Here is a 278061-nt window from a genome sequence, read left to right as displayed (position 1 = left end):
GTTACACAAAATCGAGATGTTCCAAACCAACTCACCATATGTGTAATTTTAACGCAATGTGAATCGTACTCAATGTTATGTAACTCCGTTTAAGCGTGTACTATTACACTCTATGTAACCCAATGGAGTAAATGCTACATAAACTTTCCAATACGTAGTATAAGATAATTGATAACTAAAATCAAGATAGCACTGATAGAAACATACAAATCTTTGTTAATCAAATACTTGCTCAGGATATGATCTCAGGAGTATCATCTTTAATTGGAAATATGAATATGACAATGAATATTATGTACCCCACTGTAGAGATAATTGTTTAATTTAAAATTTAATCGTAATTAAAAACCATTTCAAAAAATCAGTCAACTTGAATGCCACCGAAGTTGGGAGTCACTGCTAGTAATTCTCTTCGGTGGATTGCTTGAAAAGTTCTCTTACGCATGTTTGCATGGATAAAAAGCTCAACAAGTATGCCGCTAGTGTAAGGTAGATTCTCTCAAAGAGCTTCATTCTCTCGACGCCAAAGAAGTAAATGCTCGGAGAAAGCGATGAGAGCATATTACACAAAATCAACCAGCGATCTGTCGGTTACCTGATAAGCTCCACACCCCCTACACAGCTGGGCTGGGATATTGCGATAAATGTTCGATTTTTTATTTGTTGGTACCAACCGTTCAACAATGCTGATTATATATAGTCATCACCTGGTTCAACTGACTAAATTTAGCGTAATTCATGCGATAATTAACTACTGCGAATAAGTAACGATTCAGCAAAAGACGAGTTAGAGTATAAAAATTAAGTTTTTGAAAGTACCGTCGTTGGGGTGAGAATGGGTCAAAAAGGGATATGTAAGATTTATTTATTGAATAACTATCGCAATTTAACTCCAACTTTAAATTTGGTTTGTATGTACTTTGATGGTACATCAACAACTGTTCAAAAAATTAAAGAAAAATATTTATTCACAGCGGTACCACAAGTGAATGAAAAATGACCCAATCTCACCCCATAGAGGGGGTGACATTGGGTCACTGAAATTGAAATAAATGTTTTTGAGAATATGATTGCCAAACCATTCACAGCTGAAAGATATTGATGAAATACGATCCAAACAAGACGAAAAGATATCTAGAATGTTTCACAAGTATGATAAACCCACTTAAAAGAACGATTATACCAATCAATTGAAAAGCTATAAAATAAAATAAAAAATATGTAATCCCAACATTTATCGTCAAGTTTACATAAATTTTCTTGTTTTTTCCCTCAAATTGTCTTAAAAGTCTAATCCTCATTGCCATAAAGCCTATTCAGTTTCCCCAAAGGTGCACTGAAACAGTGTTTATTTTAAACCCTCGCAAATAGTTAAATTTCGACGTGACATTCCACGATCAATACATTTCAGGCAGATGTTGACGTCATGATCTCGGTGTTTCAGCGATCCAACTTTTTTGTACTTCCATGAGATGTTTCTATAATATGAAAAAACTTATAAATAAATAATTAATTTCTAAGAAAAACAATCCATTTGATAAAATTTTACAATGTTGCTGCGCACAAAATACAGTTGCTGATTTGAGAAGTTGTCAAAATGCGTTGCATTGTTATTCAATGCACGGAATCCTCAAGTGAACTTATTTAATGTTTCAGAAATGCTGTATTTAGAAAGAATAAACACATCTTAATGAAAACAGAGAACACCCGGCACCGTAAAAAGTCAAAAAAGTGGACTTGCAATTTCATTTACTATCGTTCTTGCTTGACCCAATCTCACCCACATTTTCAATGTTTTAGACACCGTACCGAAAAAAAAAGAAATTTTTGTGGAAAAATCAAATAGATTCCGGAAAATACGTGTAAAGTGTGATGAAAAGATTTTCAACCTTCTACTAATATAACGCTAGAGGTTCAATTACATGCGTAATACTTTGCTCAGGAGAAATTTAATGTTGTAATTTTTATCTAGTTTCGACATACAAGTGTATTGATATAGTAAACAAAAACTACTATTTTTAAAAATGTATATTGTGATGAATTATGTGTTATGATATATTCCCTAACATATGAATTATAAATTTAAGTAATATCAGCGTTATTAGCTGAAATATTTCATAAATCATATTTTTTAGTTTTGACCCAATCTCACCCCCTAGACCCATTGTCACCCCCATCGACGGTACGTTACGATTAAGCAAAATCAATGCGCTGTGAAACAATATCGCTTACAAATGAAACCATAGTTGGGGTTACCATCCATCCTGATTTAGCAGGACATGTCCTGATTTTAAGATGCTACTGAGATTCCTGATTTAATTTTCATATTTCAAGTTTTGTCCTGCTTTTTTTTCTACTTGCCGAAAACATTTCACGTTCAAGATAATTCGAATTTGTAAAAGCTATTACTCTATCGCTATCGATCTCCAAAACTTCGATTACCTGAAGCTAGCACAAATGGTAGCAATCGTGGAGACTATCCTATCGTCATGAATAGCGTTTCCAATCCCGGGAAGATTTCCCGGGAAATCAGATTTGGCATCAAAGGATAAATATGCTAAATACGTATTTTATTTACTAGGTGTTCCGTTTAACAGTTCGAATATTTAATCTCATTATTACTTTTGATCTTCTTCTTTCTGGCGTTACGTCCGCACTGGGACAAAGCCTGCTTCTCAGATTAGTGTTCTTATGAGCACTTCCACAGTTATTAACTGAGAGCTTTCTTTGCCGATTGACCATTTTTGCATGTGTATATCGTGTGGCAGGTACGAAGATACTTCTATGCCCTGGGAATCGAGAAAATTTCCTTTACGAAAAAATCCTCGACCAGTGGGATTCGAACCCACGACCCTCAGCATGGTCATGCTGAATAGTTGCGCGTTTACCACTACGGCTATCTGGGCCCCAATATAACTTTTGATGTGATTCCAACTAATGTTTCACCAGAACACTATAGTTATATTTCAATGTCAGTTGTGGTTCGTAATAAATAGTTATTGATAAAATGCATATATTTACAGCCGTATTTTTTAAGATAATTTATATACAACACAAATCTTTCAAGATATCTGTTTATAAACTAAGTTATTTATGGATTCTGTTCAATGTAACAGTCACAATTTCAATATAAAACTCTAGTTGGTTCTTATTCTGGTGCTTGTGCATTTATTCAATGTTGGCAAATATGATTCTAACGTTATATAATTAGCTAACAATAAGCTTCACTATTAACATTATTGCATGAACTTTATTTATTCATTTATTTTTCTTAACTTATTTAAGGGCAAGAGATTTTTGGAGAAACATAAATAAAATACTTAGAAAAAAAAAGTAAGTGTATAATTAGATGAAAAACCGAATTTAGTACTCTACCATTTAATTCCACTAGAGTATCTTTTGACAGATATGCATATTTCAACCTCAACTGTAAGGCCGTCTTCAGCGTCGTGTACTAGACACTGAAGACGGCCTAACAGTTTAGGTCGAAATACGCAATGGTGGCTATTGGCATAGTAAGCTCTCAGTTAATAACTGTGGAAGTGCTCATAAGAACACTAAGCTGAGAAGCAGGCTCTGTCCCAGTGCGGACGTAACGCCAGAAAGAAGAAGAACACAAAACATCTAAATGATATTGAAGCTTTAGAAAAAGCAAGACTTATGTTCGATATCCGTGTGCCATGGGAAAATTTCCAAAAACCTGGAGGGCATTTTCAAAACCCCACTCAGTGCCGTCGGTGCCAAAAGTGGGGTCATGGTACAAAAAATTGTCGCATGGATAATAAATGCATGATTTGCGGAGGTTCTTCTCACGCCAAGGATGTCTGTCCAGTGAAGGAAGATACCACCAAGTTTACATGCGCCAATTGTGGGTGCAATCATAAGTCAACTTTTTGGACTTGCCCTTCGCGTAGGCGAGTTGTCGAGGCTCGTGCCAGGCAGATTAACAGTAATATCTGTTACGATAACGATCGTTTCCGGAATAAGCCTGGCAACAATGCTCATTTTCAGTTAACGATCGCTTGATCAAGAATCATACCCATCAGGAAGATCATAATTATGCTCATTCACAAACTAATTTTAATCCGTCGGGTAACCGTTCAAATCTTTTAATTTCGAATGTATCTATTCAAGGAAAATCCTTTGCCGATTTCGTAGCAGGTAATTTCAACTCTCCTTTTTTAATATCACGAGTACCCATTCTAATTGTTTCAAATCAAATGCAAAAAAGAAATCCTGGCGCCACAGGTAACATCTACTCCGCCTCTTCGTCTTCCGAAAATTCTAACGGAAAATCTTCACATAATGTACCCACTTCAAGTGATATGTCTACCTCTGATTTTAATTTTCTAACTGAACAATTGAATCTAATGATTGATACGATGTTCAAAGCCACCACTATGACTGAAGCAGTCCAAGTTGGTGTAAAATTTACTAATCAAATTACACGTTTTTGTCTCCAGCACCAAAATACCGCTATTCACTTAATTAAGGGTTGCTGAATCCATTACCGTTTTCAGAAATATCATAGTACTCCAGTTTTTGAGATATTGACTGTTGAAAATGCAAAAAAATGACTATTTCAGCCAACTTGCAGGGCCAGCTTGTAAGGTAATATATTGGCTTAATTTGCCACTGAATTCAAACTTTATGTTTATAACAATACTTATCATCAAAGTTTGTATTATTTTCGATACGGAAAAGTTATTTTTTGATGGTTCAGAGCAGTGATTGCCAAAGTGGGCGAATTCGCCCCCCTGGGGGCGATTTTCAGGCTCAAGGGGGCGAAAATTTGTAAAACAGAATTTGGGGGGCGAAAAATCCAAAAAGGGGGCGAAAAAGGTAAAATGGAAGCATTTGAAAATAGTTACTCATTACCATTGGAGGACGCATACACGCTTATACTAATGTATATGAAGGATAATCAATTCTAAACTTAACTATTTACCGAATAATTTTACCTTAGATCATTGTATCGCTAAGCATCGTCATTTAAAAAAAAATATAGACAACACTTGATAGTTGTCAAATACTAAATTTTCGGATTTTTTAATATCATGTGAGTTAAAAAAAATGGTCGGTATTTGAGATTTTCTTAAGGTCGGAATGATTAGCCACAGATAACATTTAAAAAATATAACAAATTTTGGATGTACAAAACATGTAAACATCTGAGAATTTAAAAATAAGAAATATTAGTACCCATTTTGATGTTTCGATTTCACTTTCTTATGGAGACTTCACCCAGAGGCATTTCGGTTGCACTTATTCTTGAAAAATTTACCAGACAAAAATCTAGTTCCATTAATCATTCACAATTTCTGAAAATTATAGCAGTAGTTTTAGAAATAGCAGATCACAATTATCGAATCATATCACATATGTTCATACGCACCAACTTGTAACGTAGTTAGGGAGCGAGATCTTTCAAAAACCCAGAATTGCAAACAAAATCGATGCAGTTCACCTCAGTTGGACAGTGGATAGAAGTGTATTTGCTCGGAAAACATTGCCTTTGCTTCAGTTTTGGGGAGCTTCGCCACCCAACTAGACCAGTTGGCACCCATGCATATATTTTGTTTAAATAGTTGAAAGTGGGCCGAACTTGTATCGAAAATTGATTAAGTAGCCTGTAATACACGCAAGATTTACCTTTCTAAGCGTATAAATTCGTTTCAAAAGCACATTTGTTTGATATTTTTAACAATTTTTAAAATTTGATCGAATTTTGGTAAGCTGATCTGTAAAACGCCCACCTAAAAAAAAAATATCAGGGGGGCGATTTCAGATAAATATTGGCCTCAAGGGGGCGAAAGTTAAAAAAGTTTGGGAAGCACTGGTTTAGAGAATTGTTGTATTTTGCCATATAGAAGAAACGAAGAATTTTGTATGAAGACTGCAAGCATGTTGAAAAAATCGGTTTAATCGAAATTTTATCGCGCAATTTCAATCAAATTATGTCTGAAATGAAACTTCAAGTTCTATTTTGCATGTTTGGTGGATTAAATTACAAAAAAAGTATGATAAATTGTTCTTTAAATTTCATGTAAACAATAATAAAAGCATTGTTTTGTACAACTTTGGCGACCTGTAGCTAAAAATTGTGACGTGCTGGAACATTTCTGAGAACGGCATCAGATTCAGCAGCCCCAAATCTACTAGAGACACATAATTTGGTTCTTGAGACACGCAAACATGTCATTTTTGTTACGCTGTGTTATTATTGGATTACGTTTTTCTAATGGATCCAATAAATAATAATTTAAATATTTTAAATTGGAATGCTCGATCCTTGAATGGTAAAGAAGACGAACTGTTTAATTTTCTAGCAGCAAATAACGTCCATATAGCAGTTATTACTGAAACGTATTTGAAACCTGGATCCAAACTAAAAAAAGACACTAACTTTTTTCTTTATCGTAATGATCGACATTTCGGCATTTGGGGGAGTTGCAATCATCATTCATAGGCGTTACAATCGTCATTCAACTGTTTTCGTCATTTGAAACTATTTTTTTTGAAACTTTAGGGGTTTCTGTTGAAACACAGCTTAGTAAATATACATTCATAGCTGCCTACTTGCCTTTTCAATGCTCTGGACAGCAAGTTAATTTGCTCCAAACTGACTTGCGAAAATTGACTCGCAATAAGTTAAAAAATTTTTGTCATTGGTGACTTTAATGCCAAACATCGGTCATGGAATAAATCTCAAAGTAATTCCAACGGCACAATTTTATTTGATGAGTGTTTTTCAGGATATTTCTCAATTCAAAACCCTGATAGCCCTACGTGCTTTTCCTTTTCTAGAAATCCATCTTCTCTTCTCCTTGGAATTAACGTCCTCACTGGGACAGAGCCTGCGTTCTTATGAGCACTTCCACAGTTATTCACTGAGAGCTTTCTATGCCAAAGTTGCCATTTTCGCATTCGTATATCGTATTTTGACTCTAATGTTGATGTTAACATTATTTTACAAACAAAACTTGATATTGACAATGCTCTTGAAACTTTAACAAATTCCATTGTTGAAGCCAGGAGCATTGCAATTCCAAAATGTGAAGTGCGGACTTACTTGAGTTACTTCAGGGATGTCAAAAATCCTTGTATACGGATGACACGTCCTCACTGGGACAGAGAATGCTTCTCAGCTTAGTGTTCTTATGAGCACTTCCACAGTTATTAACTGAGAGCTTTCTTTGCTAAAGTTGCCATTTGCGCAAGAACGATGATACTCTATGCCCAGGGAAGTCAAGGAAATTTCCATCACGAAAAGATCCTGGACCGTCCGGGAATCGAACCCAGACACCTTCAGTATGGCTTTGCTTTGTAGCCACGGACTCTAACCACTCGGCTAAGAAAGGCCCCATTATGTACACATATTGCGCAATATGATCCTTCTAAACCCTTCCCATAGAATCCCGTCGCATGACACTGTCTGACGTCTCACGTGTCAACGGGGTCAACACGTGCCCACGCGCATGTAGCCAAGTGAGCCTAGATAGAACAAAAGACTCTACTCGAGTAGAAGCTTGATCGTGGGGCACTTTAATTGCATTTCAATGCCTACTCCCGGAAAAATGCCAACTATCATTATTCAAATGAATGGTAACAGTGCGAAAGACTGACCCCGTGCACCAAACAAGTGAAACACGTTGCCCAACCAATGCACAGCAAATCATTTTTGAAAAATTGCGTCAGAATTTAAAGGTTCATGCCAATTTTATAAATCAAACGTTACCTAAAAACTACCTACAGGGGATAAGCGAAATTTTGCCTAAATTCAAATGCCTATAACTTTAAAAACTGGATGAAATTAGATGCATTCGGAAACTTCAAGATGATGCTGTCGGGACCATTAGATGCTCTGACCATTCTATAGTAGGTTCTTGGTGCCCTGGGAGAAGTGGCCAATTAGGAACATGTGATGTGTGTTTTGAAACGTGTAGAAAAATGCACAGAAAACCAAGAACCAAAACAACGGCAACGATTAGTACTTAAATGGGTGTTATATTAGTGCATTTTAATTATTCGGGAGATATTTTACATTTTGACCACTACACTAAACCAATAAACCCTTTATGACAGGTAAAACGTGTGAAAAGATGTTTACAGCTCATTCACAGATTGATTCTACTTCAGATTGTCGGTGCGCTAAAAGTGGGTAATCTACCCACTACCCATTAATTGAGAACAAAACGCTAAACCCGTGCAAGTATTGCTCACGGTATGGACATGGTTCACAGAAAGAGAGGTTGAGAAACGTGAAGTCTCGTGTGATCATTGTTTTCCTCATGTGATCGCAGAATTGACAAGGCACATGGTGTAATTATTTCGTTTGACGATTTGTAAACATTTTTTTTTAATATCCACCATAATGGGCAAATGACTTGGATCACAGGCACGAGATCAACGAGCTCGTAAGACGGCAGGCGACGTTGCTTATTTTGGTTGGGACATATGGAATACATAATTAGAAATTCCAAAACATCTCTTCAATGCAATTACTAGTCCAAATTTTTAGTTTTCTTTCACATATTTCTAATGCAAGTAGCTCAACTGAGTACACACTAGCAAAATTATGTTAGAAGTAGCTCAAACTAAGGAAGAATTATAAATTTCTATTTTTGAAGCTACATTTAGGGCCTTGAGCTCATATTGACCTGGAAATCAAATCACGATATCTTCACGAAATTTTGATGAATTTTATTATTGACACATATATTGAGAGGTTCCAATACGCATGGTTTTAAAAATAATTGACTTATTACGCGTGGTAAAGATGAAAAAATTATAAACAAAAAACTCTAGAAAAAATGCTAGACGACTGCTTTACCAACTGAGCTACCGAGTCAAGTGGCTCTCTAGTTATCTTTTATATACTACTGGATGTTTTGAAACAGAGAGTTAAGATCAAATGTATCAATTTGGAGATTCCTTCGACTTTGAGAACTGTTGGGTTGTTTAAGCTTAAATATGTGTTCAAATCCAAAGCCAGCTTGTACTGTAAGCAGATATAATAATTTCATGAAATAATGAAATATATTTTTTCCACTAATTTTAAATTAAAAGCACTCATATATTTGCCCAAAAAATATTAATCGCGTAATTAAAACAAAACCGTAGAATAATGAGAAAATCTCCAAAACACCAAAATATACCTTCTTGAAGTTTTGACATACGTTTCATCAAGTATTGTTCTATATAGCCTGAAAACTTGAGCTTGGAATTTTTGCATTTTTGGATAGATTGAGATTTAAAACTTGCTGCTGCTTCCAATTTTTTCATTTTTTTTTCTCGGTTCTTATGCGTCGTATTTTTTTTTTTAATTTTCCACCAGGGTTGATGTTTGTTACATTTTCATCAGTAAAAAATATTTTATGGTATAGTTCTTAACAGAAATGTCAAACTTGATGTAAAAAAAGTTTTTTTTTAACTAATTTGGTCTTATTTCGCCAATAATTCGAAAGCTGTTGGCTGTGGAATTTTCACATCTTCGAGAGATTTATTTATTTTATCAAAATGAACAACTTTGCCGAACGTGCCAAGTCTCTAGAATGTCACAGTAAAAAGTTAGATTGTGGCGCCACCTATACGGACGATTTACGAACTATCCATTTATGTCAGTAGATGGTCCTTGTTACAAACAATTTTGCCGAAGACACCAAATGACGGAAACGCTTCGTTATCGGGTTATAAATTTTGTCCCGCCAGATTGCGTTCCTGGCCCATAGTGCGTTGGAAATAATCGTCAAATTTGAAAATTAGATTTCCTAGTCAAATTCGTCCAAATTAAGATTTTTCATCCAATCAAAAAAAAGGCTAGGGAAAGTGTACCAATTATGGCTATAGTGGTTCCATATTTGGCCATATGTGTTTTCTCGAAAACTTTCACATTTTGAATATTTTTGAAGGTTTGAATATCAAGATTTATTTGATATGAAATTACTAAACACACAGAATGAATAAAAATTTTAAAAATAATCAAATTATCACGTATGGCGAAACAGGGAATCATTTCGTACATAAATGGTACATCTACCCTAATTCACATAAGTTTTTATTGTAATGCAAAAAATGCGAATAAACCTAAACAAGATATACAAATTCAACTTTCTTTTAATAATTTCAATAAAATTTCTAACGTGTTATGAAACAGTATGCAGATTTGAATGTTTAAATAGGTAAATTATAATGAAAAATTAAAATGAAATTTTCACTTTTAGGGGCAAGAAAAACTATTGTCTGTTTGAAAGTTTGAATCATCCTTCGCTTAATAATGGGTGACTCATTATCCCGAAACATTTCACATAAAATGGACAGAACTTTTAGAACAAGCCAAAATCTTGAAGCAAGATGTTAAAAAACCATTTCTTGTTACAATTCACAAGTTAACATTAAATTAAAAATTAAACAGTTATCTTCAAATCGAAGGTTCAAGACTATGTTTTCAAAAGAAGCCTAAGGTTTTGTCCGGCCATGCTCCACTGTGCGTAGTCATCATGATTTGGAAAATTGACCAAACAATACATATCCCTTCAATTATTTATTTCACTTTAATTTAATTCACTAAAATTAAAGTAAACTTTATTTAGTGAGCTGTGATAGCAGAAGCGCTTGCTACCTTTAGTATTTTAATAGCAACTCACAAGTAACATTTCGTTGTCCAGAACAATCAATTAAAGATTTCTGGAAATTAAATTTATTGATCCATGAAGATAAATAAAGCTACATTATTGAATAAATAGTGTAATTGCTAATAAGAACACTAAGCGGCCGTCCATTAATTACGTAATGGGTTCTGGGGAGAGGAAGAAGTTTGAGATTGCTTACGCACCATACACGTTATTTTTGATAAACAAACAAAAAATATCATACCATGGGGAGAATTGAAGATTGAAAAAGCTTCAAAATTGTCAGACGTAATTTATGGTCCGCCTCAAATTGATAAACAACCGTTGGGTTAGTTACAACAAAACTCAAGAAAACTGATAACTCCAAGGATTCGTTCACGAATTATCTAAGTTATTTTAGGTTCATCCCTCAAGACTAATCTGAGGATTTCTTTCTGGTATTCATCTGAGAATTTTGCGACAGTACCTTAGATAGCAAATACTTCTCAGGCCATCTTTAATGCTTTCCAGGCCTAAGACCTTCTTGAATTCGTTTTAGTCATGGTATAAGAATGTATTTTTCTCTGCATATATATATATATATATATATATATATATATATATATATATATATATATATATATATATATATATATATATATATATATATATATATATATATATATATATATATATATATATATATGATCTGAATCTCAGCTTCTAGAGGACCGATTGATCTGAAATTTTCACCACAGCCTAGATATAATAAAGATTTTACTCAATTGAAATATCACTGTATTTGAAACACAATCTTTTAAATTGTTGAAAATCTCTCAATTTACGAAAAATTGCATAATTTTATTTTGAGAATATTTTGAAAACAATCTGTTTTACCGAAAAATGATGTTCTGCAAACTTGTGTGTCTTATCAAATTGCATTTTTTTTGCAGAAGGACATATTTCTCTAAATATTACCGTTTAAAAATTATTTCTTTTTCAAAATTTTGTCATTTTTATCAAAATTTGAGATTTGCGATAACTAAAAGTTTGTTTTTGAAAAACTATGAATTTATAGCCTAGCAAATTTGAGGTTACTTTCAAGCTGCGGTGAAAATTTCAGGTCAATCGGACATCTAGAAACCGAGATATAAGCCTCCAAACTTGACCATTTTGTATGGAAAAACGGTCAGTGCGTACTTTATTCTGTCCAGTACTGTATATATATATATATATATATATATATATATATATATATATATATATATATATATATTTACTTTTTTTATATGTTTTCTATGGGTTTCGCTAAGTGTTCCTCATATAATAATTTCAAATATTCAATCAAGCATTTTGTTTTGATTGTGTCCTAGAATTGGATATATATCACAACAATGATTTTTTACGTGATCTGCTATAAGAATTTCAAAAATTTGTTTTGCGATTTTACCTGATATTTTACAATGAATCGTTTGTTTTTCACGAGTCTTCCAAAAGTCCACCTAGAAATTAGTGTCAGCATACTCCTAAAAATCATTCCATGTATTCTTCTTCAAGATTTTCAGTTTACCCAAGATTACTCACAAAGATCCATAAAATAAACATCGAACAATTGCACAGTTCAACAAAAAAAAAACGATCTGACAAACACACAAAGACACAAAGGCACAAAGACGGGACACGCCGGGTGAAATTATAAAATAAAAAAACAAAAATCATGGCGTCTTCCGTATGTTCGTGTCTGTCCCAGGACATTTCTAATTTACTTGAACATTTTGCATTTTTTATTTAAATATCAAATCTAATCAATAACCCGACACAGTTTTTTTTCCGGACCAGCAGAATTAATGTACAATATTATGCTCTAAGCTTGAAATTCAATATGAAAAATTGTACTAAGATTTGCATAGACCCCCCCTTTTTGATACCTCCCCATTTTTAAAGTACCGCAAATGATGGAATATTTAAAAAAAATGGTTGAAATAATCGATTTCAGTGATACTACAATCCACCAGCTATTTCTCCAGAAATATCGTGGTTTATGAACAACCCCTTGACCATACAATTGTTTCCTGTATTCTTTTTTAATTTCTCTCCAGAAAAAAAAACTTCCTGACGGAAATACTTTCTACGCGCATATATGGGTGAATTTTAAGCAACAGAATATTTTTCACTTTTAAGTTTCTAAATATTCGTCCAAATGCTAAACATTTGAGAACAATGTTGCAGGTACACGAGATTTCGGTAATGAAATCCATGTAAACCTGTGGCCCCCTAAATTTATCTCCGCACCGGGCCCCCAAAACTCTAGCTACGCCAGTGCATACTGCAGCAAGGGGTCCGGCAAAAATTATCCGCCTCTTTCTGGAGAAAAAACGCTGCCTACAGAAGACGGAGTGCGAGGCGATAGAACAGCTGTGACGTTGTCAAGAATCGTTCTATCAGAAGCACAACGCATCCGGCAATGGTTTCGAGCCGCGAGCCGACATGTGTAGGAACAAGGAAGCATCATGACGGATGCACATGGTGCGATCGAAAGATGGAAGCTCCGAGGAACACATGAATGGAACTGAGAGCGCAGGCAATGAAGTTCGAGACAACGGAGGAAATGCTTTCGACAGTGTTGCGAACAATGTTGATAAACTCATAATTAAATCGCAATCAATAAGTGCTCCTGTGAGAGCAAACACATTAGAAATCTGTTTCATGACACCTTCAAGCGCAATATTGAACAACAGGCACGAAAGTCCGTCGCCCTGTCGTAGTCCCCGCCGAGACTCGAACGAACTGGATTGTTCGCCCGAGATCTTCACGCAATTTTGTACACCGTCCATCGTTGCTCTAATCAATCTTGTGAGCTGCCCAGGAAAGCTGTTCTCGCCCATGATCTTCCATAGCTCTACAGGTCAATACTGTCGTATGCCACCTTGAAATCGATGAACAAATGGTGCGTGAGGACCTGGTACTCACGACATTTCTTAAGGATTTGCCGCACGGAAGAGATATGGTCCGTAGTCGAGCGGCCGTCGATAATTGCACGATAATTTTCACACTCCAGTTTGTCACCCTTTTTGTAGATAGGGCATATAACGCCTTGCTTCCACTCCTCCGATAGCTGTTCCGTTTCCCATATTCTGACTATCAGCCAAAGCAGACAAGCGGCATACCTGTTCGGGCCCATCTTGATGATTTTGGCTCCGATAGTTTGACTCTGCCTCATGATACTGCGTGTATGCATTAACGACATCCGGTAGTTTCTGCCGCGCTAGATTGTACCGAGGTGGGCGTTGGTACCATATATCGTTTTTTTTTTTTTTAATTTCTTTATTAGTATCATTCCAAACATTAAATTCATTTCTTATATCTAGGTGTTCTGTGTTATTTGACAACACTATCATCCTAATTTGGTAAAACAAATTTAAGATTTTATTAACATTTTGTTAACAACATATTACATTTCATTTGCCGTAGCAGTTCAGTTTTTTTACAGGTGAGTTGATTTCACCTGCTTATAAGAGAAAAAAAAACGTTTTTAATATACTTAACCTAACTTAACCTAAACATATAACGCATTAATCGTGGCAATAGAAGATTGTAACGATTTTTGCCTGAAATTATTAATGATTGTATTTGACATTTGTTCCAATGTTTCAACATTGGATATTCTATGTAACTCATTGGTACTATACCAGGGAGGAAGCTTCAGAATCATTTTCAAAATTTTATTTTGAATTCTCTGCAGAGCTTTCTTCCTGGTATTACAACAGCTAGTCCATATTGGTACAGCATACAACATGGCTGGCCTGAAAATTTGTTTGAATATCAACAGTTTGTTCTTAAGACAAAGTTTTGATTTTCTATTAATAAGGGGATAGAGACATTTTACTAGACGGGGTTGGTGGTCTGATGGCTACCGCTTCTGCTTCATATGCAGAAGGTCATGGGTTCAATCCCAGGCCCGTCCCTTTCCTCGTACTTTGTAGTTGTATATCTCTCACTTGCTTCTATCTTCCATTCTAAATATATCACACTCAAAAACTATTCGTTCATAGCAAACGCTAGAACCAGAGACGGACAAGAAACCGTTTCCCTAACGCTTCCTACTTCCACGCGCACGCCTTTCTTACGCCTGATACATAGGCAGTCTGCTAACCACAAAAGCAAACCTCTCTGCCATGCCTTTCCCCCAATCCATACACTCCCGCATGAACTGACGTGGATGCAGTGGAATATACGGTCTACGTGGGAGTCAGTTCAATGCATCATCAATTCCTCCCCCTTCCCCTCATTGGTCAGCATTCTGACGTGGCAGGTGCCATTGTTGCCTAAAAATAGAAGATCACCAGCACTTATACACTGAGGATGCCTGTTAGTCCCAAGCAGTCATTCGGTTGGTTCCTTGTGTAAGTGCAGCTGATCTGGCGATACTGGAGTGCATCCACGGGCGGCCAATCCAAGCTCAAGCTCAATAAGGGGATAGAGACATTTTACATATTTATTACATTTGGCTTGAATGCCCTCAATGTGATTTTTGAAAGTTAAATTCTTATCTAGCATGAGCCCTAGATACTTAACTTCATCTGACCAATTTATTGGAACCCCTCTCATCGTGACAACATGTCTACTTGAAGGTTTCAAATAAAGAGCTTTTGGTTTATGTGGGAATATTATTAGTTGAGTTTTGGAAGCATTAGGAGAAATCTTCCATTTTTGTAAGTATGAAGAAAAAATATCCAAACTTTTTTGCAATCGACTACAGATGACACGCAGGCTTCGTCCTTTGGCGGAGAGGCCTGTGTCATCCGCAAACAAAGATTTTTGACATCCCTGAGGTAGCTCAGGTAAGTCAGATGTGAAAATATTGTATAATATTGGTCCCAAAATGCTGCCTTGAGGAACACCAGCTCTTACAGGAAGTCTTTCAGATCTGGAGTTCTGATAATTAACCTGAAGTGTACGATTTGACAGATAAATTTGAATTATTCTAACAATGTATGTTGGAAAATTAAAGTTTTTTAATTTTACAATCAAACCTTCATGCCAAACACTGTCGAATGCTTTTTCTATATCTAGAAGAGCAAGACCAGTAGAATAGCCTTCAGATTTGTTGGAACGGATCAAATTTGTTACACGTAAAAGTTGATGAGTGGTCGAATGTCCATGGCGGAATCCGAACTGTTCATTGGCAAAAATTGAATTTTCGTTGATGTGGGCCATCATTCTGTTCAAAATAACCTTTTCAAAAAGTTTACTGATGGAGGAAAGCAAACTGATTGGACGATAGCTAGAAGCTTCTGCAGGATTGTTGTCTGGTTTTAAAATTGGAACAACCTTAGCATTTTTCCATTTGTCAGGAAAATATGCTAATTGAAAACATTTGTTAAATATATCAACTAAAAATGATAATCTACTTTCTGGAAGTTTCTTGATGAGGATGTAGAAAATTCCATCATCGCCAGGAGCTTTCATGTTTTTGAATTTTTTAATAATAGTTCTCACTTCTTCCAAATCAGTCTCCCAGGCATTTTCGAAAACGTTCTCTTGATTGAGAATATTTTCGAACTCCTGAGTAACTTGATTTTCAATTGGACTAGTAAGTCCTAAATTAAAATTGTGCGCACTTTCAAACTGCATAGCAAGTTTTTGAGCTTTTTCGCAATTAGTTAGTAACAATTTGTTTTCCTCTTTCAATGCCGGTATTGGCTTCTGAGGTTTTCTTCAAGATTTTCGATAATTTCCAAAAGGGCTTAGAGAAATTTTATTTTCAAAATTTTTGTTTCTTAATTGAGCAAAACGTATCTTGATTTCTTTCTGCAAATCCTGCCATATAATTTTCATAGCAGGATCGCGAGTGCGTTGAAATTGCCTTCTCCTCACGTTTTTAAGACGGATCAAGAGTTTAAGATCATCGTCTATAATCACGGATTCAAATTTTACTTCACATTTTGGAATTGCAATGCTCCGGGCTTCAACAATGGAATTTGTTAAAGTTTCAAGAGCATTGTCAATATCAAGTTTAGTTTCTAAAGAAATGTTAACATCAAGATTGGAGTCAACATACGTTTTATATATATTCCAGTCGGCTCGTAAATAATTGAAAGTGGAGCTGATAGGATTGAGAATCGCTTCTTGGGATATTTGAAATGTAACAGGGACATGATCAGAATCAAAATCAGCATGAGTAATCAGTTGGCTACAAAGATGACTAGAGTCGGTTAAGACCAAATCAATCGTAGATGGATTTCTAGAAGAGGAAAAACATGTGGGGCTATCAGGGTATTGAATTGAGAAATATCCTGAAGAGCACTCATCAAATAAAATTCTGCCGTTGGAATTACTTTGATAATTATTCCATGACCGATGTTTGGCATTAAAGTCACCAATGACAAAATTTTTTGACTTATTGCGAGTCAATTTACGCAAATCAGTTTGGAGCAAATTAACTTGCTGTCCAGAGCATTGAAAAGGCAAATAGGCAGCTATGAAAGTATATTTACCAAACTGTGTTTCAACAGAAACACCTAAAGTTTCAAAAACTTTAGTTTCAAATGATGAAAACAGTTGATGTTTTATACGCCTGTGAATGATGATTGCAACTCCCCCACATGCCCCATCAAGTCGATCATTACGATAAACAAAAAAGTTAGGATCTCTTTTGAGTTTAGATCCAGGTTTTAAATACGTTTCGGTAATAACTGCTATATGCACGTTATTAACCGTAAGAAAATTAAACAGCTCGTCCTCTTTACCATTCAGAGAACGAGCATTCCAATTTAAAATATTTAAATTATTATTTGGATCCATTAGAAAAACGTAATCCAATAACAATTTGATTTGTAAATTTTACACCTACTTGGACTGCTTCAGTCATAGTGGTGGCTTTGAACATTGCATCAATCACTAGATTCAATTGTTCAGTTAGAAAATTAAAATCAGAGGCAGACATGTCATGTGATTTCCCATTGGAATTTCCGGTAGACGAAGAAGCGGAGTTACCTGTGGCGGTAGGGTTTTTTCCATTTGATTTGAAACAAGTAGAATGGGTACCCATGGATCGAACAGGGGAGGAGTTCGAATTTCCTGCTACGATATCGGCAAAGGATTTACCGTGGGTAGATACATTCGAAATAGAAAGATTCGAACGGCTACCCGACGGATTAAAATTAGTTTGTGAATGAGCATGATTATGATCTTCCTGATGGATATGATTCATGATCAAGCGATCGTTAACTGAAAAATGAGCATTGTTCGATACTCTACCAGGCAAATTCCGGAAACGACCGTTATCGTAACGGATATTATCTTTCATCTGCCTGGCACGAGCCTCAATGACCTTTTTGCGTGAAGGACAATTCCAAAAATTGGACTTATGGTTAGCCCCGCAATTACAACATATGAATTTGGTGGTATCTTCCTTCACTGGACATACGTCTTTGGCGTGAGAAGAACCTCCGCAAATCATGCATTTAGCATCCATGCGACAATTTTTTGTACCATGACCCCACTTTTGGCACCGACGGCACTGAGTGGGGTTCTGGTAATTTCCTCCAGGTTTCTGGAAATGTTCCCATGTCACACGGACATCAAACAAAAGTTTTGCTTTTTCTAAAGCTTTAATATTATTTAGTTCTTTTTTGTTAAAGTGAACTAAATAAAATTCTTGAGAAAGCCCTTTCCGAACAATGCCAGATTGGGTTCTCTTTTTCATAATGATTACTTGGACTGGGGAAAATCCAAGTAAATCATTTATTCCATTTTTGATCTCTTCAGGTGATTTATAGTCACTTGAGAGACCTTTCAAGACAACTTTGAACAAACGTTCAGTTTTGTCGTCATAAGTAAAAAATTTGTGCTTCTTCTCTTCAAGATGTCTGAGAAAAAGCTCACGATCTTTAAGAGTTTCCGGCAAAACGCGACAGTCTCCTTTTTTTGCGATTTGGAAGGAAACCTTGATTCCCCTAATGGAGTTCAAGATCTCCTGCCTAAATCCCCCAAATTCGGAACAACTGACCACGATAGGCGGCACTCTTTGCTTCCTCACTTGAATCAAAGAGCCTGGGCTAGAGGCTGCTTCGATTTGGTGTTCGGAAAATTTGTCTAGAGCATCGAACTGATTGCTCATTTCGATACAATTATTCATTTCACCCTTGGAAGAAAGTTCGCATTTCGGGGAAGCGTCCTTTCTTCCATTCTTGCCACGTGTAGTGACAGTTTTAAAACCCACTTTTTTTGGAAGTAGTGAATTCAGAGATTCACCCTTCCTTTTGTTTGTTGTTGATACCATGTTTAATTAATAAACGAAAGAAGACGTGACCTTCGAAAGGTTTTTTCCCAAGACGGTGTCCAAGAAGGATTACCACCGCTAGCTTTCGCCAACGGGTCCAACGAAATTCGAAGGCACGGGTCCAAACAAGGATCGTAAAGGGATCAATAGTAGAAAAAATAGTACTGAAAAGTACTGTTTTAGTAGCACTGAAAAGTACCGTTTTTAATTTTAGCACTGAAAAGTACTGTTTTTGTAGCACTGAAAAGTACTGTTTTATCGCTTTAGGTAGTTTTTAAGAAAACTTCCAAGAGCAGAGAGAATTCGTGTACGCACAGCACGAAGGTACGATGCGCACTGGACCATATATCGTTGATAACGAATAGTTTTGGGCGTAGTTTCAACATCAACAGGTAGTGGTCGGAGTCAATGTTAGCGCCACGATAGGTTCTGGCGTCGGTTATGTCGGAGAAGTGCCGTCCATCGATCAAAACGTGGTCGATTCTGTCTGCTGAGGTGATCGCCTGGTGTACCGATACGGGAGGCTGTGCTTGAAATAGGTGCTACGAATAGCCATATTCTTGAAGGTGGCATAATCTATCAATCATAGGCCGATTACGATCGTCATCCGGTGGGCCCTGAAATTTCCAATCGTCGGTCTGTACTCCTCCTCCTGGTCAACCTGAGCGTTCAAATCTCCTATAAGGATCTTGACGTCATCGCTTGGTCTGCGGTCGTAGTGCGCGTTCGAGGTGCGCGTAAAAAGTGCCCTTGCCATTATCAGTGCTTCCGGAGTGTGGGCTGTGTACGTTGATAATGCTGAAGCTAAAGAATCGTCCATTGATTTTTAACTTGCATATTCTCTCAATGGTCGGCCACCATCCGATCACGCGCCTTTGCGTATCACCCAATACTATAAATGCTGTATTCAGCTCACGTGTGTTGCCGCAGATCTGGTAGATGGTACGATTACTTCTACACGCCTGCACCATCGCTCCTGTCTAGCACACCTCCTGCAGTCGAAACCGCGGACCTTTAGTACATCGGAGAGTATGCGAGTACTACAATATAAGGCAAACTATGAGACTAGCGTTGGGAGAATTCGTCTATAACATCGATGTTACTGAATCGATTCACATTTGAACTGCCGAATCGATTCACCGATTTAATCGAATCCTTTGAATCGATGTTTTTGAATCGATTCGAATCGAACTCGAATTGATTTTTTTAGTTTGAAACGATACAAAATGCATTTTTATTTGATTCGAACATCCATAAATTAAATCAGTTTTGAATTTCAATTGAACAGTTTTACTACTTCAAGATAGATCAAAATAGGGATTCATTTCTATCAGTTCATTGAGAAACATTCATCAAGTTCAACAAAATAAATCGAATCAAAAAATCGAATGGAGAAAATTGATTCACCCGATTTCAGATACCCCAAAATCGCCCAACGCTACATGAGACAGCTGAGATTAGCTGTTATTTTGTTTACCATGAGCTTTTGACGTTTCGCGATCAGAGTGACCGTTCGAAAACAAAGGAAAATGTTAAGCCCTGATGTAACGTGAGAATACAACCAGGTCCGTCCCACTCGGGCTCAGATTGGGTACCACTTCTAGTTTCACATTTGGTCCCTCGGTAATGCAAAAGGTACCCAAGTTTGACAGATCGCAGTACACTTTTCACAGCATTCTAGATTATCTTATGAGCCATAAAATTTTGGGCAGTTGCAAGGGACATGGAGGTCTCTATTTGTCTCTGATACAACGAAATGTTTTTTAGAAAGAATCCTGGTGATTGAGCTCGTGATAGCAATCTGATGTTTTAGGAATGCAAGAATGAATGCGAAATTAAGCGAAATGGTATAAAACACATTTTAGTAAACTTGCAGTTTTATGAACTATACCGTTTTATTACAAACGTTGAGTTTTTTTTTTGTTGAGTTGGGCTTCTATAGAGATGGCAAATACTCTCTGGACTCTGATAGGGAAGGCAGAGCTTCTGAAACTTTGGATTTCGATAGAGAAGGCTAAATACCATAAAAATATCTAGGCCTCTGAAAGAGAAGGCAGAGTTGCTTTTAGATTGGACTTCGATAGAGAAGGCGAAGTACCAAAATACCTGGGAGGGAGGCACAGATACTACACACGAAATTAGATACAACATTTTTCCAAATTGCAAGATAACTCCAGCTTGCCAACGACAAAACGGCTTAGTGAAAAACGCTAGTTTTCATTTGTTGTGTACCTTCGATCTTTCTGGACAAACATTGAAAAAGGGCCACAGTTTTGTATGCGTTTAATTTTCAGTTTTAATGAAAACAGTAAAAATAGCCTCAATCCAATACGTTATATTCAATTAGAATAAACTGTGCTCTCGTAACGTTACTTTTGAATGTGCATAAATTGATTCTAATTTGATTTTTGCTACTTTTGATGAAATGCAAAAATATGCTTTGGCTAATTACGCGCTTTTTTATTGTGTGTCTATTGTTTAAGACACGGGCTAACATTGACAGTTCGTGACAGCAAAATCTCGGCTCACTGTGACGTAGAGAAATTTTGTATTGGTTTCTCCCTCCCAGCAAAATACCACTGAAGGCTCTGATTGAGAAGGCAGAGGTTTGTTTTGGTTGGATACCAGCATAGAAAGCGCATAAAGTTGCATAAAAGGTCTCTGACAGAGAAAGCAAAGCAACCATCAATAAACTATTGATTGGGATGGTTCACTCACTTGGAGAACCACCAGTCACAACAACTATGACGCTAAATGTCAATTATAATTAGTGAATGAAAACAAACTCAGTACAATCAAACTCAGCGTTTTATTTATCTTGCTGGGAGATCGGTGATTCTGCCTTGTTTTCAACAACACTCGCATGTTTTGATTATGCTTCCGTTTCGGTTGCATGCACACTTTTAGCTGTCAGTCCTATCGCTGAAATTCATGGATTCATGGATATTCCACAGAGATAGCCTATTGTATATTGGTTGGTTTGGAATCATCAACATTTGATAATTAGTACCTATTGATGTAATTTTAGGCTCGGAGTTCTTGAGGTGTTTCAATGAGGTGATTATCGTTATGATATGATGTTAAATCTCATAGTTGAAGGTTTCAAGGGTTACAATCTTTTATGAATATATTTTCAGAAATACAATACAAATTTTCAAAAATATTGGTCCTGCTCATGTTTTTTTTATGATGTTCCTTTTAGTGCAGATATAACCATTTCCTTTTCGTGTAGATATAACCATTTTCATCATATTTTGCTAACAATAGAAATATGTAAAAAGTTTGCTATTTTTAATCTGAATTCGCTGCTTTAGATGACATTCCTATTTTTGATGTTGTGCGAAAGAAATACACAAGTTCATCGTTTTGTCATTAGAAATAAGATGATATTTAAGGTGTACATTTTACTACCACTTCACCTACTCTAGAAAATATTTTTTCGCGATTTTCAAGAAGTATCTATTGAAGCAAATCTACTGAAACCCAGAATGTAATCGTTATTTTTCACGATATTTGAAAAAAAAAAATCATGCGCAAAAACAAACTCGCGGCAAGGCTTAAAAAATATTGACCCAAGAACACATATAAAAGGTTGAAATAATTCACAGTAGTATTAATTGGAGCTATGGCGAAAACCAGTACATTCAGCTCATGTAAAGTTTTCAAAAAGTATCTATTAAAGGGAATCTGCTGAAGAAACTATTAAACCCAGTAGGGTAGGTGTACCAGCTATGGCCATAGTGGTTCTCTATTTCGCCAAACGAGATAACTTGAATGTCTCCACATTTTGAAAAGTTTTGTGTGTTTTTTTAGTAAGATATAGGATATATGGCCATAACTGGTACACTTTCCCTATATGTTCGCAAAAGTTCATTGCATTCATTCTCCGCTAAATGATATATCAATCAACAGCAGCTTTCATCCTTCCGAGAACGAAGATGTTAATTAAACGTTCATTCTTACATTCCTACCGGAGTCATCAATTTTTCCTACTGTTCGTCGTTGGCAGTTGAATCTATGATGTTAGACAAACTTGACCTCTTGTAGAGCCGCTCCAAGCAACATCAGTAACACTGAAGTATCTCCCGTGTGGTGATCACAGTGATCGTCATCATTACGATGACTTGATAACAGCATTCCCCTTTTCGCTACCGTATAAAGGAGTGAAATTAGTAATGAGCTAGTCGTTTTCGTTTTCAAAAGTTGTATAACAATTCTAAGCCATTATTAGTTTCGAAAACATGAACGCTGCAATTACCAAAGAATTATTTAAGGACGATCGAAGCCACGACCAATGCTACTCCGTTTTGAGGTACTTCTCGTAAATTCCACGTTTATGAATGTAGACGTCAAGCGGTCATTTTGATCTGTATCAACAGTGACAGAAAAACGGGTCATAACTTTAAGTACTCCGTTCTACAGTTCAACGTTTTTGTCAATGTGTCTGATGACGACAGATGACTGTAGCGCGCAAACGTTTTTCCCAAAGTATTCCATTGCAATGATCTGATCATATTGTGGTATATGTGTAGATGTCGTTGGGAGTCCTATATCAGTTGACCTTCTTCCCAGAACCTGTCACCGGACGTCAGCTGAGGGAAACGCGGTTCCCAAGCAATGGGACGATAAGCACTCACTTGATTCAAAAGTCAAGAACTGATTACAAGGTATTAGAGGCGCTTTGAATGCAGTCATGAGCTGCGGTAAGATGTAAACCCAGAAAAGCACACATTGTATCCTACTTGTTCCAGCGTCTTGTATAGTTCTCTATAAAAACTAATAAAAAATTATAAAAATCAACGCGGTTCTGTGATTTTTGGAAATAACTGTTTTAAATTAAATCTTGAAAAAAAAATAAAAATATTAAACAAATATTATTTGAAATTTTCAACTTGCAAAGATATGTCCTATGAAGAATATAAGAAATATGTCTTCTCCTTGTTTCTGGCGTTACGTCTCAACAGGGACAGAGCCTGCTTCTGAGCTCTCAGCAACAATTATTAACTAAAAGCTTTCTTTGGCAATTTATCATTTTAGCATTCGTATTTCGTGTGTCAAATAAGAAGGTAGGAACAGGAGAGTAAACAAAATTTTCTTTACGAAAAGATTCACGACCGGTGGGAATCGAACTCATGACCCTCAGCTTAGTCTTGACGAAGATACGCGTATTCTCTTGAAATTACATGTCAATCTGAGCGGTAGTAACAGTGCTAATCTTCTTACTCATCAGTTATCTCAATCACTTGTTACTGCCAAAGCTGCACTAGTGTATGGATCAAGGAAATAACTTTGCATCGCTAATGACCACCTATTTGCTACCGTTGCCGAGCTCTGATTAGTGTTATGTTTTACCCGCTCGACTGTGGGCTTTTATCGTAGTCAATCAAGTGCACTTTACGAGACTTAACCTTAGCGTCGTATATACGTCAGAGCAAGCTTCGTCACCGAAGTGAACATGTCCTCTAAAAAGAGATTTGATTGAATTCTGTATCATTTTTACTAGGAATCGATAATATCTAATGGTTGAAGAATAAATTAGTACAGTTATATAAACCATAATATCTCATTATCTTCTTCTAGCTATAGCTGTAATATGTATAATAAACATTATTGACACTGAAAAAAACTAGAACGATAGTTGAGCATCAACATAAAAGCAATATTCCGCAGAATGTGCAATTAGTTGCGGAATACTGTATTAACCCTTAAAAGGCGTGGATGACCAATTCTCAAAATTTTAACAGTATTGGGGATTAGTTGCACTTTCAAATGCATTCACAAAGATATGGATGCAGTATCCAATCCGGATACACGGCCCGAGATGTAATGTACAACTCTTGTTCTACCAGTGATTCTTGAAAGTTTATGTTTATAGTATATGTCAAGTCGACTCTATGACACTACCCCGAATGCCATTACTCCGAATGGGTCTTTACCCCGAACGCCACTACCCCGAATGAGCCATTACCCCGAATAGTATGAGATACAATGCAGTACCTATCTTGTTTTGCGTTTAAAAATGATGACCATACTGTTATACAGGTTTGACCATTCATGCTTGCGTCTCTAATGTAAACAGGTAATCAATGATGCGTAAAATTCATCGGTAAAATGTTCATCATACATTTTCCCTTCTTTCATACGCTATTCTTTCTAAATATTTTGTTGGCAACTATCTTCTTCTTTTTCTTTCTGGGACAGTGTCTGTTTCTCAGTTCAGTGGACCTTTCGCAGTTCAAAGGTTCATTCATAAATTTGGCATTTTTGACAATTTTGTATGGAAATTATACAAATTGTGTATGAGGTGCAACATTTAGAAGACAACCCCCCACAAGCCCCTTCAGCGTTATGATATCTGTGAATGAGCTTTCATCAAGAACTTTCCTTGCCAATTTACTATTCTTGTACATGTGCCTTTAAGCCCAGGAATGTCAAAGAACGTTTCAATGCAATAAGATTGACCATAGGAGAAATTCGAACCCATACTCTCAATATGGTCTTGCTGAACAGCTGCGTGCTCACAGGTATTTGGACTTCTTGGTAATGTTAATATTTCAATTTTGTTTTTAACAAAGATTTTCCTTTCTTCCAGGGTGTGCGATATCATCATGTTGTTACGGTGATTATTCACGTCGAAGCTGCAATTATTCCACTACAAATTTGCCCTTTTTTGAGAAATAGGCTGTTCTTGTGAATTTTCGTTGGATATGCTAGGCACAAATAGTTCCATATGGATCAGCTCAATTTTTTGAAAGCAAGATATCCTTAAGGCATTCGTTCATGTTAATCCTGCTAATTCTAATCAGAAATTTCCTGTTCTCTTATGGTCAGATCTCTTATGGAACTGTTCACCACTTTATTGCCATCATCATTTATTCATTGTATTGAATCAAACACAAATATTTTTGTGATTATCATATTGAAATTCAGCTGAATCATGAAATGGGTAACAGCGTCCACAACGAAACATTACTACATCCTTATTTTGTGTATATTATAGCTATCCTTATCATAATAAATTCACCCTTCTTTTCGAAATAGGCTGTTCTTCAAAGCATATCAAGCTATTATCACAACTCATCAAAATTAGAGGACAAACCTAAACGAAACTTAGTATGTAAAAGTTGTTTTATGAAAATCTAGTTCCTTTTTATCATCCAGTATTTAAAACAGGGGCCCAGATAGCCGTAGCGGTAAACGCGCAGCTATTCAGCATGACCATGCTGAGGGTCGTGGGTTCAAATCCCGCTGGTCGAGGATCTTTTCGAAAAGGAAATTTTCTCGATTCCCAGGGCATAGAGTATCTTTGTACCTGCCACACGATATACACATGCAAAAATGGTCAATCGGCAAAGAAAGCTCTCAGTTAATAACTGTGGAAGGGCTCATAAGAACACTAATCTGAGAAGCAGGCCTTGTCCCAGTGGGGACGTAACGCCAGAAAGAAGAAAGAAGAAGAAGATTTAAAACAATTATTGTTAACCCACACTTATTTAATACTCTTAAGGAATCGTACAATTTTCTCCTCACCTTCTTATTAGAATTTGTCTCAAAATATTATGAATTCGGGGTAATGACTTTCGGAGTAATGGCGTTCAGGGTAATGGCATCCGGGGTAGTGGCGTTCGGAGTAGTGTCGTAGAGTCGCTGAAGCTCTGGTTGGTAGATGCTGGGCATGGCGTACTATTGGTGCTTCGCGTACCTGAGGGGATAAAATAGACCAATGTGTGTAGTCCTTAGCCTCCTGCCCAGCAGCTCCTATTCCTACCTCCTCGCGGTACTGCCCGGGGTACGAGCAACCTTAGGGAAGATCTTCCGGTGGGAACTTTGGTCGTATACTGACAGGGAAGGGGGGCTTGCTTCTGCATACCTGGAGCTTCTGTACTTCATGTTAGAAGCGGTAGCGTCTCTTCCCCATGTCATGGGCGGCTGATCATCGTCCGAGTACCAGAGAAGGCTCTAAGCTAAACATTGCACTATAGCTCTTCGAACATTTAGGGGTAATGGTTCTCTGGAAATCTAGGGAATTAGTGTCAGGCCCTGCAAGCCAATTGTAAAAATACATCAGCACAGGAACGTCAACAAGAAAATACGGACCAGAACAATGGGCAAAGACCACAGTGACGGAAATTGACTGGCGATTGGAAGCTCGTTAAGTGGAACTGTAAGTCTCTCAACTACATCGGGAGCACACACATACTCGCCGATGTGCTGAAGGACCGCGGATTCGGTTTAGAGGTAACCATACCATCTACCAGAGCTGCGGCAACACAAACGAGCTGGTTCGGGTGATTGCCGATCAATGAGAGAATGTGCAAGTTGAGGATCAAAGGCCGGTTCTTCAACTTCAGCATAATGAACGTGCACAGTCCTCACTCTGAAAGCGTGCAGCTCGAACGCAAATACGACCGCTGCCGAAGCCACGACGTCAAAATCATCATAGGAAATCTAAACGCTCATTTTTTTTTTCCCCTCTGTTCGGACGCTCATGTTAGCCAGGAGGAGGAATTCAGACCGACTATTGAAAAATTCAGCGCCTACCGACTGACAACGAAAACGGCTTACGACTAATCGACCACGTTCTGATTGATTGACGGCACTTCTCCGACATTATCGACGTCAGGACCTATCGTGGCGCAAACATCGACACTGACCACTATATGGTGATGGTTAAACTGCGCTCAAAATTCTCCGTCGTTCACAACGTACGGTACCGACGGCCGCTCCGGTATGACCTAGAGCGGCTATGCAGCAAAGGACCCGGCAGAACATGGAGCGTTATACACGGAAACGGCAATAGCAGACCACGCAGAAAAACGATGCCTGGAAGAGACGGAGTGCGAGTTGGAACAGCTGAGCTGGTATCAACAAACACGTAAGTTCTATCAGAAGCTCAACGCATCCCGCAAAGGCTTCGTGCCGGGATAAGGATGGGACTACCAGGCCCCGTAAAGCTTACAAGACTGATAAGAGCAACGATGGAAGGTGTGCAAAATTGTTTGAAGGTTTCAGACGAACATTCCATAATTCAAAAGTTGGCCAAAGCTGGAAGGATACGAGGCGGCATCCACAAATTACGTAACGCTCTAGGGGGAGGGGGAGTAGGCTACAGCGTTACGGCTCATACAAAAATTTGAAATTTTTCATACAAAAAGCGTTACGGAGGGGGGGGTCAAGAATTTCCAATTTTAGCGTTACGTAATAAATGGATGCCGCCCGATGAGCAGGGCATGTTGTAAAAATGCCGGACGGCAACCCTGCAAAGATGGCGTTCGCTTCGGATCCGGTTGGTATCAATTGCGTATCGATTTGGCGAGCGTGGGGTAGAACCGAGGATGGAGAGAACCGGCCACAAACCGAGTATTGTGGCGTGAAATTGGTGATTTAGTATTATTTCTTCAGATGTTAACTAAATTTTATGAATGCTGGAACTCAGGTTTAGTTACAAAGTCCCAATGAATTATTTTTGAAATTGCGAATCTTTGAAGAAAGGATGAGAATAGTAGGAAGTTTCGTATGAATCCTCTCAGGGATCTCTCGAACCCTTCTCAGGGATCTCTTAGAAACCTCACAGAATGGTCATTAGGATTCTTATTGGATTCCTCGCGGGATTCTCATCAGAACCTATTTAAATTCTAATCAAAATCATCGCAGGATACATATCAGATTCCAAACAGGATTATCATCAAAATTCTCTCAGTATCAGGGTTGGTAACCATCGGTTTCGTCACTGACCGATGACGAAAAATTGAAAAAAATATTCAGTGCGTAAAAGATCGTCATTTTCTTTGGCGCAAAAAGTCCACGAGTAATATTTTCCGTCACTCTCCCCATCACCCCTCCGCAATGAAACCAACATGAGCTTCTAATCGTCACCGAGTGCACAATTGCAGACAAAGAGAGTCTGAGCTACGAACTACTAGTCAGCAAGGTGTCTTGTGTTACCAATTTGGCAATGTGCTTAGCACGGTAGCCCTGCCGGTAGGCGCATGCTAAACTCTGGAAGCGCGCTGATTTTTTTTTTGCGAGTTCCTTTTTTGGTCGGCTTTTCAATTGGCACCGATCAGTTGTCTGCCTTCCCATTCAAGCTGAACATGTTCAACGAAAACACAGACAGAGAGAAACGGCAAAGATTTTTCGTCACGACGAGGTGCTTGGTTGCTGGTAGTTGGGCGTCGTAGGTTGCGCTGAGCTGAGGTAGTGACGAAAACTTTTTATTTTTCGTCACCGTCACTGACAGTCTGTCGAATCCGGCGACTTATAACAACCCTGCTCAGGATTATCATCAGAATTCTCTTCATAATCCTCCCAGAATTTTCATCGGAATCCTCTCAGAATTCTCGTCAGAGATCATTTCCCGAAATACTTATCAGAATTTTCGTAGAAATCAGAAATCTTCGAGAATCCTGCGATGTACTCAATTCAATGTACTTAGCAGAATCCTCTTACGATTCTCATCAGATTCCTCAGGATTTCATTAGCATCAATGCCGAATTCTCATCAGAATATTTCCAAGAATTTTATCAGAATCGTTCCAGGATTCTCATTAAAATCCTTCCAGGATACTCATCAGAATAGTTTTCCAGCATTTTCATCAGAATCTCTACAGTATTCTCATATGAATCCTTTCATGATTCTCATCGAAGCCATTTTTTTTTTTTCAGAATAATTCCTGGATTCTAATCAGAATCCTTCCAAGAAAATATTCGCAACAGAATCCTTCAACAATTTGTATTTAAATCCTTCTAGTATTATGATTCGAAACCTTCCTTGATTCTCATCAGAAATGTTTTTGAATTTTCAATCGAATTATTCCAGGATTTTGTTACGGGCGGGTGCCATTGCGATATGTTTGCTCCTTTTTTGTGTGGAATTAGGGAATTTAAATTGTTAAGCAGACAACGGTGGATTTGATCACGTGAAGTTGGCTGAGATGACCACGGAAACAAGGAAATCGAAGGACAGGCAGCCCCGAAAGAAGCTCCATTCCGGGTGAGTCCACCATCACCGTAAGGGGCTGTCCATTAATTATGTAAGGGTTTATGGGGGGGGGGGGTTAAGATTTCTTACGCGCCATACAATTTATTTTTAATTTTCATACAAAATATCTTACCATGGGGGGAGGGGGGGTTGAAAAACCCCGAAAATTGTCTTACGTAATTAATGGATCGCCCCTTAGCGACAAAAATTCATCCGCTACACCAGCCAGCATATCGCGGCAGCACGCAGGGCCGCTCCCACCGGCAGTTCGCATCATCAAGGGCCAAGGGACGTACTCATCTCGTCACACCAGTCGGGGGCCCGCAATAACAACCCGTCGCATCTCTTCTGCAGTATCGTCCCCCATATCCTCGACTGTCCGTGGTCCAATACGATTGTCATCAAACGCACGAATAAATATAATTGATAAGTATTCCACAAACGCTCCAAACATCCGAATCCTTCCCAAGCCAAAAACGCGCTGAGACCCGGAATCAAAAGAGGTTTTAGGTACCCACCTCAATAGGCTGCCGTGGCTAAGACCAGTAGTCTGGGGCTTATGCTGGCTCCCTTCTGGAGCTAAGTGGTTCCAGGGCCACTAAATTTAAGAGTCTTATAATTTTCAGCATAACTCTTTCAGGAATTACATTCAATCTGTCCACGATTCTTTCCAAACTTTCTAGGATTCTCATCGGATACATTGCAGAGCTTCATTAGAAATTCCGGGATTCTCAAAGAGATTTTTCCAGAATTCTCATTATAATATATCCAGGATTCTCATCAGAATCCTACAACGATTTTCATCAGAAACCATCAAGTATTATCACCAGGAACTGTTCAGGATTTTTATTAGGAACCTCAAGAGAGATTTCATCAGAAATCTTACAGTGAACTTATCAGAAACCTTTCGGGGATTTAATTAGAAGCCTTCTATGATTCTTATCAGATTCCATTCAGGATTCTCATCTGCTTTCTATAAGATGGTTATTAGAATCATTTCAGAATTCTTATTGAAATCCATTAAACTATAGTTTCGATATAATGTTCGACCGTATCCTAAATATTTAGCTTCCGATAGATGTAACTTCCCGAAACAGTTGTATTTTTTTTTATTTTCCATGATGAGAGCATCCTTCAAATTTGCATTTTTGTACCACAAGATTCCAACATAATTAGTTCCATTTTTTATACAGTGTTATTTGATGTTTCGCATAATGGGTGTTTTCTAATGATAAACATTGGTATTTTGGAACCGAAAACAGGGTTCCAAAAGTGGACTTAAATAGGTAAGCTGTATTTAAAATGACCGGCAAGGCTTCCAATGGCCTATTTTGTCGAATTAATATGATCCTATTTGGCACAGTGAAGAAATCGACATTTGATTTTGATTGGTTCCCTGGAAGATACTTCCTGTCTCTTTTATCAGAACGATACATGTGGCCAAGTTATTAATGTGGTTCAAAAAAGTTTCCCCATGAGCTAGCAAGACCTGATATATACTAAACTTGGAGGCCCAACCTTTAAATCGTATCTATGGATGTTACAATCAATTTTTTTAAGGGGAAAACTCTAAGAAGTGACGTTTAGAGGTTGCCCCATCAAGATTTTTGACAAAAAGTCCGATGTTTGTGAGTAATGTCAAACAAACATTTTTAGTTCAGCAAAATTTCATCAAACCCACAGTTTTTATATTTTTTGCAAATCCATTGTGGTCCAAGATATTTTGGGAAAATAATTATGTATGTTTTGTTTGATTTGCACGAAAATTTCGCACGCTTATTTTTTTCTATCTTTCTATCATGTGTTCCAACCACTACACTACGTCCGTCCCCTACACTGATTTTTAGAATGTCCAAAAATCATGATTTTGTCAGTTCATTTTTATTTTATATCGTCAAAAGTTGGTGTCAAACAAGACGCATATGTTATTTTTTAAAAGATTGGAAATATTGTAAAGAAAAACAAAGATACCTTTTTGTCTCAAATTTCGAACAGACTCATATTCCAAACACTCGGTTTTTGTATGGCGGTTTGATTGAAATGTTTCGCTGAATATGTCATCAATTTACATGCAAATAGCAGTAAATTTTATACAATTTTAACGCTTTCCAATTTATTTTATACCTCGGGAGTAGTTATGATTCTCTTGTTGAAGACCAGTAGAACCGAATCAGATAAATATATTTGCGAAATTATTCATTTGACTACGATTTATTCGTGCTGTTCGGAATTTGAATCAAGGTGTTCGGAATATGAGACAGAATGAACACAGTGTTCGGCATTTGAATCAAAATGTTGTTCTTTACTTTTACGTAAAAATAATACTAAACAAGTTTATATATACAATTTTATCTGCAAACCCAACAGCTAACAGTTAGACTTAGTGAAGAAATTAAAATTTTCACAAATATCAGCTAATTTGTGCCTATCAGATGCATTTGAAGTCACTGTTGGCCTTAAGTGTTCAGAATATGAGTCAAAACGGTAAATAGCTAGGGGTGGGAACTGGATACCAACAAGCAGCCAGGCTGCTGTCAAGCTAAAATTTTCATCAAAATGATCCGAGTATGCCTAGGAATGCGTAGCCACGCTAAAAACTGGTATGCATTTTATGTGACACAAAAACTATCAACTGTTTGATAAACGTTTACTTGGTCTTATTAATGCCCAAGTTTTTCAGAACTTTTGTGATATATATTTTTAACTAACATATAGTCAGAAACTATCTGATTCAACTGATATATTGGACTTATTGCCTGCATCAAACTGCAGAAGCTTTGTGTGAGGTATTTTAAGTGTGCATCTTAAAAATAGTTTCCTGAGAGACAAGCAAACAAACAACGGTTAGCACTGGTAGAAAAATTTGTGTTCAAATTTAATGACCAAAATATTCGAGACCGCACCCCTCAGCTAAAGAGTATAGAAACAAAGTTTTACGTTTGGTGTGACTATCGTCGAGAGCAGCAAATGTATCAGTAGCAAAAGTATCAGCCATTTGACCAAAAATCTACACGCTTATAAAAGAATTCCGGAAAACATGAACTGTCAAAAATACACCGTGAACTACCGTCACGTTATCATAAACATTCACGGAACCAAGCAACACATTCATCTTAACGTGATCGAGTTCACGGTGCATTTTTGCTTGTTCTCGTGCTTATGACAGCTGTTCACGAACGCGAGAACGGATTTTTGTTTGTGTATATGGGATTAGCAAAATTTTGTTATTCAATGCAATGGACGTTTTTCGTTCAGGCATGCTCTGCAATTCGAGATACGCTGATCTTAAATGGAAGCTTGTCGCCTTAGTAAACTCGTCTCCCTTTACTCGATACATAGAAATAGCAAAATTTTCATTTTTAATAATTCAAAGCTTCTACTGCAAATTCTGTTATTCACCCGAGGTCATCAACACTGCCACCAAAGCCATATATTTGCTTGAGGAATTTTATTAAGCTGGAAGCCACAATAAGCCAATTGGCCATAAGTAGTGTTACCCACACCTAACATTCACTTCGCCATAATGATTTTCCTTAAAGCAAATTTTTCCTGTCGTTTTAATTCGGATTTCCGCATACAAAAATCTTACCAACGTCCATAAGCTGCAAAACCCGGAATTCAAAGAAAGATCCCAAGCAGTCGCTCCGAATGCTCCCATCAGATGAATATCAGAAGTTAATTACGAAGAACGATGAATAATAAAAAAATAATAAAAACTTGATGTTCACATAGTAGAGTAATAAAATAACTTGCTAAAGCAGTTTTTCAAATAATTATGATATTTTCAAAGAATAATTAATTAACTAAAGCCAAATATTTCAGTTAATGTAAGGAAATCCTACTTTTAAAAAGTTCATATGAAAAATCATCGAAGTCCTTGATTTTGGCATAATTTTAAATGGAAAATGAAAAGATGTATGAAAAATAAAAGTAAGACTATATGAAATGTCCCATTTTTATCCAACTCCAAAAAACTATCAAAGTTACTCTATTTTACCGTATACTTTTTAATGCGAAAATTATTTTATTTGATACACTTACACTTTAATATATGGAAAATTTACAATTTAAAAAAGCAACTAATGCATGAAAAATGTTTGCTATGTTAAAACAGGTTGATCTTAAAACAGGATATTAACTTTCGCGATGAACTAGAAATTATGCATATATTCAGCTAACAGTTAACTAAGTGTGTATGGCACTTTGATTGCAATGCGGTGGCACTTAGCGTGAATCTGAAGAGCTTAATTTGTCAGGAAGTTATATAAGCATTCTATTTTCAGAGATTCATAGTTCCAATGGTTTTATGTACTTGGGGTCAATCTTAGTGAAGTTTTATTGCTACACATGTACATGTACAACCATTAGAAGAAGACTACTATTTTTAATATGAAGCAAAAATGTGTTGAAGGTATCTGTGCTAAAATCTCAAAATCTTTACGGGCTGAAAATCCCCCTGTCTGATGTTTTAGCACCTACAGTAAAACGAGAAAATCCTTGATAAAAACAGATTTTCAATATATCTTGGATATCTGATACATGTGATGTAAGCAAAACGAAGTGACATACCCCACCCGGTGATATGACTAGTCCGAAAAACTACGTAACGCTTTAGAGGGAGACAGGGGTTAGGCTAAAACCAAAAATGGTTAGAAGGAAAGGTTTCCTTCTAACCATCTTTGCTACAACGTCACGGTTCACCAAACAGAAGGCAATATTGTTACACTTCATATATTCTTATTGTACTTATCTCAATTTGTTCGAGGTTTTCCAACACCTAATTTTTAAATTCCCGTGATTTGAATATATTTCCAAACAATCACTGATCTGTGTTATAAGAAGTTTCAATTGCTCTATCAAGTTTGAATGTTCTAATATACCGCAGCATTCTCCTAATGTTAGGAAGCAAACAGATTGTAATACTTACATGCTTAGCAGCGTTGGTTGCTATTTAATATATAAAAACCGGTCGTACTTCGAGTGACTTTGATCTTCAAAAGTTCGGCGCTTAGTCCCCGCTACCGACTTCGCCCGTTGCTCGAGTTCAATCAAGTCTAGTCTGACTCAGCTCTTGATTGTACCCTGCCGTTCACGGTCTAGTACTGCACTCGATGCCAGAGCTCTAAGATGAGGATCGGAAACAGTCAGCGAAACCGTTTAATTATGCAATATCAATTCAGATTTAATCGGTTGACCCACACGGCTGTACCGAGCTTCGTTACCCCCACCGACTGATGTTTATTGAATAATAATCGTAAGATCACGCCGAGATGAAGTAATTATAATTTATTGTAATGCGCGTATTTACTCTTGTTACTTGCTCAAGATTCTCGTGGCGGTATGTAACGTCACTCCGTACAGTTCGCTGTCGTTTTGCAGTCTCTCGTGATAAATATGTATGCACAGTGTGAATAACCTTGCAACAAGCTGCTCACGCGATATTCCAACGTTTTCAACGGACATTCATCAGTCACTGTCGTCTCGACACGTGTTTCGAAGTGTTCCGCTAGTCACCAAAGCATGTCGCTCCAGTCATCACGGAGAACGTTATGAACATGCGCGTTCGCTCATAATATTTTAGCAAAGCTGTCGGTTCTATGAATGAAATCGCTGCCTGCAGTTTTATTTATTCTGTCGTGTTATGGATTACCATTGATATACAATTGCCATATAGCTAGTTGCGTTCTCGCTTTCTACCGGATGTATGCAGACAAATGCGACCATGTTAATAAGTCGTCAAGCATTTGATTTGCATTCGTTTATCACTAAGCAATCAGATTATTTATACGTAAGGCAAAGCAAATCATAGGTAGTCGTACAATTAATTAAAACTTATCGGATCTTATCAGCAGTAATCGATTATGCCGTGCACAAACAACGTGGGGTATCCAATGTTCCAGTGATTAGAGGAGTTGAGCTTCTTGCGATAAACAATTCCCGTATTGACGTAGTAAACGGTATTTTATATGGTTTTCCAGTAAAGACTGAATATTGCCATCCATCTCAGTGTTTTTAATTTTGAGTTGACTTGAGTTATACATTCAGATTATATTATTTGTAAACATTGGCAACATATTTGTTTCTTCATCTTTGTCCTTAATTTGTACAATCTGAATGTAACTACTTATTTCGATTTCTTCCCCAATAGAATCGTACTTTATACAGTTGATTTAAATATGTTGTACAGAAAGCTCTGTGAAAGAGATTTCGAAATTGTTCTACAACTTACGGTCAAACACGTGTTCTTTCCTCATCCACTTATGGTAAATTCGGTGTCCATTTAGAGTGCGTTGATCTGATCGGTTTTGCCTGTCAAAATTTTCGACCGAAGCATCACAGACCTACATGAAGATTAAGTGATGAAAACTCCATGTTTTCCTAAAGTCTGGGGCGAATGTACTTTATTAGTATCACTTCAAACATTACATTCATTTCTTATATATATGTGTTCTGTGTTAGACAACACTATCATGCTAAATTAGTAAAACTAAATTAAGCTTTCATTAACATTTTGTTTACAACATATTACACTTTATTTGCCGTAGCAGTTCAGAACCTTATAGATGAGTTTATTTCACCTGCTTATAAAAGAAAAAACGCTTTCAATTAACTTTTTTTTTTTCAATTAATCGAAGAATTTTGCAAACTTTGTCAGCATTTCAATAGATTTTTTTTTTAATTTCTTTATTAGTACAGTACTGACCCGATTTTGTCAGCCCCCGATTTTGTCTGCCCCCGATTTTGTCTGCCCCCGATTTTGTCTGCCCCCGATTTTGTCAGCTTTTTGACCCGATTTTGTCAGCCTATTTTAAATTCGTCAAAAAAATTTTATCGTCATGTTTTACCACGTTTACATTAAAATTGAAGATGACGTTTGATGTCATGCACGCATGGGCATAGCCAAAGGGGCAATGGCAATGCCTTTTATTAAGTGTTAAAAATCGATATTACCAATATAAGGGAGGGGGAGCCCTGGATAAAAAAAAAACTGACTACGCCCATGTGCATTGCCCTCTTAAAAGTCCATGTAACATATCAAAATTTGAAAAACAGAAACAAAATAAAATGACCCGATTTTGTCAGGTACCCCATTTTGTCAGCCTAAAGTTAATCGAGGGGCTGACAAAATCGGGTCCTTACTGTATCATTCCAAACATAAATTATTTTATTCGACATTTGTTCCAATGTTTAAACATTGGATATTCTATGTAACTCATTGGTACTAGGAAACTTCAGAATCATTTTCAAAATTTTATTTTGAATTCTCTGCAGAGCTTTCTTCCTGGTATTAGAACAGCTAGTCCATATTTGTACAGCATACAACATGGCTGTTCGGTTCTTCACATTTGTGCTCTTGAATATTTGAGGTTTGGCCTCGATTCATCTTCACCTTAATTGTGCAAAACGTTTTTTGATTTCTTTCTGCAAATCCTGCCATATAAATTTCATAGCAGGATCGCGAGTGCGTTGAAATTGACTTCTCCTCACGTTTTTAAGACGGATCAAGAGTTTAAGATCATCGTCTATAATCACGGATTCAAATTTTACTTCACATTTTGGAATTGCAATGCTCCTGGTTTCAACAATGGAATTTGTTAAAGTTTCAAGAGCATTGTCAATACCAATTTTAGTTTGTAAAGAAATGTTAACATCAAGATTAGAGTCAATATACGTTTCCAGTCGGCTCGAAAATAATTGAAAGTGGAGCTGATAGGATTGAGAATCGCTTCATGGGATATTTTAAATGTAACAGGGACATGATCAGAATCAAAATCAGCATGAGTAATCAGTTAGCTACAAAGATGCCTAGAGTTGGTTAAGACCAAATTAATCGTAGATGGATTTCTAGAAGAGGAAAAACATGTAGGGCTATCAGGGTATTGAATTGAGAAATATCCTGAAGAACACTCATCAAATAAAATTCTGCCGTTGGAATTACTTTGAGAATTGTTCCATGACCGATGTTTGGCATTAAAGACACCAATGACAAAAAAAATTCGACTTATTGCGAGTCAATTTTCGCAAGTCAGTTTGGAGCAAATTAACTTGCTGTCCAGAGCATTTTAAAGGCAAATAGGCAGCTATGAAAGTATATTTACCAGACTGTGTTTCAACAGAAACACCCAAAATTTCAAAAACTTTAGTTTCAAATGACGAAAACAGTTGAAGTTTTATATGCCTATGAATGATGATTGCAACTCCCCCACATGCCCCATCAAGTCGATCATTACGATGAACAAAAAAGTTAGGATCTCTTTTGAATTTAGATCCAGGTTTCAAATACGTTTCAGTAATAACTGCTATATGCACGTATGGATCCATTAGAAAAACGTAATCCAATAACAATTTGACTTGTAAATTTTACACCTACTTGGACTGCTTCGGTCATAGTGGTGGCTTTGAGCATTGCATCAATCATTAGATTCAATTGTTCAGTTAGAAAATTAAAGTCAGAGGCAGACATATCATTTGAACTGGGTACATCTGATGATTTCCCATTAAAATTTTCGGTAGACGAAGAGGCGGAGTAGATGTTACCTGTGGCGGTAGGGGTTTTTCCACTTGATTTGAAACAAGTAGAATGGGTACTCATAGAACGAATAGGGAGGAGTTCAAATAACCTGCTACGATATCGGCAAAGGATTTTCCGTGGGTAGATACATTCGAAATTGAAAGATTCGAACGGCTACCCGACGGATTAAAATTTGTTTGTGAATGAGCATGATTATAATCTTCCTGATGGGTATGATTCCTAATCAAGCGATCGTTAACTGAAAAATGAGTATTGTTCGATACTCTACCAGGCAAATTCCGGAAACGACCGTTATCGTAACGGACATTATCTTTCATCTGCCTGGCACGAGCCTCAATGACTCTCTTGCATGAAGGGCAATTCCAAAAATTTGGCCCCGCAATAAGAGCATATGAACTTGGTGGTATCTTCCTTCACTGGACAGACGTCCATGGAGTGAGAAGAACCTTCGCAAATCAGTACCATGACCCCACTTTTGGCACCGACGGCACTGAGTGAGGTTCTGGTAATTTCCACCAGGTTTCCCATGTCACACGAACATCGAACAAAAGTTTTGCTTTTTCTAAAGCTTTAATATTATTTAGTTCTTTTTTGTTAAAGTGAACTAAATAATATTCTTGAGAAAGCCCTTTCCGAACAATGTCAGATTGGGTTCTCTTTTTCATAATGATTACTTGGACTGGGGAAAATCCAAGTAAATCATTATTCCATTTTTGATCTCTTCTGGTGACTTATAGTCACTTGAGAGACCTTTCAAGGCAACTTTGAACAAACGTTCAGTTTTGTCGTCATAAGTAAAACAATTTGTGCTTCTTGTCTTCAAGATGTTTGAGAACCCGAGCAATACACATGTTATAATTGTGTATTATCAACTTATATATGACTTGTTTTGGTCATATATCAGTTGATAATACACAATCATAACACGTGTGTTCCTGGGGAAGAAGTTCGCGATCTTTAAGAGTTTCCGCAAAACGCGACAGTCTTCTTTCTTTGCGATTTGGAAGGAAATCTTCCTTTTGTTTGTTGTTGATACCATGTTCAATGAATAAACGAAAGAAGACGTGACCTTCGAGAGGTTTTTTCCCAAGACGGTGTCCAAAAAGAATTACCACCGCTAGCTTTCGCCGACGGGTTCAACGAAAAATCGAAGGAACGGGTCCAAACAAGGATCGTAGAGGGATCAATAGTAGAAAAATAGTACTGTTTTAGTAGCACTGAAAAGTACCGTTTTTAATTTTAGCACTGAAAAGTACTGTTTATGTAGCACTGAATAGTAATGTTTTATTGCTTTAGGTAGTTTTTTAAGAAAACTTCCAAGAGCAGAGAGAATTCGTGTACGCACAGCAAGAAGGTACGATGCGCACTGCTTCCAATTAACTTAATCTAACGATTTTTGAGTTGTAATCTGTTTGCAACTCTGCAGAGTTTTCTAGTATTACAGCAGCTAGTCTATATTGGTACGGTATACAACATATTCAGCCTGAAAATTTGTTTGAGGATCAAAAGCTTCCCAGACAACCAGAAGTCAAATAAAAGTTCACGCAATAACTCGTTCATTCAAACAAATTACATCGAACCCGCAAAACACGATGGCTAAAATCGTCAGATTGGTGAGTTTCCTCGGATAAAACGCTTTTTTTCTGAGTTCATTTGCATATTTTGTTTCATTCCGTACACTCGTACAAAGTAAGTCGAATCAATCCGTAGCAGCTGTCAAATCAACATTTGTTATCATATGTTAAGTCGCAAAAGATCACAGGTTAGTTCGATAGAAAATTTATACACTCGCATTGTATGCTATTATTCATCACATAATATAAGCACGTATATCGCCTCCACTTTTGAACGTAGAAGGCCTTTTCGCGACATCTCATAAGTGAGATTTTGTACATTCAAAGTCTTCAGGTGATTTCGTCATATGATCATTTTGGTTGTCTAGCTTGTTCATAATACAAAGTTTTGAATATTTGTTAATAAGTGGATACTGACATTTCATATATTTGTTACATTTGGCTTGAATGCTCTCAATGTGATTTTTGTTAGTTAAATGTTTATCTATCGTGAGCCCTATATGCTTAACATCATCTGACCAATTTATTGGAACCCCTCTTATCGTGAAAACATGTGTACTTGGAGGCTTCACATAAAAAAACTTTTGGTACATGTAGGATTTTTTTGATGAAAATTTAGTAAGTATGTATTTTTTTGCAAACATAGGTTTACGACTGGTACATTTGCTTGTCATAAAAATGTAGATATTTTGTGTTTTGGTCAACGATCTTTTGCCCCACACTTGATTCGAGCTCTTACCCACTGGTGGTGCAAAAGTTTGTTTAAGACAATGAATTTTAAAACTGTTATAAATAAAAATGAGTTAATATTTGGATCGTAGCAATTTTTATGATGTATCAAATTATTGATGTTGACGAACGTGTTTCCAGGAAACCAAAAAAAGGTTACAAAATAAATAATATTTTAGGTTTAGGTTAATTCCTTTCTCTATATTATACTTTAGTTCTTATTTATTTTAGGTGCATTAAACAGAATCATAAACAAATAAGCTAATAACATGAGTTAGAGCTTTGTTCCAGAAACAATAAACGCTATCAGAATGATCCATTGAGTCAACAATGATTAAAGGAGTGAAATGTAATTTAGGATTTACATTTCACTCCTTTGACTCAATGGATAATTCTGATAGCGTTTATTGTTTCTGCGACAAATCTCTAACTCAGGTAACCAGCTTATTTTTTTATAATTCTGTTTGATGCACCTAAATTGGGATGGATGGCAGGTTGTTCGTTATCCATAATTTCGTACAGGGACTGGTGGTTCCATCGTTACTTATAGTGCTTAAAAGTAATATTTATCAAGGGGTTTTATGGGAATATAACTGGACTCGGAAAATAACTTTCCTGATTTGCTTTAGTTTATTCAAGAGCAAATGATTGTTAAATAAAGTGTCATTTTTGTATCAATTGACTCCAAAACAAGCCTGATATCGTTAGTGGGATTCAACAGAAATGTAGAAACGAATGTCATCTTAAGAAATCCTTGGTTTCAGACTCATTATGCCAAACGACTATTATGCCAAACGACCATTATGCGACGGCTTTAGGACATTTCGTCGAATAGCATTTAGTCGAATTACATTTGGTCGAACGTACATTTGGTCGTAGGGACTTTTGGTCCAATGGACATTTGGACGTATAGATAAAAATTGGTTGAAAGCTTATTTTAAAACAGTTTATTGGAATATCATTTGGTAAAATTGATTGTTGTTGTCTAAGTTTTGCAAAATTGGTAAGACAACGTATTCTTTTTAATAATCTGAACTATTAACTGTTTTTTGAATGTAACATAAAATATCCTTTATGTTGTCATATTTTGAAATTTCATACATATATTTGTTTGTGTTTTGATATTATGTTATCTAGAATTTCGATGATTATTTAAGGTGAAGATGAATCGAAGCCAAAGCTCAAATTTTCAAGAGCACGGATCTGGAGAACCAAACATCCGTTTAAGCTGAAAACCTAATCGATTGGTCACTAGCTGGTTGTGACCAATCGATTAGGTTTTTAGCTCAAACGGATGTTTGGTTCTCCAGATCCGTGCTCTTGAAAATTTGAACTTTGGCTTCGATTCATCTTCACCTTAAATGAACTTTTTAGAAGTAGCGTGTTTGTGCATTGACTGAAATATTCAACTTAAGGTATTTTTTTATTCTTTTAAAATGCCATCTTTCTTTGAAAAAAGGCTCAACTAGTTTTTTTATTATTCAACGATGTAAACATGATAATTTTTGCATTTATTATTCTTGTGAAATGTCATCGGTTTTCGTAATTAGCTGCTCATCTTCATCTGATGGAAGTCTTCGGAGAAACTGCCCAGGATCTTTCTGTGAATTCCGGGTCTTGCAGTTTACGGACGTGGGTAATATTTTTGAATACAACGGCAAGAAAAAAATGCTTTAAAGAAAACCTTTTTGTCGGTAACTCTACTTATGTTCAATTGGCTTATTGTGAGTTTCAGCTTAATGACATTCCTCAAGCAAATATATGGCTTTGTTGACGGGGTTGATGACCTCGGTGGATAACAGAGTTTGCGGTTGAAGCTTTGAAAAATTGAACTAGAACGTTGTGCTCATTATATATCGGGTAGGGTAGTTGAATGAGATGACAAAAGTCGGCTTGCTTCCATTTAAGATCAGCTTAGGGGCGATTCATTAATTACGTAAGACAATTTTCGGGGTTTGTCAACCCCCCCCCCCCTCCCCCATGGTAAGATTTTTTGTATGAAAATAAAAAAAAATGTATGGCGCGTAAGAAATCTCAAACCCCCCTCCCCCCATAAACTTTTACATAATTGATGGATAGCCCCTTATCTCGATTGGCAGAACATGTCTGAACAAAAGAGCAGCATGAAACGTCAAAATGCAAAAGGTTGATCAATATGTTGGAAAAGTAGGCTCCATCAAATTTAATAACATATTTAGTTCTGCTAACAGCGTATAGATGGCTGATACTTTTTCAATTGTTCGATTCTTCTGTTTATAATCGATAAAATGTTACTTTCGACGATAATTGGACTAAACGTAAAACGTTGTTTCCTTACTATTTATATTCGACCACATGTCCTTTCCATGAATTGTCAGTTCTACCAAAAGTCATATGCTTTCTATTGCATATTGGTCGTCTTTAGTATCGTGTACTAGACTCGACTTCGAAGTCGTGCACGACACTGAAGACGGCCTTACAGTTGAGGTCGAAATACGCGTGTCTGTCAAAGGATACAAACTCTAGAGGAATTAAATGGTATAACTAGAGTTACATATTTCTCAGGAGCACATGAATGTACGGACGAGTCTCCAAAAAAAACCGTTTCCCAGCTCATCGGAATCCTAGTGTGCTGCGCTAGCCGGAGTCTCACAACAATTCTGAAAGCGCGCTAGGTGATGTGCACTCGGGGAGACTCGTATCATGCGCTGATCGGGGCTACGGCTCGTCTTCTCATAAGTTTTCCACTAAACAGCTCGAAGACTTACTATCAGCAATTTTTTGCTAAATTTTGATGAGCATAATTTTTCATCACTTTTTTGCTGACATTTAAGTTTAGTTTTATGGATTTTTTTATTCAGAAAATCTGCTATCAACCAGCTCACGGCGTGTCTGGTAGAACAATATTATCACAAAAAAATAGGCATCGCTAAATCTTTCACCATTCGAAAATGAAGGTTTTTAGCTTTCATTTGACGTGTTCCCAAAAAAAAATCCACCGAGGGATCTCGAACATTTTTTTTTATTTTAAATTTTTGTTCCTTAAAGTACAATGTAAATAAGTAATCATGGTAAAAGGCAGATTTTTTTTTCTCTCAAGCTCGATGCTAGCCTAAATTTCAAATGGAAGTTGATAGAACAAAGATATTACTGTTTGCATTTGAGGTGCAAATCTTAACTAAATGTCTTTCAAATGCGGTAACACAAACCAATCAAAGGACTCCTAGCAACGATTATCTAAATCACCGCTGACCCAGATAGAAAAACCTATTTCTGACATCGCATTTCTTGTGGAAAATCTTACCGCGTTTGGTGTTCCCGCATTTGATATTTGCGTTTCAAATGCACACAGCAATATATAAGGTTATATATTGTAATGGACAAAACTGTCCTATGTGATATTGTGAATTAAATAAGCTATAGGACACTTATTCGTAAGTGGAAGTACACAATCAGTTGAGTTTGGCTAATTTTCATTTTTTACCAAGATTCGCACAACCGAGTGGTCAGCAAACGAACCTCAAGTAATATGTCAAAAAAAAATCAAGTTGATTTGAAGCTACACCTTTGGGTGCCGTTGACTTCAAATGTCACTTTTGCTTAGATGTCAGCAAACGACCTTCAACCAAGATTTGCACAGAGAGACGCATCGGCTTTCTGATTTAAGTGTGTATTTGCTTCTAGCGTTTAACTGTTTCTTTTCATGGTTAGAATACATGACTTTCTTCTTCTTCTATCTGGAATTACACCCTTATTGGGACAAAGCCAGCATAGCAAGTCGAGTCTAGTACACGACACTGAAGACGGCCTTACAGTTGAGGTCTAAATACACGTATCAAAGGATACAACTCTAGTGGAATTAAATGGTAGAGTACTAAATTCGGTTTTTTCATCTTCTTATTAGCTAGTTCTGCGGATACTTATTCACTGAGAATTTATTATGAGAATTTGCTTCGCCAATCGTTCATTAATGTATTTGTATATTGTATGTAAGAAAAATGTTCTCGATCGATGAGATCGAACCTACCATCCTGAAATAAATTATGTAATTCATAACAATTTCACGTAGCTTTTCCTTCAATTGCATATATTAGTGATAAATTCCGTACAAATGCAAGCTGAAAACGATTGATACGAATTATAGCTCTTGTAAACCATTTTAACACATCAATAAAACTTGCTGCTGTGTTCATATGTTCAACTTTTTCACGATTAATATGATACACGAAGATGCTTGATTAACTTATTTGGTAGTGAAAAAATAAGTGATAAGAAATAAATCCTTCAGTCTGTTGAAAACTGTGTTTTTTTGGTAGTAGATAATAGCCCGGAGCAAGAGGAACATATAAGTAAGTAATTCAGATACATTTCCCAATAAAATTTGCAATTCCAAATATAATATTTTTAATATGTAATGGATCAATCACCTTGTGATAGCATATTTGCCGATGGGTGCACGAACGGGAAGGTATCTTTTCGAGATATTGAAACTCTTGGAAGAAAATTTAAAAATCAACTTCAACTTGCAGTAACCCTACTCTGTTGGGCAAGTCGGATACGTGGATTTTAACATGTTCATCTACCTTATAACACTTACCGTTAATCACATAATTAACCATGTTTTTAAGCTGCCTACGTTTTTTTTATTACTGCAGTAATTGTGAAGGTTGTGTTATTGATGTTTATGCTTGTCAAAAAAAACACTTTCATGGTGGAATTATTTTTAAAGTTTGGTTGAATAGAAAATATCTTCCACTACATTCTTGTTAAATTTTGAAATGCTATGTTAAAAACATCAAAATAATTTAAATGCTATTAGTAAAGTCCTCGGATTGCCACTTGCTTCGGGGTGCCTCAATAATATAATCAATGAGGATATTTGAGGCTTTTTGCTAAGGCTTGAGGAATAGGGCATTTAGCATATTTCGTTTCCTTTCGCAGGCTGTTGTAATATTGATGATCCTCATAATAAACCAATACAGACAGTGATTTGCGGAAGGAAAAAACCTTTCTTATTGACACTATCGTTTTAAGTCTTTCTGAGGCATCTATGAGTTTTATCGCGCAGTGTATAAGACGATTGCGGGAGAATTCGCAGATAACTCATTCAAGCACAACAATAACCTAACAAGATCGTACTCATAGACCGCACGATCAAATGGTTGACTGTTTCTATACACGATATACAAATGCACTAACGGTTGATTAGCAAAGAAAACACTCAAATAATAACTAAGTGCTCAACGAACTCTAAGCTAGGAAGCAGGCTATGTCCCAGCAGAGGTGTAATGCCAGACAGAAAAAGAAGAATGAATTTAATGTATTCTAACCATGAAAGGAAGCAGTGTTCAGATCCATATACTTCCACAGTACTAATAAGTGAATAACAGTCGAATTTTCAACATATATAATCGAATAAGTGTCCAATGGATCATAACATCCTCAAAATCACATAGGACAGTTTTATTGTTTACAAAATAAAACTCAATATATATTTATTTTATGAACTTTCATTTGGAATTGAAGCTAAAGAGCAATGAAACTGTCATTCACAATGATTACATTTAAAAATAATTTATTCTAAAAAACAAAAATTTAAAATAAAAAAAAATGTTTGGGATCCCTCTGTGGACGTCATATGAAAGCGAAAAAACCTATATTTTCAAATGGTGAAAGATTTAGCGATGCCTATTTTTTGTGATAAACCTTTCCCATATACACGCCGTGAGCAAGGTTTTGTTGAAATTTCGGCAATTTAGTTTGCTGACGGCTTCAGCTCGGCAAATTTTAGCAGAACATTGCTGAATGGGTTTGGTGTGAAGGCATTGGTGGCAGCAAGCCAGATATAATTAATATCCAATCAGCCATGTTGTATGCTGTACCAATATCGACAAGCTGTTGTAATACCTGAAAGAAGGCTGTGCAGAGGATACTAAATAAAATTTTGAAAATGTAAAAAAAACTGAACTGCATGACGTAATGTTTACATCGCATAAATGAAGTTTACCTGACCTGTTTGTTAACCATATGTTAATTAAAGCTTAATTTTGTTTTACCAATTTAGGATGATCGATGATCAACTTTGCCGAAGACCACATTTCGATAAGACGTATGGATACATTGCTATTCATAATCATAAAGTTGGTTTGCATTTTGCATGCTTAACCAACTGCTCGGCAGGCAACAGTGGTGCTCTTGGCGGGTAGAATAGATCAAAGTAATCCAGGCTACTATGTTCTACAGCAAAAAAGTAGTCTTGCTCTGAATGTAATTGAATGATCATCTCAGCATAATTTAGACTTGGTTATCAATGAAAACAAATTATCCTTACGTCCAATCAAAATGTGGTCTTCGGCAAAGTTGTAGCCAAGAATAATTCACATGAAATGAGTATGTTCACTTCTCCATACAATATTATTACGAGCAGTAAAAGGACTGAACACAAAATGTTTGCTTTTTCCATAGGAATTTCCATATAAACTTGAAATGGCGTGTACACAACCAAATTTCTTCCAAACCACTTCAAATTTTGGGAGAATGATTTTTATCATAATTGGGTCCTAAAATGTTTAATGAATTCTCGTTTTTATTCAATAATACGAAAGAGCATGTTCTTGCAACTACTTTAGCAAGTTTTCCCGCTCAAATAACGGCTATATCATTTTTTAACTTCATTTTTAAAAATGGTTCCAAATATCAACCTTGACACTTGTGATCTTGTTTGACATTCACTTTTTCGACAAAAATGCCACAGGGCATATAGTTTTATCACTGGGGTTGTTCCTATCTGACATTTCGGAAGCGACACGGAAAACAAAATGTACCCAAAATTCGAGTTTAAACTAAGGGGTGTGACAAAATCTCAAAAATCATAAAAAAATGTTTTTTGTACTTAAACTAATGAAAATCATTTAAAAATTGAGTAAACATGTGTTTCTGCCCTAAACTTAAGCGTTTGGTAATAAAAATGAGACAGGGCTTTAGGACCCTATTGATATCGTTTAAGCATAGGGGAACAGAAACTTCAAAATTTGTATCAGTCTAATGTAGGTATTTAGCTTGTTGATAAGCTTCTCGAAACACGAAAATAATTACCTGGGCACCTTCATAATTCACTTCGACAAAAGGATTTTTTAGTCGAATGGTTTGAAGCTTTGCAATCAAAAGCATTTCAATACGACGCATATTGTGGAAAAATATGAGCACCAAAGCTTTAAAAAAATCACCAAAGTGAATTGAAAGTGACAATTGAATATTGGTCATTGGCATTATTAGCTGATACACCGCGTGACAATGTGCTATTAGCATTAAATCTTTTCCATTTTTTTTAAATTTCACGGCACTGTTTGAAATTGTGATTGACTATGTAAGTGAGGTATTTTTAAGTGTATATGAGGTATTTTAACGCCTTTTATTTGGCAAACTCAACTCACAAACTTTTTTACGCACCAACCCAAAAACGTCATCCTCAAACAAGCTCAAACAATATTTAGTACTGCGCCTAAAAATCACGTACTCTATCGACAATCTTGTCTCTTCTGCATGGTAAGTAAACCTGCCCACTCGAATTCACAACGCCCATCGATTGGGAAACCGATTTAATTAATTTTTAATCTGATCGATTTGTACAAAGCAATATTATGCCGATACTTATGCCTTATATTGCACCCCTTGATATTTTCCTGTAATCACAGTGGTCACATTTGGTGAATTTGGATCAAAAACATTGTATTATAGTTGACCTGAAACCAAGCTAATAAAGTATGCAAGTATAAGTATGATTAAATGATTCAAATTGTAATAGATTGACTACTTATCTTTGAAATCTGTGATAAGTTCGGACTGTATTTTTTATTATAAAAAAATGTCTGTTGTTCCATAATATGATGATATTTGTTCGATCAAATTATTGTGTTTTATGCTCAATTACCATACAATAAACATAAACTCCTCCAAAATATTTTTGAACTTTTGAAGTTCTGATTGTTTATCAGCTCAATCAGAAACTCAGACAACGATTTTGCAATTTGTCAATTCGAAAAGTATAAAAATTGCTAATATTTTCAAATTTTTTTTCTCAAATTCACTGTGCGTAACGAGAGAAACGTGATAGTTTGATTAACACCCAGACGAGTGCCTCTTCACCCAGTCTTTCTGTTGAACTCTTCTTACTTTTCCCAAATAGATGTTCATTCTCTCTTCATCCTTAATAACATCTTCGATTGCAGCGGATTAGGTATGAAAGTTGATCTACTTACTCAAATCTTTTCGCTGCTCCCTCACTCCGCCAAAAACAGGGATGATCCCTTACGTCTTGTTCCGCCACTTGTTATATGGAGTTTTCATCAATGAGGAAAAAACGCGCGCAATCGTGGAAGCCGTCCTCCTGGCCGTTGGAGAGATGACGCCAATCGAGCCGGTGTTATCATTGTATTTTTTCCTTTACTTTTTCCCATACTGCTGACTGTTCGGGCAGCGTGTCACAGAATGGGAAAACTCTTCACGTAAGTGAAAAACTTGTATAAAAGCACAACGAGGAACCATGGCAGACGACAGTCCTAAAACGTACCAGATTTCGAGTGGAAGTAGCCCTTCAGGTGCGATTCAAAGTTATTTTTTTCTGTGCTGTTCTGTTGTAAAAAGTGTGATGATGTATCAGCAAAAGAGTATTGTTGTAGTTATAGTATTAAACTTGCAACAAGTGGTACTCTGTTTTGAGCAATAGTGAGAGTTATTGGCGATTTGTACCTTTTTATTGACTCGGCGGATATGTGCAAGGCTACAAAAAAATACAATGATTATCGGTTGGCTAGCAAATACAATAATACTGATTTTTGTGTGCAGTTAGAATCTACCTTTAACTTATGTATCTTGTTCATCCGAATCCTTCGGAGAGTTGCAGCGAAGTATGGAAAGTGAATGCAACTTGTTGCAGGATACCTGTGATTTGAGATTGCCTTACCAGTTAAGCACAAAAGTGTTTAACGTACCGTAAATTCGGGTGAAATTGATCAGTGGGGTGAAATTGATCATCGTATCACTAGATTTTATTTCTTCCTTATGGAGCACAAATATCAATTTAACTTGCAGTGAATGAGCATTGTTTGTCGTAACTATTGTCGAATTGTGTGTTGTGAAGTTTTTTTGCGTTAACGAATGTCAATTACTATGAAAATAATGCAAAATATCAAAATCATGTACAGTGCAGTATTGACAAACATCCATAAACTTCTAGTTATAAACAAGGATTCGAACATGGTATAAACCTGAAATTTTGAGAGGATGATTGAGATATGTCCCCAAACCAGATTTCATCACAAAACTCGTAACAATTTGCTCATTTGGTTGAAATAATTGAATTTCTGATAGATATCAGGGAATTCCTTAGGAAATTGCATACATTTAGGCGTTTTCCGCTTAATTTTTGAAATTTACCTGTTCAATATTTATATGAATATTGTATTGTTAAGAATTTAACAAGCATATTCGGATTCAGGGAGCTCGAATTTATTAAGAAGAATTGTTTTGGAAACTAACAGTAATCGCATTGACAAGTGATCAATTTCACCCCGAAATGAGATCCCCCGATTTTTTATTTTAGAGCTATTTGTTAGCACTAAAACGACATTTGTTAGAAAATTTCGGTACGTGAGCCGATGAGGGTCACCTTTGTACTTGTTTTCCTGTATTTAGTTGTTTTCCATTGTACACATTATAGAAAACAGACGAGAAAAACCGTGAAAAGTGATCAATTTCACCCGAAATTACGGTACTGGGAAACTAAATCTGTGTTCTCTGGAATTTGTGTCTGAAAATACGATTAAAAATAGCAGTTTTTTGGCTTCAATAGTATACGCAAAAAACACATCCATGGTAAAGTTTAGGTAACCCTCTTAAAACATAAAAAGTGTTATCAAAAAAATTATCCTCTTATTAAAATCGAAACTTTGGCTTTAGCACAAGCTTTTGGTCTTCAAGCGAACTTTCAGGCCGGCAATGCTGTTTGCTGTACCAATATGGATAACAGAGTGATGCAAATTTTGTTATTTTGGCTCCCCAATGCTTAAACGATTTTAATTATGGCAGATAGCATCCCCCAAAAGTTTGCAATGATTCGGAAGAAATTTGACTGTGCACACGCCATTTGAAGTTTATATAGAGATAACAATGGAAAACGCCATTTTTTTGTGTTCAGCCCTCTATCTCATCGTCAACATCTTCTTCTTCTTCTTCTTCTTGGTCTTACGTCCTCACTGGAACAAAGCCTGCTTCTCAGCTTAGTGTTCTTATGAGCACTTTCACAGTTATTAACTGAGAGCTTTCTTTGCCAAAGTTGCCATTTTCGCATTCGTATATCATGTGACAGGTACGATTATACTCTATGCCCAGGGAAGTCAAGGAAATTTCCATTACTAAAAGATCCTGGACCGACCGGGAATCGAACCCAGACACCTTTAGCATGGCTTTGCTTTGTAGCCGCGGATGCTAACCACTCGGCTAAGGAAGGCCCCGTCATCGTCAACATATTTTATGAAAACGTGAACAAACTCTTTTCATGTGAAATTTTTAAAGCGACAACTTTGCCGATAACCACATTTTGATTGTAAGTCAGGATAAATTGTTATCGATCATCATAAAATGGGTTTGCATTTAGCATGTTTCATCAACTGCTCGGCAGGCAACAATGCACACTGGTCCAGGAAGCTAATTCAGGCGGACATGAGGTTTTTGTCAAGATTTATTGATTTTAGAGCCATAGTTTATTCTGAGAATATGTTCAGAATTTTCAGTACTACAAAATGTACGGAACAAAAATTTTTTACGGTGATCGCAAGAGTGACGCATACGCCAACTTTTTTATTTTAACGAATCGTAAGTTGGTATGTTCAGCAAAGTTGTAGCAAATGATGATAGAAACAACTTTGCCGAACAAACTTTTTCTCGGTTTTGCTTCAGAGCCGAGATAATTAAGTATTTTTAATAAAAAATCGTTTTTTGCTCTTAAGTGTTTTGTTTTTTAGTTTTATTGGCCTACTATGTTCTACAAACTTTTTATACTTATCATTTGCTACAACTTTGCTGAACATACCAAAGTTGTATTTCTTATGGTTTTCATGTTATTTGAGTTTTTAATCTTAAAATTAGCTATTTTGTATGCCTTGTATCTCAACTATGAGCACCTCAAAAAAATATATCTTTCCACCAAATGATTTTGCAGTCTTTCAAGTACCTGTGAGCAAAATTTGGAGAAGATGATATTATTCTATCTCGTTTAAAATCGATTTTACTAATAGACGATATGAGATAAATCCATATTTATTGAATATTCATACATGTTTAAAACATACTCTAATAATCCCTCCCAAAGTTTAATATAAAAAAGTGTAGTGATTCATACATGTTCAACTCACAAAAGTCATGGCTACCTAAGCATATCAAACCAAAGGTAACACGTGTATTTATATAGAAATATAAAGTGCATCGTTTTTCAGTTGTTTTCGATTAACTTGGAAGCTACTGCAAGAAATTCATCGTCTTTTCCTCTACCTGTATTTAATCTATTCCTAAGCAAGATCACCGGGTTGGAAGTCAACATAAGCCGTATAAAATACATATACAAAATTTACAGTCCGATTGAATTCTGTGGCATGATTTTCCCAGAATCTTCTGATGGATTCCACGTTTCATGTTTTTCTTTGGTAATGCTGTATGCCGGACAACACCACTTCCGTGCAATAGTTGTAGACGTATCAGTAAGTGTAACAGCATTCTAAAGGATCGCCACGAAAAACCCTCGAAGGAAGGTTAGGGCTGAGACTGTACGAACCTCTTCCAGCTGGTAGGAACTCAAATGGTCGTAACACGGCATGCCGGACAGCTCATAAAAATCATAAAAAGAGAAGTCAAATAATCGATTGAAATTGCCCAACCACTAAACAGACGTCTAAGACAGTTGGGCATTGTATATTTCCATAGATATTTATGAAAAATACTTATTAAAACAAGCTTCGAAAGTGCGAACTTTTGATAGGCAAAAATTGAAACATTTCGGGTGAAATGTTTCCCATACAAAGAAGAGTGTCCGGAATTAAAAGCTGTCCGTAATATGAATCAAAACGGTAAATAAAAATGGATTGGTGTTTGTATGTCACGAAATGGCTTGAAAACGGGCTATCGGATTTTGAAAATTCTTACATAGTTATGTTCCTGAGGTGTTCCGACGTGTTTGTGCATATAAAAAGTAAAGGATATTTAACGGGAAAGTTGAAAAAACTGGAGTGAACGGAACTTCAATTTTGCACAGGACGTTTCATGGCGTTTTTTAACAGCCTACTTGATGGCAAGACGAAGTTTGCCGGGACCACTAGTATTCAATAAATATGGATTTATCTCATATCGTCTATTAGTAAAATCGATTTTAAACGAGATAGAATAATATCATCTTCTCCAAATTTTGCTCACAGGTACTTGAAAGACTGTAAAATCATTTGGTTGAAAGATATATTTTTTTGATGTGCTCATAGTTGAGATACAAGGCATACAAAATAGCTAATTTTAAGATGAAAAACTCAAATAACATGAAAACCATAAGCAATACAACTTTGGTATGTTCAGCAAAGTTGTAGCAAATGATAAGTATAAAAACATTGTGGAACATAGTAGGCCAATAAAACTAAAAAACAAAACACTTAAGAGCAAAAAACGATTTTTTATTAAAAATACTTAATTATCTCGGCTCTGAAGCAAAACCGAGAAAAAGTTTGTTCGGCAAAGTTGTTTCTATGATCATTTGCTACAACTTTGCTCAACTTACGATTCGTTAAAATATAAAAGTTGGCGTATGCGTCACTCTTGCGATCACCGTAAAAAAATTTTTGTTCCGTACATTTTGTAGTACTGAAAATTCTGAACATATTCTCAGAATAAACTATGGCTCTAAAATCAATAAATCTTGACGAAAACCTCATGTCCGCTTAAATTAGCTTCCTGGACCAGTGTGCAATGGTGCTCCTGTAGGGGAGAATAGATCAAAGTAATCCAGGCTACTATGTTCTACAACAAAAAAAGCAGTGTTGCTCTGAAAGTAATTGAATGATCATCCCAGCATGATTTAGATTTTGTTACCAATAATAGTAAATTATCCTTACGTTCAATCAAAATGTGGTCTTTGGCTGAAGCTGGGAAGATTTCACATAAGAAGAGTTTGTTCACTTTTCCATAGATTATTGTGACGAGTAATTTCCACATAAACTTCAAATGTCGTGTGCACAACCAAATGTCTTCCTAATCACTTCAAATTTTGGGAGAATGATTTTCGTCATCATTGACACCGTTTAAATTTCAAAATCTGCACATCCAATGGATAAGTTGTTGTTATACCAGGAAGAAAGCTCTGCAGAGGGTTCAAAATAAAATTTTGAAAATGATCCTGAAGCTCTCTCCCTGATATAGTATTAATTAGTTACATAGAATATTCAATGTTGAAACATGGGAGCAAATGTGGAATAGAATTAATTACAATTTTAGACAAAAAGCGTTTTATATCTAGGTTGAGTAGGTTAAGTAAATTGAACTCAAAACAACTTGAAATGCTTATGTGATGTGAATTGAAAGCTGATGTGACTATTCGCAGCCGTGAGATTAAGCTCCACAACCATACACCCATAATCCAATAAACACAATGAGCGAGCAAACGCATGTGATGAATAATGATGCACTGCGATGTGTTTTAGAGCCTGCTTCAGCCGTCCCCTAAATCCATATTAAAAATTTTGGCTTGTGGTTTGGATTCACACTTATCACGGGTTATTGAAGAAATATATCATTCATCCATGATTCATATCTGATTAGCATGTTTGCCTGATAATATATTGTCGTGCCTAGAGACAGTTCCTCACTGGCTTTAGCAATCCCAGTCACATTTGAAATTAGACGCAATGAACGTCTTAAAAATAGTAACATTAAACATTAAAATTCATCATAAGCTGACAACTGAATCAAAGGTGTCATAAAACAAGTAGTGGAATGAAAAATAAAAAAAAATAGTGCCGTCTAACATAGAACACCTACATAGATATAAGAAATGAATATTATATTTAAATTTAAAATAAAAGGTTTGTTGACCCGTTTACGCTCAGCGTCCTATTTTGAGGACAGTGATTTGCGCAAATAACTTGAAAATGACTCAAAATATAATGATGTTATGTTTGGAGAACTTGTTCATAGACCTGATATATTCCACTCAGTGGTATTTATGTTTTAGAATTAACTCACCACGTTGCACCACAGCATGATCAAATTTAATAATTTTCATCTGCACATCTAACCCTCTGAAAAAATCGGACATTCAACTTTGACAATATTTGTTGTTGTTGAAGGAATTGCGAAAACTCTTTCAGCAATGAAACCGAGCATCAGCAACGTCAATTTTGATGGATTGTTAATAAATGCGTCTATCCAAAGTCATTTAGCAACAGACATTTCCTAACATTTTGGAAAATACATAACAATAAAACGAAATTCAAAGCGATGACATATAGTTTTTGTAGAAGTGCAATGAAATAGTTTTAGCAGAAATAGTTTTTTGATTACACTAAAAATTGATTGAACAAAAATATAATAACAAATACCGTAATACGGGGTATCTTTGGTAATGCGGGTAAAACAAAAATAATGCAAAACTTTAGAATATTGGTAAAACACTTCATGTTGAGCTGTTTTGTTTTCATTTGAATCGCGACATTTTTATACGAATATTAAAAATTGATACGATTTTAGCATTTTCGAAACGCTTACGAACAATCTGTTCTACGATCACTATTTTACGTAGTTTTGAATAGTTGGTCACTTATTTTTGACAACCTACTTATCATATAACTTGAATATGGTATCAAATCTCTTAGCGAAAAGCATTTTCACAAACTAGGACAATTTTTGTAATCTAGGTCAGAAATTTCCATATAACGTTAAACGCCTAGCCCTATAAATGTTACGTAATTCATTCAATTTTGTTCGATTTATACTCCATTATCATGGTAACCCCAAAACAGAAAACCGACTTTCGATTATATGAAAAGTTATATATCCATTCAATTTTTTTGGCAATCTATCAACTGCAATCGATAGTTAGGATTCCAGTACTTGTTTCAAAAATATAAATTATAATTTTTTGAAACAGCATGCATAAACAGTCAAGTTTTTTTTCAAAAAATCTATCAAAGTTACCCAGTTTTATGGTACTCTTTATTTGAAACTGTTTGTTTATAAACCAAAATTCAAAACGATGACATGTGATTATATTGACATCAATTTGACAATTTGATATCTTGCTGTTTGTGCTAGTGAATAAATGTATATCCCTGCCCTCAATGTATGTGTATGTATAAGAATACAAATAAAATAATAATACATTGCAATCGTGATAACTCAATTTACAAACAACGAAAAATAATGTATGTTTATTCAATTTAAGGAATAAAGACTACGTAAAGCAAGATTTTAGTGCATATCTTTTATCTTCCTTTCTTATACATATCAAATAAACTTTCAGTAAATCTATGCACTAAAACACAATGCAACGAAGTAGCTTCGTGAGAGCTCATATTATTATAGGTGGGTTATTCGCAATCTTCTTGTCACAATTCACAAGACACTCTCCATCAATAAAGATTCATCTCACCTCAACAGCAGTAAAATGAAACCATAATGGCAAAATGAAATTTTCTATCGCTCTTGAACCGCTGTCCTCTTCCGCAACTTTGCCACTGGTACATTTATCGATATCGAAATTATTTTGTGTACCTATTATCCGTGATAGCGTAAATGCACAAACATAACTTTCTGATGAAACCATGCTGAATTTCCTTCATTTCGCTCCCTGATTACTCAGCCTTTGCAGATATTAAAAATAGAAGAACAATTGTGGGGTGAGTGCAAAAGCAACAGTTGCCGAAATCAGTGATAAGCCACGTTTCCGTACCTTGGGTGTCTTTTTCCAGCAAGGCTAGCGATTGGTGTGGGCTCAAGGCAAAACTATTAACAAATGGGTAAAAGGCTTTGCTAGAGGAAAAAAAGAAGATAACTAATTTGCATGCCGCTTCAATTGTTCATTCTAGCTTATATTGAGGGTACGATGGGAATCTGCATACTGATTATGATGGCATCGGAGTAGTAAATTATGGTATTGAAAAAAACTTGAATAAATCGGAACCAAAGCTAAATTGATATTGCTAACATCAAACGATTTGAAATTTATAGATTTAAAATAATCAAATATTTTATTTGGAAAACAATTCTTATGAAAATTGCGTGTCCAACCTAAGCTTTTCTATCTTTCTTCATTTATAGAGGTAGAGAATATCATATAGAATAACATGTATGTTCCGTTTTTATTATATTTCGATTTTGTCAAGCTACGGTTTTGTGACGTTCCGACTTCTTCGATAAATAACTCCGTTTTATCATCATAAAACAACTCATTTTTTTAACGCATTGTATATGAACTAAAGACCAATTGAAGCAAGTCAAATGTTAGAGTTTTAAAACTTATCTTGAGATGTACGACGAGATTGACATATCTTTTAGTTGTCGATAGTTTTCCTGGCCACGTCCTAAACAGTGCTAAAAAGTGGAATTAGGGGTCGTCCATAAACTGGGGAGTGGTTTGGCTAAAGACTACGGTCCATACAAATTTTGAAATGTTTGTATAAAAAATACCACGAAGAGGAGGGTGCACAGTGGTTCCATTTGTTCTACGAACCGGTCATAAATCATTTTACTCAATATCCGATGGTAAATACCATCAGAAATTGCCAAAATAATTATTTTTGACTTTTAAAACTCCATCGAGGTTGATGCCATTATTGATATCACTTCAAAAATTCTAAATAGGATGCGGTGATCATATTGCGAATGCTCTGTTATATGAACAAAAAACTGACTTGCATTTGTCTCTCTTTTCGTGTCCAAGATTAACAATAGTATTTAATATTTTATTGATAAGTACCATTAAATCTATAGATTGAAAGCAATATATAAGGATTATTAATGTCGAACTTGAGAAGATTCCCCTCACAGAGTTACTTCACATGCTCAAAAGCCTACTTTTTGGTATGTGGATGTAAAAAGCTAATGAACACTTTTCTAAGTGCCGAAGATGTACATACCAAATAAATACTTGAATTATTTATTAATTGATAATGCCAATTTCACATCAAATCTCTACAAAACCCAAATAACGAACATATCACTTAATGTAATTAACTTTAAGTTTCAAATGTTTACAACTGAGAAATAACAAGTGAATTATTTGGTACTATTTTGTTGCTTCTAAATACTTTTTATTCCCACAATTTTATTTTGTTAGCACTGTATATATAGATGCTGAAATGTCGTTGAATATCTTGTTTTGATGCTCAAAATAAGTACAACAACAATTTCATGTCACTCCTCCCACACTTTGGGAAGTCATGTCATACATATTAGAATGGCTGTTGTATCAATACTTATATAATAGGATTTTATTGTCTCTCTCTACTAAACTACTCTTAAATCAATATACAATGTTGCAAGTGCATTCATATCGAATTGAAGCATGAGTAGTGAAAATTACATTATTTTGTATATTCATTCCAGTTAGCAACAAATATACTGGTATGTAATCAATTCTATAAATATTCTTACCATTGCCTTTATTGGTAAAACTCACAACTTTGAAGACACGCTGCTAACATATTTGCAAATATTTGCAGCTAGAACCTTCACAGGTTCATTTTCCTACTCAAACATGATCATTTGGTGGCAGAAGTTTGATTAAATGTGATTAAGAACATATTTAAAAACGTACTTCAAATAAAGTGATGTAGTTACGAAGTGAGTATATTTCTATCCTCATTACTCACACCAATACTGACTCCCAGATGTCAAAAAAACACTCTAAAACGTATCGAAAGTGATAGATATACATCTGTACTAATGTTCTGTAATCTTAACTGATTGAAAAATCATTTGATTCTGATTTGCGAAGACAATAAACAAAGTGCTGAAATCGCTTAATTTTTAACGTATTGTTCACATATGAAAAATACACTCAATCATTCACAGCCTTACTATGCATATCATACAGGAACGTCTATAACGTTTCTGTTTTTACATTCTTGAGATCATAATTGATCCATGAAAAGGTAAACGAATGGCAACCAAGACATTTTGGTTTTTGATACATACCACACACTGTACCCTAGCATATGTATTATTTGATTAAGAAATATCAGCGTTATTGGTCGGAATATTTCATAAATCATATATTCCCGTTTTCACCCAATTTCACCTCCTAGACCTATTGTCACCATCGACGGTATTTTTAAAAATGCTAGTCTGCAAAACTCAAAATTATCCATCTTGGCCTTGCCTTAAACAACTAAAACTGTTGAATGTTTCTTTTTTTTGCTCTCAATACTTAAGATGTATGTTAGCAATCATTATAAATTTCATTTAATTCTCTTGTTTGGTCGTTGTCATTGGCATAAACGTGGATCTATAGATTAGCTTATAAGTAGTATGTCAAAAATAGCACTTTCTTCAATTTTTTTTACTGAAATAACATACAAATGCATTCATTCTTGCTACATTTCGTCATATGGTTGGAAACAGTTTTTTGAATATATAATGTACTAAAAAAATCAGCCATCTTTGCACAGCTTTTCCAATTTTTATCTTTTTGAGCTGTGTGCATTTTTTTAAGACACACGCATATTATTTTGAAAAAGGCTTCAGTTTTAAGTAATTACGGCATCATTACACCTTTGGAGAAACTAAATATGGCAATGAGGATACGACTTTGAGGATAGCTTGAAGGAAAACAAAACAAGAAAATTTACATCGACACATCCATTGGTAATCCAATCCGCATGGGTAATAAATTAATTAACTCATTAAGCGTTGTGAAGATAGTTAAATAACAGATGAAATTATAAAAAAAAATCCAAGTGCTCAGCTGGGATTTGAACCCAGGACTCTTGTATATTAGACAAGTGCTTTACCAACTAAGCTACCAAGGCTAGTTGGTAAACTAAGCTACTAATAAAACTAAGTAAGATTGATTCAATTTGTATGGGACAGTTGAAAATGTTACTAATTATTTTTCAATAGAGTCCGTAAGATGGAGAATAACTTTCATAGAATAAGGGTTTGTCCGAAATTCATGTGAAATTATTAAGAGAATCTCAAACTTCTTTCAAACTCATACTCATTTTCCATAAAATATTAAAAAAAAAAGTTGTTGGGATAATAGATTTTAATTAAACCTCTTACTCCTCTTCACATAAAATGATCCATTAATTCTCAGACAACCAGAAATCGCATAAAAGTAAACGTTATAACTCGTTTATTCATACTAATTACATCAAACTCGCAAAACACCGTAGATCAAATCGTCAGATTGATGAGTTTCCTCGTATAAAACGCTTTTTTTCTGAGTTCATTTGTACATTTTATTTCTTCCCGTACACTCGTACAAAGTAAGTCGAATCAATCCTTAGCAGCTGTCAAATCAACATTTGTTATCATAAGTTAAGTAGCATAAGATCGCAGGTTAGTTCGGTAGAATGTTTATACACTCGCATTGTATGTTATTATTTATCACATAATATATGCACGTATATCGCCTCCACTTTTGTACGTAGAAGGCCTTTTCGCGACATCTTATAAGTGAAATTTGTACATACAAAGCCTCCAGGTAATTTCATTGTACGTACATTTTGGTTGTCTGGGTTACGTCACGCAAAATTAGACTACCCTACCTCCCTTCATATTACATTTATATGGAAACTCCGAAATGTTTGTATGGATCATCACATGACGCTCCCGAGCTATGCGCCTGTTTTTACAATAATTTTACTGAAACTATACACGAAAGATTTTATAAACAACAAGCTCTCATTTTGGCTGATTTAATAATGCTTGTAGTGGAGTTTGTTCATTAGAGTGATGCAAATTTTTAAATTTTGACTCCCTTATGCTTAAACGATTTTAATTATGGTAAATAGCATCCTCCCAAAGTCTGAAGTGATTCGGAAGAAATTTGATTTGATTTGAAATTTTGGGGGGATCATTTTCATCATAATTGACATCCTAAAGCATAGGGGAGCAAAAACTTCAAAATTTGCATAAGTCTATTGTTCATCTTTTTGTTTTCGATCTACCTTTTCATTCATGCAAGAAGAGTTTTTGACAAAGAAACTTAATTTAATGAGGCTTTACGCAAGTCTAACTGTTTCTATTTTCATCTAAGTCAACGCATCTTTTACAATCGGTTGTGTATTCAGTAAAATTATTAAAAAGTTGTATGTAAAAAAGGATAAATTAGAAATCAAGCTCTTCAAAATTTTGCTATCATATGGATGACATACTTGACGGCATTTTCGATAGTTTCCACGTTGTCTCACGACCCAATCAATGTGCCGATTCTGTTAGGTGTTCCAAAATGTATTAGCAAAATTTCATCCTGACCATGCAGTATCGGGCAATGACCCAGACAACCAAAATGTACGTATAACGAAATCATCTGGAGGCTTTGTATGTGCAAAATTTCAATTATAAGATGTCGCGAAAAGGCCTTCTACGTACAAAAGTGGAGGCGATATACGTGCATATATTATGTGATGAACGATAGCATACAATGCGAGTGTATTAATTTTCTACCGAAATAACCTGTAATATTATGCGACTTAACGTATGATAACAAATGTTGGTTTGACAGCTGCTACGAATTGATTCGACTTTCTTTGTACGAGTGTGCGGGACAAAACAAAATGTACAAATGAACTCAGAAAATAGCGTTTTATGCGAGGAAACTCATCAATCTGACGATTTTATTTGCCGTGTTTTGCGGATTTGATGTGATTTGCATGAATAAACGAGTTATTACGTGAATATTTTTGCGACTTCTGGTTGTCTGGGGATTGACAATAAGCGAAGATTTTGCTTGACAAACGACAAAGACGATCTGAAACGATATTTGAAATAACATTTTGCGTTAAAAAACCTAACCACCGGACATTCGTGTTCCTGCTAATGATTTGGACCTCGTTAAGTTGACATTTTCAAGTTTTTTTTCACAGTTCAATCAGTAACTAACTGTACAAAAGCTGGAATTATGTTGATCTCATATTGTTTGTTAACCTACGACATATATGAACAGGGATCTTAAATGACGTATAATTTATGTTTTCATGATATGAGTGCATTATTGTAGATCCTGCTTCATGATTTCAAGACCGGAATTGCCCCATTTTGTATCAATAATAGGAATCATTAATGACAGATAACTAAATCCATGAATAGTGCTTATGTCTTCATCGATATTATTCATGATTTCACCATACAAACCTCATGATTTGGTTATAAAAATTTAAATTTTTCTTCGTTAAAGATTGGAAACGTAAAGTACAGCTACATGCATTACGATAAAATGATTCACTTGGTCATGGAGTTCTTTCATAATATGAAAATACAACTTCCTCCCCCACTAGACCACTACTTATATTAGTATATTTCAATGATTAGTTATTGTATTTTGTAATCAAATAGTTATTCGCCTTTCGGATGTCACGTGAGTTTTTGTAACGTGAGTAGTCGCGCTTTGTACTTAGTGAAACACCCTTGGTTTTTCATGTTAACATGAAATGCTTCGCGATCTAGATTAATTATAGAAAAACTATCTTGGACAGAGTTGTTAAGGAGATCAAGGGCTGACATACGATTAAAGTCAGTCAGATACGGAATTCCACCACCAGGTGGCACTTGTGTGCATGAAAGTTTTGTTTCGTATATATCTCAGAAACATGACCACTCAGAATGACGGCGTTTTCAGCAAAGTTGTTTAATAAGCCAAGGACAACACTTCGGAACACGTTTTTGTCTCCAGCATCAAAATACCTCTATTTACTCAATTAAGGGTTGCTGAATCTATTGCCGTTTACAGAAATATCATAGCACGTCTAGTTTTTGAGATATTGCTTGTTGAAAATGCAAAAATTGACTATTTCAGCCAACTTGCATGCAAGCTTTCCAGCTTGTAAGGCAATTTATTTGCTTAGTTTGCCACAGAATTCAAACTTTATGTGTACAACAATACTTATCATCAAAGTTTATAATATTTTTGATGCGGAAAACTTATTTTTTGATGATTTAGAAAAGTATTGTATTTTGCCATATAAGAGAAACGAAGAATTTTGTGTATATACTGCAAGCATGTTAAAAAAGATCGATTTGATCTAACTTTAATCGTGAAATTTCAACCAAAATACAGGGTGTTTGGTTCCGGACTTTAAGAATTTTGAGGGTAGATAGATCTCCACGAGTTATGAAAAAGTGCCCAAGGAACATAGGGTCGCAAGTCACTGCTAAGTGAATTAATCACAATTTAAAATTTTTAAATTTTCTCATCTTTGACGCTCCATATCTAAATAACTATTAGTCGTACATTCAATCTCTGCGCACGAATCGAAAGCTTATGACCTCATCTTTCTTAGCTTCTTCGACATGAGTTTTGTAGAAAATGGTTAACATGCATAAATAATGAAAAGTTTACAAAAAGTGACGAAAAAATCAGCATTTTTTCAGGTATTTTCATGAAATTTAATATGATAATGAAAGTTCCTTTAAAAAAGTTCTTCTACAAAATACGCATTACCTTGTTAGCTACCAAAGTTGCTTTGAGAGCATCATTGTATGTTTTGTAGATTCGTCATAATATCACTTTGAATGTTGTGCACCAAACAGTAATAAATCAATCAAATAATTGCTGGTAACCCTATTCGTTCGTGTGTTCGTTGATTGCTGCCTTCGCGTGGGAATGAAGTGGACGGTGACGACGGATGTTGGTCGTGCCGAAGCGGAGGGAAAATGAATTCGCTTTGCAATTTGCACCATGTCATCTTCGCTGCGGCGTTTGGTTTGTAAACAGTTTCACAAACAGATTCAATGCGTGCGCCGCATGACTGTCGTAGTAGCGAAGGTGTATTTATAACGAATGATCCCTTTAAATTCTTCGCACTAGTAGCTGAGCTACGGTGCAGAGCGGATGGGGGGGCGCGTGCGCGTGCTGCGAGAACTCAATTTGTGCATTTCTCGTGTACGACGTTGCACTTTTAATGCATTATTATGCTATTATGGGTCATTTATACTTGAATTACATGTGGGATATAGAGATTCATAATCTTGACCCATATTGTAAGCGATGTACATAAAGATGGGCGAGGGAGTCTCACAGGGCGAGAGGTCGGTTTTTGAATAACCATATAGGGGGAAGAGAGGTGTGGCCAATGAACACGGTACAAACAAATTTTATTTTATGTTTTTGTACAAATCACGTGATTCATGGACAACCTTTTTTCACGCAATACGCGCGTCGTTGTAATGTTGTACTTGTAATGTAACCTCGTAAACCTCGCTCGTGATACACAGCACAAGCGATGTGAAGTCTTAGGTCAATTTCTCAATGCGGTGGAAATTTGAGAAAATGTCTAACCCTAAACGACCTTCAATTGGCGGGATTCGAACCCACGATCAACAGCATGGTTCGCGGAATTACCGGTACGGCTGGCATATGATATGATATGTAGGAATATTATAATCTCGTAGAACATAGTTTTGCATAATGTACCTTGCTAGAAAAACCTGCTCCTCAGCTAAGTGTAAGTACTTCCACTGTTATTAACTGAGTGGTTTTCTTTCCAATTGATCATTTTGTGCATTCTTGAGTCGTAAAGGTTCCTTTCAAAATCACAAGCAGCATTTCCAGAACTTTCAATAGAGATTGTTAAAGAAATTTCTCTCCTCTTTTTCACGAATTAAATTACAAGGAATTATACTGGAGATAACTCAAAACAACGACGTAGTAATTCGTTTGAGGATTGCTTCAGGAATGATTTCAAGAATTATTCAAGGAACTTCAACGAAGGTTTTTTCAAAAATTAATCTGGGAGTTTCTTGATCTCCCAATTTTTATGCATGGAATGCTAGAGATAGTTGGGTCTCGGGTTTCCAACCCGACGGGATCGCGTTTAAAAAAAAATTGAGTTCAGGTTGCTTTCAACCTTCAGTTCAAAAGATTTAGGTCGGGGTTTGGCTTGGTAAATGTCATGTTTCGGTCGAGTTTGAGTCGTCTTTGGTGATCATTATGAACAGAGCAACAATCGCCAACGAACATTTCTGCTAAACAAGAATTGAAAAAAACACTCTCAAGCGTACTCCAACGTATGTATGTCAGAAAAGTTTAATTTCCTAGTAATTTCAAAATGGGGTTTAAGAAGGATTTTCTCAAAAATTGCTTTCGGGTTTATAATCAGAAAATTTTGGGTTTGAGTTTGGAAATGAATTATTATTTCGGGTTTAGGTCGGGCCTGGGCTTAAAAAATAAAATATGTCGGGTACGGGTCGGGTTTGGTTTTATCAAATGTGAATTCTGACCAAACCTACCTTCTGTAGTTTTTCCAAAAGTTACATTTGAAATACTTGACAGAAAATTTGTCTGGAAATCATCAACAAAAAAAATATTTTTATTTCTCTAGAACACACTTTTGTATTTTCCAAGGAATTGTTTAGGTATTTCCACATTAAGTGGTTCTGAAATTATTGCAAAAGTTCTATTGGAAACTTTTCAATTTGTTCCTTTTGGAATTCTTAAAGAAGTTCATGATTTCTTCAGGCATAATTTTTTGAAATGCTAGATGAGTTCTTTCTGGATTTTTTTTCCTCCAGAAGTGTACCTTCAGGAAGTGATGATGATGAAAAAAATCCTGGAACTCTGCATGAAAACCTTTGGATATTCCAAGTGACACCTCTGGGGTTTTATGCAATATTCTTTTTGGAATTCCTTTATGGAAATTTGACTACAAATTGATACAGCCAGCAAGCATTCCTTAAAAAAATTTCTCCAGGATTTTCTAAGAAACACCCGTGTTTTTATTTTTCATCTGTTCTCTCAAGAACATTAACCTTATTTTTATTATTTTTTCTCCGTTTCATACACAATAATAAAGGGTGCTTTAAACATTTGCAAGATTAATTGAATAACTTGTTTTTATTTTCAGTGGTTTCCAGGTTTTTCCTCCAAAATTTTGCAAGTACCCTTCTGGATTAAATTTCTGATGCCTCATTGATTCCAAATATTGGTTGATTAAATGCTGAGAAAATTTGACTTGTTTTTTCCAGTTTAGTTTTTGACATGTGTCACAAACTCAAGTAAAAGTTTGGTAAACAATATTCAAATGTTTGGTCCAAATTCCTATAAAGTAAGATTTATTCATTCGACACGTCAATTAATCAAAAACTTATGTATATTTTTTCAGGTGGTGACCCTAAACTATTGAACGCGAGTTTACATTAACTTAAACAAACTTAAACCACAAATGTAATCATAACGAATCAAACTATGTGTCTTTAAACTATAAACTAAACAAATTTCCTATAGTGGTTTTCCCAAGAATGTATCACAGGCTCTTTTTAGGTATTCTACTAGGATTTTTTTAAATTTTTTGTCCATGAAATTTTCAAAATAATCATCCAAGAATTCTTCTATCAATTTTCTGAGGTACCGGAACTCCTTTTGCTTTGAATTAGAACATTTAAACTTTTGAACGCGAGTTTACATTAAGGATGCCTCTAGGAGATTGGACTGGAACTCCTACAAAAGTTACATTAGAAATTTATCATGATGAATTTGAATCAATGATTCTTTCAATACTTTCAGAGGTTTCTTCAAAGAATACCTAAAAATCTCTTAGGAATCATTCAAAAGTTTTTAATAATACCATAATAACTCCTGGAGCCTTTCGAAACAAAAATTGTTGATGAATTCTCCATTAATTTCATTGGGAAATTCTATAGCAGTTACCCATGAAATACTCTCAATTAATTTAACACATGACGAATTCCATCCAGAATGATTTGAAAAAAAAAAATGGAAACCGTGCTCGATAATCGTTGATTATGATTTCATTCTACACATGTTTTAGTAACCACCATCTGTTTTTTTCTGAATTGCTGCGCGTTTACCGCTACAGCTACCTGTGCCCCATATTTCGTGTATAAATCCCTTAGCTTTCGGCAGGAATATGTGACGAATTCCATGTCAAATTGACCAATCACAGAACTCGAACATCGTCGATTTGCAGTGAATTTTGCACATGTTTTTGATATGGTAGAATAAGTGTTTTCCATAGATCAATTTGACATGGATCATTTCGACTCAAGAATAGCCCATGACCTATGAGTTTTTGCGTGCAATTTATTTAAAAAAAATATAGTTCTGAAACTGTTGATTTCAGAGAAAAAATGTTCCACGGAAAATTCAAAAATAAAACATGAATTTTAAATAACACAAATATTATATTTCAAATATTTTTATATTTTCACCGTGAAATCTTGATGGCAAACAGTTATTTGGGACAGTGTTTCATGATGAAGAAATTTTAAGTAAAAAAGTTTTTCTAAGAACCACTTTTGGTCGATTTTTAAAATTATTCTAAATCATAATAATATTCACAATCACCTCTCTAGAGACCCTTTTCGAGTTATTTCAAGCCAAATGCCAAAATATATCATTTTAATAATTAAATAGGTCATTTCCATTAGTTATAGGGGAAGTTGTACAAAGCAAAGCTATGCTGAAGGTGTCTGGGTTCGATTCCCGATCGGTCCAGGATGTTTTCGTAATGGAAATTTCCTTGACTTCTCTGGGCACACGATATACGAATGCGAAAATGGCAACCTTGGCAAAAGAATCTCTCAGTTAATAACTGTGGAAGTGCTCATAAGAACACTAAGCTGAGAAGCAGGATCTGTCACAATGAGGAGGTAATGCCAAGAAGAAGAAAAAGAAGACGGAGGACAATTGAAGTAAAAATATCAATGAAAACTAAAATTTCAGAAAACTACTTTTGAAAATGAGAACTGACGTATTTTTTTAGCTGGGGAGTCTTGAGGTTTTTCAGTGAGATGAACATCGTTATGATATGAAGTCAAACCTGACACCTTTAGACTACCACCAACAACTGTTCATCTGAAAATATACCAAAAGTACTTTTTAGAAAAACTTTTGCATCAAAAGTTTCTCCATCTTGAAACAGAGCTCCAAAACAAATGTTCACAATCAAGATTCAATGGTGGAAATTTAAAACAATATTGAAAATGGGGTTCTGAGTAATTTAAAATTTTGTTTAATTTTCATGATAAAATTTATATATTTTTTCAGTGCATATTGTTTTCTTTAAAATTGGAACATTTAATTTCATCTAGAACTAGAATTTTTCGAATAAATTGCACGCAAAACTTCGTTGGCCATTTTCAAAAGTTATTATTGAGTAAAAATGATCGATTTATCTATCAAAAACACTTATTCCACCATACCGAAAACATGTGCAAAATTCACTGCAAATCGAAGATGGTCGAGATTTGTGACTGATCGATTTGACATGGAATTCGTCACATGTTCTGTCGGAAATTAGAAAAATTATACACGAATTTTATACACGCAGCCATTTAGCAAGACGCAGTTAGGGGAAAAATTTTCTTGACCTTCCAGGACATAGAGTATCTTTGTACCTGCCATACGATATACAAATGCACAAATGGTCATTCGACAAAGTAGGCTCTAAGTAAATAACTGTGGAAGTGTTCATAATAACACTTATCTGAAAAGCAGGATTTGTCCCATTTGGGACGTAGTGCCCATTAGAAAGAAAAATCCACGAGTTTTTAGACTTATTCATCTATGGAGTTCGCCAAAATTTATCGAGAGAACACTTTAAGGAACTCTAAGAGGTTCTCCAGGAATACCTCCAGGGATTCCCCTTAAACAATCCAAGTTTTCTTGAACTTATTTATCCTGAAACTTCTAAAGGGAATTAAAAACTAAAAGCACAAACGTGGTAATTGCAAAAAAACCTAGACAAAAAAATTATAAACAATATCATAAACAAGTTAACACTAAAGATGAAAAAGAAAAAGATATCTGTATCATCAACAGTTGCAACATGTGCTGTAATATACAATAACTTGAAATTAATTACTTTCTTAAGTCAAAAACTAACGAATTTTCAGAAATTAACAGGGCTCGTACGCAGCCCAAGTAACAATTTTAGTTTTACGAATTATTTCCAGGGTGCTATAAATAAACGCCCATAAATCCACTGTTGCCTTAACGCTCCCCACAAAACCTCTTGTAGATTAGAACGTGACCAGTTGGTCCACTCTGAAAGAGGCTATGAAGTGTATAATTATGTCACACGAATGAAGCAAAATAGCATGTATGGTAGCTATTTTGAGGCCATCTGTTCTGGATGAATGTCGCGTCATTTTGAAAATGATTTTATCATAACGTCGATCGGATTTATTAATTGTTAATGTTAATGACATAAGTAGTGACGTTATATTGGTGTGGTAAATATTAAATTTGCAATGTTAACCCCTCTACCGGCAGCTTCATTTTTTACTGTCAAAAAATATTCAAATCACGATAACTTTTTTGTTTCTCGATATTTTTGCACCATTTTTTCACAAAATCTCAAAAAAACTTTTTTAGTTTAAGAAGCTGAGTCGATATTAATCATTGGTTATCTGGTTTTAAAGATTTTCCGATGTTCCTTGGGGGACCGACATTGTCCATATAAAATATCTTTGGCGGCCATTTTGTTTTTGGTCAATTTATCAAAAAATAAAATGTGTGTTATACATAATAGGTAAAAAGGAGCTACTCTGAAAAAATCATACAAATCAGTTCAGTATTCTTGGAGAAATCTAAAAATTACGATTTGAGGTTTTTTAGAGTTATCAAGATCTTTATTTGTCCAGGGTGGTACCAGAAACATAAATGCTCATAAATTAAAGACAGCTGCTCCAAATTGCTTATTTTTTTCACAACATGCTAGCATTAATATATCGTTTCGAGTAGTGAATGTGTGAATACGATAAAAATTCTGTAGCCTGAGATGTTTACGTTGGTTATGGCTACGCGTCGGTCCCCCAAGGAATGTTGGAATATCTCCGAATCCAGATGTCCCATTATCAATATCGACACACTTTCGAAAACTAGAAGAGTTTTTTGAGAACTTGTGAAAGAATGGTGCAAAAATATCGAGAAACAAAAAAACTATCGCGATTTGAATATTTTTTGACGGTAAAAAATGAAGCTGCCGGTAGAGGGGTTAACATTGCAAATTTAATACTTACCACACCAATATAACGTCACTACTTATGTCATTAACATTAACAATTAATAAATCCGATCGACGTTATGATAAAATCATTTGCAAGATGACGCGACATTCATCCAGAACAGATGGCCTCAAAATAGCTACCATACATGATATTTTGCTTCATTCGTGTGACATAATTATACACTTCATAGCCTCTTTCAGAGTGGACCAACTGGTCACGTTCTAATCTACAAGAGGTTTTGTGGGGAGCGATGAAGGCAACAGTGGTTTTATGGGCGTTTATTTATAGCACCCTGGAAGTAATTCGTAAAACTAAAATTGCTACTTGGGCTGCGTACGAGCCCTATTAATTTCTGAAAATTCGTTCGTTTTTGACTTAAGAAAGTAATTAATTTCAAGTTATTGTATATTACAGCACATGTTGCAACTGTTGATGATACAGATATCTTTTTCTTTTTCATCTTTAGTGTTAACTTATTTATGATATTGTTTATAATTTTTTTGTCTAGGTTTTTTTTTGCAATTACCACGTTTGTGCTTTTAGTTTTTGATTCCCTTTAGAAGTTTAAGGATAAATAAGTTCAAGAAAACTTGGATTGTTCAAGGGGAATCCCTGGAGGTATTCCTGGAGAACCTCTTAGAGTTCCTTAAAGTGTTCTCTTGATAAATTCTGGCGAACTCCGTAGATGAATATCAGGTATCAGAAGGCCGGCTCCAAAGGCACGTTCCCCACCAGTTGGGAGATTTGTGCCATCGCCATATTTGAGCCTATTTCATCATCTACCCGATGGGAGAGGAAAGGGAAGGGAAAGATGGGAGGAAATAGGAGTGGGGTCCCTTGAAGAGGGAAAATCGCATAAGCGAAATGAGAGCATGTAGCTCCATACCACAATGGGTTCGAACAGCGCCCTAAAAAGGACACTGCAAAACGCATGAGCGTAGAGAGCCTATAGCTCATTACCACAGCGGGTTAAGAATAACAGAATGTCCTGAAGATTCAGGCTTCTGAATTCAGTTTCACTCAATAAGTGTTTACCAAGTAATTGGAATCGCATTTGCGAAAAAACTGGACAGTTACATATCAGGTGATACGAAGTTCCATAATCGGAGTCACAACTATCACACACAAATGAGTCAGCACGCTGAATATTTGCCATGTGATAGTTGAGTCGGCAGTGGCCTGTCAACGCTCTGACCAAGAGACTGCAATTCTGCTTTGACAGATTTGTTGAATACTTTGCCACCCTTGGAGATGGCTCAGTAATGTACAATTTTGTTTGACGACATGACTCCAAACTATTCCAATATTGCTTGTGCTGAGTTGCCGCCCAAGAGTTTATCTGAAGCTTCACCCAGCACTTCGAAATTGGCATAGCCGGCTCAGGGCCAATGAAGTCATGCGATGCTCCATCGCGAGCTAGCTCATCAGCCAATTCATTTCCAGCGATGGAAGAATGGCCAGGTACCCATACAAGGTTTACAGAGTTGACTGAATTCAGTTCCTCAATTTGAGTTCGACATGCGATAACAAGCTTCGACCTTGAGTTGGCCGAAGCGAGAGCTTTTATAGCAGCTTGACTATCTGAACAGAAGTATATGACTTTACCCATTACGCGCTGTTGAAGTGCTGATTGCACTCCACACATAAGAGCAAATATTTCCGCCTGAAAAACGGTGCAGTTTCTACCAAGTGAGTAAAACTGATTCAGTCTTAGCTCACGAGAATATACTCCTGCACCAGCTCTACCTTCAAGAAGGGAGCCATCAGTGTAACATACTATATTGTTTGATATACTTCTTTCCAAATAGCCAGACGTCCACTCTTCCCGTGAAGGGAATTGTGTGGTAAATGTCCTGTAAGGAAAGTGACAAGCAATTGTGAGATCACTTGGAGCAAGGACAATTTTGTCCCAATTCACCAAAAGTGGAAACAACGAAGTGTGTGTAGATCTACGATTCACTGGATTTTTCTCCAGTAGATCCAGTACCCATAAACGGTAAGAGCAAAAAAGTGCTTCTTGTTGAGGATATATGTGTAGTGGCGCAACGTCGAAAATGGCCTCAAGCGCTGCTGTGGGAGTTGTAGAGAACGCACCAGACATCGCCATCAAGCACATCCTCTGGAGATGGCTGGATTGTTCTCACTTCGCCCTTTTGCCACCACACAAGACATCCATATGCCAATATTGGTCGAACAACTGTTGTGTAAATCCATTTGATATATTTGGGTTTGAGGCCCCAAGTTTTACCAAAGGTTCGCCGGCATTGACCGAAGGCCATGCAAGCTTTTTTGACTCTGAAATCAATGTGAGGTGTCCATGAAAGTTTGGAATCTAGAATGACTCCGACATACTTTACTTGATCAGTCACATTAATCTCAGTGCCAAAAAGACGTAAAGGTCGAATTCCATCGCGGTTTCGTCTTTCCGTAAAAAGAACAATAGATGTTTTATTCGGATTAATCGAAAGGCCATATTGGCGACACCAACTCTCGACTACCTGAAGAGCACTTTGCATCAGGTCGAATAGGGTGCTTATGCACATACCAACTATCAGAGCTAGATAGTCGTCGGCAAATCCATAAGTTGGAAAACCGCAATTATTGAGTTGCCTCAATAGCGTATCTGCTACGAGATTCCACAAAAGTGGTGACAAGACTCCCCCTTGGGGGCATCCGCAAACACTCAATTTTCGAATCGCTGCTTGACGCAATGTCGAGAAGAGATGTCGATTTTTGAGCATTTGATGAATCCAATTGGTAATCATTGTAGGTAGCCCATGGTTTCGTGCGGCTTCCAATATGGCATCGAAAGGCACCCTCAATATCCAAGAAAACACCCAAGCAGGATTGCTTCTGAGCGAATGCTTTCTCGATATCGTGTACAACTTTGTGTAAAAGAGTCACTGTGGAGTTTCCAGATTGGTAAGCATGTTGATTCACATGAAGAGGCATGTTTGCCAAATAAACATCACGGATGTGATGATCGATAATGCGTTCCAGACATTTCAGAAGAAAAGAGGTCAGACTGATTGGTCTAAAACTCTTCGCTTTTTCATACGACGCACGTCCTCCTTTCGGGATAAACTTTACAGTAATATCACGCCAGGATTTGGGAATATACCCGGTAGCAAAACTGCTTACAAGTAGCTTTTTCAAAACATGTTTGATAAACTCAAACCCCTTTTGGAGCAGAACAGGGTAAATCCCATCCGCTCCTGGAGATTTGAAAGGAGCAAAACTATTAAGTGCCCATTGAATCGATTCAGTAGTTACGATACTGCGAGCCGAGGCCAGAGACTCGTAACTACATGAAAAGACATTTGGTTCATTCATAAACATTCTAAAACTTCTTCATCGGAAGAAGTAAAGTCACCATTAGGTAAGCGAATTTCGTTCACTTGGAAATCCTTAGACTTTGCAAGGATTTTGTTCAGCCGACTGACTTCACTCAAACTGGAAACATTTGTAAAAAGGTTTTTCCAGCCGGATCGTTCAGCAGAACGAAGAGCCTTCTTGTAAGCCTTGCGAGCCGACTTGAACGACTCTGATCCAGCTGAACGGCGTCTGTTCCAACTCCTTCTACATTGTATTCTGAGTCTAGTCAGATCGGAATTCCACCATGGGGTCCCTCTTGTAGTCTTTACAGACCGCAGAGGACATGCTTCTTCAAAAGCTTCCATAATGTAGGATGTTGTAGTATCAACGGCATCATCCAGATCACTTGGATTTTCAATGGACGGAGAATATCCATGAAATTTGGTCGCAACCAATTCAATATAGAGTTCCCAGTTTGTTGACCGGGGATTCCTAAAACGCAAAGTCTGCGCAGTTACATTTGAATGTTCAAAGAAGATGTAGCGATGATCAGATAATGATTCCTCATCGGATACATGCCAATTCATCAACTCGTGACTGATTCTATTCGAGCAGAGCGTTATGTCTAACACTTCTTCTCTATTAGAAACCATGAAGGTTGGGCGATTGCCTATGTTAAGTAATCCAAGGTCTGTACTACTTAAGTATTCCATCAGACTGGAGCCTCTCAAATTGATATCCGAGCTGCCCCAGATGATGTGATGAGCATTGGCATCACTGCCCACAATCAGTGGAAGACCTTTTGTTACGCAGTGTACGATAACTCGTTTGAAGTCATCCGTTGGGGATGGTTCATCATGTGGTAAATATACTGAACAATAGACGTATTTCCTGTTGAGGTCACCAACAGAAACATCGATTGTGACAGCACATACATCTCTGGTAGTTAACTCAGAAATGAGTGTAGCAACGATTGCTTTATTAACGAGCACGCATGCGCGGGGCATGGAGCGCGAGTTTGCCGTTTCAAGTTTGCTGAAAGTAGCAAAAACTGGGTCCACAAGGTTACCTAGATAGAAGTTCCCTCTACGAAAGTAGGGTTCTTGAACTAGCGCCACTTGGGCTGCACCATTTTGCATGAGTCTGCAAAGATTGATAGTTGCTGTTCTTCTATGCTGAAGATTGATCTGAGCTAACCTAACCGTAGCCACTACCCAAACTAGGCAGGATTAAGCTTTTTGCAATCTCAGCACGAAAAAGACCAGCAACGAAAAAACCAGATCGGTATCTATTTAAAGTCGCCAAAGGCGAAAGAGCACAGAATACACTGTGTAAAACGCATAATGCGAATCCATATAGGTGATAATTTAAATTAAATGTCAACATATTCATAATCCCACCCTTATTAAGACTGAAGAAGGGCAGCCGATTATCTCGGAGAAACACAAGGTCACCTGCACCATTGCTCCGGGTAGCACAGGAAGGGCATAATACTGTGGAGGGCGCCCTGGTACCCCACAGGCTCCGTTAGCGGTTAGGTTTTATTTAGACCCCCCTAACCATTCATTTCTAGGCACGGTACGCATCACACCATAAATTAGGGGTCACCTGTGAGGTGGACTTTTACCACCGGAACAGGCAATCCGTAATGTTAATTCTTAGCCAGTTGAAACAACCGCTACCGACACTACGCGGCTATCTAGGCTGCTCGGGAAAAGGAGGTTAATATTGATGATTAACTCCTGACGTGCCCAAGCAGCCGACAATTGTTTATAATTTTTTTGTCTAGGTTTTTTTGCAATTATCACGTTTGTGCTTTTAGTTTTTGATTCCCTTTAGAAGTTTCAGGATAAATAAGTTCAAGAAAACTTGGATTGTTTAAGGGGAATCCCTGGAGGTATTCCTGGAGAACCTCTTAGAGTTCCTTAAAGTGTTCTCTTGATAAATTTTGGCGAACTCCATAGATGAATAAGTCTAAAAACTCGTGGATTTTTCTTTCTAATGGGCACTACGTCCCAAATGGGACAAATCCTGCTTTTCAGATAAGTGTTATTATGAACACTTCCACAGTTATTTACTTAGAGCCTACTTTGTCGAATGACCATTTGTGCATTTGTATATCGTATGGCAGGTACAAAGATACTCTATGTCCTGGAAGGTCAAGAAAATTTTTCCCCTAACTGCGTCTTGCTAAATGGCTGCGTGTATAAAATTCGTGTATAATTTTTCTAATTTCCGACAGAACATGTGACGAATTCCATGTCAAATCGATCAGTCACAAATCTCGACCATCTTCGATTTGCAGTGAATTTTGCACATGTTTTCGGTATGGTGGAATAAGTGTTTTTGATAGATAAATCGATCATTTTTACTCAATAATAACTTTTGAAAATGGCCAACGAAGTTTTGCGTGCAATTTATTCGAAAAATTCTAGTTCTAGATGAAATTAAATGTTCCAATTTTAAAGAAAACAATATGCACTGAAAAAATATATAAATTTTATCATGAAAATTAAACAAAATTTTAAATTACTCAGAACCCCATTTTCAATATTGTTTTAAATTTCCACCATTGAATCTTGATTGTGAACATTTGTTTTGGAGCTCTGTTTCAAGATGGAGAAACTTTTGATGCAAAAGTTTTTCTAAAAAGTACTTTTGGTATATTTTCAGATGAACAGTTGTTGGTGGTAGTCTAAAGGTGTCAGGTTTGACTTCATATCATAACGATGTTCATCTCACTGAAAAACCTCAAGACTCCCCAGCTAAAAAAATACGTCAGTTCTCATTTTCAAAAGTAGTTTTCTGAAATTTTAGTTTTCATTGATATTTTTACTTCAATTGTCCTCCGTCTTCTTTTTCTTCTTCTTGGCATTACCTCCTCATTGTGACAGATCCTGCTTCTCAGCTTAGTGTTCTTATGAGCACTTCCACAGTTATTAACTGAGAGATTCTTTTGCCAAGGTTGCCATTTTCGCATTCGTATATCGTGTGCCCAGAGAAGTCAAGGAAATTTCCATTACGAAAACATCCTGGACCGATCGGGAATCGAACCCAGACACCTTCAGCATAGCTTTGCTTTGTACAACTTCCCCTATAACTAATGGAAATGACCTATTTAATTATTAAAATGATATATTTTGGCATTTGGCTTGAAATAACTCGAAAAGGGTCTCTAGAGAGGTGATTGTGAATATTATTATGATTTAGAATAATTTTAAAAATCGACCAAAAGTGGTTCTTAGAAAAACTTTTTTACTTAAAATTTCTTCATCATGAAACACTGTCCCAAATAACTGTTTGCCATCAAGATTTCACGGTGAAAATATAAAAATATTTGAAATATAATATTTGTGTTATTTAAAATTCATGTTTTATTTTTGAATTTTCCGTGGAACATTTTTTCTCTGAAATCAACAGTTTCAGAACTATATTTTTTTTAAATAAATTGCACGCAAAAACTCATAGGTCATGGGCTATTCTTGAGTCGAAATGATCCATGTCAAATTGATCTATGGAAAACACTTATTCTACCATATCAAAAACATGTGCAAAATTCACTGCAAATCGACGATGTTCGAGTTCTGTGATTGGTCAATTTGACATGGAATTCGTCACATATTCCTGCCGAAAGCTAAGGGATTTATACACGAAATATGGGGCACAGGTAGCTGTAGCGGTAAACGCGCAGCAATTCAGAAAAAAACAGATGGTGGTTACTAAAACATGTGTAGAATGAAATCATAATCAACGATTATCGAGCACGGTTTCCATTTTTTTTTTTCAAATCATTCTGGATGGAATTCGTCATGTGTTAAATTAATTGAGAGTATTTCATGGGTAACTGCTATAGAATTTCCCAATGAAATTAATGGAGAATTCATCAACAATTTTTGTTTCGAAAGGCTCCAGGAGTTATTATGGTATTATTAAAAACTTTTGAATGATTCCTAAGAGATTTTTAGGTATTCTTTGAAGAAACCTCTGAAAGTATTGAAAGAATCATTGATTCAAATTCATCATGATAAATTTCTAATGTAACTTTTGTAGGAGTTCCAGTCCAATCTCCTAGAGGCATCCTTAATGTAAACTCGCGTTCAAAAGTTTAAATGTTCTAATTCAAAGCAAAAGGAGTTCCGGTACCTCAGAAAATTGATAGAAGAATTCTTGGATGATTATTTTGAAAATTTCATGGACAAAAAATTTAAAAAAATCCTAGTAGAATACCTAAAAAGAGCCTGTGATACATTCTTGGGAAAACCACTATAGGAAATTTGTTTAGTTTATAGTTTAAAGACACATAGTTTGATTCGTTATGATTACATTTGTGGTTTAAGTTTGTTTAAGTTAATGTAAACTCGCGTTCAATAGTTTAGGGTCACCACCTGAAAAAATATACATAAGTTTTTGATTAATTGACGTGTCGAATGAATAAATCTTACTTTATAGGAATTTGGACCAAACATTTGAATATTGTTTACCAAACTTTTACTTGAGTTTGTGACACATGTCAAAAACTAAACTGGAAAAAACAAGTCAAATTTTCTCAGCATTTAATCAACCAATATTTGGAATCAATGAGGCATCAGAAATTTAATCCAGAAGGGTACTTGCAAAATTTTGGAGGAAAAACCTGGAAACCACTGAAAATAAAAACAAGTTATTCAATTAATCTTGCAAATGTTTAAAGCACCCTTTATTATTGTGTATGAAACGGAGAAAAAATAATAAAAATAAGGTTAATGTTCTTGAGAGAACAGATGAAAAATAAAAACACGGGTGTTTCTTAGAAAATCCTGGAGAAATTTTTTTAAGGAATGCTTGCTGGCTGTATCAATTTGTAGTCAAATTTCCATAAAGGAATTCCAAAAAGAATATTGCATAAAACCCCAGAGGTGTCACTTGGAATATCCAAAGGTTTTCATGCAGAGTTCCAGGATTTTTTTCATCATCATCACTTCCTGAAGGTACACTTCTGGAGGAAAAAAAATCCAGAAAGAACTCATCTAGCATTTCAAAAAATTATGCCTGAAGAAATCATGAACTTCTTTAAGAATTCCAAAAGGAACAAATTGAAAAGTTTCCAATAGAACTTTTGCAATAATTTCAGAACCACTTAATGTGGAAATACCTAAACAATTCCTTGGAAAATACAAAAGTGTGTTCTAGAGAAATAAAAATATTTTTTTTGTTGATGATTTCCAGACAAATTTTCTGTCAAGTATTTCAAATGTAACTTTTGGAAAAACTACAGAAGGTAGGTTTGGTCAGAATTCACATTTGATAAAACCAAACCCGACCCGTACCCGACATATTTTATTTTTTAAGCCCAGGCCCGACCTAAACCCGAAATAATAATTCATTTCCAAACTCAAACCCAAAATTTTCTGATTATAAACCCGAAAGCAATTTTTGAGAAAATCCTTCTTAAACCCCATTTTGAAATTACTAGGAAATTAAACTTTTCTGACATACATACGTTGGAGTACGCTTGAGAGTGTTTTTTTCAATTCTTGTTTAGCAGAAATGTTCGTTGGCGATTGTTGCTCTGTTCATAATGATCACCAAAGACGACTCAAACTCGACCGAAACATGACATTTACCAAGCCAAACCCCGACCTAAATCTTTTGAACTGAAGGTTGAAAGCAACCTGAACTCAATTTTTTTTTAAACGCGATCCCGTCGGGTTGGAAACCCGAGACCCAACTATCTCTAGCATTCCATGCATAAAAATTGGGAGATCAAGAAACTCCCAGATTAATTTTTGAAAAAACCTTCGTTGAAGTTCCTTGAATAATTCTTGAAATCATTCCTGAAGCAATCCTCAAACGAATTACTACGTCGTTGTTTTGAGTTATCTCCAGTATAATTCCTTGTAATTTAATTCGTGAAAAAGAGGAGAGAAATTTCTTTAACAATCTCTATTGAAAGTTCTGGAAATGCTGCTTGTGATTTTGAAAGGAACCTTTACGACTCAAGAATGCACAAAATGATCAATTGGAAAGAAAACCACTCAGTTAATAACAGTGGAAGTACTTACACTTAGCTGAGGAGCAGGTTTTTCTAGCAAGGTACATTATGCAAAACTATGTTCTACGAGATTATAATATTCCTACATATCATATCATATGCCAGCCGTACCGGTAATTCCGCGAACCATGCTGTTGATCGTGGGTTCGAATCCCGCCAATTGAAGGTCGTTTAGGGTTAGACATTTTCTCAAATTTCCACCGCATTGAGAAATTGACCTAAGACTTCACATCGCTTGTGCTGTGTATCACGAGCGAGGTTTACGAGGTTACATTACAAGTACAACATTACAACGACGCGCGTATTGCGTGAAAAAAGGTTGTCCATGAATCACGTGATTTGTACAAAAACATAAAATAAAATTTGTTTGTACCGTGTTCATTGGCCACACCTCTCTTCCCCCTATATGGTTATTCAAAAACCGACCTCTCGCCCTGTGAGACTCCCTCGCCCATCTTTATGTACATCGCTTACAATATGGGTCAAGATTATGAATCTCTATATCCCACATGTAATTCAAGTATAAATGACCCATAATAGCATAATAATGCATTAAAAGTGCAACGTCGTACACGAGAAATGCACAAATTGAGTTCTCGCAGCACGCGCACGCGCCCCCCCATCCGCTCTGCACCGTAGCTCAGCTACTAGTGCGAAGAATTTAAAGGGATCATTCGTTATAAATACACCTTCGCTACTACGACAGTCATGCGGCGCACGCATTGAATCTGTTTGTGAAACTGTTTACAAACCAAACGCCGCAGCGAAGATGACATGGTGCAAATTGCAAAGCGAATTCATTTTCCCTCCGCTTCGGCACGACCAACATCCGTCGTCACCGTCCACTTCATTCCCACGCGAAGGCAGCAATCAACGAACACACGAACGAATAGGGTTACCAGCAATTATTTGATTGATTTATTACTGTTTGGTGCACAACATTCAAAGTGATATTATGACGAATCTACAAAACATACAATGTTGCTCTCAAAGCAACTTTGGTAGCTAACAAGGTAATGCGTATTTTGTAGAAGAACTTTTTTAAAGGAACTTTCATTATCATATTAAATTTCATGAAAATACCTGAAAAAATGCTGATTTTTTCGTCACTTTTTGTAAACTTTTCATTATTTATGCATGTTAACCATTTTCTACAAAACTCATGTCGAAGAAGCTAAGAAAGATGAGGTCATAAGCTTTCGATTCGTGCGCAGAGATTGAATGTACGACTAATAGTTATTTAGATATGGAGCGTCAAAGATGAGAAAATTTAAAAATTTTAAATTGTGATTAATTCACTTAGCAGTGACTTGCGACCCTATGTTCCTTGGGCACTTTTTCATAACTCGTGGAGATCTATCTACCCTCAAAATTCTTAAAGTCCGGAACCAAACACCCTGTATATCTGAAACGAAAGTTTAAGTCCTCTTTTGCATGCTTGGTGGATAAAATTACAAAAAATTTTGATAAAATATGCTTCAAATTTTAGGAAAACATCAATAAAACCAATGTTTTACACAACTTTGGCGACCTGTATCTAAAAATTGTGACGTGCTGGGAAATTTCTGAGAACGGCATCAGATTCAGCAACCACAAATCTACTAGGGACACATAATTTAATCCTTGAGACACGCAAAAATGCCATCGCGCTGTGCAATCATTGAACGAGCTAGTTGATTCTGAGTTTTTGGGTGCGTATTTCAGGAGACTGGTAATTTAGAAAAATGTCAGAGCTGTACAGTAGTTTAAAGGCTATTATATTTAAGCCTTGAAATTCGAAATTCGAAAAACTACCGACCAATTTTGTCGTAGACGTCATCTTTCTAAATGGTCAGGCTCCTGATATATCCGCAAAACAAAACCTTCGTGCTCACTAACGTCGCCTGGTAACAAAATTTCAAATCAACTAGCTGGAACAGTGATTGCCCATAACCTACTGAACAACTTTGCCAAAGGCGTCATCCTTCTAATTGGTCAGGATCCTAAAATATTCGCAAAACAAAAGTTTTTAATCAAAAAAAGTATACTAAGCACAATATCAATATCTTTTTAAATTCAATAATTCAACCATTCAATTTGTATTCAATTTCTCAAATGAATATGTTGAGCGTTGGATGACTTTAGGGAAACTTGCACCATATCAGAAGAATATTTATACAAGCATGAAGAATGAAGATGAATCATTATACAAGCATGTGAGAATGTGCACCATATAAATACTACTTTTTTTCTATTTCACGCATCTGGTTCATTGTATAATAATTAATATAGGTTTAAGTAGACGCTTGGTTTGGATTTAATTCATTGCTCCAATAAATAAAGCAATTAGCAATACAGTCCAGTAAAATTTTTCAATGACAAGACAATGGCTACGGAAAATTGATGTGTGTTTTATTTTTATGTGCTGGTTGGTCAAAAAAAAAATATTAGCAGTAATACAAAATTTCTATAGGTTAGACACTGACATGTAAGTGGTCTTACTAAGCTAGCTGGTTTATCAGGAGACGATGGCGAAGCCTGTAAAAAATGTGATAATATTGTTATTTGCGATTTCTAAATATTTTGATAGGTACTAATTAAGAATGGATTACCTATCGTGAGATTCATTTTTTACCAGAATATCCCCAGAAAAATAAGAGACTAATGTAAAATAGCAACAAATAATTCAGTAATTAACATTTTCACATTTTTTGCGAAACCATTTGACAGCCGTTTAGGCAGGCATGAGCTCTTTTCAATTCAGTTTGTGCACAATACGTTTGTGAAAACTGATTTAGAGGTAACATGCCTGCTTCTTACTTTTAGGATGGTATAATTTCTGGTTAAAACATTTCCGATATTTCTTTTTTTTGTTGCTCTACATATCACTTTTTTTTAACAATTTTAATCAAACTTTCAATTTTGAGATTTAGGTGAAATTTCACAGAAAAATGTGATATAATCTAAATGAGTAAAACACTTAAAACGTGTTATTAAATGGACACTTAACACGTGTTAATAAGTGTCCGTGCGATCCGTTTTTATACTGCACGAGAAGACGTAGTTTGTTATGTTCTGACGAGTCAAAAAGAATCATAATATGAGTAAAGATTCAAACAAAGATCTGATGACGTTTGAATTGTTGATTGGATATTTATTGAATTGATTCAGTTCCAATATACTTTTAAAAGGCTCAAAGATGTATGTCTAAATTGTTCAAGCACTAAGTATGAAATAGTAATATTTGACGGTTTTGAGAATCTTGTTTGGAAGAGGTATGAACTGATGATAACCTATTTAAACTTGAAAGCGTGTTAGTAAGCTTAAGAGTTGTACTACACATATATATGTAAAAAAACCCTTCTTGCATAGAATTCGTAAGACAATAAAAAATAATACATATACAATAAATACAAAATTTTCCCCGTTGTCGTTTACTTTTGGTACTGAGCATCATCAAATATGTTATAAAGAAAAGTTTACATAGTGTGGGAGTTATCTCCACTAGAACCATATTGATGTTTCAGATTATTACATTTACATTTATTAAATATTTTTAGGGACCTTTCCTCATTAAACGCTTTTTTTATTGTTGTTAAACAAGAATGCTACATGCACAACGTAAATATTCATGTATTACAGCATGGTTGAGTTCTTGCTTAGTTGGTTTAGATGGGTTTTTGCTAATGAATAAAAAAAAGAAAAGAAGAATATTTTAGTCGAGCATGATATTGAACCTAAAACAATTATTATATAATGAGGCAGATAATTTGAATAGAAAAATTATGTTATTCATGTGGAGCACATTCTCACATGGTGATTCAACGATCGTTAACATTCCAATTTCATATATGAAATTGATGCCAATATTCTTCTGAAATGGTGCACGTTTCTCTAAAGTCATCCAGTGCTAAAAAATATTGTTTTGACAAATTCAATGGTTGAATTATTGAATTAAAAACGAAATTATATTTTGCTTATTATACTTTTTCATGATAAATGCATAATTTTCAAACTTTGTCAAAAATAATCCAAGGGTGCTGCAAATCATTTGAAAACGGCCTCTTTCTACACTTCTCTTGCACTTCAAGGCCCATATAGACGCGTCTCTGATCCATCAAAAAAAAATATTTTGTCAAACAGTGTTATAAAGAGCTAGACTTTAAACAAACACTGTCGAGTAATGTTGTTAAGAAGATTCTTGAGCAAAACATTTTGGTTTGGTGGCGGCAGATATCTCTGTTGCAAAATGATATCAATATCATATAAATTACATCTGTTGTGCAAATTACAACAGTGCGATAGCACGAAGGTTAATTAAATGCATATCTTTTCGATGGTATGTATTTCCAAGAAAAATTATATGCAATGCAAATTTCATATATTTAACAGGCAACAAGTTTTTCATGTATAGTTTTCAAAGTAGATCAACATAACTCTTCGTGGTTTTAGAATGAGATACAATTGATTCAATGTTGTCAAATATTAACTTTTTACAATTTGTCAAGAACGAGCTTAGACATAACTCTTCGTGGTTTTAGAATGAGATACAATTGATTCAATGTTGTCAAATATTAACTTTTTACAATTTGTCAAGAACGAGCTTAGACTTTTAATTTTATTGAATGGATATGTGATTATGTTTATAAACTTTCTGCCTGTTGTTCAAAACGAAGCCCCAAGAAATTTTTCGAAAAACTTTTATAAGTTACTTAGAGAAAAGAAAAATGCACACACAAATTGACAGATTTAAAAAAGTGTATGCATATAATACTGCAAATTAAAAAAAAAATATTAAATTTGCATAATTTTCACGTTTTTTTCAGAATTTCCCTGGATCCTAGGAATTCCTAGGAAATGACAATATTAGTTTCCTAGGAAGTGAAATCCTGAGAAAAAAAAGTGTACCTTACAGTCAATAAACCTCAAACTGTAGATGTTTTTGCTGAAAAATGTATTTTCTTCTCAAATTAGATATTTTTCTTCCAGATATGTACAAAAAATTGTACAAGAAAATTATTTCGATTTATTCACTGTTCCTTTAAAGTCAACTTAAAATTGCAGATCGTGTTAACCAAAACGGAACATAGGAAGTCGGATCCAATTCTTCGCGCTTTTGGTTCCCTTCGGCATTTTTTTAGGCTACTAAGTTAAGCGTAAATATTGAAGTGCTTCTTATTGCAAAGTTTCAGACAATTCGGCCGAGAAAAACTTCTCATGTCAAAGTGAAACATGGAAGAACCCAAGTAGTGCTTTACCATATTTGTGTTTCAGCATTTGTAACTATTTTTCTTTTATATGGTCGGCGTTAAGAACAAAAGAGTGCTTCGTGAGGCCCAAGCAGGACAGTTCGGTTTTGCGTCGTCCGTTAGATTTTGCTCACGATTTCGCGCGTTTTCGTCGCCGGAGATTTTTTTTTTTCCTGTTTGGAGCGTCTTGCTGGGTAGTGCTTCGTGAAGCCCAAGCAGGACAGTTCGGTTTTGCATCGTCCGATCGATTTTGCTCACAATTTCGCGCGTTTTCGTCACCGGAGAATTTTTTTTTTCTTTCCCTGTTTTGGAGCATCTTGCTGGGTAGGTATTTGGGAAGGCCCAAGCAAGACGGATTGTTTTCGGAACGTCAAGAAGTTTTGCTGTCAGTGTCAGTTTTGTGTTCAGTCGAGAATGGATTACCAACTGGTGAGTTCGTTTCATGCTTATGATAACACATTTTTTCTTGAAAGCGTAACTTTTATGTAATATTAAAACAAACTTTGTATGGTTCGTCACTATAAGTGTCGGCATTATGCTATTTTCTTATACAATTTCAATATACATATATTTTTCTCTTTTTGACATTATTGAAAATTATCTTTTGAATTGTTCGACATTGTGAATGTTGACGTATTTTTTAAAACTTCTACCATATCGAGACAAAATGCACAGTAATACTCATATGACATTTTCAAACAAACTATGTATGGTTCGTCACTACAAATGTCGGCATTATTCCTGTTTCATATAATTTAAATCTATACATGTAATTTTCAGTTTTCGTCATTAATAAAAACGTCTTTTGAATTGTTCGACAATCTATAATGTCGATGTCGATCTATGATGTTGACGTATTTTTTAAAGTTTCCAAAAACCAAAAACTTCTCGAGACAAAAATACAAAACTAGCTTTAAATATAAGTCGTATATTTCCCCCTTGTCCATGGATCGCATCACCGACCAGAGGTGACTCCCAGATCTTTTCCTCCCTCACTAATAAACACCCTTTCCGTGGTGATTGTGGAGATGCAGAGGTATTCTCGGTCTCTAGAAGCAACAATCATTACACCCTAACACTCCTTCCCCATCCCAACTGACTGTAAGGACTTGGCCGGCGCCGTTATTGATCAATAATATTAGATCTGCTAAAATTGCACTTCGAGAGTAAGCGGAAACTCCCATCCCTTATTCATTTGGATCGTAGTGCAATTCTTACCAGTTCCGATCAATCACGGAGTAGCAACCATTGACATGTACAGTCAGTCTATGCTATGCTATGCTATGCTATGCTATATGGTCGGCGTTAAGAACAAAATTGGAGAAATTGGATTATTCTTTCATAAGATGTGAAATTACCTTATCTCCATTTCACTTTGATCAGATTCGATAAATGCTGTAAACTACGAGAGATATGTAACAAATTTACTTTGGATGATTAATAAAAATCGATAAAAATATGCAGTCAGAGTGGACCATGATTATTTTACTCATCTATCAATAGAAATTCATAAATATAACTTATTAAGATGCATTTTATTTTGATTTTTTACCATTTACCATATTTGGATGGGTTGTCAGAAATTGCAACAATTTCTGTGCAGACAGAGCGGACCAAGTGTCAAAAAGCAATAAATTGATTGATTATTGCATTTTTAAGTCGATTTCAGAGTCCGATAGAAGTTCATGGTAGTTCTATGGTGTATGTATGGAATGTGCTAGAAGCTGCTTATTGGACCAGCATATTTTGGTCGGTACTCAAGATTTTCACTTGGTCCACTCTGACTGCACACATATTTGAATATATCTGGTCTTCAATGCCCTGACCCTGCAAAACCTTTATTTTCAAGCTATCGTAATGCCACTGATTTCAGTATTGACGAATGGATTATTGAAAAATTTACAATACTGGTGCCGAAAGGTCTTGATAATCTGTTTATTTTAGAGATATGCACCCAGTTTAATCATGATGATTGTTATTTTTCCAGAAATTGTTCAGTCAGAGTGAACCAACTCACTGAACGGTAGTCTTTAGTTCAGTCAGAGTGGACAAAGTGCACAGAGTCCATCAAAAAATCGTTCTATTAGAGGTTTGGATAGTGATTTCTCATGATTATCACTTCACATTATATTGTTTGAAAGCAACACAAAGATGTGTAGAAATATTGAACAAAAATTTAAACGAGTTAAAAAATTACAGAGTGTTAGGCTTTAAACCCATTTTTCTCAAAATATGAAAAATGTCACTTGGGCCACTCTGACCTAACGCCGACCATATTATGTTCTATTTCTATGCATTGGGAGTTGTTAGACCGCCTAATATAACTATTATAATTTGCCCTTGGACCGAATGAGTACCTGTAATTTGAGTAATTTAGTAAATATGAACTATTTGTCAGCATTTATGTAATCAAAGCAAAATAAATATGAAAGTTGACGAATAATGAAAAGTGATATTTTTCCATTGGAAATAAAGACTATACACAGCTTTAAGAACCATAAAAATTTGTTAAGGTTGACTCAACTTTTATGATTATTAGTTCAATTAAAGATGTTCACATTAAAACAAGTGTTGATCAATTAATTATTTTAAATAATAACACAAAAATTTAAAATTGAATTGGAGTTGTTGATAGCACGCGATGCATAATTGCCGATGTAGAGGCAATACATGACGATGAAATAATGCTCGAATAGTAGGTAAATGGCCATTAATTATCGCATTACCTTTGCTGATTCAAACATCCAGCGAGGTGTAAGAACCGCCGTTCATCACACTTTTTCCACTGATAAACGTTAAATGCGTATGTGTACATTTAAGCATCTCCCGATTCGAGCGCATTGCTGAACTTGCATTTCTCTATTTATAGATTTTCTCCCTGGAAAGCCCCCACCTTTAGAACCCAATTTATCACACAGCAAAAATGACATTCTCAACTTCGTCCAGCTTCTCCCGGCGTGCCCTTGTTGCCCTGCTGGTATGCACTCTGCTCATAGATCTAAGTTCTTTCACCGATGCCCGGCCCCAGGATGACCCAACATCTGTAGCCGAAGCAATCCGGCTCCTACAAGAACTGGAGACAAAACACGCCCAACACGCTAGGCCAAGGTAAGTGAGCATACGTTTTGAACTGCATAACCGCGATCTGGCGACTATTCGTTATGCATATAGCTATAAATCGAAATTATTAATAACAATCACGAAGTAATCTTCAATGCGTAAGCCGCGGGGAAATTCCCGGCACCGACAGCCAGCAAAGAGAAATGATCTTGTAAAAATGTGGTTTCTACCAGCAAGACCCACTACGACGTGCAAACGATCTACATAAATTTTAAACTTCTTCTCAGTAGGTCCCACAACAACAGAACAAGCTCGGCTGCATTGGCAGATTTATTTATTTTTGCACGTTTTTCTGTTTTGTTCTCCGCCCAGCACCCTTAAAGTGGCTTAAAGCGAACTAGAACCAGTATGTGAAAACATTACACACATTGACCCCTTGCATTGGGCTGATTCTATGAAACAAATCGTAGTTCATGCAAATAAAATACATTATCTCAACACTTTATCATCATATTTATGGTTACATCAAAATCGGACAACGAGATTAAGAGTTAAATACATGAGTCAGTAGGCTTGTTTTTAAGTTGTTGTATGGTTTGAAATCAATCTGTTCATTACTTTGTTTTGATTAATAATGATTCGTGGTTTACGGCTAACTAGCCGAGTGGAAGTTTAACAACTACCAAAAAAACTCACGACTCCAAGTTCGATTCTCACTGAGAAGACGTGTAACTTTAATAACATATACTTTGTAATGTTTAGTTTTTCGGAAGCTGTTCATTGTTTTCCACATTACGCTAGAAGTTACCTTGATTTTTGTGAATTTTGTATTCGATCGCTCAAAGATCACTTTTCTTAATTTGAAAAACTCATATATAGATAGCTGATATTATCAATCCTTTGGAACACAACCATCAATTGGCGTTTCAAACCTTTTTCCAAGCCGATATTATCGGTAGCCTGAATGGAAGCCTTCAGGGTGAAGTATTTTGTATTTCGATAACATGCCGTTTTCTGATAGCTTTCATTAGAATAATTGGATTTTGCTTAAAAGCCATGAAAGTCAATTTATATTTGATGATACAACATATCCAATCTGGTTAAGGGGGCAGGATCCGTCATTGATTTCGGAATTTTCAAAAGCAGTTTTTTCGTTCGAAATCAAGAAAATTTACATGAAAATGTGTTCACTGTATTCTATTCTCCAACCGCAACACAGTGAACACATTTTCATTGAATAATTTTATGTTTTGATCAGAAAAACTGCTTTTTAAGTTTCGATGATGACGATGATTACGATGACGGAGCGTTGATCGTTAACCGTGTTGGAAATGCTTGTAATCATGGATTGATGGTTACTAATATCAAGTTGAAGCATTTGCTACAATTGGATAAAACAGTAATAGGGACGAATGACCTTCGGGTTAAAGTCCCTCTCAAACAACAACAACAACAACAACATAAAACAGTAATCCGATGCTACTTTCTCAGAGATCTTCCAACAGGCTATTGATTGTCCGCCATCATAACAGGGTTGGAAGCCAAGATCAATGACAATGTTTATTCAGTACTACACATCCTCCCTCTCATCAGGAAAATAAATGTTTGAAGTGAATGAAAACTCATTGTCATCGTCATCGCGAAAACTTCTAGGAGTTCAGAATATATCATCCACATCGCTAAGCACATCACGGATGTAAAGGCTGGTGTTGTGACTGGCCGAATAATACACACAACATCTTTTATTCTTAACAATTTAATTGAGATAATTTAATGAGCACATGCTCACGCACGCAGGGAAGAATATGTTATGCAATGGCTGACTGTACTGAACTGTCAAAACGTGCGGAGCAAGGTGTATGTATACACAGCTAAAAATATGTTGTAAATTTAAGTTTATTTTCATGCACATATTTGGAGCATCAAAATAAACCTAAATTTCAACGACCAATCCATTATTATTCAATCGAATTTACTTTAAATTTACACAATCATGTAATTTTCAACCATTTTTAGTTGAAAATTAAATGTATATTCATTTAAATTTACATGATGCAGTAACAACACACGAATTTCATTTATTTTTACAGTAGACTTCAGTTTACATCACATTGAAAATTAAATATTTTTTTCTGTGTAGAAAGGTATGGTTCAACATTTCTTGATTACTTTTTCAAATCGACGTAAGTAACTTTTATACGGTTTTGAGAGAATTAATTAGGAAAAATCACAATCTATCTTCTAAAACTGTTTTAAAATGAATCACCTTTTTAACATTTTTTTGCCGTGTACTTCGCTCAAATTTTGCATACACTCAGCTCACGTTCAAAAACAAGGTAGTTTCTATTATTTCCCTCAAAAATTATTATAAGAAAATGATAAGCCGTTTCATTCAGTTACTTTCGACGTTTTTCTACCAGTGTAAAATCGGCTCAAGTAGTGTTTTGTTTTGAATCGTGGTTAAGTCACTTTGTCTCTCCATACAGCGGGGCGGCGAAAGTAGTGGTTAGGTTGCGAAAGTTGAAAATCTTACTTTCGTCGTTTTGTAAATCCGGAAATTAAACGTTCTAAAAGTGAAAAGTTGAGTTGGTACAGAGCGGTACGTGTAGAATTCCGCCTGCTTAACACGTAGGATCGATAAAGTAAGTTTGTATACTTTTTTGACTTGAGTCTGTATGAATAAGTTTTCGAGATTTATCAATAAAGTGTAGCAAAGGTATGACAACTCTCCCTCATTTTGAAAATAAAGTCCATAGGATAAAATTACAAATTCAATTTTTGGGGAGGTTTTACCACTCGGCTTGAACGCCTGAGGGGCTGAGTTGGCACTTCTTGGACTGACTGTGGGGTCCTTGGTCCAGGGTCGAAAACACCTGGTTCGATTCAGGAACAGTTTCAGTTGATGGCGTAGCAGGTTGGAAGCGCATCACCGGGCTTGCACCAGTAGCCACCTCACCAGCAGACTCTGCGGCGGTTGCCACTGAAACAGGAACAGGAACTGTTGGCACATCTCGTTCAATGTTCACCTCCTCTCTAGGGGTGTTCACCAAATCTTCACGTAAGTTCGCACCAACTCCGACAATGTGGTCGATGTGACGCTCCCATATTCTTCCGTCATCCAGAGGGACGGTGTATTGCAGTTTGCCCACTTTCTCGACGATCTTCCCGAACTTCCATTTGTCGCGCGAAAGAAAGTCTCGCACTCGAACACGATCTCCGTCCAAAAACGTTCGCACAGCAAAATCTCCAACCGGTTTCGGCTCGTTCTTGGGCAGCATCAAATCAATTCTCGACCGGATTTGACGGCCGAGCATCAGCATGGACCGGTGAAAGGGTGCAGCATCTTCCGGTAGGTCAGCAAGATGTTCGATATCTCCAAATTAAACTCCGTTTTTGGGCACTTCATGGACTTCAGCTTTTGCTTAAACGTTTGCACGTAGCGTTCTGCTTGCCCGTTCGTGGATGGATGATACGGCGCTCCCATGTTATGGACAATGCCGTTCATTCGCAGGAACTTTTGGAATGTCTCCGATGTGAATTGAACACCATGGTTACTAACCAGCACCGATGGTATTCCAAATGTAGCAAATATCACCCGGCACATGTTCACGGTATTCTCCGCTGTGGTCGACTTGCACACCTTTATCTCCGGCCATTTGCTGTAAGCGTCAACCAGCATGAAGAAATACGTGTCATGGAATGGGCCCGCAAAGCAAACGTGGACCCTCTGGAATGGCTGCGTCGACGTCTCCCAGCCTGATTTCGCTGGTTCCGGTCTGACCGATTGGCACTCGGCACAGTTGGAAACCATTTCCTCGATATCTCGATCCAACCCTACCCACCAGCAGTATCCTCTGGTCAAGGACTTCGTACGGGTAGTTCCAAAATGGGTAGAGTGAAGTTCTTGCAATACTTTCCTCCGAAGAGTCGGTGGTACGTATACTCGTATTCCTCGTAGCAAACATCCTTTCTGGAGCGAAAACTCGTTTTGTTCCACCCCGAAGCGATCTCTGGGATCCACTGGCTGACCGTGCTTAATTCCTTGGATGAGATTCCGCACCGACTGATCTTCACCTGTAGCCTGAGCCAGCTCTGCAGCAGTCAACGGCAACCTCTCGATCTGGTTTAGTTCGACGACATCGGCCTGTTCAATCATATTTTCCGGGTCAGCTTGAGACAGAGGAATACGGGACATTGCATCCACGTTAGCGTGATCTGCAGACTTCCTAAAACGGATCTGGTAGTCGAACGACTGCAGGTATGTTGCATAATGTTGCATTCGAATAGCTGACATCACCGGCAGTCCCTTGTGCTCTCCGAATATTTTGGATATTGCCTGGTTGTCGGTGATCAGCGTGAACTTCCGGCTGTACAAGAACTGGAAAAACTTCTTGACGCCGAAAATGATTGCGTATGCTTCCTTATCGACCTGCATGTACTTTTGTTGAACTCGGCTAAGCGTTTGAGAATCAAATTGTATCGGACGCTCCGTTCCGTTCGGCATCAGATGACTCAGCACCGCACCCACACCGTAGGGTGACGCATCTGTAGCAAGCAGCAACGGTAGCTCCGGTGAGTAGTGGACAAGACATTTCTCCGACTGCATCTGGCTCTTCACAATCTTGAACGATTGGTCGCACTGCCTAGTCCACTCGAACGGTACATCGTTCTTGAGAAGGTTGTTTAGAGGGTAAAGTACTGTACCGTAAATTCGGGTGAAATTGATCAGTAGGGTGAAATTGATCACAGTGTCACACGATTTTATTTCTTCCCAATGGAGAACAAATATCAATGTAACCTACAGTGAATGAACGTTGTTAGTCGTAACAATTGTCGAATTGTGTGTTGTGAAGTTTTTTGCGCTAAATAATGTTTAAATCTATGAAAATAATGTAAAATATCAAAATCATGTTCGGTGCAGTATCGACAAACATCCATAAACTTCTTGTTCTAAGCAAGGATTGGAACATGATATAAACCTGAAAGCTTGTAAGGATTCTAAAAATATATCCCCAAACCAGATTTCATCATCAAAGCTCGTAACAATTTGCTCATTCAGCTGAAATAATTGAATTTCTTTTCGATATCAGGAAATTCCTTAGGAAATTGCCTACATTTAGGCGTTTTCCGCGTAATTCTTTAAATTTAATCATTAATTATTTCTATGAATATTATATTGTTAATAATTTAGCAAGCATATTCGGATTCAGGGAACTCTAATTCAGTATGTAGAGTTGTTTTAAGAGCTAACAATAATTGCATTGGCAAGTGATCAATTTCACCCCGAAATGGAATCCCCAGATTTTTTATTTTGGATATGATTTTTAACACTAAAATTACATTTGTTAGAAAATTTCGGTTCATGAGTCTATGAGGATCACCGTCGTACTTGTTTCCCTGCACTTAGTTGTTTGGCATTGGCAACATTATAGAAAACAGGAAAGGAAACCCATGAAAAATGATCAATTTCACCCGAAATTACGGTACTGAGGTTCTGGAAAAATCTCCCGTAATAGTTGATCAGTCCAACGAACGACCGGACTTCATCCTTGTTCTTGGCCTGAGGCATATTCTGGATGGTTGCAACGTTGTTCGGCATTTTGTGGACACCATGCTTATCGATGCGATAACCAGTAGTCAATTTGATCCGCAAAAAACTCGCATTTTCCCTTGTTGACCCGGATACCATGGTGGTCTAGCCTTTGTAGAAACTCTGTTAATCGTTGAAGATGCGTGGCATCGTCGGGGCCCGTGGCCTTGATATCGTCCAGAAATACGCTGACTCCTTCTATCCCTTGCAGGATCACTTCCATCTGGCGTTGCCAGATTGCTGGCGCCGATGCGACGCTACATTAGCCGATTTGGACGATAAAATCCACGGTGCGTACTCAACGTTAATATCTCTCTGTCCTCCGGAGCCACTTCCAGCTGTAGGTAGCTTAGACTGACTACACATATCAATGGTTGCTATTCCGTGATTGACCAAAGTCAGTGAAGATGCACAAAGAATCAACTAGAAGTACGGCTGGGATTGGCCATAATCTTCTTCAGTGTGCATAATTCAGTGCCTCTATTTATACATGGTCAATAACGGCGCCGGCCACGTCCTTGCAGTCAGGTGGGATTGGGGGAAGGAATGTTAGTGTGTAATCTTTGCTATTTGGAGACCGTGTTTTCCTCTGCAACTTCATAAAGGTTACTGGGAGGGATGGTTGTTAATGGGGAGTATCGTTGGGTCACAGGATTCACTTTGATAAGCGATTAGACCATGATAAACGATTATTTGTTAACATGCTTAGGAATATAATATATTCAATTGACATGGAAAATTTCCAAATAGGAGTAAATAATGTCGTTACTTGTAGTGACGAACCATTCAAAAGATGTTGAACAAATAGCTAAAAGCAACATTCCTACAGCTGTTAGGACGAAGGCATGTGTAACAATATTTTACTCAAATTGAAAAAAATAAAAATAAATCGATTGGCTGGACCATCACATAATATTCTTATGCCGACACTTACAGTGGCGAACCATTCAAAGTGTTTTGAATAAAATGAACGTTTTGCAAGTCTATAGTTCTAGCACAGACAAACAGATCGAACCATTCAAAGCTTTTTTTTATAAAAATAAAGGTGAAAGGCAAGGGATTCTATATATAAAAAGAATATTAGAGTTTATGTCGACACTTACAGTGACGAACCATTCATAGTTTGATGAATAATCATATTCATGTCCCACCGTTGTAACAATTAAATGTGCGGTCACACATATTTTATAGATTTAAAAAAAAAGCATGAAACGAGCTCACCAATTGATCCTTCATCCTTGGTTGAGCAGCCACAATTTTCAGCTTCATTTGAAGCATACATACTAAAGCTAAGTATGCTGTTTCGCTCAAGAAAAGTAAAGAAATTCCTTGACTGAAAGGGTCAAGAAATTTCCTACAGAGAGCCCCCTTTGAAATGACATTTCTTCTCAACTGCGTACTGCGATCAGAAAAAAGTGATTTTCTTGACCATTTCTTGGGAGAAATTTTCCACGCATCGAGATAGGCGATTCCTTTTCTTGTCAGTAGCAAACCGGCCTTAAAGCCTGATTTGCTACTGAAAAGGAATCGCTAAAGAAATTTCTCGCCGATTCCTTGCAGAAATTTTCTACAGTGACTCCCATTTGAAGTGACAGTTCTTTTCAACTGCGTACTGCGATCAGAAAAAAGCGCATTCTTGATCGATTCCTTGCAGAAATTTCCCATGCATCAAGATAGGCCGAGAAATTACTTGTCAGCAGCGAATCAGGCTTAAAGCTAAGTATGCTGTTTTGCTCAAGAAAAGTAAAGAAATTCCTTGACTGAAAGGGTCAAGAAATTTCCTACAGAGAGCCCCCTTTGAAGTGACATTTCTTCTCAACTGCGTACTGCGATCAGAAAAAAGTGATTTTCTTGACCATTTCTTGGGAGAAATTTTCCACGCATCGAGATAGGCGATTCCTTTTCTTGTCAGTAGCAAACCGGCCTTAACTGAGAAACGCGAATCTCTTTTCGCACTCGCGCCACGCGGACCGAAAACGATTGGTCTTGATTCCATCGCTCACCCTGCAAGAGCATGCCATGAAATCGAAAGACCACATACTACTCTAAATTTCCTCCCTTCGGCCAACGACGCAAAAAGTTCATCCACCGTAGGAAGTCGATGCCTGTCCACAATCAGGTTTGGATTGACCGTTTGTTTATAGTCTCCGCAAATCCGCACACGGCCTTGGGACTTTTTCACCGGAACGATGGGTGTAGTCCAGTTGCTCTGGTTCACCTTCGTAAGGACGCCTTCTGCTTCGAGCTTGTCAAGTTCGTTCTCCACAGTTTTCTGCAAGATGAAAGTGAGCTTTCTCGCCTTCAGGAATACCGGTACGGCATTCTTCTTCAACGGCAGGCTGGCTTGAATATCGCTAACATTTCCCGATGGAATCATCAAACACTTTCGGGAACCGTCCCAAAACCTCCTTCAACGCAGCAGTGTAGGAGAGAGCAGCATTCGAAATTGCGTTTACCGCATCCGGATTCTGGAGCACGCTACTCCATTCGACCGGAATCGCATTGAACCACTCGCGCCCGACAAGTGGGTGTTTTTCAGAGTCCACGACATACAACGGTAACGTAACCAGGGCAGGCAATCGTCAGATTCGTCACAGTGCGATGACGAAATAAAAAAAGACATCGTCATCCAGTATAATAACTCTGGCAGGTCGTCGTCTCGTCATCGACGAAAGAATGCACGACGAACGTCAATCCAAAATCGTCAACGAACCACTTTGTCTTCATTCCGTTCGCTCCCCTTTCTCAAACGAAGGAGGCGTTTATTGTATATTCGCTTGCTATGCACAAAACGGCGAATGCCATCCCAGAATTGCTTGTGTTGGCGATTCAACCCACACTCCTTAAGCTTCAACAATAGCTCTGTTGGTAAGCGCGTAACGATGACGATCCAGAGGTCGTTTGTTCAATTCCGGACACGTTTTGTTTTTGTTTTATTTTTTCAAAGAAGGCTCATAATCTATCGACGCCACGGTTAATATTTTTAGTCCACTCAGAGCTCCCGAATGAAGATTCGACCGTAACGAAGGAACTGCAGCAAATCGTCATCCAACGCTGGTTGAGTGACGATGACGATTCTTTTTTTAGTTTCGTCGACGACTTTTTCCATTTGACGGTGACGATTACCTGCCCTGAACGTAACACTTCCACTTCCATACTCGACACGCGCGTCGAGAACTCCCAGTACATCAATACTGGTTCCGCAGTAACTCACGAGATTTGTACTGCAACTTCGCATTTGTGATTCGGAAAAGTATCTGTCCCGGCACTTCGCGTTAATGATACTGACCGGCGATCCAGTATCCACTTCGAAACGAATGTTTTTACCGTTCACACGAACGTCCAACCAAAAACGAGCTCTACCGCCCTTCGTGTCCAGGGTACACACTTTCCTCACTTGCGTACTTCCACGATCGTCACCATCTGCACCGCATTCGATTCCCGGCACGGCTGGTACTGGACTTCCCGGAGGCGGCCTTCTCCATGCAAACTTTTGCAAGATGTCCTTTTAGTTAGCAGAACGAACACACTGTATCTTTGTGCCTGCACGTATTTGCAAAGTGCGACTTTTCCCCGCAGCGAAAACAAGAAGAATCGCTTGCACTTAGCCCCACTTTAGTGAAAGACTTTCCCCCAGTGTTTATTTTATTTTTCTTCTCTGGGTTACCTTTTTGTCCTGTTGATCGATGCACGGCGTTTACCTCTTGTCTGGCCAAGCTCCCTTCGATTTCAGCACCTTTTTTTTCGGGATTGCTCCATACTCACGGCTATGTCCCGGGCATCTTGAAGGGTCAGTTCTCGAAGACGTATTCAAACAGACTCAAGTCAAAAAAGTATATAAACTTGCTTTATCGATTATATGTGTTTCGCAGACGAAATTCTACACATTCCGCTCTAAACCAACTAGATTTTTCATTTTTAGAACGTTTAATTTCCGAATTTACAAAACGACGAAAGTAAGATTCTCCACTTTCGCAACCTAACCGCTACTTTCGCCGCTCCGTTGTATGGGAGACAAAGTGACTTAACCACGAATCAAAACAAAACACTACTTGAGTCGATTTTACACTGATACAAAAACGTCGTAAGTAACTGATTGAAACGGCTTATCATTTTCTCATACATTTTTTGTGGGAAATGATAGAAACTACCTAGTGTTTTAACGCGAGCTGATTGCATGCAAAATTCGAGCGATGTACACTGCAAACAAATGTTAAAAATGGGATTAATTTTAAAACAGTTTTAGAAGAAAGGTTGTGATTCTTCTTAATTAACGTTCTCAAAACCGTATGAAAGTTACTTACGTCGATTTGAAAAAGTAATCGAGAGTTGTCTCTTCTCTAGCAGCCGGCTTCGGATATCGTTCCGCTTGATACCGAATACCAACTGATTCCGCAGGGCTGTCTCTAGATATGCACAAAAGTTACAGGTGACGGCTATTCGTCGCAGCGCCACCAAATACTGATCAACCGCTTTATCAGCAGAAGCAGCATCTTTATCGCCTTACCGGCGGCACTTAAACCGGAAATTTTCACTAATTTCCAGCGGTTGGGGGTTAAAGTATCCTTCCAAAACACCGACGATTTCATCGTAGTTTTTCTGTCAGGGTGTTTCGGATGCAATCCGATCGCACGCAATGTCGTACGTCTCGGCTCCCATATGATGCAGCAGCAAGTTTTTCCGCATTGCTGGGTCGGCAACTCCATAAATCGCAAAAGCATTCTCCAACCGCTCCACCACCGCATCCACTTCAACTTTTTCTTGTCGAAGGGGTCGATCGTAAAGTTTGGTGGCGGAGCTCCAGCAGCGGCAGGAGGGTCTACTCCTTCTCCGGCGGCAGCAACGACAGCAGCAGCAGCAGTTTGGTCGGGGTTTTCTGCATTCCGCATCCTTGTCGCCAGAACTGTTGCGACTGGCCGAGTAATACACACAACAGCTATTTGTTTTAACACATACTATCTTTTATTCTTAACAATTTAGTTGAGGAAATTTAATGAGCAAATGCTCACGCACGCGGGGAAGAATATTTTATGCAATGGCTGACTCTACTGAACTTTCAAAACGTGTATGTATAGAAAGGTAGTTTGTTTATATATATATCAAAGGTATGGTTCAACATTTATCAATGAAGTGTAGCAAAGGTATGACAGCTGGACTCGGAGAAAATGAGACATACAAAAATGATCACCAAAATTTTATTTTAATTCGGATACTTCTCGATTTTTCAGGGAATTAATAACTATGTATTAGCTATGTTTTGACATAATTTATTTATTGGATTTCATCCCCCAAGTCAAATGCTCGTTCATTTCTCTTAACGCTGCTCATGAGAACTTGGGCAAGGCTTTGTCCATATTTCTTACGCAATTTCTTGTTTTTGAATGTTTTTCCGCTTTTCTTAAAATTCTTCTTCATTATCGCACAAAACTTTTCGATCGGACGAAATTCTGGTGTATTTGCGGGTTTGCCTCCTTCGGGACCACATTAACGCCCTTCGCTTCGTACAAATCCATTACAGGCTTAGCGTAATGGTACGAAGCGAGATCCGGCCAAAACGAAGGAAGGGTAGCAATCTCTTCTGCAAGCATTTTTCTCAATGAATCTGCTTGTTTTTAGTGCCAGTTGTAACGTTGTTGTAACAGCTTTCTGTACCGTCCGCACTCGCAGATCGCCTACCGCAACAGGCACTTCTTCGCAAATTTGCCCTTCTTTCTCTTCCGGAACCCCTATGCCGACAAAAACTCGAGACCGGGGATTTGTTTGGTGTTCGCCTCGATGTATGTCTCGTCGTCCATGACGAGGCAGCCTGGCTTGACACAGCCACTTTCTACAACTTCCGCGCATGTAATTTGGCCACCATGTTTTGCTTGTCAGTCCGGTTTGGCGACTCCCTGACCTTAAGGCGAAGTAGGCCGTCATTGAAATTTGTACGCGTCGTTGATGATTGTTGCTAATTCATCTAACGATTTTGAACCAAAGAAAATCAGTTGGTTTTGCACTGACACAGCTGAAAAAGTATCAGCATACTTTATGTATGTTAGCGCGTACAGTGATATTTTTTCAAGTCTACGTAAACTATCAAGATTGAGTTTTATCACTTTGAAATGCTAGCTGAAAAGTCATCATTGTTGCCAAAACGAATGACGGGCTACTTAGCCTTAAACACACGTAGCCCAGCCCGCTTGATGGTCTGCTGGACGAACCACTTCGACGAATTGACCTTTTTGGCCACATCTTGGGTGGAAAGGTTCGGGTTATTCTTTAAGTACTGCCTTATCTTCTCGCCTTCTATTTTTAGGCGAATCCCTTAAAAATAAAATATTTTTTTCGAAGACAGAATACTATCTGCAGTTGTTCTTGCATTTTTAGGTCAACAAAATATTACTTATTAACTGTATTGATGGATTTTTTATTGGCATTTCATTAAGAATATGTATACTGAAATTCAGATCCCAGCATTTTCTTCAGATTCATTTCTGGTCATAAAATTACTTCTTACAGTATTTTATCCAATAATTCAATGTCTGTATTAAAAAATTTAATTAATAGCGTTATTAAAGATTTGATGGACATTTTTTACAGAAATCTCGCTAGAATTTTGAAAATAATAATTAATATAACGCATCCTTACTATAATTAAAATCAAACTTGAGTTTTAAAGGTACTCTCAAATGTCGGTTCGCCAAGAGCGCTATGAGACCACTCTATGGCTCTGGTAAAGTACTAATTTCGGTTTAACGAACAGTGAACAAATTTGAGAACTTCATTTTTAACTTTTGGCAAGCTTTTAGCCACTGTGCGATGTGGCCGGCGCCGTTATTAACTTTTAAAGTTTGAGATGTCGATTTGTGCACACTCATAAACCACGTTAATTTTTACGAAGAGGGAAATCCAACTCAAATTCACGGTGCATACATATTTCCAAAGACTACAAATTATGTATTCAACTTATTTTTAATACTGATATCTGATAATATAGACTAAGGTGTGCAACACAACATACATAGAAGTATCGATTTTTACAAACTTTTCGGCTGTTCGCAGTTGTTTGCTGTTTGTGCTTGTGAACGTTGGCACTAGAACAATTCCTAAAGTAATGCAATATAACGATAAAACTGAAAGCAAAAGCATCACAGGCAAGCATCCGGGAATAGGGTCAACGGCGAAGCAAACGCTACACCGCTAACATCAAAGACAATCAAGCTAGAAGTCAGCTTTCTTCTCACAAAACAAACTGATTCAGTTCTGCTGCCGAGTGGTGACATGAAAAAACGAACAAAAAGTAATACGTGAGCATCACGTTCGTTGCTCGTCAATGATAGCGATGAAATGGTCGCTATATCATGAGCCTGGTCAAATTTCAGAAAAGACAGATTCTATTTCTACTATATATTGTTTGTTACCAGCTGAAAACAAACACCAGCAATTGAAAAAATACTCCTCGAAAAACTTTATCTTTGTCATTCGGCAGATGGGGTGATGATTTTCTTTCAACTTTAACTGACTCAACACAATTGATTGTAATTTTTTTATTTACCTAGATTTTAACAAACTATAGCAAAATAAAACTATCGGCTTGGAAGGATAAGAGCTAACACAGCCCCGAATATAGAGCAACCCCCAAATAAAATAAAAGTCAAATTGCAATTTTCCTCCATAATCAGTCCAATTATATTAGTTCCAACTACGCTTCCCAGACGACCCATCATCAAACTTAAACAGACTGCCATGGCTCGAACACTAGTTGGGAATAGCGAAACTGCTGCTCCATTTACTATGGAAATTGAAATACCGGCAAATACCATAAAAGAACAGAACAACACCAACACAAAATATGGTTCATTTATGAACACAAGTAACATTCCAGATACACCAGATATCAATAGATTGATAACCAAAATGTATCCACGGCTGAATTTCTGGAGCATGGTTGATATGGCCAAATACAGGAAAGTGTAAATAGAACCAAGTGCTATAACATAAACGAAGACATCACTAGTGACATGATCGTTGCACTCAAGTTCAACTTCGAACAGTAAATCTTCCTCAGGTAACTCAATCCCTCGCAATACTTCACATATCGTTGCGGAATCGCTTCCATTCGATTTCGTCACGCGATTTACAATCTCCGGATACCATAAGCCCATTCCTGCTGAACTGCAACATAAGGGAACATTTTATGAGTAAACCTAATAATCATTTATTTGAATTACTTACACCACAAACATTCCAAACTGCAGAGCACAACACACAGAAAAATAGAGCAAATTTGGCCGTTTGAACAGTGGCACGGTTTGATTCCACATGCTGCTCAAGATGCTGAGACAACCATCCTGTTTCATACAATCCACCGTTTCGTTCAATTCCGGTGTGAATCTCTTCACCGGGAAGTCATCTTCAGTGGTGCCGGGGTGATTTTCCACATACATTTTCCGAAGGATTCCCAACGCTTTGTCATCCCTTCCGCGGGAAATGTAAAACTTGGGACTCTCCGGCAGGAACATCAGCCAAATTGCCCCAATCGCACCCGGCAGTGAATACAGAATGAAGAGAAGCCGCCAAGGTCGAAACTCCACCAGGTCTAAGATATTGACTCGCCAATCGAAAGAGAGCACAATCCAACCGAACGCTGAAATGAACCGTGATTAGAAAAAAATATATAGGAGAACTTAATAACGGGACGCTATGCAACTCAACCTATATTTGAAATCGTAGATAAGTGGGTAATTAGATAAAGCGGTTAAGTTTGGTAATGCAGGTCTAGAATCGAGTAATAACTTTATATAAATTTATAAAAACTGTGAAAATTACGTAGATTAAGCTGACGCCGTCATCATGATGATGTTGTCCGCCGTCATTAAGGATCCAAGGTATCGAAGGTATCCCCGTCAATCGTAACGCTGGTTCCTAGGCGAGCCCTGTCACGTTTGGTTCCGCCCACCAGCATGTACTTTGTTTTCGACGCATTCACCACCAATCCGACTCTTGTTGCTTCGCGTTTCAGGCGGCTGTACATTCCTGTCACCGTTTCCGATTATATCCATGTCATCAGCAAAGCAAACAAATTGAATGGACCTTGTGAAAGTCGTGCCTCGACTGTTAAACCCGGCTCTCCGCATGATACCCGGGAAAGCAGTTATCGTCCAAGATTCTCCATAGCTCTATGCGGTCGATACTGTTGTATGCCACTTTAAAACCAGTCCTCCAAAATGCCGGGAATATCAGGCCCTTAGGCATCACCTGTTATACATAGGGACCTGACATTCCCGGCATTTTCGGAGGATTTGCCGTACTGTAAAGATCTGGTCCGTCATCGAACGGCTGTTCACAAAACCGGTTTGATAACTTCCCACGAATACATTTGCTATTGGTAATAGACGACGGAAGATGATCTGGGATAATACTTTGTAGGCGGCATTTAGGATAGTGAACGCTCGATATTTCTCACATTCTAGCTTGTCGTCCTTTTTGTAGATATGGCATATAATCCCTTGCTTCCACTTCTCCGGTAGCTGTTCAGTCCTGCAGATTCTGACAATCAGCTGCCTTGTTATTCATGAGCTCTTGAAAGGCATCCTTAACTTCCCTCAAAGTGAGAGCTTATTGGTTGCTATTGGCCAACATTCCGACGTAGTCATTTCTTCCGCTGCCTTGAACCTTCGTGCCTGTGATTTAAGCATCATTCAAGTGTTCGTCGCAGTGCTGCTTCCACCTTACGATCACCTCGCGTCCGTTCGACAAAATGTTCCCATCATCATCCCTGCACATTCCGGCTCATGGTATGAAGCTTCTGCGGGATGCGATGAGTTTTTGATAGAACTTCCACGTTTCTTGGGTGCGGATAAACAGCTCCATTTCTTCGCATTTCGTCTCCTCCAGAAGGCGCTTTTTCTTCTGGAACAGACGGGTCCGATGCTTCCGCTTCTGTCTATAACGTTCCACGTTCTGTCGAATACTTTGCTGGAGCATTAGTGCCCTCGCTGCGTTCCTCTCCTCCAGTATCCTCGTCGAACCAGTCATTCCGTCGACTCCGTTCAACGTACCCAACAATGTTCTCACCTGCGACGTTGATGGCTGCTTTTTTTACTCCAGCAATCCTCGAGAGGGGGTTCGGCGAGTGAATCCTCTTCCGGCAACGCTTGTTCGAGATGCTGGGCGTATGCTGTGACGACATCCGGCTGCTTCAGTCGCTCAAAGTCATACCAAGGCGGACGTCAGTAACGTAGGTTGTTAACAATGGAGAGTTTTGGGCGCAGCTTTGCCATTGCCGGGTAGTGGTCGGAGTCGATGTTAGTGCCACGATAGGTCCTGACGTCGATGATGTCGGAGAAGTGCCGTCCATCAATCAAAACATGTTCGATTTGCGATTCTGTTTGCTGTGGTGATCTCCAAGTGTATCGGCACGGAAGGCTATGTTGGAAGTAGGTGCTATGAATGGCCATATTCTTGGAGGCGACGAAATCAATCAGTCGAAGGCCTCAACAACGCTGTTGTGAGCCGCTCCTAACATAGAGTACAGACGCTCCCTCCTTCCCTGTCAGCGTACAATCAGAGTTCCCACCGGGGTTGGTTACCCGATCTTCCTTAAGGTTGTTCGTACCCCGGCCTGTACCAGGATGAGGTAGGGATAGGAGTTGCTGTGCAGAAGGCAAAGGACCACACAAAGGGCTCTTTTTTATTCCTTCAGATACGCGAGGTACCGTAATTTCGGGTGAAATTGATCATTTTTCACGGTTTTTCTAGTCTGTTTTCAATAATATTAACAATGCCAAACAACTAAATGCAGGAAAACAAGAACAAAGTTGAGCCTCATCGACTTATGTACCGAAATTTTCTAACAAATGTCATTTTAGTGTTAAGAAACATCTCTAAAATAAAAAATCAGAGGAACTCATTTCGGGGTGAAATTGATCACTTGTCTATGCCATTATTGTTAGTTTTCAAAACAACTCTACATGATAAATTTGAGCTCCCTGAATCCAAATATGCTTGTCAAATGCTTAACAATGCAATATTTATATAAATAACGAATAGTTAAATTTCAAGAATTACGCGGAAAACGCCTAAATGTATGCAATTTCCTAAGGAATTCAATGATATCTAACAGAAATGTAATTATTTCAACCATATGAGCTAATTGGTACGAGTTTTGGTGATGAAATCTGGTTTGGGGATATATCTCAAGCATCCTCACAAACTTTCAAGTTTATACCATGTTCAAATCCTTGCTTATAAATAGAAGTTTATAGGTGTTTGTCAATACTGCACCGTTCATGATTTTGAAATTTTACATTATTTTCATAGTAATAAACATTCTTTAACGCAAAAAAAAACTTCACAACACACAATTCGACAATAGTTACGACAAACAACGTTCATTTACTGCAGCTTACATTGATATTTGTGCTCCATTACGAATAAATGAAATCGTGTGATACGATGATCAATTTCACTCTTCTGATCAATTACACCCGATTTTACGGTACCAATAGTATGCCTTATTTGCTTTTACAATTTACACAAAAAATGAGGTTTTCTCTTACAGTACAGACGTTCTAAGCATAAGAAGTACCATCAAAAAAATATGCATCTAGCATTCTCGCGACACTGTTGGCACTTGATGCACTCAACGAGGTTCTGAAATCACCTCTAGGATCCAAGATATGTTCAAGTCGATCCAATAAATGTTGTTTAGACAGAAAACATAAGTTTCTTACAAAGCTATCCTGTACTTTAGTTCCATTTCGTTAACACGAATTAAAATAAAATCCTAAGGAAGACCTTTCCGACAAATGATTTAGTTCGCTATTTCATGACGATAAGAGGAGAAAATTCAAGTGCATCATTTATTTGACCTTTGATCTTTTCAGGTGATTTATAGTCACTTGAGCAGTGCTGTAGACATTCGACATTTTTCGCGCCGTTCTTTGCGCTTGCATGGTCAGCAGTCAAATTATTTCTCTACACTCATCCGCTATCGTCACCTCTCACACACAGCACGAGCGGTAGAATGAACATTGAAAAACACTAAACTGTGGATTGAATGTCTTCTGACACGATGACATTTTCATAAATCATGAATTTTGCGAAATACCCGATCAACAATCGCTGCCCAAGCAACCAATAGTTCGGATTGTACTTAAGCAGCGAACTCCGTAGTTCACTTTTGGTATAAATCTAGTTTCAGTGAAACTTTCTCGCTGATTAAGAGTTCACAGCGGACATTAAATGAACTTGATCCTCAGAAAAGTAACTCATGAACTCATCAACAACTTGAAAGTTTAGAACAAGCAACGAATTGAACTTATTTGGTACTTGAAGGTAAAAATCAAACTTAAACGAACTTTATATGAACTGTAAAGTCCGGTTAATTACTTAAAAAGTAAGCTGATTAAGCCATAACATGCCCTTTCAACCGAACTTGTGGTTGCTTGGGTGTTTAATCTTGCTTGTTATGTCGAATATGACACATAAATAAGGGAAGCAACTCTTATTACGAAAAACGATAGAAATAAACAAAACTGTACCATTTTCTGGTGACACCATCGTGGTCAGCTGCTTTCAAATGATATTTTTCTTTCGTACGTTCATTTGATCGCTATTGTTGTGAATGCTGAAGGCAAAGGCTGTCGAAAGTCAACGACAACGTGTCGACTGCCGTGATTGCCAATAACACTGCACTTCAAGTACCTTTCAACGTAGAACGAACCTTTAGTTCTGTCGTCATAAATTAAATGTTTATTCTTTTTCTCTTCTAGAAAGGATTGTAGAAATTCAATAGAACTGCTTTGGCAAATGAAATGTAATATTTTGTTAATAAAGCTTAATTTTGTTTTACCAAATTAGAATGATAGTGTTGCCAAACACAGAACATCTAGAACAAATGAATGTAATGTTTGAAATGATACTAATAAAGAATTAAAAAAATGTCTACAAGGTTCGAAAATAAGTTGTTGATGAAGAGAATCATTCCCGGCGATGCTTAAGTTTTTTTTTTAAATTGATGAGCATGCAGCGTGCTTCATATGACGGAAGTGGTAGTACAATCCTATTTAATTTCCAAAGACCGTATAAAAGAAATAGCTTCTGTACTGCGTTTTTCTTGTATGACATGGTTCTATGCATTTTTCGTGTATGGCATGGTACGGGTTCCATACTAGGTGTTAGTACTCCAGAATTAGTCTTACATATGTAATGTACAACAGTTTAAAAGTATATAGGTCTTGAAAATATTGCTTAACCACTTAATCAAACCAAGTATACTAGAATAATAATGTTCTACAAAAGAGAGTCTAGGATTACGCCCAAATCCATTAAATTTTTACAGTTTTGCGCTAGTTGATTTCCTAAAAAAACTTCAATTGATTATGTTACACGTTTTCGACTAAATGCTATTGACTTACATTTTTTTACATTGAGTCCGAGTAGACTGTTTGCACCAAGTGAAGAATAAGTTAATTTCATTCACTAGAATTACTTACTTTCATGAAGAGCTTTATGTCATCTGCATATATAAGATTTTGTTTTCTTTGTATGAAAGAAATGCCGTTTACACACAAAATAAAATAAATTTTAGGCCCACCAAATGAGATTCCTGAAATACTCGTTCTTGTTAACGTCCCTCCCACTAATGTATGATACCTGATCTCTGCAATGTAGTGTTACACTTATAATATTCAATCTATTGCTAAACCATTCAATGGAAATTTAGTTATTACAGCGAGTCTGCTTGGGGCCCAAAAATCCTGAGCTATAAACATATAGCTATTAAGCGAGACCCTAATGAGGATCGTGGGCTCAAATCACGCCGTTCAAAAATCATTCCACATTTAATATATTCTCGAGATCCCAATTGATGGTAGGAATACGGATGCTATTCTTGGTACAGGTCAGACTCGATTATCCGGAGTATTGATTTTTTTTTTCACTCCGGATAATCGAATCCTCCGAATAATCGATTATCTAGAAGAAAAAATAAAATCTGAGATAAAAGAACATAAATTTTAATATTTTTTTTATATGATGCAGTGGCGTAGCCGGTTCTCCGACATTACCCGGAATGCAATTTACTGGAACAACATTTACCGGAAAACCATTTACCGGATTAAATTATTTACCGGAAAACCATTACCCGGAAGGACCATTTACCGGAAAAATATTTCTCTATTTCTCGCCATTTTCATTCGTCCAGTTAACCGTTTTACGGTCATTCTGGTCAGTATTTTGACTTGAAAGATTTAAAATGATCACCAACGATAATGGACAGGGGAGGTTCTTCTTTCAAAATACATAAGCAACGAAGAGGAGTCTTAAGATATCTTCATACTTGATCATGTCAAAATGCACCATCTTCATATATTTTTCATTTCATAGATGATTCACCCTTCTTTTAATAATAAGCTGTTCTTTCAACTTATCTGTGCAGCTTGTCTTGGCTGAACTGGCTAAATTTGGCTACAATTATGTAACTTTACTTGGCAGCTGGTGGTGACCAATCGATTAAGTTTTCAGCTTAAATGAATGTTTAGTTCTCCAGATCCGTGCTCATGAAAATTTGAGGTTTGGCTTCGATTCATCTTCACCTTAAATCGCAAATAAATTACATGTTCAATCAAATTTTGATATCGTAATGTTCGTTGCGGAAAAGTGAAGCTATTCAAAAACATCAAGCTGAGGTTGGTTGAATTGAATACCGCTGGTTCAAAATTATTTATGGTTGGCAAATTTGACGACGTTTAAGAACTAGATTATTCACATACTTGTCAAACTATAAACCAATGCAAGAGTGGTCGATTAACTGTAGAAATATTACTAGAACAGCTTTGTCCCAGTTGAGTCGTAACGCTGGCAAGAAGAAAAACATATTTGATCTAAATTATCTCAATTTTGTGCATAAAAACTAAAAACAAGAATATCAAAAAAACATACTCCGGATAAACGAGTCTTAAATTCCGGATAATTGAATCCCGGATGATCGAGTCCGACCTGTACTTTTAATTCACTTCGGCAGGGTATTTTTAAATCTAGCTCATCTTTGGCCACAATATGTGTCGTACTGATGTACTTCTTATTGGACAATTTCAGATTATTCGACCGAGAAAAACACACCATGCCAAAGTGAATCATATAAGTGCCCAAGAAGCTCTTTACTCTATCTGTAATTGTCGCTTCAAATGAAAAATTTGACTTTTTCCTTTCATTTGGCGCTAAAAATGAAAAGGTTTGCCGAGGTTGATATTTAGTTTTTAATTTAAGGTGTTTCATTGAAGCTCGTTTTAGAAATCATAGAGTTGTTTTAGACTCGTCGGTAATTCAATTATCTTGTGATAGCAAATTAAAGTGTAAATAATTTCATTAAATGAAAATTTATCCCGTCATTAGTACTTTTCAATTTGATACCAGGGGATTTTTTTTTTTATTATCGGACAATTTGGGCCGGAGGTTCTCCGATTTGCATGAAATTTTCACCAGAGGTAGAACTCGTGGATACATGACCAAAAGTGAAATTCAAAAAAATTATGATGACTTATTTTCCCGGAAAACTCTAGATGAATTTTCACGATTTCTCTATATACCTCAAACTTTGAAAATTCATATCTCCTGAACTATGCATCGTAGAACAAAAGTTTTAAATGAAATCGAAAGGAAATTTTCTCAGCAATCTATTAAAAATATAAAAAGAAAAACATTTCTCGGAAAATTTTTCACCATGGAGAAAATTGTCGGAAAAATAGCGAAAAAATTATCGTCTGTATCATGAAAAATTTTCAAAAAAATATTTTTAGTTTCATCAATCCATACTCTAACTTTCGTCCATAGACGCCAAAGTGGTATCTTTTACCGTTTAGACGACAGAACTGAAAAACCGATGACCACCCGCACGCTTCCCATAGAAAAATGTGTTCTATTGTGGGCCTCATAACCGTGCGCTAACGGCGGCAGTAATTTACACGCATTGTAAGTGTAACGCAGTAAACCATCCTTTCCTTTCCAGTCAGAAGAAGCTTTTCGTCAATCGGAGCACTCTCCTTTGGTCTGTTGGGTGTTTTGTATGTCCTTTATTCGTAACCTTTACTATTGAGACCAACAGTCTTTAATTGAAAACGATCCTAACATTTAATAATATAGGTAATAGGAACTGACCCTCAGCAAGCATGGGAAAATTCACTCACTCACCCGAACGCCACCGATTGAAAATAGCAAAAAATCTGCTGCTATCGAACATTCAGTGATAGCTGAACCGTCTTAGGCGGAGTGTAGCATGAAAGCGACGAAACCGATTGTGTAAAAGCGACAATCGGAAGGAACGCGAAGAGAAGTGAATACCAATACACTTGTATCTGCGAGGCACGATTTAATGCACTTAGTATCCATTTGCCGAATGCATTGAACTGACTGAGAGGATTCCTACTCACTGAATCATTCCGTGGTGTGGACTGCCAGTCAGTGAACGCTCATTAGCACTCAAACCCGAATGCCATTCGAACGGAATCAGAATGTAAACAATCATTCCTGGACAAACATTTCAAAAGGGCACATCGCCATTGGTAAACATTGTTGAACTCAATTCAACTCGATCACGCTCACCAATACCACTACCAGGAAGAGCTAACACCAATCTTGCTGATAGTGGGGTTAGTTTGCGTGGGCGGGCTAAAAAGGGCTCAACAGCAACGTTTCTGAAAAAAGCCTCAAGACCTCTTGGGCCCTTTTCAAATGTTTGTCCTTTGTCCGAATTTCGGTATTGCATTCGACTGATCAGATGCCGTTTTTTGTTTCGCTTAGTGCTCGCCGAAGAAGCAGAATGGGCACTGGAAATTGAGACGTTCGGCTTGGTTAAAAAAACGGCTTTCTCGCTCCCGACTGTGTGTGGAAGCGATTGAGGGAAACACAATTACTGAGTGAGTGTTTCCCATGCTTGACCCTCAGTATCATATAGTTACCAAGCAAAAAGAATATTTATGCATACATAAAGTGCTATTTGTAATTTTCTTGCTTTTTTCAAATTTTGTTCAATTTATCAAATGATTAGATTATTAACTAAAAGCGCGCGAATAAATTTTCAGTTTTGTTTTCTATACAAAGTGATACATTTGATATAAATTCTGATTGTTCCTTGGAAGAATATAGTATAGTATTTGCATGTATATAATATCAATCAACTGTATAACACTCAGGGACGCTATCTATTGTTCCATTGATGGCTGCTGTGGAATATTCTACTGCCAGTCAGCGTGCAGCCTCTACAGTTGGCGCCAACCCAACAGCGCGCCAAACTGTATTGAGAAGCGTACGCGCGTAATGAATAATTATTGTATGTTTTGTCTGGCCGTATCATGCGCCTATATAAGGCGCACCCATTGAATTTGAAAGAATGTAGTTTCTTTCGTTTCTCCGCCGAGTAGGCATGCTGCCTCTCAGTGGTAATAAATCTGTTAAAGTGAAGCCGTTTGCTTGATTTGCCGTCCGTTGTATCGTAAAAGACACAACGTAGGAAAGACGTCCTGGCCGAAACAACATATTAACAATACTTTCAGAAGTTTTCAAAGAAAGTGGATCTTGATCCTTCAAACGTTACCATAATGATTGATTGTAACAAGAACTTCCCGTGCGGCTTTCATAGAGGCTGTTAGCTTTAATACTAAATAACGTTGCTGATGAAGGGCACACAAAACACCCAACTGACCAATGGTCCGATTGACGAAAAGCTTCTTCTGACTGGAAAGGAAAGGATGGTTTACTGTGTTACACTTACAATGCGTGTAAATTACTGCCGCCGTTGGCGAACGGTTATGAGGCCCACAATAGAACACATTTTCCTATGGGAAGCGTGCGGGTGGTCATCGGTTTTTCAGTTCTGTCGTCTAAACGGTAAAAGATACCACTTTGGCGTCTATGGACGAAAGTTAGAGTATGAATTGATGAAACAAAAACTATTTTTTTGAAAATTTTTCATGATACAGACGATAGTTTTTTCGCTATTTTTCCGACAATTTTCTCGATGGTGAAAAATTTTCCGAGAAATCTTTTTCTTTTTATATTTTTAATAGATTGCTGAGAAAATTTCCTTTCGATTTCATTTAAAACTTTTGTTCTACGATGCATAGTTCAGGAGATATGAATTTTCAAAGTTTGAGGTATATAGAGAAATCGTGAAAATTCATCTAGAGTTTTCCGGGAAAATAGGCCACTATATTTTTTTTGAATTTCACTTTTGGTCATGTATCCACGAGCTCTACCTCTGGTGAAAATTTCATGCAAATCGGAGAACCTCCGGCCCAAACCTGTCCGATAATAAAAAAAATGCCCATCATTGATGCCATTGATACCGCATTTGAAGAGTATAATAAACAAATTGAGCGTGAATTGAAATCACGTCCTAAAAATTTCTTTAATTACGATAAAACAAAAACCAAATCTGTCTACTTTCCATCTGAAATGCACCTTGATGATAAAATTGGTATGAACCCTGAAGAAAGTTGCAATCTTTTTGCAACATTTTTTCAAGACGTTTACACTACTTATTCGGAAAATAATCTAGATCGTGAATATTTCTCATTTTTTCCGGAAATCCTCAAAGACATTTGCGTCAACCAAATCAAAGTACATGATATTTTAGATGCACTAAAAACTATAGATGTCTCCAGAGGTGCTCGACCTGACGGGATTCCACCTGTATTTTTGAAAATGTTATCAATCGAACTTATGGGGCCCAGATAGCCGTAGCGCTAAACGCGCAGCTATTCAGCATGACCATGCTGAGGGTCGTGGGTTCGAATCCCACTGGTCGAGGATCTATTCGTAAAGGAAATTTTCTCGATTCCCAGGGCATAGAGTATCTTCGTACCTGCCACACGATATACACATGCAAAAATGGTCAATCGGCAAAGAAAGCTCTCAGTTAATAACTGTGGAAGTGCTCATAAGAACACTAATCTGAGAAGCGGGCTTTGTCCCAGTTGGGACGTAACGCCAGAAAGAAGAAGATCAATCGAACTTGCATCTCCGCTATTTTGGCTCTACAATATGTCTCTGCAATCAGGTAGTTTCCCCGAAACATGGAAAAGCTCATTTTTAGTGCCGATCTTTAAAAGTGGCAAAAAATCTGACATACGTAATTATCGTGGGATAGCCATTTTCTCTTGTATTCCAAAGATTTTCGAGGCAATAATAAATAAAATTTTATTCGATATGGTTAAAAACAGAATAACTCATACTCAGCATGTTTTTTTAAGGGACGCTCAACATGCATAAACTTGCTGGAGTTCATTCATTATTCTTTGACAGCCATGGATAATGGTTATCACGTGGAAGCTCTCTATAAAGATTTCAGTAAAGCTTTCGATCGCATTGACATACCAATGTTGCTTTTTAAGTTAGAAAAAATAGGATTTCAACCGGACCTTCTTAAATGGGTAGAGTCTTATCTTACTAATCGTCAACAAATAGTTAGATACAAAGGAGTAAAATCTATTCCAATTAAAGTTACATCGGGAGTTCCTCGAGGGTCTCATTTAGGGCCATTATTCTTTATTTTATACGTTAACGACATTTCCTTCATTATTAAAAAAGTGAAAGCTCTCATATATGCTGATGACATGAAACTGTTTCTTGAAATAGCAAACGATGAAGATATACATACTTTTCAAAATGAAATTGATATGTTTTACAAATGGTGCAACAAAAGCCTTCTCCAATTGAACGTGAAAAAATGTAATTCTATATCCTTTAGTAGAGAGCGTAGTATACCTATCACAACAGTCTACCTAGGGAATCAACTAGTAGAAAAATGCGTAAGAATAAGAGATTTATGAGTGATTTTAGATTCCAAAGTTACTATAGATCACTATAATACAATTATCAAGTAGGCAAACAAGATGCTAGCATTTATAAAACGGCTTAGCTATTATTTTCACGATCCATACTCTATAAAAACATTATACATAACCTATGTGCGTTCAATTTTAGAATACTGTAGCATAGTTTAGTCACCATTTTCATAAACCCATGAAAATGGTATAGAATCATTTCAAAAACAATTTCTGTTGTTCGCACTTCGAAAATTAGGTTGGACAAGGTTACCTCTACCATCTTATGAAGCACGATGTATGCTCATTAATATTCAAACATTGAAAAAACGTCGCGAATTTACAATGGTCTCGTTCGTAAACGATTTAGTCTCGCATCGTATTGACTCGATGACACTTTTGTCAAAATTAAATTTTTATACTCCTTCAAGACAACTGCGAAGTCGTAGTATTTTTTATACAAACCATCACCGCACAAATTATGCCAAATTTGAGCCTTTAAATCGAATAATGTCTGTTTACAATAAACATTGCGAAACCATTGACTTTACTATGACGAAATCGGAACTAAAACAAAAATTTATGTCATATTAAAATTCGAACTAGATTTAGAAAATAACGTTTTTAAACTATATAATATTAAGTTTAAAATTGTAACAAAATGGTCTACTTCTGATTGACAACATGAAATAAATAAATAAATAAATAAATACTTACTTCCGGTGAAGACATACGACAATCCAACTGCCACACTGGCAAACGAGATTACCACAGTTCTTTTGTCAGTTTTGGTAAATTCTCCTAGATAGGCATAAATAGTTGCAGATGGTGCGGAAATGCTGTTAGGAATACAAAAAAAGCAGTATGATTAAGGCAGCTTCAAACAGTAGAAATTCATTATTCACACAACTTAACAAATGGTTCTTACCTCATTCCAACCAGCAACCGCAGCACCGCAATGGTAGTGAAATTAACAGCCATGCTTGACACCAGCGAGCATAGTGTAGTGATTACCAGCGAAAGCACGATCACATTCTTTCGCCCTTTGGTGTCTGCCACATAACCCCACAAATGCGACGTCAAGATGATACCTGTTGTTGTGGGGTGGCACACGGATGAGATCGAAAACAGGGAAAAACAGAAAAGAATTTATTATAGTTGTTTTCTACACACATCCTAGCATCACTTCTAGCTTCCCGGTAAGACGAGCTTTAAGTGCACTGGCACTATTTGTGGGGAAGGTTGCACCTCCAACGGCGGTTTATAGATAAAGCACAATGCAAACAGTGAAAGCAAATGCCCCGTAAAATCAACTTGATGATGAGGTGTAGTGGCCATCCGAGCAGTAAAATTCTATTCAATTTTCTGTTGAAATTTCAATATTTGATCTCGGGAATACTATAATAAAACCCCATCAATCGGATATAAATGTTGAAGTATGGAATGGTATTCTTTCAAACATTTGAACACCCATACCAACTGGCTTGAATGCTCTCAATGTGATTTTTAAAAGATATGTTTTATCTAGCATGAGCCCTAGATACTTAATTCCATCTCACCAATTCATTTGAACCTCTCTCATCTTGACAACATGTCTACTTGAAGATGTCAATTGAAGAGCTTTTGGTTTTTGTGGAAATATTATAAGTTGAGTTTTGGAAGCGTTAGGAGAAATCTTTCGTTTTCGTAAGAAGGGTTTTGTTCTTCTTCGACGTAAACGCTACTATTCGTCGTATCAAACTTTAAATGTTCCACTACGGCGGATATTCAAACTTACCTGCAACATAGATTCATTATCCAAGTGTAATTTTGTGAAAGCTGTTGGTTTGTACACTTGTACACCAAAAATGCAATAAACTACTGTATTTTGGTAAATAACTTCAGTTCAATCATCCACTTTGAACTTTTTCACCGAAATCGCATGGACGAACACGATTTGAGAGAAATGCTTAGCGATCGACTGAGCCACACCACTTTCCAACACAAGTTTCTTCCCGCCCCCGTGGGTGACTTACTTCGCCGGGCACTTATTTTCACTATGGAAAACCTTCGTACTTCTTCACTGAAGGATTTTATTCCAATCACACGCCGTAAAACTTCAATAAATCATCAAATTTTACGAAATTTCCTCAACCGCCGCGTATAATTGAGAATGTAAACAAAGTTCAATCCGTCGTACTGAGAAAAAAAAGCTTGTGTGCATCAATGTGTGCGCGACGCTCGACGTAAAAATACGATTCCTTTGATTGTGTTGTTTTCGCTGTACTGTGAGCAAATGCCATAATTGTACGGTCAAATTGTGTTCATATGTTCGGGCTGAATTTTGATGACGAACAATTAATTTTAAAGGAAATTAGTATATTCTATCATGCTGAAGGAATGGAGGGAGATGCCCGTAGATCTATATATTCTAGTAAATCATTTTATTATAGCGTTGATATGTTGTGTTTTAACCACTCAATACACACAGTGAGCCGTAAGTTGTGAGACGAATCTGGAAACTGATTGCGACGGAGTTGAAAACGATACGACGGATTGAGAATACGGTAAGATGCATTTTCTTTGCATTATTTCCAAAAAGAGATCAAGATTTATCAAAATGTTATTGTATAATGCTAACGCCGTTTTGAGAAAGAATTTTTTGGCATCGGTTTGTATCAGCATCATTAGCGGAATTTGGGGCAAGTGTGCCACCTTAAGCAAATTGTTCTCTAACTTTGCCCAAAGTTTATAAAATCCACCAATTTAGCCTCATGATGATAGTTTCACATTTTTTCATAACCACTGTGCAATTTGAAATGAAAATAATTTCAAAAAGTATTGGTTTTGGAGCTTCTCAAATATCATCCAAAATAACCTATTTTTCGACACTATGGGGCAAGTGTGCCACCCATATGGGGCAAGACGGCCACCGAATGAACATCGCATGTAATTCTACTTGTAATGCAATTTTCTTTATTTCCTATTAATATTACTTAAAAAGCAGACGCTAATCTATAATTTAAAAAATAATTTTAAGTTTACCGTAATAAGGTGGTGCTTTATAACAAGGTTCAAAACATGCGTAACTCTCTATTACTCATTCGAATAACTAAAATGATTATTTTTGTCTCCATTCTATACAAGTAGTACCCTTATATTACGGCAAATATGTATAATATTACACTAGATCAGCACTAAATAACGGTAAAATATTGATGTAGATATGTAAAACGGTACTAATAAGCCGAAAAACATATTGTTATTGAATATTTTGAGATAAAATCACTTTGGGGGGCAAACATGTTAGTTATTCCCCTACTATACTTCAGAAACCACTACCGGTGCCTCATTTTAGTTTATTATTATGATTTTGTTGATGATGTTTACATTTTTATAAATTTCACTTCAACAATGTTTGTTTACCAAATAGGTGGCACACTTGCCCCAATAACTATACATTTCAACCAAACTGGATTTTGTATGCAAAACTAAATACTTTTTTCGTTCAAATGCCACAATAACTTACACATTTGAATAGTTTCACGATGTACAGTACGTTAGAAAAATCTGGTAATAATTTACCTTTTACCATGCTATTTAGAAACAACGAAATCTTATAAAAATCCACTCAAATTTGGTTGTCTTTGCAAAAATCGATGTAAATACGTGTAAAATAGAGCAATGTTCATCATATTTTGATTATTATATTGTGAACTATGAAGGAACATATTGTTAAGCACAAAGAAAAAATATATATTGTAGTTTTTATAAAAAGCAGGGGTGGCACACTTGCCCCTATGGCACACTTGCCCCAAAGTCCGCTAACTGCAATACTAGGAAAATTGCAGTTCTCACTGATCAATGCTTAATACGATGGATACTAGCACATCACCCTATGAAGAGAAAATATACAAACTTTTTTCAATCTACTACAGATGACACGCAGCCTTGTCCTTTGGCGGAGAGGCCTGTGTCATCCGCAAAGTCAGATGTGAAAATATAATATAGGTATAATATTGGTCCTGGCTGCCTTGAGGAAATATACAAACTTTTTTCAATCTACTACAGATGACACGCAGCCTTGTCCTTTGGCGGAGAGGCCTGTGTCATCCGCAAAGTCAGATGTGAAAATATAATATAGGTATAATATTGGTCCTGGCTGCCTTGAGGAACACCAGCTCTTACAGGAAGTATTTCAGACTTGGAGTTCCAATCATTAACCTGAAGTGTATGATTTGTCAGATAACTGAGGATTATTCTAACAATGTATGCTGAAAAAAAAAAAAAAAAAAATATATATATATATATATATATATATATATATATATATATATATATATATATATATATATATATATATATATATATATATATATATATATATATATATATATATATATATATATATATTGGTCTCCGGAAATCTGAACCGATAAGCCCACAGATCTTTCGGATTACGACATCGAAACGTAACACTTCAATTCAACTTCTTTATTGCTCCCAGCCAACACCGATCACTGGTGGAGCACAATATCAACTACCTAACTTAAATAGCATTCGTATCGTTCACACAATTCCATATTGCTCACATATCTAGGGTGGTCCAATTCTCATTCCCAACATTCGGCCATCCTGACCACCATCGGACTCCGATGGTGTACTAAAAGCCTGTCCTCAGCATCATCGATATCATCATCATCATCGTTTTCGTCGTCGTCGTCGTCGTCGTCGTCGGCACTATCAACATTCTCACCGTCCAGATTTTCACATCCATTGCAAAAGTACATTCGCTTTGGGACAATCCTCACAATTGTAGCGTACCCAACACCATACCATGCCGCGGACGATTCGATGAAAGTTTTCCATTGCTTTTGCTTATGATACTTTTTAGCTCGTACACATTTCAAAACGCATTTGCTCCTATTTTGATTCTTACGCATGCTACTTTGTGAACATTTTTGTGCGGGTAAATTTACCGCCTTTATCATCACAACCGCTCGATCGTTTTCAACTGTTTTATCCACATACGTACATTCACCATTGTGGTACACAACACCATCGTTTGTTTGAATATTATTCACTACGTTCGTTTCTTCATTATCGGGCACTACATTATAATCCATATTTGATAGTTCACAGTTTAACTCGTAGTTTTTTCGCTTAAGATCTAATAATTCTTGATTCATACTGATGAGTTCAGCACTTATCCGCAAAACTTCAGCATTGACGTGAATCATATGATTTTCAAAGTAATCATAAAGATTCGTGTAGTGAAACACACCAGTATTTCCCCATTGGGAACCATCACTGGCTTCATCTTGCTGAAACAAACCAGCTTCCATATCGGCGATACTTGTCTTTCACTTAACGTTTTCGAACGCGTATCCTTTGGCTTTTGGTTTCCCGGACGAGCCCCCAATTTATTGGTCTCCGGAAATCTGAACCGATAAGCCCACAGATCTTTCGGATTACGACATCGAAACGTAACACTTCAATTCAACTTCTTTATTGCTCCCAGCCAACACCGATCACTGGTGGAGCACAATATCAACTAGGGTGCCGGTGCCATTAGTGGACTACCTAAGCTTTAAAAAATCATAACAAAATAACTAAAAGCCTTAACAGAGATCTTTTGGCGTCAACAGAAAGATTTCAATCTCTACTATATGGGAAAAATATAAAAAGAGTGGTAAAATTATGTTTTGAGCCTAAAATCGCTTGAGCCACTATTGGTACACGTGTTCCAGTAGTTGCGCTAGTGCTCCAGTAGTAGACGTTCGGGAATGATAAAAGGAATTTTGAACAAAATGGTAAATTTTTACATGGGTTTTACATTTTTCCCTCGAAACAGCAATTAATATCTTTCGAATGAAGCATAAAGATCATCGCTGGGACTTTTCTTCATTTTTATACATCCATTTTAAAAACTGATTCCATCCGTTGATCCACTACTGGAACACGACGGCGACTATTGGTGCAAGGGAGCAAATTTTTTGCGTTAAATTAATTATTTATATGACTTTTTGATAGAATAAAAAGCTGAAATTTGGCAAATCGACTAAACTAGAGGCGATCTATCCACCAAAAATAACACATGTCGTTTTTATCGAAAAATGTACGTATTATTCCATAGTCCAATCTACTGGTACATTACAACCATTGGTACCGGCACCCTACCTAACTTAAATACAAAGCATTCGTATCGTTCACACAATTCCATATTGCTCACATATCTAGGGTGGTCCAATTCTCATTCCCAACATATATATATATATATATATATATATATATATATATATATATATATATATATATATATATATATATATATATATATATATATATATTAGAGTGGTTCAAAAAACCGTTTTTGCTCCACACCGCTAATTCGATTCTAAATCAAATTCTGAGTGTCCTCCCAAAATTTGAGCTCATTTGGATGAAAACTGAGACTGCACAAGCCCTTGAAAGTTTATATGGGAATTACTATGGGAAAACCAACCAACTCATTCAATCGGCCATAGTGTTTGCCCATGTGCTCTTGTAGATTAGAACTACGTTGAAACTGTGAGACACAATAATCAGCTACAACTTTGCCGTAGACCGTTTCCAAATCGGACGCCCCAGTAATTAGTTATTGATTTTTGAACGAGTTGTAAAACTTTGGCTATAATTATTGGGCTGCTCTGCAGGCATCACTGGATATATGCAGTAAAACATAGTAGCCATGATTTGTGCGTGCTATCTCTTGCGCCAGGTGCAGCAATGTTGCCTGTTCAGAAGTTAAATGAGCACTGCTGAAGAATTTGTGACTGGATATAAATCAATAACTTATTACTGAGGCGTCCGATTTGAAAACGGTCTTCGGCAAAGTTGTAGCTGATGAATGTATCTCACAGTATCAACGTAATTCTAATCACCAAGAGCACATAGGCAAATACTATGACCGATTGAATAAGTTGGTTGCTTTTCCCATAGTAATTCCCATATAAACTTTGTCAAATCAAATTTGAAACACGTAAAAGTTGATGAGGTCGAATACTCACGTCGGAAATTAAACTGTTGATAAGCAAATATTGAATTTTCGTTGACATGGATCATCATTCCGTTCAAAATTACCTTTTCAAAAAGTTAGAGCTGATTGGACGATAACTGGAAACTTTTGCAGCATTTTCATCCGGTTTTAAAATTTGTACAACCTTGGCATTTTTCCACTTGTCAGGCAAATATGCAAACTTAAAACATGTATCAAAGAAAAATGATAAGCTCCTCTCTGGAACAACTACCGAAAAGCTAAACATTACATATAATTTGCAATTGGATTAGATGGACAAATTGATGTGAAGATTTGCGAAAAAGTTACACGTCTTCTCAGTGAGAATCGAACTCACGACTCCCCGATCTCTAGTTGGGGCGCGTTAACCACTACGCCATGAGAGGACTCATGAACGCAGAAGTTAACCTGAATTCGATTTCAGCTCAATAATCACGTGGTCCTCTTTCGCAAAGTGCACCTCTTTCGGAAGAATTAGATGCCCATCCAAACACAACGCTTTCTATATATATCCAATGCCTAGCCCGAGAGCGCATTGTTTTTTAGATATAAGAATAGCACACTACACTAGCCAGCAACTGCGCTGGCTGAGGTTTCTATTGTGTGGGCTTCCAATGGGTCGCGACGTTCTCAAACGACCGGTTACGGAACATGAGTCCGTTGCTCGATAAATACTTGTTTTAATTAAAACAAGTATTTATCGAGCAACGGACTCATGTTCCGTAACCGGTCGTTTGAGAACGTCGCGACCCATTGGAAGCCCACACAATAGAAACCTCAGCCAGCGCAGTTGCTGGCTAGTGTAGTGTGCTATTCTTATATCTAAAAAACAATGCGCTCTCGGGCTAGGCATTGGATATATATAGAAAGCGTTGTGTTTGGATGGGCATCTAATTCTTCCGAAAGAGGTGCACTTTGCGAAAGAGGACCACGTGATTATTGAGCTGAAATCGAATTCAGGTTAACTTCTGCGTTCATGAGTCCTCTCATGGCGTAGTGGTTAACGCGCCCCAACTAGAGATCGGGGAGTCGTGAGTTCGATTCTCACTGAGAAGACGTGTAACTTTTTCGCAAATCTTCACATCAATTTGTCCATCTAATCCAATTGCAAATTATATGTAATGTTTAGCTTTTCGGTAGTTGTTAAACTTCCACTCGGCTGGTTGGCCGTAAACCACGATTCATAATTAAAACAAGTATTTATCGAGCAACGGACTCATGTTCCGTAACCGGTCGTTTGAGAACGTCGCGACCCATTGGAAGCCCACACAATAGAAACCTCAGCCAGCGCAGTTGCTGGCTAGTGTAGTGTGCTATTCTTATATCTAAAAACAATGCGCTCTCGGGCTAGGCATTGGATATATATAGAAAGCGTTGTGTTTGGATGGGCATCTAATTCTTCCGAAAGAGGTGCACTTTGCGAAAGAGGACCACGTGATTATTGAGCTGAAATCGAATTCAGGTTAACTTCTGCGTTCATGAGTCCTCTCATGGCGTAGTGGTTAACGCGCCCCAACTAGAGATCGGGGAGTCGTGAGTTCGATTCTCACTGAGAAGACGTGTAACTTTTTCGCAAATCTTCACATCAATTTGTCCATCTAATCCAATTGCAAATTATATGTAATGTTTAGCTTTTCGGTAGTTGTTAAACTTCCACTCGGCTGGTTGGCCGTAAACCACGATTCATAATTAAAACAAGTATTTATCGAGCAACGGACTCATGTTCCGTAACCGGTCGTTTGAGAACGTCGCGACCCATTGGAAGCCCACACAATAGAAACCTCAGCCAGCGCAGTTGCTGGCTAGTGTAGTGTGCTATTCTTATATCTAAAAAACAATGCGCTCTCGGGCTAGGCATTGGATATATATAGAAAGCGTTGTGTTTGGATGGGCATCTAATTCTTCCGAAAGAGGTGCACTTTGCGAAAGAGGACCACGTGATTATTGAGCTGAAATCGAATTCAGGTTAACTTCTGCGTTCATGAGTCCTCTCATGGCGTAGTGGTTAACGCGCCCCAACTAGAGATCGGGGAGTCGTGAGTTCGATTCTCACTGAGAAGACGTGTAACTTTTTCGCAAATCTTCACATCAATTTGTCCATCTAATCCAATTGCAAATTATATGTAATGTTTAGCTTTTCGGTAGTTGTTAAACTTCCACTCGGCTGGTTGGCCGTAAACCACGATTCATAATTAAAACAAGTATCCTCTCTGGAAGTTTCTAGATGAGCATGTAAAAAAAATCCATCATCACCCAGCTTTCATATTTTTGATTTTTTTTAATAACAGTTCTCACTTCTTCCAAATCAATCCCACGAATTTTCAAAAACGTTCTCTTGGTTCAGTACCTATTAAATTAAAATTATGCGCGCTTCCCAACTGCATATCAAGTTTTTGAGCTTTTACGCAATTAGTTAGTAATGTGTGGGCTTCGTAGCCGTGCGGTTAGCGGCGTCAGTCGTTTAGGCGTATTGTGCTACGGAGTGTGGGTTCGATTCCCGCCCCAGTCGGAGAAAACTTTTCGTCAAACGAAAAATTCTTCACTGGTCCACTGGTCGTTCTGTGTGTCCGTTGTCTAATGTTAGTTATGTTCAGTCTGTGCAGCCTATGGCTGAAGACGGTGTAAATTGTCTTTTAAATTGTCTTTTAATAGGAGATCGCAGTAGGCAGCGCGCGTGAACGGATGTGTTGAAAATTGATGTCACGTTTTTATCGTCTCCGAAAATTATTAGATTCGGCTGGTGCAGTTTTTGAATAAAGTTTCTAAAACGGAAATAACTGCTGGGCAGTAATTTGTTAAAGCCTAAGCAGAAGGTGAATATGCATCGAAGCCGAACCTCAAATTTTCAGGAGCGCAGGTCCGGAGAGCCGGGCTGAAGGCTTGATCGATTGGTCACTCGCTGATGGTGAATAATCGATCAAGTTTTCAGCTTGAGCCGCTGTCTGGTTCTCGGGATTTGTGCTCTTGAGGGTTTGAGTTTTAGCTTTGTTTCATCTTCAACAAAAAAGTGTTTTTTTTGCGTCGTCGCCGAATTTTTTTTTCTCGTTTTAGTTTGCACGCGTTCTGTGTGCAATCGAGTTTATGTTTTCGCGTCGCCAGAGTGATATTTTGTGAAATGAGCATGCTGATGAAAGTAGCTTACAGCTGCTCTATTTAAGATGGATGGTTAATTTGGTGAGTACGTTTCATGCTTTTATATTAAATGTACAATATTATGAAACATATTTCTAGCATGACAACGGTGGCAATGTTACTTAAATGAATGGATGTATTATCAAAACAAGGCATCTGTTCATGAATGAGCAAATTTGTTAAACTTTGGAGATGTATCAAATCGATTTAGTAGATTTTTTACTTTTCTACCAAAATATTTGCCTGAAACCTCAATATTACTTTGAAAATAATTCGAAAATACCAACAGCCTAACACAACAATCTATCACTTTTCCGAAGACATTTGGGTGCACATTTCGGGACAGATAACTTGTTTTGATAAATCAGTTCGGAATTTAATAATCAAAGGTATCTTAAAAAAGTGAACGGGTCTAAGGTACACGCTTTGCTTTAATCCCTAAAATAATTCATAAAGCAATTCCCGTAATTAGGGGTGTAGTTGATCAGTGGGGAGAAGTTGATCATTCCCGTACCCACATTTATGAACGGCCAGGAGAGCTATTATCCGTTTTCAATTATCACAAGTTATGTCACATCGTATTACCTGATAGCTGCTCTTGATGTTTCTAAATTCGGTTCGTCGTTCAAGACAGTTATACCATGGAAAAACAGATTTTTAAGGAAATGTTCGATGAACTGTTGAAGGGTTCTACCCCAAACATTCGACTATTGCCAAGGCTATATAAAGACACCATTTAAATAAACTGTTTCGTACATTCCATATATGTTCTGTGATCCTAGTTTTATATTTGCATTGAGGATAAAAAATCATTTTCAGAGATAAAAATGTTCTTTTTGTGAGCGAGTTGCTAATTTCAAAGAAAATTGCATACCTATAGGCGTTTTCTTTGGTGTCTTCTGGATTTTACAACATTCAATTCTAAAATTGACCGATTTATCAACAAGTTGTAAGATTTTTGAGATTTGATTCGGGATCAGTGATCCCAAATTTAGTAAATAGTATATCTCTTTATTTTAGAAAACGTGTCACAGTAATTGATCAACTTCACCCCGGAATCAAAAATTCCATTTTTTTATTTCTAAAAAATGTTTCCGTTATTATGATAACAATTCGTAAAAATTTCGTTTGATAATTCGATAAACATCCAACCAGTACAGGTTTTAAAAATATTTGGATGAGAATACATGCATCCTACTAGGAATTATAGAACAGAATCGTTCAAAATTGATCAACTTCACCCCATATTACGGTCCTTGTTTTTTTTTTTGTAAAAAGTTTCGTTAGGATTCCATAGACAATTTATAGTGAAAAGCTTCCAACGATAATAATTGTGAAAATTCTATAGAATTCCACAAAGTAACTATTGGAGGGTCTAGAGATATTCTCAAAATAATATCACGTGGTATTTCTAAATCCTTGCTGGATAAATTCAAGGTACCAGCAGGTACAATTTTTTGAATAATACCTGAAGCGATTATTGGAATAAGGCTTGAAGAATATCAGCAAATATCTAAAGAAATTCAAAAAAACGGAAAAGTTCTTATTGGTTTATGTGGAACTAATTCAGAAGAGATTTTTTGACGAATTCCTATATTTATTTGATGATAACGAGTAGATCTGCTAGTAAGATCCGTGGCAAAAAGTCTTTGATCTTCATGACAAATTTTGGCAGATGCTATGCAAGATCGACCTCAGACTGTTGATAAAACCTGCGAATGATTTGTGGTAATTTCTGCTTATAGAAGCCTGATTGCTTGATGAACTAAAAAAATCTTCATCTCTATCATGACGCAATTACAGTAACCTCTCCACATCTCGATATCGAAGGAACTATCGAGACATAGAACAAATTTATAACGAATACTAGATTGAAAATCACTCCGTTACAAGGAAAATTATAAACAAACAGATGTCATTTCGTCTTCGTAAATTGTATAAGTTTAGTAACCATGGTTTACCAGGATATCGAGATATTGACAGTGAAAATGTATGCAGCATGAAGGGATCGGAAAAATCATCGACATAGGGAGAGATATCCAGATGTAGAACATCGAGATGTGGAGAGTCGACTGCAATATAAATTCTAAAGACAAATATTCAAATGCAAGATAAAATTCACAGCGAAAGCATTTCCAACGGTCAGAGGGGGCATGTTAGCTTGCTACAACTCCTATAAACTCAGCTCAAATACACTCACCTGCAAAGCTTACGCCAGTAAGGACACCTTTATCGGTAGCAGAGAGATTCAAATCACAGTGCGATGCAGGAATGAGTATCGATATTCCCATGGTCTCGTTAATTACCGCCAACATAATTAATGCAGATACCAGAAACACTTGCCAGCCGGTACGACCGAAACCTGAAATAAAATAAATACATGCCAGAGAGTGTAACGTAACAGTATAGAACCCAACAAATTTATGATAGGCTGAAAAAAGACATGAAAAAACTTTTATAACATGAATTTTACTTTCCGTATAATTCCATGCATAAACTTCAGTAAAACTATGATCGAGTTCAAATTCCGAATCGGTCGAGGATAGTTCAGGGTTGGACATGTTTTCGACTTCCCAGAACATATTGCAGCTTCCTGCTCGCCACGCGATTTACAAATGTAAAGATGGGTATTTGACTACGATCACACTTAAGTAATATTCGCTTAATTTTCGTACTATAACAACGCATTTCCTTTGTTTGTAACTCAACAAAACTAACCTACAATATCGATTGCCTCATCGAAGGTGTGACTTTTAGGGCCTTCATCTTTTGTTTGGTCCCGTTTTCCATTGGTAGTTGGATCGATAAAAAATATCCTTCCACCGGCTATGTTATCCACAGCAAGTACCATTTTTCTTAATTCTATTCACAGGTGTAATTCATCTACCCTTCCAGGTAGCACTACTATTCAGCAACAACTAAAACCCGTTTCCATTCTGCTGAATGGTTTCAACTATTTGTCTCTCAACTTGACCTAGCGACCAACTGCCTCCAGCCGATTGTACGCCATATGCTGATAAGATCCTGAAATCCCTCCCAACGTCATTATCTTGCACTGCACATCTCAGATGACATTTCTTGATCATTGTGGATACTAGCAAAACAGCCACCAAGGGTGGAACGAGATACGGTTAAGCCACTATAAAGCTGCTGATGCTGCAATAGTAACTAACAGCTGATAAGAAATGCATGACTGAACCTTAGGTAGATTCAAATCAGTTCCTTCAACTTCCGGTAACTCAGACAGCCTAATTTTGTTTTATTTTTTCTAGTTGCTGGGATTAGAGCTGTTTTTCATAATAATCAAGCTTGATGAGACCGTTTTGAAGTCCGTAACGTGAAAGCCTATTTTCTACAGCTTAGTAGAAAAAAAAGCTTCAACAAAAGTTGTGTCAAATTAAATTTCACTGTATTTTAGGCATAACTTTTCCAAAATCCTGGGCGTAATTTCGCACAATCCTGGGAAGGACTATTTAAAATACTTATTAAGAACATTCTTCACAAAATGTTGGACAGGTTTCTCAAAGAACCAGGGCCGCATTCACGGGAGGTTCGAGGGGCCATGTTTTTTCTAGGAATTTCGTGAGAATTTAGGCACAGAGAACAAACATTGAGGCTCGAACAAAATTGGCAATTTATGATGGTGGCCAATTTATGATGGTGACACTAGCGCCAAAGTGTAAAAAGCGGTAAAATTGAAGCCCCCCTACTCTGATGACAGCGCCGCGTAACAGGAGGATAACGACATATTTTGAAATGACTAATACAAAGCTTTACACACGCTTACGATTAAAGATGAACGTCTGTTCTTTGTGATTTAAGTATTTTCCCAAAGATTCAGAGATAATTCCAAAGATTAATTTACTATTTCCTGTGGAATCCCTCCAAGAATTATCCTAAGGATTTTCTACAAGCATTTTGCTTCGGATATCTCAAGAATATAACCTGGATATTAACAAGGATAACTATAGAAATTACCCAGGAAACTCTCCAAAGATACATTTAGATATTTTTCAAGAGAGGCCTAAGTCCTCCATGATTGTATCAGGTGATTCTTCCATTGATTTCCTTAGTAACAACTGCAAAATTCGGTTGAAGGATTAGTGAAAAATAAAACCCTTAGAGGAACTCCTAGTCTAGTCTTTGGAAAAAAAAACTCGGGGTAATCCCTGAGAAAATAACTGGAGGTGAATTGTTGGAGTGCTCAAGGTTTTCTTGGAGAAATTCCTCTAAGCATCTTTTACAAAATCGCTAGAAGAATTTCTGGGAGTATTGGTAGAAGAATCTCTAGAAAAAAAAATCTAGAGGGATCCCAGTATGAGTCCCTGAAAGTATTTCAGATGAAATCTCTGGAAAAATCACTAGAAGATTTCTTGAAGTTTTTACATGAGACATGTGAGAGAAAATTCTTAAAGAACCTTCTAAAAAGCTGCATTGAAGTTTTTGATTTTTTTTCTCTTGAGCTCATAGAATTTTGAATCAGGATTCACTGCAATCCTGATGAGGGCAAAAGAGACTCTAGAGAGCATTTTGATTAAAATAGATACCTTAGAGATCTTCCATAAAAAATAAAGACTATTTAGAGACTTCCATTAAAATAGAGAAATACCTAACAAACATTAGTGGCTGAATAACAGTTCATTCAGCTGAAATATGTTTGAGATTGGTTGGTTCAACTCTTATTACGTAAAAATGTTTGTCGGGAAGGGTCTACAAAAATTTCTTCAATTCAAAACTGTTAAATAAATCTGTTTGTTCCACAACTTGAATATCAAACATGAATAGAATAAGGAAAAATTGAATAATAGGTATAGGTACCCATAAAAAGAGAATCATCAAACGAATTTTGTTGTTGACGAATAGGCCCCATAAACATTGAATTTAACCTGTTAACAGTAACGAGTAACGTTTTAAAATAGTTCGACCCTGGTAATTAAAACTAAGGTATCAAAATGTATCAATTTTTTTGGAAAAGGCCCCCACAAGATAATGCCCCCCGGGCCCCTACATTGGTAAATCCGGCCCTGCAAAGAATCATTGACATCAGTTTTATTGAATTTTTGGGCATGATTCTAACAGAATCTCCAGCAGTATCCTCGGCAAATTAAAACACTGAACCTGGGCATAACGTTCACAAATTCCTGGTCAGAGCATTCACATAATCCTAGATATGATTCTGATAGAATTCTAAACAAGATTCATATAGAATGCTAAACAAAAATTTCCCAGATTCCTGGACAGGACTACAATATATATCTCGCACATAGCTCTTCAGAATGTTCATGCCTTTAAAGTAGAAAAATGGGCTCCCACCCATTACCCCGAACGCCACTACCCCGAATGGGTCACTACCCCCAAAAGCCATTACCTCGAAGGGTCATTACATCGAACGCCACTACCCCGAATGAGCCATTATCTTAAATAGTATGAAATATAGCGCAATATCTTGTTTTGCCGCCAAAAATTGTTGACGACACTTTAATAATGTCAACTAGTAGGGTAAAAGCCCCGGTTTTGGCCAGCCTAAGAGAAAACGCCAATAAAAATTTTAAGGGGATGCCGTATTTATACTACAAATATGTCAAATGCAAGCTTTCAATCCAAAAAAAATGTCGAAATAAAGCTAAAACCATCGTTTCATTTCGAAAACATCGTTGGTCAATATAGGTTACCAGAACCAGTTTCGGCCAGAGACTTAACTTCGGTTCCTAAATTGGCCAATCACATTGATTTCTTATGAGAGTGGCCAAATTAGGTGTATGAGAGTTAAAATCACAAGGAAAATGAATCATTTTTCTTATTTTTTGAATCAATTCGAACGAGTAAATGAATGTAGCTCTACCATGTGAATGTGGTCTACTGAACACAAAAGGTTTCATGCTGATTGGATATGTAAAACGGTGTATAATCCACTATGGCTACAACTGGCGTATGGCCAAAACCGGTGCTTCTACCCTAAATAAAAGTGCGTAAAATTCGAATATTTTCATCGAATATTTCCTTTCTTCCATATGTCAGCCTCTCTTTCAAAGTATCCTATTGGCAATTATTTTCTAGGATTGTAGTGTTGATCGCAGAGTTTCAGTGCCGATCCTGGAATTCTAGTGTGAATCCAGGTATTCCAATGTGGCTTCTAGACTTCCAGTGTGGATCCGGCATCTCCAATGTGGATCATGGCTTTTCAGTGTTGATGTTTTGATTCTAGTATGGATCCAAGGATTGCAGACGTAGCATTGTAGTGTGAATCTTGGTATTTCAGTGTGGGTCCTTTGATTGCAGAGTGGATCTTGGGATTGCAGTGTAGATCGTAGGATTTCAGTGTGGATTTTAACATCATCGTATAGTTCCTGGGATTCCAGTGTGGATCTTGAGATTACAGATACTGATGTTACAGTGTATATCCTGATAATCCAATGTGAATCCTAGGATTTCAGTTAGACCATGGGATTCCAGTGTAGATACATGGATTCCAGTGTGGATACTGATAATCAAGTGTGGATCCTGGGATTTCCGTATGGATCCTGGGAATCCAGTGTGGATTTTGGAATTGATGTGTGGATGCTATACTTGCCTAACCCAAGTAACCACAAGCATTATAACATTGCACGTATTCTACTGCATATCAACAACATTGATGTAACATTGCTTTTATTCGACATATTTCAAGAGCTGTCAAGCAATAAAACATTAATTCTACAATACAAATGTAAGAATGCACTAATATCACTTTATAAATTGCACTGCTGCACTAATGTTACTTTATAAATTGCTTCATTGCTTTATCGTCGTTTATGCATTAATTCAATTGTAAATGGGCCCTTTTCCACTTTTAAACTACTTTAATGACAGGCTTACGGCAATGCAGCTGCATTATATATGCAATGATATAATGCTCCATGGTTACTTGGGAAGTAGCTATAATGGTATTATTCAGACAGATCAACATTTATATGACCAAATCTGGACATTCTTCTTCTTCTTCCTGGCATTACGTCCCTACTGGGACAGAGCCTGCTTCTCAGCTTATTGTTCTTATGAGCACTTCCACAGTTATTAACTGAGAACCTACTGTGCCAATGACCATTTTTGCATGCGTATATCGTGTGGCAGGTACGAAGATACTCTATGCCCTGGGAAGTCGAGAAAATTTCCAACCCGAAAAGATCCTCGACCGGTGGGATTCGAACCCACGACCCTCAGCTTGGTCTTGCTGAATAGCTGCGCGTTTACCGCTACGGCTAAATCTGGACATATATCAGTTTATATGCCTTGATAATAACATGTGTTTCACTCGGGGCTATTCTAATATGGATCCTTAGACTATAGTGTTAATCATGGAATTCCAGTATGGATTCCAGAACTCCGGAGTGGATTCTTGTATTTCAGTGTGGATCCCTGAATGTGAATTCTGGGGTTGTGGTGTAGTTCGAAGGATTTCAGAGTGGATCCTGTGACTGTGATGTGAATCTTAGGGTGACAATGTGGATCTTGATATTCCAAAGTGAATCCTTGGGTTCCAGTGTGGATCCTTGGATTCCACTATTGGTATTGGGATTCCAGTGTGGATCCTAGTCTTCCATTGTGGGTTTTGAGATCCCCCTGTAGATCCGTGGATTCCAGTGTGGATCTTAAGATTGCAGTGTGGATCCCGAGACTCCAGCCTGAGTTTTGGTATTTCAGTGTGTGTTCCTTGGTAACAGTGTAAATCTTAGGATTAAAGTGTTGATCTTAGAATTCCAGTGCGAATCTTGGGATTACAGTGTATACTCTGAGATTCCAGCCTGAATTCTGGTAATTAATTGTGGATTCTTTGACAACAGTATAAATTTTGGGATTAAAGTGTGAATCCTCTGATTTTAGTATGAAGATCCTAGGTTTCCAGAGTAGATTCTTAGATTCCTGTATAAAATCCTCGTGTTCTAGTGTAAAACCTAGTATTCCAGTGTGGATCCAATGATTCCAGTGTAGATACTTGGAATCCAAATACTGATGTTCAAGCGTGGATCCTTGATTTTTAGTGTAGATTTTGGGAATCCAGTGTGGATTTAGGGATTCCAGTGTGGATGTTGGGATTCCAGTTAAGACTGGGGTTCCAGTGATGATCCTAGTGTTACAGTATGCAGTGTTGATTGTGGTAATTCAGTGTGGATCCTGGATATGTAGTGTGGGTTTTGGGATTGCAGTGTATATACTGGGATTCTAGTCTTCTTCTTCTTCTCCTTCTTCTTCTTCTTCTTCTTCTTCTTCTTCTTCTTCTTCTTCTTCTTCTTCTTCTTCTTCTTCTTCTTCTTCTTCTTCTTCTTCTTCTTCTTCTTCTTCTTCTTCTTCTTCTCCTTCTTCTTCTTCTTCTTCTTCTTCTTGACATTAACGTCCCCACTGGGACAGAGCAGGCTACTCAGCGTAGTGTTCTAAGAGCACTACTTCAGTTATCAACTGAGAGCTTTCTTTGCCAAAGTTGCCATTTGCGCATTCGTATATCGTGTGGCAGGTACGATGATACTCTATGCCCAGGGAAGACAAGGAAATTTCCATTACAAAAAGATCATGGACCGACCGGGAGTCCCAGAGACCTTCAGCATGGCTTTGTTTGTAACCGCGGACTCTAACCACTCGGCTAAGGAAGGCCCCAACTGGGATTCTAGTGTGCAACCTGGTTTCCAGTGTGGAACCTGGGAATCCATTGTGCATCCTGGGATTCTAGTGTGGATCTTAAGACTACGGTGTGTATTTTAGAGTGCCATTGAGGATGCTGGGATTCCAGGATGGATCCTGGTATTCCAGTGTGGATCCATGGATTTCTGTATATTTTTGTAGATCCTGGGTTTCTAGTATGGACTTTGAAATTCCAGCGTGGATCCTGGGTTTACAGTGTGGATTATGGTATTTCAGTGCGTATCCTGGGATTCCAATTTGGATATTGGATTTCCAGTGTGGATTCTGGCATTCCAGTGTAAATTCTACCATTCCAATGTGAATTCTGGCATTTCAGTGTGGATTTTTGGATTTCAGTGTAGATCCTGATTCCCTGTGAGGATTCTGGCATTCCAACGGAAATGGTTTAATAAGAATCCTAGTATTTCTGTGAGAGTCCTGGGCTTTGCAAATGATGTTGAAATACTACGGAAATACTGAGCAAATCGTGTTAAATCTGGAAGTTCTGAGAGGATCCGGTGTTAGTTTATAGGGAGTTCTGCGAGATGTATAAGGCAAACGATTAGAACTCCTGGGACGATCCTGGGGAACTACTTTGGGAATCATGTTAAAATCCCTCTGGGAACTTTGTGCAAAACCTTTAGGAATTCTGTGAAAACTGTGTAGAAATACTGCAATTTTGAGAATCCTTTAGAAATGCCGTGTGGTTTCTATGAGAATTCTAGGAAAATTCCGATGGCAATTCAGTGGGAATCCGATTGGATTCCTATTGGAATTCTGCTGGAAACCTTCAAGAGTCCTGTGGAAATAATATGGAAATACCATAGAATATCTTTTAGATCTTTTTTTTTTATTTTTCACTGTGTACTGTAAACATAATGTAATTTCCATTTAAATTGCGGTTTTTGCATTCTGTGATACTCCATAAAAAATCAGGTGATTACTATGAATGTGAAATAATTTGGGCATGAAAGTCTACTAACCATCTCATCCAGCCAACGTTAGCTTATGAGTAGTAGGTATGGTGGTCGGTAGATACAGCGCAACAGTGCGACGCTAAAAATTAAATCTCTCACTGTTGTTTCGCTCGCACGCTTGAGAGAGTTGAATTGGGCATCTAAGAGAGCCGAAGGAGATGTAGGATTGTGAAGGAGACCATGGGGTCGTGACGGACTTTGAATTCAGGTCGCCCGACGGCGCTGCAGAATCGTTACCCGTTCTGTGACGTAGTTGGCTGACGCACCCTGTCTAACGTGCAGGGAGTCGTGGGATCGAAACCCACCAGAACGATTCCATTATTTTTCACAATTTTACATCTCAATTTATCCAAATTGACTCTTGTGTCTAAGAACTTCAGGTTTTTTCATGAAATACTATTTTTTAGCAATAGCGGTTTCAAAAGTATTGAAGCGTTAATTAATTCCTCAATATAATAAGAAGGAGTATATAAATTTCTACCAATTTAAAATTCTACAGTAGAATAAGCTATATCCATGCTTGGTTTTATAGTTAGAATAAAAATAACATGCAAAACATAAAACACGATAACAAAATAAACACACTGGAACAAAGTTCTGGAAACCAATGTTTATTGCAGTAACGAAAGAACAAGAATAACTACTCATAAGCATTTCACACACTTTACTGTATGTATTATTTATGATAATCTATTTGAAGGCAAAAATATTATCAAAGTTGCACCTAAAATCAAAATACCAGAAAACATGTAGAATGTCGCTTCACAGTGATCCTCCATTATCAATCCAATCAAACTGCTGAATGTGAAACTGCTCAATCGGGCCATCATCATACTCAGCGACACAGCCATGGCCCTTATGTGCGTCGGGAATATTGAAACAGCAATCCCGTTGACAAGCACCATCGTATATCCTGCCAAGGACACCTCACTGCAAAATAGTACAACCATCAAGTAGCGATTAGTGGTAAAAAGCAGTCCAACCCCGGCACTAGCTGCCACCAGAAAGCTATAAACCGTCATCGTTTTCTGGTCAATTATGCTCAGCAGAATAGAAATTATTACAGCGAACGATGTTCCGAATGCTGCCAAAATAAGGATATAAATGAACGTTTCCTCATTGATGAGGGCTGTGCAGTTGCCATCTGTGGAGATTTGCGCAGGATTTTTCATTTGAGCACCTTTCACTACGGCACAGATGGATAAGTTGTCCGTAGAAGACGTTACTTGATTCATGAGTTCTGGGTACCATAGTCCTAATCCGCCATATCTAGTAAGAAAAAAAAATAATAGAAGGTGAAGGAAATCAAATATTAAGAGCTGCAATATCGAATAACTTAGCAATGCTTCGAGGCTTCTGTTTATCATTTTAAAACTCTTTCTTTCATATAATTTCAGTCAACTATTCCTATATCAAAATAGTGTTTCCAGAAAAACTCTGAAACTAAAAATGCTACACTATAGCTAAGATAACTATTGGATCATTCTGATAAACATAGAATTCTATTCTGATAGCTAATTAAGCCTTAAGCCAACTTAAGAAAGCCTCAGATGAGGTCTATTCAAAAAGATAAAATTTGAGATAACTTTATAAAATTATGTCAAATAAAAGGTTAAACATATCTTAAACTGTGAAGGTTATTTATATCGTGAATAATAACTCATCAATGCCTGGAATGTGTTTAAAAAATTACATAGTCTTGGAATTCAACGAACAATACCTTGAATAATTAATTTCACAAAGCCAAATTTTCAATCAAGACAGTGCCTCAGTGAAATTTTACCTCAATTACGATTTAAGCTTACTTACACCGCAAATGCACTAATCTGCTGCAAACAGCAAACCATAAAATATAACAGCAATGGCCATTTGAGCAAGGGAAGGGTTTGTTGCCGTAAAGATGGAAGAAGTCCCAGCTTCCGATAAGAGCTTTCCGGTTCAGAATCCAAACGATATTCGGAAAATCCTAAGAGTGTTCCTCTATTCTTAAGGTAACAATGCTGCAGAACTTCTAGTGCACGTTGTGTTTTTCCGATGGCGTTATAGAATTTCGGGCTCTCCGGAACTAATCGAAATGTGAAAGCCGCAACCAATCCAGGAATCGTGTACATGATGAAGAGCAGGCGCCATGGCTTGTAGAAATAGTTTTCCCCCAGCTTCAAGGAAAAGTCATAGGAGAGAATCCACCAACCGATCACTTAAAATAGATGATAAATTCAAATATAGACCTTCTTTGGAATTTTCAGAAGATTTACATGCTATGTAAGCCATTGCTACCATTGCCGCTATTGAAGCGAATGAAATCACCTGTGCTCGTTTTGAAGGTGTACAAAATTCTCCTAAGTATGGGAAAACCGTTGCCGATGGTGCAGATATGCTGAAAATATAAAATTGATGTATAAAAAATACGACAGCACTTTTAACTTTTAGACTTTCGGGTGTTATTTCTGTCGTTTCATGCTTTCTAAACAGAAGATAATAAGTTTAACATCAAGCCCCTTTTTTCGTGAAATAATGCCTTTTGACGCTTTTAACACTTGAACGTTGACTTCCCACTAAAATCATCCAGAATCGCGTGATGCCTCTATGGTATTATGTATAACTAACCAATTATTTATCCTTGTACACTCTTATTCACAAGTTCATTCTTCTTCTTCTTGGCATGACGTCATCACTGCGACAGAGCCTGCTTCTCAGCTTCTCAACCTACTCCACAGTAATTAACTGAGAGTTTTCTTTGCCAATGTTGCCATTTTCGCATCCGTATATCATGTAACAGGTATTATATGCCCATGGAAGTCAAGGAAATTCCCATTACGAAAAGTTCCTAGACTGACCGTAAATCGAACCCAGGCACCTTTATCATGGCTTTGCTTAGAAGCCGCGAGCTCCAACCACTCGGATAAGGAAGGCCCCTCCACAAGTTCATATCCAGGGTAGCTCTCTAGTATGGACCAATGCACGGGTTCACTAATTTGACGTTTGAGTGGTGTTGAATTCATTGGTTTCCATGGCTACATAAATAACACGGCACTGCTAAAACGTCAAATTAGTGAACTCGTGCATTGGTCCATTGATGGATACGTTCATCCTACCCATGACCTGAGAATCAAATCCAACAATTCCACTAACATTTTGTTAGGAGTTTGAATCTTCCGAACTTTATCCTATATCCTTTTCCCGACCAGCCTAGATAGCCGCGTAGTGTCGGTAGCGGTTGTTTCAATTGGCTAAGAATTAACACTACGGACTGCCTGTTCCGGTGGTAAAAGTTATTACCTTAGCTTAATACCTTATTTCATGCGGCTTTAAGCTTACCGTGCCTAAGAATGAGGGTCCAAATAAAACCTAACCGCAAACGGAGCCTGTGGAGTACCAGGGCGCCCTCTACAGTATTATGCCTTTCCTGTACTACCCGGAGCAATGGTGCAGGTGACCTTGTGTTTCTCCGAGATAATCGGTTGCCCTTCTTCAGTCTCAAGCCAGAGGCTAAATAAGGGTGGGATTATTAATACGTTGTAATTTAGTTTAAATTTTCACCTCTATGGTTTCGCATTATGCGTATTACACAGTATATTCTGTGCTTTTCGCCTTTGGCGACTTTTAAGAGATACCGATCTGGTTATTTTCGCTGCTGGTCTTTTTCGTGGTAGATTGCGAAAAGCTTAATCCTGCCTCGTTTGGGTAGTGGCTACGGTTAGGATAGCTTAGTTAGACCAATCTTTAGCATAAAATATCAGCAACGATCAATCTTTGTAGACTCATGCAAATGGTACAGCTCAAGTGGCGCTAGTTCAAAAACCTTACTTTTATGAACTTTTATCTAGGTAACCTTGTAGACCCAGTTTTTGCTACTTTCAGAAACATGAAATGGCAAACTCGCGTGACATGCCTCGTGCATGCGTGCTTGTTAATAGCACTGACGTTGCTACACTCATTTCTGAGTTAACAACCAGAGATGTATATGTTGTCACAATTGATATTTCTGTTGGTGACCGCAATAGAAAATACGTCTTTCGTTTTGTGGTGTATTTACCACATGATGAACCATCCCCAATGGATGATTTCAAACGAGTTGTTGTTCACTGCCTATGAAAAGGCCTTCTGCTAATTGTGGGCAGTGATGCTGATACTCATCACATCATCTGGAGCAGCTCAGATATCAATTTGAGAAGCTCCAGTCTGATGGAGTGCTTAAGTAGTTCAAATCTTGGGTTACTTATTGTAGGAAGTCGCCCAACCTTCATGGTATCTGCTAGAGAAGAAGTGTTAGACATAATTCTCTGCTTGAACAGAATCAGTCACGAGTTGACGAATTGGCATGTATCAGATGATGAATCATTATCTGTTCATCGCTACATCTCTATATGAACATATGAATGTAAATTTGCATACTTTGCATTTGTTATACTCCACAAACTGGGAATTGGTTGTGACCAAATTTCATGGATTCTCTCCGTCCATTGGAAATCCTAGTGATTTGGATGTTTCCACTTCCGGTGAATTGGGACACAATTGTCCTTACTTCGAGTGATCTCACAATTGCTTGTCACTTTGCTTATAGGAAATGTTCCTCACAACTCTCTTCGCGGGACGAATGGATGTCTGGCTATTTGTAAAGGAATATATCAGATAGTCAGGCTGCTTTTAAAGCTCTTGCTTCGGCCAACTCAGGGTCCAAGCACGTCGAACTCAATTTGAGGGACTGAATTCAGTCAACTCTGTAAGCCTTGTATGTGTCCTGGCTATTCTTCCATTGCTGTGAATGAATTGGCTTATGAATTAGCTCGCAATCGAGCATCGCATGACTTCATTGGCCCTCAGGCAGCTATTCCAATTTCAAAGTGCTGGGTGAAGCTTCAGGAATTCATGGGCGGCAACTCAGCACAAGCAATATTGGAATAATTTTGAGTCATGTCGTCAAACCAAAGTGTACATTAATGAGCCATCCCAAAGGTGCCTAAGTATCTAACAAATCTGTCACAGCAGAATTGCAGTCTCTTGGTTACAACCTTGACTGGCCACTGCCGCTTCAACTATCACATGGCAAATATTCAGTGTGTTGATACATTTGTATGTGATAGTTGTGATTCCGATTATGGAATTTCTTATCACTTGATATGTAACTGTCCAATTTTCGCGTAATTGCGATTCCGATTACTGGGTAAACACTTATTAAGTGAAACTGATTTCAGAAACCTGAAGGACATTCTGTTATTCTTAACCCGCTGTGGTAATGAGCTATAGGCTCTCTTTGCGCTCATGCGTTTTGCAGTGCCCTTTTTAGGACGCTGTTCGAACCCATTGTGGTATAGAGCTACATGCTCTCATTTCGCTTATGCGATCTTCCCTCTTCAAGGGACACCACTCCTATTTCCTCCCATCTTTCCCTTCCCTTCCCTCTCCCATCGGGTAGATGATAAAATAGGCTCAAATATGGCGATGGCACAAATCTCCCAAATGGCGGGGAACGTGCATCTGGAGCCGGCCTTCTGATACCTAATATTCAGGGCAGCTCTCCAGTATTGATGGATACGTTCATCCTACCCAAGACCTGGGAATCAAATCCAAACATTAAATGGAAATTTTCCACTAACATTTTGTTAGGATTTTTAATCTTCCGAACTTTATCCCGTAGCCACGGACGTTAACACTATGCTAAGGAAGGCTCCGTTTTTGACGCGAATTTTTTTTATACTTCTTTACGATTTCATCTCAAAATTCGAATGCCAAAACTTTGAAAGGACAAAACGTTGAAAAAAGAGAATTGAAAGAAAACAATTATTTAGATGAACGATTCTATTCCGAAACAACAAATAATTCACTAGGATTGATGTACCAATAGCCGCACAGCTACGAACAAATATTCGAATAAAATAAATATTCGAATTCAAAGCTGCATTATTTTTATATCATCTGAAAGCTGGTTTATGGATCTTTATCTTGGTGTGGAGCATTATCTCAGTTTGTGGAAAAATATTAAAACTGATATTTGAGTATTAAATATCGCTTGTGCCACTATAGGAACACATGTGTCTATAGTAGCACTATTTATAATATCTGTCCCTTTAGAGACACTAGCTTCACGGCGCAGGCAAAACACAAAATAAAATCGTATTTTCATAAAACTTTTTAATTTTTCATTTAAAGAATGAATAAAAAGCTTTTGGTTTATGTAAAAAAGATGCTAATTCTTTATTTTAGTAAATAAAAATTTGATAAATCATGATCTTCACTAGGTTATGAAATGGTCTAAGGATAATCTACTTTCTATCAACCCAGATAAAACTAAAGCGATGTTGATATCAAAACAAAAAACTCCTCATCAGCCATCACAAATTCTATTTGATGGTTTCGAAGTCTAATTTGTTGATCGGGTAAATAATTTAGGTGTTTTATTCAGCAAAACTTGGAATGGGACCCTTACGTCAATATTTAGTGCTCTAAAATATATGGATCATTGAAAAGATTGAATTCAACAACTAGACATTATGATTCTGGAATTAAATTAATTTATTTAAATCTTTGATTTTACCTCATTTTATTTTCGGCGACTTTGTCTACACTAATGCGTTGGCAGGATCAACAGATAAGTTAAGAATTGCTCTAAATGCTCGTGTTCGTTATGTTTACAAATTTTCTCGATTTTCACACGTGTCACATTTGCCAAAAAAAAACACATCTTTTTGGATGCCCATTTGTATTTTTTTATAAATACAGGTCATGTTTGAATTTATTCAGGATCATTAAAACTTCTTCTCCTCCATACATTTTTGAAAATCTTGTACGCTCCAGAAAGACACGTCTCCTTATAAATTTTGAAATATCTCCGGATATAGATGACCAATGATCAATATCGATACAGGATTTCAAATTAGAATAGTTTTTTTAATAACTTGTAAAAATAGTGCAAAAATATCGAGAAACAAAAAGGTTATCGTGATTTGAACATTTTTTTGCGATAAAAAATAGAAGCTGCTGGTAGGAGGGTTAAAGAAAACGCGAAATTATTAAGTGCTTTCCATGTTTAACTTCATATTGTAACGTTAAAATAGATGAATGTATTAAGTTACCAACATGAAGTGAATTAATGAAAAAAAAAACAAATAAATAATCCTGATGCACATATACATTATATAAGCACTGTATTCACATACTCAATTGTGACCAGATATTTTGACTTCAATGCGGGACACACATTAGAAACTTATGAAAATTTGTAGTAGGGAAAGTGTACCAGTTATGGCCATAATGGTTCCCTATTTGGCCATATGCAAAATTTGGATAACTTTTACATTTTTAATCTCTTTGAATGTTTTAGCATCAAGATTTATCCTTAATTTTACTGCTAAAACACAAAAGATTTTTCAAAATGTAAAAGCATACAAGATATCACGTATGGCGAAATAGGGAACCACTATGGCCATAACTGGTACACGGTTCCGGGTCATTTGGCCGAATGCCATTTGGCCGAATGCCGTTTGGCCGAACGCCATTTGGCCGAAAGGGTCATTTGGTCGAAAGGGTCATTTGGCCGAACGCCATTTGGCCGAATGCCGTTTGGCCGAAATTGAAAACAATAGTGAACTACAGTTAGCATGGATTTATTATGAATTTCAAAGAACTTATTCAGCTTATTCATAAAAATAAGAAATATCATCATTGATATACATAAGCTTTTTAGTGTTGAAGAAACAGTCAGAGCTGAAAGAAGAACATCCTAAATGTAAGCAGTTGGTCAATGCTATGCTAGTGGTAATAGCCACCAGAAGATGTTTTGGCATCGCGTTTGTAGTTAACTTTTGACAGTAACTGAAACAGTTTAAAACTTATTCGTCCTTCTGCTGGATCGGCTTGCTTCGATCCCTCGTAATATATGTCATAGTTCTGACATCAACAAGTCTTGGCTTCTTCTTTTCACAACGGAGAAACAGTGTACTTCTTTGACGTAAGTGTTCACCGAGTCGTTTATTGCTATATTCAAGAAACGGTGCAGTGTTCAGTTCCCAAGTTGTAATTTTAATCTTGGATGAGAATGACATCTACACTCTTAAAAATAATGAAAATCACTCCGGTCGTAATTCACATTATGACTGGAAGGCACATTATGTAAGTGATGAAATGACGTAAAAATGAGTTCTGAAAGATGTATTGAAAGAAAAATGTAATTTTACATGATGAAGGACATGGAAATGATGCCGCTATGATTGACATTTCCCGAATCAGACACCATCGTATTTAAAATGAGACACAAATTCACGTCATTTGGCTCGCTTCTTTAATGTGCATCCAAAAGACGTAAAATCGCATGATTTTTACGGAGTGTGTAAGTTAACCCTTGAGCTAAAAAATATGTTTTGAAAAGAACGTATTTTAAGCTTTAATTAAATTAATTATGAAAAATATTTCCCTCTTGACAGAACAGCCTATGAACAAAAGAAGGATAAATCTCTTATGAAAATTAAAACAAGTGCAATGCATATAATATTTTATTTCACCAGTACAACCACAAAGAATTGCCGATGATTTAAAGAAGGAAAAATTCCCAATTTAAATATAAGGTCAATCATTGCCGATAGTAATGGAACCAGTATAACTAGAAAGAATAGCCTATGTTTAAAAGAAGGAAAAAATTCTGATGAAATCATTAAAAACACTTGAAACCTTATTACACCATTGGTAATCCAGTGGCGAATCAACCATCACCTCAGAGTCTTAACGTGAAATGTGGAGTTCACAACTCCTGAATAAAAGGGTCGATGTTATCATTCTCTTGGATCTCTTATATAGTGACAAACATGACGTCCCGTCACATCATAAAAATCAACATATTAATTAGCTTATCAGTTATTGGGTCACACTTGTGAATCCTACACATCAGCGTTGTAGCAATTTGATTTTTTTGTTCATGATTCGGCCAAACGGCATTCGGCCAAATGACCCTTTCGGCCAAATGGCATTCGGCCAAATGGCGTTCGGCCAAACGGCATTCGGCCAAACGGCGTTCGGCCAAATGGCCGGACACCCTGGTACACCTACCCTACACATTTTCTTGTTATTGATTAAAAAAATCAATGAACAGGTTCTTTTAAACTGTTTATTTCTATGAAGTTTTGAATTTATTTAAATGACTGTTTTGCACGTTTACTCAAAATTCCACATTTGTTTTCAAATATTCTTAAAACCTGTTGTGTGTTCAAGATTGGATAGATAAATATTAACAAAATAAGTATTTGTTTAGATCTGAACAATGTTTTATTTCCAAGCCAGAATTTTGAAGAGTTTTCGATCAGTATATTGTAAGCTTTTTAAACCAGTTTCAGAGACATTGAAGCAGAAATGTATATATTTTTCGATCTGGATCCTTTTGAGAATTATATACTGAATATAACCCAAGAAAGAATCTAAATCAAGAAGAGTCCAAAGATAGATCCAGTGAGTTAGCGTGCTAAACAAAATCCTCCGAATCTAGAATTAACTATGGGCAAAATCTTTGCAGTAATTGAAAAAATATCTTGAGGACCGAACCAATGCAAATTGTTGGAAAATTCTGAACAGAATCAAGAGAAAGTTATCTCAGTGCCATAAGAAAATTCTGAACTAAATCACAGGCTGAATATATGATATCGTATCCTGACCAACTTATTTTGACTAACTTCCGGCTAAAATATTGTGAAAATGTCTACCCATGAACACTTACAGTGAAATTTCTGATTTCCACCAGAATTGTGTTAGAACTCTCACTATATCTAAATATGGGTATTTCTTGAATTTCGATCAGAAATCAAAGAGTTACTTCAATTTAGAGAACGCAAAGAATTATGTTAGGCTTTGCGAAGATTTCAACATAAATTTTGTAATAATAAGAACAAAGTCCTATTGAGACAATGACTAGAATCCTGTATGGATCCTATTTAAATTTCGATTAGAAGCTTGTTAGTCCATGAAGAAAGTCGGCTATATGTCCATGATGAAAGTCGGCATGTGAATTTTGATTTACAATTTGCATATAAAAATAAATTTCATTCCATTGTTTATATTTCAAATATATATAAATTGCATTATTTTAACACTTCAGTCGTCGCGCTATTGTATTTTGTACAACACTAGTGAAAAAAGCTCGTCTTTCGTTCACAACAGCAGCGTGGTGGTTTTGATGGTGGCAAATCGCGCGACGACTGAAAGGTTAATTTTCTCTTCAAACTTCCTGGTTTGGCGATGCGGGGCAGGTTTGTTAAAATCCGGGACTGTCCCGCACAATCCGGGACGTCTGGTCACTTTACATACTGGGCATGTTTCAATCATATCCAGTGTTTTGATAGAAATGTCACGCCGGTAATGTTTGCATGTATTGGTTAGAGGGAGCAAAACATAAGTGTTCACACTACCATAATTGCAGAGTTTCAGAGGACTTCAAGAACCCAACATTACGGGTGTCGCAGGTTCAAGACGCAATTGATCATCACCATGTAACAAGGAACCAAAATGTGGCAATCATTGTAATAAAGACAAAAAATGTTACAAAGAGTAACATACACCGTAAAATGGGGTGAAGTTGATCACTTTTGAGAGGTTCTGATCAAAAAGATCTGGTGGAGTGCAAGTATTATATCGCAAATACTTTTTAAACCAGTACTGGTTGAATGTTTATCGAATTATGTAACAGAAATTTTGACAAAATGGTGTAATACAGTCGACTCTCCACATCTCAATGCAGTGTTGATAGACTCACACTCAAATCTCAATCAATACGCTTTCCCATGAGAGCAAACTCATTAGAGATCTGCTTCGCAAATCTCACGCTTGAGATTTTGATGCCAAATCACTCAATCAACTCAAACCGTAAAAAAAATTCAGTCGTCAAACCCATCAAAAACTCGTGAAACCCGAATGTTGTTGTTGACGTTAGAAATGATTACTATAATTTTACCAGACTAACAAGAAATTATTGCCGTGTGTGAGTAAACTGTGGAAATACGAGACAATGAGTCAAAAAGGTGAGCCAACTCACCAATAATTTTTTGACTGCTGAGTTGCGTGATTAACAATTCACGCATGAAAAATCTCAAGCGTGAGTTATAAGAAATTGAGTTTTTCACAACACTGTCTCGATGTTCTACATCTCGATATCTCTCCCTATATCGATGATTTGTTCGGTCCCTTTATTCTGCATACATTTTCACTCTCCATATCTCGATATCCTCCTTATCTCGATATCTCCCTATCATGATGTGATTTTCGTTCCCGATTTTCTCTCCATATGTCGATATGCCCATTATCAAAGGTTACTAGACTAGATTTTACGTATTCAAAACAATTCGCAAAGACGAAATGACGTCTGTTTGTTTTCAATTTACCTAGTAACGGAGTGATTTTCCATCTAGTATTCATTAAAAAATTGTTCTATGTCTCGATCTCTCCCTATCTCGATGGTCCCTTCGATATCGAGATGTGGAGAGGTGACTGTATTACAAAAATAATTTTTAAAAATCAAAAAGTGAAATTTTTGATTCCGGGGAGAAGTTGATCAATAAATGTGATAGATTTCTGAAAATAAAAAGACATGCTATTCATTGAATATGGTGTCACTGAATCCGAATGTAGTCTCAAAAATCTTACAACTTGTTGATAAATCAGTAAATTTTGGAATTAAAGTTTGTGAATTACAGAATAAACCACACTAAACGCCTAAATGTAGGCAATTTTCTTTGAAATTGGCAATCTATTCACGAAAGGAACATTTTTTTCGTTGAAAATGAGTTTTTATACTCAATGCAAATTCCTTACTGGGTTCAGAAAACAAATCTGGATTAAATGAGATAGTTTTTTTTTAATTGAGTATTTATATGGCCTTGTGTGTAAACGATTGTTTGGAGAAGAACCCTTAAACAGTTCGTCAAACATTTTCAAAAAATCCTGTTTTTCCATGGTATAATTATTTTCAATGTCAATCAATATCTAGGAAAATCAAGAACAGCTATCCTGCAATTCGACTTCATAGAAATTTTAATACTAGAAATCGAATTATAGCTCTCTTGAGATACTATACTTATGGGTATGGAAATGATCAGCTTCCCCCCACTGATCAACTACACCCCGATTTACGGTACCTATATGACACAGAGAAAACCCTAAACTATTTCATATTATTTTAGTTTGTTATTTGAGATAGTCATTTTCATTCATTCATTCATTTACCGTTGCTTAGCCGCGTACGCAAAAGCTCTCTGGCTGCGTAACAAAATGTGTTGTCTCTTTAGTGCAGTTGAAATATTATAGGAAGATATGTTAAAAATTGATATTAACTCAATTAATTTTGACAAAAATGCAGATGGGACTTACTTGCGATTCACGGCAGTATAATGACGTTATATGCGTATATAAAGGTGCCAGTCATAAAAAATACTACCATATGCGCATATAATGCTGTTATAATGGTGCATTATCGTGCTTACTGATTACTTGGGAGGTCTACTATAGGCGAAAAAGAAAATATATTTAAGGCGAAACATATTTACCGTTAAGTCACCAGTCACCGTGTGGCCTCTATTCACCGTGCACATATACAAATTGCTACAGAATATTCATACAATTTTCACAAATTATTCTTTTGTCAGCAAAATAGAGATAAAACTGATGGAATGAAGTAGTTTCTGTCACAAAGCATTTTGAAAAACCTAGTTTATGTAGTCAAAATCATGTGAATTCTGTTTGATAATGATGTTTTTCAACACTCTTAGTAGAAACGCCAAAAAATCACATTTTTTCATTTCAACGATAGAGTATGATTTTTTTAGATTTCAACAAGTTTTCACTGTGGATACTATTAGTAAGATGTATTTCATCGTATGAGCAATAAGATTCTATGCAAATTAGATTTTTTTATTTTGTTTCAGTCGAAACCCAAATACACGGTGAATGGACCCTTTTCAATATATATGGTTCATATGACCGTGCATTAGTGTAAAAGGCATGAAACTATTCGGTAATATTATATTTATTGTTATGTTGTCATTGAACTGCTTCATATTTAGTTTTTGAGTGAATATGGAATGGTTTGGACAACACAGTCAAACCTCTTATAACGGTTTTAATGAAAAAATAATGATTTAGACAATTTTTTTTTTATGGTTTTTATTGTAAATGATGATTTGAATACTCTTAAAAATGAGTGCGCACACTACTACAAATTAAATCATGTCGAAAACTATACGCACGGTGAATGGTGCACTAGTGTGCACGGTAAATGGTGACATAGAACGGTACGAGGCGACCTTAACATTACATTTTCGAACATAATTTTTGAGTATTTTTTTTTCTTATGCATCACTTGTTTCAGATTTTTTCCTGAATTATTATATAATTGCACGCTACGTAGTGGTATTCTAGTGCGTTTCAAATCATTTGGAAAAGTTTTATAATTTTTTGAAGCGCAATTTTTTCTTAAATGTACGGTGAATGGTAGCTTGACGGTATATCGATCTTTTTTTAACAAAAACATTCGAGCTGTGAATCAATGGTACTTAGATAAGTAGCTCCTGTCAAAAAATATTTTGCAACGATTTTAGCAAAACGTCCGCAAAAGTCTACTAGTGCTCATATAGGGGACACTCTACTGAGGGTGACTGAGGGTACACCGACCCTATGTGTCGAACGCACATTTCTTCGAACACGATATCACGGTATACAAAACAAGGTAGGCTATTCCCACGTGTAAACAACGATTTTCAATCAAAACTTGTGACGTTATTCCTATCGTCAAGCATGAGACTTGAAGGATAGTAAAAGAGAGCAGGCCTAGCTTTGTTTTGCACTCGTTCTGGTTTGCAATGGGAATGACGTCACTACCAAATGTCATTTTCGGAGTATAATACCTTGCTTCTTTTTATCGTGCACGATATGAAGAAAGAAATTTGAAAACAATTCCAAATCGCTATTGAGATTTTACTGGACATTAACAGTAACTTACAATTGACAACTATTTAATAGAAATCTGATGACATATTGCAGTGAGGTATTTCATCAAAATCTGCATACGAAAACAAGGGTTCGGAATTTGATGCAAAGCGATTATTAGTAGAAACTTAAATAACACTGTGAAACACGTTTTTTCTTAAGCACCAAAATACCGCTATTTACTTAACATTGCTGTTTTCAAAAATATCATAGCACGTCTAGTTGTAGTGATATTGACTGTTGAAAATTCCAACTTTGTAGCTAGAAATTTTGACGTGCTGGAAAAATTCTGAGAACAGCATCAGATTCAGCTACCCCAAATCTACATAATTTGATCCATGGGACACGTGAAAATGTTATTTTTGTTACGTTGTGTAATGAAAATATTCATATAAAGCTCAACACAACTTACCAAACACCTCCAATTAAACGGAGCACCAGAAGTGATGCAAAATCATTAGCGAAACTAGATAATAGCGCACAAATTCCTGTGGCGTACAGACCGTATTGCATCATTTTTCGGCGACCTTGTGTATCCGATAGATATCCCCACACATAGGACGATAATACGATACCAAGGAACGTCGCTCCACTGAGAAGCCCTCGATTGCCGGTACTCATCGATATGTCACACTTTGATGCCGGTATTATAACACTTATACCCATTGTTTCACAAATCGTGGCCATAATAGTCACTCCACATAGCAAAACGATCTCTATCTGGGCTCTTCCGAACCCAATCAGCTCCAAGGCGGCATCGAACTTGATTGTTTGATTGTTCTCGTTCTTCTGGTAACTATCTTTTTCGGATTCTATGCAACCTTTGGAGATCTCAACATCCAGTTGCGGTGACATCTTTTGGCTCACTGCTTGTTTTCAAATTCGGCAATGAATTCAGTGATAGGAGATAGTGCGGGATGAAGTGAAATAATGGTGGAATGTTGAAATTGTTCATGCTCGTAGCCAGAATTTGGTTGGGCAGGGTTTTAGCAGTAACATGAATATTTTTTTTTTCACTGGTAGGTACCTATTTGCTTTAGCTTGGTTTGCTTTAGCAAATTCTACTGATTATCAGGAGCGTTTTACGTTACTTCTGCAAATTTTGCTAAAAATTATTAAATTATTAAAAAGATCTTAGCAGACAAGCACATGGTAAAGAAAAATTTGTTTGTTGCAACTCGTAGACCAATTGTTTCCACTTTAGTTAGAATATATCGCATCGATTCACCCCTGACTACTTCTGAGCTGCTATGATAATAGCCAATAAAAGTAAGGCTACAGTTGAGTGACATACAGTAAAACGTGGTCAAAATAAATTCATAAATCCTTAAATCTCCTAAGCATTATAATTATGAGTAGGGGAATTAGGGGCATAATGGACACGTTAAGCAAATGTTCGATTTAAGACCATAAAATGGCAATGTTTTTAATTTACCCCCGGCTAGTTTTCAAGTTTGATGTTAGAACGACGTGCTACATTCACTCATGATGGTAAAAATCATATCATATATCAGAAAAGCGAGATAGAAAATTGCGTCGAAAACAAGGCTAGCAAAAAGGTATCGGGGCGAAATGGACAGTTGCAGAAAATTAAGTGATTCCAATATATTTCATGACTGTCAATCGTTCCGATACGTAAAAGGGCTTTCCATCAATCATAATTTAGCTATTAATATTAATAATCTTTCTGGGTTTGATACTTTGCTCAAAAATTAGATTCTTCCACGACCTTGCTTATATGCCAATTTGAAACTGAGAAAATCTTTAAGTCAAATTTTGAAGGACAATTAAAACAAAAAATAAAGTTTTATACCGTCAAACATTTCAAATGCAATGCAGATTTTATGCAGTGTATGAACTTTTGATGAAGTATGCATATTCTCAGATATTGAGGGGGTGTCCATTTCGCCCCGTATGTTCATTATGCCCCCAATCCCCCTAATTCATCGACCATATTTCCGTTCAAGGATTAAATGATATGCATCGAATTTTATTATTTACCACCTTTACCTACCATCAATCAAAACAATATATTTTTTGTTCGTTTAAAATAATGTTTCGATGGGTTTCATGTGTGGAATCAACACGATTGCTAGTGTTAAAATTTGGGATTCAATTTATTTCGAAAGAATACCACTATTATAAATCCTCATTTCTAGATATACGTTTGCAAATTGCATACAGTACACAGTATGAGTCCAGCTGAAAGTGATTTCTATCCTTACTGATATTCCGATTTAGAGCCAACTGGAGATTGCTCCAATAATGTTCGCGGAACAGCATGCAAATTTGAACGTCAATCGCCTCGAAAATGCTTGACGACTAATGAGTTTTTGTGTGAATGATTGCATACATCCTCCACTATTGGAGAATTCCCCCAGTTTGGTTTTATTACCGGTCTGATTCCTTAGTCTTATCTTTATGACCGGCGTTATTAGCGAATTTGCAGCTCAAAATTTGTCCCATCACTCCGTTTGATGATACATATGCAAGATACGTACGGAACAAAAAAGTGTGCATCTGATACTACGTAGATTGTAATTAAATTATTATAAATAGCAGAATATGAGATTATAAATAGCTCAGAGGAAGCATCAGAGTATGTAATATGTTAATATATACGCGGTATTCGGGAGTATTGCAATCAACAAGGGCATATCAGCAAAAAGTGCAGGATTTTCAAACTTATTTGGTGAAACTGAGTCCATGTTGCATTTGGGTTTATTCTACGAGTGGCGTGAAGTGACAATTGTCGGTGTCGTATAGCGAGGTTACAATTCTCGACTCGAGTGAAGTGATTCGCCGTGTAAATCAAATGGAGAGTCACGTCACTCGAGTCGAGAATTGTCACCTCGCTATACGATACCGACAATTGTCACCTCACGCCACTCGTAGAATAAACCCAATTGGGTCACCAAGTGGCTCAGTAGCTTAGTTGGTAAAGCTCTCGTCTAGCATACAAGAGTCGAGGGTCGAATCCCGCTTGAGCACGTAGATTTTTTCATAATTTCACCCATAATTTATCCATTTTTACCACGCGTTTTGAGTTAATTGATTCAAATCAGATAAATATTGTGCATTAGAAACGTTTCGATGGCGGTTGGTCATCCACAATCACGCATATTCGCCTCAACGATACACAAAATTACAACAACCTCCCAATTCTTGGATACACTGGTTACAATTGATAATAGTGCTAAAAGTGAAAGGTTTTTGGATATATCCTTTAAGATTTAATTACTTAAAGGTAATATTTCGCATATATCCTTCAAGTAGTCCAGCAGCCTAAAAACCCCAGTATCTTACATAATTCAACAACACGTAGTCTGAATAATTTATACTGTAGCACCAATTGAAACCTGCATGCCAACCATACAAAAAGAGCACAAAATCTATCCCATTTTTCATTTTCCTTTCCAATTGATCTTTTACTCTAACGACTCCTTCCCTTTCCTTCTCAACACGCGAGAGCTTCTATTCTATCTGTATTTCTTCTTGTAGGTTGGCACGCAGTGAACTACCTCCCAATTTAAACGGTATTCACTCGGGACTTGACAAAATTATTGGCTATTTCATCCTAGAAGCAATCGATAGAGCACATTCATCTGATGCTAGACCAAGGTGAGGGATTTTCACCTTAAGTAGGAGTTGGAAATCATAGCACTACAAATATATTTAAATGTATTGTATTTATATCAACTTTTATTTAATCTAGAAATTGAAAAACCAAAACCCACATTTAACGATTTATTATTTTGAAAACTGTTTCTTTCCAGATTCGGCAAACGAAGTTATTTAAATCCAGCCGGCTATGGACAGGATGAGCAGGAGGTAAACCTTCATTTAAATCGTTAGAACACAACACCCTATAATCCGTTATAAACAAAACTGCGTAATTATTTTTTTCCTCAACTTTTCAATAATTCTCTAGCGTAACTATTACAGGATGATTGGCAGGATTCAACGTTTACAAGATGAACAAAATAGCATCAACTAAGCGATGACTCAGATAACAATCTGCAGCGAACATAGCTAACCAAGCCAACATGGAACCATTTCCAGCTCTCCATTTCAACACAATTCATTCGTAAAACTATTGATAACATGTTAGAAGACTTATTAGAGAAATATATTTGAACAGACAACGATTGTCATAATTGGATTCCGATGTTTGGAGGATAATATAACAATGTATAATCTTTCTTGACATGTAATCAATATACTTTGAGTATGTAATACATTATGTGCTGCAAAATCGGACATTTCAATAATATTTTAAGGACGATCTGATTACAAATGACTAAAGTTATTGCTACGATTGTTTTCAACAAATGAATCACTTGTACATATATGAACGTATATTATGCAAGCACAGTTACAGCATTAGAATAACCTGGCAACAAATGCTGCCAAATAATGATTCTGATCATTGAACAGAAATAAAGTTCTCAAATAGAACAAACGATACGCTATTATATCCCATAAAATATATCCGAATTACTTCGTGAACAGTTTTTTTTCTGAACTGAAGAAAACCAAACTAAACTAAAGGATCTCGGTTATCCGGAACACGAAAAAGGCACGGAGTACAACTAACTAAGAATCACAGACAATATATCTATATATATATCAATATATATATATATGTGTTAGAATCATTAATTTAAACGAATTTAAAAGTGACCGTTCGCGTCACATTGTTGATACAGACAGAATTAAAAAAAAGGAGCCTATGCATGCTGTAAGGCTGCATCCACAAATTACGTAACGCTCTAGGGGGAGGGGAGGAATATACTCAAGCACGGACAGCACCGACACACGGCGCACAGTAAAAGTCAAAAGAACAAAATAATTTATGGCACGTACAAAGGCTCATGTTCACTCGACGTGGTGGAGAGGCGATCGATTTAAAAAGTCGCCGCGTACTTCGTTTTTAGTAAAGGACTGAACACGAAACGATGGAGTTTTCCATAGTATTCCATGTATGGGCATAAATTTCAAATGGCGTGTCCACAGCCAAAATTCTTCAAAATCACTCCAAACTTTGGGAAAATGATTTTCATCATATTTCATACCGTTTAAGCAGAGAGGCAAAAACTTCAAAAGTTGCATCAGTCAGAACACCCACTACCTGAGACCTGGGAGGGAGAAACCAGTACAAAATTTCTCTACGTCACAGTGAGCCGAGATTTTGCTGTCACGAACTGTCACTGTGAGCCTGGATCTGAAACAATGGACAACCATGATAAAAGCACGTAATTAGCCAATGCATATTTTTGCATTTCATCAAAAGTAGCAAAAATCGAATTAGAATCAATTCATGCACATTCAAAAGTAACGTCACGAGAGCACCGTTTATTTTAATTCAATATAACGTATTGGAATGAGGCTCTTTTTGCTGTTTTCAATAAAACTGAAAAATAAACGCACAGAAAACTGTGGCCTTTTATAATGTTTGTCCAGAACGATCGAAGGTACACAACAAATGAAAACTAGTCATTTTCACCAAGCTCACCTTGATTGTCGTTGGCAAACTGGAGTTATCTTGCAGTTTGGAAAAAAATTGTATCAAATTTTGTCTATATTATCTGTGCCTCCCTCCCAGCCTGAGACCCACTACCACTGGATAAGCCACCCTATAGCTATAATAGGGCACTTGCAGCCTTTGTTTAGTGTGCCCAACGGACCCCTTTGATTTTGCTGGGAAACGTTTCGTAACGTGATTTTCGTTTCAAACCGTTACCCAGTAAAATCAAAGGGGGCCGTTGGGCACATTTTTGTTTGCTGCAAGCGCCCTATAGGCAAGATCACGTGTGCCATGAAACGAAACTATTGTTATGTAGTGACTCGGAATGGGTACACAAATAGGTGGTGTTCTAATCAACAGAATGGCCCCCTCAAAAAAACTAAAACGAAACGTCGACAACAGTTCCTACGTACAACAGTTATTCAAGCAATTTTTAGACAACAACCGTTCTAAAAAGATTTCTGAAGTGTTTCCGCAAGTAGTTTCCCGGCCAGTGCAACGTTTTCCTATCGAAGATGGTGGCGCCAGAGATAATTTGTTTCGGCAAGGCGTCAAGCGGCATTTTATGAAGGCCCAACTCGTTCCCGATCAAAACAACACGGTAAAACAATTCTTCTCAAAACCTGGACCCAACATTCCACAAGCAACGAATCCATATCTGGCAAACCAACCGATCCATGCTAGATTCAAGCGTGAAGAAGGATCTGATCAATTCGTAAAAAGCGATATGAGTCCCAGTGTAGCACCACGTGGCCTTGCGCAGTGGCTCAATATGCGCAAGAAAACGGTCGATGAGCAACGATTGGCAAACCTACACAAAGAACGTAAGAAAAAAGCCAATGAATATCTGGAACTTCCTGGCAATTTCTTTTCCGGCAAAGAAAGTTTGAAACTTCCTTTTGATGCTCCCAAAAATATCGATAAATCAATGATGAGCGTGGGATCGACGTTTATCCCACCTGCTACTTCTACTCCCTTCGATGGGAAGCCAGCTGTTAACTCGCCCATACTTTGCGATCCTTTCGTTGAGCTAACGCACCGAGATAACATCGTTGATGACCGTGACAAAACTCCACAAAAGAACTTCATGAAAGATCTTCAAATGATCGAAACTGTCCTTGAGCAGTTCTGTGACTCCTTTCTAGCAAAAGAATGTTCCCCGCTAGAACAAAACTATCGCGTGCTACGAGAACTGTGGAATGAGCAGTGTGCGAAGAGTTTCACAATGTCTGAAGCGACAAAGGTTCCCTCAAGTTTGCAGGAACGAATCAGTTGGGAAGATCATTCGCTAATCAGTAACCAGATGTATCGTCAGAGTCGACAAAAAGCTCAGTTATCAATACCAACAGAAGTTTCCATACTGGAGGGTACGTTTACGGATGTCATGGTTGATACCATCAGCGATTCGTTTCTGGAAGTATGCTTGCCGCATGGCAGCAAACGTAAGATTGTTGATTCGCTACTGGTGAGTATTTTAAGTATTCTTTGAACTCTTTAGCTTTTCAGCCTGGGGCACCTAACAGATCTCCTACAACACGGTGATCCCTGAATTACACAGCTTCCGAGATTTTACCTTTTTGCAATTAAATAATATTTTAACTAGATTTATATTTTCTGACTGCTAATTGCTTTCTTCCATATTGCGCTGCTGTATTCGTTTTTCGTTGCCTTATGCACTATACGTGAGCAATTCTCACTGAATTGCTCAAGTTGTGTACAGAATGCACAGACCCTTTTCTCGGAACCACTTTACGGTAATTCTTCGGGGAGGGGCCAATGCACAAAGCACTTAACACATGTAGCAGAAATAGCCTAGACAAACTGCTTCTCCTAGCCCCCTTAAACAATGTTACAGGGGACCAGCCTCGAAAGGGCCAATCCATAAGCGCAGTAATTCTAGCATAATGTGAGTAACAGCCGAAGTTACTGTATTCCAGCACTCGGCGTCCGTACACATTCTATTGATTATATTGTACGACGATTGTTTTATATCCTGTAAATAAAGAATAAAATAATATGTTAATCATTCCACAGTCCGCTCAAAAATCCCGTAGGTACGAACAAGTAAAAGGTACCAGAGTCATAAGGTAAAATAATGAATATCACTCGAGATAGGTAGACATGACAGATTGTAGGACGTGTCCCTTCCGCATGTAGCGAGCATGTAATCTGAAATGAACAATGAAACGGGGGCGATCGAACACGACGTGCTCCGCTGTTTCCTCCACACCTTCACAATCAGGGCACGCAGGAGATTCTGAATACCTGAACTCATGCAGGCACTGCCTATAGCAATCGTGTCCTACCAGAAACTGCGTCAGGTAGAAGTTCACTTTCCCATGGTTTCTTTTATACCAATCTGACACATTTTATATTAGTCGCTGGAGTGGAGTTATCCCATTCCTGCTGCCAACCTCTAAGTCTAAGCGTTGTCTCTATACAAGCGTTGCGGAATTCTCAACCACCTTTTTTTGGCTGTTTGGGCACGTCAGGAGTTAATCATCAATGTTAACTTCCTTTTCCCGATCAGCCTAGATAGCCGTGTAGTGTCGGTAGCGGTTGTTTCTATTGGCTAAGAATTAACACTACGGACTGCCTGTTCCGGTGGTAAAAGTTATTACCTTAGCTTAATACCTTATTTCATGCGGCTTTAGGCTTACCGTGCCTAAGAATGAGGGTCTAAATAAAACCTAACCGCAAACGGAGCCTGTGGAGTACCAGGGCGCCCTCTACAGTATTATGCCCTTCTTGTGCTACCCGGAGCAATGGTGTAGGTGACCTTGTGTTTCTCCGAGATAATCGGCTGCCCTTCTTCAGTCTCAAGCCTGAGGCTAAATAAGGGTGGGATTATTAATACGTTGTAATTTAGTTTAAAATTCTCACCTCTATGGTTTCGCATTATGCGTATTGCACAGTGTAGTCTGTGCTTTTCGCCTTTGGCGACTTTTAAGAGATACCGATCTGTTTTTTTCGCTGCTGGTCTTTTTCATTCTGAGATTGCGAAAAGCTTAATCCTGCCTAGTTTGGGTAGTGGCTACGGTTAAGATAGCTTAGTTAGACCAATATTCAGCATAAAATATCAGCAACGATTAATCTTTGTAGACTAATGCAAATGGTACAGTTCAAATGGCGCAAAAACCTTACTTTTGTGAACTTTTTTCTAGGTAACCTTGTGGACCCAGTTTTTTTACTTTCATAAACATAAAATGGCAAACTCGCGTGCCATACCTCGTGCATGCGTGCTCGTTAATAGCGCTGACGTTGCTACACTCATTTCTGAGTTAACAACCAGAGATGTATGTGCTGTCACAATTCACGCGGAACATTACTAAAGGACCTATCTTACATTGAGAGGCTCTCTTTGTTTACTTTCTCTTTCATTAATAACTGAGTCACATTAATCTCTTCTGTTGCGTTTTTTGTATAAAACACTAGTCAAGGGAATTGACTTTCGATCTATAGTGAAAAACTTCCCAAAATCTTTAGTATTCCACTGTTATAATCAAAAGAGAACGAGAGAGGAGAGAATCTCTCATTTGTACATAGGTCCTTTAGTAATGTTCCGCGAGAATTGATGTTTCTGTTGGTGACCTCAATGGGAAATAGGGTCAGTGTTCCCTTAGTAGACAGTCCCTTATAGTCGCACTAGTGGCTTACGGCCGTTTCGCTTTAAATCGTTTCGAAATATTTTTGACATGAAGGTCAGGAGCTATTTATCTAAGTACCATTGATACACAGCTTGATTTTGTTCAAAAAATGATCGAAATAATTAGTTTTGCTTAAAATTTGAGCTCCCTTGAGCCTATAGTAAACCTATTGTTCCTATAGTAGCACTACTGAGAGAAACTATTTTTTATTATACGAAATTATTGATGAATTAAGAACTTTTTATACATCAAACGAAAGCTTTTGATCCACACTTTAAAGGAAAAATATAAAAGTTTTGTAAAAATACGGTTTTGATTTATATTTTGCCAACGCCGTGGTGCTAGTGCTACTATAGGAACAAAAATTAAAAATAGTGCTACTATAGGCACATGTGTTCCTTTAGTGGCACAAGCGATAATAAATACAAACATATGAGTTTTTGTAGTTTTCATATTTTTCCTACAAAACTAAGATAAAAAGCTTTCAGATGATGCAAAAATAATGACGCTAGCGTTATTTTTCGATTTTATACGAATATTAGTTCTTAGCTATGCGGCTATTGGTACATCGACCCTACGTCTTTCGTTTTGTATTTACCACATGATGAACCATCCCCAATGGATGATTTCAAGCGAGTTGTTGTTCACTGCCTATGAAAAGGCTTTCTGCTGATTTGTGGGTAGTGATGCTGATACTCATCACATCATCTGGAGCAGCTCAGATATCAATTTGAGAAACTCCAGTCTGATGGAATGCTCAAGTAGTTCAAATCTTGGATTACTTATTTCAGGGAATCGCCCAACCTTCATGGTATCTGCTAGAGAAGAAGTGTTAGACATAATGCTCTGCTTGAACAGAATCAGTCACGAGTTGACGAATTGGCATGTATCAGATGATGAATCATTATCTGATCATCGCTACATCTCTATATGAACATATGAATGTAAATTTGCAGACTTTGCATTTGCTCCACAAACTGGGAATTGGTTGTGACCAAATTCTATGAATTCTCTCCATTCATTGAAAATTCTAGTGATTTGAATGTTTCCACTTCCAGTGAATTGGGACACAATTGTCCTTGCTTCGAGTGAATCCCACAATTGCTTGTCACTTTGTTCTTCACAACTCCCTTCGCGGGACGAGTTGGCGTCTGGCTATTTGTAAAGGAATATATGAAGCAGCCTGACTATCTGAGGCTGCTTTTAAAGCGCTTGCTTGGCCAACTCAGGGTCTAAGCTTGTTATCGCACGTCGAACTCAATTTGAGGAACTGAATTCAGTCAACTCTGTAAACCTTTTATGGGTCCTTGCTATTCTTCCATTAGTAGGAATGAATTGGCTTATGAATTAGCTCGCAATGGAGCATCGCATGACTTTATTGGCCCTCAGGCAGCTATTCAAATTTCGAAGTGCTGGGTGAAGCTTCAGAAATTCTTGGGCGGCAACTCAGCACCAGCAATATTGGAATAATTTTGAGTCATATCGTCAAACAAATTTGTACATTACTGAGCCATCCCAAAGGTGGCTAGTATTAAACAAAACTGTCAAAGCAGAATTGCAATCTCTTGGTTACAACCTTGACTGGCCACTGCGGACTCACATGGCAAATATTCAGTGTGTTGATACATTTGTGTGTGATAGCTGTGATAGCTCTCCTTCGGGTATATGATGAAATAGGCTCAAATATGGCGATGGCACAAATCTCCCAAATGGCGGGGAACGTGCCTCTGGAGCCGGCCTTCTGATACCTGATACCTCATACCTGATCTCTTTGGTTGAAGCATTGAACGTCAACCCGGCTATGATGCACACGGCCTCTTTAGAAACCGATCGGTATGCACTTGCTACTCTTAAGCACATGATCCTAAACGTGCTTTCCAACCGCTTTAGGTTTCGTTCTAAGCGCGATTGGTCCTCCTTACCTTCGTATGGATAGCGCCACGCCTGCCAGGAGCTTGCGTGTGTTTGCTGAGATTGTCATCGATCATTACTCCAAGATGCCTAAGGGATCGCTTGGACTCTATGGTGCAATCACCTACCGAGATAAGCGCCCGTTGCTCAGACTTGCGGTTGTTGATCACCTCAGTCTTGTGACGGACCACTCCTAGTTTCCTAGACCTCGTCCATTCCTCCCTCAACTATGGAAATAGAGTGCGCTGCTGTCAACTCTACTTCCTCCATCGATTCGCCAAAAATCACTAGGTTGATATCTCGGCGGAGCCAACAATCTTGAAACCCGTAGGAAGGGGCAGTCTCAGTACGTTATTGTACCTCGTATTCCATAACATCGGGCCCAGGATTGAACCTTGAAGTACACCGGCGGTAAATATGGAGAAACTTTGCTGAAGACACCATATATCTAAAATTGACGGTTTAGTCGCAATCATTTTTGTCTTCCTAGATACTGTGCATTGCGGGATTGTTTATCGCGACGGCAATCTTGAAAACTTCTAAAATTGCATGTAGATCGCCGCAGGTACTTCAAATCGTTTTAATGTCTTCTGCGCGATTATTCCTGATTGTCCAAGGCATGATCGCGCAGAAGACACCAACACGATTTGAAGTACCTGCGGCAACAACAGCGTTTTTTTTTTTAAGATAGTCGGCGCGAGAATTTTTCGCGCCACGCATAATATGGCTTTGGAACTAATGTGCATTGTTTTCAAGTTTTATTGAAAAGCGAAAGAGAGAGAATTTCGCCGTGAAATGCCTAATACAGTGACACTTGCTTTACAATTTTATTCCATGCTATTCGGGATAGATGAATGATGTATTACAAAAGTATTATGATCCCATTTGAAAACATTTTGTGGTGAAATACAGTCATTGTAAGGTTTAATGATTACAAGTTGCCTTACAACCTTCAATGAAAAAACATGTTTCTGTTGCGTATATTTAATACTTTGATTTTACAAGTAGGGGAAGGGGTGGTAAAATGAACACCTTAAGAATATCATCCTATTTCTGATAGAAAAACGAGGAAATTATTTAGTTATATTGCACAACATGAAAAAAGGGATGTTATCTATAGCAGCGTCACGAATTAAGACTGAAACAGGTAGTTGAATTTTCACACATTTTTATCGCTAGCAAAACACGATGCAAACGTTCATTTTACCTGCAGTATGTGGGTAAAATGAACAGCTATTGGTGGTAAAATGAATATCATGCGAAAAACGTGAGTAAAACAAATATTTTTGAAAACATTTATTACATTCCCGAAAATATATCCATTAATGATTGTAACACACTCAAAATGAAATACCGTGAAGGCCCCATACTCTGCGCACTTAAGGCTTTTCAAATTTCAAACAGCTGTAATTAATTGAAAACAAAACACAATAGTCTGAAATTTTCGGAGCAAATACTTATTGATCTTATGTATAAGGAAAAAATATAAAAGTTTCACTAAGTAATGATTTTTATTGCATTTTTTTAATTTTTCTCAAGGGTGTCCGTGTTCCTAACTCTGCGCACTCATTTTTGCAATGCTCCTTATTCTGCGCATTTAGGTTCCTAACTCTGCGCACTCGATAAATTCTTTATAACAGTTAAAGTATTTTACTAAAAGCATTACTAGCAGTTAAACTCTGAATTAATCTTCATTTTCTTACTTTATACGACTTTACGTCCCTAGTGGAGCGTGGAATGTCTGTAACATAGAAGTTTACTAAATGAAGTGAATTTTATCTATAATTCAATCCATGATAATTAGTGTTAATGAATGCCATTAAGGGCAACTCTTAAAATAATCGAAATTACAATCACACGTACAAACTACGTCTTTTTTGCGTTCACTTTTGGCGTGTAAAGGAAAATTAGCTTGGACTGTTTATGTATTTTCATTAGAAAATATAAAACCCAAATTTGTTTGGTTCTGTTCGGGTCCGGATTCGGTATTAAATAATTGTCTCGGATTCGGGTCGGATCCGGGTTTGAAGTAAATAAATAAGAACCTGGTTCGGGTTTGTTATATGTAAAACCCAGAGTCTATATACAGAGAGTTGCGCGAAGAGGCTTCTTTGAATGATTGTTCTCCTTTTTCTTCAAAAATAGCCCCTCCCCATTAAACATTTGACAGTTCAACAGCCGACTAAATTAGTTGCAAAATCGGTCGATTATTGCACCGTCGCTTATGGAAGATTAACACAAGGATCAATCGAATATCATCCGATTTAATAGGGTGGGCCGACGCAATCCTACTAAATAGGTGGATAAATCGGTATTTTAAGTAAAATCCAAGCAAGTTGACCTACTAAAACGCAGATTTCCTCGGTCACCCGATTTAATCTAGCGATTAGTCAGTTGTTCGCTGTGTTAAACTTCCATAAGCGTCGGTGCAACAACCAATTTAGTCGGCTGTTGAACTGTCAAATGTTTAATGGGGCTATTTGTTATGCTGGTCTGCTCGATAGGTAGACGGTTTGACAGTTCGATAGGTAGATTTGGTTTCACTCTTCGCGCAACTCTTCATTTATAGACTCTGGTAAAACCCGAACATTTCTACTAAATACGAAGAATAGTTTAAGCGAAAGGGTATATCCATTCTTCATGTATTGTTCATCAATCAATCGAGAAGTATCGCCACTCTGTATAAGCGTGACGTAATTAATGAACGATTCCTATTGCAGATCAATAACAGTACTTTATTGGCGTTTCTATATAGCAAATACGATTAAACCTCGGTGTTCCATTACTCGATATTGACTCATGAAACTATACAAAATATCTAAATTATTTTATTGCATGGTTAGGGAGCATTCAAAAATTACGTCCATCGTTGAGGGGAGGAAGAGTCTATGACAATGTGACATTAGGTACTGTAAAAATCGCGACAGAGACTGAGGAGACGGAGTGTAGAAATCCTTAAAATGTGAAGGACGTCATTTTTTAATCTTCCCTTACTATGATGGTCCCCTCAAACAATTTTCCAAAGCATTTCTATTCCATATCACGATGGTGTCGACAAGTCGATGGTTCCCTTCAATATCGACCTCTGGAGGGTTGATTGTTTGTTGAAAATAACGTTTTATAACTGCTGCGCATAGTAAGGAACATAGTTGAAAAATGGTTCCTTACTATGCGCACTTAAGAAGAATAAGAAAATGAAGGAAAAAAAAGTTGCACTTTACCAGTGATGATTGCTCGATAAATAAACTAGTGCCTACGTACTAAAAATCTGAAACATATTCTCTTTAATTTGCTTCAAATGACTTAAGTGATGAGGTACTCCCTTAGCATTTTTGCTAACGGGCAGTCAATTTGGACGTTTTTCAATATTTTTAAAGCTATTTCATTTTTTATTAGAGTAATAAACATAATTTGTCAAGAAAATTCTTCGCGTACTTTTTTATTACTATTGTAGCAATATATGAAACAAAAATTGTAAACAAAAATTTAAGTGTTTTACCAGATTTTGGTGAATTTTGGTAAAAGTGCGCAGAGTTAGGAGCTGCGCAGAGTTAGGGGCCCTCACGGTATAAATGCATCAAATTTAACATCATATCATAACGATATTGACCTCACTGAAAAACCTCAAGACTTCCGAACTAAATGTTACGTCAGTTCTAATTTTCAAACGTGGTTTCTTAAAATCTTAGTTTTCATTGACATTTTCACTTCAATTGACCTTCGTATCAACCCGAACACTCTGATTTATCCTCTTAATCGTCCGTGCGTGAAAAAAATCAAACAAATTTGTTTTTTTCTCGCTTTTCATTTTACCACCACTTTCCCTATATGACTTATGCATTACCTTTCTTCAAAATGCGATGTTATGTAAAACGTCAGTAGTGCATTATGAACACTTGTTTGAGCTAACTTGACTGAAAATACCATATATCTAAAACAGAAGGTTTAAGTGCAAATATGTTTGTCTTCCTAGATATGGCTTTGGGACCTATGTGCAATGGCTTTTAGGATGTTGTCCTAAATTATACAAGATTTGTTCGAAAAGTAGATGAAAAAAACGAATTTAGTACTATACCATTTAATTCCACTAGAGTTTGTTTATTAGATTTGTTTTCCAGTATGTAACAGCTAAATTGTTCATTATTTCCTAGACTGCGTCACCGCCATCGCCGCCGAGTATCCTTACCCAGACTTTGAATCAGAATGATCTGAGCGATGCGTTCCATGACACGTTGCACTTCGATTTTGAATTCACACAACCGTCTAAACGTGCGTTCGACGAATTCATCAACTTCGATGAAACCAGAAGACAAGAAGATTCGTTTTGCTTTTTCCCTTCCACTCCAGATGAAATGAAGTACAGTTCCACTGATGATGCAACGTTTTTCATCACACAGAGACCTCGTGAGGCCAGCAGAAGCAGCAACGAAATGAACTTCCTCGATATGTTTTCTTGAAGAAAGGCGTAATAAAATAAATTGAAGAAGTAAATTTAAAAATCAAATAAAGCACATGGAAAGAATAATTATTACCCTATCTTGACTAGCATCTTAATAGAATTATAGAATAATATATATAGAATAATGCTAATAGAAAAAAAACACTCTCTCTTTCTCCACAGTTACACTTTCTATACCTAACATTAAACACTTAACCAAAAATGTAGGCGTGGCCTATTTTGTATGAAAAAACAGTCAAACTGTAAAAATTTTACACCCTCAAAGAAGAAATCTTAATCAACTACTACGCCATCTGTGACTGATTATCAGCGCTGGTAGCGATTTAGAGTCTTGAAAATAGGCTCTTTAGAGACCTCTTGCCATTTAAAAAGACCAAAATCTAACAGGAACCAAGGACACAGAAAGAGTTTAACAGGAACCAGGTGAGTTGATTGATCATAGATCATAGGAGTTTTTTTTAAAGATCACTAGAATGTTTTCTCTCCCAAGACTTGCTTCACTAATGGACAGACAAAACTGCAATTATATCAAGCATGACTAAAAGTTGGACTGGATTCTACCTGGATTCTGGTCTTTAATTCAACGCAATCTTGAAGGGGTTTAAGCAAAATTTTGTGTAGGGTTGTCACAAAAATAGTCAGATTTTTCTACAAAACTTTAATTGAGATTGTCACAAAATCATAGACATAATTTTCACGGAAAATTTGAGCTGCATTTTCTTTGAATTTTGGATAGTATCCCACTTATTGACTTTATCAAGACCTCAACTATGTGCTCCGTAAAATTATGTATTATAGATATAGAGCCCTTATAGTCAAGCTTTTCGTTTACTAAGACGAATATTCCAATTCCACCATTTTCCAAACTCTCAGGGTTATCTCATGGAAGTGCAGAGGACTTAACGGCTCCCTTAACGTGTTACCGTCAACATTTTCTCCTCATCCAAAATTGTTGCATTCGGAAGCAGTCGGTGTCGGTATTGCTCAGTACAAAGAATGGAAACTCCGACACTTGCACACTAATGATGCATCTGCATGAAATGATGCAATGAAATGAAATGAGATGAGAAACGAACACATGATTTCCATATTGTTAGACAGATGCATTATCAACAACGTAACGAGAGAGCCCGAGAACGTAGAAGACGACTTGAAATATAATTGAACAAACCACTTAGCCAATGTTGATGCATATATCTTTCACAAATCAATAAATAACAAAACCTTGATTTGATTTTTTTTTTCAAAATAGCTCATCCAGCATCTGTGCAGAGCCACTGTTATGCATTTTTACATTAAGGTAATAATAAATGAAGGAAACATTCTTTTGAAAAAAGAAAACCGTTTCCACATACGTGTGGTGCTATCCTGGGATGAAGTTAGTTCCACGTTTGTCCATCACCAGTGGCACCCGAGGCAAAGCCAGCTTCGTCAATACCAAGAACTGACCGATGTCGTTATCTTCGTCGTCAAACAACAACACTTCCCACGGCGACAAATTGTCCCTGCAAAAAAACAGAATTTCTAAGAAAATTATAATCATACAGGCATCATTTCGCGACTCACAATATTTGTATTTTCATGACCTTGTTAATGATGTCCTTGAACATCTGCCGTATGGCTTCGGTATGGTCATCACGGAGGCGTTGTGCGTTTGCGATCCGGCAGTGTACCGCTTGGAATGGCAGGTAATCAAACTGATCGTCCCAGCAGCGTAAATCTTTGAGGCTTACAACGGCAGTGTTTCCGTAATCGACATAGAACACCGTAATTAGCTCGGGGTTGTAAAACTCCACGACGCGTGCCCGGTACCATAGATCGTCTTCCGAATACTTGGCAAAGACCAATTCACGAAAATCTAATAAAAACGAGATTGAAAATATGATAGTGAGTTTAATGATATGATGATTTATTAAAGATATAGGTATGAATGCTAAACGATGCTAATTAAACTCTCATATAGCATTATTACTTTGGAATTGATGCTATAGGTGACGCCAAAGGATGAAGCTTGCGTGTCATCTGTAGTCGATTGCAAAAAAGTTTGAAGATTTTTTCTTCATACTTGCAGAAATGGAAGATTTCTCCTAATGCCTCCAAAACTCAACTAATAATATTCCCACATAAACCAAAAGCTATTTATTTGAAACCTTCAAGTAGACATGTTGTCACGATGAGAGGGATTCCAATAAATTGGTCAGATAAAGTTAAGTATCCAGGGCTCATGCTAGATAAAAGTTTAACTTTCAAAAATCACATTGAGGGCATTTAATCCAAATGTAATAAATATGTAAAAAGTCTCTATCCCCTTATTAATAGAAAATCAAAACTTTGTCTTAAGAACAAGCTTTTGATATTCAAACAAATTTTCAGGCCAGCCATGTTGTATGCTGTACCAATATGGACTAGCTGTTGTAATACCAGGAAGAAAGCTCTGCAGAGAATTCAAAATAAAATTTTGAAAATGATTCTGAGGCTTCCTCCCTGGTATAGTACCACTGAGTTACATAGAATATCCAATGTTGGAACATTGGAACAAATGTCAAATAAAATCATTTTTAATTTCAGGCAAAAATCGTTGTAATCTTCTATTGCCGCGATTAATGCGTTATATGTTTAGGTTATGTATATTAAAAGCGTTTTTTTTTTCTCTCTTAGGCTGATACAAATATTTTTTTTCTTTATGTCACCCCCCCTTCAAAAATCCGAAAATTGTGAAGGGGAGAAAAAAAAGATTCATAATTTTTTTGACATCAGGTAGGTTTTTTCAATTTACAAAGTAAAAAACAAGTAAAATAATAGGGGGGTCCGTAGCCTTGAGGTTACGCTTTCGCTTCATAAGCGGAAGGTCATGGATTCAATTCCCAGCCCCTCCAAAAAATAACCCGTCCAGCCACCAGAAGACGCCGCATGGAGGACCGTGCTTAGGGGAGCAAATCCATCCTCCGTCAGTATCAGATGGTGACTGAGACAAACTGACCCACTTCACAGGCAGCTAGCCTCAAACGACTCAGGAACACGGCAAAACGAACCACCGCAAGAGCAATGGACTATGGCTTATGGAAATCAACTGGACCAACAGCAGAGCACTCTCCTACCTGCTCGGTGTGAGAGCGTAAAATAATGATCCATAGGATGATTAAAAACAGTTTAACAACTATCATTAGAAATAAAAATTTCGAAAAAATAACTTTTTTTTCATTTTTATTTTTTTGTTCCTTATTTATTTTTCTCCCCCCCCCCCCTCGTACCTTCCAAAAGGTCTCGGACATAAAAGAAATTTGATATTTGTATCAGCCTTATAAGCAGGTGAAATCAACTCACCTGTAAAAAATCTGTAATATGTTGTTAACAAAATGTTAATAAAATCTTAAATATGTTTTACCAAATTAGGATGATAGTGTTGTCTAATAACACAGAACACCTAGATATAAGAAATGAATGTAATGTTTGGAATGATACTAATAAAAAAAATAAAAAAAAGCTGTCTAATTTGTGATCAAAAGTCAACATCCCACCGCAAAATCGCCAGTGTTTGGAGGTGATTTTAACCTCCAAATTGCCAAATAACCTCCAAAACATCACCTCCAAGTTAGTTCTAATAATTTCCGTTACATGAAATATGGTGGCGCGTCGATCTTCGCAAGTTTATCGTTAAACAGTCAATAGGGTAACGACTGTTTATTTCGTTCTTAAACGCTAACAGTTGGCGCCAGCGGCAAAAAATACAGTTCGAACATTCAGTTTATTTCACTGGCCGCCGAGCGACGACACTGTTGTTTGTATTATACCCACTGATCGCGCTACGCTGGATTCTCAAATTTTTCAAACTTTCAACACAAGCACTTGGAAGAATGATAGTCGGAGAACTGTCAAAACGTATGGAAAATAATGAAAAACGTAAATTACTTGCAATTAGGAACCTGGATCAAAAAAGTAGTGATAAGAAATCAAGTGTAAAGTGAATACATAACTTTTTGTGTTTAGTTCATCTTCGGTGGTGCTTTCTTTGCTTCAGGTTTTCGTTTTTACTACCTTAGCTTAGCTTAGCCTAGACTGACTACACACATCAATGGTTGCGATTCCGTGATTGACCGAAGTCAGTGAAAATGCACAAAGAATCAACTAGAAGTTCGGCTGGGATTGGCCATAATCTTCGTCAGTGTGCATAATTCAGTGCCTCTATTTATACAGGGTCAATAACGGCGCCGGCCACGTCCTTGCAGTCAGATGGGATTGGGGGAAGGAATGTTAGTGTGTAACCTTTGCTATTAGGAGACCGTGTTTGCCTCTGCATCTCCACAAAGGTTACTGGGAGGGATGTTTGTTAATGGGGAGGATCGTTGGGTCACAGGATTCACTTTGATAAGCGATTAGACCATGATAAATAATTATTTGTGAGATATAAACATGCTTGTATGTAAATATAATATTTTCATTTGATATGAACAATATCTATGTAAAGAAAAATTATGCCGACACTTGAGGTGACGAACCTTTCAAAGTGTGTTGAATAAAGTGAACCTTTCGCAAGTCTACACTTGTAGTGTCGAACCATTCAAAGTTTTTTTTTAAATTCAAAAATAAAGGTAAAAAGAAAAAGGAGTTTTGAAAAAAAAGTTTCGTCATAAATAATTTATGAATCAGAGTTTATGTCGACACTCACAGTGACGAACCTTTCAAAGTTTATTGAAAAATCATATTTACGTCTCACCGTTGTAACAATGAAAGGTGCAGTCATACATATTTTATAGATTAGAAATAGTAGCATGAAACGAGCTCATCAATTGATCCGTCATCCTTGGGCAGCAACAATCCACTTTCAGCTTCACTCGTTTGCTCGGCTATATAAAAGCACTCAGAGAAAATAGGCGCGCGACCCGAGAGGGAAAACAACTGACGACTGCTCGGGCTTTCTTGACGCACTGCCCAGAAGCACAGAATTATCCGCTACGGGTCGGGTTCGGATTTGGTGAGAGTTGTGAACAGAGTAACAACATGAAAGTTTCTGTATGCATCAGAAACGATGAATTTATCATATTTTTAAACTCGGATTTTATTCGGGTTCTTCTAGCAAAAATTTTTCGGGTTTCGGGTCGGGTTCGGGTTTGAAAGTCGGGTACGGGTCGGGTTCGGGTTTGGAAAATGTCACCATCTCTACCACCTAGCTCGCAGCGTCTGAAGCGAACACCATCGTTGCAGGGTTGCTGTCCGGCATTCTTGCAACATGCCCTGCCCATCGTATCCATACAGCTTTGACCACCTTCTAGATACTTGATTAACCGTAGAGTTGGGCAAGCTCGTGGTTCATCTTCGCCGCCACACACCCTTTTCCTGCAGACGTCCAAAGATCGTCCTAAGCACACGACGTTCAAAGACTACAAGTGCTTGCAGATCCTTCTCGAGCATCTGCGACATTTCATATCCATATAGAGGATTTGACCGCATTTTCTTCTGTAGGCCATAATAGGCCCGGCTTCGACTGATGATGCGTCTCCTTATTCCAAGGCTAAAGTTATTATCAGCCGTCAGCAAGGATACAAGGTAGACGAACTATTCGATGACCTCGAACGTATCCTCGTCTATCGTAGCATTGCTTCCTACTCGAGCCCTGACGTGCTCGGCTCCACCAGCTAACGTAAAGTACATGCAAAGATACGTACAGTACATACAAAGTTTTGGACGCATTCACCCCCAATTTAACTTTTGCTGCCTCGCGTTTCAGGCGGGTGTACACTGTACAGGTCTGCCACTTTTTCAAATGTTCGGCTAACAATGTCCATATCACCCGCGAAGCAAAAAAAAATGATTGGATCTCGAGTCTCGGCTGTTGAGCCTGACTCTCCGCGTAACACCTTCTAGGGCAATATTGAACAATGGACACGAAAGTTCATCACCTTCTCGTAGTGCATGGCGGGATTCAAGCGAACTGGAATGTTCGCATGAAACCTTCACATTATTTTGCACACCTTCTATCGTTGCTCTTATCAGACTTGTGAGCTTCCAATGAAAGCTGTTCTCGTCGATTTTTCTCTACGCGGTCAATACTATCGTATGTCACCTTGAAATTGATGAAAAGGTGAGACTTGGTATTCACTACATTTCAGGAAGATTTGCCGTACAGTAAACATTTGGTCCGTTGTCGATCGGCCGTCAACGAAGCCGGCTTGATACCCGGTCAACCAGTCAGTGATTTTCGATAGCGATCGATATAGATTCGTTTTGAACCGTTAGCGATCGCCATCGTTGGTCAAAGATCTATAAAGAATTCTGAAGACTGGTTGGTCGGGTAACTTCCCATGAACTTGTTTGCTACAGGTGACAGGCGACGGAAGTAACGGATAACACTTAGTAGGCCCAATTAAAATGGTGATCGCTCAGAAATTCTCGCAATCTAAGTTGTCACTTTTTAGTTAGATGGGGCATTTTACCTCTTCCTTCTACTCCTCCAGTAGATGTTCTGTTTCCCAGATTGTGCCTATCAGCCGGTGCTGACAAATGGCTAGCCTCTCCGGGCCCATCTTTATGAGTTCAGCTCCGATACCATCCTTACCAACAACTTTATTGTTCTTAAGATAGTAAATGGCATCCTTAACCTCCCTCAAAGTGGGGGCTCATTGGTTTCCATCGTCCGCAGTATTGACGAAGGCATTTTCTCTGTTGTCTCGAGTTTCATTACCTGTGCTCTCAGCGCCATTCAAGTGTTCACATCGGCGAATATGCGTGTGCTCCCGATGAAGTTGAGAGATTTATAATTCCACGTACCGAGCTTCTATCCTCTAGCCTGTAACTATTGGTAGCTCAGAGGGGAGCCTTTCTTCTTCTTTCTGGCGTTACGTCCCAAGAGCCTGCTTCTCAGCTTAGTGTTCTTATGAGCACTTCCACAGTTATTAACTGAGAGCTTATTATGCCAATGACCATTTTTGCATGCGTATATCGTGTGGCAGGTACGAAGATACTCTATGCCCTGGGAAGTCGAGAAAATTTCCAACTCGAAAAGATCCTCGACCGGTGGGATTCGAACCCACGACCCTCAGCTTGGTCTTGCTGAATAGCTGCGCGTTTACCGCTACGGCTATCTGGGCCCCTTTTCTGAGACTCTATGAAACATTCACCCCAGGATCGGCATGCTTAATCCTTACAGTCTTCCACGAGGCAGGAAAAGTTCGCACTGTCATACATAAGAATTCACGTAACATTGGTTTAAACACAAACTACATTTATCCCAGACTTTTCCGGCTCTTGCTTCCTTCATTTTTCCACTTTCTTAACCTGCTCTAACCTCTAACCCAGTGTTTCCCAAAGTGGGCGAATTCGCCCCCCTGGGGGCGATTTTCATGTCCAGGGGAGCGAAAATTTTTAAAATGGAATTTGGGGGGCGAAAATCCTAGAAAGGGGGCGAAAATCCTAGAAAGGGGGCGAAAGTGGGAGAAACTGAAAACTACGATTCAATTGGAGAAGAGACTCAATTTAATAAGAGATTATACTCTAGTAATCTAAATATTTCACTTCTAAAACTTTCCCTCCATTTGTTTGTACCTTTTAACATGTTTTAACTGAACTTTTCCCAAAACATGACGTATTCAGAACTATATTATATATTTGTAGTCAGAGATAGTTTTAAATTGATCAATTTCATTTTATTATTAAACATTTTTAGAAATTGGTTCAAAAATCTAAATTCAATAAAATGATGTTTTATTTACAAAAGAGCTTTAGAATTGGGCAGCAAGTGGCCAAGTTTTCGGTAACACTTGTGACTAACTTATAGCACAAACTATTGAAAAAATCAGAAAATTTTACTAGCAAAAATTAGGTGCTAACGTCGAAACTAATTACCAAAAACGTTAATCATGTAACTAAAACTAGATTTAAAGTATTATCGGATAAAAATTCCCAGGTTTTCGGAAAAAAAGTATTTTTTAAAACAAAAAACGTTCTTATACAAAAAAATCTAACATTTGTTTTTACAATTATAAAAAGAACACATTTATTCAATCAAATTAATAAGTTTCGAAATTCAGAAAGTCAGCCAAATTTTTTTAGCTCAGTGAAAACTGGTGCAGTAGCATGTAATACTCTTAGGTTGTTTGTTGTTATGAATTACTCACCAGCACATCATTTTAAAAAAGGGTCGATTATTGAAATTTAAGAAAATGTATCATGATGATATTTTGCAGATTTACAGATAGATTTTATGATACAAGAATATCATTGAATACAATATGAATAATTTAAACTTCAAAACCGCATATGTTTGACATTTTTATAAAGGTAACCTTGATAAATGAACCAATTTTTGATTTTTTCTTGTAATATATTGGTCTGAATTTTAGCAAAGTAGAGCGTTTAATACATTTTTTTCAGAAACATCAGGGGGGCGATTTCAAAAATATATTGGCTTCAGGGGGGCGAAAGTCAAAAAAGTTTGGGAAGCACTGCTCTAACCAAAGTTCTTTTCAAAACAGCGGGGCTCACCCAGAAATTTGCCGTTAGATTCTAGAGTGGATTTTGAGGATGAACCTTGTTACCTGCTGTCCTTCTCAACAAGACATACTTCACCTCTTCCTATTCCACAAATTCTATACTGCTTGAGCTAATTCAAGTAAACCTTATCGGTTGGTGGTTGCTCAGTAAGTAAAGTGATCTTATTAAACTTGGGTCACTGTCCTTTTAGCCCTGGTCAGTGACCCAGATCATTCGTGCCGACTCCGTGAGATCATCGTGCCCGTTGGATCGTCCATCTTGGTTACCGTCTCTCTGCTCTTTTTGGTTACCAATCGACTCTGCTTATCACTCTAGTGATGGGTGATGGAAACTGCTTTATATTGGATGAATGTAGATGCCACTCAATGGTAGGCTACTATACTAAGGACTAACATGGGATTTGTTGACAGAGAAAACTGTGCGACAATTACCTGCACTGTATTTTACAAATTTTCGATTCAAATTTAAACAAAATCTCAAAAACACTCCACTTCGCCGACTATCCCGGTTCGTATTTTTTCGTTGATTATTCGTTACTTGGTTTTGAAGGGCTGGCTTGCAGGGCCTGACACATTCATTCATTTATTGGTATTACATTGTTATTACAATACAACCGCATCAACAATTCCACTCCATACAACTCAGTTTGCAGTAGCCTCGGCTGCGGCCCACACTCGCCAGATCTTGCAGCACCTGGTCAGCCCATCGTGCCCGCTGTGCTCCTCGCCTTCTTGTACCTGCCGGATCCGAAGCGAACACCATTTTTGCAGGATTGTTGTCCGGCATTCTTACAACATGCCCCGCCTAACGCATTCATCCAGCTTTTACTACCTTCAGGATGGTAGTTTCGCCGTAGAGTGCAGCGATCTCGTTGCTCGCGATCGTTCTCCCGCACACCGACAAAGATCGTCCTAAGCACCCGACGTTCGAAAACTGACGAGTGCTTGCAGGTCCTCCTCGTGCATCGTCCACGTTTCTACGTATGCAATTAAAAGGGTGTTCGGTGATCCAATAGAGTATAATTAAGTTATTTAAGATTGCATTACCAGAAAATATTATTACCAATTTTAGGCAAAACATAAATCGCCTGTGTGGCTTGATACCATTGTAGTCTGTGAGAGTTTCTGCTCTAGAACGCTCTCTCGTCACGAAACAAACGTGAGAGTGAACATCATCATTCATAGGGCTCTCCGATTTGGATGTGCCACGAACTGTTACACTCTCTGAATATGGTTCGATCGGCTGATTCGGATCAAAATCCAAACACTGATGGTACGCCTTGCTCAGTATTTGCCAACCAAATATTTACATAAGAGAGTGGCAAAATGGTCAAAGTCCCATATAGCATAATTTAAAAATTTTGTCCAGAATTCTCATAAAGATAAAGATTTCACGTAGTTTATGTAAAAATCTTCTTTTTCTTCTTGGCATTAACGTCCCCACTAAGGCTGGTTCATTGTACTCTGTAGCCAGAGTATGGTAATCTGACTTGGCGAAAGTGGCTAGGAGGCCATCTTTAACTTGCTGGCCGTTTTGTTTACAAACATCACTGCCTGGCCTGGATAACGCTCAAACTGAAACTAACAATGCTGCCAATAGTGCGAACGAAATAGTTAAAAAGAGAGATAAAAGTAGAGTACGCTACGCGCAGATCCAGTGCATTAGAATAATTTTTGACACCACTTTTTCTTCAACCAATCAGAAGTCATTACTGCCTGGCCCGTAAGATGCTGAAACTAAAACTAACCGTGCTGCCATACGTGTGGACGAAATTGTAGAAAATAGAGAAAGAAGTATAGAGCACACATGGAGCAGGTGCGACCGTATTAGAATAATTCTTGATAATACTGTTTCTCCAATCAATCAGAAGTCAATTTTCCGACTACCTGTCTTAGATGTTTGTAAACAAAACGGCCAGCCCTTACTCACATACCCTTCTGGATTTTCTCCACAAAGTGAGCATGATGTATCACCTTAGGAGGAGCTGAACCCGCCTTGGTCCCCACTGAGACAGAGCAGGCTACTCAGCGTAGTGTTCTACACAGATAAAATATTTAAATTTCAATGTAGCGTAAAAAGACGAGTATAATAAAAGTAAATCAAATTCATCTATTGTTACAGCATCATGATTATTTTTCAACTAAAGATGCTTGAATGTTACATGATCGTGTAACTTTATAGGCCATTCGACTGAAAAATAAGCTATGTGTCGTTAACATGTCAATTCATTTTTATGCTCCAAATATGTGCATGAAAATAAACTGAAATTTACAACATATTTTTAGCTGTGTAAGAGCACTTCCACAGTTATTAACTGAGAGCTTTCTTTGCCTAAATTGCCATTTTCGCATTCGTATATTGTGTGGCAGGTACGATTATACTCTATGCCGATGGAAGTCAAGGAAATTTCCATTATGAAAAAATTCTGGACCGACCGGGAATCGAACCCAGACATTTTCAGCATGGCTTTGCTTTGTAGCCGCGGAAACAAAACCACTCGGCAAAGGAAGGTCTCAATGTAAAAATCTACTTCTCCACATCTCTATATCGAAGGGACCATCGAGATAGGGAGAGATCGAGACAAAGATCAAATCTCGATTACTTTTTCAAATCGACGTAAGTAACTTCCATACGGTTTTGAGAAAATCGATTCAGAAGAATCACAAACTGTTTTCTAAAACTGTTTTAAAATGAATCACCTTTTTAACATTTTTTCGCCGTCTACATTGCTTAAATGTTGCATACAGTAAGCTCGCGTTTAAAAACCAAGGAGTTCTATAATTTCCCACAAAAAAAATTATTACAAAATGATAAGCCGATTTATTTAGTTACTTGCGACGTTTTTGTACCAGTGTAAAATCGACTTAAGTAGTGTTTTGTTTTGATTCGTGGTTAAGTCACTTTGTCTCTCCATACAGTGGAAAGGCGAAAGTAGTGGTTAGGTAGCGAAAGTTGAAAATCTTATTTTCGTCGTTTTGTAATTCCGGATATTAAACGTTCTAAAAGTGAAAATTGATTTTTTTCAGAGCGAAATGTGTAGAATTTCGTCTGCGAAACACGTATAATCGATAAAGTATGTTTGTATACTTTTTTTGACTTGAGTCTATTTGAATAAGTTTTCGAGAAATGTTCGATGAATATCGGGAGCGGGCCATTAAGCATAAGGTCATTTGGCATCAAATCATTTTGCACAACGGTCATTTGGCATAATGGTACGCTGATCATAAGTACTGTGCAAAAGGATAGGACAAGAAACAGTCAAGGAATTATTTCGTACCGAAATTACTTGAGCTGTACGCTGCTGAGAAGTAGAGCTGATTTCATAACGTCGGTAACGTCTGCTGTGCAAATCAAATGGAGCTATCACTTTTCCATAGGGAAAAATGTGACGCTCAATTATTCCGCAAGTAAAAGTGACATTTCGCTCATACCGAATCAGCTGTCAAAATTACTTTGGTAAAAAGGAGAAATTTTACTTGAGCGCTTTACGTTTCAGGTGCATACTACGCATTTCAAAAGATTGCTGCACTTGATGATAAACGATTATGTTAATTGACCATTAGGCATAATGCAAAGGTTAGGCGTTATTGCAAAGGTCCTTTATGCTAAGCGGCGTTATGCCAAATGACCTTATGCCAATTGACCCAGACCATTTTCAAGGTTTGGTATGTTAACTTTAAGGGGGCAGGATCCATCATTGATTTCGGAATTTTCAAACGCAGTTTTTTCCTTCGAAATCAAGAAAATTTACAGGAAAATGTGTTCACTGTATTCTATTCTCGAACCGAAACACAGTGAACACATTTTCATCGAATAATTTTTAGTTTTTTTATAGAACAGAAAAACTGCTTTTGAAGTTTCGATAATGGCGATGATTACAATGACGGAGCGTTGAACGTTAAGATAGCCAACAGTGAACGGGCCAGGTATGAGAAAAAAGTCGCGGTTCGTTGAGCTAACCTGCCCTACAGTAAAAATGTCCAAAATATTGTAGGAGAACGTTCGTGATTTGTGATGAACGTTTGTGGTTTTCAATTAAATTGATTTTCTAATTTCGACGTCACATGGTTTTGGCCTTTTGTGATTCGCCTTTTTGTGACAGACCCGTATTTAGAGTCGAAATATCTAAAGCTGCATGTTGATAAATTCCGACAGGAGCTATTAGTGGAATGCTTAGACGAATATTTTGCGAAATAATTGGAAAATCCCTGTAGAAATCCTAGAAAAACTCCAAAACTTTTTATAGATACCTTTTTTTTATTTTTATTTTTTTTTGTATGGTATTCAGTTGGAGCTGCCTGACAGCTTAACTTGTCAAGGCTGAACCCTCGGTCTGGCTTTTGCCAAGTTTCTCCTCTACCAGGACCAATACTCAGACGGGCTAGGCTATGGTGCCCACATGAACACTGTTTTTTATTCGTATAGGCAAATTTAATGCGACACCAGCATAGAGGTCGCTAGGTAAGAAGGAGAGAAATGTAATTGAAAATGTTTGTTTACGTCCAAAATTCAATTTTTCGACCCAAAAATTAGCGCATAATCAATTAATTATTAAACTATTTTCAATTGGCATAATCATTTTGACCCTTTATTCTTGCGATACCGTAATTTCGGGTGAAATTGATCATTTTTCACGGTTTTTCTAGTCTGTTTTCTAAAATGTTAACAATGCCAAACAATTAAATGCAGGAAAACAAGTACGAAGGTGTGCCTCATCGACTCATATACCGAAATTTTCTAACAAATGTCATTTTAGTGTTAACAAATATCTCTAAAATAAAAAGTCAGGGAATCTCATTTCGGGGTGAAATTGATCACTTGTCAATGTCATTATTGTTAGTTTTCAAAACAACTCTACATGATAAATTTGAGCTCCCTGGATCCGAATATGCTTGTAAAATTCTTAGCAATGCAATATTTATATAAATAACGAAGAGTTAAATTTCATGAATTATGCGGAAAACGCCTAAATGTATGCAATTTCCTAAGGAATTCAATGATATCTAACAGAAATTCAATTATTTCAACCATTTGAGCTAATTGGAACGAGTTTTGGTGATGAAATCTGGTTTGGGGATGTATCTCAAGCATCCTCACCAATTTTCAGGTTTATACTATGTTCAAATCCTTGCTTAGAAATAGAAGTTTATAGGTGTTTGTCAATACTGCACCGTGCATGATTTTGAAATTTTACATTATTTTCATAGTAATTAACATTCGTTAACGCAAAAAACTTCACAACACACAATTCGACAATAGTTACGACAAACAACGTTCATTTATTGCAGCTTACATTGATATTTGTACTCCATTACGAATAAATAAAATCGTGTGATATGATGATCAATTTCACCCTTCTGATCAATTACACCCGATTTTACGGTACGCATGATTTCACAACAAATTTAGCCACAAACAAAGAATCCGGATGTTTATAACCTATGTAGCCAAACACCAATTTTCCAATTTTATCCAACAAATCGTACATGAGCACTGACCGGATCTGTACATTTTGGAAGGAAAAAAAGTTTATCATGTTTTTCAATGCTCTCTGATCGTCTACAACATAACTATTTTGAGAAAAAGTGTAATATGTATGCTCCTTCCTATGCTGCACACGGTGCGTTCTCAACCCAACCTCTTTTATGACGTTTCTCCTACTAGCCACCAGATGTCGAAGTGATCGTTCAGCTTTGAAAATATTAGCCTATTGTGTTGTGGTAATTTTTGAAAAATACCCATATTACCTTGCTTCTGAGAAAAGAAAGCATTGTGATAATCAGCAGCTCCATCAGAATTTGTTCGAAATAGTAGTGTAGTAGTGTCATTACTAATTCTGGCTAGTCGAAAAGGTTTTGAATAATTTGTAATTTAAGTGCTATTTTGATTACTCCTGTCTTTTACGTAAGATTAGAATCTTAAATGTCAATTGTCGTTAAGGCTTAACAAAATTGGCTGTTTAGTAGTAGTTCTAGTTAATTTCGTTTTTTGTTGTTAAAAGTATTTATTGGTCATTACGTTCATATATCCTTAAAGAAAAAGTCACTTTCCTTGCCTGTTCATCAATTTCTCGAAACTAGCAAGTGTATCCTATTGATCGATCTCAGCGTCTTACTTTCAATAGTCATTATTACAGTGGGGGATCGAAATCCGTACAGGCTCAAAATCCGTACACTTCATACAAATAGTAGGCGTTTTGTATGAAGTGGACGGATTTAGATTCATTTCTTAGGTGTACGGATTTCGATCTCACACGGTATAGTGAATATTTAAGAGTAAAGTTACCTTAGGCTTCTATTACAGTCTCGTACAGGATTCACTTTTCGGTGGCAAATGCAATTCTTCACAACGCCTGCTTTCTACTTGTAAATTTTGCGAAAATGAAGCTGGAATTAGATTATTTATACCAATAATCACAGACAAACAGACGTCACACTCTCATCATTGTCCATTGACCACCTTTTTAATGGTCGATTCAAAAATATGGTAGGTGGCCAATCCGCCACCCGCAGCGCTCGCATCGTTTTTGTTCGCGTTTGACGTTTGCACACTACCGCCATCTGTTGGCCCGTCGGCCAAATACAATAATTTTAGCATTGGGCGCACATGTCCTCGTGACTATGATTTTGATCGAGATTTGTTCTAAGTGTTACGTCTGTTTGTCTGTGGTGCAATGTTACAAGAGAGGTATTTCTTACTATGGCAATGTGAAAACCATAGTAAAATAAGATTGTCGCCACTTATTTTTACTCAAAGAATCTACTAGTCATTTTTCTCAGAGTAATATTTCCTACGTCGTATATGATAACCACAGACAGACAGACGTAACACTTAGACCAAATCGCGATTAAAATCATAGTCGTGAGAACATGTACACCCAATGCTAAAATCACTGTGTTTTGCCGATAGGCCAACAGATGGCGGTAGTGTGTAAACGTCAAACACGAACAAAAACGATGCAAGCGCTGCGGTTGGTCGATTGACCGCCTACCATATATTTGAATCGGTCGTTTAAAAGGTGGTTGATGGATTACGATGAGAGTGTGTCGTCTGTTTGTCTGTGTAATAATGATGTATCTAGCTAGCTAATAGTAAGAGTGGCTACGGATCATTCTGGTTAGCAAAAGGCAAACTGAACGTCGCGAATAGCATTAATATCCACTTTGAATAGATTAATTATTTGAAATGGGTATCAATGCTATCAACGACGCAGAACGTCCGTTGGATCACATCCGAGATATTAGTGCGTCTATGTTATATAAATTATGACGCGGCTTTAATATTTTCAAGAGCACGGATCTAGAGAACCAAGCATCCGTTTAAGCTGAAAACTTAATCGATTGATCACTAGCTGGTGGTGACCAATCAATTAAGTTTTCTGCTCAAACGGATGTTTGGTTCTCCAGATTCGTGCTCTTGACAATTTGAAGTTAGGCTTCGATTCATCTTCACCTTAAGCAAAAATGCCAAAATGTGATACCACCACTACAGGTTACGCCTTTGGTGTCCATCTAATGAGCTAATGGATTGTGCCGTCCCATCGCGGCAAGGTCGCATAACCATGGGGAGGGTCCAAAACTCTTTATAAATACCTGAGATAAAACCCTGAAGATTTCCTAACGGATTACTTGGAAGATTCGTTTGAAGAACTCTGGCGAATACAGGAAGAAATTCTAGAGTTATTACTGAAAGAAACGCTCATGATAATTTTCTTTAGGTTGGTTTCGGACCTCTAGCTGACTAGGGCACTAGTCAAATCTTCAAACTGTTTTAAATCTGTCCAAACCCATCAACAGAAAAGAACCTGTTAAGTCGCCTTTTGGACTCCATTTTGCCCACTGCAATATAATGAGGGTAGAAATTTTAAATAAGCCCTTGAATATGTATAATACTCACGTGGCTCGTGGTTTAGCACTCTGTAGTTTTCCATGATTTTATCGTCATTCATCTTGACTTGCAGCTCGATCAAGCCCTTGCTCAAATCCTGCCGGGGAATGTGTGCGTAAAACTCATCGACATTCACAATGAACGTAGGTATGACCAGCATCTCCGTTCCAACGACAGGTGTCTCCAACTCTGCTCTGATTGGAATTTTGTACAGTGATTTGTCTCTTGTCCAACCGTCGGATAGCTTTGCCACATGCTCCAACCTACAGCGGGATCCCTTGAAGCATCCCTGAATTGCTGGATCGTAAAAGGGACAGATCCGCTTGTCGTCTTTCGGTACATATCCCAGTACTGCTTTCATCACGTTTGTCGTATTGAGCGGTTCTTCATACAGCTCATCCAACTGAGCCTGCGTTAGAGTATCAAGAGAAACCTTGTAGTGCTCTTGCTCTAGCTTTTCCTCCTTTATTAGACGTGGTTTTTCCACACAGGCCAACGACATCAGTGAAACTTCGAGCCATGATTCATTGACATTCAAGACCTTGTAACCTAGTCGATTATACAGGTTCTCATCCAAATACTTGCGGTAGTCGTTGATCGTAGCGCAGCCTTCGACATTGGCCAGTGAACATTTGACGGCAAAAGGTGAAAGCTTCGCATAGAAAGGTGGCAACTCCAATAAACTCATACGCGAATCGTCGAAAACCAAAATTTCTCCTGTATCCAGAAGCTTGACAAAGGGTTGATCGCTCTGCTTGCTTCGAATGGCACGAAAGATTGCTCCCTCAACACGTACTCCAAAAACATGAGTAGACGATTCGGGCAAGTCCTCCAATACCGTGTCTACGTTTTGAAGTGTTTGTAAAATCTCGGCGAAATTGATACCGGTCGCGCTCTGGTCAATCATGTAAAACTCAGCTTCTGTCTTGCAGATATATGTAATATCACATATTCCAATCTGGCCAGGTTGATCTGCAATACAAAATATAAAATTTTAACCTTTCTGTAACCAACCCTTCTAAACAAAAGTTGAAAAAACAGGGTTTTAACTATACATATTTTTTCATTTTTTTTAATATTTTTGAGCCAAATTTTGATACAAGACGCACATTTTCTTCTTCTTGGCATTACGTTCTCACTGGGACAGAGCCTGCTTCCCAGCTTAGTGTTCTTATGAGCACTTCCACAGTTATTAACTGAGAGCTTTCTTTGCCAAAGTTGCCATTTTCGCATTCGTATATCGTGTGGCAGCCCCTGGACCGACCGGGAATCGAACCAAGACACCTTCAGCATGGCGTTGCTTTGTAGCCGCAGACTCTAACCACTCGGCTAAGGAAGGCCCCTTACAAGACGCACATATCCTTGTAGTTTAATGCCTTCTTCAAAACTTTAGGAAAGGCCACATGATGCCGGAGTTATTCCAGAAACAAAATAGGTGTTTCGAAATGGCCAATTGTAAAAACGGTGATATTCAAGAATCCGGCTGAACTTTTTTATATTCATTAGCTCCATAACGATAGGAACGAATCGTAGTCCATCTTGGTTACTACGTGGCGCGGATCCCATTTTCCATATTTTTTTTTAATTTCTTTATTAGGTAGTATCATTCCAAACATTATATTCATTTCTTATATCTAGGTGTTCTGTGTTTGACAACACTATCAAAGACACATCCTAATTCTATAAAACAAAATTTCAGATTTTATAACCATTTTGTTAACAACATATTACATGTCCTTTACCGTAGCAGTTCAGATTTTTTACAGGTGAGTTGATTCACCTGCTTATTAGAGAAAAATGTTTTCAATTTAGGGGATTTTTTTATTTATAAGTGGGCCGAAGGGTCTCAGATTTTCATGAAACTTTTTCCACAGGCAGGGCTCATCAATATATGAATAAAAAAAAATTTCCCGGAAAACTCAGTTGGATTTTTTTTTGTTTTCCTCTGACACTACTTACTTTGAAAAATCATAACTTAAGAAAGAAGCACGTAGAAACAAAGTTTTTTTTTATGAAAATGAAAGCAAATTTTCTCAGGAATAAAAAAAATATTAACTGGAAAAAGTTTTCCCCAAAATTTTCAACCGTTGATAAAATTCGTAAAGAAAAGCCGGAAAAACTATGCTCCAACTCGTGGAAAGTTTTCAAAAATAATAATAATACTAATGTTCCTTCAGATCGAGCGGACTGTAAATTTGGGGGGTCGGATAACGACGGGAAAATTCTGTCCGTAGCCAAGCAACAACGCGTCTTGATACTCTTGACTATAGAACTCAACTGGTCTTTATTTCGCAAAAAAACAGAAAAATCAAAAAAGCAATAATGTGTGTGTGTGTGTGTGTGTGTGTGTGTGTTTGTCTTTTTAGGGTTGTTCACGTACGGTGTGTGGTAGGGATGCGCAAGTAGGCGAACATCATCCCCCGCGTTGAAATCTGGATTTCAACACTCTTCCTGATCAAACGGCAGCAAACAGACCTCCGTCACAGCACGCTTGAACTCTGCTCCATTTGCTGTTCTCACCGTTACGACGCGCACAACGCCGTCACTTCCAGGGTGCGTTTTCAGGATTCTTCCTAGTGGCCATTGTAGCGGCGGCATGTTCTGGTCCACAAGCAACACCAGTGAACCCTCTTTGATTTCCTTCGTTTTCAACCACTTGGATCTATTCTGAAGTTCTGGCAGATATTCCGCTGTCCACCTTTGCAGAAGTGCTGCAGCATGGTCTGCACCAACTGCCATCGCGATAGTCTGTTCTCTTTCATATGCAAGTAGCTCGGTTCGGGTACGGCTTGCATCTCTCGAGCGATCAGGAAGTGAGCAGGCGTAATAGCTGTGTAGTCACTAGGATCATCCGAGCTTGGCGCCAAGGGCCTAGAGTTTAGCACAGCTTCAATTTGCGTCAACGTGGTATACAGTTCTTCGTATGATAGCTTCCGGTCGCCGACAATCCGCTTGAGGTGATGCTTTACCTGTTTCACACCGGCCTCCCATATACCGCCAAAGTGTGGACTTCGCGGCGGTATGAAGGTCCAGTCGATTCCCTTGTTGGTGCAGTAGGTTGTGATTCTTGCGGTAGCACGTTGGTTCTGGAACATCAGCCATAGTTCATGCAACTCTGATTTAGCCCCAACAAAGTTTGTTGCATTGTCAGAGTGCATCGATTTCGGACACCCACGCCTGCTGACGAAACGCCTCAAAGCCGCGAGAAACGCGTCCGTCGTCAGATCGGAAACTAGTTCCAGATGTATGGCACGGGTCTGCAGACACACGAACAAGCTAACGTATGCCTTCGTAAGTTGGGGTTTGCGAGCTGTAGTCGAAGATTTAATCAAAAAAGGACCAGCATAGTCCACACCGGTGTTCGAGAAGGTAGGAGCTGGCTGAATGCGATACGACGGCAGATCGCCCATCAACTGTGTCGTCTTTAAGGGGTTGGCTTTGAAGCACGGTATGCAGTCTCGAATTACCTTACGAATTGTACTTTTCACATTCAATGGCCAGTATCGTTGGCGTACGACTGCGAGTAATCCTTTTTGCCCGATGTGCAGGTTTTCCAAATGCAAATACCGGACGAGTGCCTCAGTAGTTGGGTGCTTCGCTGGCAGCAGCATCTGAAGACGACTATCATACGGTATGAAGGCTCGCTTGATGCGCCCTCCAACTCTTAGAATATTATCTTTCGGATCCAAGAACGCTCGTAATCCGTTGAGCCGATGCTTAACGTCCTCGCCGTCCATCAGAGCGCTAATTTCCTGTTGGAACGTTTCGCGTTGAATCAGCCGTACTACCAGGAGCGTCGCTTCACGAATTTCGTCGGCAGATAGAGGACCTTTCTTCACCACCCTTTTTCTAGACATGATGTATTTGGCAAAGCGAACGAAGTAGGCCGAGTAGCGCACAATCTTCATAAAATTGCTCACCCTGTCAAAAATCGGCATTCGTCCAATTGAAGCAGTTATAGCTAGTACTACGCCAGCACCAGATCGCATTTCCGGCAGTTCTTCATCCGGGATCATAGGTTCATCCACTACCTCGACTACAGCGCAATTGAATGAAGGTGGACCAGTCCACCACATCTTGGATTCGGCAAGTTTCCTCGGCTGTTCACCCCGGAAGATTAGATCCGCCGGGTTCTCATCCGTTGGAATATATTTCCAGCTGCAATTCGGAGTTAGTGTTTGGATTTCACTTACCCGATTCGAAACAAAAGTATGTAGCAGGTGAGGAGGTTTTCGAATCCACGATACGATTTTCGAGTCACTCCAAACAACTGTCGATTCAAATTTTAGTTCTGTAGCATCCAGCAGCTTCGTTACCAGCTTGGCGAGCAATAAAGCCGCTAGCAGTTCAGCGCGAGGAGTGGTGATGAGTTTCTTTCTCCCTTTCTTCTTCGGTAGAATGTGACTCTTGCTGGAAATCAGTCGCATCTGGAATGAACCATCAGGAAAGACGGCCCGAGCATAAAGACATGCCCCGTACGCCAAGTCGGAGGCGTCAGCAAATCCATGCAGTTCAAGCTTGAGCAGACCGTTCCATGAAATCCATCGTGGCATCCGCACTTCCTTCAGGACTATCATTTCGTTTCGGAAACTCCGCCACTTAGAGCCAGCATCGGATGGAACTGGGTCGTCCCAATCAATCTCCAACTCAGCAACTTCACGCAAAATCAGCTTCGCGGTTGTAATCACTGGTCCAAAGAATCCCAGAGGGTCAAATATTTTGGCTAGTTGACTCAGAAGCTTTCTGCGAGTTATTCCCTCGGAGTCGACATAGTCCGGAACCGACACAGAAAACCAATCCTCAACCGGGTTCCAAGTGACGCCCAAAGTCTTCACGATTGCATTCGAATTGTCATCGGTTATCATGAAAGAGTTTCCTCGAAGTTCTTCGGGAACAGCTTGCACGATGTCAGCATGGTTGGCACACCATTTATGAGCGCCAAAGCAGCCCTTTGCTAGCAAACCTGTTACCTCTCGTTGGAGCTGGCATGCTCCACCAAGAGTATCAGCTCCCGTCAGGATGTCGTCCATATATGTTCCCTTTTCGATGACTTTTGCGGCTTCCGGGAACTCTTCCTTGTGATCAGCAGCAGCTTGCTTGAGTGCCATGGTTGCTTGGAACGGCGAAGGTCCTAGGCCGTATGTAAAAGCCCCTCGGTTATCTTACGCGGATGATCTGAAATTGTTCTTACGAATACGCTCAACTGCTGATTGTTTGTACCTGCAACTACAACTTGACTTGTTTGCCAGCTGGTGCTCTCTAAATGGTATGGTGGTGAATCCAACAAAGTGCTCCATCATAACGTTTTCCAGGAAAAAGCGATCAATAGCGTTTCCTTATAGTTTGCTCGGGACGAGTCTCGAACGTGTGGATCACATCAAGGACCTAGGTGTTTTCCTTGATTCACAGTTATCATTCAAACAACATATTTCGTACACGGTCAGTAAAGCTTCGACAACTCTCGGTTTCATCTTCAGGATCGCCAAGAATTTCTCAGATGTTTACAGCCTGAAATCGCTTTATTGCTCTCTTGTGCGCTCCACGCTGGAATACGGCGCTGCGGTTTGGAGCCCCGCTTACAACAATGGAGCGGAAAGGATCGAATCTGTCCAACGAAAATTTCTTCGATTCGCACTTCGCAAGTTACCGTGGAGAGATCCGTTTCGCCTGCCGAGCTACGAAAGTCGTTGTCAGCTAATAGACTTGGACCTTCTTCGCTGTAGAAGGGATGTCATAAGAGCTTTGACTATTGCGGATGTGTTGCAGGGACGCATCGACTGTGGAACTATTCTGGAACAAATTAATTTGAACGTCCGACCACGCTCGCTTCGCAACAACATCATGCTAAGACTGCCTCTATTTCGTACAAATTATGGCCTGCACGGTGCTCTTAGTGGACTACAGCGAGTTTTCAACAGAGTATCTTCATTGTTTGATTTCAACATTACCCGAGAGACGCTCCGAAGAAGATTTTCATTGTTTTTCGCTGAACGAGATAATTAGTCTAAGTGTTTAGTTTAAGTTTTATTGCCTGACTATTTAATATTTGTTTTTAAAATTCATTCTTATTGTTTTTGACGTCACTGTACTTTGTTGTTAATGTTTGCATATACATATATTTTAAGACATCATTGGGGCTACTACTTGCCTGTTGATGTTGTATAAACAAATAAACAAATAAACCGTCTGCAACTCTCGGACTGTCAGCGGATCGTTTTTATCGTACCTCCAGAAGATGCGTTGGTACTTGGTGTCCTGTTGATGAACCCCAACCTGGCGAAACATCTTCGGAATATCCAGCGTAAAGACGTACTTAAATCCTCGGAAACGGAGCAGGATCGCAATTAGATCGTTCTGGATAGTAGGTCCAGTCATAAGGACATCGTTAATCGATACGCCTGTGGAACTTCTGGCGGATCCATCAAAGACGACTCTCAGCTTGGTCGTCGTACTGCTGGGGCGCAGAACGCAGTGGTGAGGTAAATAGTAGACCGATCCAGGTTCCTCGTTTGGCTGTTCCTGTACTACTCGCATGTGTCCGAGCTGTTCGTAGTCTCGGATGAACTGCGAATATTGCTCCTTCAGTTCCGGTTGATTGTCCAGCTTCCTTTCCAGATTCAGAAAGCGCTTCAACGCCATCTGACGTGAGTCTCCCAGTTCTTGCTTGCGTTCGTTGAAGGGGTGTTGCACAACGTATCTTCCTTCTTCTGTTCGTTGGTGTGTGCGCCTAAAATGATCCAGGCACATCTCGTCATCCGCCGTATGGGAAAGGCGAATCCCGTCGCATGCTTCCACCTTGTAGAAGCTCTTAAGCAGTTCGATGAGTGGTCCGTCCTCAGCGGTCTGGCAGAAAGTGCGCGCGACTACTGCCGCATCGCAAGCGATTACTCCTCCAGCGATCCACCCCAGCTCCGTATTCTTTAGAGCCGGAAGGTTTGGCCCAAGCTGGTGTTGGCCATCAACTAGAAGATTCCAAAAGAATTCCGCGCCGATAAGCATATCGACACGACCTCGTTGGTTGAACGTCGGGTCGGCCAACAACTTGTCGATTGGGATGGGCCACTCCGAAACGTCAAATGATTTAACCGGTAGATCACCAGTTATTCGAGGCGTCACCAGCAGATCTAGCTCGGTTGCGAAATCTGTATGACGAGATCTGATTGTCGTACGTAACGAACGGCTAATCCGAGTTTTATTGCCGTTCAGACCGCTAACTGTGACGTCAGCAGGTACCGTTCTCATTGAGAGAAGGTTCGCGAATCGCTCCGTGATGAAATTCATCTGGGAAGCGGAGTCTAGAAGCACTCGGCATGGATATGCAGCGCTACTCAAGCCGTCGACCAAGACAACGGCAGTCGAAAGCAAAGTTTGCTTCTCGGAATTCTCAGCACTTGCACACAAGGTTGTCGATGACCCTGCTGTAGTACTGGTCGTCTGGTTCACATCTGGTGTTGCAACTAGAGTCGATGAAGGTTCTGATGACTTCGTAGTGATGCCACTGCTAGAGGCCTTTCTGGATGACTCCTCGATGTGGAGCGTAGTGTGGTGTCGCTTGCCACACTCGCGGCAGGACTGCTTCGAAGAACACGCAGCGGTTCGGTGGCCTCTTCCCAAGCAGTTGAAACAGGATCCATACTTTTTTAGCAATTCGTACTTCTCACCGACACTTTTGTTTTTAAAGGCGTCACACTTCCAGAGTTCATGGTTTGCCTTGCACATTGGACACTTAGGTTCGATTTTCTCATTTTTAGTTTCACTTGACACTAACGTATGGCCTTTCGCCACCGTTTTGTATTTAGCACTCTCCGTCAACGGCTTCATGGTTGTGTCGAGCTTCTCGTAGATACGACACTGCTCTTGCAGGAACTCCAGCATCGCATCATATGTTGAAAGCACATTCTTCTTTTGCCGACCTTCCCAAGCCACTCGAAGCTTTTTATCCATTTTTCCGGCAATGAGATTGATTACCATCTGCTCTCCGAGTCCATTCAATGGCAGATTCAGGTGCTTTAAGGCCTCCACATTCTTGGTACCGTAATCCGGGGTAACATTGATCATTTTTTTTAGTTTTTCTTAAATTTTTCATTTCACAATACAAATGTTACAAGTTTCATATTTTTAAAACAAGTACTGGCACCCACCGCTCCTAACTATGTACTTTATTTTGTTTTTTGAAAAATTTAAACATGTTTAAATAAATGTTTTAAGTGATTTTTTGATTCAGCTGATATGGGGTAACATTGATCACCCAAGTAAACAACGTTCGCTAATATTGGAAATGTCGTTTCTTACTAAAATCAGGGCCCCTGAAACCGAATATGAAGACCAAACTCTTACAAGTCATTTACTTTTTGAGTTATTTCAAAATTAAAAACACCTTGAACCGCGGAATACGCCTAAAAGTAGGCAATTTCCTCAGGAAATTCTACATTCGTAATAGTAATTAGTTAATGTTGCCTAATTGAATAAACTTATGAAAGATTTGACAACGGAATCGTTTTCGGCGATGCCATTTTTAGTAACACCCGCATTTTCCTTGATCACATCGTCTGCAGAACTCATGTGAGACATGAATTTTCGGTAGTGTCAGTGAAAATGATAGAAATCATTGTTTCAAAAAGTTGACAAATTTGCGCATGAAATAAACGCATTTTTTGCAAAAACCTTAATTATCATTAGCTTATGAATATACGAAAGAGAGGCACCATTCATGGTTCGAAAATGTTTCATCAATAAACCTTTATTTGAACGTTTAACAAGATGAGTCATCCCGATCAATGTTACCCCGCTGATCAATGTTACCCCGGATTACGGTACAGGTGTCAATCATTCTCCGCAAATTCTCTGCGTTCTCCTGGCCAACCTTTGGTAAGTTGAACAGATTTTCGACGTGTTTGTCGACTATGACTCGCCTGTCCTCAAACCGCTCGGCGAGCACCCTCCATACGGCGTCGTAGTCATTATTATTGACCAAATCTTGGTCGATTACGCCAGCTGCTTTCCCTACGAGGCTTTTCTGCAGGTGAAACAGTTTTAGCGCCGGTTCCTCCTGCTGGTATCGATCCATTATCGTGGTAAACATCGCCTTGAATGAATACCACTTCTCTGCTGACCCATCGAAGGTCGGTAGAGGCACTTGGAGCGGTGGAAGGTAGGGCTGTGCTGGCAAAACAGGTGGCATGGCAGAATTGGGTGGTCCTTGAACATGAGCATGTGACATCTCGGCTATCGACGCCGCCTGCATCAGCATGCCCAATTGGATGGAAACGTTGTTGTACAACGCCTCGAAATCAACGTAGCTCTCGGTGTGCTCAGCTAGACGGTCTTCAGAGAGCGGCAGCACGTAGATCTGGTTCTGGATGGCATTGCACTCGTGATAACAGCTCTCCACCGTTTTCTGATGGAGTTGGAGGAAATGAATGTTTTTAGTGTTCGGATTCGGCTGATCGTAACTGTCCCACAAAGCTGCTCTAACACGGGCCAGCTTCCCGTGAACCGCCACTCTCTGATTGACCAATCCCTTGAGCTGCTCCTCCATCCTTTTCATTTCTTGTTTCTTCTTCTTTGCTTCTTTTTGTTCAGCAATCGGCGTAGGCGTAGGCGACGGCACAATGTCCGATGGCTCAGGCAAAATGTTCGTGGATTTATTCACTACGGTCTTCGGAGTTCTCGGTGTATTTTCCGATTCAATGTTCGTTGGCTGATGCGCGACCGTCGTTGGCGTTTTCGTTTCCGATCTAAGCCACGGTAACATCTTCCGTCTCACTCGCGCACAATTTTTCTATCGCACTCACGCACCGATAATTGTTCGATGCCATCCGCCATTTGCAAAAAAAAGCACACCGCTTGAGCCTAGCCGATGGAACTTTCACTTTTAGCACTTATTTTTTCGTTTTTCCGCTTCGGAACGCCGTGACGTCGTATCCGTCTTGGAACGGACCAGATTACGAATCCTCCGAAGAGTATTCCTTCACTTTTCTTCTACTTGTAGCGACCGCCACGAGCAAAGCCGCAAGCGCGTCACTAACACCCGTCCGGCAGCAGCACGAACCGATGCTCGAATTTTCTTTCGGTATCGCGGAACTTTCACGAGAACCACGTCGATCGTTACTGATTTTCCCGTATCCGGTTCTAGAAGGACCACTTTGTTCCTTCAGATCGAGCGGACTGTAAATTTGGGGGTTCGGATAACGACGGGAAAATTCTTTCCGTAGCCAAGCAACAACGCGTCTTGATACTCTTGACTATAGAACTCAACTGGTCTTTATTTCGCAAAAAAACAGAAAAATCAAAAAAGCAATAATGTGTGTGTGTGTTTGTCTTTTTAGGGTTGTTCACGTACGGTGTGCAGTGTTGCCACATTTATATCTGTACCGTAGGCTCAAAAATCTTTTTTATCTGTACCAGAGATACTGAAAATCTGTACCCAAAATCTGTACCACACACAACATTAATTGTTGGAAGAAACTTTAATCCTAATTTATTTGGAAATTTCACACAGTTTTTATTGAAATAATTTTACTCTTTAAATATTAAATTCTAAGGAAATAGTATCTTTCAATAATAGTTTCGTGGAAATTAGTTTCAAATTCCAAGCATCTTTTGGATTTTGTGTTACAAAAATCGCCAATTCCAAAAATCTGTACCAATCTGTACTTTTCGGTGAAAATCTGTAATCTGTACCGTACAGAATCTGTACCAAAAACTATTCGAAAATCTGTACCTTCCCAGATAAATCTGTACTTGTGGCAACACTGACGGTGTGTGGTAGGGATGCGCAAGTAGGCGAACAACTAATTTATTTTTACTTTTATAAAATTAAATGTCTCTTTCATTGTTATCCGGTCGAGAATCTTTTCGTAAGGGAAATGTCCTCAACTTTCCAGGGTATAATTGATCTTCGTACCTGCCACACGATATACGAATTCAAAAATTGTCAATTGGCAACGAAAGCACTCAGCTGTAACTGTGGAAGTGCTCATGAGAACACTAAGCTGAGAAGCAGACTCTGTCCCAGTTGGGACGTAACGCCAGAACAAAAAAAGAAATAAGCACAGTCTCAAAAATTAAATTGAAAACGGTTTGTCTTAAATTCTGAATCTTTGAACAATGATTTCTCAAGAAAATGTTTATTTTATTTACATAGGTACCGTGAAGGCCCCATACTCTGCGCACTTAAGGCTTTTCAAATTTCAAACAGCTGTAATTAATTGAAAACAAAACACAATACTCTGAAATTGTTGAAGTATTTTACTAAAAACATTATTAGCATTTAAACTCTGAATTAATCTTCATTTTCTTGCTTTATACGGCTTTACGCCCCCAGTGGAGCGTGGAATGTCTCTAAAGTTTACTAAGTGAAGTAAATTGTATCTATAATTCAATCCATGATAATTACTGTTACTGAATGCCATTAAGTGCAACTCTCAAAATAGTCGAAATCATCATATGATTTCCAAAACATGTAATTAACTCAGTTTTCTAAAATCTAAACCAGCATACAAAAAGGGTAAAACTACGTCTTTTTTGCGTTCACCCTTGGCGTGTAGAGGAAAATTAGCTTTGACTGTTTATGTATTTTCACTAGAAAATATAAAAACCAAATTTTCTTTGGTTCGGTTCGGGCCCGGGTTTGGTATTAAATAATTGTCTCGGATTCGGGTTTGAAGAAAATAAAAAAACCTGGTTCTGGTTTATATGTGAAACCCGAACATTTCTACTAAATACGAAGAATAGTTTGAGCGAAAGGGTATATCCATTCTTAATGTATTGTTCATCACTCAATCGAGAAATATCGTCACTCTGTATAAGCGTGACGTAATTAATGAACGATTCCTATTACATATCAATAACAGTACTTTATTGGCGTTTCTATATAGCAAATACGATTAAACCTCGATGTTTCATTACTCGATATTGACTCATGAAACTATACAAAAAATCAAAATTATTTTATTGCATGGTTAGGGAGCATTCAAAAATTACGTCCATCGTTCAGGGGAGGAAGAGTCTACGAAAATGTGACAATGCATGTAATAAGTACTGTAAAAATCGCGACAGAGGATTGTGGAGACGGAGTGTAGAAATCCTTAAAATATGATGGACGTCATTTTTTAATCTTCCCTTACTATGATGATCCCCTCAAACAATTTTCCAAAGTATTTCTATTCCATATCTCGATTGTGTCGACAAGTCGATGGTTCCCTACAATATCAACTTCTGGAGGATTGATTGTATATTGAAAATAACGTTTTTTAACTGCTGCGCATAGTAAGGAACATAGTTGAAAAATGGTTCCTTACTATGCGCACTTAAGAAGAATACGAAAATTAAGAGAAAATAAGTTGCACTTTACCAGTGATGATTGCTCGATAAATAAACTAGTGCCTACGTACTAAAAATATATTACACTCAAAACAGTTTACTAACCGAAGTTCCTATTAGAAACGATTCAATTCGTGCTTTTAAATTACAATTTTACGTTTTCCATGTCGTTTTATTGAATTTTATAGGTTGGACTCCACACTATTTGATCCATAACTGTGGGGTCAAGGTAGTATTAACGTACAAAAATTGACCCTGGAGGATTCGGAAAATGGGATCCGCACCATAGTGGCCCCGCTAGACTTGAAGACATTCGTTCCCATCATCAATAGAACAATTAAATGTAAAAACTTAACCGGTTTCGCATTGAAAATCCCAGCTTTATACCGTAAAGTGCCGTAATTCAGCGCAGTTAACGAATAAAACATTTCAAATGCTTAATTAAAAATTAGTATTGCATCAACAAAAAAGCTTTATGGGTGGATCGCTAGCAAATCTGTTTTAGATTATGGCAAAAATATAAACTAGACTGTATTCACACGTTACAATTGTGATTTTTTTGAAATAGTTCACTCGTTGAAATTGCTTAATTCCATATTCCGCGCAGAAGAATGCCTAATTCCGCGCACTTGCAAAACAATCAAATTAACATTAATTTTGTATTAGGCAGCATCCATTCATTACGTAACGCTGAAATTGAACATTTTCAACCACCTACCCCCCTCCACAACACTTTTTGTATGAAAAAAAGTAAAGTTTTGTATGAGCCGTAACGTAGACTTTTTTATAATTTTTTGACTATCACATGAAATAAGGATAAACATTTGTTATAGTCTTTTCCTGAGACGAGACTCGCGAAGACGGTCTTCTTATTCTGTCATTGCTGAGTTTTTTACTTATTCCTCTGTGTTTGTATCAATCATGCGCAAACCCTCACATGAACATCCCAGCAAATATGCAATTGCGATTGCATCACACCGAAACATAAAAAGCCTTTGAAGTGAAATTTTATGCCAGAAAAAGTTGCAGACATTTGAAATAACTATAGTCTTGTGTTTAGATTTATCAGCAGCTGTGGAAAAACTGCTCCGAACACTGAGGTTTTTATAACAGTTTATTTTGAATACAATACTTTTCAATTTTTCAGCATTTGGACGTTTCGCGACTGCGGAGACGTTGATATTTTTTCCTTTTCCTTGTCAGCTTTGGGATTGCATGTTATTCCAGAAGAAATTTAAAAAAAAATGCAGTTTGGTGAAATTGCCCCGACTACCTCTACACACTTAAATTATTTTACCGTAATCCGTGAATTTCACCGTAATCCGTGAATTTCACCGTAATCTCAACAGCTGATCAGTTCGGTAAAATAAAACACCGTAATTCCGTCGAAATTCAACGGATTGCGATGAAATTTTACCGAAAACTGTAAAAATTTACCGTACTCCGTTAATTTATTTTCAGCTGTTGGGATTACGTTGAATTTCACGGATTCCTGTAAAATAATTTAAGTCTGTATATTCGTATTCTGCACTGTTCATACAATAACAAATGTTTATGGACCTTGGTTTTGGACAAACTTTTCCTTCCACCATGAATGACCACGTGGTTTCTGAACGGCCGCTAGTTTCCCTGTAAGTGGGCTTTCCCGATATTCCGGTTGTTTGCGAAACGTATTTATGCATGAAAATACTTCCTCAGATAAATATTCAGCTGTAAAGACCAATATAGCATGTTTTATTTGTTTGTTGTTCTGTAAATAGCAGTGCACGGAATTAGGGACTTATGAAAAATGACGTGCCCTAATGCCGCGCAATACTTTTTGGGATAAATCTCAATAATTGTGCTAATATTTGATAAGATTTCATAGAAGCATCATGAAACACATCTGTAGCAAGTAGTTTCATAGAATATTGCATAAATAACAAAACATTTTCAATATAGAAATCACGTTTGTTTGTGTCCTACAGTCTTAGCACGGACGCTAAGGAAATTGAAAAAATGACGTCTACTCAGACGGGCCTCCACTGATTATTTTTTTACGCCGCGAAAAAATAGAGCAATTGCTTTTATTTGTGACTCAAACTTATTCTAAATCAAAGTAGCATCAAATGGCGTTAAAAGTTGCTGCAGTATTGATGTGTATTTCCATATGTAAATAATTTTGTATGAAATGCGCGGAATTAGGCAATGCGCTGAATTAGGGCACTTTACGGTATTTAAAAAAAAAAACATTCTTGGAATTTTTAGAAGAAAAAAAAGCACTTAAAACTAGGAGTAGTAGGGCAAACGCTCCCTTAGTGGAGGTAGCTCCAATAGTGGAGGTAGTGTGTTTTGGCAGGTTTCGCGCTAATAAATGATTATGTGATATTTTTGTATTATGTACGATACGAAAATGATACAAGTAATCGAATAATATTCATGAAATTTAACCGTAAAACTATTTACCTAAAACAATTATTTTGCTCCTTTGCACCTATAGTGGTGCATCAGTACCCATAGTGGAGGGTCCCATAAGAAATCAATGGTTTGCGCCACTAAAGGAACCATCCTTAAAATATACCTCCACTAAAGGAACAGTGTTCCTATTATTGGTGCAAGGCCTTTTGCAGGGAAATTTCAAATGAATCGTGATTTTTATACATTTGAATGATAGAAGGATTTGAGATCTATCGAATGATACGTTAAAATCATATATTTCATGATCTTAACACCGTGTTTTAGCAGTTTTCCCTTAGGTGCGCCACTAATGGTACACTTGCCCTATATCCGCGTATAGTCACGAAGCTTGGTTTAAAAATAGGATTAACGGAAGCAACTATGCCTAATTTTTTAATACAGTTGTTTTCAATTGTTTTTGTCTTTTGTTAGTTTTCAATAGTACACTTTAGCTTTAATTGTAACTTGAAATTTTTATTACCTTCCAATGTTTCTAAATGTAATATCTGTACGTTTCCTTGACCCGATGAAAGTTCAACTAACAGGTTATCGTTTATAATAAAGTTCAAATTACAAAATATATACTCACATCGATCATAAGCTACCACCGGGAACTCAAATTCAGGCATCTTTGCTTCTACGATTTTCGACGTCGTAGATTGATAATCGGCCTCCTGTGCCAAGTTGTTCTGTTTGGGTTCTATAACTGCGGCATTGCTGTCTACGGTAAGATCAATCAAATTTCGTTCCACCTCTAGAGAGGATATCGCCGGTAGAACATTTTCCCACGTTTCCACAAAACGGTAAACCGAGTTGATCATGTTGATTTGTTGCTTCAATGATACTTGCGATTGATTTAGCTGTAGAAGATGAAACATGATAAATACAACTATGAGTTTGTTATCGCTCAACAAGTGCCTTTTTACCATTTGAAGCATCGTGCTTAGAATGGCCATTCCGCGCTGAATCAGGGATTCCAGGAAGAAACGGCCATCCGCCGGCCGATGCAAGTCCATGATTACCTAGCTGCTGAAAAATAAGCGAATTAGTTATCGGATTTTCAACATTTTCGACATTATTTTGAGAAAACTAACATTTGTTATATCAGTTGTAAAAGCAGAAACGATTAAATCGTTGAAAACAAGAATTAAACGGTTAAAATTTGGTGCTCCGAGATTTGTTTTTAAGCTCTGCGCTGACTTCGCGCTGTTTGTTTGTTCCTTTGGGTCGCCGGCGGCGGGCGGATGGGATCAATGTGATGGATTTTACTAAGGTGGCGCAGATGATTGAAGCGTGCCATTAGTTCTCTCTTTCATTCTCCCGCTGTTCTTATGCAGCGCAAATAGTGACGTCACTATTTGTGCTGCATAAGAACAGCGGGAGAATGAAAGAGAGAACTAGTGGCACGCTTCAATCATCTGCGCCACCTTAGTAAAATTCATCACATTGGGATGGGATGACCATCAGGATGACCACACGCTAACACGCTCGTTTTGATTTACTCGAATTCAAGTAAAACTAACCCAAAATCTAACACGGAAAAACAAATTCAATACAGAGTCAGAATTAGGGCGAATGGGAAAATTAATACATTCTCAGTAAAATCTGTTTGAAGTTAAGCGGACTTAGGGTCTGTCTCAATTGCGTTGTTAAAATTAATCCGAACTCAAATTTGACACTTCGGAAATTAATTTCCCTCCGATTTCGATCTGTCAAAAATAAGTCTGCTCCAGAGGAAACTTATTTTTGACAGATCGAGAATTATTTCGTTAGTTCGTGTTTGCTGTTATGGATTATCGTTTCAATTTTTTGTCCCGCTTCGGTGATTACCGATATGGACATGTCCTTCCAGCTGGCTTTCGGGCGGCACATCAAGTGGGATAATATCTAGGTTTCCGCCTAACCCAGATTTGAACTCTCAATCTTCGGTGTGCAAGCCTTGTATCTTACCTCGACACCAACTCGCATCTGCTGAGAGGGTTGAATTGGGTCCTAAAATTTTTAATGAAATCTTGTTTTTATTCAATAACACGAAAGAGCATCTTACTGCAACTACTTTAGTAATATTTCCCGCTCAAAAAACGGCTATACCGGGTACCCCCGTAGGTTTGACCACATTTAATCTGAACACTTTTTAATTTGTACCCCGCTAATTTGCACATCGTTCAGATTAAAAAGGGTTCAAACGTCATTCAGTTCATGGAACGGAGAAAAGTGAACGCTGTGGAACGGAATGCAGAATCAAAACAAAACAGCCAAAGGGGTATCCAGAAGTACGATTTTCTGTTGTTCGTAGGGTGAGTAGAAGTTCAAATTAAAAATGAACCCCGATGGTTTGCATGAGGTACCGTTCAAATTAGCGGGGGTTCACGGTATCATGTTTAAACTTTAATTTAAAAATTGGGTCCATAAAAAAACCTTGACACTTAAGATCATGTTTGACGTTCGCTTAGTCGACAAAAACACCACAGGGGTTTTAGTTTTACCACTGGGGTTGTTCCTATCTCACATTTCGGAAGGGACACGGAAAACAAAATACACCCAAAATTTGAGTTAAAGTCAAGGAGTGTGACAAAATCTAAAAAAATGTTTTTTGGACTCAAACCAACGGAAAACATTAGAAAATTGAGTAAACATGTGTTATTGGCCTAAACCTAAGCGTTTGGCACTAAAATTGAGACAGGGATTTAGGACCCTATTGATCTCAATCACTTTATACAACGAGCTGTCAATGGTTGCTATCATACAAAAAACATGATGTTCAAAATCAACGACTTTTCATTTCAAAGTCAGAAAGTAGAGCACATCCCAAGTTAGAACTCTTCAAGTCATGGTGATAAGTGTTTTGAATGGTTCATTGAAGGTTGTTTTTGCCAGTGCTCACCGCATCAAAACAAAAGCGGCACTGTATATGAGCCTATGCATGCTATAAAATGTTTGGCTTTTACTGTGCACCCTGTTTTCAAGTTGCCAGTGAGAGAGAGCGAGACAGCACCAACACACGGCGCACAGTAAAAGTCATGAGAACAAAAGTATTTATGGCACGTACAAAGGCTCATGGGATGTAACATCGTGACAGCATTGCTGTTCTGTCAAACACACAAGGTTACGGTGGCGCTATCTATGCTTTCCATAGCGGCCGCGCGGCCGTTTTGGTTATTATAAGGATCCATTGAGACAAGTGATCAATCCATTCAATCGAACGTGCTGATTTTTTACCGAGTAGTATTTTCATATTTCTCGCGTAACAATTCGAAAGGGCTAATCCTCGGATCGTTGACTTTGATAAAATTCGATTTGAATATACTGCTTCGCGACTAAAGGCTGGTTTGCTACTGACAAGAAAAGGAATCGCCTATCTCGATGCGTGGAAAATTTCTTCCCAGAAATGGTCCAGAAATTCACATTTTTCTGATCGCAGTACGCTGTTGAGAAGGAATGTCATTTCAAAGGGGGGTCTCTGTAGGAAATTTCTTAACCCATTCAGTCAAGAAATTTCTTTACTTTTCTTGAGCGAAACAGCATACTTAGCTTAAAAATGGGTGAACCAACGTGCGAAGTTTGATTTTTGACTAACTTCGCCGTGTCGCAACTCGATTCTCAATAGTGCGCATAATACACAGGGCCCAGATAGCCGTAGTGGTAAACGCGCAGCTATGAGCCATTTTACGATGCTGGTCAAATGACAGGAGACCTGGGAGAATTCAATCATCGTCGTCAGTTTTCGCGACGATGATGGTTGATGACTGTGCGCATTTCTAGCGTAGCTTTTCATACAGGCGAAAACTTAAATGGAGAAAAATTATTAAAATATTTCTAATCACAAAAGTGCCTTTTTATGTGCAATTTGGGTAACAAAGAGGTAGCTGATACAACAACTAGGTGTAATGTTGCAGTAACGAACATTTTTGGATCTCTTTTTTGTCATTTTCTCCATGTCCCCATTTGGTAAGATGAGGCGTTGTTAAAAATCACGCTGGATTTAATCCCAGGTCTCCTGTCAATTGACGCCGTTTCGGCGATCAGCTGTTCCGAAACGTCTCGTAAAATGGCTTATTCAGCATGACCATGCTGAGGGTCGTGGGTTCGAGTCCCGCTGGTTGAGGATCTTTTCGTAAAGGATATTTCCTCGATTCCCAGGGCATAGAGTATCTTCGTACCTGCCACACGATGTACACATGCAAAAATGGTCAATCGGCAAAGAAAGCTCTCAGTTAATAACTGTGGAAGTGCTCAAGAACACTAAGCTGAGAAGCAGGCTTTGTCCCAGTTGGGACGTAACGCCAGAAAGAAGAAGAATGCACAGGGCGGAGGGCATAGATGCGCACTATATCGAATTGACTCGTGACACGGCGAAGTTGGTCAAAAATTTAACTTCGCACGTTGGTTCACCCATTTTTAGTCGCGAAGCAGTATATTATTCACAACATTGTCAATTCCTATTTCTCAGTACAATGGGGATTCACTCGTTGGGGGTCCGCTACATGGAATGACTCGATGGTTGGATGTTCGCTGGTTGGAAAAAAATCCAACTAAAAAGCACTCGAATGTCATGAGAAGATGTCAAACTAATTTTGACGTCTGACTACCGTCGCATTGAAATCTCCATTATAGAACAAATGTGTATGTAGATGTGCGTTTCGTGATGATTTGCGCTCCAGATGCGTTAAGGCCGGTTTGCTACTAACAAGAAAAGGAATCGCCTATCTCGATGCGTGGAAAATTTCTCCCAAGAAATAGTCAAGAAATTCACTTTTTTCTGATCGCAGTACGCAGTTGTGAAGAAATGTCACTTCAAGTCAAGGAATTTCTTTACTCTTCTTGAGCGAAACAGCATACTTAGCTTTAAGGCCGGTTTGCTACTGACAAGAAAAGGAATCGCCTATCTCGATGCGTGGAAAATTTCTCCCAAGAAATGGTCAAGAAAATCACATTTTTCTGATCGCAGTACGCAGTTGAGAAGAAATGTCACTTCAAAGGGGGCTCTCTGTAGGAAATTTCTTGACCCTTTCAATCAAGGAATTTCTTTACTTTTCTTGAGCGAAACAGCATACTTAGCTTTAGTCTGGAGCATTTTCACCAGCTGTCAGACGTTTCAACTAACGGGTCGGATTCGTTAGATGCATGGCAGTCGTGTTCCAACCAGCGAATCCCCACTGTATGGATCATTAAAATAACTAAAACGGCCGCTATGGAAAGCATAGATAGCGCCACCGTAGTCTTGTGTGTTTGACAGAACAGCAATGCTGTCACAATGTTAAATCCCATATACAGTGGTGCCTTTGTTTTTATGCGGTGAGCACTGACAAAAACTACTTTCAATGATCCATTCAAATGAATCAATGTGATTTCTTGCTAGTTGAGTAACGATTTACTATTAATACACGCTAATCCAGCTTTTTAAAAGCGCTAATAGCTGCCGCAAACACACTCACTTTCTGGTAGGGATCAGTCGATTTGACGTTTAGCTTGGGTCGTTTTATATTGAAAGGACCCAATCCTAACGTCATATCGACAGCTCCCTACCAGAAAATGAGCCTGTTCACGGCAGCCATCAGCGCTCGTAAAAACCTGGATAATAGATTTTATTCTGAAAACTGACAAAAATGTGGAAAAAATGATGAGTTTAAATGCTTGGCCCATTTTCGATTTTCAACAAGGCATGGGCCTTTTTTATTGGCCAACATAGAATTTTATTAGCGTGCTTGGCCCAAGACTACACTGTAAGACCAAAGTACTCTTTAAAGGGTAAAAAAGTACCCTCTTTGAGAGAAACTAGTTTAACTCATAAAAAGAGTAAAGGGCCTTTACTCATTAAAGAGTAGACGGCTTGTACGTCAAATCAACGAGTAAATTTTACCCATTATCCAAAAAATATTCTTTGAGAAACAGAGTAAAATTTACTCTTTTTTCAAATATTAAATTATAATAATTTTAATGTTCATTTTCGTATACATATAATCATCAGCTTCAAGACTCATAAATACAAGAAAGATTTATTTAATAAAATATTTACAATAACAATTCTGATCCTATTTTCTTGTCAATCCTTTCTTCAGCACGCTTAATGGGGCTGGTGCTCCTGGTAGTTTTATGCAGCGGGACATGTAACGGGATGTATTGGGCAGCAGTCGTTCTATAAAATATGTTATTGTTTGTTTAGATAGATGACGTGAAAAGAAAAGTAACCTACCTTCGACGTATCCGCATTTTTAAATGCTTATTCCTGTTCTAATATTAACTATCTAAAGAACAACAAACGCTGTTCCGTGAATCTAATATGCAAAATTGCAAGAATTTTTTCACCCATTAGCTTGAGCTTGAGCTTGATTGGTCGCCCGTGGATGCACTCCAGAATCGCTAGATCAGCTCCACTTACACAAGGAACCAACCGAATGACTGCTTGGGACTAACAGGCATTCTCAGTGTATAAGTGCTGGTGATCTTCTCTATTTTTAGGCAACAATGGCACCTGCCACGTCAGAATGCAGATCAATGAGGGGAAGGGGGAGGAATTGATAATGCATTGAACTGGCTCCCACGTAGACCGTATATTCCACTGCATCCACGCCAGTTCATGCGGGAGTGTATGGGTTGGGGGAAAGGCATGGCAGAGAGGTTTGCTTTTGTGGTTAGCAGACTGCCTATGTATCAGGCGTAAGAAAGGCGTGCGCGTGGAAGTAGGAAGCGTTAGGGAAACGGTTTCTTGTATGTCTCTGGTTCTATCGTTTGCTATGAACGAATAGTTTGAGTGTGATATTAGAATGAAAGATAGAAGCAAGTGAGAGATATACAACTACAAAGTACGAGGAAAGGGACGGGCCTGGGATTGAACCCATGACCTTCTGCATATGAAGCAGAAGCGGTAGCCATCAGACCACCAACCCCGTCAAAAATTTCCCATACCGGGAATGCAAGAATTTTTTCACCCATTAAAGGGTAAATAGACGGAATATATAAATGGGCATAAAATACCCTTTATTCGAAAAAATAAAGTACCCTTTATTTGACGTTTCCATATATCAGAAAATAATGGGTATTTTTCCCACATTAAAGAGTAATGCCGAGTTTACAGTGTAGGCCTTTTCGGTTTTCAATGAATAGGCCTTTTCATGTGACAGATCCGTCTATGCATTTGTTTACATCGGTGGAGGATCGGTGCTAACACGGGTCTGTCATTTTCATAGAAGAACTGTCAAAGAGTTTCCGGATCAGCTGATTTGAAACGTCATGTGAAAAGGCCCATGAGCAAGAGAGAGTCATATGGCTGTCCATGAGGACTTTCCGTGATAGGACTGACAGCTAAAAGTTTGCATGCAACCGAAACGAAAGGGTAAACAAAACTTGCGAGTGTAATCAGAGCTTAACATTTTACTTTGTAATCGAACGGTCACTCCGATCGCGAAACGTCAAAAACTCGTGGCAAACAAAAAAACCAGCTGATCGCAGCTGTCTCATGGATATCCTTATTGGCCTCTCACCATGCTAAGGCCAATGACAGTTTTCCAGTGTTTGGATTTCGATCAGAATAAGCCGATCGAACCATATTCGGAGAGTGTTACAGTTCGTGGCACATCGCATTCGGAGAGCCCTATGAATGTAAACATTCACTCTCTCGTTTGGTACGTAGCACGAGAGCGTTCGAGAGCAGCAACACTCACAGACTGCAACAGTATCGAGTCGTATCGAGTGATCGGCGCCAAATAGTGAGTGGTGTGTGTCTGTCTTGTTTATGTTCATGGCACGTTATCTTCCACGAACGGTAAATGTCATGGGTGTTGCATGAATGTAGGTGAATGAATGGGATGAAATTATGGCTCGTGTGTCAATGATCGTTAAATTTTCCAAAGCCTGCAGTTTGCCGATTGATAGAGCGAGAACCGATCATTGGCCGTTTCAAGCAGGGGGCCAATTAATGATTTGGAAAAAAACGGTTATTGACCGTTCTAAAAATCGAGTTTATAACGATAAGTTTTATGATTATGTTGCCAATGTTTGCATAGTTTGTGGGTGTTGGGAGATGCTATCGAATGGTATCGATTTGTGTACAATTTGATCATTGGCCCTTTAGAATTGTTACGCGAGATTTCTCCGTGTACTCGCTTTTGAGTAGATTTGAACGAGCGTGCATATGAAAACATGTTGATGATTCCATGATGATGATGATGATTTTTGCAAATTCTGATGTAAATATTTTTATCAGTTGCTTTTCCAAGATTTTTATGAGATTACAGAAATTATTAGCTAAAAATGGTGTTCAAGTGCCAGGAGGACAGTTTTCTAAAGGAATACACCGCTAAGGTGGTAGCTTGTGAAAAGGTCGTCAGTGGCGGATTCCAAGTTACGTTCGAAGACACCGTACTTTTCCCGGAAGGCGGCGGCCAACCCTCGGATCACGGTTGGCTGAACGGAACTGAAGTCCGGAATGTTATCCGTAAGGGAGCGACCGCAGTACACTTTCTGGATGGGGAGGAAGTGCCATTTCAAGTTGGTGAAGAAGTTCACCAGAAGATTGACTGGGACCGTCGATTCGATCACATGCAGCAGCATTCTGGCCAACATTTGATTACAGCCATTTTCGACCGGGAATTCGGATACAGCACCAAGTCCTGGTGGTTGGGATCGGAAGATTCCTTTGTGGATTTGGATACCAAGGACGTTACCAAGGAGCAACTGGTAAAAGTGGAGACAATTTGCAACCAACTAATAGTGGACTGCACCCCTGTAGATGTTAAAGTTTATCAACCGGATGATCCAGCTTTGAAGTCGGACGCGACTCGGACTCGTGGGCTTCCGGAGGACGTTAGTGGGCCTCTTCGAGTTGTGACCATCGATGGAATCGAAAGCAACATGTGCTGTGGCACACATGTAAAAAATCTAGCCCAGCTTCAAGCAATTAAATTTCTGAACGTTGAAAAAAGCAAGGGCAAATGTCTGGTTCATTTTCTGGTCGGAAATCGTGTCCTGAAGAAGCTCGGAGATTGTTACGAGCGAGAAATTCAATTCAACACTTTGCTAAACGGAGGACCACTGTCGCACGTGGATCTCATTAAGAAAATGCAGACAACGATCAAAAACTCGCAGAAAGTTTGCAAAAAATTCACAAATGAACTTGCTCTAGTAGAGGTGGCAAAAGTAAATGCTTTGAACCCTAAACCCAGATTCTTCAGCGTTCATCGTCTGGACGGAATGGACTCGGACTTCATCGGTACCTTTTTGAGAAATGTTAACATGTCGGAGTGCTTCTTCTTCCTAACAAATGGCGATGAAACCCGAAAAGGTCAGATGGTACTCCAAGGAAAGCCGGATGATATTGCCAAGATAGGAGACGCAATTTGCAAAGCTCTGGATGGAAAAGGTAGTGGCAAAGGTACCAGATATAATGCCAAAGTGAACAATTTGAAAGCAATCCCGGAATGCGAACAAATCCTTACAGAGCACTTTGGATAAGAGAATGTTTCGGAGAAATAAATAGCCAGTCAAACTATATAACCCACTTGAGGTTTCAATAAAGTTTTACTATTAGCTTTTTGTTGAGGGCAATTGTTAACCGCCAATCTTTAAATTGTTCAGTTCCTCGATCACATCCATGTGTTTGAAATGTTCCGGTTTGTTGGTAAACGTTTCCAACAGTCCCAGCTTCGATTCACTTTGCTGGCTGTAGTACATTTGAAGTTGGTTGGCTAAACATTGCGCTTCCTGGCCGTTGATGACTTTGGTATCGTATTCACCTCGCATCAGAACCAGACCCTTTTCACGTAGCTCTGTATACAAGGTGATGTTCAAACACTCGGGGGCGTTTTCCTTGTGCACCTGGAATTAGAAATAATATTGAACTTATTATCTCATACTATTTAAGGAACTGATTGTTACACTTTTGAGAAAGATGGGAAGTTGAAAACAAACATTATAAAAAGCATTGGCATTGTGGTGACCTCCCATGGTTTTATTGGCAGACGGTCAACACTGGATGGATGTACAAGCGGACAGGATAAGCGGGACTTCAAACGACGAACGGTAATAGGGACGCATCTTGACGAACGGGCAGATGGGTAAATGAATGGCTGGACGACTGGACTTCAGACGACAAACAGCAACAGGAAAAGATCTTGACGACGGGACAGACGGACAAATTGATGGAAATTTAAAATAAGAACGAGCGCTTTCTCTCCAAGATCTCTGTTAAGACTATATAATAACATGACACGACATTAGAGGTCACCACAATTCGAAAAAACTAATAATTTACCTGATAGTTGATCAACGGAGTGAAATGGATGGTATTTGCGAAAAATTGCAACATTATGAATTCATATCCTTGGCTTCTCGGGATTGGCAAAATGAACATCGGATACTTTTTCGCTCGTTCCATCATCAAGTCGTATTTCTCCAGCGGAACCGTTGCACAGATAACTTCCTTTCCCTGGTGGTACTGGAGCCAAATTTGCTGAATTTCCTCTGGACTACGTTGCTCAATCAAGTCCAGCTTCATGAGGTCTCCCAACTTTTTCTGGGCCGTATCATCCTGCGGTTTCTTTGCCAATGGTGCTTTGGGCTTCAATAATCCGGAATAGTCACGGGCCGGTTCCGAAGGGCCAAATTTCGGCTTACTGCTTTCCTTCTCCACCTTTTCCAGTTTGGCCAAAAACTCTTCCGGCGAACTTTGCTGAACGGCTGCGATTTTCCGTGAGTATTTCTCGAAGTAGGGATTCGATTCCTTCATGTGTTCCAAAACCTTTTCAGAGCGCTGGCGGGCCGTCATTCTGAACGACCGAAAATTTGCAACCGCTGGAAGTTGGTTATGGGCAATCACACTTAAGCACTGTTTTCCCGGCCGTGTCCAGAGTAAGGCCATTGAATAATGCAGTAAATAATGATATTTCAACTATTTAACACAACTTATTCCAAATATTCTCACTGAACTAGCCCGGGCACTCAGAACGTGCAAAGTGCGATTACGGAATCAAACAAGATTTTTATTTTGGTAATTTTGACAATTTAGACTACCCTCTCTTGCCATTAAACGACAGATTCAATGATTGCTCGCATAACCCGCATAACCATTTCAAAAGGGCCAATCCTCAGATAGTTGATTCTGAGAAAATTTGATGTGAATAGGCCTATTCACATGAAGTTTCAAATCAGCTGATCGAGAAGCCTTTGACAGTTCTTCTATGAAAATGACATGCCCGTGTTAGCACTGGTCCTCCACCGATGTAAACAAATGCATAGACGGATCTGTCACATGAGAAGGCCTATATTGTTCACCACATTTTCAATTCCTATTTCTCAGTAGTGCTTGTAGACTGATTGTTGGCTACTTTCATTCGTTGACAGCTCAGTCGAGGTGGTGTGCTTCATGCTGGCGAACCGGTTCCGCTATCATTGCGTTTGGGTCTTTAGCGCTTTTAAAAACCTGGATGACGACAGGATCCGTCGTTATATAGCGGCACCTATGGGGCGCTGCCGAGGGGTGGATCACTTGTTCAATGCACATTAAATGTGCATCAGTTTGCATCAAATGCATTTCTTGGACATTCACATCAACTTAGCCCTGGACTGGTGTTGCCATATAGCAACGCGCCATTGTTTGTTTTGAAAGTTTTGAACAAAAATAAGTTTTCTCTTATATTTTGCAATTAATCGCATATTTTATTTGTTTCAGGTTATGAAGTAGTTGGTTCGAACTGAAAATATATAAAATTTGAAAGCCTGACTGACGGTGCTCAGGGGTCTTTGAGCTATTGGGCATCTGATTTATTCAAGGAAGATCCCTGCGTACAACTTGGAGAAGATAAAAATTGCTTATCAGGAATATATTTCTACGTTCCTAAAAAACAGTGCTCCTTAAAATCTGGATTAATTGTAACATTCTTCTCGACCACATCGAGTGTACGCTTAACTGGTGGCGAATATAAATCTACATCAAGTCTAGATGGAAATATTCAAAAATTAACCACAACAAAGGTCTCTCGGAGATCCCGAACAACTGTGTTTATTTGTTCAAGTGTGGTTAAGTAAATCTCGCATAACTTGTGATCTCGCCCTAAAAGCCATTGGTAACCGAGTGTGTAGCACCTTGTTTCTAAGCAAATTAATGGATCAAGACTGATTCGCTGCTGACAAGTAATTACTTGGCCTATCTTGATGCATGGAAAATTTCTGCAAGGAATCGATCAAGGAAGCGCTTTTTTATGATCGCAGTACGCAGTTGAAAAGAACTGTTAGTTCAAACGGGAGTCGCTGTAACAAATTTCTGCAAGGAATCGGCGAGAAATTTCTTTAGCGATTCCTGTTCAGCAGCAAATCAGGCTTCAGGATGAAAACTATTACCACTGGGAGATAGAGGAGGATCTTCTCTGCATCGCAGCAACGTTGAATAACGTGTAAATCCATTCGTTTGCTCGGTAACAACAAGCTATACACTCGGTTACCAATGGCTTTTAGGGCGAGATCACAGGTTATGCGAGAAATGAATCATTAAAATAAAAAGGTTCAAGTCTTCATCAACTCCATTTTATTTCACGGCATTGCAAACACCCTTCTATAAACCACAACCTTGTTAAGAAAAAACCGTAAGATAAGGGTAGGTTCACAAATTTCATAACGCTAAAAATGGCCATTTTTGACACCCACCCACCCCCTCGTAACATATTTTTTTATGAATATTTTCGAATTTTATGTGAGCTCTAACATCTTAAAGCCTGTCCACGTTAAATTTCGGACACCCAAATAATGGCAGCAAAAAAAAGTTACTCATAATTCAACAAAAACAATTGGGTCCTAAAATGTTTAATGAATTCTTGTTTTTATTTAATAATACGAAAGAGCATGTTATTGCAACTACTTTAGCAAGTTTTCCGGCTCAAATAACGGCTATAACATTTTTAAACTTCAATTTTAAAAATGGTTTCGAATATGAACCTTGACACTTGTGATCTTGTTTGACATTCACTTTTTCGACAAAAATGCCACAGGGCATATAGTTTGAACACTGGGGTTGTTCCTATCTGACATTTCGGAAGGGACACGGAAAACAAAATATACCCAACATTTGAGTTTAAACCAAAAGGTGTGACAAAATCATAAAAAAATGTTTTTTGTACTTAAACCAATGAAAATCAATTAAAAATTGAGTAAACATGTGTTTCTGCCCTAAACTTAAGCGTTTGGTACTAAAATTGAGACAGGGCTTTAGGACCCTATTGTTTATTTCAGAATAAAAGAGTTATATCTACAAAATAAACAGTTGACAAGGATGTTAATCCTTCTTTCTGTAAAATTCTCGAACTTTCTGTGGTACACCCGCCATCCGTGTCCGAAATTTATCGTGGACAGGCTTTAAGGACACCCACCCACCCTCTTCAGCGTTATGACATTTGTGAATGGGCCCTAACAGCTTCTTTTGAACCTACTCCTTCATAACAATTATACAGCTGCCGCTTCAATTTGGTGTCTAGGAATCAGAAGTTTCGACAAGAAAACAATTTACTATTAAAGACAAGATTAAAGACATGTTTGCCTCTTCATTGAGCACGCCAACAATCTGGCGATGTGATCTATTTCGCGCTCCCCCATAGCCGGAGTCCACCTTTTCAGCCGCCCTATTGCCAAAGGGGGAGTTTGAAGGTTTTTGAATTGGATTAGTTACCCAAATGGCAATATCCGAAACTAAAACATAAGATGGACCGATGCACGAGTTCACTAATTTGACGTTTGAGCGGTGCCGAATTCAGTACACTGAACGAAAGATCCCGACTTATTTTGAATGATTCATAATTCACTTGGTTGCAAATATCCACATTCGTTATTTTGAATGATTTGATGGAATATGATGCAACCACCATCTATTCAATGAAAATCATTCAGTTCTTTGATGATTTTCAGTATACATCCATATGACAATAAGTAGGTAGATGAATTATTGTAGCTGAAATGAATAACATCCAGCTTATGGGGGATTTTATTTTCTTCCATGTCCCAAATCGAAAATCATTCAATCATTGTTCAAAACATCATACGGTAAGCTAATGATGCAAGATAGCAAATCATCCTTGTCAAACGTAGTAAAAACGTGGCGGCAACAGCGTGGTTGGTTCGGTACCTCTTCGTCAATATTACAGGTAATTGCATGTTTCTATAAAATTATCCAGAATTATCTTTGCTTATTTGCTTCTAGCTTGTCTAAGGATCGACTCTACCCAGATGTTTCTATTATCATCATCGATTTTATGGAGTTTCAGCGTGGTATCTGTTCCTGCAGGAGATTCCGAACTGAACCTAATAGATTATAATTAAGGTGTTTGATTGGATCTGCATATATGAATAAAACTAAACAATTGTTCATGGAACCTGATTAGCGATTATTTATTTTGGATTTGTATTATTCAATATTAACTATCATATAGAAGGGGTTGTTTACATTCGCGTAAGATAATCATTCAATGTAGCGTATCTTTTAAGTGGATTAAAACCCTTCCATGATTGTATGATTTTCATCCGATGCTATTTGTAAACAGATGATTTCAACAACGATGAAAATCATCCTAAATGTGTCTGAAAATAGGTATGGGGCTCGGATGAAGCAAAAATCATTCAATTTATGGCGGGAGATTTTGTTCAGTGTAGTTGCCATGGTCACGTAAATAACACGGCACCGCTCAAACGTCAAATAATGAACTCGTGCATTGGTCCATTGGGCGTGATAACCACTATGAACTTATCTACGATGACGTCACTCTGCAACTTTCAGCGGGAAGAAAACCTTTACTGCGGGCCGTGTTTACGAAAAATGGACGATCTCGTTGTGCATTCATCCACTTCGTGTTCATCCGGTGAACATTCGTTGTCCGGATGATGGTCTGGATGTCATTTAATGTAAACATTGCGCGCATTTAGAACAGAAAAGAAAAAGAAAGTCGAGGATAAAAGAAGACCGTGGATAAATAAGTCCATAGACGAACCTGTCACATGAAAACCATGAAAACGTCCTTTCCAAGTTTTACGCCGACTTGCTTAAAAATTGAGTATCCCTACCACTGACGTTTGGACGTTATAATTTGCCAGTGTGTGCGTGAAATCCGCGCACCGAAAACGTTTTTCTTCTCCATCGAGTCCCCGGCAGAGTCAGCGAGTGAGTGTTCTGTTTTTCCTTTCGCAAGTGGCGCCCATAAAACGTGAACAGCGCATCAGAAATCGAAGAAAATACCGTTCTGCAGGCCCGGAACGCAGCTTTGCGATGGCTCATAACTACATAGTGACCGCCCAGAAGCCGACGGCGGTCACGGCGTGCGTTACCGGTAAGTTCCGACGGGGAAAAAAGCGATATTTTCTTCCGGTAGCCTTGACTTCGGGTTGATAGCAGAGCAAAGCGTAGAAGAAAAAGATGGAGCCCCAAAATGTTGCTCTTTTGAGCGTTCCGGATTTGAATCTATTTTTGCGTAATGTTTTTTCGAGGTTATGGTGGATAGGTTTCAAGTTTTGGTTTATTTTGCTTTTGCAAACAGGCATAACATTTAATTTGTTTTCTATTTTGTAATAAATCCATTATTTGAATCGAAAAATTAATTCCTACGCATACATTTTCAGGCAACTTTACGTCGACGACCGACTTGAATTTGATTGTGGCCAAAAGTTCCCGACTGGAGATCTATCTCGTCACTCCGGAAGGTTTGCGTCCGATCAAGGAAATCGGCATCAATGGAAAGATTGCCGTCATGAAGTTGTTCCGCCCAGCGGTAAGTACCTACCATGAATCAATCTTTTCGGTACCGTAATACGGGGTAACATTGATCAGTTTTGTTGGTTGTTCCTTCGAAACCCCATTCGGCAATGCAAATATTGTCTTGTTTAAAAATATTAAGAACTGCAGGGCTGGAGTTATATTTTTAAAGCCAGTCTTTAAATTCACTGTTTTAAATGCATTTGCAGTATAGTTACTCGACAAAAGTCACATTTTCAACAATTTTGTGCAAAAATTCAGGAAGAAAACTTTATTAGTTAATCCAAGCTGATGGTCGTGGGTTCGGATCCCACTGGTCGAGGATCTTATCGTAAACTTGCAACAGTTTATGATATTATTTCTTGTGATGTTGAGGAAATATATTTCAAGACGAGCATTGAGGGGCTTCTGGAAGAATTTGTTGAAGAGTTCCTGGAAAAGTGTCGGAATTTACGTCTAAACATTTTTGGAGCTAATTTATAGGAAAATCCCTAAGCAATGCTCAAAATAAGTACTTCCTAAAAGTTTAGTGGATAAAAGAGCTGGTCGGATGGATGATGTAGTAGCAAAATTAGGATAATCAGGTGAAGAGAAGTGTCAAAAATTGTCGTTTATGCTTGAAGTTCTTGAAAATATAGGTCGATATATCATCCGTCTTTTTCACAATTTTACATAAACTACCCGCCTGAAACTGGAATCGTAAAATCGAGTATTGCAACACTCGAATTTAATATTGTAAAACCTCAGAATGTTTAGAATCACCGGTAAACACAAGCTGCTGTTGTAGAGAGTTTAAACTTTTCAGAGAGTTCATTCATTAATTGATTTAGTTAACATCTAAACAGATAACACTGAATCAACAATTTTACGCCACAATATTTTCGTGGACGCATCTCCATCCTCAGTTTTACCCCACGCTCACCAAATCGATGCGCACTTGAAGGCGCTGTGCTCCACGCCTTCTGCTAGTGCCCTGCCCATCGTATCCTTCCAGCTTTGGCTACCTTCTACAGATAGACTCACACTCAAATCTCAATCAATACGCTCTCACGCTTGAGATTTTGAAATCACTCAATCAACTCAAACCGTAAAAAATGATTCAGTCGCAAAACTCGTGAAACCCGAATGTTGTTATTTCGTTTGAAAGGATTACTATAATTTTACCAGACTAACAAGAAATTATTGCCGTGTGTGAGTAAACTGTGGAAATACGAGACAATGAGTCAAAAAGGTGAGCCAACTCATCCATGATATTTTGGCTGCTGAGTTGCGTGATTGACAACTCACGCATAAAAAATCTCAAGCGTGAGTTATGAGAAATTGAGTTTTTCACAACACTGCTTCGCCGCCACATACCGTTTTCCTGAACACCGCCAAAGATCGTTCTAAGCACCCGATGTTCGAATACTCTAAGTGCTTGCAGGTCCTCAGGCCAAGCAACGTCAACGTTTTATGTCCGTTGAGGACTACCGGCCTTATGAGCACACGAGCATGAGGGTGTGATTTTTTTTACTGCAGCTTCTTGTGGAGGCCATAGTAGGCTCGACTTCCACTGATGATGCGCCTCCGTATTTCACGGAAACGTTATTGTCAGCCGTTAACAAGAATCCAAGGTAGAGGAACTCGTCAACCACCTCGAACGTATCCCCTTCTATCGTAACACTGCTACCTAGGCGAGCCCTGTCGCACTCGGCCTCACCAGCTAGATGTACTTTGTCTTGGTCGCATTCACCACCAGTCCAACTTTTGCTGCCATGTGCTTCAGGCGGGTATACAGGTTTGTCACCTTTACAAATGTTCGGCCGACAATGTCCATGTCATCCGCGAGGCAAACAAATTGACTGCCCGGCTCTCCGCATAACACTTTCTAGTGCAATATTGACCAACAGGCACGAGAGTCCATCACCTTGTCGTAGTCCCCGGCGGGATCCAAACGAACTGAAGTGTTCATCTGAAACCTTCACACAATTTTGCACACCTTTCGGGAAAGCTGTTCTCGTCCATGATTTTCCATAGCTCTACGCGGTCGATACTACGTCGATGTATGTTGCCTTGAAATCGATGAAAAGGTGATGCGTTGGGACTTGGTATTCACGACGTTTTTGGAGGGTTTGTCCTACAGTAAAGATCTGTTCCGTTTTCGATCGGCCGATAGCTCGTTTACTACAGGTAACAGACGACGGAAGATGATCTGGGATAATACTTTGTAGGCCGCGTTTAGAATGGTCATCGCTCGAAAGTTTCATAATCTAACTTGTCGCCTTTCTTGTAGATGGAGCATATCACCCCTTCCTTCCACTCCTCCGGTAGCTGTTCTGTTTCCCAGATTGTGCCTATCAGCCGATATAGACAAATGGCCAGTCTCTCCGGACTTATCTTTATGAGTTCAGTTCCAAACCATCCTTACCAGCAGCTTGCCGTTTCCGTCTATAACGTTCTACGTTCTGCCGGGTCCCTTGCTGCAGCATGACCGCCCACTCTGCATTCTTCTCCTGTAGGCAGATTACATTCCTCGTCGAACTAATCATTAGGTCGACTCCGTCCCACGTACCCGACATTGCTCTCAGCTGCATTGTTGATGACTGCTTTTAATGTTCTCCAGCAGTCCTCAAGAGGGGCTTCATTCAGCTCATACTCTTCCGGTAATGCAGCCTCGAGGTGCTGCGCGTACGCAGTTGTGACATCCGGTTGCTTAAGCCGCTCTAGGTCATACCGGAGCCGGTATCGTACGTTGTTAACGACGGAGAGTTTTGGGCGCAGTTTAACCATCACCAAAAGAGTCGATGTTAGCGCCACGATAGGTCCTGACGTCGATAACGTCGGAGAAGGGCCGTCCATCAATCAGAACGTGGTCGAATTGTGATTCTGTCTGATGTGGTGATCTTCCGTTGAAGTTGAGAGATTTACAGTTCCACGTACCGAACTTCCAATCGCTAGTCCCTTTACGTCGGTGAGGTCTTCGCCGATTGTCCCGGTTGGTATTCTCTCGTTGATTATTCGTTGTTTGATTTTTTACGGCTGGCTTGCAGGGCCTGACACCAAGCCCCAATTACATTCCTTCAGGTACGTGATGTACCAATGCCCAGCCATTTACCAACCATTGTAGCCCCAATATCTATAAATATATAAAGAATCAGAAGACAAAAACTCAACGAAAACATTAAAAAGTTGAAAGATAAAAAATAAAATAAACTCTTTGTTGCGCAGTCGAAGAACTGTGATCGTAATTCCGTAAATTTATTTCAGTAAATTACAAAATTCCTACGAAAGGAAAGCATTAACGAACGAATTTCAGTGAACTTAATATTAGTTTAGTTAGTGATCGATTCGGTAGTTCTCTTCTCGCGCTACTAGCTTCGCTTCATTTTCGTTAGAGCACCCCTGGTCTGAACAGTACATATAGATTATAGCTCTCTTATGCTGGGTATGTTGGTGTAATAATTCTTACGCTTACTACTCGCTATTTATGTAGGGTTATCTTGCTGTCTGTCTCGGAAAAAGAGCAACCCCTGAGTGAGCCACGAACAACTAACCTATGTAACAATTCTCGCGAAACATTACTAAAGGACCTATGTACATATGAGAGATTCTCTCCTCTCTCGCTCTCTTTCGATTATAACAGTGGAATACTAAAGCTTTTGGGAAATTTTTCACTACAGATCGAAAGGCAATTTCCATGACTAGCGTTTCATACAAAAAACGCAACAGAAGAGGTTAATGTGACTCAGTTATTGATCAAAGAGAAAGTAAACAAAGAGAGCCTCTCATTTGTACATAGGTCCTAGGAGGAATATTTAATAGATTTGATAAAAATAGGAAACACAGTATTATGTCTTGAAAACTATCGTTTAATTATGATAATTGCATCAAATACAGCAAATTCAAGCTCTACAACAATAGGGTCCTAAAATGTTTAATGGAATCTTGTTTTTAATTAATAACATGGAAGAGCATGTTATCAGGTCCGTCCCACTCGGGCTCAGATTGGGTACCACTTCTAGTACTGCATTTAGTTCCTCGGTACTGCAAAAGGTACCCAAGTTTGACAGATCGCTGTACACTTTGAACGGCATTCTAGATTACCTTATGAGCCATAACATTTTGGGCAACTGCAAGGGACTTGGAGGTATTTAATTTGTCTTTGATGTTACTGCAACTATTTTAGCAATTTTTTCCGCTTAAATAATGGCTTTATCATATTTAAACTTTAATTGAAAAAATTGGGTCCATAAATGAACCTTGACACTTTTGATCATGTTTGACGTTCACTTAGTCGCCAAAAACACCGCAGAGCTTTTAGTTTTAACTAGAAATCTTTTATAGAGCTTAGTGACATTTGAACACACGTAGACTAGCATACGCTCGTCATACACAGTTTGTTTTTGTTTTCCTCAAAGAAACTTGCACACACTTTCCAGACTTATCAAAATGCATATGGAAATATTACCCAATTTGAAATATTTACACCCGGTTTCTGGGTGTTTTTCTAGACTGAGTGCATATTGTTTTCCTCTAAGGTTCACAACTACATCTACACTAGGGCACTCATACCATTGGGCGTGATAACCACTATAAGAGAGATTCGCGGAAGCTGACATTTCTGTCAAAGTGTGAGCCAATCGAGCAGCGAGAGCTGTCAAAGTGTGAGCCAAACGAACATGCGTTATGTTTGTTTTGAACTTTTCTTGAGGAGTAATGTAATCCGCTTGAAATTATTTCGGTAAAAGTAATTTTGCATGAAGCAAAGATATGAAATGTTTTACTTTTTTGAATTTTTGTCAATGCGATTTTGATTTTTTGATTTTTTTGGCTGTTTATTAGTTTTGATATGTAGCTCAAAGATCTATAACGAAACAAAATACACTTTATAGCAACGAGGAAGTCATGTCCGTGTTATAATATTATTCTCGACGCCGAGCAAAATCAGCACTGCTGGTCTGTTGCCAAATCATTCAATTTTACTTCCGCTTATCTCTCTATAAAGGATCACTAGTTTTAACACGGGGTTGTCCTATCTGACATTTCGGAAGGGACACGGAAAACAAAATACACTTAAAATTTGAGTTTAAGCCAAGAGTTGTGACAAAATCTAAAAAAACACATACAAAATTTTTTTGGACTTAAACAAACGAAAAAAATTAAAAAATTAGTAAACATGTGTTTTTGGCCTAAACTTGAGCGTTTGGTACTAAAATTGGGACAGGGCTTTACTGCCCATACTCGCAATACAGTCCCATTAGGAAAATCATCATGTCGAGAAAAACGCTTCTAAACATAATACAAAACGTTTTCGTTTTACCGTTGCTGACAGTAGTAAATCGTGGTGGCATTACTCAACACATATTCATTGTAGTATTATAAAACCTTCATGAACTACAATATAGTGGTTGTTTTCCATATCTTAATCTAAGATTGAATCCAATGGGACTCGTTATCCGAGTATTTTTCTTGCCAAACACAAATGTACCCGCATACCAGTCCCATTACGAGAGACTGGCTTACTATGTTTTTAGGCACCTTGACACATTTTTTTCAAGTTTAAGGCCGGTTTGCTACTGACAAGAAAAGGAATCGCCTATCTCGATGCGTGAAAAATTTCTCCCAAGAAATGGTCAAGAAAATCACATTTTTCTGATGGCAGTACGCAGTTGAGAAGAAATGTCACTTCAAAGGGGGCTCTCTGTAGGAAATTTCTTGACCCTTTCAATCAAGGAATTTCTTTACTTTTCTTGAGCGAAACAGCATACTTAGCTTTACAGTAAATCCCATGCTAGATCCCAAGAAATTTTCCTAATTGCAACTGTTAGTGCTAGTAAATTTGGATTACAAATATCCTTCAAAGTTATTGTACTATTCGGTGGTAACAGTGATCATGTTGAAGACTCTTCTGGGTTTAGTTAACTGCAGAACATGTTCCGGTCGGCCAATCTAAATAAAGTTATTGAAATCCACCACGGGGATGTTGGTTTCAAGCAATGCAACAAAGCAATTTTCGGTCAGCATGAAGACGGCAAGCTATTGACGATTTTTTAGATTTATATGGATTGTCCTGCTGTATGCCATGAACCACCTTACTTCTTGGTTTTGTGGTCTTCGAATCACAATTGGCCGAATACATTCTAGCCTACCACAAAAGGCCGAATGCACAGAAGGCCGAATCACAAAAGGCCGAATCGTATAAGGCCGAATCACAAAAAGCCGACACACAGAAAGCCGAATTACAGTTAAAATCCTAAAGAATAAAGCTTGGATATGAAAAGAACAAGTCCATGCTTTGTTAAATGCAGTCATGTCAGTAAACTGAGTCAGTAAACAGAGGAACTGAGGCGGCATAAGACCGCCGAAGTCTCCGATATCCGAAGGGTGTGTATAGCATCTATTCGGTGTCATCACACTTAAATTATTTTACGGAATCCTGTGAAATCTCAACAGCTGAACGGTTTGGTAAAATAAATTAACGGAATACGGTAAATTTTCACAGTATTCGGTAAAAAATCACCGGAATCCGTAAAATTCCGACGAAATTACGGTGTTTTATTTCACCGAACTGTTCAGCTGTTGAGATTACGGCAGGCTTTGAAGAATTCGCTCTCATTTGAGTATGGAGTACGATCAAAGCAAACAAAGAAAAACATCCCATCTGTTGCGGTCCACGATCGTCATTGTATCGCAAGGTGTAACAAGTCTGATAAATGGAAGCAGCGAGCGAGAGCCCCAAAGAGAGAGCGATGATAAAACCCATTTTACTCGCTTTTTTACCGTTGGGGATAGGCGTTTTTCTTTACTGGCACGATAAACAATCCACGAACTTCCAATAGCAATAGTGTCCTCCAGGCTTGGAGCATGTTTGGAGGGGTTTTATCATACACTACTATCCCCCCAATCTGATCAAAGTTGTAGCAGTATACGATAAACAGTCTCTCACAATGTGCAGCATGTTATGATAGTTACAGAGAGCGATACGTGAATGATTCTCTCAATTTTCTCAGGATTCAATCCCTGGATTACGGTGAAATTCACCGTAAGAGCTTAGTGTGATGCAAACAGCAAATCCATGCGTTTGCCCGGTATAATGCAAACAGAGGATGTTTTTTTCTATTTTTAGGTCCGACAAGCGACAGCGAGCATTTGCCCGGTAGAATGCCAACATAGTCTTTTACGCAACAAACAGGATAATGTTTCCCGAGATAGTGTATAACAAGTGTTTAAGTGATCGTAAGAATACTAAGTTTACTAAGAATACTTTTCATCGTACAGTGCCCGTTCGATTTTGACTCGGTTTGAATTTGGCAAAACGGAAATCCATGTACACAAAAATGGTCAGTCACAAATCCTGTCAATCTTAATGTTTCTATAGGCCTTCTTAAGGCTTACCATATTCAAAATAGGTAAATTTAATTCGTGGTCATACGGTGATACAAGTTTTAATAAAAACAACCATTAAATTTTGGAATGGTTCAATTTAGGAAACATGAAAATTGCTGTCATATTGCTAAAATCGAACAGGCACTGTTAACCCTTCCAGTTTTCGCGAGGTACTTGCACTTATGTTGTACAGAATACAACAGCACGACTACTTAAGATCCAATGATAGATTTTTTCGGGTGTATCAGCTAAGAATAGACCAGCTGGCACAACCAAAAACACTAACCATATACTCTTAAGCCTTGATTACACAGTGCGCGCAATGCACGAACGTTCGCTCAAAAAATTCGTTCAATATTCGCGTGAACTGTTCGAGGTTCTGTATGAACGAACTGTTCGCCCATATATTACACGGTTCGAACAAACAAGTCTGTGGTTCCATATCTGATGGTCGTAGCAACCAATGTGTGGTTTACTTATTGATTGTCAAAATGTCACTGCTGATGTTGCTGTTATCAAAGTATATTATTATAAACGATTTCCTTCAACTAAACTTTCTTTATTTTCAGATATGAATTGAAAATATTTCTCAAGAATATATAAGTCATCTTTCCAGAAGTATTTTCGAGGAATTCTCCCATCATAAGATGAATACAAATCCTTCCAAAGATCCATGCAAGAATGTACTGGATTGTTTTTAGGAATCACCCAATAGAAATTTCAAGGATAAGACTTCATCGGAAACTCAAGAACTTCAAGATTCATAGAAATTCCTTGAGGACATCGTCAATGTTGCAACATATCCTCCCATTACCGTATACAGATTGCTTGCTCAATTTTATCAGCGTTTTCAGGTTTTACTGGGGAATTTATATATTTTATGACAATCTTTCAGGAATTCAGGATTCGTTTCTTCAGTAAATAACTCATTAAACATTTTTCGTATATTTTTTAATTTTTCTAGCTTTTATTTTAAGATTTTGTTCTACGATTATTTTAATACTTCTATCAAGCTTCTGTTCAAAAATGTAATTTGTATTTGGAATAGAGAATCAATATTGCTGATATAGATTTTTTACGAAATTATGAAGAAAACTTCCTTGAAGCACTTCTTCATAAGTTTGAAAAAGTATTTGTTCTGATTCAAAAATAGTACTCTATAAATTTTTCAATATATATTTCCCCGAATAAATCTACAATTTTTTCCTGGAAACCTATGGGGAATTCTTTGTTTCATTAGTACTTCCAGGAATTCTTTCACCACTTTCTCAACAAATAATTCTATACAATCTTTGAAGATTTTTAAACAGTTTCTCGAGAATCCTCAAGCAATGTTTCCTGGCACATATAAGATGAATTTTTCCAATCATAATAATTATAAGATGTTTTTTTGTTTTAAATTCCTAGATGAATAAATCATAGTTGGAGAAAGTATTCACTAGAAGTCTTTTAGGAAGGACTCATAATAAATTTCTGGAGTTATCCTTCTAGATTTTGTTTGAGAAAAAAACAAGGAAAAAATCTGTTAGAACTCCTGAAACTCGTAGATGGATACTATAAGAAATTAAAAGAAAATGTCCTGGTGGGATTCGTAGTCAATTACCTGAAAACTACCAGCAATCATCAAGATTGTTTTTGTATTTTATTTTCCTTGATTGTTTTTAATTTTGAGTTAATTACTAATGAAATCTGAGAAAAATATGCTGAATGGCTTCTTGCAGTAATTCCGGAAAAAATCCATAGGAAATTTTGAGAAATTTCCTTCAAAATCTTTTCCTTAAAAATCTGCTTAAGAAGGAATATTAAAAAGTATGTTTGAAGGGCGCCAGTTATTAATTACTGGAAATTTTCATATTTTTATGTAAACGAATTATACAATCAACTACTAGAACAGTTTATAATTATCAAGCAACTCCCCAAATAATTTCATATCTGAACAATTTGGTCTTCTTACAACAGTTAGATTTAGCCGGAATACTCCGCAATCGGTTTCTATAAGGTGTGACCATTTTCAAACCGTCTTATACTGAAATAAAACGATAGCTCAAAATTCATGATATTTTATACAGATTTAAATAGACGCCATGGCAAATATCACACATACATTTTTATATCAGGATACCCGGAATTGTTTTCAAAACAGCCAAATTATTTAATTTTGATTATAAAATCATAATTCATAAATTTTACTTAAAGTAAAAAGATATTTTAACTCTACTTTTTTCAAAAACTCAACCGCAACTGCAGTTTTGGGATTGGGTCAGCTAGGGCTCAAAGAAAACCTTCTGGGATTCCTCCAGGAATGCCTTCAAGGATTTCTTTGTGATTTTTTTTTAAATTGCTCAGAGCTTTCTGTAGAGATGTGTCAAACGATTACTCCACAAATTCCTTCAGAGATTTATTCATGGATATAACCAGGGATTCCTCCCAGACTATCATCAGGAATTTCTACAACAATTTCTCTAGCGATTCTTCTAAAAAAAAAAAAAACTTTCGATCGCAACCGTATTTCAATATCAATTTCGATAGGGCCTCTTTACTCCAGAGATGTCTGCATGGATTCCTTCAGCAATTTATCGAAATTTCAACAGGAATATTTCCAGAGATCCCTCTTTATAAATTTCTCCAGAGATTACTTCTCAAAAATCTCTACATAGGATCCTCCAAAAAATGTTCAAAGGATATTTTAGGAATCCCTCCAGAGAATCCTGCAATGGATCATTGAATGTAGTTTTTGTCAGTGCTCACCGCATCAAAACAAAGGCGCCACTGTATATGGGATTTAACATTGTGACAGCATTGCTGTTCTGTCAAACACACAAGGCTACGGTGGCGCTATCTATTTGTTCTGGAAAAAATTCCCTAGGAAAAATGCAGGTACAGGTATGTTCCGTTTTTATCAACACGATAGTCAATTTTCAGTTGACAAAAACGGAACCGTGACAAAAGCAGAATAATTTTCTTAGACAAAATACTTTACAAATTTTGTAATAAAACTGCAGTTTTGTGATGATAATAGATAATTTCATAATATAAATGCAAAGTATTGATGATTAGGAGCTGTGATTAGCATTAAAATTGTTCAGTCGAATAATTTCGTTAATAAATTTGATTGCAGACTGCATTCAATCAATACGATTATGCGGTAAATCGTTAATAGTTTAAGTTAAGGGATTTTTGCAGAAAAATATAGACACAGCATTCTTCAGCAAAACATCTACAGTATTTCTTCCAGAAATTTGTCCAAGGATACTGCAGGCAATTTCCCCAGGGATTTCTACAAAGATGAGTCTAGATATGTCTCCAAGGACTTCTTCAGCAATTTATCCAGGCAATGCTTCCGAGATTTTCCGAGATTCAGGAATTTCTCCAGAGATTACTCCAGAAAACCTCTTTTTATGGTTTCTTCACAAGTTGTTCTAAGGGTTTTTTCTGTCTAGAATTTCTCCAGAGATTTTCCCAGGTATTCCTCCAAAAACTTCGGCAATAATTTCTCCAAGGATTTTTCCAGAGATTTAACCAAATATTCTCAAAGAATTTCCTCTAGGAATTCCTCCATAAAATACTATAGGGATTTCTTAATATTTTTGCTACAGGTTCCTATTGGGTCTACTCCTGGAATTTTTCAAAGTATTTCTGTAGGAATTTATCTACGGATTTCTCCAATCTTCATGGAAGTATTTTCTGAAAAAATGCTTGAAGGAAACCCTGGAAAAAATTTTGGGATTATTTCCGAAGAAATTCCTGGAGGAATTCACGTTGGAATTTCTGGAAGAATATCTAGAAGACTTCTCGGAAAGATCCACGATGTGGTAGAATCTTTGAATATATTCGATGTGGTAGGTTCTTTGAATATATACGATGAGGTATAGTTTGATAAAAAATAATTAAACAAGAAAATTGTGCTTATTTTATGTACCGGGTAAGGGAAGTCGAGTTGACTGAGGTGACGAAAGTCGGCTTGCTTCCATTTAAAATCAGCTTATCTCGACTCGCAGAACAAGCCTGGATGAAAAAGCAGCATGACACATCAAAAACGCAAGAGGTTGATTAATATGTTGGTAAAATAAGGTCCATGAAATTAAAAAAAAAAATCGCTAACTGCGTATAGATTGTAGGTAAAATGGTTGATTTTTGAAGTCTTCAATCCCTTTGTGTATTAATGGCAAACTGCTTATCTCGAAGATAATCGGATCAAATGTAATACCTTATTTCCATACTATTTAGATACAACTACTTGTTCTCTCCATGAAATATTGGCACAACCAAACGCCATATGCTTTCTGTTGCAATTAAACATTTTTGACCAAACGTCATTCGACTACATGTCGTTCGACCAAATGTCATAGATTCAAAATTATATTTTTGTTTCGTACATCTTCAAGGGCACGTTTCACCGCTTACATCATGTGTCATTCAGTTATAACGAGAATTGCATCCACGATAATTTTCCTTATTTTTAAGAGTGTGGTGTTTCTATAACTAATATGTTATAACACCTACCCCTATTTTATTTTACAAAATTATAGTAAAAATTTTTTAATTAGAATACCCTCCTACGCGTGGTGACTGTTGTACCCTAAGTTGTACCTTACCATTCAAGAAATTTAGAGTTCTAGAAAGTGGAATACTTTTGTTGTAGTCTACTTCATAATCCAAAGGGAAATAATTCATCAATCACCTACAAACAGTTTGTAGAAAGATTGTTATATATAGATATAGGGCCTTGATGATTAGTATTTTTTATATTATATGAGTATTATTTATAGGTATTGCACTGAACAGCTCGAAGATGTATTTTTAAAAACTCATTTAGTTCCTTACAAATAAGTTATCAAAATTCTCTTGTATTATTTCGATTGTAAATAAATGAATAGCAACACTTGACAAGTGCGACTAATAAAAAATATCAAAATTACAAGTATTTCAGTACCAATTATTGCGGAAACTCTTTCTGAAATTCTTTACCACTAGAGTTTTCCTCAAGTATTCTATTCCACCAAACACTTGAAAAACTTTTTTAAACCTAATGCGTTATAGAAGTCGTGAGATTCCGTCAGGAATATCTCCAAAAATTTCTTCATAAATTACTCCAGAGATTCCAGGGATTCCAGGGATTCCTTCTACGATTTTTCTATAGATTCTTCCAGAGGCTCCTCCGGAGATTCTTCCAGAATACTTTCTACAGAGCTTCTTTCAAAGATTTTTACAGGTGTTTCTCAAGAAAGTTGGCAAATTTTCCAACGAATGTTTCTCTAGGGATGCCTCCAGCATATACAGTCAAGAAATTCTTCTGGAATTCCTCCGAAGATGCCTCCACAGATGCCACCGAAGATTCCATCAAGAATTTACTCAGGTAATCAGAGATACCTACAGATTTTTTTGCAGAGACTCATGTAGGGATTCAAATCAAAAAAAAAAATCTGCAACGATTCTTTTTGAGAATTTTTTTAAACATGTTTTTTTCAGGGATTATTCAACAAAACTCTCTTCATCGGTTCCACCAAAAGTAGTTCCAGATTTTTTTTCAGGAATTCCTAAAGAGATTTCCTCGGGTATACTTTTGAAAACTCCAGTTTTTTTTTCAGTGCTTCTTTCAGATATTAAACCAGAGATTCTCACAGAAGTTCCACTAAGGATTTGTTTTGGAGATTCCTCCATGAAATCCAACAGGGATTTTCGCATATTTTTTCTAGAGGTTCCTCTAGACGGGAATTGCCTCAAGAGTCCATCCAGGTATTTTTTAAGGATATTATCCAGATTTGTCTCCAAAAAATCTTTCAAAACTATCAAATATCTGGGAGAAATCCCTAGATAAATTCTTGAGGTTATTTCTGATGCAATAAATGGAAAAAATCATGGGGAAACCTCCGGAGGAATTTCTAGAGGAATTCTTGAAGGAATCCTCGGAAAAATGGATATTCAGAACAATTCTCTCGACAGATTTCTGGGTAAATCCCTAAAGAATTAGGTACCTCGAAAATCCTCGGAGTAATTCTTCTGTGACAATTCATGAAGAAAAATATTGAGAAATTCGTTAAGTCATTACTTGCATAATCGTTGGAGAAATCCTGGCATAAATTTCTGGAACAATCCCTGCATGAATTAATGAAGAAATCTACGGAATTATTCATGGAGTAATTTCGAGAGTACTACCTAGAAACCTCCCTGCAAGTAGCCCTGGAGGAATTTCTAGAGAAATATCTTTTATAATCCTAAGAAGCTGTAGGAATTGCTGGAGAAATTTGTGGTGGCAACTTTGCAAGAATCTCTACAGAGATTTTTCAAGAGGAATAAAATCCTTGGAATAATCTATGGGGGAATCTCTGTACCAGCTGCTGAAAAAATTCTTGGATGAATCTCAATAAAAATATTGTCGGAGCAATTTATAGCGGAATCACTGGATTAATTCCTGCAGAAGCTCCTCCTCTCTAGAGAACCTTTGGAACATCTGAGCCGATCTGAATAAATCGGGCTGCAAATGAAAGTTGTTCTTGGAGGAATCTCTGCAAAAATCCCTGGAAATAATGCTGTATGTCTGTCGAGATTATCTTGGAGGAATTTCTGGTAGAATCCCTGGAGAAATCTTCGAAACAAATCCTGGAGAAATCTTTGAAGTCTGCTTTCCGACACCAATGTTATTATTTATCAATCTATGGCGAAAGAATAATTCCCACTAAACAACTTTCTATGGTTGCTATGCAACACAAGTTCGACGAACCAACACGATTGAATGCATGAATATGTTTCTAAAAGATGTTCGCTAGTAGTTCGTGCTCATATTACACAGTTCACGCGAACATTCGTGCAATTTGCACAAATGTTCGTTCATTGCACGCATTGTGTAATCACAGCTTTATTCCACTAGTAATGTTATTTGTGCAGCTGGTCCCGCTTACCCTACTGTAAAAATGTCCATAATATTGTAGAAAAATGTGCTGAACGTTTGTGGCTTTCATTAAAATTTATTTTAAAATTTCGGCCTTTTGTGATTCGGCCTTTTGTATGTTTTGGCCTTTTGTGATTCGGTCTTATGTGATTCGGCCTTTTGTGGTAGACCCGTTGCATATACCTACTTTGGGTATCTGTGGAAACTCTGGTTGGCCTGAAAAATCAATTCATTTTCATGCCATAACAAGATAAGCCTACCGGAGAGTCCGGTGATAATTGGCCGGAGTACAATAGTAGTGAGAGCAGCAGCATTGACTTAAAGGAAGCTATTTTGACTATTTTTGGTTTAGAGGCTCGCCAGCACACATTTCGAGTTGTGGTTCTACCACATCGCAACAGAAGTCATTCTGGGAAAACTCAGGGTGTCTACTACCTGGAAAAAGCCTGGAATTCTCAGGGAATTTCGATAATAATCAGGGAAATTATTTTGAGGCAGCAATTCATGATAGAATATGTTTACGACAAAGGATTTTTGTGTCATAACCCAGAGCTACCATTATTTGTTAGAAAACTCTTCATTCGAAAAAAAAATCGTCTGTGCCGCTCTCAAAGCACTACACGCTAAACTTCATCCGCTCAGAAATGAGTGCCGAGTACACAAAATCGGCCTCTCTTCATGCAGCACAGATTCTGTGCAAAGGAGGCTGTACACAGTTTTGTGCAAACGGTGGTAAACAAACCGAATGAGTGAAATGCACACAGAGGAGGAACGCTTGGAATGCGGAATTCGCTTCCATGTTTGTTTTGCTTCTGAAAACATTAAAAAATTATTCCGATTTTAAAGTTTTTCAGAGATTTTTTCATTCGAATAGCCGAAGCGGAAGCAAATGGGGAAAAACTTTCTTATTTGCGACCATCTTCCGGCTTTTCGCTGTAAAAAATCCCTGAAAACTCCCCATCTTACCAACGGCCAACTGTTTGCTGCCGCGCGGGAGATGACTGACAGTTCCATATCCATCGATCCGCGCACAGCCAATGGCCAACACATCGGTTACACATAGCATGAGTGCGACTTACACAGAATTTTCACTCAGCCAGAGAGTCCTGCATTGTTTGCCTCATTCTGTGTAGTTTTAACACATGCGCTGCGTTGAGCAGGCGTAGCGTGTATATGATCTGTTCAGTGAGGATCCTTTCAAGTATCAAATTTTATCAGTTTACCAAAACATGATTGATGTTTTTAATGTCTCTATATTTATTCAGTAAAGGATTTACATATCTAGGGCTGGTAGCAGATTTCTTTTTAGATACCATTTTTATACAAGTCTCTGAAAAGCCTCCATTTTTGATGAAAGGTGTCTGAAATCTCTATTTTAATCAAAATAGTCTCTAAAGTAGTTTTTTCCCTTATATTGCTTGCAGATAATTAAGATGCAAAATTTCTTCTCATATTTCTCCAGAACAGTTTCAGGAATTATTCTTGTGGTTGCTCCAGAAATTTTATCAGGAATTCTTCAAAAAAAAAATCCTCTACCAATTCCTTCAGCAATTTTTCATAATGGTTATCGGAATTCCTCCAGAATTTGCTTCAGGAAATCCTTGACCATTTCAACGTTACTACCTCTAGTAATTTTCTCAGGGAGTTGAACAAAGTCTAACCTAGGACTTCCTCCAAATATTTTTCACTAACTTTTCAACCGAGTTCTACTGAAGTTAATCTAAAAGATTTCCTTAATTTCCCACAGAATTTCTTTCGAAAACAAAACGACAAGAATTTGGCCTGTGTTTAATTATTAAGTTTCTTTAGATTTTTTTATCTAGGAATTTCTCCAGCATTTCGTTCAAGGAATTTTGGAGTTCATCCAAAAGGTTTTCAATCAATTTCTCAAAAAATCCCCGTAGAATATTGAAGAGTTCAATAAGGTTTCACACCAACATTTTTTTTATGAGATCCTACGATTGTTGTAATAATTATTCCTTTACATTTTTTTTTTAGAAATTTCGTCCTGTTTTTTCTAGGAGTTGCTTCACAATATCCTGCGAGATATGATTACATTTTTCAATTATCTTAGCAATATAGCGATAATCTTGGAAATCTCTTCAAGAGTGAGTCTTGCTGAAAATCCTCTTTCATCAAGGGTGACCTAAGAAATTACATAAGTAACTGTAACAGAGGGTACCCTAAAATTTGCTTTAGGCATACGTCACGAATTTTTCTGAACAATTTCTCAGCTTACTGTAAAATTTCATTCAAATTTCTTTGGAGAAAACTCCTGGAAGAATGCTCGAGAAAAAAGTTTTGAAAACTTTCTTGACAAATCTCTTAGAATTAATGGTGGAATTTCCGAAGAAATCTTAGGAGCAATCTCTGGAGTAATTCCTGAAGGTATTCTCAGGGGTGCAGGTCGTTAGGCCGAATGTCGTTAGGCCGAATGCCGTTAGGCCGAACGACATTCGGCCTAACGGGATAGCATCATCCTCAAAGAAATTTGCAGTTAAAATCTTTAAAAAATCTAATGAAAAATGTTGTAGAAAATCCTGAGACATCTAGTTGAGTTTCTAGTTGAATATTATAACATGTTTTAAACGGGAAACTTGGATGATGTTCTAGAAAAACTGATTGGAGAATCACCGGATAAAAACCGAGAGGGCAAAGGGCTTTTTTGAAAAATAACTGAAATAATATATATGGGAATTTCTGATGGAAGCCCTGAGGTATTGTTTGTGATATTTTTTGAAAAAAAAATCTGGTTCTATTTTGAGATACAGTCAACTTTCGTTCGTTGCACTAAACCTGTAGCCCACTTAGGACAGGAGTCAAATTAAAACGTAGCCCATCTAAATATAGTGCAACGAACGAAATTCTACTGTATCCAAAACAAAATTTTTGGAGGAATTCTCTAGGAAATTCTTGGAGAGTAAAAATCTCAAATAAAGATATCAATCAATCCCTATAGTAATGTCGTCATAATACATCAAATAATGTTTGTCATTTACTGGCATACATCAGATTTATTGGTATGTCGTCGTAATGTCACGAAAAATTTGAAAAAAAAAAAGTTTAAAATATTCTCAGAGAAATGTCTGGTCTGATCAAACTATTTTATCCTGGTACCTGTTAGGTTTCGTTTTGTTTTTTGATTACTGTTTCGTCTCGTTTTGATGACTTTTTAGTCTCTTTTTTTCTGGAAAGAGGTTTCTAAACTTCTGCATCATGCACCATTTTTAAAATTATTGAAAAATATTTGATTTCAGAACAAATGATTCTCGAAAAATATTCTGGAATTTGAACTACTATAAATTCAAAATTTTGTAACAATCATGATTAATTAAGAACTTTTTCGAAGGAAATGCAAAAAATCTTCATTTATCTAAATTACCACAGTTAAATGTTATACAGTCGAACGCGATTATCCAGGAGCTTGATAATCCGTGTTTCTATTATCCGAAAAAATGGATCTGGATCCAAAAGTTTTAGGGATTATTTGTATTAATTAAGATGGGTATATATCTACTTAAATATGTAGCAGATGATCATTAACACGATTGATTCAATTTGAGCTATTTTAAAGGATTTGACTTTTATGTAAGTCAGAACTGTATGATTACATCGATAAACATAGTATTTATTGTAAAATATTGCCACAAATCCAAATAAAGTTTTGCTTTTGAAGCTGTCTTAGTTATCAAAACGACCGATGAAAATAAATGGTACATAATCTGTACTAAAAATATTTTTAAGAAGAAGCATACTGACGTACTTGAGAGTTCCGTTCAGTTCACAGAGCTCTTACAAACAAAATGGAAGACATCATCATTGGCAAATACAATTCATTTGAATAAAACATAAGCTTTGGTATTGTGGTAGAATCTTTGAATATATTCGATGTGGTAGGTTCTTTGAATATATACGATGAGGTATAGTTTGATAAAAAATAATTAAACAAGAAAATTGTGCTTATTTTATGTACCGGGTAAGGGAAGTCGAGTTGACTGAGGTGACGAAAGTCGGCTTGCTTCCATTTAAAATCAGCTTATCTCGACTCGCAGAACAAGCCTGGATGAAAAAGCAGCATGACACATCAAAAACGCAAGAGGTTGATTAATATGTTGGTAAAATAAGGTCCATGAAATTAAAAAAAAAATCGCTAACTGCGTATAGATTGTAGGTAAAATGGTTGATTTTTGAAGTCTTCAATCCCTTTGTGTATTAATGGCAAACTGCTTATCTCGAAGATAATCGGATCAAATGTAATACCTTATTTCCATACTATTTAGATACAACTACTTGTTCTCTCCATGAAATATTGGCACAACCAAACGCCATATGCTTTCTGTTGCAATTAAACATTTTTGACCAAACGTCATTCGACTACATGTCGTTCGACCAAATGTCATAGATTCAAAATTATATTTTTGTTTCGTACATCTTCAAGGGCACGTTTCACCGCTTACATCATGTGTCATTCAGTTATAACGAGAATTGCATCCACGATAATTTTCCTTATTTTTAAGAGTGTGGTGTTTCTATAACTAATATGTTATAACACCTACCCCTATTTTATTTTACAAAATTATAGTAAAAATTTTTTAATTAGAATACCCTCCTACGCGTGGTGACTGTTGTACCCTAAGTTGTACCTTACCATTCAAGAAATTTAGAGTTCTAGAAAGTGGAATACTTTTGTTGTAGTCTACTTCATAATCCAAAGGGAAATAATTCATCAATCACCTACAAACAGTTTGTAGAAAGATTGTTATATATAGATATAGGGCCTTGATGATTAGTATTTTTTATATTATATGAGTATTATTTATAGGTATTGCACTGAACAGCTCGAAGATGTATTTTTAAAAACTCATTTAGTTCCTTACAAATAAGTTATCAAAATTCTCTTGTATTATTTCGATTGTAAATAAATGAATAGCAACACTTGACAAGTGCGACTAATAAAAAATATCAAAATTACAAGTATTTCAGTACCAATTATTGCGGAAACTCTTTCTGAAATTCTTTACCACTAGAGTTTTCCTCAAGTATTCTATTCCACCAAACACTTGAAAAACTTTTTTAAACCTAATGCGTTATAGAAGTCGTGAGATTCCGTCAGGAATATCTCCAAAAATTTCTTCATAAATTACTCCAGAGATTCCAGGGATTCCAGGGATTCCTTCTACGATTTTTCTATAGATTCTTCCAGAGGCTCCTCCGGAGATTCTTCCAGAATACTTTCTACAGAGCTTCTTTCAAAGATTTTTACAGGTGTTTCTCAAGAAAGTTGGCAAATTTTCCAACGAATGTTTCTCTAGGGATGCCTCCAGCATATACAGTCAAGAAATTCTTCTGGAATTCCTCCGAAGATGCCTCCACAGATGCCACCGAAGATTCCATCAAGAATTTACTCAGGTAATCAGAGATACCTACAGATTTTTTTGCAGAGACTCATGTAGGGATTCAAATCAAAAAAAAAAATCTGCAACGATTCTTTTTGAGAATTTTTTTAAACATGTTTTTTTCAGGGATTATTCAACAAAACTCTCTTCATCGGTTCCACCAAAAGTAGTTCCAGATTTTTTTTCAGGAATTCCTAAAGAGATTTCCTCGGGTATACTTTTGAAAACTCCAGTTTTTTTTTCAGTGCTTCTTTCAGATATTAAACCAGAGATTCTCACAGAAGTTCCACTAAGGATTTGTTTTGGAGATTCCTCCATGAAATCCAACAGGGATTTTCGCATATTTTTTCTAGAGGTTCCTCTAGACGGGAATTGCCTCAAGAGTCCATCCAGGTATTTTTTAAGGATATTATCCAGATTTGTCTCCAAAAAATCTTTCAAAACTATCAAATATCTGGGAGAAATCCCTAGATAAATTCTTGAGGTTATTTCTGATGCAATAAATGGAAAAAATCATGGGGAAACCTCCGGAGGAATTTCTAGAGGAATTCTTGAAGGAATCCTCGGAAAAATGGATATTCAGAACAATTCTCTCGACAGATTTCTGGGTAAATCCCTAAAGAATTAGGTACCTCGAAAATCCTCGGAGTAATTCTTCTGTGACAATTCATGAAGAAAAATATTGAGAAATTCGTTAAGTCATTACTTGCATAATCGTTGGAGAAATCCTGGCATAAATTTCTGGAACAATCCCTGCATGAATTAATGAAGAAATCTACGGAATTATTCATGGAGTAATTTCGAGAGTACTACCTAGAAACCTCCCTGCAAGTAGCCCTGGAGGAATTTCTAGAGAAATATCTTTTATAATCCTAAGAAGCTGTAGGAATTGCTGGAGAAATTTGTGGTGGCAACTTTGCAAGAATCTCTACAGAGATTTTTCAAGAGGAATAAAATCCTTGGAATAATCTATGGGGGAATCTCTGTACCAGCTGCTGAAAAAATTCTTGGATGAATCTCAATAAAAATATTGTCGGAGCAATTTATAGCGGAATCACTGGATTAATTCCTGCAGAAGCTCCTCCTCTCTAGAGAACCTTTGGAACATCTGAGCCGATCTGAATAAATCGGGCTGCAAATGAAAGTTGTTCTTGGAGGAATCTCTGCAAAAATCCCTGGAAATAATGCTGTATGTCTGTCGAGATTATCTTGGAGGAATTTCTGGTAGAATCCCTGGAGAAATCTTCGAAACAAATCCTGGAGAAATCTTTGAAGTCTGCTTTCCGACACCAATGTTATTATTTATCAATCTATGGCGAAAGAATAATTCCCACTAAACAACTTTCTATGGTTGCTATGCAACACAAGTTCGACGAACCAACACGATTGAATGCATGAATATGTTTCTAAAAGATGTTCGCTAGTAGTTCGTGCTCATATTACACAGTTCACGCGAACATTCGTGCAATTTGCACAAATGTTCGTTCATTGCACGCATTGTGTAATCACAGCTTTATTCCACTAGTAATGTTATTTGTGCAGCTGGTCCCGCTTACCCTACTGTAAAAATGTCCATAATATTGTAGAAAAATGTGCTGAACGTTTGTGGCTTTCATTAAAATTTATTTTAAAATTTCGGCCTTTTGTGATTCGGCCTTTTGTATGTTTTGGCCTTTTGTGATTCGGTCTTATGTGATTCGGCCTTTTGTGGTAGACCCGTTGCATATACCTACTTTGGGTATCTGTGGAAACTCTGGTTGGCCTGAAAAATCAATTCATTTTCATGCCATAACAAGATAAGCCTACCGGAGAGTCCGGTGATAATTGGCCGGAGTACAATAGTAGTGAGAGCAGCAGCATTGACTTAAAGGAAGCTATTTTGACTATTTTTGGTTTAGAGGCTCGCCAGCACACATTTCGAGTTGTGGTTCTACCACATCGCAACAGAAGTCATTCTGGGAAAACTCAGGGTGTCTACTACCTGGAAAAAGCCTGGAATTCTCAGGGAATTTCGATAATAATCAGGGAAATTATTTTGAGGCAGCAATTCATGATAGAATATGTTTACGACAAAGGATTTTTGTGTCATAACCCAGAGCTACCATTATTTGTTAGAAAACTCTTCATTCGAAAAAAAAATCGTCTGTGCCGCTCTCAAAGCACTACACGCTAAACTTCATCCGCTCAGAAATGAGTGCCGAGTACACAAAATCGGCCTCTCTTCATGCAGCACAGATTCTGTGCAAAGGAGGCTGTACACAGTTTTGTGCAAACGGTGGTAAACAAACCGAATGAGTGAAATGCACACAGAGGAGGAACGCTTGGAATGCGGAATTCGCTTCCATGTTTGTTTTGCTTCTGAAAACATTAAAAAATTATTCCGATTTTAAAGTTTTTCAGAGATTTTTTCATTCGAATAGCCGAAGCGGAAGCAAATGGGGAAAAACTTTCTTATTTGCGACCATCTTCCGGCTTTTCGCTGTAAAAAATCCCTGAAAACTCCCCATCTTACCAACGGCCAACTGTTTGCTGCCGCGCGGGAGATGACTGACAGTTCCATATCCATCGATCCGCGCACAGCCAATGGCCAACACATCGGTTACACATAGCATGAGTGCGACTTACACAGAATTTTCACTCAGCCAGAGAGTCCTGCATTGTTTGCCTCATTCTGTGTAGTTTTAACACATGCGCTGCGTTGAGCAGGCGTAGCGTGTATATGATCTGTTCAGTGAGGATCCTTTCAAGTATCAAATTTTATCAGTTTACCAAAACATGATTGATGTTTTTAATGTCTCTATATTTATTCAGTAAAGGATTTACATATCTAGGGCTGGTAGCAGATTTCTTTTTAGATACCATTTTTATACAAGTCTCTGAAAAGCCTCCATTTTTGATGAAAGGTGTCTGAAATCTCTATTTTAATCAAAATAGTCTCTAAAGTAGTTTTTTCCCTTATATTGCTTGCAGATAATTAAGATGCAAAATTTCTTCTCATATTTCTCCAGAACAGTTTCAGGAATTATTCTTGTGGTTGCTCCAGAAATTTTATCAGGAATTCTTCAAAAAAAAAATCCTCTACCAATTCCTTCAGCAATTTTTCATAATGGTTATCGGAATTCCTCCAGAATTTGCTTCAGGAAATCCTTGACCATTTCAACGTTACTACCTCTAGTAATTTTCTCAGGGAGTTGAACAAAGTCTAACCTAGGACTTCCTCCAAATATTTTTCACTAACTTTTCAACCGAGTTCTACTGAAGTTAATCTAAAAGATTTCCTTAATTTCCCACAGAATTTCTTTCGAAAACAAAACGACAAGAATTTGGCCTGTGTTTAATTATTAAGTTTCTTTAGATTTTTTTATCTAGGAATTTCTCCAGCATTTCGTTCAAGGAATTTTGGAGTTCATCCAAAAGGTTTTCAATCAATTTCTCAAAAAATCCCCGTAGAATATTGAAGAGTTCAATAAGGTTTCACACCAACATTTTTTTTATGAGATCCTACGATTGTTGTAATAATTATTCCTTTACATTTTTTTTTTAGAAATTTCGTCCTGTTTTTTCTAGGAGTTGCTTCACAATATCCTGCGAGATATGATTACATTTTTCAATTATCTTAGCAATATAGCGATAATCTTGGAAATCTCTTCAAGAGTGAGTCTTGCTGAAAATCCTCTTTCATCAAGGGTGACCTAAGAAATTACATAAGTAACTGTAACAGAGGGTACCCTAAAATTTGCTTTAGGCATACGTCACGAATTTTTCTGAACAATTTCTCAGCTTACTGTAAAATTTCATTCAAATTTCTTTGGAGAAAACTCCTGGAAGAATGCTCGAGAAAAAAGTTTTGAAAACTTTCTTGACAAATCTCTTAGAATTAATGGTGGAATTTCCGAAGAAATCTTAGGAGCAATCTCTGGAGTAATTCCTGAAGGTATTCTCAGGGGTGCAGGTCGTTAGGCCGAATGTCGTTAGGCCGAATGCCGTTAGGCCGAACGACATTCGGCCTAACGGGATAGCATCATCCTCAAAGAAATTTGCAGTTAAAATCTTTAAAAAATCTAATGAAAAATGTTGTAGAAAATCCTGAGACATCTAGTTGAGTTTCTAGTTGAATATTATAACATGTTTTAAACGGGAAACTTGGATGATGTTCTAGAAAAACTGATTGGAGAATCACCGGATAAAAACCGAGAGGGCAAAGGGCTTTTTTGAAAAATAACTGAAATAATATATATGGGAATTTCTGATGGAAGCCCTGAGGTATTGTTTGTGATATTTTTTGAAAAAAAAATCTGGTTCTATTTTGAGATACAGTCAACTTTCGTTCGTTGCACTAAACCTGTAGCCCACTTAGGACAGGAGTCAAATTAAAACGTAGCCCATCTAAATATAGTGCAACGAACGAAATTCTACTGTATCCAAAACAAAATTTTTGGAGGAATTCTCTAGGAAATTCTTGGAGAGTAAAAATCTCAAATAAAGATATCAATCAATCCCTATAGTAATGTCGTCATAATACATCAAATAATGTTTGTCATTTACTGGCATACATCAGATTTATTGGTATGTCGTCGTAATGTCACGAAAAATTTGAAAAAAAAAAGTTTAAAATATTCTCAGAGAAATGTCTGGTCTGATCAAACTATTTTATCCTGGTACCTGTTAGGTTTCGTTTTGTTTTTTGATTACTGTTTCGTCTCGTTTTGATGACTTTTTAGTCTCTTTTTTTCTGGAAAGAGGTTTCTAAACTTCTGCATCATGCACCATTTTTAAAATTATTGAAAAATATTTGATTTCAGAACAAATGATTCTCGAAAAATATTCTGGAATTTGAACTACTATAAATTCAAAATTTTGTAACAATCATGATTAATTAAGAACTTTTTCGAAGGAAATGCAAAAAATCTTCATTTATCTAAATTACCACAGTTAAATGTTATACAGTCGAACGCGATTATCCAGGAGCTTGATAATCCGTGTTTCTATTATCCGAAAAAATGGATCTGGATCCAAAAGTTTTAGGGATTATTTGTATTAATTAAGATGGGTATATATCTACTTAAATATGTAGCAGATGATCATTAACACGATTGATTCAATTTGAGCTATTTTAAAGGATTTGACTTTTATGTAAGTCAGAACTGTATGATTACATCGATAAACATAGTATTTATTGTAAAATATTGCCACAAATCCAAATAAAGTTTTGCTTTTGAAGCTGTCTTAGTTATCAAAACGACCGATGAAAATAAATGGTACATAATCTGTACTAAAAATATTTTTAAGAAGAAGCATACTGACGTACTTGAGAGTTCCGTTCAGTTCACAGAGCTCTTACAAACAAAATGGAAGACATCATCATTGGCAAATACAATTCATTTGAATAAAACATAAGCTTTGGTATTGTTAGCATCTTCATAGTTTAATATTGGATATTGGAATAGCTTCAGCATGCTTTAAATAATATTTAGAATTGTACAAATAGCTATTAAATTGAAAACATTTTAAAAATTGTGATTAGTTTGCTTAGGGCCGTTTCTTCACCTTCGCTTGAGCCGTAAACCATGTTTACCCATATGATTAAACTAGATTTGAAGAAATCGGCTCTTAGACATATAAAATTAAAGTATTTCTTGAACCTGTTTTTTTTGTGAAATCTGGAAAAACCTGGAAATATCAGGGAATTTCATTTCCGCAAACGAGTAGACACCCTGAAACTTAAACACCACGTAAGAATAGATACTTTACATGAATAAACATGGTTTGAGTCATTGAAATTTGTATTATTTCTCCTTAGAATACGATGTAAGATTTCAAAACTTATTACAGGGCCAGGTTTGCTTCAGCCACAGACAAACAGACGTAACACTTAGAACAAATCCCGATCAAAATCATAGTCACGATGACATGTACGCCCAATGCTAAAATCGGTGTGTGGCTGGACCAACAGATGGCGGTAGTGTGTAAACGTCAAACGCGAACAATAACGATGCGAGCGCTGCGGGTGGTGGATTGGCCACATACCATATATTTGAATCGGCCGTTAAAAAGGTGGTCGATGGACTTCGGTGAGAGTGTGACGTCTGCTTCAGCTTCTTTATAATTCACTAATGGGACTATTATGTGGGTACTTTCAACATGGACGCACATGATTTGGTATTTTTTTTTCGCATTTTGGCCATACAAAAATACAATTTTAAGCATGATTTTATAAAGTACACTAAAAATAAACACCATTCATGAAGTTGACTAAAAAATGGTTAAAAGTCATGTGGGGCTGTTATGCGAGTATAAGCAGTTTAGGACCCTATTGACTATTCCAAGATTTCCTCCAGAGTATTCCAGTTTTCAACCGGTTTTTCCAGTAACAGATCTTACGAAGATTTCTGCAGGAATTCTTTTAAGATAATTTCCAAGGATTTATCCAATTTTTTTAAGATATTTGTTGAGAGTTTATTTAGGAATCCATTCAAGAATTTTTCAAGGAGCCGCTTTTTTCAGTTATTCCTACAACTATTTAAATATGAACTATTTCCTGAATTCTTCCAAGAAATCTATTAAGAACTCCATCGGGAATTCCTCAATAACTTCAACCAGGGATTCCTCATTATATTCCTGCAGAAATTTATCTAGAAATTTCTCCAACAACAATGCATCCACGAAAAACTCCTTATTTGCAAGCAATTCTCGAGTAATTTTTCAAGTAAAATATCCATGAATTTTTAAACTTTTGTTATTGAGGTTAACACCAACAAATACTACAGCAATTTCGACAACTTCTGCACAAGATTCTTCAGGGTTCCTATTATTTATTTTTTTCAAGGAATGTCTATAGAAAATCCTGCATCATTTTATCCAGGGATTCGATGGATATTTTTTTAACATTTGTTTTTGTCTTCATAGAGATTTTCAGGCTTAGGCTGGTTCGTCTCTTTGGAAAACAAAAAAGGCGTCGTTAGAGGCCTTCTTGGCAAAGCGTTAATAGAATTATAAAGTATACAATATCAAAATCTAAGAATAGTCCGGTGTTCTTGCGTTATTCATCATCAGCTTGGCGTGGAATTTATTCCGTAATTTGTCTTCGTGTTCCTGGAGCGCTGTCTTGAGTCTTAACATGTCAGCTAAATTTGTTCATACATTTTTTTTTTGTTCATACAGTTCGGCTTCTTTTAGGAAGGTTAACAGGGTCGCATCTGTGGGAGGATTATTGGCAAGCTTATCTCTTATTCCGATCTCTAGTCGATGGAATATACGATGTGTACCGAGGACAAGCAACAATAATGCGTTCAATAGTCTGTCTAGCAGACTTAGCGTTAGCGTTAGTGTTGTTATGGTATACTTTTCGTAGATTGGATGCTAGCAATATTAATGTGTCATTTGATAATCTCATCCAGACCGCTTTCAGGAACAAGGCTGGGGAGTAAACCTTGGTCCAATCTTAAAAAGCATTACCAAATTCATGAATATTACCACGCCCATCTTTACCGTAGCTTGTGATAGGGGAAGGAAATGTTGATGCAGCACTTACTTAATGAGAGGCCACCGACTCAGCGACGCTATCATAAGTGCTACGGAAGTGGGGGTTGGGATGGGTATAAGATCAGGTCTGGATTCGCCTGGAAAGCTGGCCATGGACCCAGAGTATTTGTGGTTAAATATTAATAATTTATTCATTCAAATGAGGGAAACGAAAGTTTTATTTAAAGTTTATTTGATTACACTTCAAAACCGGTTATGCTATTCTCTGCTCAGAAAACTGTAACAAGCAGAGCCGATCCTTACAGGGTCATCGGATTAACAAAAAGAAAACGTGAAATAGCCTACATTGAATACAAGACACTATTAGGTGCGTTTAAATCGACAAGCAAAAGACAATGACAAAGAATAAAGAATGCCCGAGCTACGTACGACCAATTTCACGAGATGCGACAGGCCAAAGCGCGTATAATTGAAGAAATATACCGTATTTATAAATGGTAGAAAAAGATGTCGAAATTCAATGCGAAATTCAGTCGCGCAAAACAACACAAAAATGAAGAAAATGTAGAAACTGTGTCATATTCCATTCAGGCTTGGACCTTTTGATTTCGTGATCGCGAACCGACGATCCACAACATCACAAACATAAACAACAAAAATCCAATCGTTCCGATGGCATCTATCAAGTTTTTACTATTCCAATTGCAAACTGAATTCCGAATAATAATATGGAACACACTCACCAGATCCTCCAACCGGGTATTAGTTGGCAAAGGCGACCGTTCCGGCTCCAGTAAGGGAATTCGTGTTCCCCCGAACAGCGAAACTACGGCACACCACAACACATTTCTTTTCCGGCAACCGCTCTACCACTCATCCACGTTCCGACCTGAGAGAGAGGAGACAGCTGGCTTAGATTGCGAGCTCCCTAAAGTCAAGGGAACCTGTCATCAACTGTCACTGGAAAACCGCACATTCAAAGGACAGAGCGTGAAAAACCGTCAAAATTTGGCTAATCTAAATCTCGAGATGATTGAAAATTCAGGTTGTTTTCCTCCTGTGGTCTCGCATATAATATCGTTGATTATTTAATTATTGTCGATTGGACTCAAATTGCTATTATTTTTTTTAATTTGTGAACTTTTTGATAACAAATGGGATGCGAAAATAGTTTTGATCCAGCTTGTGCTCTCCGAACCATTGTGCACAACCCAGACATGAGAATGAATGAATGAATGAATTGTCTTTATTAACGAGACTTTCAGCCCTTGGCTGGTTCGTCTCTTAGACAGGAGAAGAAAAAATCAAAGAAGCCAAGAAAACAAGCCAGTTGTCAGTGAGCTGTCTGCTCTCTCTCAGGTAACCATCATGCTATGTTGAAGAAATACCGAGCTGTATTGCAGATCTACTTCAGATAGTTAAAACACCAACTTTATCAATTTTAATCATGATACTACCTTTTACAATATTGTTCGTTATTGTTTTGTAACTAAAACTGAGTAAATAAACTTATATACCCGGGTAGAGGAGAATTGCAAAAGAATAACAAAACTTACCATTAAAATAGAATGTTTGAGTAGCAAAATTTGTTCTTTGTTTGTTTGAAATAAGAGATAAAATAACAAAAATAATAACTAAGTTTATATGGCATAAAAACTAAATAATATCATATTTTGCCATTGTAATAGCAAAATAATAGCAAAAATATAGGCAACCGTAAAGAACAAAATATGTTATTATTTAGATATTAATAACAAAATAATAAATAAATGTGCTATTCACGAGTAGATCAAAATAATCGTAATTTTAGTTCTTTGACTTTAATATCTAAATTTAGCATGATTGAAAAATAAACTGCAAAAAACATTTGCTTCTTAAATCTTAAATGAATATCATACAAATTGTAAAATGAGCTATTATAGCAAAATTTGATGTTGGTTTGTTCTCATGAATTATTTAAATAAAATTTTCAAATATCAAAATAATGACATATTTCACTATGATGGCGATGTTTGTTATTCTTTAGATATTTAATGTTTTTTTAATATTTTTGCACAAATAACATATTTTACCATGATAGTATATTGTGTTATTGATTAGTTATTACATGACTTTCAATATAACATACCAATGACAAATTTTGTTATGATTGTATGTTTTGCTATTGATGAGATATTTATGTCATATATTAATAACATAATAATGGTTAAACTAGATATGATTGCAAAATTTGTTCTTGTTTTACCATTATTTTGTTATTCACCTCTACTCGGGTATGGAAGTTTACTGAATAAAATAAAAAAAGAATAATAAAAACATCATTTTTTCTATTTTTAGGAAGCTCAGAAAGATCTCATATTCATCTTGACCCATCGCTACAATGCGATGATTCTAGAATGTGCGGTTCAAGGAGATGATATTGAAATCATTACCAAAGCCCACGGCAATGTGGCGGATCGTGTTGGAAAGCCAGCCGAGACCGGTATTCTTGCCGTCATCGACCCGAAGGCACGCGTAATCGGCATGCGATTGTACGAAGGTTTGTTCAAAATCATCCCGTTGGATCGAGATACCCACGAACTAAAAGCCACTAGTTTGCGCATGGAAGAAGTGCACGTGCAGGATGTGGAATTCCTGTACGGAACCCAGCACCCAACGTTGATCGTCATTCACCAGGACTTGAACGGTCGTCACATCAAAACACACGAAATCAATCTGAAAGACAAAGACTTCACCAAGATTGCTTGGAAGCAGGATAATGTCGAGACCGAGGCCACCATGCTGATTCCCGTGCCAACTCCACTCGGGGGTGCAATCGTCATCGGTCAAGAATCAGTGGTTTATCATGACGGCGATAGCTATGTGGCTGTAGCACCGGCCATTATCAAGCAAAGCACCATCAACTGTTACGCCAGAGTCGACAGCAAAGGATTCCGTTACTTATTGGGTAAGAGGAACATAATGATCATCGTTTTGCAAATTTTCTAAACCAGTTTTTTTCATTAAAAACATGAAGCAATGTTTATAAACATCTATCATTGCACTGCACTTGCTATCTTCAGAGTGCTTCTTGTTCACAATCAAATTCTGTGTTTATTGAACATGTTGGTGATGAAGTGGAATGTAGCTTAATGCTGCTTAATCAAGGATCGATGATTACAATGGCGAGCTCGTTCTATACTTTTATTTTAAAGGTATAATATATTACCTTGACAACGATAGGAATGTTACTTTTATGTATTTATTCAACAAAATATTAATAGTTCGTCACTATAAGTGTCGGCATAAACTCTTGTTCATGTTTTGTATAACATTGAAAAACGCATACCATGCCCACACGGCTACGAATCACTCACAGTTATGGAACACTATTACGTTCAACACCAGTAACTCATTCAAAACATACACGTTGACGTTAAACACATTTTTGACTAATCATTAGAATTGTCTTCTATCATTTGTGATGTTGAGCATAACATTCAACAACAAAATGATGGTGTATTGAGTGGGGATTACAAAGCTATCAAAATATCGCCGTTTTCTGTAAGATATCGTGTCTGCCTGTCAGCAATCATTTGTTCCCACTGATGATAAAATTCAAATATTAGGTATGGCATAAAAAATACTCATTTGCTTTGGTTAAGTACGGATTCATCTTTTGGATTGCAGAGAAATAATTTTCATTGAGATTTTTTTTAAATTTGAACGAAAAACTGGTTTTTAGTTTTCGATGATTGCTTATAATTGAATGACGAATTATTGGGCCCTAGAGGCATTTTTGATTGAATATTATCGAATTAATTACTTTCTCTTGTAGGTAATATGAGTGGTCATTTGTTCATGATGTTTTTGGAAACCGAGGAGAATTCGAAAGGTCTACTGAGTGTAAAAGATATCAAAGTAGAATTACTCGGAGATATCACCATCCCGGAATGCATTACTTATTTGGACAACGGAGTTCTGTTTATCGGATCTCGCCATGGTGATTCCCAGTTGGTGAAATTGAATACTACAGCCGGAGACAACGGAGCTTACGTTACTGTAATGGAAACGTTCACCAATTTGGCTCCCATCATCGATATGTGCATTGTGGATCTGGAAAAACAAGGTCAAGGCCAAATGATCACTTGCTCCGGTAGTTACAAGGAAGGTTCATTGCGTATCATTCGTAACGGAATTGGAATACAGGAGCATGCCTGTATCGATCTACCTGGCATTAAAGGAATGTGGGCATTGCGTGTAGGCATCGACGACAGTCCGTACGATAACACGTTAGTGCTTTCTTTCGTCGGACATACCCGCATTCTCACACTGTCGGGAGAGGAAGTTGAAGAAACGGAAATTCCCGGATTTCTCAGCGATCAACAGACCTTCTATTGCGCCAATGTGGACTTCGGACAGATCATTCAGGTTACTCCGACAACTGCTCGTTTGATTCAGTGCGACAACAAGTCTATGATTTGCGAGTGGAAACCTCCAGATGATAAGCGCATCAGTGTCGTCGCCTGCAATTCCTGCCAGATGGTGTGTGCCACTGCTTGCGACATCTATTACATTGAATTTGGGGAAAGCAAATTGGTACATAAGAGGTAAGACTGTGTATAAATTGTCGACACGTTCAGTTCAACAGTAATATTTTCATTTCAGCACTGTCACGTTGGACTACGAAGTGGCTTGTCTAGATATTTCACCTCTAGAAGACAACGCTACTCATGCAGAATTGGTAGCAGTTGGCTTATGGACGGACATATCCGCCTGTATCTTACGATTGCCGAACTTGGAAGTAGTACACACTGAAAAATTAGGTGGAGGTAAGTATCTTATCTTGTAATTAATAGTGAAGTAAGGGTTGGGCAAATCTTTGTCCTTAATTGAATACCGTAAAAAGGGGGAATATCACAAATAGAGTGAAAAGAAACAAAGCGTTATTTCAGATGAAATTCCAAGAATTTATGCACTTTTCAAGGGGTGGTCATTATACCCCATTGGCTAAACCGTCCCGACTACCCCTATGTGAAGATTCCACCAGGCATTGTTGCAGAATCCGACGCTACGCTTGTTACGGAAGTGCTTATACGGACTGAAGCAGTCGGCCTGCCCGTATGTGGAATCGAAAGTTGGATAAGACACTGCACCTGATTAAAGCCTGCTAAAGCTAATCTGTGTTTGGATATTGATCCGAATAAGCCGATTGAACCATATTCGGAGAGTGTAACAGTCGTGACCATAACAGTTCGTGGCACATCGCAATCGGAGAGCCCTACACACTTAAAAAATACGGATTACGGTGCAATTTCACCGTAATCTCAACAGCTGAAGCTTCGGTGAAAAATCACCGAACAATCTGTAAAATCTTTGAACGAAATCATAAAGAAAAATAAGAAAATGGCTCAGACCGGGGATTGTAATGAATGTACGACGCTTTGTCCGTTAAAACGAAACTAATCTTTATTCAGATATAATTCACATCTTGCTACACGTTTTTACTCTCGTTCTGACAACTAACAAAAGCCTCAATATAAACATTGCGAGGGGTCCGCTGATGCTTCAGATTACTATCGTCACACCCCCACACTTAGATCAATCTGCATATAATCCAAAATCCAAAGAATTACTAGAAATTCAAGAAGTTTAAATGCTGAAATCTGAAAATATAACAACGATGCATAATTACTACTTGCTAATCATTCTTCCAACTCCGTCTCGGAATTTCCATTTGCCTCTGTCAAAACCCGCTAATTCTAAACCATCGTTACTATCATCACTGACCAAAATCGTATCCTCCTCATCTTCGCTTACAGATTCTCTAAACGAAAAATATCTCTCATTATCTCCTTCTTCAAGTTCATCAATTCTATCTACCACCCTATCTGTATTTCTTGAATGCTCCTGATCATCCTGTCTGATTGCAACAGCTGGAACCGTTACTTGTGAAGATGCTTGAAGTGCGCCCTCTGTGACTACCAGTGAACGTTTGACCGGTGCCACATAAGGCTTTGGTGACAAGTTCTTCCGCTCGGTCTGCTCCCCCTCGTTTGCTGATACAACTACTTCCGATCTCCTTGTGTCCCGAATCATCTGGTTCAAATGTCGTTTAATTATTCGATCGTTTTTGGATAACTTCACCAAAAAATTGCGCTTTCCTTGACTGCTGGTTATAACTCCTGGCGTCCATTTGGCTTTGTTCGGATTGGTGTAGTCGCGAGCCATCACCTTATCTCCTACCTTAAGTTCGATATTCCTGGATCCTTTGTAGTTTCGTATCTGAGAACACTGCGTCTTCGAAACCGACCGCCTTGCTTCTTGTTCGACTGCAGTCGGTTTTTCCAAAGAACAGGGAGACATCAAATCCATCGAAGTACGCAATCTTCTTCCCAGCATGATTTCAGCCGGCGAAAATCCAGTTACACAGTGAACTGAGCTGCGATAACCAAGCAGGAAGTTGGCAATTATTTCTCGAACATTGGTCTTATTTCCAGCTATACATTTCAAAAGCGACCCTTTAAATGTTTTAACAGCATTTTCGGCTTGACCGTTTGTCGCCGGATGACCTGGACTTGTAAACGTCAGTCGAACCGAGTTGGCATTCAAAAAATGCCTAAACCTCGCCGCTGTGAACTGCGACCCGTTGTCGCATACGACTTCCTTCATCAGTCCAAATCGAGAAATGCACTCCACCATCTTTTCTAGCACAAACTCAGTGTCACATTTCAGCGTTGGGAACACTTCTACCCATTTTGACAACGCATCGATCACAATCAGGTAACTGATTCCATTCACCGGACCAGCGAAATCTAAATGAACTCTCTCCCACACTTTTTCAGGCGGTTGCCAAGGAATCAGCTCAGCTCTCTCAGGCGATGGTCGACTCGCCAAACATTCGTAACAGTTCTTGATGTGCTGTTCTAGTTCCGCATCAATGTTCGGCCACCATACATAACTTCTTAGCACCGATTTAGTTTTTACAATACCAAGATGCGAACGATGTGCTTGACTCAACACGGCTTGTCTTAGCTTTATCGGTACAACCACTCTCAGTCCCCTCATCACGATGCCGTCCTCCACTGATAATTCTACTGCAACTTTTCTGAACGCTTCACTGATGGCTCCATCCCTTTTGATGCCCGTTGTCAGCCAATCCCGTACGATTTTAAGCTCCGGATCGGTATCGGTACTTCTTCGTAGTACCTCACAATCTATTTTGACCGAATCATCCATGTTGAGGAAATTAACGTAACTATCATCCTCCTTCCAGAGCTTCCATGACTCATAAGGCACTCGCGACGGATAATCAGCAACGTTGTCTTTGGAACTGACGTGTTCAATCTGATAGCTGAATCCCGCGAGAAAGTTGGCCCAGCGTTGCATACGACTGGCTGCTATCACTGGAATGCCCTTATGGGGATTAAAAATAGCCAACAGCGGCTTATGGTCAGTGCGAATCACAAACTTGTTGCCGACTAGATAATGAAAGAACTTTGTAAGACCGAAAACAATTGCAAGTCCTTCTCGATCTATTACACTATAGTTTTTCTCCGCCGCATGCAACACTCTAGAAGCAAAAGCTACAGGTCTTTCACGCCCACTTTCTTCCTTTTGGGCAAGGACTGCAGAAACTCCTTCCATCGATGCATCACAAATCAACACTAACTTCGCATTTGGATTAAAGTGAGCTAGTGTTACATCTTTGCATATTTTCGATTTTGCCTTCACAAATGCAGCCTGACACTCCTTCGACCAGATAAACTTCACTCCTTTTTTCAACAGCTTGTATATAGGACTCATGATGTCAGCCATGTTTCGGACAAATCTGGCGTAATGATTTACCAGGCCCGCAAATGCTCGCACCTCCTGGATGTTCTTCGGCTGTGGCGCTTCTTGTATAGCTTTGATGGTATCACTCGTTTTTCTTAAGCCCTCTTCACTGATGACATGCCCCACGTACGTTACTTTGTCTTTGAAAAACTGACACTTTGACCGATTCAACCTGAGTCCGGCCTTCTCCAACACCTCAAGTACTCTTGCCAGGTTTTCCAAATGCTCTTCATCTGTATTACCCGTTACCAGGACGTCGTCCAAAAAGTTCTGTACACCCGGTATTCCACATAGTAATTTTTCGAGTTCACGTTGGACAATCCCTGACGCCGGACGGATTCCAAATGGAAGGCGATTCATCTTATACACCCCCTTACACGTAGAAATAGCACAGATTTCACGGGATTTCTCGTCTAGTTCGAATTGATTATAGCATTTGGAAAGATCAAGCTTACTGATTTTTTTTCCGCCATTAAGTTTGCTAAATACTTCGTCCACTGTCGGTAAGGGATGGATAACATCTTTCACATGACGATTCACCGTGCTCTTATAGTCACCACATAGACGGACACTACCATCTCCCTTCAAAACAGGCACTAACGGTGTACCCCATTTCGAGTTGTCGCACTTTGTTATAACACCCTCGCGTTCCATTTCATCCAACTCGGATTCCACTTTATCGACAAACTTATACGCTACCGGCCTTGCTTTTCGGAAAATTGGTTGGGCATCGTGTTCCATCTCAATACTAACCACTGCGTGCTTATAGAGCCCCAATCCTTCCGTGAATAAACCTTGATGGTTATCCAGCAATCCTTGCAACGAACGGCTGGTTTTGTCTTCAACGGCATTAACACATGATATTCCAAGTTTGAAAGATCGAACAAAGTTTCTTCCCAGTAACGGTGGACCACCGTTTTCAACCACAGCAAAAACAATTCGCTTGGGGATATTATGCAAAACCACCACCGGCTCTACTACTCCCTTCACAAGTAACCGTTCACCACTGTAACCTGTCAACCTCAATGTCGTAGGTTTTAGCTCGTATGCATTCAGGTTGTTTACGTAATACCTCCACGAAACTACTGATATTGCTGCTCCTGTATCTAATTGCATTTTATGAATCTTCTCTCCAATTTTAACCTCAATTTCCAGTGGATCCTCATAACCTTTCCTCCCAATCGAAAAAATCGAAGCACCTGACTTACTGATAAAATTTTGTTCCAAATTCACTTCACTTTGTGCATCTTGATCCTCGCGCTCCTGTCCTTCAACGAAAAAGTTTCCGATAGCGGAACAGGCTGCTTGAAGATGGCCCCGCTTGTTGCACCTCCGGCACACGTAGTCCTTGAATCTGCAATCACGCTTGAAATGACCGTGACGATTGCACGCCAAACATCGGACACTCCTTCCTGGGGACGATTGTTTTCCTGATGCACAAGCCTGTCCTTCTTCCGAGTGTCGTTTGCCTTTTCCCATATGGAAGACAGCTGCTGGCTTGATCTCGTCCGGTTCGTATTTCATCGCGATCTCGTACGCCTTCTCAAAAGTTAGACTTTCATCCTCCTCGCATACTCTGTCATACGCCTTCCCTTCCAGGCCGTCCACAAATTTATTGAGCAAATCGTGCTGCAAATGTTCGCCCAATTTGCAGTTTGACGCTAAATTTTTCAACCGCGCAGCCCAGGCGTTCAAGCTCTCCGGAGGATCTTCTCGCCTTCTGGCTCGAAGGAAACTGCGACGTTCCTTATGCACCACCACTGGTGGAGTAAAATATTTGGACAGTAGCTCACACAACTCGTTGTATGTCTTTTCCGCCGGTGTTTTCGGTGTGCAGAGGTCTCGGAGTAGTTTGTACGTCTTAGCATCACAGTGATTGATAAGTACCGCCCTCTGCATGCCTTCCTCCACCTTGTTCACCGCAAAGTGCTGCTCGAGCTGCTCCTTATACAGCTCCCACTCTTCCGTCTCCCCGTCGAAACACCGAAACTGCAACCCTTGCGCCATGGTTACTTTGACCGCGAATTAAATTATCTTCTCGTCGCCAATGTAATGAATGTACGACGCTTTGTCCGTTAAAACGAAACTAATCTTTATTCAGATATAATTCACATCTTGCTACACGTTTTTACTCTCGTTCTGACAACTAACAAAAGCCTCAATATAAACATTGCGAGGGGTCCGCTGATGCTTCAGATTACTATCGTCACAGGGATCGAACTCCCGACCTACCGATCAGGAAGTAGGCTTGCTACTACTAGGCTTGCTTACACTGCTTGTTAGTGGTGTGCAAAAACTGCAACAAAAGGAAGCTCATGCCTGCCAGAGCGACTGTCACACGATTTCACAGAAGTTCGGTGAAAATAATGTTGTGACCGAACTGTTCGTTAGTATTTCACAGGGTTACAGTAATTTTTTTTGTTTCACGAATTTTTTCCAGTTAAATAATAGATTTCACGGATTTTCTCCGGTAAAATAGTTGATTTCACGGATTTTGTCGGTAAAATAGTGGATTTCACAGGAAAATCTGTAATTTTGTTGTTTACAGTTCAATTTCGGTGATTTATTTCACAGGATACTGCGATTTATTTTTAGTTAGTATGAATGTTGCTATTCACTCTCTCGTTTGGTATGTGGCGAGAGAGCGTTCAAGAGCAGCAACTCTCAGTAAGCTAGCCAACGTTCAAATCGAATGGGCCGGTGGGGAGCTAACGCTCAAAACGCAGCCTGTCGAATGGGTGGCTGCGTGATAAAAGCTACTCAATTAATGCGGAGCCAGCAAAACGCAGAACCCTGTTGCATGCGACTGTCGAGTGGGGAAGGAAACCTCGATCAGCCCCGGATAGCTCAAGGAATGCGCAAAAAACTGAGATTAAATACAACGAATCAAATATTCTTTACATCCATTTATTTTCTGCTCTCATCCTAATCTTAGCTTGCCTGCCTCGTACTCATCCTTTCCTTGATATCTTTCTTAATTCTACTCTTCAGTTTCTTATGTTCTATTACTCACGCGCGCGCGCTCTTCTTGGGTGCACCTTCTTTGTCGTCCGAACCGCCGTCTCGCTCCTTACCCTGTCATGTATTACAATCGCGGACAAGCATGTTGGCCCTCTGCCCAGCAGCCATCAACCGCTCCAACATCAATTGCAGCTGCACACTTGATTGCCACCAGAGCGGCTGAAGTTCCCGGCCACCGATCTGGCGATTCGATCGTGCGGCGTGGCTCTCCTTTCCGTTCTTCAAGATGTTGTGGTCGTGTCGTGGTTTGCTCCGGCCTGCAACCAGTAACCAACCGACGTCGTACTCCACCCACTCTGAATTTTCGCTGCCTCACCAAAAATCGTCCCTCTCGTCTAGATCTGAATGGCCGGCCGTCTTGATGCTCAAGGTGAGCGATTAATCGGATTTTTGAGCGCAAAAGAAAAAAGCCCTGAGGCACACGGCCAATTAGTTTTGTTGCAGATCGATGGGGAACCGCTGATGTACTTCCTAGGAAGACTTTTTTAGTTGCACAGCAAACGCACCGATCCGACGGTTTTTCTTTGGTAACGATCTACGGCCAGATGACGACTGCGTTGTAGGTTTTCATCAACTGCTAAGTTACAGATTTCTTACCGCTGTTCTGCAGTTTGGGAGTCACTGATATTGACGCTAGTGTCGTTGTGGCCCAGTTCTTTCTGTCAGCGGCTTAATATTTGTCCACGCCAGTTTGCTGTTAAAACGTGATTTCGATTCGCAAAATGGCGAATCTGGCTGGCGCAAATTATGCGCTGAATCGATCTGACGTTTTACTTTTGTTACCGACGCAAACCAGTGAAAACATTCACTTGCAATCACTTTCGTACGTTGCAATCACACACCAAAAATGAACCACCGCACACCAATGGACTACGGCTATATGGATATAGATTGGACCTGAGAGAGACTCGCGAAGAGGAAAAATATCAACGTCATATGCAGCCCAGTTTCCCCTCTCACGAAACGTCAAATGCAGCCCACCGTTTTTATAGCTGAAAAAGTGAAAAGTATTGTGTTTAAAGCAGTGCTGGAAAGCTTCAATGTAAATAGAGGTTGTCGCGCGACTTTTACATAGATGCTTCTCTCACTGTCATCGGACGGCGAGACAATGACAGACGCTTTCTTCAAATTCTCCTTCTATTTTTCGTCGCTACGGCTTGTGACGGAATTGTAAACTAGACCATTTTTATTTCATTATCTGATTTAATTGTTATTTATATCGCTAGAATCATTAATGGATATCCTCTTTACTCATCAAACACATTTGCTTCCCAAAATTCTCCAAAATGAGATAGAAATTTTAAAAGCAAAAAACCTTTACAATCGCTCTCATGAGAGCCCCGTCATGCGACATGATGGAAAGAGCACATGAAATATAGCTTTGTCTAGTGACAGTGAGAAGACTGGTTTCGTCAGTGTCGCAAGCCGCTCATGATTCTTAACAGCCCTGGTTTAAAGTAAACTGTTATTAAAAACCTCAGTCGGCGGAGCAGTTTTTTCCAAAGTTGCTGATAAATCTAAGCAGAAGATTAATTATTTCTAATGTCTGCTACGTTTGCTGGCATGAAATTTCACTCAAACGGCTATCTATGATTCGATGTGATGCAAACTCAATCATTTTTTGCTGAGAAGTTCATGTGAGGATTTGAACAGCATGCGCATAATTGATATAAACACAAAGTGGAATAAGAAAAAAACTCAGCAATCACAGAAAAAGAAGACCGTCTTCGCGAGGCTCGTCTCAGGATTGGACCAACGGCAGCTCTCTCCTCTACCTGCTCGGTATGAGAGAAATAGCAATAAGAACTAGGATATAAATAGATTCTGTAGTTGTGTAGCTTTAGAAACGATTTGTAGTCGGCATAGTAGTGGCCAAGTGCACGGAGTGCCTAACAAAAAAAAAGATGGCCGATTTTGCGGACAAACTTCACTGCTAAATGTGAACCGGTTTCCGAACTGTTCGCGACAAGGTTCTTCGCGGGTGGTTACCTTGATGGACTGGATTCAACCTGAGACGATTCAACTAGCCCACTCTCGATTCACGTCTTCCGACAATCGCACCAACGATTTTGTTGAGTGGAAGCGAGAGCTGTTCGCTTACTCTCACGAAAATGACGCCGTCTTCGTGTTCATACACTACGCTTGCCGCATGCAGGAGCTTTCTATCTCCTTCCCTCGTCCATCGAAGCTGTGATGGCTTGCGGACGGATGCTACCAGTGCACGGATGCTGTGATGAGCTGCGTCGTTTTCTCACCGCTCTGATTTCGACTGATCTCTCGACAGGTCGGTGTGCGTGTGCGTACTCAATATCACACCAGCTGCGCCTGGCAGCATTTATGACCTCTCAAATCGTCTCTGACCAAAGTCCTTGTCTAGCTTTCACAAATCCGAATTGACTGGAAACACTTGAGGGTTTGTGTGCACTCATCCAGTCGGATGTGCTTGGATTACCGAGATCGTGTTTTGTGTCTTTGTAGTTGTGCCACTCATAGCTCTGTGTAGTGGGTGGTCGAATCTCAATGATGGGCTCGATTTATCTCGTACGGCAAACGGTATGACCACTTGGTGTGCTTTAGTGTGGGGCTTCCTCTACTTGGTTGGTAGCTCGCTGCGGACATGCTCTATGATGCGCTTTGCTCGTTATCTAGTGCTGGTATCTGGAGTCTCCCTATTGTGGACTTCGGGGTCACAGGCTGCCACGCCTGACGTAGGCTACGTGCTTTTTTCGCTCTATCTGATGGTATTTGGAACCTCCCTAGTCACAATGGTTTTCAGGTTTCCAATCCCCCTTGCCTTCCGTAGGCTGCTTGCTTGTCCGCTTCATCATGATGGCATTTGGAGCCACCCTACTCACTATGGTTTTCAGGGTTCCAATCTCCCGTGCCCTTCGTAGGCTCTAGTTACGTCCTCCTCCTCTCAATACCTTCCAGCTGTTGTCTCACTGCGCCCGATAGTGGCCGTAAGCTTCAACTCCGCGTCGAACCGATTTTTGGTCGTCGATCTCCGGGTCTCCACTCCTCCTATCAGAGAATACATCTGGTGCATTGCCGAGATCCCTCCTCCCCGTTTCCATAGATGTAGGGTGCGATTTCTCCCGCATCGCGAACGGCGCACGGTACACCTCCTGGCGCGATGGAAGTGTTTTGATACCGCATGTTGGTTTTCTTCCCTGCTTGATGTGGTCGCGAATCGTGTTCAACTTTTGGCGAAGATTATTGGCTACAACAAAGCTGACGACACGTCATGGTGGAGAGGTAGTCGTTAAGAAGTTGTTGCTCATCACACCTGACTTTTGTTACACAAATAATGTCAACAGAGCTCGTTTGAGCTATTTGACGCAGTTCGTCTAATTTACAAAACTTGCGAGCGCATATACTCTGGCTGTTAATACAACACACTGAGAGTTTATTTTTAACGAGTGCACTTTTCATCACAATCCCTGGCAAACACCAATTCGACGAGGCATCTCTACCAGATCTACTAGCCATTAGGACAAATTTTGATCTTAGCGATTAAGAGGAAATAAGTAAGGAGTACAAGAAGCTGACTACAAACTAAAGAATTCATATCCGAAAATTCAATCATTATGTATTAATTCATGTACGACGCAAAAACTTGAGTTGAATTACAAACCACGATTAGAGATGGTCAATTATCGGTAGCAGCCATCGGCATCCCCTAGCAAATCCAGCATTTCCAGCAGCAATCGGCACCTGAGCAGCATCAGCAACAACAGCAACAGCAACGGTGTTTGACTTTTAGGAAGGAAACACGGGAAAAAGGATAGGAGGCAAGGATTAAACAATAGCTATTGAGGAAGGGTTAAAGCAGCCCCTGAAGATCAATCTCGGATGATACGGGTTTTCCTTGATCGTTGGCGGTCATCTTGATGTACACGACACCCATCCTTGTGTAGACTCCAAATATTTCACCTTTCTTTTTCATCTGCAAAGCCTTCGTGCGGAGCTCTCTTGCAACTGGTCCCAAATTTTCGTTTACGAAAATGCGTCGCTCACTTGAGAACCCAATGTCCGTGAGAGACAGCTTCCTTGATCGCAAATAACGTGCATAGAATTCGTCGCGCTGCACGGTAATTGCGAATTGAATCAGGATCATGTAAACTTTTCCATTCATTGGTGTACCTATTGCGAGCCGTTTTATTTCGACCAATGGAACGGCTTCTACAGCATATCCCAGAGAACGACACCAGGTGACGAAGTAATTAACCAAACTTTCTCCAGTGATGAATGGAACACCGCTCACGACAAGATCATTTGCTCGCATGCTTCTATCGACAGCCGTCAAACATTCTGATTTATTCACCTCCACGGTATTGAGTAGATCAGTTGTAGCTTTTTGATTCTCTTTGCGTATTTTCTCAAGGTCCAGTGAGATATCCGATCGCAGCTGTGTCATTTGAGTCTGAAGAGAGTATTCCATCCGACGTATCTCTTCAACAGTGCTCTGCTTGTAGGAAGCAAACTGTGACTTCATAATTTTGGCCAACTCGGAGACGCTCATATCGTCGGCAGAACTCGGAATCTTTGAAACTGAGTGGCTACGTAATAGACGGCTATCATCAGTCATGACTGCCCGAAAATACAGCTGCTCGAAAACGGTGCTTTTGTTGGCAATTGTTGTTGTATCCACAGCTTGGAAATAACGTGAACAGTTTCACTTAATTTTGGCGAAAACTGGATTCCAATTTGTAGTTTTTCCACAATTAAACGATTAAACCTTGGATAGAATTAGCGACACGCAGCGAATAGTGATTTGTACTTGCCCCATTAAACATTTTGACAGTTGACAGCCGACTAAATTGGTTGAAAAATCGGTCGATTGTTGCACCGACGCTTATGGAAGTTTAACACAGCGATCAACTGACTAATCATCGGGTGGCCGACGGAATCTGGTGTTTAGTAGGTCAACTTGCTTGGATTTTACTTAAAATACCGATTTATCCACCTATTTAGTAGGATTACGTCGGCCCACCCTATCAAATCGGGTGATACAGTCATCCCTCCATGAGTCGATGTTCCAATACTCGATATCGACTCATGGAACCATACTAAAAACATAAAATCCTGGTTACTATGATGGTCCCTTCAAACAGCTTTCCAAAGAATAGCTGTTCCATGACTCGATATTTCCATGAGTCGATGGTCCCTTCAATATCGACTCATGGAGGTTTGAATGTATTCGGTTGATCCCTGTGTTAATCTTCCATAAGCGTCGGTGCAACAATCGACCGATTTTTCAACAAATTTAGTCGGCTGTTGAACTGTCAAATGTTTAATGGGGTGGGAAATAACCAGGAATTTAGCGATTTACGTCGTCACGATAACGTTTACGTCCACACCATTCTAAAGCGTCACTCACTCATGCTATGGTACTAATTGTTGACAGGCTTTGCCTGTGGACATAGCTTTATCGTCGTGGAACCGCGCACGGATGAACGGAAATCCTTGCCATAGTCTTGAATGGGGTTGCTGAAGTGGAGCGTTGTTGTAGCGGTTTATCATTCTCAGCATTCGTGGACAAATCTCCCGGTGATTGGTGTTTTCGACAGCTACTGATTCTGGTTAACAGGCACCGCCTGTGTACATAGCTTGAACGCGTCGGAATCTCCATCTTGCGGATGAAAATCCCGGATAATTTTTAGATTGGTATCACAGAGATGCAGATGGAGTTGAATAATGTTCATCTGCTACCTGGTACGCTTTGATGTCCTTCGCGTGGAATTTTCTTTTCTTGCCGCTCAGAACATCTTCTAACAGATACAGGTTAGTCCCGAGGATTTCCTTCACGATGGCCAGAACAAATTTCGGCGCTAACTTGTTACTTGTTTTTAATTATGAATCGTGATTTACGGCTAACCAGCCGAGTGGAAGTTTAACAACTACCGAAAAGCTAAACATTACATATACCGTAAAGTGCCGTAATTCAGCGCAGTTAACGAATAAAACATTTCAAATGCTTAATTAAAAATTAGTATTGCATCAACAAAAAAGCTTTATGTGTGGATCGCTAGCAAATCTGTTTTAGATTATGGCAAAAATATAAACTAGACTGTATTCACACGTTACAATTGTGATTTTTTTGAAATAGTTCACTCGTTGAAATTGCTTAATTCCGCGCATTTTTACACGCTTTTCCATATTCCGCGCAGAAAAATGCCTAATTCCGCGCACTTGCAAAGCAATCAAATTAACATTAATTTTGTATAAGGCAGCATCCATTCATTACGTAACGCTGAAGTTGAACATTTTCAACCCCCTACCCCCCTCCATAACACTTTTTGTATGAAAAAAAGTAAAGTTTTGTATGAGCCGTAACGTAGACTTTTTTATATCTTTTTGACTATCACATGAAATAAGGATAAACATTTGTTGTAGTCTTTTCCTGAGACGAGACTCGCAAAGACGGTCTTCTTTTTCTGTCATTGCTGAGTTTTTTTTCTTATTCCTCTGTGTTTGTATCAATCATGCGCAAACCCTCACATGAACATCCCAGCAAATATGCAATTGCGATTGCATCACACCGAAACATAAAAAGCCTTTGAAGTGAAATTTCATGCCAGAAAAACTTGCAGACATTTGAAATAATTATAGTCTTGTGTTTAGATTTATCAGCAGCTTTGGAAAAACTGCTCCGAACACTGAGGTTTTTATAACAGTTTATTTTGAATACAATACTTTTCAATTTTTCAGCATTTGGACGTTTCGCGACTGCGGAGACGTTGATATTTTTTCCTTTTCCTTGTCCAGAAGAAATTTCAAAAAAATATGCAGTTTGGCGAAACCGCCCCGACTACCTCTACACACTTAAATTATTTTACCGTAATCCGTGAATTTCACCGTAATCTCAACAGCTGATCAGTTCGGTAAAATAAAACACCGTAATTCCATCGAAATTCAACGGATTGCGGTGAAATTTTACCGAAAACTGTAAAAATTTACCGTACTCCGTTAATTTATTTCACCGAAATTTTCAGCTGTTGAGATTACGTTGAATTTCACGGATTCCTGTAAAATAATTTAAGTCTGTATATTTGTATTCTGCACTGTTCATACAATAACAAATGTTTATGGACTTTGGTTTTGGACAAACTTTTCCTCCCACCATGAATGACCACGTGGTTTCTGAACGGCCGCTAGTTTCCCTGTAAGTGGGCTTTCCCGATATTCCGGTTGTTTGCGAAACGTATTTATGCATGAAAATACTTCCTCAGATAAATATTCAGCTGTGAAGACCAATATAGCATGTTTTACTTGTTTGTTGTTATGTAAATAGCAGTGCGCGGAATTAGGGACTTATGAAAAATGACGTGCCCTAATATGCCGCGCAATACTTTTTGGAATAAATCTCAATAATTATGCTAATATTTGATAAGATTACATAGAAGCATCATGAAACACATCTGTAGCAAGTAGTTTCATAGAATATTGCATAAATAATAAAACATTTTCAATATAGAAATCACGTTTGTTTGTGTCCTACAGTCTTAGCACGGACGCTAAGGAAATTGAAAAAAATGGCGTCTACTCAGACGGGCCTCAACTGATTATTTTTTTACGCCGCGATAAACTGCTCTATTTGCTTTTATTTGTGATTCAAACTTATTCTAAATCAAAGTAGCATCAAATGGCGTTAAAAGTTGCTGCAGTATTGATGTGTATTTCCATATGTAAATAATTTTGTATGAAATGCGCGGAATTAGGCAATGCTCTGAATTAGGGCACTTTACGGTAATTTGCAATTGGATTAGATGGACAAATTGATGTGAAGATTTGCGAAAAAGTTACACGTCTTCTCAGTGAGAATCGAACTCACGACTCCCCGATCTCTAGTTGGGGCGCGTTACCACTACGCCATGAGAGGACTCATGAACGCATAAGTTAACCTGAATTCGATTTCAGCTCAATAATCTTGTGTTCCTTTTTCGCAAAGTGCACCTCTTTCGGAAGAATTAGATGCCCATCCAAACACAACGCTTTCTATATATATCCAATGCCCAGCCCGAGAGCGCATTGTTTTTTAGGTATAGGAATAGCACACTACACTAGCCAGCAACTGCGCTGGTTGAGGTTTCTATTGTGTGGGCTTCCAATGGGTCGCGACGTTCTCAAACGACCGGTTACGGAACATGAGTCCGTTGCTCGATAAATACTTGTTTTTAATTATGAATCGTGGTTTACGGCTAACCAGCCGAGTGGAAGTTTAACAACTACCGATTCATAATCAAAAACAAGTATTTATCGAGCAACGGACTCATGTTCCGTAACCGGTCGTTTGAGAACGTCGCGACCCATTGGAAGCCCACACAATAGAAACCTCAGCCAGCGCAGTTGCTGGCTAGTGTAGTGTGCTATTCATATACCTAAAAAACAATGCGCTCTCGGACTAGGCATTGGATATATATAGAAAGCGTTGTGTTTGGATGGGCATCTAATTCTTCCGAAAGAGGTGCACTTTGCGAAAAAGGACCACGTCATTATTGAGCTGAAATCGAATTCAGGTTAACTTCTGTGTTCATGAGTCCTCTCATGGCGTAGTGGTAACGCGCCCCAACTAGGGACGTTCCGATATATCGAATCAGTTTCATCAACTAGTCCCTTTTTCCTGCTCGTGACTTCTCAAATCGATATGTTTGGCAATGCTAATATTTCTCGATTACTTTTTTCAAATCGACGTAAGTAACTTCCATACGGTTTTGAGAAAATTAATTCAGAAGAATCACAACTTGTCTTCTAAAACTGTTTCAAAATGAATCACCTTTTTAACATTTTTTCACCGTGTACATTGCTTAAATTTTGCATACAATGAGCTCACGTTCAAAAACTATGGAGTTCCTATTATTTCACACAAGAATTTTATAACAAAATGATAAGCCGTTCTATTCAGTTACTTGCGACGTTTTACTACCAGTGTAAAAATCGAGTTGGTTCAGAGCGGAACATGTAGAATTTCGTTTGCGAAACACGTAGGATCGATGAAGTAAGTTTGTACACTTTTTTGACTTGAGTCTGTATGAATAAGCTTTCGAGATTTAAATCCAATAGAGTAATGAATAATGATCATCATAAGCGTTAAAAAACATTAAAATAATTAACGCTTACGCAACAATATAGAACTTTGTGTTTTGGAATCCTTTCGATATTTTTTTCATTCGATATATCGAAACAAAAAATATCGGAAAAAAAGTCATACGAAAAACCAAAAGTAAAATAATGTTTTTCAACATTTTTTTTATCACTATGATAATCCTTATACATTGAACTATTGGTAGAAAATGTTGCATGACGCAAAAACATCAAAGTTAACATTCACGAACAGCAAAAAGGAATCGGTTGGTCAAAATGATTCGATATATCGGAACGTCCCTAGCCCCAACTAGATATCGGGGAGTCGTGAGTTCGATTCTCACTGAGAAAACGTGTAACTTTTTCGCAAATCTTCACATCAATTTGTCCATCTAATCCAATTGCAAATTATATGTAATGTTTAGCTTTTCGGTAGTTGTTAAACTTCCACTCGGCTGGTTAGCCATAAACCACGATTCATAATTAAAAACAAGTATTTATCGAGCAACGGACTCATGTTCCGTAACCGGTCGTTTGAGAACGTCGCGACCCATTGGAAGCCCACACAATAGAAACCTCAGCCAGCGCAGTTGCTGGCTAGTGTAGTGTGTTATTCCTATACCTAAAAAACAATGCGCTCTCGGGCTGGGCATTGGACATATATAGAAAGCGTTGTGTTTGGATGGGCATCTAATTCTTCCGAAAGAGGTGTACTTTGCGAAAAAGGACCACGTGATTATTGAGCTGAAATCGAATTCAGGTTAACTTCTGCGTTCATGAGTCCTCTCATGGCGTAGTGGTAACGCGCCCCAACTAGAGATCGGGGAGTCGTGAGTTCGATTCTCACTGAGAAGACGTGTAACTTTTTCGCAAATCTTCACATCAATTTGTCCATCTAATCCAATTGCAAATTATATGTTATGTTGAGCTTTTCGGTAGTTGCTAACTTGTTGTTAATCCGATCCGACAAATAATCTTTGAGCAGCTTAAATATCATAAACTTTGTTGATTAGCATTGTTTAACGCATAAAGTTTGAATTCTGTGGCAAATCAAGCAAATAAATTGCCATACAAGCTGGTGAACTTGCATGCAAGTTGGCTGAAATAGTTAAATTTAGTATTTTCAACCGCAAATATCTCAAAAATTAGACGTGCTATGATATTTTTGAACACAGCAATGGTTGTAATTCTAAGTTCAATAAATAGTGCTTGAGACAAAAACGTGTTCCGCAGTGCAATTAAAGTTTCCCACAAAACGGGGTTTTTCGATGGTCATTCTTGAGTTATTACGGTGGCGACAGAGTGAGAGTGTTTTGGAACCAAAGTGGTTCTTCACTCATTATTATATTAAATGGGTCACCTGCACAATAAACCAAGAATATTAAGCTGATGAATGCCTATTTTCGATACAAAAACTAAGTAGTGCCTCCATCCTCTGAATTAGTTGCGTGACCAAAAAAAAGTAAAGCGGTTTTTTTTACCTATTATTGTGTGAGATGGTCCATATGCTCGAAAAAACAGGAAGATTACATCGATGAATGCCTGCATTTCGTAGAAAAACTGAAATGTTCCATTACACAGCGTAACAAAAATGACATTTTTGCGTGTCTCAAGGATCAAATTATGTGTCTCTAGTAGATTTGTGGTTGCTGAATCTGGTGCCATTTTCAGAAATGTCCCAGCACGTCACAATTTTTAGCTACAGGTCGCCAAAATTGTATAAAATACTGGTTTTATTAATGTTTACATAAAATTTAAAGTACAATTTATCAATTTTTTTTTGTAATCTAATCCACCAAACATGCAAAATAGAACTTGAACTTTCATTTCAGACATACTTTGATTGAAATTGCGCGATTAAATTTCGATTAAACCTATTTTTTCAACATGCTTGCAGTCTCCATACAAAATTCTTCGTTTCTTCTATATGGCAAAATACAAAAATTCTCTAAACCATTAAACAATAACATTTCCGCATCGAAAGTATTACAAACTTTGATGATAAGTATTGTTATACACATCAAGTTTGAGTTCTGTGGCAAATTAAGCCAATATATTACCTTACAAGCTGGCAAACTTGCATGCAAGTTAGCTGAAATAGTCATTTTTTGCATTTTCAACAGTCAATATCTCGAATACTAGACGTGCTATGATATTTCTGAAAACGGCAATGGATTCAGGAACCCCTAATTAAGTGAATAGCGGTATTTTGGTGCTGGAGATAAAACGTTTTCCGCAGTGGTATACTAGTTTCTCCGATGGTCATTCTTGGGTTATTTCATTCGGTCAACGTGTTCCGCACAACTTACACATTAAAATAAGCCGGAAAGTGTTTCTATTCGCTCTATTTTGTATTACTAGCTGAACTTCAACAACTTCGAAAAACAAATAATGCCTTTCTCTTTACAGAAATCATACCCCGTTCGATTTTGATGGCCCATTTCGAAGGTATTGTTTACCTGCTGTGTGCACTCGGCGATGGATCGATGTTCTATTTCGTTCTTGATAAAAACACCAATCGCTTAACTGATCAGAAAAAGGTCACCCTTGGCACACAACCGACGATCTTGAAAACTTTCCGTTCCCTATCCACGACGAATGTGTTTGCTTGTTCGGATCGACCCACGGTCATCTACAGCTCCAATCATAAACTGGTGTTTTCTAACGTCAATCTTAAGGAAGTAAATCATATGTGCTCACTGAATGCGGAAGCTTACCAAGACAGTTTGGCTTTGGCTACGAAAAACTCCGTCATTCTTGGCACCATTGATGAAATTCAGAAACTTCATATTCGAACGGTTCCGCTCGGAGAATCGCCACGACGAATCGCATACCAGGAAGCATCGCAAACGTTCGGAGTCATAACAGTGCGAACAGATATTCAGGATTCCAGTGGCCTGACACCTTCACGACAAAGTGCTTCGACACAAACTACAAATGTAACATTGTCGACGAACATGGGTCTGCTGAAGGCAGGAGCCAGTAATGCCGAATTCGGACAGGAAGTCGAAGTCCACAACCTACTTATCATAGATCAAAACACCTTCGAGGTCCTGCACGCTCATCAGTTCATGCAAACCGAATATGCCATGTCATTGATTTCGGCAAAGCTAGGAAATGACCCCAATACGTATTATATCGTTGGAACGGCATTGGTCAATCCAGAAGAACCGGAACCAAAGGTGGGACGAATTATCATCTATCACTATGCGGATGGAAATCTTACACAAGTTAGCGAGAAGGAAATCAAAGGTTCCTGTTACTCGCTGGTGGAATTCAACGGACGAGTTCTGGCTAGCATCAACTCGACTGTGCGATTATACGAATGGACTGACGATAAAGACTTGCGACTCGAATGTAGCCATTTTAACAACGTGCTGGCACTTTACTGCAAAACAAAAGGTTTGTCGTCCTATTCCATCATCAGTCATTCATGGTTAAGAATGTTTTTCTCTGTTTTAGGTGATTTTATTTTGGTTGGTGATTTGATGAGGTCTATCACGTTGCTACAGTACAAACAAATGGAGGGCAGTTTTGAAGAAATCGCTCGCGATTATCAACCTAACTGGATGACAGCGGTGGAAATTTTGGACGACGATGCCTTCCTGGGGGCGGATAACAGCAACAATCTTTTCGTTTGCTTGAAAGATGGGTAAGTTGAAAAATTGGTTTAGTATGAGAGTGAGACTCTCTTCCATAGTAAAGCTTGAGATCATATTGAAAACTAATTTTGATGCTGTGATGTTGCGGAATTTGATAACTCAGTTTTTTGTCATTTTGGTTGTTTCAGCGGTTAAAATATCAAAACTGAGAGCAAACATATGTTCCCATGAAATCAAATTGAAAACTATTTTTGCTGTCAGTGAAAGCAAATTGAAAACTGTTTCTGCTATCATTGAGTGCAAATTGAGAACTCACTGAGATTTTCAGTTGAGATATCAACGAGCTTGCAAGATGAATGCTTTATTTTCATATTATCATAGTTTTCATACATGATTCTCTAACCAATTCATAGTTATGACAAATAATAACATCAATAAAATGAAATTATAACAAAACAAAAACAAAGTATGATATCGAATTTATTAGTAATAAATAGATATCAAATTATGATATCAACTTGATGCTGAAAACAGTATATGTAATCGATCTGCTTTCTTTTTGATGTTGTACTGTGCTCGGGTTTCCAGACGATCATTAAAAATTACATACAGAAATTTCTCCGGCAATTATTTTCAAAAAATCTTCTAATAATCGTACCAGGAATTTGCCAGCAGATTCCTTTAGTAGGTAATTATTAAAGAATTTATACGGAAGTTCCTCAAAAGTGTCCCAATCAATTCGTTCAGTATATCCTGATGAAGTTGCTCCGGGAATATCTAGGGTGATTCCCTCTAAAAAAATTTGCGAGTAATTTGCCGAGTAATGCCAATTAAAATTACATGAGTTCTTCAAAAAGCCTTTTCGATGATTTTTGATAAGACAAAATAATTCGATTCAATATTCTGCTATCTTATTCTGAAGAAGGCCATTAAAAGTTCTAAAAGGAATATAGATTTTAAGTTCACATTTAGATCAAGGTTTTGGTTGATTGAAGTTGAAAAGTGTTGCAAGTCACCCCGTTTGACGGTAGTTTCTTCATGTATTTCTACCTATATAATTTTAAATAGGGGCCTTCCTTTGCCTAATGGTAACGTCCGCGGCTACAAAGCAAAGCCATGCTAAAGGTGTCTGGATTAGATTTCTGATCGGTCCAAGTTCTTTTAGTTATGGAAATTTTCTTGATTTCCCTGGAAATAGAGTATCATCGTTCCTGCCCCACAACACACGGCTGCTCCCGAAAATATCTGCACAGATTCGGACACGTAAAGTCTCCACTTTGTTCGGCCTGTCCAAACATCTGGGATACATCGGAGCACGCATCCACCCCATTCAGCGGTATTAAATTTGTAAATGGGTCCAAAGTGCATGAGCACAGGCTTTCCATTATGTTGTCCCAAGGTGAATCGAGGCACAGGAGACGTTGGGAATGATTTTAATGTTCAAACACGCTTCTCGTAATCCCATCATCAACATTTACTACAGGCCAGGCTTTTGAAGCCGACCCGTAACGCAGGTAGATCATTTTTACCTGGTGCGTTACGAGGTACGATCTACCGGGGCAGCAGGGACGAAAGTCCCCAGGACCTCTGCGTGAGTTGGAGTGTTGTCCAGGATGTGGTGGAGTTCACAGTGGGCTATGATGAACCTTCATGAAAACCACAAAAACACAGAATGCAACTCTGTCAAAGTTACCGGTGCCGCTTAAAGTACCAAAGCACCCTAGTCCAAACTAACAGGAGTGCCAGCCGGCACATTAGGATTGATGTCAGTAAAATCCTGATTATAGCATACTGATTGCGATACAAACGGATAAGGCATGAAACTACAAGTAGGAGTGCTTCGAGCACAATTAAGGACAAGTAACGGTACTGGATAATATGCTTTGAGGCTGACAGCGGCGACATTCTGCTCCCTTAGGGGTCGTCCATAAATCACGTGGTCATTTATTGGGGAAGGGGGATTCTGACCAATGACCACGGTCCATACAAATTTTTACATATTTGTTTGGACAAATGAGCACGAGGGGGGTTATGTTTGGAATCCAAAAAAAAAAATGACCGCGTGGTTAATGGACAGCCCCTTAGTAGTAGGCTTATGGCGCACGCTGCCCCGTTACATAAAACTGTGGCAGGCCTTAGATTACGTTCCAAATCCGTCGCCTGGTTGTTCCAACTGGGCGGGAGTAGGCTCAGTTGCCATTACCTGACCTGCGCCGATCCGGCTCTGAACATAGTACCCCATGACGGACTATGTCAACCCTCGACTATTCCAGCGGAAATGAATAGCGGCTCTTAGGGGGCCCATAAGAGATGATCCATCAAAACAAACAACTAGCGGAATGTGAAAGAAAGGCTTCTGGACCTACCAGTAACCGACTAAGGTTCCCGCCAAGAAAGGAGGCGATTAACATCAACTTAAGTAAGAACAGTGTGGGCAAAAGCCGAAGTTTTACCTTCACCTTCACATGCAACGCGAATGTATCTGATGATATTATTCGATGCGCGATGCGAAAGAGGGGACCTTCTGAGGATGAATACTTGGCAAAAAGACGTATGGTTGCTAAGCAAAAAGTGACCTACGCAGCCGTCCTCCAAAGCGGAAAAGCTGGCATGAGTCAAGCTCCGCGATCAAGAGGACATGGCCGTGGAGAGGCCAACACCACGCCTAAAGCTAAGAAAGCCAAGAAAACAGAGCCAAGGGATAGGAACAAGGCAGTGCACCCACATGAACCACGGGCGCATGGCAACAGCAACCCGTAGATACGAGTCGGACCAAGGAAAGAAAGGATAAAACCAAAACGGTGCTCAAGGAGATTGTTCACCCGAAAACAGTGAAACGTAGAAATTTGGGCGAGTCTCTCGTTATCAAAACCAAGGAAATGAGAAACGCCGAGGTTCTGAAGACGATGCGATGCATGGAGAAGTTATCGCCATTGGGCGCATATGTGCGGAGCATAAGGCGGATTAGGATTGATGACAAGATCCTAGTCTTAAAGAAGAACGCCAAGCATAAAGGTGCAGTCTATAAGCAACTGGCACAAGAAGTACTTGGTGAAGAGGTTGATGTAAGATCCCTGACTGCAGAAGCGACACCGATGCAGCGGAGGTCTCGGCTGCCCTCAAAGAGCAGTGTGACATCGACGTAGCCAGTAAGATTTTGGACATACTCAAGGTAGGCTGGTCGGTTTGCCTCCTGAAGTTTGCCAGAGTGCCAATTCGAGTCCGTGGAATGACGCCTACAAAGTGGTAATGGCTAAGACCAAAAGTGCCATAGCGCACCAAGAGAAGTCGCCCGAGTTGCTGCGATCGATAATCGATGTAGCCTTCCCGCATCACAAATTATCCGAACAACAAAATATTGGAAAGATGATCTCGCATTGAAAACAATAAAAAAATCAATGTCCATGTACCTTTTATAATACATCTACATATTAACACAAAATACAACTTCAAATAATTTCGAAATGATTGCTTGTTACTGAGATAGGCAAATTTAAATTTTCGGAGACGTTTTTCCTGAGGGCCGCTAGTCATACTGGAGAAGTGTAATCCCTAAAATCTGAAATAGATGAATCCAAATGTCCTATTATTATTTGAAGTAACCTGCAGTTTAGTGGCTTCAAGTTAGACTGGAAATAGAAAACTATACGGTTCAAATCCAATGAGTTTCATGGACATTTCTCTTCCGTCATAAAGCTCGAAAAACAGCTCCTTTTGAGATACCTAAATACATTTGATTTGGTTTTGCAAAAATTTGAAATCGGAAATGTGTCAAACTTACTTCATAAGAATATCATAGTCCAATGTTTAAAACCATGCAAGAATATTGAATTTATCATGCTTGATTATATAGAGCCAGGTCTTCAAAATTTATACGTATAATTTGCGGACACCCTGTAGACCTATCTGTCTACTAGATACGACGGGCAAGTTATTGGAGAGGTTGATTCTCAACAGGCTAGTACCGTATACGGAGAGTGCGTACGGCCTGTCCAACAACCAGTTTGGATTCAGGAAAGGTAAATCTACTCTGGAAGCTATCCAGTCGGTCGTTCGGACAGCTGAGGTGGCAATCGAGCATAAAAGGAGCGGCATCCGTTACTGCGCGATTGTCAGAAAAGCAGGGGCAAAAAAGCGTTCGAATTACCGCGGGAGTACCTCAAGGTTCAATCGTGGGCCCGCTGTTATGGAACGCGATGTACGATGACGTACTAAGGCTGCCCCTCCCGACGGGTGTTAAGATTGCTGGCTTCGCTGACGATATCACACTAGTGGTCTATGGTGAATCGATGGAGGAAGTCGAGTTGACAGCAGCGCACTCTATTTCCATAGTTGAGGAATGGATGAACTTTAGGAAACTAGGACTGGTCCGTCACAAGACCGAGGTGGTGGTGGTCAACAACCGCAAGTCCAAAGCAACGGGCGCTTATCTCGGTAGGTGGTTGTACCATAGAGTCCAAGCAATACCTTAGGCATCTTGGGGTAATGTTCGATGACTAGCTCAGCTTCGCTAGCCACTTCTAGAATGTCTGTAAAAGGGCATCTACGGCTATAGCGGCGCTTTCGACGGTAATGTCTAACAGCTCTGCTGTAATTGCCAGCAAACGCAAGCTACTACCAAGCGTGGCATTATCCATACTAAGGTATGGAGGACCACTCTGGTCAAAAGCGCTTAGAACGAGCAGAAACCTAAAGCGGTTGGAAAGCACGTAGAGGATCATGTGCTTAAGAGTATCGATATCGAACGGTATCTAAAGAGGCCGTGTGCATCATAGCCGGGATGACGCCCATCGGGCTCATCATCAAGGAAGATGTTCAATGCTTCAACCTAAGAGGTACCAGAGGCTCCTTGCGTGCAAAGAGACAACGCTCAGAGGTTGGCAGCAGGAATGGGAAAACTCCAATAAAGGTAAATGGACCTATCGGCTAATACCAAATGTGTCAGATTGGTATAAAAAGAAACCACCAGACACCGTTTCTGCCAGGATATGGTTGCTGTAGACAGTACCTACATAAGTTCGGGAACTCAGAAACTCCTGCGTGCCCCAATTGTGCTGGTGTGGAGGAAACAGCGGAGCATGTCATGTTCGATTGTCTCCCTTTCATTGTTGTGAGAGATCGCATGCTCACACGTCTCTGTTGGCTGCAGAGGACTAGCCCTGCCGAGGCTGGTCCCTTGTAACATTGTTTAAGTCGGCTAGGAGAAGCAGTTTTGCTAAAAGCACTGACCTCTCCCTGAAGAAATACCGTAAGGTGTGTTGGTGAAATTATTTCGGAGATCTTAGTAGCAACTCGTCTGCGTTCCCGATCAAGATATTTCAAAGCTGTAAATATATTTTAAGTTATTGTTTTGTTTACATGGAATTTCATTTGACTCAATAAATTACGAAATCATGACATTTCGTGTTTGACAGTTCATTTAACATTCCTGCACGGAGACGGAATTCAACTCAATTTTGGGTTGTTTCAACGCAATTCCGTAGTTGAGCCCAATAACTCAATTTTGGCTAAATTTCCAAGGTCCCCACTAGGTAGTTTGGCTTTAATTCCATTAGAAAAATATACTCAATTTTGGGTTGATTTAACACAAAATCGAGTTCTTTCCACCCAAACATAAGAAAAGTTGCATTTACCCAAATTTGGCTTATTGGGCCAAAGTACCCCCATTGGGTAGATGCAGCTCTCTCTATTTTTGACAACATTCGTGTGGGATTTTGGGTTGAAACTATAATCGATATACTTAATTTTGGGTAAAGTAAACTCAAAAATTAGGTAAAAATATTTCTCCGTGTGTGCTACCATTTATACGCACACTAGGTAAGCTGGCCGGGGGACTCCCCAGTGACAGCGTTGCCAGCAACAAGGAGATTAGGGTCTGAGCGGTCTGAGGCCATGGGTCAGGTCGGTGCACTCTGTACACCACTTGAGCAATTCAACAAGAATAGCTCAAGTACAGTGCATAGGCTGGTTTTAGTGGGTTGTCATTGATGCGGCATCCCCACACTCCCTAAGTTACCTTCTCAGGGGATCTGTTTGCAGATTCCCCCCTTGTAAAAAACAAAAAATACATAAGGTTACCAATGGCTTTTAGGGCGAGATCACAAATTACGCGAGAACTGTTTGGATTGATTTTTTTTATATGAAATTCCTGGAAAAGTATGGAATAAAACTCCTAGAGTAACACATGGCGCGGTGTCACGAGGAATTTCCAAAGAAATTCTAAGAAGTGCACACTGAGATAAGCCTTCACGAAATTCTTTTAAAATTACTCTTGGAGTATTCTCCGTTGCCTATTTGCCCCACCTAGTTGACTGGACTGGCTGCATTTTTCATAAATTCCTTTATTTCCCTACATATATTATATATGTGATTACTTACTTTCTTTCTAGTGCTGCAACCACAGATGATGAGCGGCAGCAAATGCCCGAAGTTGCTCAGGTCCACCTAGGAGACATGGTGAATGTGTTCCGACATGGTTCTCTCGTGATGGAAAACATTGGCGAACGAACGACTCCTACCTCGGGGTGTGTACTGTTTGGAACCGTTAGCGGCGCAATAGGACTTGTCACGCAAATCCCCGCTGACTATTACGAGTTTCTACGCAAACTACAGGAGAATTTAACCGATACGATCAAATCGGTTGGCAAAATAGATCATGCTTATTGGCGCAGTTTTCACACGGAGATGAAAACGGAACGATGCGAAGGATTTATCGATGGGGATTTGGTTGAAAGTTTTCTGGATCTAAGTCGAGAGAAAATGCACGAAGCTGCTTTAGGACTGCAGATTGATGTCGATGGAACCAAGAAGGAAGCGACGGTGGACGACATTATCAAAATTGTGGAGGATCTAACTAGGATACACTAAATTAATACGTCCTTCGTGTTAAAAATCCGCTTGTGCTGCAAGTCTGGGCTACTATTACGCTGTTGTCATACAGATCGAATGAGATTTATCGAGAATGGGATTTTAGAAATGTTAATCTCATACGAAGTCACATTAGGGTATGAAGGGCTAAACGATAGAAACACATCCGACATTTGTTCGAAGTAAGCTGAAATATGCGTTTACCAACTAAATCATTATTTCTTGTTTCCGAGTAATACGCGGAATACAGCGAGCTAAAGAAGTATTACAAAGGTGTTACTTTGTGCATCCGAAATCCCTCAGTAATGGCATCGTCCATTGACTACGTTTTGCAAAATTTTTATATTTTCAAACCACTTTCCCTCAATGTCATACTTTTTGTATGAAAACTTTAATAATTTTGCATGAATCTTCACATTTTCAAAAAAAAAAAAATCCTTTTTCTTTGCATTACGTCCCCACAAGAACATAGTCTGCTTCTCTTCTGATTGATGGTATAGAACTTATTAACTGAGAGCTTTCTATGCCAAAGTTGCCATTTTTGCATTCGTATATCGTGTGGCAGGTACGATGATACTCTATGCCCAGGGAAGTCAAATAAATTTCCATTACGAAAAGATCCTGGACCGACCGTGAATCGAACCCAGACACCTTCAGCATGGCTTTGCTCTGTAGCCGCGGACTCTAAACCACTCGGCTAAGGAAGGCCGATATATCTCCCTATGTCGATGATTTCTTCGGTCCCTTCAGTCTGCACACATTTTCTCTCTTCATATCGCGATATCCTCCTTATCTCGATATCTCGATGTGTTCCTGTTGATTTTTTGTTCCAAATTTTCTCTCCGTATGTCGATATGACCAGGCCTTTTCATGTGACAGGTCCGTCTATGCATTTGTTTACATCGGTGGAGGACCGGTGTAAACACGAGTCTGTCATTTCCGAACAAGTACTGTCAAACAGCTTCCGAATCAGCTGATTTGAAACGTCTTGTGAAAAGACCTATAATCAAAGGTGACTAGACTAGATTTTAGGGATTCAAAACAATTTCAGAACGCGAAATGACGTCTGCTTGTTTATTATTTTCCTGGTAACGGTCTAAGACAAGACGTGTCAGGTCAAAGTCCTGTCCTAGGTAACGGCCCGACCAACCAGTCTTCATAATTCTTTATAGATCTTTGACCAACGATGGCGATCGCTATCGAAAATCACTGACTGGTTGACCGGGGGTGTGTTTTTCAATCTAGTGTTCATTTAAAATTTGTTCTTTGTCTCGATCTCTCCGTATCTCGATGGTCCCTTCAATATTGAGATGTTGAGAGGCGACTGCAATTGTTAAAAGAGACCGACTATACAACTGCATCTCCACAGTTGTCACGGAAAGGATATTGGGTTAGTATGGGATTAGGAAAGGATGTTACTTTCAAAGAGAATTTCTATTTGCATGGCTAATAGGAATTCTAATGTCATGCAATAGTCCTCAGCCTATCCAATATCCATATGAAATATCATTGCATTTACAAAGAAGTACTTCTTAACAGTTCCCTAATGAACAAAATAGAATATTTATCTTTCAAAACTACGAAATAAATTTATTCACACTTCTTCAATCAACTTGAAACGCTTATGCTGTTCAACCGGAACAACGTTGAAAAACTTTTTAAAGATGGTTTGATTCTCGCGTCCGGCATAAATCCGTTGTACCCAGGTGTGGTCCCAGTTGGGATCCAGCTTTTCACAGGTAACGTAAACTTTTCCATGCTCGAGGGCAAAAATGGTCCCATTCTTACCGAAACCAACCTGCAAGAAGGAAAACCATTGCATGATATCTAACGAGATTTACCAAATCATCAAGCATCCTTACATTTAGGCCGGGATGGAAGCGCGGGGTTCGCTGAGTGGCTAATATGGTTCCGGCCGATACATAGTGGCCGTCCTGCACCTTCCATCCGCGATGCTTCGGACGGCCGTGATCCGAAGGGTTTCTCGTACTGCCACCGGTTTTCTTCGAGGCATGACGAATCGTTGCTGGAATATGGGCGTTATAGAGAAGATACTAAAAAATTATATGCACTTACCGAAAAACGGAGAATTTCGCAGCAAATTTCCAGCAGTTATTGATAAATTGAAGTTCATTTTCTTAGACTATTATATATTCAAAGAAATTTGTGAAAATTCTAATGCTTAAAACTTTACGTAAACAACGTTGACATTTGGCGCATGTGGGACAGTGCTGCCAGAGACTAGCTTTCGATTAGAGAGAGTATTTACCTACACTGAGAATAAAAAAAGAACGAAAACATCACCAGAACACCCTTTCCGGTTTTCATCTACACGGAGAAATCATACTACCCAAAACTGCATTTAGTTTTTACCCACGTTTGAGTTGTTTTGCCTCTCTCGCAACAGAAATGTTGTCAAAAACAGAGAGAGATGCACCGACCCATCGTCGAAGTTCAATGGAATAAGCCAAATTTGGGTTCTTTCGAGTTTACCCAACGTTAAGTTGTTTTTACCCATCACGGAGACTTCGACAGCTAACGCTGGGTAGATTTTTTGTTGCACTGGGTTGTTTGTTTTGCCGTTGTCAAATGAAAACAACCTAATGATAGGTATATGTCAGTTTACCCAAATTTGGGTTACCCACGGAAGAGCCGAATTGCGTCAAAAGAAGTCAAAGTTGGGTTGATTTGTGGCTCCGTGTATAGGACTTTAATAGGTAAAAATTCACCCATTTCCGCTAAAAGTGCCTCTCCACATTTAATGAGTAAACAAGGTTTACTCTTTAACGGGCAAAAGCGGTTTCTGTCAATGGATGGGTATTATTTTACCCTGAGAGAGACTCGCGAAGAGGAAAAATGTCAACGTCATATGCAGCTCAGTTTCCCCTCTCACGAAACGTCAAATGCAGCCCACCGTTTTTATGGCTGAAAAAGTGAAAAGTATTGTGTTCAAAGTAAACTGTTATTAAAAACCTCAGTCGGCGGAGCAGTTTTTTCCAAAGTTGCTGATAAATCTAAGCAGAAGATTAATTATTTCTAATGGCTGCTACGTTTGCTGGCATGAAATTTCACTCAAACGGCTATCTATGATTCGATGTGATGCAAACTCAATCATTTTTTGCTGAGAAGTTCATGTGAGGATTTGAACAGCATGCACATAATTGATATAAACACAAAGTGGAATAAGAAAAAAACTCAGCAATCACTGAAAAAAATACCGTCTTCGCGAGTCTCGTCTCCGATTTTACCCATTTTGTAAATCTCACTCGCGACATAAAAAGGGTAAAAATTTACCCTTTTTGTGATTAATAGATACAAATATTATGTATCCGGTAGAAATCAAGACCAACATTTCTTTTTTATTTTTGTTCTCTCGGGCCCCGTGCGTCACAGCTAATATGTGAATACAGTGGGGATTCGCTGGTTGGAACACGACTGCCTTCCATCTAGCGAATCCGACCCGTTAGTTGGAACGACTGACAGCTGGTGCAAATGCTCCACACTAACGCATCTGGAGAGCAAATCGTCACGAAACGGACATATACAAACGCATTTGTTCTATATATGGAGACTTCAATGCGATGGTACTCAGACGTCAAAGTCAGTTTGACATTTTTTGTTGACATTTGAGTGCTTTTTAGTTGGAATATTTTTCAACCAGCGAACATCCAACCATCGAGTCATTCCATGTAGCGGACCCCCAAAGAGCGAATCCCCCCTGTAGTGCGCTGTGTTCATAAAAATCGTAAGAATGCAGCGCCACACTAAAAAACTGATTTCAAAATGCCGCGAGTCGAGGCGCATCGCGAGTCTCACTGGCGCGATCCGGTTTGGTGGCGGTGCGACAATAATTAAATTTTAATAATTAACCATTGGAATAAAATTGTCGAAAACAAGGGGATTTTCTTGGGAATTTTATTGCAAAAACTAAAGTTTTACAAATATAATAAACTATCTACTAAGTTCAGTTAGTTTTCACATCGACTGCTTCGTCATTTGAATATTCGCTGAAATTATTTTCAAAAATGCAAAGGCAGCACCATATAGCTCAACACGCAATCACAGCGCTAAAATGGATCAACACCCCAAGTAACCACAAGCATTATAACATTGCACGTATTCTACTGCATATCAACAACATTGATGCAACATTGCTTTTATTCAACAAATTTCAAGAGCTGTCAAGCAATAAAGCATTGACCCTACATTACAAATGTATCAATGCACTAACATCACTTTATAAATTGTACTGGTGCATTAATATTACTTTATAAGTTGCTTCATTGCTTCATCGTCCTTCTTGAATTAATTTAACTGTAAAAGTGCCCTTTTCCACTTTTAAACTACTTTAATGGTAGGCTTACGGCAATGCAGCTGCATTATATATGCAATTATATAATGCTCCATGGTTACTTGGGACGGTATTGAAATAATGTTTGCTTCTAAATATTTCGAAGGATTGAAACCAAGAATATTGTTCAAAAATGTAATCGCCGCACTAAATTTCGTGGAATGGTGTAATTATTGAGTAGGAGAACTGTAGTTCTATTGAAATTGCGTAAACAATTTTATTCAACATTTTTATCACCAATAATTGCCCGAAATATATATATTTAAAACTTATATAGAAGTTTCTGTTAAAAGTTTATAAAACACAGGTTTAGGCATTTCGTTGTTTAACTATCGAAAAAGAGTGTTTGCAGCCTCATAGCTGATGAACAATCACTGAAGCTCAAATACAAGTTTTAATCAACTTTTGTTCCTTTCTTGCATTGGACTTCATTGGTATATACGATTATTCGTCTACTATCAAATTCTAAGGAGATAATTTGAATGAGTCTTGCGCTTGAGATTATTCACAATTAATAATCAACAATGTTGTTGACATATATAGCCAGGTGGGTTTTTAAAAATGCGTAAACGATGTTTAAGCAACACGTGTACAACAACATATTCGATAAGCGTATCCTATCTTTAAATATTGCTTTCAACCTGCTTATAAACATAACCTTGGTTGGAGCAGTGCAGATGTAGGCGCCTATGAACCGGAAGGTCCTGAGATCGAGACCCGGAATTTCAACAATATTTGACAAATTTTAAGTAATGATATACAATATGTTTGAGAGGAAGTTCGCGATGTTTAAGAGTTTCCTGTAAAACTCGACAGTCTCCTTTCTTTGCGATTTGGAATTTGCAATCAAGGTTTCCTGATTCCCCTAATAGAGTTCTAGATCTCCTGCCTGAATCCCTCAAATTCGGAACAACTGATCACGATAGGCGGCACTCTTTGCTTCCTCACTTGAATCAAAGAGCCTGGGCTAGAGCTTGATTCGATTTGGTGTTCGGAAAATTTGTCTAGAGCATCGAACTGATTGCTCATTTCCATGCAATTATCAACATTATCCATTTCACCCTTGGAAGAAAGTTCGTATTCCGGAGAAACGTCCTTTCTTCCATTCTTGCCACGTTTAGTGACAGTTTTAAATCGCACTTTTTTTAAGGAAGTTGTGAATTCAGAGATTCACCCTTCCTTTTGTTAGTAGTTACAACCATGGTTAGTGAATAAACGAAAGAAGACGAGACCTCCTAAGAGATTTTTCCCAAGACGGTGTCCAAGAATGATTACCACCGCTAGCTTTCGCCAACGGGTCCAACGAAAAATCGAAGGCACGGGTCCAAACAAGGATCGTAAAGGGATCAATAATAGAAAAAAATAGTACTGAAAAGTACTGTTTTAGTAGCACTGAAAAGTACTGTTTTATTGCTTTAGGTAGTTTTTAAAGAAAACTTCCAAGAGCATAGAGAATTCGTGTACGCACACACACTTAAATTATTTCACCGACCTCAGTAAAATTTTTCGCCGAGAACCCAACAGCTGAGAGATCGGTAAATTTTAACGCCGAATCTCGGTACTTATTTTACCGAGATTTCGGCAATCCGAATTTTTTGCCGAGATCTCGGCGAACGTTACCGAGATTCGGTGAACGTTTACCGAGATCTCGGTAAAAGTTTTACCGAGTATCGTCAAATTATTACCGAGATATCAGCTGTTGGGTTCTCGGCGAAACCGTTTAAGTGTGTACCTTCGTGCTGCACACTTAAACGGTTTCGCCGGTTTCCAAATTCTATCGCAGTCGTCAAAGTTCTACCGCAGCGCTTAATAATCATAGGCCTTTTCCCATGACGTTTCAAATAAGCTGATCAAGAAGCTTTTTGACAGTTCTTCTATGGAAATGACAGCCTCGTGTTTGCACCGGTCATAGACGAACCAGTCACATGGAAATGCCTATAGTATAATTCTCGCCTAATCTGGGATAACGCTCTAAAAGCCATTGGCAACCGCGTGTGTAGCTCAATGTTTCTTGAGCAAATGAATTAATAAAAATCCAAAAAAAGCCACTAGCAGGTAAACAGAGAGAGATGCACCGACCCATCGTCGAAGTTCAATGGAATAAGCCAAATTTGGGTTCTTTCGAGTTTACCCAACGTTAAGTTGTTTTTACCCATCACGGAGACTTCGACAGCTAACGCTGGGTAGATTTTTTGTTGCACTGGGTTGTTTGTTTTGCCGTTGTCAAATGAAAACAACCTAATGATAGGTATATGTCAGTTTACCCAAATTTGGGTTACCCACGGAAGAGCCGAATTGCGTCAAAAGAAGTCAAAGTTGGGTTGATTTGTGGCTCCGTGTATAGGACAGGACGTGACCAACACGGTAGTTTGCGAATACCCTTTAATAGGTAAAAATTCACCCATTTCCGCTAAAAGTGCCTCTCCACATTTAATGAGTAAACAAGGTTTACTCTTTAACGGGCAAAAGCGGTTTCTGTCAATGGATGGGTATTATTTTACCCTGAGAGAGACTCGCGAAGAGGAAAAATGTCAACGTCATATGCAGCTCAGTTTCCCCTCTCACGAAACGTCAAATGCAGCCCACCGTTTTTATGGCTGAAAAAGTGAAAAGTATTGTGTTCAAAGTAAACTGTTATTAAAAACCTCAGTCGGCGGAGCAGTTTTTTCCAAAGTTGCTGATAAATCTAAGCAGAAGATTAATTATTTCTAATGGCTGCTACGTTTGCTGGCATGAAATTTCACTCAAACGGCTATCTATGATTCGATGTGATGCAAACTCAATCATTTTTTGCTGAGAAGTTCATGTGAGGATTTGAACAGCATGCACATAATTGATATAAACACAAAGTGGAATAAGAAAAAAACTCAGCAATCACTGAAAAAAAATACCGTCTTCGCGAGTCTCGTCTCCGATTTTACCCATTTTGTAAATCTCACTCGCGACATAAAAAGGGTAAAAATTTACCCTTTTTGTGATTAATAGATACAAATATTATGTATCCGGTAGAAATCAAGACCAACATTTCTTTTTTATTTTTGTTCTCTCGGGCCCCGTGCGTCACAGCTAATATGTGAATACAGTGGGGATTCGCTGGTTGGAACACGACTGCCTTCCATCTAGCGAATCCGACCCGTTAGTTGGAACGACTGACAGCTGGTGCAAATGCTCCACACTAACGCATCTGGAGAGCAAATCGTCACGAAACGGACATATACAAACGCATTTGTTCTATATATGGAGACTTCAATGCGACGGTACTCAGACGTCAAAGTCAGTTTGACATATTTTGTTGACATTTGAGTGCTTTTTAGTTGGAATATTTTTCAACCAGCGAATATCCAACCATCGAGTCATTCCATGTAGCGGACCCCCAAAGAGCGAATCCCCCCTGTAGTGCGCTGTGTTCATAAAAATCGTAAGAATTCAGCGCCACACTAAAAAACTGATTTCAAAATGCCGCGAGTCGAGGCGCATCGCGAGTCTCACTGGCGCGATCCGGTTTGGTGGCGGTGCGACAATAATTAAATTTTAATAATTAACCATTGGAATAAAATTGTCGAAAACAAGGGGATTTTCTTGGGAATTTTATTGCAAAAACTAAAGTTTTACAAATATAATAAACTATCTACTAAGTTCAGTTAGTTTTCACATCGACTGCTTCGTCATTTGAATATTCGCTGAAATTATTTTCAAAAATGCAAAGGCAGCACCATATAGCTCAACACGCAATCACAGCGCTAAAATGGATCAACACCCCAAGTAACCACAAGCATTATAACATTGCACGTATTCTACTGCATATCAACAACATTGATGCAACATTGCTTTTATTCAACAAATTTCAAGAGCTGCCAAGCAATAAAGCATTGACCCTACATTACAAATGTATCAATGCACTAACATCACTTTATAAATTGTACTGGTGCATTAATATTACTTTATAAGTTGCTTCATTGCTTCATCGTCCTTCTTGAATTAATTTAACTGTAAAAGTGCCCTTTTCCACTTTTAAACTACTTTAATGGTAGGCTTACGGCAATGCAGCTGCATTATATATGCAATTATATAATGCTCCATGGTTACTTGGGACGGTATTGAAATAATGTTTGCTTCTAAATATTTCGAAGGATTGAAACCAAGAATATTGTTCAAAAATGTAATCGCCGCACTAAATTTCGTGGAATGGTGTAATTATTGAGTAGGATACCTGTAGTTCTATTGAAATTGCGTAAACAATTTTATTCAACATTTTTATCACCAATAATTGCCCGAAATATATATATTTAAAACTTATATAGAAGTTTCTGTTAAAAGTTTATAAAACACAGGTTTAGGCATTTCGTTGTTTAACTATCGAAAAAGAGTGTTTGCAGCCTCATAGCTGATGAACAATCACTGAAGCTCAAATACAAGTTTTAATCAACTTTTGTTCCTTTCTTGCATTGGACTTCATTGGTATATACGATTATTCGTCTACTATCAAATTCTAAGGAGATAATTTGAATGAGTCTTGCGCTTGAGATTATTCACAATTAATAATCAACAATGTTGTTGACATATATAGCCAGGTGGGTTTTTAAAAATGCGTAAACGATGTTTAAGCAACACGTGTACAACAACATATTCGATAAGCGTATCCTATCTTTAAATATTGCTTTCAACCTGCTTATAAACATAACCTTGGTTGGAGCAGTGCAGATGTAGGCGCCTATGAACCGGAAGGTCCTGAGATCGAGACCCGGAATTTCAACAATATTTGACAAATTTTAAGTAATGATATACAATATGTTTGAGAGGAAGTTCGCGATGTTTAAGAGTTTCCTGTAAAACTCGACAGTCTCCTTTCTTTGCGATTTGGAATTTGCGATCAAGGTTTCCTGATTCCCCTAATAGAGTTCTAGATCTCCTGCCTGAATCCCTCAAATTCGGAACAACTGATCACGATAGGCGGCACTCTTTGCTTCCTCACTTGAATCAAAGAGCCTGGGCTAGAGCTTGATTCGATTTGGTGTTCGGAAAATTTGTCTAGAGCATCGAACTGATTGCTCATTTCCATGCAATTATCAACATTATCCATTTCACCCTTGGAAGAAAGTTCGTATTCCGGAGAAACGTCCTTTCTTCCATTCTTGCCATGTTTAGTGACAGTTTTAAATCGCACTTTTTTTAAGGAAGTTGTGAATTCAGAGATTCACCCTTCCTTTTGTTAGTAGTTACAACCATGGTTAGTGAATAAACGAAAGAAGACGAGACCTCCTAAGAGATTTTTCCCAAGACGGTGTCCAAGAATGATTACCACCGCTAGCTTTCGCCAACGGGTCCAACGAAAAATCGAAGGCACGGGTCCAAACAAGGATCGTAAAGGGATCAATAATAGAAAAAAATAGTACTGAAAAGTACTGTTTTAGTAGCACTGAAAAGTACTGTTTTATTGCTTTAGGTAGTTTTTAAAGAAAACTTCCAAGAGCATAGAGAATTCGTGTACGCACACACACTTAAATTATTTCACCGACCTCAGTAAAATTTTTCGCCGAGAACCCAACAGCTGAGAGATCGGTAAATTTTAACGCCGAATCTCGGTACTTATTTTACCGAGATTTCGGCAATCCGAATTTTTTGCCGAGATCTCGGCGAACGTTACCGAGATTCGGTGAACGTTTACCGAGATCTCGGTAAAAGTTTTACCGAGAATCGTCAAATTATTACCGAGATATCAGCTGTTGGGTTCTCGGTGAAACCGTTTAAGTGTGTACCTTCGTGCTGCACACTTAAACGGTTTCGCCGGTTTCCAAATTCTATCGCAGTCGTCAAAGTTCTACCGCAGCGCTTAATAATCATAGGCCTTTTCCCATGACGTTTCAAATAAGCTGATCAAGAAGCTTTTTGACAGTTCTTCTATGGAAATGACAGCCTCGTGTTTGCACCGGTCATAGACGAACCAGTCACATGGAAATGCCTATAGTATAATTCTCGCCTAATCTGGGATAACGCTCTAAAAGCCATTGGCAACCGCGTGTGTAGCTCAATGTTTCTTGAGCAAATGAATTAATAAAAATCCAAAAAAAAGCCACTAGCAGGTAAATAATGATCCTTTCTTTACCATAGCATTATTAAATTACGTGTAAATCCATTCAAATGCACAAAAACAACGAGCTACACACATGGTTACCAATGGCTTTTAGGGCGAAATCAGAAATTATGCGAGAATTGAATGAAACCATGTATACAAAGTATGCAGAGTTCAAAGGTACATATTGTAATTGTACTGGTGGCTGACAAGCTGTTCAAGAAAACTTTAGGCCTTAGAAGCGATCCAGTTTCTGAATTGCGTTTTGTGAATCCGATCGATCGATTTGAAGTTTGAAGTTGACTCTCAAAAAGAGAAATTTTGAAGTTTTAGGATTGAGCTGAGTACAATTTTTATGTTATTTATTTTTACAATTTTCTTCGGTTGTAGCTTTAATTAGATTTTTTTCTGTTGATTAGTATTCCCCGTTGGTTTTCAATTATGAAAACCGACGAGAATTTACCAAATTCAAAAGAGGATGATCATTATGCACCTCTTGATGCAACATCCAAACCTTTTCGAATTAAACAAATTGCTGTTACTTTTCTTAATCCATATCCAGTTTTTTTTTCGGAAAAAAGACAAACTTATAAATGTTTTTGTTAATTTCTGCAGAGGTGTATAAACGATACAAATCTATTGCATAAATGAAAATATCTTTGGTTAAGTTAAGGGTAGTTTTTGGTTCTCGTGTAGATGCGAATGCTCTTTTTGAATCCATGTTTTTTTTTTCAAATTTATTTCAAGTGTACGCATTTTGCGACTCATGCGAAATGAGTGGTGTCATTTATACAGAATTTTTGAGTTGTAATAATGTTATTAATTATGGTTCAGGAATTTTTTAAAATAAATTATTTTCACCCGTGAAAATTCTAGATTGTAACAGATTATCTAAATTATCATTTACAATTATGCAAATTATGTTCCAAATTATTACCAATTTTTTAAATAATTTATTTTCTTTTAAAATTATGCATTTTTTATTCATGATGGTTCTTCTAAACTTATTCGGTATACCCAACTTAC

General features: G+C 38.0%; 9 protein-coding genes, 1 long non-coding RNA gene and 1 other non-coding gene across 16 annotated transcripts; 5 read left to right on the top strand and 6 right to left on the bottom strand.

Annotated features, from left to right (window-relative positions):
- The first annotated feature begins 49220 nt into the window (after positions 1–49220).
- LOC5575886 (neuropeptide F) lies at positions 49221–151156 on the top strand. 4 transcript variants are annotated; one of them, XM_021854186.1, is made up of 5 exons: positions 49221–49286; positions 87353–87591; positions 150196–150315; positions 150471–150525; positions 150640–151156. In XM_021854186.1, exons 2-5 carry the CDS (start codon positions 87407–87409, stop codon positions 150670–150672), a joined length of 393 nt encoding a protein of 130 aa, XP_021709878.1. In that variant the 5' UTR covers positions 49221–49286; positions 87353–87406; the 3' UTR covers positions 150673–151156. The 4 variants fall into 4 exon arrangements, with proteins under 4 accessions (XP_021709878.1, XP_021709875.1, XP_021709892.1 ...); XM_021854183.1 differs by having other exon boundaries at positions 150626–151156; XM_021854200.1 differs by lacking the exon at positions 150196–150315.
- On the bottom strand, positions 59677–59747 carry Trnai-aau. Its single transcript has one exon. It is a non-coding gene; the product is annotated as a tRNA-Ile (tRNA).
- Positions 100648–126085, bottom strand: LOC5575876 (synaptic vesicle glycoprotein 2B). Its single transcript, XM_021854171.1, has 6 exons — positions 125828–126085; positions 125310–125471; positions 113870–114032; positions 113659–113780; positions 101351–101762; positions 100648–101290 (listed from the first exon to the last, which is right to left on the bottom strand). The coding sequence occupies exons 1-6, from the start codon at positions 125958–125960 to the stop codon at positions 100702–100704; spliced, it is 1581 nt and encodes a 526-aa protein (XP_021709863.1). The 5' UTR covers positions 125961–126085; the 3' UTR covers positions 100648–100701.
- On the bottom strand, positions 133330–147662 carry LOC5575877 (synaptic vesicle 2-related protein). The gene is made up of 4 exons (XM_021854177.1): positions 147107–147662; positions 134994–135115; positions 134548–134935; positions 133330–134007 (listed from the first exon to the last, which is right to left on the bottom strand). Exons 1-4 carry the CDS (start codon positions 147547–147549, stop codon positions 133419–133421), a joined length of 1542 nt encoding a protein of 513 aa, XP_021709869.1. The 5' UTR covers positions 147550–147662; the 3' UTR covers positions 133330–133418.
- A 1332-nt stretch (positions 151157–152488) lies between the features above and the next one.
- LOC5572712 lies at positions 152489–162315 on the top strand. Its single transcript, XM_001660479.2, has 2 exons — positions 152489–153686; positions 161931–162315. Exons 1-2 carry the CDS (start codon positions 152547–152549, stop codon positions 162234–162236), a joined length of 1446 nt encoding a protein of 481 aa, XP_001660529.2. The 5' UTR covers positions 152489–152546; the 3' UTR covers positions 162237–162315.
- On the bottom strand, positions 162106–194623 carry LOC110679470. 3 transcript variants are annotated; one of them, XM_021854154.1, is made up of 7 exons: positions 194467–194623; positions 194299–194398; positions 193962–194232; positions 178622–179584; positions 163805–164096; positions 163594–163743; positions 162106–162231 (listed from the first exon to the last, which is right to left on the bottom strand). In XM_021854154.1, exons 2-6 carry the CDS (start codon positions 194386–194388, stop codon positions 163602–163604), a joined length of 1758 nt encoding a protein of 585 aa, XP_021709846.1. In that variant the 5' UTR covers positions 194389–194398; positions 194467–194623; the 3' UTR covers positions 162106–162231; positions 163594–163601. The 3 variants fall into 3 exon arrangements, with proteins under 3 accessions (XP_021709846.1, XP_021709843.1, XP_021709836.1); XM_021854151.1 differs by lacking the exon at positions 162106–162231 and having other exon boundaries at positions 163378–163743; positions 194299–194401; XM_021854144.1 differs by lacking the exon at positions 162106–162231 and having other exon boundaries at positions 163378–163743.
- A 6916-nt stretch (positions 194624–201539) lies between these two features.
- LOC110679468 (alanyl-tRNA editing protein Aarsd1-A) lies at positions 201540–202922 on the top strand. The gene has a single exon (XM_021854123.1). The coding sequence runs from the start codon at positions 201623–201625 to the stop codon at positions 202820–202822; it is 1200 nt and encodes a 399-aa protein (XP_021709815.1). The 5' UTR covers positions 201540–201622; the 3' UTR covers positions 202823–202922.
- On the bottom strand, positions 202858–204354 carry LOC5572715 (ATP synthase mitochondrial F1 complex assembly factor 1). The gene is made up of 2 exons (XM_001660482.2): positions 203622–204354; positions 202858–203185 (listed from the first exon to the last, which is right to left on the bottom strand). The coding sequence occupies exons 1-2, from the start codon at positions 204225–204227 to the stop codon at positions 202919–202921; spliced, it is 873 nt and encodes a 290-aa protein (XP_001660532.2). The 5' UTR covers positions 204228–204354; the 3' UTR covers positions 202858–202918.
- A 2760-nt stretch (positions 204355–207114) lies between these two features.
- LOC110674562 lies at positions 207115–207840 on the top strand. The gene is made up of 2 exons (XR_002498987.1): positions 207115–207495; positions 207552–207840. It is a non-coding gene; the product is annotated as an uncharacterized LOC110674562 (long non-coding RNA).
- A 637-nt stretch (positions 207841–208477) lies between these two features.
- LOC5574598 (DNA damage-binding protein 1) lies at positions 208478–266879 on the top strand. Its single transcript, XM_001655181.2, has 8 exons — positions 208478–208671; positions 208961–209109; positions 238563–239172; positions 240043–240814; positions 240873–241036; positions 258555–259547; positions 259608–259797; positions 266137–266879. The coding sequence occupies exons 1-8, from the start codon at positions 208611–208613 to the stop codon at positions 266612–266614; spliced, it is 3417 nt and encodes a 1138-aa protein (XP_001655231.2). The 5' UTR covers positions 208478–208610; the 3' UTR covers positions 266615–266879.
- A 1298-nt stretch (positions 266880–268177) lies between these two features.
- On the bottom strand, positions 268178–268852 carry LOC5574597 (39S ribosomal protein L27, mitochondrial). The gene is made up of 3 exons (XM_001655179.2): positions 268691–268852; positions 268477–268640; positions 268178–268412 (listed from the first exon to the last, which is right to left on the bottom strand). Exons 1-3 carry the CDS (start codon positions 268746–268748, stop codon positions 268209–268211), a joined length of 426 nt encoding a protein of 141 aa, XP_001655229.2. The 5' UTR covers positions 268749–268852; the 3' UTR covers positions 268178–268208.
- Positions 268853–278061: the final 9209 nt, after the last annotated feature.

This window comes from Aedes aegypti, chromosome 1 (genome assembly GCF_002204515.2).
Source record: "Aedes aegypti strain LVP_AGWG chromosome 1, AaegL5.0 Primary Assembly, whole genome shotgun sequence".
Classification (NCBI taxonomy): Eukaryota; Metazoa; Arthropoda; class Insecta; order Diptera; family Culicidae; genus Aedes; species Aedes aegypti.
This window is presented reverse-complemented; position numbering and strand designations above follow the sequence as displayed.

Excerpts from the sequence above, each read along its gene's own strand:
- LOC5574598 (XM_001655181.2), top strand. The coding sequence starts at position 208,611 with ATGGCTCATAACTACATAGTGACCGCCCAGAAGCCGACGGCGGTCACG. Across the intron at positions 208,672-208,960 it reads GGTCACGGCGTGCGTTACCG|GCAACTTTACGTCGACGACC; the intron begins GTAAGTTCCGAC and ends ATACATTTTCAG. Across the intron at positions 259,548-259,607 it reads ACTTTACTGCAAAACAAAAG|GTGATTTTATTTTGGTTGGT; the intron begins GTTTGTCGTCCT and ends TCTCTGTTTTAG.
- LOC5574597 (XM_001655179.2), bottom strand. The coding sequence starts at position 268,748 with ATGAACTTCAATTTATCAATAACTGCTGGAAATTTGCTGCGAAATTCT. Across the intron at positions 268,641-268,690 it reads GCGAAATTCTCCGTTTTTCG|CAACGATTCGTCATGCCTCG; the intron begins GTAAGTGCATAT and ends CCCATATTCCAG. Across the intron at positions 268,413-268,476 it reads GCTTCCATCCCGGCCTAAAT|GTTGGTTTCGGTAAGAATGG; the intron begins GTAAGGATGCTT and ends TCCTTCTTGCAG.
- LOC5572712 (XM_001660479.2), top strand. The coding sequence starts at position 152,547 with ATGGGTACACAAATAGGTGGTGTTCTAATCAACAGAATGGCCCCCTCA. Across the intron at positions 153,687-161,930 it reads AGATTGTTGATTCGCTACTG|ACTGCGTCACCGCCATCGCC; the intron begins GTGAGTATTTTA and ends ATTATTTCCTAG.
- LOC5572715 (XM_001660482.2), bottom strand. The coding sequence starts at position 204,227 with ATGGCCTTACTCTGGACACGGCCGGGAAAACAGTGCTTAAGTGTGATT. Across the intron at positions 203,186-203,621 it reads CTCCGTTGATCAACTATCAG|GTGCACAAGGAAAACGCCCC; the intron begins GTAAATTATTAG and ends TTCTAATTCCAG.
- LOC5575876 (XM_021854171.1), bottom strand. The coding sequence starts at position 125,960 with ATGGTACTTGCTGTGGATAACATAGCCGGTGGAAGGATATTTTTTATC. Across the intron at positions 113,781-113,869 it reads CGGTTGCTGGTTGGAATGAG|CATTTCCGCACCATCTGCAA; the intron begins GTAAGAACCATT and ends TATTCCTAACAG. Across the intron at positions 101,763-113,658 it reads GTCGTATGTCTTCACCGGAA|CGTTCGGTTGGATTGTGCTC; the intron begins GTAAGTATTTAT and ends GGTTCATTTCAG.
- LOC110679468 (XM_021854123.1), top strand. The coding sequence starts at position 201,623 with ATGGTGTTCAAGTGCCAGGAGGACAGTTTTCTAAAGGAATACACCGCT.
- LOC5575877 (XM_021854177.1), bottom strand. The coding sequence starts at position 147,549 with ATGTCACCGCAACTGGATGTTGAGATCTCCAAAGGTTGCATAGAATCC. Across the intron at positions 134,936-134,993 it reads AGCAATGGCTTACATAGCAT|TGATCGGTTGGTGGATTCTC; the intron begins GTAAATCTTCTG and ends ATCTATTTTAAG. Across the intron at positions 134,008-134,547 it reads CAGATTAGTGCATTTGCGGT|ATATGGCGGATTAGGACTAT; the intron begins GTAAGTAAGCTT and ends TTTTCTTACTAG.
- LOC5575886 (XM_021854183.1), top strand. The coding sequence starts at position 87,407 with ATGACATTCTCAACTTCGTCCAGCTTCTCCCGGCGTGCCCTTGTTGCC. Across the intron at positions 87,592-150,195 it reads GCCCAACACGCTAGGCCAAG|GTTGGCACGCAGTGAACTAC; the intron begins GTAAGTGAGCAT and ends TTCTTCTTGTAG. Across the intron at positions 150,316-150,470 it reads TCATCTGATGCTAGACCAAG|ATTCGGCAAACGAAGTTATT; the intron begins GTGAGGGATTTT and ends GTTTCTTTCCAG.
- LOC110679470 (XM_021854154.1), bottom strand. The coding sequence starts at position 194,388 with ATGGACTTGCATCGGCCGGCGGATGGCCGTTTCTTCCTGGAATCCCTG. Across the intron at positions 194,233-194,298 it reads TAAGCACGATGCTTCAAATG|CTAAATCAATCGCAAGTATC; the intron begins GTAAAAAGGCAC and ends CATCTTCTACAG. Across the intron at positions 179,585-193,961 it reads GGTGGTAGCTTATGATCGAT|ATCAACCTGGCCAGATTGGA; the intron begins GTGAGTATATAT and ends TTTGTATTGCAG.